We start from the raw sequence: 244,410 nt of genomic DNA, 5'->3' as shown, positions 1-244,410 counted from the left end.
CAACTGCTTTCCAGTTTATATCACAGTGCAGACATAGTAAGACAAAGAAATATGTTCCTTAGTAAAACAAATAAATAAATAAATAAATCTCTCATATATAAGTTCAAACGGGTCACGGGGGTGACTGCTTTATAATTCCATACACGTGCATTGCACTTTAAAGTTGCTTTAATTGTGCGAGAGAGTTTAACATTGGTTTTCGGGAGCCTTGATGAACGACTTCCTGAGGGTAATCGGTTTAAGCTTATAACAGGATATCCTGAAAATCAAACAGTGATCTCAAAAAGGAGTCATTTTATGGCGGCAGGGTTGTTAAAGCGTTTCAATCATCCGTGACCTGAGGCATGTGTGCTCTTTATTGGATCAGATGCAGAAGCTGCTCGGTTAGAAAGCGCCGCTCCAGTCAGAAGATGAACACACTGATCTCTGATAAAGTAGGTACACACTACATTATGCACACTTTCAATTAGAGTGAACGTGCCGTTATTTAAATGTGTGGAAGGTAGATATGCATACAACAATCAGGCATAACATTATGACCACCTTACTAATATTGCGTAGGTCTCCCTTGTGCCTCCAAAACAGTTGTGACTCATCAGAGAATGGACATGGGCCTTCTGAGGGTGTCCTGTGGTGTCTGGCAACAGAATGTTGTTAGTGGGGGGGCCTTTGAGGGGAGGGGCCTCTGTGGATCATCCCACAGATACTTGATCAGTTTGGGATCTAGTGAATTTGGAGGCCAGGTCAACACCTTGTGCTGTTCTTCATGTTTTCTTGAGTTGTTCCTAAAGTGTTTTTGTCCTGCCTGCTGCCCCCAAGGAGTGTCATTGCTATGGGGTGGGGGTGCCTGGTCTGGTCTAGGTGGGTGCTACATGTCTAAGTAACATCCATATGAATGAATGCCAGGTCCAAAAGTTTCCCAGCAGAACACTGAATTATCACAAGATGCTCAATGTTATTTACTTCTCCTGTCAGTGGTCATAATGTTATGACTGATCGGTGTATTGTAAAATATATTTGATGTTCCCCAGAGGACGACTTCCTCTAGACCTTCTTACTTTTTATCTTTCACCACCACGAGGTTGATATTTGCTCAAATAACCGAATCCCTGCAAAAATAAACGTTTATCACTTAAATATTAGCACGCTGTAAAACTAAACTAATATAGTGAAAAGGGGAAACAGTAAGTCTGTATCGTGATCTTTTGGGTTCGATAATAAAGACATGTTGGCTGGGCTCAACATGACCCACTGGGACCACAACCTCTAGTGTTTTATTCATAGCGTGACTCCTAGAGCCTGTGGCTCCATATTACTTGTCAGCAGGTTATAGGGTCGTGTAGCTGACTGTGCTGAACGATCACCAGTCACACAGTCTCAGGTGCCTGGGTCTCCACAACCAGAAGCTCAGTTATATCTTGTTGGCAAACAATGTGACCTTTACTATAACCTGGGACACGACCTATAGTGATAATATTTGTCAGGTTTACAAACCCCTTGAGGATTAAGTTACATAATGGAGCTCAGCACTGCTGCCTACACCCCAGCTCTGGCTCTGGCCTTGTCAACATTTCTTCAGCATTTGTACGGCTCAGAACGTAAGCTTCCATTTACATTTCAATGTTCGAGAGGACTTCAGCCTGAGCAAATCAGTGGCGTGTCCTTCGATGTGTTATTCAGTGTTTCCAATCATATGTGAGGGGTCAGGGGTCTCACTTGCACGCTGTCGTCTCTGCTTACTGGAGGGCGGCAACAAAAAAGACTCGATGTAATCCTCGTGCCAGAAACACCAGACCGAGGCCAGTCGGAGGATGAATGTATGCAATGAGTTCTCATCTTGTTAATCTGCAAAAATGTAGTGTCTCTGTTCCTGTGTCCCTCATTCGTTCTGTTTTATTTTACAGTACACACAGCTGGAGAAAAGTAAAAGAAGTGAAGTGAAGACGTGCAGCAGAGGAACGGAGCAGTTGCCTAAAATGGCTTGAGGACAAAGAGCTTGCGTGAATATAAATAAAAAGGTAAACGCATGCAATGAAGTGTGGACCGTCAGAAAGAGTCCAGCACGCCAGATGTATGGAGTGGTGAGGACCACGGGGAGAAGATGAGATGGAGTAGGGGGGAGGAGGGGCGAACGTGGGAGGAAAGACATGGAAAGGAGAGTTAAATGCCGCTGTGGACTTTACCTTGAAGCTCTAGGGGGGAAGAGCGCGTGGTAAGGACTGCGAGCCGTGCAGATGAGAGAGGAGGGAGGAGGGAGGGGGGAGGAGGAGGAGGCGAGCGGCGAGGTTGAGGAGGGGGACTGGAGGCTGAGTGCTCAACAGAACGAGGGAGAGGCGGAGGAGGGAGAGGGGAGAGGCTGAATCAGAGGGACAGAGAGCTGTGGTGTGCTGAGAGGCTTTGTGCTCCTCAGGAGGATGAATGATGAGGACTACGGCTCCACTTTCTTCAGCACTGGAGGGTTTTAAACTGGATTTTACTTCCTCTACATCAACGCTTTAATACTGGATTGTTGTCCCTGCTGTCAACCTCTGTCTGTGTCTGTCATAACAGAGGAAATGCTGGTAAGATAACTCATTGATTATTATTATCAATTATTATTATATGTTATATTATTATATAAAAACAAATTCACATTCTTTTTTTTTTTAATTTTAAATGAATGCCAAACTTCTTTTTGACTGAAAACAGATGTATAAAAGAGCTGCATTCACAAGCTGTTTGTATATTAACTTGAAAAATTACTTTGCTTCAAAATGATTAACTGTCTGTGTTTTTTTTTTTAAATCATATTAATTTGCATTAATCTAAAAGACGGCTCCGGTTCTTTTGAGTGCTCCAGGTGCATTTAACTAGGTGAAATATCGCAGCGCTGCATGCCATCAATGTTAATTGATTCATAATGAGCAATGCACTCCCAGGATACATTTGCATAGATATGTAACATGAACAGTTTTTATATTTATTGTCTCTTAATTCATGCAAACGTTGACTAGATGCACAGACACACTTAATACTGTCTTACTGAATTTCAAGTGGGCGGCTCAGGTGCGTGGTGGTTAACACTGATGCCTCACAGCAAGAAGAAGGTTCTGGGTTCTAATCCTTTGGTCGACTGGTTCCTTTCTGTGTGGAGTTTGCATGTTCTCCCTGTGTCTGCGTGGGTTCTCTCCAGGTTCTCCAGCTTCCTCCAACCGTCCAAAGACATGCTGGTTAGGTTCATTGGTGATTCTAAATTGGCCGTAGGTGTGAGTGTGAATGGTTGTCTGTCTTTCTGTGTTAGCCCTGTGATAGACTGGAGACCTGTCCAGGGTGTACCCCGCCTCTCGCCCAATGACAGCTGGGCGACCCTTCACAGGAAAAGCGGTTACAGAAGATGAATGAATGAATGAATGAATGAATGCTGAAGTTATAGGTTTCTATGTTGATACAGCGAAAAAAATAATTCAATATCAGCACAATGAGCATCAGTTCTGGGGCAGAAAGCAACCTCCTCGTCAAAGATTCATTGGGGCAAATCGCTTCCATTAAATCAGAAACGAGTTGAAAGTTGTTGTTTTTGGAGAATGAGGGCGGTCAGGTGGATTGCTGCGCGGCGTCTGGTCGTTCAGGCATGAAGCATCTGTTGACTGAGTAAAGTGAGGTGGGTGTCACGTCCATTAACAGCGTGTAATTTAGACTCACTGGCAGCACGGAGAGAGCACACACACACACACACACCCACACACACACACACACACACACAAACCAGAAACACCTCACCTGCACATGAAGCTGAATCTGGTAACAATTAATCGTTTAGTGCATTATCAAAAAAATAAATAAATAAAATACAAGGCAAGAGAAGTAGAGAAACTGTTGTAATATTTAGATATATTTAAGAATTACAAAGATAAATTTACTTGGAGACAAGGCAAGAGCAATTTTTATGATTATTATCATTTATTTTAGGATAATTTTATAATTCTGGCAATTATATATATATATACATATATACATATATAAATGGTCTTTGGGGAACTTTTTAATGAAAGACTCAGTCTTTTTAATGAGTCCAATTGTGATGGTTGTATTATTATCATTATTATTTTATTTTTACATTCTTGTAGTTGCTGGGCAACAAAACATTAGGCTTAGCCTGGGAGCCAGGGTGAACCTTTACAGCTATGAACTATACATGTTGTATTTGTTAATGTTCATTGGATTGTTCTGTTGTGAAGAAGCATTTTTTTTTCTTGTAATCATTCATTCATTCATTCATTCATTCTCTGTGACCGCTTGTCCTCTCGAGAGTTGTGGGGTGGGGGCTGGAGCCTATCCCAGCTGTCACTGGGTGAGAGGCGGGGTCCACCCTGGACAGGTCTCCAGTGTATTGCAGGGCTAACATTCAATCAGTTGTGGGTAATTAAAAAAAAAGCACTTACAGAGTAATTTAGTTCTAGGGCCTCTATCAACATAACTACCTCACTCTCTTGTTTCCTGTTCTATTTCCACCATTAACCATTTCCTCTGTATCAAACATGTGCAAAGCATTCGCAAAATAACCCACAAGACAGTTCAAACATTTGCTTGTTCAATGTTCATGTCCTTTGAAGTAGAAACAATTTAAGCTGGAATTATAAAGAAAATATTCAAAGCTGCAGAATTATGATCAAGTGAAAAACTAGTGAGTGAGAGTATTTTGGACGTAAATACTTCAACAGAAAACCGCAGAAAACAAAAATATGCGAACGAGACTCTAACTCGAGGAAAGACAAAAACACAAAGACAAGAAAGCAACACTCGTGTGCGTTTGTGGGCGTACGAATGTGTTGGCTGTGCACTTGTCTGATGAACACGAGCGAAACCAGTGCAGACAGAATGACAGGCCAAGATGTGAAGAGAGAGCCGTCGTCGTCTCTCGGCTCGTGCGCCGTGGCAGTCGGCCCCGGGCGCCTCCGAGTCGGCCCTGTCCGTTGTTTCCGCGCACGACCCTCGTGTGCGTCGGGTGACCCGGCCTGAGAGGCCTGACCGGGCCCCCGCGGTCTTCCTACATATGCCTGAATCTGTCACTCAGGGACACGGGCCTGTCAAAGGAAATTCACTGCATGCATGAACAACCTAAACACAGCTATTCCAGCATAGAGGGCTCCAGAGAACAAGAAGCTGTTAGCGTCACTGATGGGGGTCCGACCAGTATAAGACTTTCTCTTTGCACACACGATCAAATGTGGTTATTGAACTCTTGAAAACTGACTCATTAAGTCACAAATCAAGTGCATGGCTCTAAGAACATTCAAAGCGAATTGATGCATTGCTGCTAAAATTGGTACAATTTAATGCATCCTGCTCATTCTGGTCTTGTTTTTGCACGTCATGCTGCTCACATGTGCCTTAAACTGCCCCCCAGAGGACAAATAAAGTTGAACTGAATCTGAAGCTGAGTCCCCTGACCTTTCCTCTTGCACGGCGATATGTCTTGGATATAGATCACCATGAAACCTGACACAAGTATCCAGGTTTTCTAGAGGCACATACAGAAATTAACACTTTATTTTAAGGAAGTTTCAGACTTAATTCCTTTCACATATTTAATAAACTCACATTGATTGTTTTCTTCTACTGAAGTGGAAACAGTGGTGAAATCTTGCTTTACTGCTTCAGATTTGCAGGCTCTAAACCAATAAAATAAATAAAATAACATAGGAATGAGGAGATGAACGACAGATGGAAAACAATAAGAAGGGAAGGAAGAAGACAGAAAGAAAGAATATGACAAAATAAAGCAACAAAAAAGGTTTTGTAAAGCTTTTGGAGATTATTTCTATTGTTAGTGACACTATATGAATAAAATTGCATTGAAGCAACCCCGCGGATGCTTTAGCCAACACAGATTCAGATGCACGGTGTATGGGAACATTCACTGCTTACAGTCATTAGTTGTTTTCAGAGGTTTTCATTTTGACTTGACATCTCATCTTTTCTGGGTCGAGTGCAGGGAGAATTCAATCAAACAACAGCATACCGCACCTTTAGGCAGCTGTGCTGTAAAGGACTGAAAACAATTCATCAATCAATCCAGAACCTGTTTATTCCCCTGGGACATGAAGAGTTTTAGATTTATTATTTTGTTAGTATTTGTAGTTGAGGTCAACTAGGCCGTCCCAGATGACTTTTGACGAGATATTTGGTACACCCTGGAGAGGTCACCAGCCCATCACAGTTCTGACACAGATCAGCCACAGCATTATGACCACTAACAGGAGAAGTGAATAACATTGACCATCTTGCGACATTTCAATGTTCTGCTGGGAAACTTCTGGACCTGTCATTCATTCCTATGGATGTTACTTAGACATGTAGCACCCACCTAGACCAGACCAGGCACCCCCGCCCCATAGCAATGACACTCCTTGATGGCAGCAGCCATCCCCAGCAGGAAGCAGCCTGACACAGACACACACACAAAAACACTTTAGGAACAACTAAAAAGAAACACAAAGAACAGCACAAGGTGTTGACCTGGCCTCCAAATTCACTAGATGCCAAACTGATCAAGTATCTGTGGGATGATCCACAGAGGACCCTCCCCTCAAAGGCCACCACAGGACACCCTCAGAAGGCACATGTCCATTCTCTTTTAGCCACACATGCAAATCTTGGAGAAGACCTGGAGAAAACCCTCATGCAGAACATGCAACCCCCCCAAGAAGGTTCAAACCTAGTTTAGTTTAGTTTATTGGTTTTGTTTGACAGGGACCATGCATAGAATAGCTTCTATACCAGGGTTAGCTAAATAGCTAATTTACACCTGTAGTCCCTGGGCAGGAGGACCCTCATGCAGAACATGCAACCCCCCCAAGAAGGTTCAAACCTAGAACCCAACACTGTGCTGCGTCTACAAAAGCCACTCAAAAAGGTGAAGTGGTGTCAACATATAGATGCAGAACGCGTTGAATTGTGTAGGATAAGTCTTTCGGTTCGTACCGACGGTGGAGATGCCTGGATTGCATCTCTCTAACATTTGTGTGTGTTTGTGTGTGGGGGGGCTGCCTTTGCTGTCAGCTGCTTGTCTCACTACGCCTGGGGTCCTGCCACAGGGAAGATTTCCGCCTGTCATCTTCACTCAAGGTAACGGCAAAAAACCCCCTTTAATGAGGTCCGTCTTCAATCCTCCCCAAAAAATAATTTTCCCTTTGTTTCACCATCCGTACCATCTGTCAGCGTGAAAGACTTGGGTTTGTCAGGACTTGAAAACACTCACCCAAAGCTGTTGGACGTTTTTTTTACAAGAAGAAAGTGGCAGATGTGTATATATATTTTTTTAACTTTCCTTTTTACACTACATGATTCATAGATGATATAATCCATTCATTTAAAGGCAGAAGCAGAGTCAAAGACTAAACTACGCTTGACGTCAGAATATCTCCCTCCAGCCTACTGAAGGTATTTCAGGAGATTCTTTCATGAACACGTTTCTCATTCAATGCCCTCTCTTGTGAAGCCTTGGCCTTGATGAGGGAGATCGCTTGATCATTGTTGCCACTGCTGAGCGCTGCAGACACATACTCGACGCCAACTTTACTGAGAAACACAAAAGCGGATGGATTTTCTCATATTATGGCTTTCGGCGAAGAAAGAAAAACATTCAATACGGTGCCACAGCAGCATGTGCATGGTTAAAGTATGCATAAGGAACCACTAGAAGACGGTATTAACAGTGAATCTGCAGCTCTCCTTGGCTGTATTACGGTTTTATTTCAGTCACTGCTCAAATTGTGTTGTTTTCGGCTGCAGGCAGCGGTCGTCTCATGAGTAACTATTGGGACATGGTTACTGTAGAGGAGCATTAAGCAGTTAAAGAGCCACGTGTTTCCCTCAGGAGGTGGAGTGGGAGTTGACCTCCCTGAAATGTTATTGCTGTTTTTGGGCTTTTTTTGTTGCTGAACAAATTAAGCAATATTAACTTTAAAAGTAATGCATTGTCAGATGTGCCTGCTACATACACCGATCAGCCACAACATTAAACGGGAGAAGTAAATAACATTGATCATCTTGTGACAGTTCAGTGTTGTACTGGGAAACTTCTGGACCTGGCATTCATTGGTGTGGATGTTACTTAGACATGTAGCACCCACCTAGACCAGAGCAGACACCCCCACCCCATAGCAATGATACTCCTTGATGGCAGCAGCCATCCCCAGCAGGATGCAGCCTGACACAGACACACACACAAAAACACTTTAGGAACAACTCCAAGAGAAAACATGAAGAGCAGCACAAGGTGTTGACCTGGCCTCCAAATTCACTAGATCCCAAACTGATCAAGTATCTGTGGGATGATCCACAGAGGCCCCTCCCCTCAAAGGCCTCCCACTTACAACATTCTGTTGCTAGACACCACAGGACACCCTCAGAAGACCCATGTCCATTCTCTGATGAGTCACAAGGGAGACCTACACAATATTAGGAAGGTGGTCATTATGTTATACATGATTGGTACATCTGTTTGTTGGCGTCTGAGATTTACAGCTTTTATTTATATTTTCTTTATTTTTTGCACCAGCTGGCAGATTTAACCAAAACGCGAGCATTAATTCCTCACGAGCCTCAGCTGTGCATTTACTTAGGCGCGTGTGAGCAGCATGCTTAACAACAGATACATGGATGTCACTGCTTCTTGGAAGACAAATTAATCTTTGGCGTCAAATCAGGAAGTCAGTCGACACAGGTTTTTTTGGGGGGGTTTTTTCCCTTCATATTCTCACCTGAGGCAGCAGCAAATGCAGCCCACTTGGATTCATGCTGCACATTTCTAAACTACTGATGATGAAAGCGACCATGTTGGATGGTAAAGAGCCCTCTGGTCAGCTCAGGGATATAGGAAAATATATATAATAGGATAAACCCCACCACCACCACCACCACCACCTTGGTCCACATACAAACCACCCAAAATAAATCTGCTAACCTTTTAGCCCAAGTCAACAGATGGTCACACATTACACCTATGTCATATTACATCTAAGTCATTCTGCCCTTATCTACTGTTTGTTTAATTTATTTAACAGTTAAGTAGCTGGCGTCTGTGAAATAATATTTTCTCATTTACTGCCCCGCATTACATTTCATTTGCAGAAACAAATATGATTTAGAAGGAAACGTAATGCCATTTATGTTTAATATTAACATGACAGAACTGGGGAGACTTGATATGCTAATACTGAAATAATCAGTCTTATACTATTGTTTTGCTGTGACTACAGAAGTATTAAGCTGCTATCTCACAGCTCAGACTGTGGTCTGGTTTTTGTTTTTTTTTGTTTTTTTTTTCATCCAGAAAAAAGTCTGCTGTGATTTGAGTCACAAACTTTTAATTGGATCCATACTCTTCCCTAACCTTAACCAGGGAGATAACGTTGCCTAAACCGTATCACAGACAGAAGTGTGGACGCTCGTGTCACATCGATCCAACACAACTACTTCCCGGCGACTGTGGTCCTCGGTGTAAAAAAAGCAACATCAGCAGCACTGTGTAAATGTAGTGTATGACTTCTAGGAAGCAGTGTTGACACAGACAAAACAGAACGGTGGAGAAACTGTGCCGAGAAACAGGGACACAGGGCTCCTGAAAGTCAGTGGTTATATTATTAACACCTCATAAGCAGACTATAACAACCCAGTACAGCAGCACCACTCTTCACTTAAAAAACAAGACGATATTAAGATGTTTTGCTTCACTCTAAGAACTGGTTTTAACCACATGCCCCCTTGTGGATAATTGTTTTGTAAGCATCCCCATGGACAAATCACGTACAACAACAACGACGTTATTGCCCGAAGCTAATGTGCCGTGCAGCCGATATAAAAATGAGTAAACCTCAATCATTTGCTCAAGCAATAAGGCTGAACGTCACCGTCATATGTGAGCAAACACACACACACACTTCACCAGTTTTAATGTGAACAGTGTTTCCAGCCGCACACGTTCACATGTTCAATATTTAACCGAAGACAGAGATCGTCCACGCGTCCTGAAGGTTGGGGCTGCTTCCAGAGACGCTGTTTTGGATTTTATGTTTGAGGATTTGTTCTGAACCGAGAAGAGACAAATCAAAAAGCCACGTTTAATCTAGCACCAAAGCATGAAAAGTGTTTTTAGACACCGTATCGTGATGCTTGATTAAAACTATGAGAGGATGCCAGGTTTATATACATTTATTTACACACGCAAATATGCATCTTTGAATTTAGATTGATATTCCAACTCAGAGCCATCAGTAATTACTGCGAGCGCAGACACGGTTTGAGGTCCTTTCATACGCGATTCCTCTGAGTCTTCATTAAATTCTGTACAATATGCTGGTCACAGAACGCACGCACACACACAGGTGTTTTGTGTTTTTTCTCGCCTCTCGAGAACCACTCGTTATCCTAAAGAGGATTCACTGCTGATAACAGTAAAAGGAGTCCAAGTCTCACAGCGGTGACGTTTTGTTTCTCTGCACCCAAAAGTCGCTTCTGCAAATATGGGACCTGATTTGGTTTTGCTCTGGTCTGAATATGTCTATCCCTGTTACCCTTTGTTTTCTTGGACGCGCGTACCTTCCTGCTCTCCAGCCCACTGAGCAGCATAAATGATTGAAGGACTCGTGCATTTAGTTGTCAGCCGAGAGAGACATTTGGTACTGAACTCAGAGTTTCGGCCTGGGCACTGACAGCGTCGAGGTGCTTCCAACAGGCGTTGGGGCACAAGAATAGCAAGTAACCGGAAAACGCGAGTAATACAATCACAGTCTGTGCTTCCCGGACAAAAACAAAATTGCAAATCTAAAGGCAAAGTAATGCGTCCAAACCATTTGTTTCACCGTAAATACCATAAATATAATAATGTTTAAATGCCCAAGCCGTATAATAATGTTTCAGCCCTGTTCTCTCCAAGCCAGACACATTATTGAATTATGTGCTTGACTTGATAAATTGCACAATATTCCAGCAAACTTGTAAATACAAGGTATTTTTGCAAGAGATGCAGCTTTGAATTCTGCATATAGCCAGAATTTAAACAGCAAAGATGTTAGATATATCCTTCATGTGTTTCTGAAACTGGTCATAAGATATAAATCTTAATAAATCACTTCTAAATGTGCAGATGGTACAGAATATCATGTTTTAAAATAAGGCAGTTCCCAGCTTGAATGGGAGCTAAAAGCTAAAAGCTTTTTTTTTTAGAAAGCACGGATACTGCTTTAGCTTCTGCCAGTTATCATGAATGAATAAAAATAGCCTCCATACAAACATAGAAACACACTGCACGGGGCAAATTGATGAGAAAAATAGGAGACATGTTGCACAGTGACACAAAACTAATAGTAAGAAAGATTTGCATAATTTTATAAAGGCTTCTGTTTCTTCTGCAAAGTAAGTTTGCTCGTGTGAAATGATCCCGTTCGATGTCCTTCGTAGTTTAGTCATTTTATAAATAAGCATTAATGACAGTTGGGGAGGGAAGTATTTTTGAATGTGTTGTTTTGTCCAGAGGGATTTTAATTGGCAAAATTATAAATGAGCGGGTGTTAACACTTCTGTGAGACGAGGGAGGCTTGTGGTCCCAACAGTTGCATGGTTGATGGAGGAGGAGGAGGGGGAGGAAACTGAGAGAGAAAAGTGTGACTGAATATGCTTGACATGCAGATTAATGACGAACAGAAGTATGAGCGGCTGGATCATTGCTTGGACACATGATTTGACTGCCCCTGTATTTATTTTTAATTGTTCATTAGGACGGTCTCCAAGCCCAGGACACGGTGTCCTGATCGTCCCCTGACACGACACATCACAAGGCTTCGCACCAGTCCAACCCGGGCCATGACTGCTCTGCTTCCCAACGTCAGCGTTCCCTGGAGCACAGAGGTTCTGCCGGTGACCACCGACTGTCCCTTTAACCTGACGGCGGCCGCTCAGGAGGGACTGGGCTCCGGACAGTCGCTGGCCCCTCTCTGTACCCTCTGCTGCTGCGGGTTTCTCAATCGCACCCTGGCAGTGGTGTTCATGGTGAGCCTGGCGTTTGCCATCGTGATTGGAAATGTGGTCACACTTACTGTCTTTGTGCAAACGAGGCAGTCGAGGACACCTCAAGGATACTTGAAAGGTAAATGGCGTAGAATGTTTTACCATCCAGTGCTTGTTGGGAGTAGAAACGTTCCCATTTGATTAAAGTATTGGTTTTAAAGCACGTATAGTGATAGCAAACAACAAAAATCACGGGAAGGCAACTGGTTGAGACTTGATTGAGAACTGCTAGCCAACGTGAAGAGGTTTATGAGAGGGTACAGCAGCTAAATTTACAGCAGAGGATGAGTCTTCATCAACTCAAAAACACGACTTCCAAAGCAAAGAAAATATGATGAGGCATACTGTAGCTTCTGTTAAGATGCCACTTAGAGACGGCACATCCAGAGCAGAAGGACAAGCCAGCTGATAAAAGCTACATCTGTCTTCAAATGCTCTACCTCATATATACTCCATAGAGGAGTGAATACCTCCCTCCGCTATGGATATGATCTCAACGATGGTTGATGAAGCAGCAGCAAGCTAAAAGCATTTCCTCTATCAGAGAATACAATCGAGAGGTGCATCTATGACATGCCAAAGAATATAGAGGCACATCTCAATGACGAGGTACGAGAAAGACGCCTCTTTGCTCTGCAGATGGATGAAGCGTATGAGAGCAACTGAGTTCTCAAAGAGTTGTATTCCAAAACACTAACTGACTTATCACAGGGAATGATAATAATAACAATATTGAGGTAAAATTTGATCTAAAATTCTTCTTCTTCTTGCCCCGTCTCCTACAGTGTCCTTGGCCATAGCAGACATGATGGTCGGCGTCCTCGTGGTTCCTTTCTCAGTCTACACCGAAATCTCTCTGATGGTGACCAGCGTGCCTCCCAACTGGTACCAGGGTAGCTCGACTTCCCCCGCCTCCTCGTCCTCCTTGGGTGGACTCGTGAGCCCCTGGCAGCCCTGCATGCTGATTGGCCCCGTGTTTGCTGGGTGCACTTTTGTTTCCATCAGCACCATCTTCCTAATGACCCTGGAGCGCAGCGTGGCCATCTTGCGGCCGCTCCACAAGGACTCCTTGGTGACTAGAAGACGGACCCTGTTCCTCATCCTGGTCTCCTGGGCCTCCAGCTTCCTCCTGGCTCTCGCGCCTCTCATGTTCAGCAGTAACTTTACTTTGGAGTACAATGAGTGCAGTCGCATGTGCAACTACGCCCCACTGTTGTTTGGGAACCGGTTGCCGCCTGATGCTAACATTTTGCTGCTATTCCCGGCATTCGACTTCACCCTGCTCGGTGGCACGTTAGCAATTAATATTGTGTCTTTCACTAGCATCAGACGCTACTCCCGGAAACGCAAACTCCTCTCAGAGGGGAGTCTGAGCGACGGAGGAGGAGGAGGAGGAGGGGGAGGGGGAGGATGCCCTCACAGGCCGTCCTTTTCAGACATCAAAGCTGCCAAGACGATTGGCATATTAACATTTGCCTTCACGGCTTCCTTCTCCCCCATCGCAGTGTTTGTGCTCGGGAACGTCGTGGGATACACCTGGTGTAAATTTTCCTTTTTTGCCTTCTGGATTCTGACAGGAAACAGTTGCTGTAATGTCATTATCTACAGTGTCAGGGACCACCGCTTCAGGAAGGGTGTGACCCTGCTCTTTCAGCGGGACCACTCCCCCCCACATAGTGAGAAGACCTGCGGGGCACACTGAGTATTTCAACAGCAACAAGCATATGTTTGGTGGCTGTGGTCCCATTTTTGACTTGAAATTTTGAGAAATGCGCTTATTCGCTTTCTTTCTGGAAAGATCAATTTCCCGCTTATGTTTGCACGGAAATCAAGCTCAAGTTGGCATACGGACAGGAAATGGGGGGGGCAGCTAGTGTGGCTTTGCTCAGAGATAACAAAATCTGCCTGAAGCGTGTTTGCCTGTTTGTTTCTGTGGAAAAGGCAAGTGTAAAAAATGGGTTTTATGTGTCCTTGGCCAGAAGCAGTTGTCTGGCAAAAACTCCATTAGCAATCCCTGCCAAGAAATAATCTGGCAAATGCAATCATTTAGAGAGGAGCAGAGGTGCTGCTGAGCAGATTTAATCTTTGGACAAAGCTAGGACTTCCATTCACACCTGTTACCCTGGTTTCCTGTCTTCATGCTAAGCTAATCGAGCTTCATATTTACAGTACACCCATTCATTTGTCCATTTAACTCTTACGCAAGAGAGCGTAATAAGCGCACGTCCCAAAAATAGCCTCTAATTCAAATTTAAATTGAAATACAAACAAAACAATAAGGTCTTAATATATTTTGTTGCAGAGAATTGTAAAACAGGGGCCACACACGTTCACATTTGTCTCTGGACGAACAAATCTATGCATCGCATGATGAAACGGATTTCAGGTTTGGACCAAACACACACATACTGTAGATCATGACGGAAAAGGGCCGAATAAACTTCAGGTCCTTGTAGCTACTCTACTGCCACAACAGTCCTCATTGTCTCCTCCGGTCTTCGGGCTCTGTCCTCAAGCTTTCCGTCAGAGGGCTTTCACGAGCCGTTTGTTAACTTCAGGAAACCTACCGTCTCTCCAGAAGGTCTACTGACACAGCTGCACAGTCAACATCTATTTTTTATGTGATCTGTTAATTTGTTTAGAAACTAAGCTGCTGCCTCCTCTTTGTAATAATGTGGAATACAAAGGGTTTTGATTAATGGAGCAGCTGATTTTAATCTGTGGTTTTGCATTCTCTACATTTATTCTTGAGCATCAACTTTCCGTCTGCCGCGATAACTACGTCAGAAATGCACTTTCTTTGTTTCAGTTACTATGTGAGCCATCTGCGTTTGTGTCAAACATTATTTTGTACAGGTTTTATTTTCTTAAGCATTTTATAATATCGGTTATTTTTGTCAGCAAATGAAAGAACGATCATTACATCAGTGCTGACAAAATGAATGGGAGGCCAACCACAGAGATGAAGTGTAAGAAAAGCGTTATGATTAGAGCGGACCCTCAAACTGTGCCGGTCGACCTTTTTTCAGGTTATGACGTATTTGTAACATAAAATGATCTGTGTCCGCGATAAGTCTTGTGTATTGCTTGGGATTCTGTATTGTGCAATTTGACAATATAATAACATACAGCAATGAGGCTGACGAGCATTTCCAAGCATAAAATGTCTATTATTTCACTTCATGAGAAAAAATGGTGCCATGTAATTGTGTCATAAGTGACGGGCCTTTGATAGCAAGAAGAGAATCGGGGGGAAAATGGAAGACTAATGAACACCATGAAGAAGATTCTTGCCATTAACCGCTCGCAATTATCTGAGATTTCTTTTTGTGAATCTCAATAATCCTACAATTCTGATGACAAGCTGTTAAAACAAAACTCTTTTGTCCTGTTTGTCTTGAAGTGCTCAATAAAGGAACAGCTCAGCGTTTTGGAAAACGTTTATTTGAACTCTTGCTAAGGGTTCAATGGAAAGATGAACACGATAGTCGGTTAAATATGAAGCTAAAGCCTGCAGAGGGTTAACTCAATAAATAAGCATAATATATATTAAATGTGGATATCATCCAGCTCTAAGTAAGAAAAACTTCCTAAAATGTTGAACTATTCCTTTAAAGCCAACTGATTGACAATCCAGTGCATGTTCACGGAAGCATTTTATTTATATGAAGGTTGCTGTGGAGTAGAAGACGTTGCCCAAAAACCAAACATCAGGGACTCACACAATGAATGAGTAAACGAATGAATGAATATCTCACATGTACAAAATTGACAGCCGTTTTCTAATTTAGACATTCACAGATCTAGCATAACATTATGACCACGTTCCAATGTGTAGGTCTCCCTTGTGCCTCCAAAACAGTTGCGATTCATCAGAGAATGGACATGGGTCTTCTGAGGGTGTCCTGTGGTGTCTGGCAACAGAATGTTTTTAGGGCTATACTTAATCAGTTTGGGATCTAGTGAATTTGGAGGCCAGGTCAACACATTGTGCTGTTCTTCATGTTTTTTTAAGTTGTTCCTAAAGCGTTTTTGTGATTGCATCCTGCTGGGGATGGCTGCTGCCATCAAGGAGTGTCATTGCTATGGGGTGGGGGTGCCTGGTCTAGTCTAGGTGGGTGCTACATGTCTGAGTAACATCCACACCAATGAATGCCAGGTCCAAAAGTTTCCCAGCAGAACATTGAATTGTCACAAGATGGTCAATGTTATTTACTTCTCCTGTCAGTGGTCATAATGTTATGCCTGATCGGTATATGTCACAGTCATAGCAGAGTTTAAGATTTTAGTGCATTCTAATCATTGTTGATTCTGTGTAAGAAAACAACAGTTCGTTCCAGCGATGGTGCAAAATAAAATGTGAGCGATGGAAACATGTGGATTCGGTTATTATTTTTGTCTTATTGGGTTCTTGTAGGAATTACACTTTGGAGCAATGTGATTTTGGTTTGCAGTAGCCAAGTTACTGCTAATTGCACAATGATTTAAGGGCATCCTAAACGATATCACTGCCTCCTGTTCTACCACAGAAAAGTTCTTCTTCCACTGTCTCTGCTTGGTCTGACGCATGCGTTTTTATGAGCAACATGCTGTGCACGTCTTGTTAGAAGATCACTTGAACTCACATCTGGTCAGACTGACTGCGTTCATCATTTCTAGCAAATCTGGCCCCAAGTGAGTATTATTGTGCTGGCACTGAATCACCGTACAGCGCTGTATCAGCTGTGCATAATTTATTAGAGGTGACTGCACCAGATTTGGTAATAAAAATAATAAATGTATTTTGAGAACATTTCATCTGTGACTTTAATAGAGCTCAGCAGGACAGTAATGCACTCAGCTCACAAGCTGCTGGAAAACCACCTCAGCATTTCCACATTAACCTCCATTTATCCAACTGGGACTAAATTTATCCTGTTACGTAATGTGGAGGAGGACAAGGAGCTTCAGTAACGCCATGGGATCCCTGGATACTCAGCAGAGGGGGAACCTTTGATAGCGTGCAGGTAAGAAAGCAGAGTGAGCTGCAGTTTCTCTAAAGTGGAACATCTTAAATAACAAAGCTGAAGCCTGAAGACACAGAGGAGGAGATGATCTTGAAACCCAGTGACCCAAATTGCAAATTGATGAGAGTGTGTGTGTGTGTCCCAGAGATAAGGGTAGAGTTTGTATTTCACAAATATGCTTTTATTTTGCAATCCGAGAAGATATTCAAGATGGTTTTCAAAACCCAACCCTGAGCAGTGTTTCTTAATAATATTGCCTAAGAGAAGCATGTATAATGTGAAAAGTATTGGTCCTAGCACAGAACCCTGAGGAACGCCACAACTTACTTTTGTATATCAGACACTTTAACACAATGTGTGCAGTAATTGTTTCTTTCAAAACAATATTAGTCACATTTCAAGAAGAAAGAGTGTTGAGCTGAATACCTAAATGGATATATACACCGATCAGGCATAACATTATGACCGCCTTCCTAATATTGTGTAGGTCTCCTCCTTGTGTCTCCAAAACAGAAAACTGGAAGAATCATTGTTGACATGGACAAACTGGAATCTGTCTGAGAGACATGATTCAAACCAGTCTAGTGCAGTTCCTTTTAATTTTGATCACACTTACACTTAGTCTCTGTACTAAAATATTATGATTAATAGCATCAAATGCAGCACTAAGAACTAACAGAACCGGTATAGAGACAAGTCCACTGTCTGAAACCATAAGGAGATTGTTTGTAACTTCAACCAGAGCTGCTTCTGCTCTAAGATGAACTCCAAACCTGACTGAAACTCTACAAACAAACCATTTGTGTTTAAATGGTCACACAACTGATTAACTTTTTCTAGTATTTTAGAAATAAAAAGGAAGGTTGGAGATCGGTCTATAGTTGGCTAAAACATCTGGGTCTAGAGTTTAAGTAAAGGTTTAATTACAGCAATCTTCAAAGACTTGAGGCACATATCCTGTTAATAAAGATGGATTTATCTGGTTTAATATGGAGCCATTAATTAATGGAAAAACCTCCTCAAGCAATTTAGTTGGGTCTGCTGAAATTAGCTCAGAAAGATCTATTGGAGAGAAGTGTTATGAATATTGATTAGGTCCTACAGAAGTTTCTGAGGGTTTTTTTTTTTTTCCTGTAATGCCTACGTTTTTGTTAGTAAAGAAGCTCATTGCTACTGAGGCAGCGAGAGGCTGAGATCAGCAGTGACGTGATAAAAGCATGCTTCACAACCAGTCCCCCTAGAAAATAAATTGTCTAACACTCGCGTGCATGTGTGTTAGAGTTAAAGGATGAGGAACACGTGGTTGTCAGAAAGAGAGCAGCAGAACGAGCTAGGGACAATGAAAGATCACACATCAAAACATTTAATGTATTTTTATCTGAACAGCATGATGTGTTTTTTTTTTTTTTTTTTATAATGCAGACCTATGAATCAGTGCATTATATCCCTATATTAACAGTCCTATGAATCATAGTCTTTGGAGACTTCAGGCTGACGGCACTGTTTGATGTCCAAAGGCTTTCACAGAGCAACCCACATAGCGTGGATATGCGCTGCAGGGCAGTGACAACTCTTCAAAATACATCCCGACCCCATGCGTGTCTGGGGATTTGAGTTTGAAGCATCAAAGCCATTATTTTCCACATTATATATACAGGTATGTATCTTGTTATTGACTGGGGAGAAGCTGTAAAGCATATTTTGAGCAGTGTTAGTCTTACAGAGCTTCGCTTTCCTTGTTGGCGATACCCTCCACTCCGTCTGTTTCATTCTTGAATATAAATGGCATAATAAAAGGCACTTTGAAGTTTTACTACTGCTACCATCTGATTCATGCGTCATCATTTGAAATCCAATGACTGCAACCTCTGCAGGCACAAACAGAAGGTGACTGCACATTTAACATCCTTGCAGCACTCTATATTTCAGAGACGTTGTTACCTTCCTCTGTGGATCATCCCACGGATACTTGATCAGTTTGGGACCTAGTGAATTTAGAGGCCAGGTCAAACTCGTCCACAACCTCAGAATCGGAAAAATAGTTTCGCGGCAGATAATGTGTTAATGCGTTATTTAGAGGCTGCGTTTCGGTGACCCAGTCACTCCCACTATATGGATATACGCAGATCTAAATATCTCTCAAACGACTACAAATTACACAAAAGTTATATGGGTGAGTAAACGATCGTATTTTATGCCAGAAATAAGGTCCAGGTTGTAAAAAAACAGTAGTTCCAATTTAAGAATAAACTCTGCCTGCATCAAACTTTGACTTCTCCAGTGATTCTTTTTGACTCACTGCTCCAGACACCAGTAGACTTCAAGAACGTAGATTAGATTAGGTGTTGAAGAAAAGAGGTATAGGCTACAACTGACTCTACCTCATCTTTTTCTTCTACAGGTCCAGTCAACGAAACAAGAGTGGCACCATTAGAAACAGTAGTAGTTAAAACACTAGTTCCACTTTAAAGGAGAAGAATTTAAAGTCCATCCAAAAAAAATAAAGTTTATGCAAGAATAACTTTTCCAGGCCAAAAACAAAACGGTGGTATTTTGCAATTTTCATGGCCAGGGCATTAAACATTGGAACACCAACTCAAGCCAACCTCTCAGAACGCCACGTCAGACGCATGCTGAATGTTCTTGGGGAACAGTAGCCAAAAGGCTGCAACGGTCCTGTTATGTGTGCGGATAAAATAGCTGTTATTTTTATGATGACGGATGTTTTGTAGCGTAGAAGGGAAGGAAAATACAACTTCACTTCCTTAAGAAACATCTACAGAGAGTGCAATACTAATTTGCAAGTAAACAAAAAGAAACACGTGCGATGGTCATTTGTTAGTCAGAATCATTTAAATGTGTTCAAATTTCTAGGGATAGCACACACGACTTACAGCTCAACCTTTTTTTAGGTTTATTTTTAAACCTCTTCCACATTTTGAGGAGCAGAAAAATAAACTGGGAACAGTTCAAAAGTGAGGCAACTGTGAATTTAAGGTGAATAAATAAATAAAATGTCTCTCCGTCGCGTGATTTGGAGTCAAACAGCACGGCAGCCTCGTTTTCTGTGTTAGACCGACTCCGTGTCGCTATAGTTACGCCACAACACAACCACACAACAATGCCATCAGCAAGAGACATAGGTCAGAGCTCTTTGGAGCCACAGCAAGGTTATGCATTGTTGTTGTTTGTCCTGTTTCTTTTTTTTCCTCCTCTCTCATTTCATTGTCCTTATGAATTTTTAATTGTCTCTCTAAGCTCTTAAGGCAAGAGATGTGTGTCAGAACCAATAAAGCGCAGAGACCACCTGTGGCTGGTGTCTGTTTTTGGCTCGACAGCGGAAAGGGCAAAGGCAGAGATGCCTGAGAGGGGCGACAGGGAGGGGTGGGTGGGTTTTGGAGCCGATGCTCTGTGTTTAGTCCACGGGGGGAACAGCAGGCCACGACCACGCCGGGTTCCCAGGAGTCAAACTAATCTGTAAGATGATACTGAGCTCCTGCTTCCGTCGCTTTAGTGCCTTTATCCCACCTCCTCTCTACTTCCTCTGACGGTTTCCTGAAAGGTTTCCTGCAGCAGGCAACGCTGTGTCCAAAGAAGGATATTACATCTGTTGAAATTAATTTTTTTTACTTTTGAAATTTAAAAAGCAGATTTTTCCTTTGTCTGTTTCAAATACAGATTTGTTGCAAAAGCTAACAAGTCCCACCGGATCCAATTATTTCTCTCCACACTGCTGGAAATCAACTGCACCTTACCGCACCTTTGCACATTTTTTAAAAAAAATTAAAAAATAAAAATCCAAGCTTTAACTATACATTGCACTGATGTACATAGAATTCTATTTTCTATTTATTCACTATATTTATATTATATACAGATGTTTACATAGCAACTGTTTCACTGCCAACCTCACCCACTTTAGGTCTATTTAGGTTTTTATTTTATTTTATTTATTATTATGTGAGAAAGAGAGAGAAACGTTTTTTCGATTTTTCTGTATGTTGCAAACGTATTAAGAAATTGACAATAAAGAAATCTTGAATCTTGAATCTTGAATCTTGAAATGAACACTGATCAACTGTGGGAACACACAATTAGTTTACCACAGTTTATATGAACCAATGTGAGGCAAGCTGTCCCACTGCAGGCACCGCCGAGCCTAAAGGCAAAGTATTAGTCAGTGACTTCCCAAATCTCGTATAATGATTATACACCGATCAGCCACAACATTAAAACCACTGACAGGAGAAGTAAATAACATTGACCATCTTGTGACGATTCAATGTTCTGCTGAGAAACTGTTGGACCTGGCATTCATTGGTGTGGATGCTACGTAGACATGTAGCAGCCACCTAGACCAGACCAGGTACCCCCACCCCATAGCAATGACACATACGGTACACATACGGTATCAAACATACGGCCTGCAGGCCAAAACTGCCCGCCAAAAGATAAACTTGGACCTTTTCCTATAAAAGTAACTTCTATTCTTAATTAGTCCACTAAGAGTTGCACTCTTCTTTTTCAGTAAGAGATGCAGACCGATCCAGAACTAAACAGCAGATTGCAACAATGCACCCAAATTACCGTCAAGTTTGACCCCTCTGGAACGTGTCTATATCGCGTAGTTTTATATAAATGTGATCTACTGCCTGTGGATTATGTAAATAAGTGTTGTGCAAAACAGAATTAGGTGATACATTTTGTTTCAGGCTTTATAAATAGGTAAACAGACCAGGGAGGACAGAAGTTGCACGGGTCGATGGGAAGACAATACGAAATTTCAAAGCCTAGTTAATTAAATATAAACATGCATGCTCCTGTACTTCTTTGCACTAGAACAAAGTGAAGTGAGTTGTAATTTAGGAGAGGTTCTTGTGCAATTATGGTGCCCCCTGAACTAAAATGAGTTTGACACTCCTGGGTTAGATGAACTAGGAACAGCAGCCAACGTTAATGAATCAGTAAGCTAACGTTAATCTAACACTGTTAACACAATGCAACAGCATAATAACACAGAGCGTAACCTCTCTGCTCCACACATTCACTGAAAAAAGCACCTGTTGGCTATGTTAAATATTAAACACATTAATTTAACTACTCTGGGGTCAGTTCATTAATATTTTTAATAATGCTCCTAGTTAACTGATCCCTTGTACAATTTACTGCACAGGAAATGAAAGAAAACTCTCAGATATGACTACAGTTTTCTCTGAGAGTTTTCTTTTGTTCACGGACATAATTGGTATAATATGCATAATTTGTAATGCAAAGTGTTACCCAGAGCAATGGAAAACACATACGGATCGTGTTATTGTTGGACTGTCACACTGAGGTTGGAGTTCAACTATTTACTCGTCCACTCAGAGGTAATCAGTCCTTGACATGAATTGATTATCTGCTACCTCTTGACTATAATGTGCTTTCCCATCCGCTGAGAAGTGAAGTGCTTTTCCGTTTTTCAGATTTTCAAACTTCTCGCTCTAATATTAATTAAATAAATCACCTTACGGCCGAAATGTGGTGCAGGGAAAATTGGAAAAACGAGTCCAGCTGGTGCCTTTATTAAAGTATATAATTGAGCTCATGTGCAGGGATGAAAAATGAGCAGGATCTCCTCTGAGAGTCCAGAAACAACGCCTCAATCACCCATCCGTCCGCCCGTCTTCACTCCATCCCACACCTCGTGCACATGTCAGGTAGATTATTCACCCATAATCACATCGCGGCCCCGGTGATGCCGCCTGCCTGGGCGGCAGATTCAAGCCTCACCCGGGTACACGGACCGCTGGCCTGGCTTCAGGTCTACCTGGAGTTTCCGCTGACGCTGTCCGCTATAAATACCCACACCTGCCCAGTTCATGCAGAGTCTCCTCAATGAACCCACGACTGCACTTAACTTGAGTGTTCCTGTCACTGCTGCGTGTCCTCATGGTGGGAGGTTGCTCTGTAATATTTATCACAGGGGTTTTACTGTGTTTGAAGAAGGTGCTATGATAACAGTTTTGCAGAAAGAAGCGAATGACAAACTTCTAAAGTTTTAAGTTGGCGACATTTGTATGAAAAATACTAAATCAGCTGCTAATGAAACTGCAATAAAAATTTTGTTTTATCTATACCTGTATATACACCGATCAGGCATAACATTATGACCGGGAGAAGTAAATAACATCGACCAACTTGTGACGATTCAGTGTTCTGCTGGGAAACTTTTGGACCTGGCATTCATTCATGTGGATGTTACTTAGACATGTAGCACCCACCTAGACCAGACCAGACACCCCCACCCCATAGGTGCACACTCAAAAACGGTTTAGGAACATCTCAAAAAACATGAAGTGACTCACAACTGCTTTGGAGGCACAAGGGAGACCTGCACAATATCAGGAAGGTGGTCATAATGTTATGCCTGATCGGTGTATCTCTAAATCAGACACAGTGTAAACCCTCAGCAAGGACTGACAGCGGTGCACACACTTCTAGACAAACCTCAAACAACTGTAGGACGGCGCTAAAAATGGAAGCAGTGATAGCGAAGTATTTAGGAAACATCTGTATTGCACTTTTGCCTTTACTTTTAAAAGCTAAATGTAATGTATATGCTTAAATATCTCTATTTTATATTTATAGATGATAGTCATGAAGTGCTAGCTAGTGTTGGAAGCACCCACACAGTCCTGATTTTTGAAATGGTAAAAACTTAATCTGGTAGATTTGTACATATGCAAGTCTTGTATATTTATTTTTGCTTACACCGATCAGCCACAACATTAAATCCACTGACAGGAGAAGTAAATAACATTGACCATCTTGTGACAGTTCAGTGTTCTGCTGGGAAACTTTTAGACCTGGCATTCATTGGTGTGGATGTTACTTAGACATGTAGCACCCACCTAGATCAGACCAATGACACATACGGCACACATACGGTATCAAACATACGGCCTGCAGGTCAAAACTGGCCCGCCAAAGGGTCCAATGTGGCCCGCGGGATGAATTTGCAAAGTGCGAAGACGACCTTTTCCTATAAAAGTAACTTCTATTCTTAATTAGTCCACTAAGAGTTTCTTTTCTTTTCTTTTTAATTATTTGTTACTAATACTAATACATATATACAGTATATATATATATATATATATATATATATATATATATATATATATATATATTATGTTAAACTGAGCTACACATTTTGGATTTGAATATTCCTAATTAGTCATCAATAAATGAATGTTCACCAAATTTGTTTTCTAACCTCTATAAACCAAGATTGCTTTGAGATTTTGTAAAAATACATTTTTGCTGGTACTACACGACATAACATTTTATACTTTCATTTTTATCCTCTGCATATGACTGTATTTGGCATCTCATATTAGACCTATACAACCCTTTGAGTCTCCCTATCTAGTATCTAAACGCAGTATATAATAATTTCTAAACCAATATGTAGTTTTAAACAGGTTTACATGCCTATTAATGCGTTTGTGTGCGTCATAAACAATTTGCTAAATGTTTGCATGCTACGTATAAACACTGAAAGCCATTTCGTCCAAGACGTCATTGTCATTTGAAATAAAAGTGCAGCAAACGAGCGCTTAGTATGGAAAGCAGAACGTTTAACAAGATTTGTAAGGATGTGTCTGCGCCCTGCCTCGTTTGTGCTTTGCACGTGGACACGCCCTCCCATCAGGGGTAATCGATTTGGGCAGGGTGGTGTGCGGTTTATGGCTCTGCCTGCCTAGATCACACCTGTGACTTCCTGTAGCCAGAGGCGTCACCCGGGCTTTCATAACAGCCATCTGCCAAGGGACACTGGTCTGTATATTCCAGTCACATTGCTCTGCAGACATGCAGCCGAGTTTCGGGTCTAAAATTGTTTGTTTGAGTTTTTATTAAATTCATTTCAATTCATTTCAATTTATACAGCGCCAAGAAGAATCTAAATTGTCTCCAGACGCTTCACAGAACCCAGAGGCTGAAATACCAGTTTATCATAAGACTCCATCCCAAGAAAATCTGTCTCCAGTAATGGAAAACTGCTCGCCTCAGTGGTGCACAGCTCTAATTTGCATGAAAGTGCATGAAAGTAAGACAGGGTGTGGTAAGGCCGGGCGCCCGCTGTGTCGTTACATCACTCGTGCTGATGTGGCTTTATCAGAGCGGTAAAAAAAAAACAAGCATTCATAATCTTCAACAGGATTATTCAACCACATGGCAGCGTGCGGTCAAACGGTCTTCTCCACCAATGCCTCGGTGACTCCACCACAAACAGTTTGTTTGAATTTAAGTGCTGTTGATGATTGCGCTCTTATTTGTTGTGTTTACACAGAAGTAGTAGTCAAGGACAGCCCATGTAAGCTTACCAGCTACCAGTTAGTAAAGTCTAATTCGAATATTTTGCATAGACATAGTGCTACAGAGTGCTTTCAGACACTACTGATGAACAAGGTACAATCCTGAAGCCCTGATGTTGTAAGTAGTTAATGTGTCATATCTGTGCAGCTTTTGGGGGGATTCTCGGTCTGCAGTGGTCAGTACCTCTTAGTGGTTGTACAGACTAGTCGACTAGTCACTGATCATGTGACAATAACAACATGGAAGGAGACAGGTGAGGAGCCCAGTGGGTCGTTGCAGCAGACTAGCAGCGGTTCATCAAGTGTGTGGAAACACTTCACTAAAGATGAAGCCCGTACTACCGTGACATGTCAGTCCTGAAATACAACTAAAGTACAACTGCAATGCATCTGAAAAGGCATCCGCTAACGCTAGCAGAGGAACGGTCCAAATCCTCTCAACTTCAGAGAGAAGGAGGCTGCACATCAAAGATTCGATAAAGTTGTTAGACCTTTAGCTGCAGTACACAGAGAAGGCTTCAGAGAAATACCCCTCTACTCTTTCATAACTAACAGCACACTGTGGAGTACTATTAAATGCTACAGATGGTGCTGAGGTGCTGCCTGTTTTTATACAGGCTATACATATCTGCAGCTCACGGTATGTAGCACATGAGCTGTCTGTTCTCAGCTTATGTATTCAGGTCAAGAATATAGATTTCATTACTTTCTACTGTTTTTATTAGTGACGTCATGCAACCACTAGTGCCTATCAGCAAAGGCTGGCCTATGTGGTCTGATTCAACAGACGAGTTACTGCAGCTCAGATGAGAAAACGTTAATGCTGCCTCTCAGCCCATGCTGCAAAGTCGTTTATATGATGTTTTCCTTTACATCACATAGATGGCTGGCGCGCCGCTTATCTGGAGAACATATGCCGTTGCCATGCATGGTTCAGGTGGTGGAACATATTTAAGTACCATCCACATAAATACCAGGACCCGGGTTTCCTTGAAGAACAATACATCCTAACAAGATGATCAGTGTTATTCACATCCACAGGCTGGTGGTTTTAACATTCATCACGGTTCCTATCAAAGCTATACATACTTGAGAATAAAGTACTGATAATCATTTACACTTTACACACCTCCAATGTTGTCTCACTTCAGTTAATTTTCTGGCTAAAATTTATTTTATAGAAACATCCAGATAACATTACGTCACCGTCAGGATCCAGGAAGAACATTTATGCTTGTTTGCTTGACCTGACCTGACAGGCTCGCAGCTGTCATTCCTCCTCCTCCATCTTACGGCAAACAAACACCTCAGACAGCACCTGCAGCACTCACGGTTACATAATCACGTCTGCTTGACATGCGTCTTATTGTCCATTGATATGTTTTACCTGCTTTTTCAGAATTGGATTTAGTTGTCAGATCTGTCTTGTCTTATACCATGTGGCATTTAAAAAATCCTTATATTTTATTTGAATTTTGTGTAAAACTGAGTGATACGGTTCATGCTTTCCTCTGCCATGATCCAGAAGGGCTTTTCAGCTGTTGCATGTGTGCGCAATCTCTCGCCCAGGGGAGTTGATGAAGCCATTCCTCAATACAGCATCTCGATGTTCAGGAAATCAGGATGTTTAAAATTTAAAACGGTTCGAATGCACTTCTCATGAGCTGCTTTGGACAAAGGCACTAAATGAATGAATATAAAGCGCGGCTAACTCACCCTCCTCTCACAGTAAAGCTAATTATTCCGGCCAATTTAAGAAACGATTTGCATTTGAAAAGGGGCTTATTTCCATTTTACAAACAGATAAGTAACTTTTTTCCTCCATAAATGCTTTGAGTTTCCTGAAGGATTTTACAAACCTGCTGCACATTTAAATGTTTTTAAATGTCATTTTAGAGATTTTAACTTAATATATGCCGCATTACGTTATAAATTACCACAAAGCTTGCTTGCTGCATCGTCTGTAACTAGAGCCAGGGCTATCAAACGTAGCTCTAGTTTAAAATAAAATGTAATTAATGCAGTAGAACATTAGTGGCATGCAGTAAAATTGACAAATAAGAATCACAACTGTCTGTTTTGAGGTTATTTTTGCAACAATACACACTTCTAAGTACAAATTAAAAAAGATGCACAACTTCCAGACTGGATTTGTTAATGAAACATCTGATCTGTAAGTGCAGACTTTCAGGTTATTTCAAGGGTTAGTACAAAAATATCCTATTAAAAGTTTAGGAATTGCAACTAAAAATTAATATTTAATAAATAAAATGTTAATTTTTAATATTTTGTTGAGAAACCTTTGCAGACATGGATTTCCTGAAGTCTGGAATCCATGGACATCACCAAATATTGTGTTTCCTCCTTTGTGATGCTTTGCCGGTCCTACACCGTAGTTGTCTTCAGTTGTTGCTCATTTGTGGGTCTTTCTTCTTTAAGTTTTTTCTTATCAAAATCACTGAATTTCATGGCCAATAAACTTTGCTGCATTTGGCTGAATATGAGCCACTGGAAGCCATGCGTGCCCATGCCATCACACTGCCTTCACCACGTTTTACGGAAGATGTGGTGTGCTTCGGATCGTGAGCTGTTCCAAGCCTTCTTCTTTCCATCATTCTGGTTCAAGTTAATCTTTCCAAAGTTTCCAAAGAAGGCTGTCCCAGAACTTGGCTGGCTGCTAGTCTAAGTCTAATCTGGCATTTCTATTTTTTGAGGCTGATTAATGGTTTGCACCTTGTGGTAAAATCTTTGTATTTGCTCTGTAGGGATAAACCTGAGTGTGCACCATCCATTTTAAGACAACAATGAACACTTTCCACAGAAGAAGGGCTTCTTATTTTATTTTTTTTTTTAAATCTTATTTTCCCTCAAAGTGGATATATCTAAAAGTAGATTGGGTGGTTTTCTTTATCTTTGCCACAGATGTGTTGTGGCTCAATGAGGTTAGGTGGGAATCGTCTGTGATAACCTATTTTCTGGAGAAAATTTAAGTCTGAATGCTGGCTTGGGCCTCTGCAGGGCTTTCATGCTTCTACTTGCTCTGAAGTGATTCCAGAGTTTCCTCCGTGTTTGTGGTCACGGTCCTCTCAGGAGGCTGTATTCATATCAAGCCTTTGGCAGTCTACTGCAGGTTTCCTTTAGAGGATTTCTTTACCTTTGTCTTAATTCACTGCTCAGTCGATTCTCACAAACCTTCCCTACAGAATGATCCGACCATCGACAGGCAAAGATGGGTGCTCTGCTTTCACCAACAACCTTTTTGTTTCTTCCTATATGGAATTTCTTTTTATAGATTTCAGCCTCTTATATTCCTTTTTTTTTAAAGGAAATTCTTCATTCTTTGATTCTTTTTTTCTCATTTCTCTACAATGAGATCTTGCGTTATCTCTGGAGTCAAAGTGCTGCATCTACACTTAATGTCTAATGCTGTTAGTGGTGGGCCTTTGAGGGGAGGGGCCTCTGTGGACCATCCCACAGATACTTGATCAGTTTGGGATCTAGTGAATTTGGAGGCCAGGTCAACACCTTGTGCTGTTCTTCACGTTTTTTTTTTTAGTTGTTCCTAAAGTGTTTTTGTGTGTGTGTCTGTGTCAGGCTGCATCCTGCTGTGGATGGCTGCTGCCATCAAGGATTGTCATTGCTATGGGGTGGGGGTGCCTGGTCTGGTCTAGGTGGGTGCTACATGTCTAAATAACGTCCACATGAATAAATTAATACCAGGTCCAAAAGTTTCCCAGCAGAACATTGGATTGTCACAAGATGGTCAATGTTATTCACATCTACTGTTATTGGTCATAATGTTGTGGCTGATCGGTGTATTTTAATATCAGTGTTTGTCAAACATTTTAATTTTAACTTAAATTTGAACATGTAACAAGGGTAAATGCATTAAGAGCACTGGCTCCTTTATGAAGTTCATTAATTTTGTGTCATTTTTCTTTTAGTCACCTTCCTCTTTAAGCGTATAAAAACTCAAACTCGAGTCTCTTGGGGTTTATCAATGCATCCTTTGTTTTTCCATCTCACTTTCTCTCTCTCTGTTTCCTGTCTCTACACTGTTACACTATGGAGGCATAAGCAATAAATCATACCACAACCTACAATTCGCAATCTGTCCTGCACCCTATTGTACCATTTGTACTACTGTCCATGCACATCTCAACAAGCTGCTACTGTATCACCACTGTCGTACACCATTTATATATTTTATCGTTATAGAGCGTTTCTTTTATACTAGCTGTACAGTTTATTTTAATCGAGAGAGAAACAGATTTTTGATTCTTCTTTATGTCCTGAAACTATAAAGAATTGACAATAAAAATCTTTCAAATCTAAATAAGTAATGGACATGATAAGAAAGAGGAGTAAGACAGTGAGAAATAGAGAGAGAGACGGGTACTAGACTGGATGAATATGCACGAATATGAAGTATGAATACTGTGACTACATACCAAACGGCAGCTTCTGGGGCTTGACTGGCCACTTGAGGCCGTCTCCAGAGGCGAGTCAATCCCCATAGACCTCCCTGTTAATTTACCCAGTCTTACAGCAGAAATAACTTGTCTACAGTGTAATACGAGAAACACTTCAATAGCTTCTACCGCCAATTTCCTCATTCTTGACAACTGTGTGGGTTACGTAACTCACTTGTTTAAATTATATCTAGGCTTTAAGTTATGCATAATGTAAGTCATGGCTGCTGTGAGTGAGAGTGGAAACATTAGCTCCACTGCAACATGTTAAATAGCAGTAAACACAAGGTACAGATGTGGTTGAATTGATTGGATTTGGCAAGAATTTGGTCCTGATTGATAATAATGACACGAATTTATCGATTGATATTGATAAAAGAACAAAAAGGAAAAGTGAGGGCTCATCCTCTGGAGACCATGAAACATTTCCACACAGACTGAATGTGGGATCAAATGGTCAACGGAGCAAACGCCGAACATTCTCTGGCTCCGGTTTTTAATCTGTTATATATTTAATTAAATCAATAACAATCAAAATTGTCTCAAGGCGCTTTACAGAGATATATCACTTGGGTCCCTCAGACAAAACAAACACTTCAAAGGCATCGATTTGGGCTTTGAGAAAGAATTTGTCTCGTCTCTGTTTTCTAAACTCTATTTTTCAAAAAACTAACTTTCTTGTGATGAAAGGAATCAATAGACAGCCATATACTATACACTGATCAGCCACAACATTAAGACCACTGACAGGAGAAGTAAATAACTTCGACCATGTTCTGACAATTCAGTGTTCTGCTGGGAAACTTCTGGACCTGGCATTCATTGGTGTGGATGTTACTTAGACATGTAGCACCCACCTAGACCAGACCAGGCACCCCCACCCCATAGCAATGACACTCCTTGATGGCAGCAGCCATCCCCAGCAGGATGCAGCCTGACACAGACACACACACAAAAACACTTTAGGAACAACTAAAAAAAAACATGAAGAACAGCACAAGGTGTTGACCTGGCCTCCAAATTCACTAGATCCCAAACTGATCCAAGTATCTGTGGGATGATCCACAGAGGCCCCCCCACGAACAACATCCTATTGCCAGACACCACAGGACACCCTCAGAAGGCCCATGTCCATTCTCTGATGAGTCACAACTGTTTTGGAGGCACAAGGGAGACCTGGACAATATTAGGAAGGTGGTCATAATGTTATGCCTGATCGTGTATATCTCTACGACTCTCCTCTGCACAAGGATGTGCCCTCCACAGATAACAATTCATCAATGTGTCCATCTTAATCTTGTAAACACATCTATAGTCTATATTCAGCTCAGTCCATATGAGGCTTCCGTTCCCGAATCCGATTTAAAACACAGAACAAAAAGCATCTCAGGGACAAGTAAGTGCTGCCTCAGAGCTATGATCAAAATTAGATGAGGAAGGCGTTCGTCTAAGTGGCCATCAGTCTGAAGGTTCTGCTCGTCTGGCAGCCAGGCCTCGCCTCTCTTCCTCCTCCTGCGACACCACATATGGGATACATGCCAGTCTGGACTTGGCCTCAGGACACGGAGGAGGCGCTTGGCAGCTCACAGCTGATCCTCACAGAAACCGCTGCCTTCGCGAGTCGCGTCTAAAGACCGCCGTCTATTCTGGGACGAGCAGGCGGTTGTTGCGATAGGCCAGGAAGGCGCCTCGATGCGCAAATGTGAGCGATGAAAACCCCAAGAATAACTATGAAATCAACATCCCGCACCAATGGGAGGTGGTGACCGCACATAGCTAATAAGAACAGAGGGGAGGTCGTGTGAGGGGAAGACGGTTTGAAGGGCTTCCTGCATCCAAGTCCCTTCAAATCATCAGACCACCACTGTGTTCTCCTGCTGCTACAGATGATTAGAAAGGATGAGACAGAAGAAGTTTCTCACCAGAAGGACTAAGAACATTCTTTTCTCTTGTTTCAGAAAAAAAAAAAAAACTTCATTATTCTTTGCTCCAACTTGAAGCATATTTCTCAGTCTGTGTGAATACTTCTCGTTGACTTTTTAATGTGTTGCTCTCCTGCGCAAGAAAAGAAGAGAACCGAGTCTGGTAAAATCTAGGGACACTGTACATCTACTGAAAATGATTATTCCAAACTTTCTCGCACACATCATAGTGGCAGGAAGAAAAAGAGAGAGGAAGGAGAAAGGGAGAAGAAGTGAAGAAGAAGAAGAAGAAGAGAGGGGGGAAAGGAGAAGGAAGAAGAGAGGAGGAAGAAGGAGAGAGTGGAGGAGGAGAAAGAAGATGACAAGAGGAGGAAAAAATAAGGAGAGGAGGAAGAAGAAGACAGATGGGGAGGAAGAATAAGGAGAGAGAGGAGGAGGAAGAAGAACAGGAAGAGAGTGGAGGACAAAAAAGGAGGAGAGGAGGAAGAAGAAGACAGATGGGAGGAAGAAGGAGGAGGAGGAAGGAGAGGAGGAAGAAGAGAGGAGGAAGAAGAGAGGAGGAAGAAGAGAGGAGGAAGAAGAAGACAGATAAGGAGAAAGAAGGAGAGGAGGAGGAAGAAGAAGAGAGAGGAGGAAGAAGAGGAAGAAGAAAGGGGAGGAAGAAGAAGAGAGAGGAAGAAGAAGCAGAAGAAGAGAGGATGAAGGCGAGGAAGAAGAAGAGAGAAGAGGAAGAGGAAGAAGAGACAACGAAGAAAAAGAAGAAGAGAGAGGAAGAATAAGAAAAGACAGCTCATTTTAGGACTTGATTCACAGAATCAACTTTTAGTCATCAGTGTCAGTACAGTTGATCTTCTGGTATCTATGAATAAACACAGACTCCATTTCGTCACTTTTAATGTCAGACACTTTTCAGTTGAAAAAAAAATAAAATAAAATAAAAAACAGAATCAGGTTTGTAGTTGTTTTTTTCCATGTAAGGCCTCATGAATGATGAAAACAATCAGTAAGTAGTCTTGTCAAAGAGTATTTCAGTGTGGATCTTCTAGATTGAAACCAGTACCTTTAGGATGCAATAATAGAGTCAAATAAATTTTATTTTATTAAAATATTTATCGGCCCCGCTCTGTGACTCTTGGTTCACAGCAAATTCCAGTTTTTGGAAGTTAAAAGTCAAATCAAGACGTCCTCTGAAGTGAATAAGCATCAAAGCTTTATTTTGTGTGTCACAGTTGTCAGGGAAGGATGGGGAAGTTTCCTCTTTGAAACTCGGCCCGTTTCATTGCCAGCTCTTTTTCTCACTGGAGCTTTAATTAAGTGTGTGAGTATGAGACACACACACACAGAGACACACAGAGACACACACAGGCCTTGTCTCAGAGATCTGTGCAAAAATTAAAAACTTTATCATAAAACCCCAACGGACGTTTGAGTTGTTGATGTGGAGGAGTTCTTAAACTCAGCCTCAGTCATTTATGAATAACACCACCAATTAATAACCTTTGGAGCATGTTTCAGCTGATTTGGACGCATATACGTATATAAGTGTGTGGACATTTTTTAGGTTAGAACGTGCTGTTACACTGTAACAAAGAATGTAAAGACCTCAGCTTCTTAAAGGGGAACTACTGTTTTTTTACAACCTGGACCTTATTTCTGGCATAAAATACGATCGTTTACTCACCCATATGACTTTTGTGTCATTTGTAGTTCTTTGGGAGATAATTAGATCCGCGTATATCCATATAGTGGGAGTGAGTGGGGCACCGAAACGCAGCCTCTAAATAACGTATTATCTGCCACGAAACTTGTTCATTTTACCAATATCTGTTATCGTACGCTAGTGCACCCGCGACACAGTGAAATTAATGAGTTTCGTGGAAGATAATGCGTTATTTAGAGGCTGCATTTCGGTGCCCCAGTCACTCCCACTATATGGATATACACCGAACTAAATATCTCCCTAAGACTACAAATGACACAAAAGTTATATGGGTGAGTAAACGATCGTATTTTATGCCAGAAATAAGGTCCAGGTTGTAAAAAACAGTAGTTCCCCTGTAATACTGTTAATACAACTTCAAAGACTTAACAGTAGCTTCCACTTAAATATGTTTTTATGCTGAGATTTAGCTAAAACATGATTAACAACTGACAATTTATGCACTCTTGAAATCTCACACCACAGGTAACATCTCATCCCAGGTGGGGAGCAAGACGACGACGATCGCGTTGTCCCGTTGGAGGGGACGGCAGCTCCACGTGCCGCTAAAACCCCCCCACCTCGACTGTCTGCGTTAACATTTCCCCCCTCATCTCTTACAGCGAGCTCTGCTTACGTGTCGGCCCATCTGCTCCCCTGTGATCTGCTCCGACTGCCTCGGATACGCTGCGGAAACCTTGATCTCTGCGCAAATAACACAACACACACACACAGCAGCCAGCGATAAATATTTGTGCCAGGAATCTACGATGGATGATGAACAGGAGTAAAAGTAACGGCAGCTAGAGCTGTTTGAGATACGTGGCGCGTGCAAAATATCTGCGTGCAACAGTCTCAGACCTTGTGGAGTTCCTCTAGTAAATAACACTGACTGCAGTAGTCTCGACTCTACATAAAAATGTACATAAAATAATACTGCATTATTTAAAAGATAGAAGATTTTTGGTTTGCTGCCACTCTTGCAAAAGCTTTTTGACAGGAGCGTGTTTGCTGTAGTGTTACATCACCTCTTCTTTTGACAACACTGTAAACAGGAAGTAAATGTGGAGACCAACTACAGTAGTACTGAAAGCTGACTGTTTTCCCATTCCTCCTTCACATATAAACCCAGGATCTTATTTGTATTTTTGTTTTAATAGGCCTCTTTAGCCCCCGGATTCTACTACTACAACTAATACTACTACAATTCTTGTAATATTGTGTGAGCAGCACGTGGTTTCACTGTTGTGCGAATTATCCAAGCCATGTGCATGAATGTCACCTCCACATACGTCACTGATAACGGCTTCTGAACTCTCCATTAAATTTTTAAATTTGAATCGGTCAGACGAGGACACTTCGCCTCCGCACGTCTTTAACGACCCACTGCTCATTTCTCTGGATCGTTTGTGGAAGCGGCGACAAACTGTGTTCGCCAACCAGCAAGTGTTCCTGAGTCCGTGCAGTGTCTGTTAGAAATGCAGAGGCGGTCACGGCCATTCAGTTCTTTTAATGATGTTAAGTGCCATCGATGATGAAATGCGTTGACGACCTGTTGCCAAATAACGTCATTAGCTGGTGATAAAACCTCAGCGTTACACAACTTTTCCAGTCTTTTGTTGGTCTCAACCCAATCTTTTTTCGTAGCATGTTTCTGGCATCAAATTTAAAATTAGCACATACTTTAAAAGAACAATGAAATCTCTCAATTTAAACATTTAATATGTTGTTTTTGCCGCATCTTGAGTCACAGTTAGGGTTTATACTGTTAATACTGCAATGCAACTATTTTGGGCGGCGAAACATTGAGTTATAATGGGTAGTAAACTAAACTATAAAAAGGCTGCTAAGCTACTGAGTCCTATTTAAGATGCAAACTACTGGGGGAGCATGATTCATTCAGAGATTCTACTTAATGTACCTTGTATAAATGCAACCTCCATGTATTTATGATATGTATTTTATTACTATTCAGTAGATAGTATGAAATATGTCACATAGATTTTGGGACCGTAATTTAAAGACAGACTGATACAAACGCAATGCATTTATTTGACGTGCCATATACTGTATAAATAGTTTTTAATAGCTGGGATAGCATCATAATTAGGGGCTTTTATTGAGACACAGAACCCAGGGTCTCATGAAATTTTATGGGAAACACTGTGTCTCCTATTGGAAACCTGGATGTGATTATTATTTTCTGATACTTCTTATTTGTGTAAACTGCAATGGATAATAGTCTAGGCAATAGTTTTTCACCATTTACCTTCATGTTCACTTACTAACATAAAGAGGTTTTGTAAACCAGCCCGACTGCTGGCATTTATTTATTAATTTTTTTGCTTTGAAGAGATATTAAATAGAAATACTAAACTGATGAATACAACGTCACTTCCGATAAAAATAAGACTGTTAGGAAACAAACTGAAGACTCAAAGCTGAGCTATTCATTAACAGGTGCAGATTGGTGCACTTCGTTCGTACTCACTTAAGAAGCTGTTCCAGTTCGCGCTTTATCTTCGTCACCACAGGTGGACCCTGAAAGGTCAAAGCCGTGTAGAGCTGAACCAATGAAGCACCGGCACGGATCTTATCCATCGCATCCTGGCCACTGGCCACACCTCCAATTCCAACAATCGGCACTTTACCTACAGTAACATCCGCATAGTTTATTTTACATTCACTTAACTGACTGAAATGAACAGAACCATGAGGATAAGTGGAGAAGTACCTTTGGTGAGGCTGTACATCTCTCTGACCATGCTGGTGGAGAGGTCTTTGAGTGGCTGGCCGCTCAGTCCACCAACCTCAGACTTGTGTGGGTCCTTAAGTGTCTCTGGCCTTGACACAGTGGTGTTGGACACCATCAAACCATCAACGCCAAGCTGCAAACACAGAGCGTACACAGACAGAAAGCAAGTTACACAGAGCTCTAATGTGAAACCCATCGGCAAAGAGAGAGTGTGGCACAAATATTTGCCATTTCCCGCCCTCCTAAGTGTATTTTCTATTAAGTTACGTTTCCTTCTGGCTCCAGCGAGCAACAGGACTGTAGTAGTGATAAAGTTATCGGAGCAGAGAGAGAGCAGTGATTCTGTTCAAATCATTTAGAAAGCCACCATAGAAAAAGCTATCACAGTAAAAAAAAAAAAAAACATTGCATGATTGTATTTATTTGTAGTGCCTTGTTAAGCACCTTGTAGTTTTTGAAGGAAGCTGCAAAAATAAACTTTATCACAGAGGGAGATAAAGTTTATTTTAGTCACGCTGAGGCTGGATTGATTTGCGTTTTCATTCTAAGGAGAAGGTGACTGCACCCCGGTGAAGGGCGTGTGCACTTTGCATGAGAATTTGACGCATGACTCAAGTTATGAGCACTGTCACATCAATGAAGGACATGAACTTGTATTCATTTCCAGTTTAAAGTGTGCATTTAAGAGATAAAAGGATAAAAAAAGAGGAATGCATAAACTTAAAAAAGGTTCTTCCTTCGAGTGACATGCTTAAAGATTAGACTACAAAAATGAAATATTTGAGTTAGACATGAGGACGCCCTCTAATTAAAAATTACTGAAGAGAGGAAAGGAAAGAAAATGTAAAGAAAAATTAAATATATAACAAAAGAAGATTCAAAACCTCAGTGACGACGTCAGCGATGTCTTGTTTGTCCTGGGCTGTGAGGTCAGGGGCGATCTTCACCAGGACCGGAGGTTTATGTTCTTGCTGCAGGGCGTCGCGCTCCTTCATAACCTGAGCAGATTGTATGAAGTACAGGTGAGTGGGCAAAGAGGTACAACTACCATTGGAAACTAGACAGAGTGCACTGTGCTGTAACATACACCAATCAGGCATAACATTATGACCACCTTCCTAATATTGTGTAGGTCTCCCTTGTGCCTCCAAAACAGTTGGGACTCATCAGAGAATGGACATGGGCCTTTTGCACTAAAACAAATGGAATGCTATTATGTTAATGGTCTGGCCCACTTGAGATCAAATTGGGTTGCATGCGGCCCCTGAACTAAAATAAGTTTGACACCCCGGCTCTAAAGCCTGGGGAATGGGAAGGTTTAAACTATTAGCCTCTGAATTAATGAATGACAGCCTCAATGACAAAAATACACAACAGGTATACATCTGTGAAGGTTATCAGTCATCCAGGTCATAGAACAACTTCCCATCATTTGCTTAACAAATTCAACATGCTTTAAAACCTTAACACAATCCTGATCACTTTACCCAATCAGAATCTGACCATGCCATCTTTTTGGGTAGTTTGCTCGCTCTGACTCAGTATCATTACCTAAACCGTTCTGAAAGGGCATCTCACGTATAAAGCTGTTGTTGCTCTGTGACATTCATTAACCCCGTTCTTGACTTGTTTGTCTTTTGCTGCGAGGGAAACAACACCGAGTCCTCGCTGGGAGGCTGCGCAACAACACAAGGGTATCAGTTCTCTGTTGTCACCGGGCAAATATCAGCCAACACCCGAGGAAGACTTGTCTCACAGAAGCTGACGGGTCGAAGAATAACGTTGGTGGAAAGCTGAGTTGGCAGATTCATCCTCTTTTTAAAGTTATCAAAAATGCCACAATCTCTCTTTTTTTTTTTTTTTTAACACGAGGAATCGTAGATAAATATTAAATCAAAGGACGTTTTTTCCCCCCCGGTTGCTGGCACACATGGAAAGCAGTGACAGTGTTTGATGCCGTCCTTCACTGTAGTTCAGAGGGAGTTTGAACGTCTAGCTGAGCAAGGTTGCACAGAGGCTTCTGAGTGAGGGGTAAAGAGACTGTAAATGATCATCAAACACTTTAGCGCTGATAGTAAGACTTCGGCTAAGACCACACTCAGCTGCACCCACTCCCTGACTATGTTTACATGGAAAATACACAGTCGAACAGCTTTTTATTGACAACTTAAGGCTTATTTATGGTACTGTGGGACATAGACACCATAACCTATGTACGTAGCCTACGCCGGTGCGAGTCATTTATACTTGTGCACTTGTCAATCTGGCTCGCTCTGTAAAATTGCCACCCAACCACTAGTCGGTGCTGTGTCTTTCTTGCCAGTCGGGTTCATTTTTGTTTCTACTTCCTGCTTCACTTTCAACATTGGCGACTGAAACTTTCACTGACATTTCGCCGAAGACGAGTCGTACAAATGTTTGTATCTCCGTCTCTCCTCAGTTAACCTTTCCTTGATGTGTTCCATCTTTATTGATCCAAAACAATCAATTGGAAAATTGCGGAGATGGAGTAGCAGCCGGAAATACTAAAGCGGAGACCGATTTATTCAACAGAAGACAATGGCCTCATATTTAACCGCACGTCCTGCATTGGTTCCAGCTTTGTTCATCTTTACTAACATTTGCTTGAGCAATTTGAACCTGTCCCTCCCTAGAAAACCTGTCACCAGCTGGATTTTTACCCGCGGTGGGGCTAACATGTGCAGAAAGAATGGATTTTTTTCCACTTGAAGAGAAACAATCAGATCAAGTGGTTATCAGGGGCTAATTATCACAGGTTTTACACTACACCTTCTCTGGGTGGTTACCTGAGGCATTTTTAATTCTGCTTGGGCTCTATTTTTGATGTTAAAGCTGCTTTCCGTGTTTGTTAAAGGGTGTGAGGAAGGCAAATGTCGTCTTGTCCTGAAGCATGTGAGCAGCAAAAGTATATATTTCTTGCAAACTATTTTAAGAATGGATAAGGAAATAGATGTGATACGATAATCCTTTGTTTATCCCACAGTGGGGAAACCTGCATTGTTGCAGGAACAGACAGTTCAAGGACAGTGCACACAGGAGCTAAGAAGTAAACATTAAACAAGTACATAAAATTGAAAAATGAAATACAATAGAAGTCGTACATATGCATATTGCACACGAGAGAATGAAGATATGCAAACATAGCTATTTGTGCTTGTGATTCGATTGTCCAGTGTGGTTTACTGGGAGCGGGCTTGGTTGTGGAGCCAACAGGGAAGGAGTAACTCGATTATATGGGGAGAAAATTTGCTTTAGTCATCTATTAAGCAAAAAAAATGCTAAATGTATACTGGTTTCCTTCGCATAGTGATTAATCTACCATCAGATGATCAGCTATCTAGCAGATTCTTGCTTGTTTTCCACAAGGTGCAGATCCCTTTATAACGCTGGCAAATGTTTTGTTAAATTAAGACCCACTCTGTATGGCGATGACATCCTTTCACCTCATATTTAGATCCTAGAGGAATTAATTTTGAGAGAAACATGGAGACCTGGAGAAGGATTCGGACAGTCCTACCGTATGTAGGAGGTTTCGGAGCTCTGCCTTCCCCTGCAGATCGCGGAGACCCGGCGTATTAGGACTGCTGACGTTGACCACCAGGTAATCTGCCAGAGGGCCCAGCGCTCTCACCCCCTCCAAATAATCTGCCCCAGCGTCCCGGGACAGCTTGTTCTTCCCCAGGTTGATGCCCAGGGGAAGGCCACCTATAAACACACACACACACACACACAAATAGGAGAGTTCAGGTAAACACAAACACATGACTCAACTGGGACACAGGCTGCTGATGCACTAAATGGGCTGTAAACAAAGATGGAGACACAATAAAACGTGAGACAAGGGCAGGTCAAGATCGTTGAAATAGAACAATATAGGACAAAGGACCAAAAAGAAGTTGCTTTTTAACACTTTTGTTTCTCCAGTGGGATCAGTTGAAATATTCAAAGACGACTGCTAACCTTTACTTTGATCTTGCTGCTTCTCTTCCCTGGATTTTAGCCTCATCTGCACGTCTGCCAAACCACAGCTGTTGAATCCATATCTTGGGCAAACACACAGAGAAGGATCGACTTGATATAAATAACAAACTATTAATAAATAAATAAATACATCACAATGCTGAAAATGAGCTATAACACACGATGCAGTTGTATTATTTGCGTAATTCCTTTGTAATTCTCCCCAACAGATGGCATACAGGATGTTAATTCAATATTTATGAGCCAGTTTCATTTATTATTTTGTTTGCCTCATGTTAAAATATCAGTAAATTTTCTGACAAAACCAGCTTCTCATGAATATGGTACAGGCTTGATTGTTGTTTAACACATTAACACACCATAGTCACATAATAACACAGACAAACTAACGCATCCTATGTTCTGTAAGGTAAAATTACAGTTTTCATGAATGGAGTCTGGTGGCCGGGAAGAGAAGTGAAATAACGGCTACAGCTACCCTTCAGAGGTATAAATACAGAGTACACCTATACACACAACCACACAAAGAGACCAAACTTTTCCCTTAAACTGTCTGTTCCTTATAAAAGAAGAAAAAAAATACTTTAAGTGCACTAAATACTAAAACATTAATATGAAAATTTACATAAAATCACAAAAAAATTCAAATAGGACTGTTTTACAGCCCCTGGCAAGGCTTTTAATTCACAACTAAATTGTCTGTCACAACAATATGATAATTTCTGAGACGACATAGTCTCAATGGCGACTGCATCTCTTGCAGGGACAGAGAAGCATTCTTTTCAGGTGGAGTACTGACAACAGCACAGCCTTTCCAAACATACCTGTTGATGACTGCTTGATCTGCAGTGAGTCGAAACACCCGCGGTTTGGGGTTCCCCTCCTGAGGTTTGGGCGTGATTGTCCCCACCTCGACGAAGCCAAAACCCAGTTTATACAGGCCGTCGACGGCCTCCCCGTGCTTGTCGAAGCCGGCTGCAATCCCAACAGGGTTTTTGAACTTTAATCCGAGGACGTTCATTTCCTGTAGAGACATGATGACAAAACGGCACAAAGTCTTACAGGTGGATTTAGATAGATAGATAGATAGATGTGTCCAGTATCCCATAAAAAAACAGACATGGAATAATACTAATAATAAAACTATATCTATAAAATCAATCACAGTCCAGTTGATTCCTCAGAGGGACCAAGATAGCAGTCTGTCACTAAACCAGCTTCTCTGCCTGTCTATGGTGTCCTGTAGAGGGTGGTGGACATTGTTCATGATGGACAGGAGTTTGTTCAAGGTCCTTGCATCTGCCACTGATGTCAGGGACTCCACCTCTGCTCCCCTACCACAGAGTCCTCCTTCCGTATCAGCTTGTCCAGTCACAAGGTGAACCTTCTTCTTAGTGCTGCCTCCCCAGGACACCACAGCGTAGAAGAGGACACTGGCAACGATAGTCTGGTAGAACATGTCCAGCAGCTTCCTGCAGATATTAAATGACCTTAGCCTCCTGAGGAAACAGAGACAGCTCTGACCTTTTTTGTACACTGAGTCTATGTTAGCTGGCCAGTCCAGTTTGTGATCCAGCTGTAGACCCAGGTACTTATAGGTCTGAACCACCTCGATACGCTTCCCGTTGATGGTTACAGGCTTCAGGTGGGGCCTGGACCTCCTGAAATCCACTACCATCTTTTTGCAGCTTTGCACCATGATACGAAGCTGTTCACTAGATTCTTGTACTCCTGCTCCTGTCAATCCCTGATACACCCCACAATTGCAGAATCCTCTGAGAACTTCTGCATATGACATGAACTCTGTGTTGTACTTGAAGTCCGAGGAGAACAGGGTGAATAGGACAGCGGAGAGCACAGTCCCCCGTGATAGACTGGCGATCTGTCCTGCCTCTCGCCCAATGACAGCTGGGGATCGGCTCCAACACCCCTTTCAAGGACAAGTGGTTACAGCTGATGAATGAATGAATGAATGAATGAATGAATGAATGAATGAACCCTAACCACGTCCTTGTAGCGTCAAAACACCTTATTGCTCTTCGTTGCCTGGCGACAAAGCTGCAAAAAGAAAAAAATAACGAAGAAGACACCATCTTCTATTTTCGTGGCGGTTTGCTAGGGTCAAGGCTGCAGGGGAGGACGTTTTGTTTATTTAAGATCGGATCGGGACTCAGATGGGACGATGCTGAATATTAAAAGATCGGTATCGGATCCTGGGGGAGGCAAAAAAAAATAATTTAAAAAAGCATCCCTAATGCTTACCAATGATGCAGGGTCCTGGTAGCGGTTCAGGGGAACCACACCCATACCAATCATCTTCACCGCCAACACATGTGCCGTCTCCGCTCCCACAACCCTCTGCAGCAGGGGCATCAGCTGGTTGGCATAGAAACGCTCATCTCCAACCGCGGTGAGGTAGGAAGCGAAGAGGAGGCTACCTGAGCTGATGACCTTCACGGCGTCTTTTAACTGTTTCTGTTGGCAAGAGCGCGGAAATAAAAATAAGAAATCTGGTAAGAGATTCATTACCGAGTGTGATAAATAACATTCATAATAAAGTTGAGTCCGTATTATACAGTTTATTGATTTGCAGGACTGGGAAGAATGCGTGGTAGCAAAACACTAACTACACATCCCTGTTATACATCCTTGAACATGAGAAGGCTGAAGAAACACCAAGGACACGTAGCATCATTCAAAAAATAAATTGCTTTTCAGCTATAACTAGTCAAAATGTCTGCTGCAGAAAAGGTCTGTTGGAGTCTGTAATGAATGTTTTGGACAGAAACTAGCTGTAAATAAATAACTGAATTATTTTCCACTGTTAAGCTGATACAACAAACTTGTCAAGCAGTTGTTATAGAGCTGTTTACTTGCAGCCATGTTTCTACCTCATGATAAATTTAACAAATGCTTATTATAAGTACTTTAAATATATATAATCTGATCCTGCTTACGTTCCTAGAACTCCGCTAACTAGGAGCAGGAGAGAAGAGATGCTGCCAGGCTCATACATATCGTATTATATTCTGAATTCTCAGTGAGGCTGCACAATATTATCAAATTCAAATGATTAATTTGACTTGTTTGGAGCAGCGAAGGAAGAGAATTACATATCAGGAAAAACATGGTGCCCATTAACAGTACAGCTGAAAAGCCTGGGTTTGATCCATCGAGCTGTAAATATTTAGCAGAGGTAGTATTGACCCGTTTATACATAAAATAAAATAAAAAGTTTTACTCAACAACAACAAATCCAACCAGGAGAACCATGCATGCAGCCTGACATGAGCCTGACTGTTCAATTTATTGACGAGAGCTGTAGGTGAAGTTGTTATTCTGCTCAGCTGCAGCAATTTATTACAGAAGGATTTAAAGTGGCGCGCAGCCAGAAAGCACAAACAAAGATTACAAATAATGCACACAGAGCTTTGTAGGTGCTGCCTTTCTTCTTCTTCTTCTTCTATCTCATTTGTTGTTACTGAATATTACATACTGTAAAGAAAACTATTTTTTAATCATGTTTTGTCTTGAGTTCTGTGCAGAAAAAAAAAAAAACACAGAATAAAATTGTGATTTTATTTTTTTTTCGCCATGATGTTCAGCCCCAATTCGCACCAATCTAGGTGAACCTGTCTGACTTTAACGCACCAGAGTAGATTCTCTGCACCTGCCGCCAGGTGTTAATGGACTAGGTAGACCTTTAAAGTTCTATTGAGTTCTTAAAGTTCACTGATCTCAACTTTAAAGCTGCATTTAAGAGCAGGAGAACCTCATGAGATGGTTGTTAAATGCTGCCTGTTTCCCGAAAGTAATCGGAGCTATCGACCGCACACACATTGCTATAAAAGAGCTATCACATGATGAATTTGTGTATGTCAGCAGGAAACATTTTCATTCGATCAACGGACGGACCACATGTGATGCGCAAATGCAATTAACCAACACTGTGGCGCGTGGAGGACATTTTTGAGCACCTCCCTCCAGTGAGTAGCGTCTCCAATTCGCTTTCTGTGAAGTTCTTCCTTTTTCCCGTCTTACTCATTCTTATATTTTCATTTTCTGATCGTGCAAAGAAGGGAATCTCAGGTGCAGGGTCAATTTAAATAGGATTTGCGTATTTAAAAGGGGGGCGTGGACCGGGAGGGGTCAGGTACAACATGTGCGCTCAACTCCACGTTGATTGGGATGTGCTTCTGGATTTGAGCGTGCGCCACGTTTTAGTAGGAAATCCACGCAAGTCTTTGTACGTGAGGCCCCTGGTCTCTACCAAAACCTGAGGGATGACTCTTTCACTGCTGCTAAATCTTAACAAGCTAGTGTACAGCTGGTTGTTGAGTTTAATAGATAGATGCCCCATCGCTCTTTAAAATGCAGTTTTGGAGGGTTATCCAGAGAGATCTAATCAAAATATAGGAAATAGTTGCTAATAGCTGCTTAAGACAGGTGTCAACTTGCAGGTCTATTTCTGGTTGACAGTGCTGCTGTTTGATGCCACTCAGTAGGTGACAGCTCACATGGAAAGCTGTGAATATGACTGGAGCTAACTTAAAAACAAGGCACTCCCTTTTCAGTGAGACTGTCCATCTGCATTCACTCCCTCAGATGTTCTCCATTATCATGAATGCGACATTTGAGACACAGTCACAGCTGATCCTTCCATTTGACTACTTGTGATACTAGTGGCGCCAGTTGACTGGACCTCCATTGAACTGAGACGGTCAAAAAAAAAACGGGGAATACTTATGCGGTCACTTGTTTTACATTACATATTTTTAATTAATCGACATTATCATTCGGAAATAGTGGTCTACCATGATTTAATCCATAAAAGAAATTAAAGGGGAAAACAGAAAAGGTGGCTGGATACTTTTTATAAGCACTGCATCTTTGTATTTATCCTTCCTTTGTATATTTACTTCTATTTCTATTTCTTGTAGACTTGCGCGTATGCAAATCTTATATATTTTTGCTTATACTATTGTATTTATCTTACACCTATTTTTCTTTTTCTTTTTTTTTTTTTAAATGTGCAACTGAGACCAAGTAATTTCCCTTGTGGATCAGTAAAGACTATCTGAGTCTAATCTTAGCGACGCCAGGCAAATAAATGGATTTTAAGTATTTACATGAGAGCAATGGATTCTGTTATAACACCATCATAGAATAACAACTCTTTGGACTGATTGTTCACATTTAATGTGTGCCCATGTCCATCTCTCGGTATAATAATCAATGTAAAACAGCTCAGTAATAAGATGATAATGATATACTGATTGAACGGGGGGACTTAAACATAAAACCATTCAATTTTCCCTGCAGACTCTGAACAACCAGGACATATACTTCTCATAAACATGAAGCAATTAATATATATTGCAGTAATATAGATAGGAGTGTTTAAAACTGCCATGAAGGTGACAGGTAAGAGTTTAAAACCTAGCTTGGTGTCTAAGCAGAATGAAAATAGCTTAGAAATTAATTAGTAGAAGAAAACCTATGGAAAACTCCTAAATTTCAAAGGGCAAGTGAAGCTCAGTGGGACAACATCACAGCCTCCATGTGTTTCCTGTTCCCTGCTTTAACGTTACTTTTAGCATTGCTAGCAAACGATGACACGAATGTCGTGGCAACGTTTCAAAAGTCCAAACTCCTCTAAATGTGTTTAAAATTGTCTCTGAAATTACCTTCAATCGTCCCGCCATGGACACGGTGTTGTCATTGCCATACACAGTCTACGGCCACAGAGCCTTAAAGGACATTCAATGCATTTCCTAACATGTTACACAAACCCGCGCATGGCTTTAACTTCCTGCTTATCTTCTCGCGAGATTTCAGTCCTGGGTTTCCTCCGGACCACAGTGGCTCAGCTGATTCAGTTCTCAGTCAAAGGGTTTAGTTGGACATTAATTTTTTCATAGACAATAATAATAATAATAATAATAATAATAATAATAATAATAATAATAATAATAATAATAATAATAATAATAATAGTTACTATTATATAATAGTCATTAAATAGTTAGTTCACTCTGTTACTACTTCATAAATCATTTTACCATTTTGCACAACTTACTTGATTCTGACTGTATACACCGATCAGGCATAACATTATGACCACCTTCCTAATATTGTGTAGGTCTCCCTTGTGCCTCCAAAACAGCTGTGACTCATCAGAGAATGGGCATGGGCCTTCTGAGGGTGTCCTGTGGTGTTTGGCAACAGAATTTTGTTAGTCGGGGGGCTTTGAGGGGAGGGGCCTCTGTGGACCATCCCACAGATACTTGATCAGTTTGGGATCTAGTGAATTTGGAGGCCAGGTCAACACCTTGTGCTGTTCTTCATGTGTTTTTTGTTTTTTAGTTGTTCCTAAAGTGTTTTTGTGTGTGTGCCTGTGTCAGGCTGCATCCTGCTGGGGATGGCTGCTGCCATCAAGGAGTGTCATTGCTATGGGGTGGGGGTGCCTGGTCTGGTCTAGGTGGGTGCTACATGTCTAAGTAACATACACACCAATGAATGCCAGGTCCAGAAGTTTCACAGAGGAACACTGAATTGTGACAAGATGGTCAACGTTATTCACTTCTCCTGTCAGTGGTCATAATGTTATGTCTGATAAGTGTATACATATGTACAGATAAAACAAAATGCTAATCAGATCTATCTATCTATCTATCTATCTATCTATCTATCTATCTATCTATCTATCTATCTATCTATAATAATAACAATAATAAATAAGCTGAAGCAGTCCTCCTTCAGCAGTGGAAAGCAAGTCATCTTGCTTGTCCTTTAGCAACACATTCACTTTGCATGTTGTTTGGGAGTCTGAAGTGATTTTCCTAATATATTGACAACATATGCAGAGTTTTTCTGGAGAAAGCTCTCTAATTTCCATGAGACAGAGTGAAGTGACATTGCTCAGTTGCTGTCCCGGCCACTGGTCATGCAGCACTATCATGCGCTTTAGCTCTGTACAATCTAATAACCATGGAAACTTTACTCCGTACCTCCGTGTTTTTGTGGATTTCCTTTGGATTTCTGTCTGCACCAGAAAAATCTGAGGCCTGCTCAAGCGCCGGCTTCCCGCCGCTGTGTCAGTACGTCTTCAGAAACGTCTGCTACGAGTTTGTTCGGGAACTGAAAACCTGGTCGCAAGCCCGGAGCAGCTGTGAAGAGCAAAGAGGGGAGCTCCTGACGGTGCTGGACAGCCCGGTCCAAACCTTCCTGAAGAACATCACCACAGGGAATAAGACGAGCAACTTCACTTGGTGGCTGGGAAAGGGAGTCGGGGAGAATAACCAGGAACCCGCCATACGTGAGTGAACTCATTTTGTTGGTGTATTTTTATCATTGTTCACATTTGATTGTGCTTTTGGTGATCAGAAAAGTTGGGAATTGTCAACGGCTTAACATGGAGAGTGGTGGAGAGTTCAAACTAAAAGAAAAGAGCGTTTCAGGTTGTTTGATTTGATTCATCAGAAGAGGGTTTGTGGCTAAAGGTTGTTCAATAAGAAGAAAAGGGCACACATTAAAAAAAAAAAAATCCTAATACCTCGAAATTATCTCTGACCCAAGGGCAGCTACTGACTTTCTGGTGCCAGGTTGGGTTTCATTTGAATTTTTGTGATGCAGGTACCAATGTGAATTTAAATATTTTTGAATACGTCATTTTGGTGGTATACATGTTTGATTTGTTTGTTTGTTCTTAAATATATTTTCATGTAACAAAATAAGACCTGCAGCTAAAATAACTGACAGATTTACTGATAGCTGCAGCATTAATGGTTGTTGTGTTCAGCGGGCTGTAGGGTAAAGTGACAGTATCTCAAAGCGGACTCAAAAAGCCCTTTTTTTTTTTTTGCTGATGACGTGACTTGTTTTCATGACAGAAATTGGGGACGTGTGCACATACATGAAGATGAATCCTCTTCAGGTCAATACATCCAACTGCAACCAGAAACGAGGCTTCCTCTGCACACACAGTACGTGACGTTTCTCAGTTCTCTCTGACTTTCCTCCCCTACCTCCGTGTCTTCCTTTCCTCCAGACTGATGTTTATCACCTCATCTCAATATTACGTTAGTTAAAAGTGTCATTCTTGTTTTAAAGGTTTGAAGTCTCCACCAGACACAGAGGTAAGAGATGCATTTCACATATTGTCAATAAGACGCCACCAGACTGAAACTTAAACATATGTTTGCTTGTTTAGATTTAGATTTAGACTTAAATAGACTTTACTGAACCACGAGGGAAATTGCTTCATCACATTAGCTCAGTTGCACAAAAAAAAACACTCCTGATAGTTAAAAATAAATAAAGATAAATAATAACTATACAAGATTTGCATATGTACGAGTAAATATACACTTAAAAATAAAATAAAATAAAATAAGCAAAAAATGATTTACACATGTACAAATGTACAAAAAATAGAAGTAAATATAAACTTAAACAAATAGAAAATAAAATAAAATAATGAAATAAATAAAATAAAATAGCATAAGCAAAAAAATGTACAGGAAATGGAAGTAAATATAAACTTAAACAAATAGAAAATAAAATAAAATAAAATAATGAAATAAATAAAATAAAATAAAATAATGAAATAAATAAAATAAAATAGCATAAGCAAAAAAATGTACAAGAAATGGAAGTAAATATACACTTAAACAAATAGAAAATAAAATAAAATGATGAAATAAATAAATAAAATAAAATAAGCAAAAAATGTACAAGAAATGGAAGCAAATATACACTTAAACAAATAGAAAATAAATAATAAAATAAAATAGAGTAAGCAAAAAAAAGTACAAGATTTGCACATGTACAAATGTACAAGAAATTTAGACAGAAGTAAATATACACTACATACACAGGAAGGTGCAGTAATATGGATGGAGGAGCACTGACATGTTTGCGTTTTATTTGCAGACGACGGTGGTCTCCAATTACACCAGCAGATTTCGTAAGTTAGAATTAAGCATTTTGTCTCCTAACTCACCAGTCAGCCGCCATAAAACTGAGTTTGAGCATCTGCTGCTCTTTCTTTGTGCTTCTCTCTCTCTCTCTCTGTCTCTCACACACACTCACACACTTTTGGTTTCAGGCCTTAAAAGGGATTTAAATGCCATGGCTGGCAAGATCGACTCAATCACTGGACTTCTTGAGGTAAGAGAAGCCTCGCTGGTTCAACGTGCATTTATGAAGAAGTCTGAATTGCACAAAGATATTAAACCCCAGACGTGTATTTGTCTGAGACAGGAAGCGGACATAGAGCTGCGGCGGATGGAACTTACGAAAGATGAGCCGACAAATGACAACAGGGTGGCTACCTTTATTCTGAAAAGCTTGCAGAAACTGTTACTTCACGTTGCATTATTCACGTCATCTTTAATTCTTTCTGCTTTTTTTTTTTTTTCACCCCCCACAGAAAAAATTTATTGAGTATTTGTTGGCAGGCACTTTAAAGCTGACCCCGGTATTTGCTACAAATAATAAGGACGTGATGACACATATTATTAACTGCAGCACTGCCATCCTGTCTCTCTCCATGAAGAAGTGTGACATCAAGACCAATCCAAATCCTAAAGTGAGTTTAAATGTCTCTGAACAACCCTGAGGATCACACGCCTTGTTGCTGTTGTCGCTCTCACGCTCCGTTGTATTTTGTTTCTCCCTCTCCAGACTTTGTTTGAGGATATCTTTCAGATTTTCCGTAAAGTTTCTGAACTGCTAGGTACAGATTCAACACCGTCAATCATAAGGCACCCAAGGGGCACTATTTATCAGAGCAGGTTGGTGTTTTCTTTCACAGAGTATCACTTTGATTTTCTCTAAAGGCTGGTTTTAATAATAGTTTGATTTGTATTTCAACCATCAGCTACAAGCCTACTGATCTCAGCAATGCAGTGCTGGGCTCAAAGGAAGATGATGCGTACATTAAGCTCCCCTCATTTTCAGCACTGGAACAGCAGCTTGGAAAGTATCAAAAAGTCTCCTCTCAGGTCTGTGTGTGTGTCACCACCACGCGCATGTTTGCACCTTCGGCGTGTATCTACCGTCATGCTAACAGCGCTTTCCCTCGCCCTCAGTTGTCTACGTTCACGGACAATCCCTATCCATCCGACGACAATGTATCGGGAACTGTTTGTAGCCTTATTCTCAGCGGTGAAGGCGGAGACATCGCTCTGAAAGGCCTGTCAGAGATGATTGAGGTAAAGCCAAAATGTTGTGTCATTAGAGCAGGGGCGTCAAACTCATTTTAGGTCAGGGGGCCACATGCAGTGCCAAGGGGCCCGGGGCCAGCTGGAGGTCACTCAGATTAAGCTGAGTGGTGTTCTGTTTTTCTCAATGAGTGGATTCTCTAATGTCCCATTAATGGCCAGAAACTCAAGGTGTCAATGAGTGTGAATTGCAAAAATTTGGTACACATATGCACTCGGTATACACCGATCAGCCACAACATTAAAACCAGTAGAAGTAAATAACATTCATCATCTCGTGACAATTCGCTGTTCTGCTGGGAAACTTCTGGACCTGGCATTCATTGGTGTGGATGTTACTTAGACATGTAGCACCCACCTAGACCAGACCACGCACCCCCACCCCTTGATGGCAGCAGCCATCCCCAGCAGGATGCAGCCTGACACGGGCACACACACAAAAACGCTTAAGGAACAACTAAAAAAAAACATGAAGAACAGCACAAGGTGTTGACCTGGCCTCCAAATTCACTAGATCCCAAACTGATCAAGTATCTGTGTGATGATCCACAGAGGCCCCTCCCCTCAAAGGCCCCCCCCACTAACAACATTCTGTTGCCAGACACCACAGGACACCCTCAGAAGGCCCATGTCCATTCTCCGATGAGTCACAGCTGTTTTGGAGGCACAAGGGAGACCTACACAATATTAGGAAGGTGGTCATAATGTTACGCCTGATCGGTGTACTTTAGAGTACTATAAAAAGACACATTTTTTTTATTACAAAACCTCCCAAATGTTCTAAAGATGCTATACAAAGTCCATAAATAAGAATGTCAGTCTATATAACACACACAGACGTTTGTTCCCGCCCCTCTCCCTCCAGATCTACCTGCCTCGTCCAAATGCTTCAGTACACATGAATATCTCCAAAGAGATGGAGAACAACACGTTTTTGATGAGTAGTTTCAACGTCACAGACTCTCAAGTGACCGTCTTCTTCGACGTGGAGCCCAGTGCCGACGTGTCACTGATTCTTTCCTTGTCTCACGGGTCGCCTCCTGAGCCTACGCGATCCCGCCATCAGAAAATCCTCAACCAGACAGGTAACCGCCACCAACAGGGCGTCGATCGACTGCTGTTTAACCCATTTGGTTCATTTGATTGGTTCTTGGATTAATAATTCTAACATCATTATTTAATTCAGAGGGGTATCGCTGGATGATAAGCCCAGATATGATAGGTGGCGATTCTGGGTTGTGGTATATTGACGTCAGATCCGTCAGTTCCACGTGGCAGCCAGGTTTAACACTGAGGGTCACCTCGTTTACAAGCAAGTGTTTGTACTGGGACAAAGAGGAGGACAAGTGGAGCACTGAGGGCTGCCAGGTAGGTTTCCACCCGAACTGAATCTGGCTCCACTGTTTAATTCTGCGTGTACAGTGATATGGTTGCAGCAGCAGCAGCAGTAGTTGCACAGCAGACCCTGATGTAATGTCTCTGTCTCAGGTGGGAATGCAAAGCACTCCAGTGCAAACTCAGTGCCTGTGCAACCACCTCACTCTCTTTGGGAGCTCCTTCTTCGTGATGCCGAACAACGTCGACATATCCCGCACAGCGGAGCTGTTCGCCACGGTGACTGACAACTACGTGGTGCTGGCCCTGCTCTGCGCCTTCTTCGGCCTTTACCTGATCACGCTGCTGTGGGCCTGCTACGCCGACCGCAGGGCGCTCTCTAAGGTCAGTGGGCTTTTCCCGTAAAGCAGATTCTTTTGTGGGATGTGTTTATTTTTGTTCTTCTGCCACTAAAAAGCACACCACAATGTTTTATGCATCAGAGGAAGATGACTCTGCTGGAAGACAATCACCCCGGTGCACAGTACAACTACCTGATCGGTATCCAAACTGGGCATCGTAAGAATGCTGGGACTTCTGCTAATGTAAGAGAATTATGATGAGATTTATCTATTTTTTTTTATTTTTTATGATGAAGAATTGTAGTAGTCACTACTCACTGACAGCCCAGGTTAAAGAAGCATACAGATTATATTCCTTATTTTCATGTATTAACAAATTCAATTAGATGAATACATTTTTTTCCTCCCTTTTCAGATCGCCCATTCAAGTTAGAATATGAAAATAGCTGATGTCGAAGATTTACGTGAATAAATTTATGAATAAAGTTCACTTCTTGGATGTTAGGACTTCCCGTCTAGACTTGATCACTTGGAATAATGAGCACAGTTACACGCTATATACAAAGAAGTATCAAAGGCAGTCTTTAGGCTTATACACAGATCAGCCACAACATTAAAACAGGAGAAGTAAACAACATTGACCATCTTGTGACAATTCAGCGTCCTGCTGGACCTGGCATCCCCCCATAGCAATGACACTCCTTGATGGCAGCAGCCATCCCCAGCAGGATGCAGCCTGGCACAGACACACACACAAAAACACTTTAGGAACAACTAAAAAAAAAAACATGAAGAACAGCACAAGGTGTTGACCTGGCCTCCAAATTCACTAGATCCCAAACTGATCAAGTATCTGTGGGATGATCCACAGAGGACCCTCCCCTCAAAGGCCCCCCCACTAACAACATTCTGTTGCCAGACACCACAGGACACCCTCAGAAGGCCCATGTCCGTTCTCTGATGAGTCACCACAAGGGAGACCTACACAATATTAGGAAGGTGGTCATAATGTTATGCCTGATCAGTGTATGGTAAAGAACATTTGTAATTATGGAGTCATGCAACTTAACTAAACTAAAAACATGAGTTTCACGTCCGTTTCTCTTCTTCAAGTTTGCAGCCTGTCGTCTGATGTGTGATCTCGTTGCTGTTTTCATCGGTGCGCCTGGTTTCTCCTGCAGGTCATGATAAAGCTGATCGGCACGGAGGGCGAGAGCAGCTTGCACGTCCTCACGGACCCCGACAAGCCCGTGTTCGAGAGAGGAGCTTTCGATATGTTCCTGCTGGCCGCGCCCTACCCGCTCGGCGAACTGGGAAACCTCAGGCTGCAGCACGACAACTCTGGAGGTCACCCGTCATGGTACTGGAGGCTGAGGGTGTTCAGTGGCAAATCATTTATTTGGTGCTGAATCAGATCGAGGTGCAGGGCCTACCATAAAAAATTTACTTTTTCTAGCACACCGTACGCATGCACCTGCACACACTCTGGTGGAGGTGAAGGATGGATCTGCTCTGTACTGTAATATAGAAATAATGCAAATAACTGAATTTCACAAAATGCTCGAGGCAGCCGTACACAGAACGTCCAATACTAGAGTGAAGCATCAGAGGTCGATGGCATCTTTGCTCATGATGTGAAACATTTTTCTCGGTTTGTTTGTTAACGTGGGCCACGGGCAAGAAATCTGTGTGCAGTCAGTGATAGATGAAAAGACCAAAGTGAGATTTTGCTCCCAGTTTGCAAAGTTGCCTTGTGTAGCTAAGATACTGTGTAATAGGAGAATAAATAAATAGATGTCTAATCTGTGTTGTTTTACAAATTTCCCCTATATATATATATAAAAAAAAAGGTACGTAGACAAGGTGACCATCCAGGACGTCCAAACGCGAAACGTGTCGCACTTCTTTTGCGACTGCTGGATGAGCGCCGACCGAGGTGACGGCGCCATCAAGAAAACCTTCAACGCGGCAAAGAGCAACGAGATTGCCAGCTTCAGGTCAGGGTCACTTGGACGCCTTTTTCAACTGCTCACACACAGTAAGGCCTCTCGGTTTATTAACGCATCGGCGCCGCTTTCTGTTTTCTGTTCCCCGCTTTTCTTGGAGCAGGAACATCTTCCAGAGCAGAACATCCACTGGCTTTAGGGATGAACACATCTGGGTGTCCATAGTGAGTCCTCCCTCGCGCAGCCCGTTCACGCGCGCCCAGAGGGTTTCTTGCTGCATGAGCCTGCTCCTCTGCACCATGGCCATCAACATCGCTTTCTGGAACCTCCCTGTGGATGAGAGCTCACCAGTAATCTTCTCTTTGGGTGATTACATTGCCTCTAAATAGTTTAGTAAACTAGTTTTACTCAGGAGGGAAAACTACTCTGTGTAGGCATCTAAAACTGACTGGTGTTTATTGAACTTTTAGAAAACAGACGAAGATAGAGGACATCAGGTCACAGTTTTGTAAGAAAGATATTCACAGTAATTATCAACAAATATCTAAAGCGTGATGTAGGTACCTTAAAGGTTCGATAAAGGTCGAAGCTAAAGTGAACTCTGACGTCTCTGGATCAACTGATTTATCTCCAGGGCCCCATTTTGAATTTTGGAGGCGTCAGCAGGTAAAAATAATCTGAGAGTAACTCTAACACCACCTTTAGGGATTTACACACCTTCTGTTTATTTATTTGTGTGAGGGTTTGAAAAACTCAATACATTTACACCAATCAGGCATAACATTAAAACCACTGACAGGAGAAGTGAATAACATCGACCATCTTGTGACAGTTCAATGTTCTGCTGGGAAACTTTTGGACCTGGCATTCATTCATGTGGATGTTCCTTAGACATGTAGCACCCACCTAAACCAGACCAGGCACCCCCACCCCATAGCAATGACACTCCTTGATGGCAGCAGCCATCCCCAGCAGGATGCAACCACAAAAACGGTTTAGGAACTCCATGAAGAACAGCACAAGGTGTTGACCTGGCCTCCAAATTCACTAGATCCCAAACTGATCAAGTATCTGTGGGATGATCCAAACATGTTGCAAGTGTAAAATATAAAAATAAACACATACTGAGAGTCAGAAGTGGAAGTAAAACTGCGCAACAACCCCGAGTGACTTTGTACTGATTCTGTTTTTTGGTTGTCATTGGTTCTGGGTCTGTTTTTAGCTGCATCATCAACACCGCGTCCCCTTTTATCTGTCTCTGCGCAGGTTCGATGCAAATCACCTGGCAGGAGATCATGGTGGGAGTGCAGAGCGGCCTCCTCATGTTCCCAATCAACATCCTCATCATCACCATCTTCCGAAGCATCCGACCTCGCATGATTTCAGACCCTAAAAAAGGCGACGCCGAGAACACGAGACCCCCCATGGTTACGATTCCGTCGATCCTGAAGGTGCGGCTTTACGTCTGATCCCTGAGTGTTCCTCGAGTCGTACGTTTAATGAGCGCAGTGAATTACACCCCGCTGTCCTCGTAAACCTAGACACATGGATTTAGTTTATGCTGCACTTATTGTGTCCTCTGTATTTCTACGTGGTATTTGTTGTCTCCCCCTCCTGCAGGAAATAGAGGAGGTCATTTTTTTGGTGAGCCAGAGTAAGAGAAACAAGATATCAGATGTGAGCAGGCTGGAGTCTGCTGCTGACCTCTGGCCTGCCCTGGACAAAGTGCATGAATTCCTCCAGCTAATGCAAGGTATTTTATTTCATTTGCTTTGCGTAAGATAGCAAAAGCTTTGAAACACTTTAAATAAATATGCATTTGCATAAAAAAAAGAAAATAACCAGAACATCTTGAATAAGAAACGAGACAGAGGGCTAGGATTTTCCAAGTGGATGATTAAGAAATTAAACTCAAAATGTCCTATTAGGGCAACAGATGTATCCCAATCAGTATTAGATTAAAGGATTACGTTCCTTTATTGTATATTTTTATCAACACGTCCCATGAGGAGACCACACCAGCAGAAAACATTTCTCAGCACCCTCCAACAACAGTTTCTACTACTAGAACAACTGTGCAACGTGGCTTTTAGTTGATAATGCGAGAAAACCGTGGCATGTAGGGCAGAATTTAAGTATTTACAGCAAAAAGATGATTTTAAGGAAGTGCAGCAGAGCGGTTAACTGATAATGACGTTGACGTTAGATATGTAGCACCCACCTAGACCAGACCAGGCACCCCCACCCCATAGCAATGACTCTCCTTGATGGCAGCAGCCATCCCCAGCAGGATGCAGCCTCCTGCTCCAAGAAAAGCGGGGAACCTTTAAATTTGAAATTGGTAGAGAAGAAAAACAGGTATTTCTTCCACATAAAGAAACGTACAGCGTAAATACATCCTGATCTGCATGTAAACCTCTCACAGGGGAGAGCGCGAGTGACCCCCACTGGGTGTGCTGCAGCAAGTTCCTCCTAGCCGGTCTCAGCCGCCTCCTGACGTGCCTGGGGAGACTGCACGCAAATACCTTTCCGAATCCATACGACCACCAGCAGGCCCTCGACATCACCAGCGTTCTGGTTCGCAAGGCGGAGATGGTCTTCAGCAGCCACTTGGCCTACTGGTCAGCTCTGCAGTCTTGCGCAAATATCTGCAAAAGCACAGAGCTTAGTACTGATTTAACTGGAACATCTGATGTGTTGTCTTTGGTCGGTCCAGCCCACCTCCCGTGAGGACGGAGAAGAAGAGGTCGGCGAGCTGCTGGCTGCCCTGGTGGTTTGTGTTCCTGGGCTGGTTCCTGTTGCTGTCCATCAGCGGAATATCCACGTTCTTCACCCTGCTGTACGGTTTCGAGTACGGCAAAGAGAAGTCCATCAAGTGGGTCATGTCTCTGGGCCTCTCCCTCTTCCAGAGCATCTTCATACTGCAGCCTCTCAAGGTGGGTGCAGACGGGAAAATGAATCCTCTTCAGAATTTAATCTAAGAACGGCTGCTTCCTGTATACACTTTTTTTTGTGTGTGTTGTTGTGTCTGCAGGTGCTTGGTATTGCCGTGATTTTTGCCCTGTTGCTGAAACCTGTAGCCGTGGAGGAGACTGAAGAAGTTGACCTAGTGCTGATAAGTAAGAAAACATTGGGTTATAAGATGACTGTGGCTCTTTTCTTTCTCCAGTGACGTCTGTTAATTAACAATGCATCAAATAACTTCTTGCACTCGTAGCAGGAAAGCAAGCGTTTTAGACTCTTTCAGCTCGTTGCTTTGGTTCTGTCCCACCGCTCTCATCGGCATCGATTCCCGATGAGGCGGACAGACGTTCAGGAAAAGCTCCGCCTGCTCAGCACTGTTATTCTCTCTGGATTTCAAAGAATAATCTTTTATAGAATACACAGTGCTACTTGAAAAAAAAACATTTGCATCCCTCAGAATTTTCTTCATTTCTGCATAAAAATGACTCAAAACATTCACAAAAGTCCTGAAAGTAGACAAAGAGAAACCCAATGAAAGCCAACGAAACTGAAATTTTATACTTTTGTATTTGTTTATTCAAGATAATTAATCATTTGTTCATATCTGTGAGGTGCTTGTTTCCAGTATCTGCTGTGACCTCCTTGTGACTAAACATTTCTGGTAACTGCCGAACAGTGGTCTACAGCAGCTTGGAGGAATTTTAGCCCATTCCTCAGAACAGAACCACTTCAGCTCTGAGATGTTGGTGGGTTTCCTCACATCAACTGCTTGCTTCAGGTCCTTCCACAACATTTCTATTGGATTAAGGTCAGGACTTTGACTTGGCCGTTCCAAAACATTCATCTTCCCTCTTCTTTAACCGTTCTTTTGTGTTCTTGGACTCGTTGTCTTGTTGCATGACCCAGTTCTCTTCAGATTCAGCTCATGCATGGACAGGTGTCCTGACATTTTCTTTTAGAGTTCACTGGTAGAATTCAGAATTCATTGGTCCATCAGTGATGACGAGGCGTCCTGGAACCTGATGCAGCAAAAACAGGCCCAAACAAAGGCATTACCACCCCCATGTTTCCTGCACTGGATGAGGTTCTGATGCTGGAATGCAGTGTCGTATCATCTCATTTAAACCAAACTATTCTAGTTTTCAGTGTTTTCCCGAATGTGGACTCGTGAACATTAACGTGAGAGGGGCATTTGGTTTCTTAGAAGTTACCCCTGGGTTCTTCTGTGACCTCTCAGACAAATCCCAGGTTTATTTATTTCTAAAAACACCTGAGTCTCACTGCATTGATCGGAAACACCTCTGAATGGGTGGACTCTAATTTGGCCTTTCTTTTGCACCTCGCAGATATGTAATATTGGCTCATTTTCATGCATAAACAAATACCATGGTGTAATATTTCCTTTTCATTTGTTTGACTGAGTCATCTTTGTCTACTCTCATGACTTGTGTGAAAATCCTCTGATGATTTGAGTCATTTTTTAAGCAGAAATGTAGAAAATTCTCAGGGCTGCAAATACTTTTAAGCGGCACTGTACTGTATTTACATCACGCAACAAAAACTTATATATCTGGAAGAGACTCCTTAAAATAAATCTGAGATAGTCTCTAAATTTTATTTCACATGCAATCTGTTTAGTCATATTTACAGACGTATCTTGTCCATTTTATTTCAGGCCGGCTGCAGAGAGCTCTTGTGTAATCATTTGTCGACTTTAAACCTGTGACCCTTTTTAGCTTTTGTACTTTTCCGAGTGACTTCTCTCTCTTAAGTGTATGAGTGGTGCCTTTCTCCGGTTTAAGTAAAGTAAAGCACGGCCCAGTCTCACTGCAGTTTCTCCTCCACTTAACAGAGCAGCAAGAAAAGTGTCGACAGTGGGCTGGCAGGAGCGACCTGTGAGGACGCTGCATTTTGAGGCACGAGCTCTGATGGACACCGCTGCGAGTCCCCCCAAACACCACCACCACCACCACCACCACCACCCCTCGCTTCTTAAACACTCTTTTGCACTTATTGCCGTTTTACTTTCTGAATATATAATTGTGCGACACATTCTGGTATTGCAGAGGATTGCAAAGGGATCATTAACTAATAAGTGGTTGCTTATTTTTAAACAGCTTTTGCTTCCTTCTGCATAAACTGCTCATATTTAATGTCAGGATCATTATAAACCATTTTTACAGATTCAAGCATGTTCTTAGACCTTTATAAGCTCTTTGACTTCCTCAATCCGATAAAATAAACATAATGACTAATGGAATAGAGGACCGGCTAGATTTATTAAAAGTTTATACTCAAATACCATTAAAAAGTATGTAGAACTTGCAGAGAAATATATTTATTTTGTTAATTTTAGTTTCCGCCACACCTAAGTCTTTCCATTTTAGCAGGACAGTTATCAAATATTTAACGTTGGCTCAGGTTTATTTGCTGTTAGCGACTTTAAACACAATGATATGATGTTGAGCCAACCACTCATTATGCATAGACTTGTAGAAAGTAAGGGAGAGTGTAGCCGTGGATATGGGAGCTAATGGTTAATTGATCGCTTTCTTCGTTTCTGTTCCGTCACTGACTGTAATACATGCTGAAAGTGCACGTCATGCCTCTTTCCATCATTCATGCCAGCGCCTGTGGGACTCGGTCTTTCCTCCGTCTGAATGATTCATGTAACATCATGACACAACTACATCCAAGTTTGCGCTTTTGATTTGGGAACACAGGCGGATCTGAAGACGCTTTAAAGGCTTGTTTTAGATCTTCTGAGCTATTCATTTAATCAGAAAATGGCTTATTTATCGGTTTCACTTATTGATGCCGCGTGTATTATATGTGTGTGGATTTGAATAAAGGCATCTCTGTTGGAAATCTCAGTGTGTTCAAACTCTTTAAAACTGGAAGTGTGAATTTATTTATTAGTGACAGTATCAGCAGCACATCTAAAGACTGGAAACTTTTAATAATAACTCAACATACAGCAAAAGCTACAGTATGAGCAAAGATTTGTAATTTACTGCTGCTAAAGTTGGATATCTGCTTTGTATATACACTGATCAGGCACAACATTACGACCACTGACAGGAGAAGAAAATAACATTGACCATCTTGTGACAATTCAATGTTCTGCTGGGAAACTTCTGGACCTGGCATTCATTCATGTGGATGTTACTTAGACATGTAGCACCCACCTAGACCAGACCAGGCACCCCCACTCCATAGCAATGACACTCCTTGGTGGCAGCAGCCATCCCCAGCAGGATGCAGCCACAAAAACACTTCAGAAACAACTCAGAAATGAAAATTGTATCCAGAGCATGCTGTGGAACTGGAACTGGGAGCGTGGATGATACGCATCTTGGAAAGTGGTTCTTGAAAAGAACAGGTGCACGAACGAGAACCAAGCTGGCTTTCTTCAGGTTGAAAAGTCCTATGAATAATGTTGTAAGTGAGTGCTGGAAAGCAGCAAAAATGCACATGCACTGATCAGCCACAACATAATGACCACTGATAGGAGAAGTAAATGTGAATAACATCTTGTGACAATTCAGTGTTCTGCTGGGAAACTTCTGGACCTGGCATTCATTCATGCAGATGTTACTTAGACATGTAGCACCCACCTAGACCAGACCAGACACCCCCACCCCATAGCAATGACACCCCTTGATGCAGCAGCCATCCCCAGCAGGATGCAGCCTGACACAGACACACACACAAAAACACTTTAGGAACAACTAAAAAAAAAAAACATGAAGAACAGCACAAGGTGTTGACCTGGCCTCCAAATTCACTAGATCTCAAACTGATCAAGTATCTGTGGGATGATCCACAGAGGACCCTCCCCTCAAAGGCCCCCCCACTAACAAAATCCTGTTACGACACCACAGGACACCCTCAGAAGGCTCATGTCCATTCTCTGATTTGTCATCACATGGGGGACCTACACAATATTAGGTGACTGTGATATTGTTCAGTTTATGTTGAAAGAGTTTTTTCTCTTATTTAACCCAGCTCAGTGACTTCCGTGGGGTTGTCAAAATAATAGAAACAGTGCAGCGTCAGTGCAACACAACACATTTGAGCAGAACTACAAAGTTATATAAAAATGCATTCTAGTTCACTAGTGTACCTAATGAACTGGCAAGTATCAACACATACAATGTGACCCGTCGTCTTTTCCTAATCACCAGCTCCTGTTTTAATTGTGCACACCTGGGAGCACCCTCATCCCTGTGTCTGTTTTAAGCCACTGTGACTGCTTTCCCTTAACAACGAGGACCCCTAGTGGCCACCACTACACATTACAGCTTTGTGAATGAGTCATTACCAGTGATCCAGTTCCAAATAGTCTTTTATTAAATTGTTATTTAAGTATACATTTGGAAAAAACAAAAAAACAAAAAAATAAAACAACAACTTGTGTTTTTATTATTTGCAACAAGACACTATTTTGTGTCTCAGGGTTTCAGGTCACGAAAGAACAGTCCCAACATAGAAAAGACAAGAGAGTGAGCAGATCACAGTTCAGTAGTGTTAATCATCTCATACAACGTAAATCCTATTTAATAAACTGTGTCTGCCCTAAAGCCGGAGAGATTCCAGACGTGCCTCCAGAAGACTGCTGAATCATTTTATGCAAGGCCGCCGTCCGTCTGCCATGCGAACGGAGCTGGGTGTGGGTAGCTTACGGCAGCGTGGCGCGACTGTAATAAAACGCTCTCGCTCTGACTTTTTCTTTTTCTTTTTCAAACCCAATGTGCAAACTTTAAACTGTTCTTTAAGTGTGAATTTGTTACAAATAAAGCAAATAATCTAATCAACCGTCTCCAGTCTAGATGGATGACAAATGCTAAATCCTAGCACAGACTGGCAAGGCCTCTGACGAGAGATGAGAGCTAAGGCAAATGCAGTGTTGCACGTACAGTATAAGACCCATGCACATGATCACAGAAGACAAATTTACATCTAATCAAATCAGAGTTGTTGAGTGACTGCTTCCGTCTTTGAGGATTTAGCTTGTAAATGAAGTCCTTCAGTCGTAGGAAAGTGCAGGTATTTGGTACAACCGACATTCAACGACAGCTTTATTTGGAGAAACTGAGTATAAAACAGATTTGTCAAACTTTGAACAACTTCCTGGTACCGCACTTTTTTTTTTTTCGCTGTACAGTTAAATCATTCGTGTAAATAAAGCCTGTATCACTGTAAATGTATTATATTACACATTTTGTTTTGTTGTCACTTTGCGCCTGCGTCCCACCAGCCCCGCGACTCAAACACACACACTCTGGAGTCTGAGAAGCTCAGTGAACGAACTGTTCAAACACACGGGATTTATGTATTCGATCTGTTTCCGACGCCACTTTTGAAAGCACTGCTCCGTGTTGGAGCCTCGCCCACGAGACAAAAACGGTGGCGTCACGGAGTGCCAGCTCTCCAACAAAGCGGAACGGCCTGCCGAGCTCGTCGAACCGGTCTGACACAGAAGCCGAGTGACACAGTGGAAAAAGATCACAGCGGCATTAGCGTGTGCCGAGTAGAACCAAGGCATGTACTGTAAATATTAGTCAGATCCAAAAAACAAAACAAAACAAAAAAAAAATCCCCACGGGAAAGCAACATTTAAAATCTAAATTTGATTAAACAGTTTATCACAAAGTTAAAAGTCGGTGCAACCTTTAACAAGAAGGAGCGAACATCGGGTCGACACCCACATGATTGTATGTAAGAACTTAATAGTGTGCCAGAAAGAAATTAAAATATGCGGCACTCACTAGGAAGAAAAATGACATTTCTGGTGACAGACAGGGTCCGTCAGTGAGCATCCACACCCTCAGTAATCTGGTCATGTGTATACAAATGAGGTAAGGATATACGTCTATTTATTAACTATGTAAAATTACACTACTGCAGAAGGCCGTAGGAGATCTACCCAAAATCTGATTGAGAGCCTTGAACATTTCCCATTTCCTGTCCTGAGCTGTGTAGGTGGCAACACAGCCAAGTGTGTGTGTACGTGTGTGTGTGTGTGTCGGAGTGTGTGTGTGAGAGTATAGACCAGAGGTTAAGTAAATTAGGTCTTCTTCTTGAGCTCCTCAAACCGACGCGTTAAATCGTCAAAGTCGATGTCGTCCGAGGTGGTGGCGTTTCCGCCGAAGGAGGACGTCGGGAGTGTGTCGGGAACAGAGGGGAGCTCCGGGAGAGCGTTGCTGTCAAACATATGGGACGACGGGACAGGACCTGCGGGGTAATACGCGCAAGTTAAGCGGCAGGAAGGAATAAATGTCACAAAATGAACTAAATATAGATCCTAAGTGTTTTCTGTGATGTCTACTTCCTCTGTGGCACACATCTCCAGTATTGAACTCTTATGTGGCTTATTATTAATACATAAAGGACACTGTTCTGCTGCTGTAAATACTCGACAAAGCACCAAATCTGCTTCCAAATATAGTTACCAACAAACACGGTTTACTCATATCTGGTAACATGATGCTAAAAACTCTACAACGCCTACACGTTTAAGTAGATCCTTTTACTGTTAATTAATTTGTGACATGTTTAAAGACTTCAGGAGGAATGAACGGGCGTGACGACAAGCCACAGACAGGACAGGTGAAGTGGAAAGCACAGCGGGGATGATTAACAGATATGACACGTCTTATGTCGATGCGATTGTCGGTGGAACTCACCTACGGCCTGGGAAGGAACAGACGGTTTGTCAGTGACGTCATCGATCTGAAACAGCAACAACATGTTAGAGGTGATGTCATCTCCGTACAGACGGAAAATTATATTCGTTAGTAGTATTTACAGGACAAAAAAAAAAAAAAAGGCAAATGCACAAAACAGCGCGGAAGTAAAATCATCTCAAATGCAAAAGAATAATGTTTTGGATTTTTTGAGAAGCCAACACCGTGAATTTGTGACACAGAAACTGATTTTAGGCATTAATTAGCCGAAGTTCATGCTACAGTGGACCTGAAAGTCTCTTCTCTTCATTTCAGCTCTACTGAGCTAGTTAGTAGATTAAAAGGTTATAATTTCATGTCCCACTCATGCAGATTAAGCAGAATCGGAGCCTAATCTGAGAAAAATTGTGCAAAAAAAAAAAAGGTGTGGAGGACAGGCAAGACTGTAAGCAAGCCGAACGAACTGCTCTTCCCTGAGTGGTTTCACTGCCCTGTCCATCTCTCCATCTGGGGGAACGGGAAGGGGGCATGGTTGGGAAGGGGTTGGTCACTTACGGACTCGTATGTCGGGGGAGAAGTGGGCAGCTGTGGGGGCTGCCCACCCCCCATGGGGTGCTGGAAGTTGTCGTAGGTTCCAGTGGACGGGTGAAACGGTTCCTGAGGGGGAAAACAAAAGTCAGTCTGAAGGAGGGACAACCGGAGCACCTGACTTTATAATAATTCTTTCAATGATTTAAGACATAATCACGGGAAAAACTGTCTTTCCCACAGTGTCACATATTGTCACAGTGATAACAGTAAGAAGAACTTCAAATAATTTAAAGATTGAACTAAATATTAAGTTTACTGTACTATAAACTATCCCGTCTCTCGCAGAGCTCACAACAGAATCATTAGGAATTGTGTCTTTAAATTAAATCCCTTACAGCTCCTTTGGGCGCTGGGTAGTTGAAAGGTGCTGGCATATGCATTGGCATAGGCATCGGCATGGGCATAGCCATGGGCATCACAGGAGCACTGAAACCTCCTCCACCACCACCTCCTCCTCCTCCAGACTTCTTGTCGTTGTCCACGTCAATCAGGTCAGCCTCCTCTCCAACACACACCTCGGGCTGTCCAGAGACAGGGCAGGACGGTGAGCTAATACTTTAAATTACGTCATCGTTCATACTGCGAGAAAAAAAAATAAATACTTGCTTACCCGCACCATGGCGTCAGGTTCATACGGCACATTATAGTTCTTGGCGATCTCTATCAGGTAGCGCTCCACCAAGATCTTGGGAGGAGCCTCCACACTCAGTTTGTGCATCAGCTGTAAACAGATCACACGTTTGATCAGACGCCCACACACGTCACATTCTTAAGCAGACTCGAGGGTAGTCACTGGAAGGAGAACTGCCTACCCTGTCGTTAACTGTCCCGATCTGGTTTGTCCTGCACAGCTTGCCGTATTCCTTGCTATATTTCGCACACAGCTGTTCAGATACCTACAAGAAAAGATTAAGAGACAAGACTGTCAACAGTGATGTGGTTTGAATAAATGCAGAGAATGTGTTATAGTTATACAGAACTTACAATTTTTAGTTCAGACACCTCTGACTGGAGACGAGGTGCTGCCCAAATGAGGGTCGACACTGCCTCCTGCAAGCCGGGATCCAGTTCCCTAATTGACGAAACAGACGTGGTGTAAACAAGGACGTGACAGCCAGAGAGAGAGAGACAGTGACTGACGCAGTGTAAACGCTCTGTACACTCACTTCATAGACTGAATGAGACCAAAGCGAGCCAGCAGCAGGTCGCAGTAAAGCTCCAGGATCTCCATGGCTTCCACCAGGTAGTCCTCCCTGATGATGTGCTCCACGCGGATCCGCGCCCGCTCATCCTTCCCCGACGACAGGTAATCGGCAATCTCCTTTCTTGCCTTCTGAGCGAGCTCAGCTACATTTTAAAATTTGCGAGAGAGACAAACCGTCGTTAGCCGAGATGAACAGAAACAAGGGAGAGGAGTAGGGAAAAGCTTTTATTCGACTCGGGACTCACTTTTCTTCTTCTCTAGGAGTTTCAGTCGGTTGATGACCAGCCGGAGGTTGACTCTTAGCCTCTCCGCTTTGAATCCTCCTCCCAGCATGATGATAGTCTAATCTGTGAACAAGAGAGCATGAGTGGAGCCACTGGAAACACACAGTTTACAATTCAATTTGATTTTATTTATATAGCGTCAATAACAATACAAATAATCTTTTACAAAACTCGGCCTGAGACCACCAGAGCAAGAACTAAGGCAACGGAGGCAAGAAAAAGGTTCCTTTTAACCGGAGGAAACCTTGAGCAGAACCTTAGGCACCTGCTTGAGGAATTCTAGTCTAGATAGTGACAACAGTAGTTCTCTCACAGGTGAGTTAGCTGCTATAATGACTGAATATAACAGGCATCACAGGCCATGAAGACTGGGCAGGTTAGTAGTAGTATTAGTAGTATGGAGCTCCACATATAGGTCATCTAACTTACCCCCACCTCTGACCTGGTGAGTCACTTAATCATGTGAGCATGACCAACCCATCCCAACACAATGACACCGCAGATTTACACCCAAACAAACACAACGCGCGTAAACACAACGAAACACTACACACAATAAGTTTAAAAAAAAAAAAAAAAGGAGCTACGCAGCATTAAACGGACCAACGGTCTCAAAACAGTTAGCTTTAGCATCACAGCTAACAAGGAAGAGTCGCGGCGGTACTTAAAAAACCTTACAGCCTCGTTTACTGAATTTAATCTTATTTAATCGAATTTATTTAGCCGTGTTGACACGTTTAGAAAACTTAAAAGATAAAACATATCCGTGTTGCCACTGCAGCTTATTAGCTAGCCTCTAGCTTTTGTTAGCGTTCTCCTGCCATCGTTTGAGCTAGCCACCTAGCTCTCGCTCTGCGCTGGCAAAATAAAAAACAAAACAAAAAAACAAGCAAACTGCGTGAAATAAGCTCAAGTAGTTTGAAGAAACTGACCTTTTAAAGTGCTCGGGAGCTCAATAAATCGGCGGCAACTTACCTGTCAATAGTAGTCAGCCGTACACACCAACTTATTTGGGTTTCTGTCTGTGTGTTCCGTCGTCGCCTGCTTCACTTCCGCAATGATCTCCAGTGACGTAATGGGGGATTTTACCCGAAGTGGGCGTGGCTTTCGCGTCAAACAGCAGGTGTGACCAGGTCAACACAGATACTGTGATTTATTACCATCCTCAATAAGAACTACTCGAAAGTTATAGTATTTAAACTTTAACATTTACTTTAAGAAATAAATACTTTAGATTTTATAAGGCAGGATTTAACTTTTGGTTTCCCAGCATGCAAATAATTAGACTTAGACTTAGACTTAGACTTAGATAAACTTTATTGATCCACAAGGGAAATTGCTTGGTTACAGTAGCTTAGTTGTCCATAAAAAACACACTCTTAAGAACCTCAGATAAAAAGAAAAGATTAAATTAAATAAAATAGAAATAAAAAATAAGTAGAATAAGATCTAGTAACATAAAATAGAAATAGTATAAAGATCTAGTAACATAAAATAGAAATCACACAAATATAGTTTAAATTAGGTCACGCTATAAAGATAAGAGCAGTTTTTTAAATACAATGGCAGGTGTCACTAGTTTTTATTAGGCTTTTTGTTCCATTACATTTACATTTACAGCCATTTTTATTTTTTCCTAAATGTGATGTATGAAACGGCCCATTGGTCTAAACTTAGCTCCACCAAGCTGCTTACACATTAATCCAGTCTACAATGATGTGAAACTCATATCTGTGCTGCTCTGACTGAGTGATTGGTTTCATTTCACCTCTAATAATCATCATACATTAATTTCACTGCGCCTTGTCTTTCTTGTTGAACTATTAAGGGTAGTATTTGTGACTTTTTGTTAACTCTTGGGATGTGAAACATTTCCTCCATATTTGATTGTGTAATACCACCAAGCTATTTGTGGAACACATTGTGCAATCACGTCATACCTTGATGCCACACAGGTGACATGTTATAGTAGCGCCATCTCTGTTGTCCTGTGGCTGGCTTTTAATGGATGTAACCGACATCCTGCAGTTAAAGGCGATTATGCCGAGTACTTGCTGGATTTTTAGAGCTTTATTTTTTATATTCCAAAGAGCAAACTCCGAGTCAGAAGAGAGGGAGAACAGTGAAGATTGGAACACAAATAGTAAAGAAGATGCACAAGTGAGAAACCGATTCAGAGGTAAGAGAAAAACACGACAGGCTGCAAAATCTGAGGTGAAAGATTAAAACATTCAAAATCCAATTTATTGATCTTTTATGATTTAATATAATTTTAACCACTCAAAACACAGAAACTGAAACTGCTATCTGAATAATTATCAGACCTTTTCACTACTCCCACACCACAGTGTATAACATCAATGTTAATTTATCTTTTTATGCGGTTTAAGTGACGTTTACTTCTGGCAGTGGGTCTGTAAAGGTTCTCAGTCGTCCAAAACTAGAAACAAAAGGCACCTGAACTTGTTTAGAGTTTTCTTAAGTGACTTCTTCAGCTCTAAATGACTCATGTGGAGTTTAGGTTTTTATTAGGAACGTCTCACACACCTGAAACTCATTAAAGCCTATTAACGGATCACCTGCATTTAGAGGAGGATGCTCAGACTCACCTGTAAAAGGTATCTTCTTTTCTTCTCTAATGACCCATATATGGCCAGAAACTATGTGTGAACTGGGTGGCAAGGTGTTTGTGCATATACTGTACATTCCTTTCCACATTTAAGTCAAAATGTTCACTTATTTCAGTCAAATAAACACCAAACACACCTGAGCATTTGATTAATTTTAATAAAAATGGAAACATTTTACAAGGACTTTCTGGTTTAATATATTGCGGCTTGCTCATAAAGACTCTGTACAGTGAAAAGTTGACGATCCGCGACGATCCGTTGCCGGTTATTATAACTTGAGTTTGGTGACAGAAAGCTGCTTTTGTTTCTTCTTCTTTGAAGACTGGTCCTTTGCACTTTTGATCTGACTTTTCACCTGGTCCTGCAGCTGAGTGAAGAAGGCCTGGGAGGACCGCAGAGCCTTGTCCTTCCCCTCATCCTGAAACACAGGAACATATTCGGCATCATAAGAGGAAGGTAATGCAATGTTTGTTTGGGTATTAAAAAGGTGTGGAGGCACTCGATAGTGGAAGCAGAGGCTATGCAAAACATCTGACTGCCTGAAATAGATGACCCAGTTTGTGATAGCAACACAGAGCTAACAGGTCAGCTGATCCAGGATGCAGCAGAAGCTCAAATGACCGTGCTGGTGTCTTTTATTTCATACAAGACTTGTGTTGATTCAGTCTGAAGTGGAAGAAGTGCTTTGTCCGTTATTTGAAGTAAAACTACCAACGGCACAATGTTAAAAGGGCTCTATTACAAAAATAAGACATGCATTAAATACATACACCGATCAGCCTTAACATTATGACTTAAGGCTCATTTAAAGTACTGCAGGACTAGACGCCGTTACCTACGTTACTAAGTTACGTTTCTGGGGAGGTGCACGTTACGCTTACGGTGTTAGGGTCTGGGCTGTCACCACAGCTAGGGCATCAAATTGACGCAGGAGCCTAAACCGCCTATCAGGTGAATACTTTGTCCTCGAATTTGATGTAGTCAAAAGCAGGAAAAATGGGCGCGTGGAAGGATTTGAGCGACGTTGACAAGGGACAAACTGTGATGGCTAGACAACTGGCATCTCAGAGCGTCTCCAAAACTGCAGCTCTTGTTGGATGTTCCTGATCTGCAGTGGTCAGTACCCATCACAAGTGATCCGGGGAAGGATAAGGCAGTGAACATGAGACATTGTTGTGCAGAGGGAGCTACAGAAAAGCAACCGCAGCTCCTGAAAATGTTAATGCCGGTTCTGATAGAAATGTGTTTTGGTCTGTGGATGCGTAGCCACAGACCAGCCAAGAATCAAGTTTTCTTTTACACCATGTGGATGGCAGGGTGATTTAAAAATGAAAGAGTATTTCTTGTGCCAACTTAACATACTTCCAAGGTGCATGGAGGAGATAAAGAGACATTAAGTGGTCAAGACTCCAGCAACACTTGTCGTATATGGAACAACTTTATCAGGGGCATCAAGAAACACGATGCTATTTAAAAGACAGACATATTTAGTAGCGTTCTTACACTATGAGTTTAAACTATCTAGTGACTATGGCTGTCCAATATGGTGGTGTAAATTTCCTCTTAAGCGTATAAAGCAAGGGTTGCACGACTTCAGATTCTTTAAAGTCGAGTTGATGCTTAAAGCGTTATATCACACCAGTGCTTTGATTTAGTCTTTTTCGTCCACTTAATTATTTGTGACACAGTCAATATTCGTATCACGGCAGTTTCGTTCTTCTGTTTCTATCTTCTAACTCTAAATATTGGTGGATTTATACCGACTTCCTACCGTGGAACAAGTGCCGGTCCTGGCTGTGAACAGAACAGAGCAAAGAGGCGAAGCTCTCACCTTAAGTATCGTGGCTTTGCCTCCTTTCGTGAGTTTCTTCAGCGTCTCCGTGACTTCAGCCTTCGAAGGCTTCTTGTTCTCCCCAGCTTTACTGGCCTCTTTGAGTTTCTGTCTCTGCTCTCTCTCCTGGATCTTCAGACGCTTCACCTTCTTTTTGTTGCGCCTCTCGCGCTTCTTGTCTGTCGACGTCTTCTCTGTGGCGCCCAGTATATCTCCTGCCTTGTTCTTCTCCTACAGTTAAAGGAGATTATTGTAAGACATTCAACTAAATTAAACACGTATTAAAATAGACATTTGTGCACGAAACGCGACGGATCCGTGACAAACCTTGACTTCGTGTGGTGCGAGGAGTGTAGCGTCGCTAGTGCCGACAGGAGCCACCTCCTCCATCGCAATGGATGGTAAGTTAGACACCACTTTGACCTCAGGAACAGGCTGTGGAGCACAGAGGCAAACATGAATGTGATTGACATTAACTGTGCTGGTTTTCTAAACCTTTGTAGCACATTATTTACTATAACACACGTTCAAATCATCAATTCACTTATTTTATTTACCACATTTCTATTTTTATGCATTTGTTCTGTTAAAATTCAACACACTTTGTGCATTTCCTTATCGTGTCTAGGGTTTTTTAACATTCGGATTCACCGATTAAATTGAAAATGTCTGTGGCTTCAGTTAAAACCAGAGTAAAAACCTGTTTTATGAAATAAACCTGTGATTTATAGTGGCTGACATCCAGATCTGTTAGAATATTCTCATTATTATTGGTAATTTTAGTCACTGCATCAGTTAAAACTCACAGGTTTAGGCGTGAAGTGGAAGTTGGAGAGAGCGTCCAACTTTATGAAGAGCGTGTCCATAAGTTTTTGAATTTCGACATGGGACGGATTCTCCTTTTCTTCTGTCTTTTGCTGAAATAAGAAAAAAATAAAGGACTGAGGCAGGGGTTCATACCAGACGAAGGAAAGCGATGAAAACAAGAGAAAAGTCGAACCTGGTTCTGCTTGAGGTATTCTTGCTCGTAGATTTCTGCTAAACTCTGCTTGCTCTTCTCGTGGTCCAAGGTTAACCTCTTCTTGTACTCGAACACCTCCTCTTTAGGTTTCTCCTTTCGGACCACGTCATCAAACACCTTCCAGAAACACAAGTGAAAAAGGTTAGAAATCAGACAAGAACAAGGAAAAAACTATAAAGCAGAAGTTATTATGACTAACCTGGTCTTTAATTCTCTGTTTGATTATGTCTTCAAGCTGTAGTGTGGTCTCCTCAGTGATAGCAGGGGCTACAAAACAAAATGAACATCTTATTGTCTGGTTGGAAATAAAATAAAATAACTTCTCGCCTTTGTGACATAAACATAAAACCGCTGTATGTATTTATAAGTGTATAAATCCAACGTAACACTCACCCATCCTGGACGTCTGCTCGAACTCCACGTGCTCCTCCAGCATGCTGTTCTCGGGACGGGCCTGCGCCGTCACCTCTCCGGTCAACTGCCAGGGCTTCACCGCAAGAGCTGATTTCTCCAGCTCCGCTATCTTCGCCGACATCTGTCGGTTGGAACGACGAGATTATTAAGTGAAATCAAATCAGCTCTGTGTCAAGATAGAGGACGTGCTTGGACCGCAGTCGGTAAAGCATCAGACTTTTGCTCGACTTATTTTATATTTTGTATTATATGTGCACATTTTGGTTAAAGCACAGCAAGAAGGTTCTGGGTTTGAATCCATCATGGTCGACTGGTTCCTTTCTGTGTGTAGTTTGCATGTTCTCCCTGTGTCTGCGTGGGTTCTCTCCAGGTTCTCCAGCTTCCTACCACCGTCCAAAGACATGCTGGTTAGGTTCATTGGTGATTCTAAATTGGCCGTAGGTGTGAGTGTCTCTCTGTGTTAGCCCTGTGATAGACTGGAGACCTGTCCTTTTAATCTGAAGGGGTTACTGCTTCAGGTTTGAGGTGTGAGTCAAGCAAATTTCATTGAGCAAATTGAAGCAAAAATAGGAAACAGAAACAAGTTTGGGACGGGTTTGGTGCTAATACTCTGTGTTGTCAGTAGGGGGCAGTATAAGTTACAAATGACAAAAAGTAGAAAAGGTAAAGTCTCGATCTCAAAGAGGAATATACAAAACTAATTTGCTTCTACTCCTGTTGTCTGGAGACAATGCTTCTAACACATGTATCGGCTGCGGGGTGCATGGGTTAAACGCTTCATCTTCAATCCTCATTAACACGGCTAGCGATGCCTTTGTTAAACAGAATGAGGACTGGTTGCCTAAAACCTGCTTACCTTTTCTTGCCGTTTCTCAAAAGACGACTTTGACTCAGACTTCGCTGAGCTTGCAGCTTTCCCCCCGAAGATGTCCTCCATGTCCTCTCCCTCGCTGTCGTCATCCCCAGAAAAGTTAAAGGTCACTTTCTTATGAGGTGCTTTGAGCTGACTTCTCTCCTCCTCCCTGGCGAGGGAGCAGACACAAACATGCTGGAATCAGCGGAACATGCTTCTCCCACACATCATTGCACGCGCTACATAATTCTGTTCACACTTACTCATCGTCACCCTCCTCTTCACCCTCGTAATCATCTTCGTCATCCATCTCTTCTTCACCTTCCTCCTGGCTTTCGTCCTCTCCATCTGACTGGTCATCTGTTTTGGCTGGTTCACTGTCCACAGCATCAAAGAAGTCCTTGTACTTGAGGTTCCTGGAGCTCTTTACCTGTTAGAATAAACAACAATCAATGTATTTTCTGTACCGTCAGGGACCAGTAGAAATAATCTGTGATGAAATACATACGGTGTTTTTCTTTTCCTTTTTGGAGGACGTCATTTGATCGAAGTCGAGGTCTTCGTCCTCATCAGAAGGCAGATCCTGAAAATAATCTACGTCACCTTCACCCTCCTTGCCCTCGCGCTTGTCCATATCATCAAGGAACGACTCCATCTCTGACAGTTTGAAGAACTTATCATCCACCTCAGAGGGAACCACTTTTGTTTTGGAGCCTTTCCTCCCGACCTCCTTCTTATGTTTCTCTCGTTTCTCCAGAGCATCCACATCAAAATCTAAATCCGAGTCCTCATCTGAGTAATCCTCAGACGGCATTTTCTTTGACTGTCTGGGTGTTTCCTCCTCCTCTTCTTCTTCTTCTTCCTCCTCCTCATCAACATTTTCATCATCTGTTGCTCCATCTTCCTCATGACCACTCTCCTCCTCTTCCACCTCCTCCTCCTGCACCAGCACAGTTAATGTCTCGTCTGATAAAGCCTCATCAATGGCTTTTGTAAAGTGTTTCAGCACGGCGCCGTTCTGCAGCTCCAGCTCTTGCCAAATCTGCTCCTCGTCAAAGTTTTCCACGACCAGCTGAGCCAGCGGGCTGCCTGTAAAATCTGCGGGCTCCTGAGCTTTGTGGAGGTCATAAAGGGTCTTAGTGAGAGATGTAAAGTCGGCTGCAACGCCATCTTGAAGGCTGCAAACATGAAAAACACACAGTCAGAATTGAAGGTCAGATTATATATATAAAAAACACAAATATTTTTGTCTGTATTTGTCCCAAAGGCACACACATAAATTTGGGTACAGATCTGTGGTTTGCAATCTTGAATACTGGAATTTATAACACAACAGCATCATCTTGACAGAATTATGGGGATAGTTCTTGAGAAATAAGTTTTTCTGAGACACAATTTCAAGGCTTTTCCTGTTTATTGCAGAGTTGACTTCCTTACCTGGAATAAACACCTCATTTGCGAACATAACATGGAGTAAAACATTTATAACTTTTATAATAATTGTGTTACTTCACGCAGCACTGAGACAAGAAGAGACCAAATCTGGACGTCTTGAGTTATAGCCACACGTACATACACATTCATCTAACTTTAGTTTAGTATCACAACTGTACAAATTGTTTGAACAGTAGATAATAATATTTTCTCTATTTTATAGTTTTGATCTAACTCAGCAATAACTTAAATGGTTATCTTATCTTTAAATACAGTGACAGTTTCAGGAAGAACAGTCTGCACACACAAAAAGACTGAAGGACTGTTTCTACCATCAGACTCCTCAGCTCATGATAAACTAATCTCTGGACACTGAACACACAGCCTATCTGCTGGTGCACTACAATGTGTAATTATACTGTTGTTTGCTCTTTTGTGCTACTTAACGGCTGAGCTGACCAGTTCTTGCACTCTTAACCCTGTAACAATCCTGCACATGACAAATAAACCTGAATCTGTACTAATACATGGAACGCATCGTTCAGTCATTTCAGATATTTCAACTCCCTAAACTATTTAACACTGCTGTAAAGAGTTTGTGCTTTCCTAGTCAAACTTGAGTCCAGGCGCTGATCTTATTGAAGCTTTGTGGCACTTCAAATGTAGTTAATACCAGTTAATTAGTTAATGAAGTAGTTAAGAGATGAACAGCATGGTTCCATAAATTCAGAAGTCGTTGTTTTTTGAGTTACACAAACGTGTAGGTATGTCACAGCACCTGATTGTCTTATAAAATGTCAGGTATCACAAACACACCATGTTTTTTTGTGCTCTAAAAGCAGCATTTAATGTTGATAAATTGACATAGAATGAACAGTTTGAGGAAAAACTCGAATTTTTAACCACATACAACATCAACATAAACATATGCACCAATAGAAACTCTGTTCATATTAAATATTCTAATAAAACCGTCACTATTTGACTTTTATTGCCTGTGATAGCGTGATACTAACAGTGGGCTAAAGCTAGCAGTTCGTGCAGTTAGCTTCCGGTTAGCTAGCCAACCCATTTCTCTACGGACACGCAGCAACTTTTGACAAGAAACACAACAACACAATAACCTTGCCTTAAAAAGTTCTCCGGCTGTGCTGTGTTGGCGTTTATTGTCTTTACGCAGTCCTCCAGCACACTCCACACATCCCCACTGGCCATGGCTCCCCCCGACATGTGTGTGAGCGGCGTGTGTCGCACGTAAACAGGCTCACCGAGAAACTCTTCCGCCGCCGCGTTTTTTTTTGGTTCCGAGGTGCAAACATGGCGTCCGCCGTGCTGAAGGTTGCAGGTTTGTTTGTGTCAATAATTATCTAACTTAAAACTTAACAAAATAAAGTGTGCGGTTACTTTTAGAAGAATAGTCGGCCACTTATTTCACACCGAACAACAAGAGACACTAGCCTGCATTTGAACGTAACACAACAACGCGCACGTTACATCAGGAGTTTGTGTCATTGTTTGTGTACATGGCGCTTTTTGTGTTTTTAGTTTGACATGTGACGTGCAAAGATAGTTTTACTGAATGCAGTTTAATTTGATCCCAGTTCAGTTTAATAGTTAGCAAATATACAAACTGCAAACTCATAACTAATGGGAGTATTTCGTCAAAAATATAACCAAATGGATGTAAATCAGTCATTAAATTCATGTTATGCAGCTAAAAACTTTTCAGCCCCTCATTTTATAATCTAATAGAGATTCAACCTGACCCCTAATAACAAGGAAATGTGTGTAAAATTCATTCATGCTACATTTAAATCTCCATTTCTTGGAAGCTGTAAACTAAATCGACTGAATTGAATGATTGAGCAACCTTCTTGTAACACCGTGTTGTCCCACGGCTGTCACTGCAACTCTTCTCGCCACATTTATTTTGTTTCTTCAGTGGCAGGCATCTCCAGATGTTCCCGAGTCATTCTCCCGAGGGCGCATTCGACGACGGCGTCCCTCCACCAGGTGGTCCCCGGATCCCTGTGGAAGCTGGGAAGGCTCAACCACATTGCCATCGCTGTCCCAGACATGGAGAAGGCCACGGCTCTGTACCGGGACGTGCTGGGCGCCACGGTGAGCGCCAAGGTGCCCCTGCCCGAGCACGGCGTCTACACCGTGTTCGTGGAGCTTGGAAACACTAAGCTGGAGCTGCTCCACCCTCTGGGGGAGAAGAGTCCCATCTCTGGCTTCTTACAGAAGAACAAGTCTGGAGGGATGCACCACATTTGCATAGAGGTGAGACGTCTCGATAACAATGACTGTGCAAAACATGGGTATTTATTTTTAAAGGATGGTGAGTTATTCGAAGATGGCTTCTCTCCAGGTATGTGTGCACGTAAAGCAGCTTTCATAATAGACCTCTTTGACATTACAGGTGTTAGATCACAGGTGTTGCAGTGCGCCATGGCATGTGATCGTGAGTCAGCAACAATAATGATTTCATCAGTCAGTAACGCTCTGGGGAACAACACCAACACATGTGTACCTTGTAAGGGCACCTACCTTAATGCAGTTTACTAATTCAGATTTAGTTACGCGTGTGTTTTAAGAGTCTGTAAGACCAATCTGATGTTAAAATATGAATTTAATAACTTCAAGAATAAATAAAAACAGCAGGACATTCATGCAACAAACCACATATTCCACTTCATCCTAAAGATTCTCTTAAATTGCAGACTTAACGGGTTTACCTTTTGGTTTGCAGCTCTTTAGCTCGGGGGTTTACGACCACAGGAAGTCACGGAAAGTTTCCACTTAAAAATGTGTAAATGCCACAAGAGGAGGCCGTTCACATGCGCCCTTTTAGTGAACACTGTAAACACAAACCGGTTTTCGTGAATTTTGTTTCCCTGTGCATATTAAACGGATAGAGCAACCCGCGTTTAGCAGAGCAAGCGTCGCAGAAATGTCAACAGCGTGTATTCAGTATATTCAGCCACTAGCAGAGACGGTGTTATTGTTGCACTTAAAACCCAACACGACATGTTGCTGGGGTTCGCTTTAACGAGAACACACCTGTGATGGTGGGATTGTTTAGTGTCTACACTTAAAGATGACTCAGGCCTCTATTATCGGCTTTGGACTTGAGTTGTAGTTGCCTGTTCGCCGATCAGCCACTACATTACAACCTTCAACTTGTGAAGTGATGTGAAGGATCTCACACAGTGTAGTGCTTTTTGTTTTGTTTGTTTTTTTTCTGGGAAACCTGGCGTTTATGGGAATGGTACTTTTATACGATCCACCAACCAAAACACTGTTGCAGACCTGAAAGGAAATGCGATTCATTGCACCAAGCCACTTTCTTACATTGCTCCACGGTCTAGTTCTGATGCTCAGTGGCAGTAGACGTAGGTGGTAGCTATGGTAGCTCATCTGTTGGGTCGAACCACACACTGAGGGCCAACCTTCACTCCACATCTGCATCAATAAGCCCGGGCTGCCCATCCCATGGTATCGCGGTGATCCACGTTAATCGCTTGACCATAATGTTATGGCTGATCAAGTGTGCAACCGACTAACTCGAAGAGCTAACGAAGTTCTTCCTCTCGGTTGCAGGTCGACGACATTAACGCAGCGATAGCCGACCTGAAAGCGAAGAACATCAGGACTCTGTCGGCGGAGCCGCGGATAGGCGCTCACGGGAAACCGGTCATGTTTCTTCACCCTAAAGACTGTGACGGTGTGCTGGTGGAGCTCGAAGAAGCGTGATCATCATCATCAGTCTAACAGGAAGCTGTCCATTCACATCTACTGTTTGAATTCCAGTTTGATAATCACATCGATCATTGTTGTTAAAGCACTTCTCGTTTCAGAGATGTTGTTCCTCCATTTCTGCTTCAGTGCTGATCTTGACTTTCCTGTTTTTGTCTGGGACGAAATTACAGTGTGGTACGTGTTGTTGACGTGCAGTTTCTATAAAGTGCAATGCCAGTGAACGCTCAGTGACTCTTTGATTGATCTGTTGGCTTCTATCCCGCACCACTCCTGCAGCAGCGTGACTACACGCAGCTCCAACGAATGCAAGATACAAAACTGATCTCACCTCATGTAGAGAACATTAAATAAATGCAGAAATAGCATAAGATGCTTTTTCTTTACGTGTAGCTTCATATAAAAATGTTCCATATATGTTTGGGCACTGACAATTTTTATTATTTGAACTGTTTAATAAAACCTACGTCATATACACCAATGAGCCACAATATTATGACCACTGACAGGAGAAGTGAATAACATTGACCATCTTGTGACGATTCAATGTTCTGCTGGGAAACTTCTGGACCTGGCATTCATTGGTGTGGATGTCACTTAGACATGTAGCACCCACCTAGACCAGACCAGGCACCCTCACCCCATAGCAATGACACTCCTTGATGGCAGCAGCCATCCCCAGCAGGATGCAGCCTGACACAGACACACACACAAAAACACTTTAGGAACAACAAAAAAAAACAAAACATGAAGAACAGCACAAGGTGGCCTCCAAATTCACTAGATCCCAAACTGATCAAGTATCTGTAGGATGATCAACAGAGGCCCCTCTCCTCAAAGGCCGTGTTACCAGACACCTTCAGAAGGCCCATATCCATTCTCTGAGGAGTCCCGAGTGTTTTGGAGGCACAAGGGAGACCTACACAATATTAGGAAGGTGGTCATAATGTTACGCCTCATGGCTGATACTGAAGATGAGCTTCAAGCGCAGACTGTCACCTGAGAGTATTTATGTTCAAATAGGAGAAAATATGCAGGAGCTGCAACCAGTTTGTCAGCGGCTGAAAAGTAATTTGACCCGTTGCAGATTAAGACCATTATCATTAAGTAATCGTCCTGGGGGTGAAATTTGAATGGTTTATTGTCAGCAGTTGGCTTAAAAATGTGTTATATTTTATAGGTTTTATAAATAGTCAAACAAAAACGCTTCAAATTTGACCCAGGAGGACAAAAGCTGCATGGTCCAAGACATGCAAGGCGATACTAAGGTTAATTATATTTTGATGAGCAGCTGAAATAACAAAAAAATCAATGTGTTGATGTCCAAATATATTCACTTGCCGAAACATTAGGTACACTAGTGAAAAGAAATGCATTCTAATTTAACAGTTCTGTGCAAAATCTTCAAGCTTCACTGTTTATGTTGAAACAGCGTGAGAACGGTGGATTAACCTGGACTGAATTCAATTATTTAGCCCGGTCCACTGACTCGAGAGAGTACCATAAACCACAGCCTCCTTCATTAGATTTAGTGCAGGACTGTTATATTAGAATGCATTTGTTTTTTTTTTGCTAGTGTGCCTAATGAACTGGCAAGTGAGTGTGAAGCTTATTCTGGCTTTTTTTAACGATCTTAATGCTCGTAGATCACCACTAGATGGAGCACTACTTACCACAAAGCTCTGGCACAAACAGTTTGTATCCCAGCACAAAAACACTGGACTTTAAGTAATTGCAAAAGACTGGAAAACTCCGTGACTCACAGTCACAAACAAGCAAGTTCCTGTTAAACAAAATTCCCCCTGATTACTTTTTAATAGCCCTCAAAAAAATAAAAACCTACATCCATGTTGTACGTTTGAAACAAATCATTACGAAAGAGAAAGAGAGCTCTTGCGGCAGTTTATGATTCCTGACCGACACATGATGTTGTTTAGCTTCGCATCAAGCCGTTTATTTTGGATTTTGGTGTGCACTTTTTAAAGGCCACAGCGTCTGGAAAAACCCGTAATTATGCCCTCCGCGTTCAGGTAAACATAGTGATTATTTTCTTGCTGCAGCTACCAAAACTATTGTTCAGCATCTAAAGACCGACCATTTATTTTTTGACCTCTAATAACAAGATTAGGGGATTTCTGACGTTGCTCTGTGGGCTATTATTGTGACTTAAATTAAATGTTATTACTCCCAAGTTGTCAACCCTGCTTGCCCCCCGCTCGGCGAAGGGAAGTGAAACAACACAGCTTGATTTAGTTGAAAAGTTCCATTTTTAACAAATGAACAAGATCACAAAAAATAAAAAAATGAATAAACGATACCATTCAGAATCCAGAGGGTTCGGTTTATTTGGTCTGATTAATAACTTCTGGCATTAAGCACAGCAAATATGTAATAGTGCGCACAGCTGATAAAAGAAGAAAGAGGAGTGGGAACTGAATGTAACAGCTCACACGGGGCTTTTAGCGGTGGCATGAGTAATAGAAGAAGTTTCGATTTCTAGCTGGTATCATGCAGGTGGCTTTATGTTCTAGAAAACACCTGGAGACAAGATACAAATATACACATAGAGAAGCTGCAAGTGTGATCTGGACGGATTTAGCTGCTCTCCTTGCCCAGGGTATGCTTGTCAAACAGGTACTCGGCCATGCCGTTCTGGGGCGCTCCCATGCGGCGCAGGTTGGTCACCCAGTCTCCGAGCTCCTTGATGGACTTCACCTGCTCGTCGAGGTAGTGCGTCTCGATGAAATCGCACAACTGAAGGAGAGAAAGTTTCATTAACTGAGAGCTGAGACACAGAAACTGTAAACCCTGCCTGTGTCGACTACCCTGACAGACTTATCAATTCGCGAAGACTTGGATCGGTTTGGTTTTGCCAGAAACACTGATTTCAAAGAAACTGGACTGCTTAAACCTCATATTGGCCACATCAGAGACTGACGCATGTCTTTCACACCTAGAGGAAATCTGCAGATTGTGCAGGAAATTGCACAGAACAAAACAAATTCTGCATGTGAAACCTATTTTTTTTTGTGCTCGTGCTCGGATCGGTGTATTTTTGTAATTTCCTAATGCTTTAATTTTGAAAACTACGGATTTGTGTCGCCTCATACTGAATTGCTAGCCTTAGTTCTCTGTGAAACCATCGAGCCAGGGTTTAATACTCACGTGTGGGTCGTTGTGTTCAGAGCAAAGCTTGTGCAGGTCCAGCAGCGACTGGTTCACGCTCTTCTCAAGCTGCAGGGCGCACTCGAGAGCCTCGACGCCACTGCCCCACTCGTCCCTGTCGGGTTTCTGCAATTCAAAGCAGGTCAAGACAAAGATTATTGACGAGCGGTTCTCGATTCCTTGTCACTCGGACGAGGGTTTGCGGTTTAACGTTTTACTCATGCTCCGTGGGTTGCGTCTGTGTGTCTGACAAAGATAAGCGGCAAAGCACACCCACGCCCTTTGTATCACTCCGGCCTTGCACTGCCCTCCCAGTGTGGACTTTACGATAGCCCGGAACATGCAATCTCACACCCAATGAGAAGTTGACGCGCGTTTACACAAAATACTTTCTTCTTTTCACAAGGCTCGTACCTTGACGTCTTGCAGGAAGATCCTTCCTCCCCTCTGGTTCTGCACTTTCATCAGCTTCTCGGCATGCTCCCGCTCCTCGTGGGACTGATTACGGAAGAACTTGGCAAAGTTGTGCAATGCCTGGTCATCCCGGTCAAAGTAGTAGCCCTGTGAGGAGGGAAGAGGGAAATATCACTCAGATTAAAATAGCTGCCAAGGTTACAAAACAGCCATTCGTGCAGTGAGAAAATAAGAAGAAGTAGAGAATAATACAAAATACAAATGTGCGAGAGGGGAAAGCTGCACTTAAGAGTGACTCATATGTTTGTCAGGGCAAGCAGTCTGTGTACTCTGTCCTTTCTCTGTACATAATCTCAAAGGGAACTTCAACCTCCGTTTAATCACCGACCCACAAAACATTTTTTTTCCTCCCCTCAGTTCCAGCATCTGACGTCTAAAACTTCCTCATACGCTTAACAACAGAGTATTATTTCTTTTTTAAATAAACAGCTCTGTTGCCAGCTTTTCTTTTTGATGGCAGCAGGCAGCGTGGTAAAGCACTTCCAAGCATCTCACATGCTCTTTATTGGCACACTCGCTGCACTTAGACATGGAAAGAATGAAGATATACTTGATAAGGCCACAGCTGTTATATAGGGACAAAAAAACAAAGCACTCTATTTAAAAAAAAAAATATTAGAATCACTTCTCAATAAAAAAACGATCAAAGCGTAACAGTTCCTCTTTTTCGCAGACCACTTCTACCTGTCCTATCGCCCGTTCCGTGTTGGGCTCATCCACATATCTGCGTTCACTGTGCTGACTTTGTGTTCCTTTATCTCCGTCCACCTAACGGACTCTCACCATGGACAAGTAGACGTAGGAGGCGTACAGCTCCAGGTTGATCTGCCTGTTGATGGCGGCCTCGCAGTCCTGGTGGTAGTTCTGTCTCACCTGGGAACTCATGGTTCTGAAACACAGATGAAGTTTAATTGATATATGATGATGATGGTGGAAAAACCCCACAAAACACACGCTTGTCACATGAAGCTGTGGTAAAACTGTAATGATTGAACAATACTCTGGTTATATCAAGTTAACTTTCCTTTTTACTATATATCTATATAGACAGGACTTTGGATCACAGCGTGGCATTAAAAAAACAGATCACATGATTTTATTCCAGGAAATAAAACTAAAAATATTTTGAAGGTGAAGCAAAAGTCAAAGATACGGAAAATCGATTGGCTAATGTTACATCTGGAGGCATCTGGGCTATTGTATATCACACTCCACCCAGTTATTTTCTGAAACATGATGTCTGTGCTTAGTAGAAATACATTTAAGGGAGTGTTTTTGTCACGAAAATAATAATAATAGTAAAAAAAAAAAGAGTTAACAAATCCCAGAAAATCATAAAACTCCAAAACTGGTTCTCCAGACTTACACAATGCCAAGTTACGCAAACCCTGGCGTAACAGTGCACATTACGCATGCTTTTAAACTGAGATTTATTACGGTGTTTCTATATAAAGTACTAGTTATCGACATATCACCACCAGGTTGTTTTTGTTGGTGTGGTGTGCCAGGCCTGGCGCAGAGAGGATTGCGCAGAGGATGGAGCGGCCAACTGTGCCAAGGCCACATTGGCGCAGGCGGCGAGGCGATAAACAAGACAAATTGCACAAAAACGGCTGTCACTGTCGATCTATCCGCGACACGGATGCACAAAACAGAACAATACAAATGCGTACTTACCTAATTTTTCCGTGGCGGGTCTTCCGAGGAGGTCGAGGATGTCCGAGATGTTAGCAAAACAAATAGTTAGCTTCGAAGCTAAACGTGCCTTTTAGGATAACTTAGCTAGCTGATGTTTAAAACGTACTAAAAGTTCGTGTTGGATGTTGCCGATTGGAAGTCGATGGAAGTCTGAGTGATAGAAGAGACTGAGATGTTCGAAGACAGTTGAAAGGTTGCCGTTCAAGCACTGTTGAAGCAGGTAACCTTCACCGTCCGCTAGAGAGAAGATAGATTATGTGAGAATTCGTCCTGGACCTCGACAGATAAACAGTTGGTCTGGACAGTGACGTCAATGCCCGGAAGAGGGAGGAGCTTTGAGCATGCGCAGTGCTTAGCAGACGGTTGACCAAGCACGTTACTCACGTACAGGTTGACGGTAGACCACGTGGTAAACCCATAAACCTCTCTCCTCGTCTTCTTCTTCTTCTCTTGCTTTTAATGGCGGTTGACATGGCAGGCCCACCTTTTCACCTGAGCGTTACAATAACAATAATAATATATAATATTTTTACATTTATCCCACAGTTGGAATTATTTAAAGTTATAGCTGGCTTAAAACTTTATTCAGGACATTTAAATTGAATAATCCAACAGTATATAAAGCAGTCAAGTGGGTCCACGTCAGCCAGTGTTAAACATTAAAATGGCGTCATTTAAATTTACCCATTAATATCAGGCAAGTAGGTCACATCACACTGAGAGGAGGACAATGATTGCTTCATTTTATTGGTAATACTGTACTTAAGTTATTTAGTTGATGACCACTTATCGTTCATAGATTCTCAACCGGGGGTCCGCGAACCCCTAGTGGTCCGTGATGTATATATATATACATATATTATTTATAAAGCCCTCATCGGCAAACTTCCCATCTACATCTCTTCATTACTTGTTGAGTCCACAATCACTTACAATATCCGCTCTAGCAACTGGTTGCAATTGTATATTCCCAAAATTCGGACTGAGCTGGGGAGGTCTGCCCTCTCAGCTTATGCCCCACACATCTGGAATCATCTACAGCTAACTCTTAAGTTAAACTCACTCGTCCCATTCAATCACTTCAAATCATTAATTACTAATTCCCTGTCCACCGTTTGCAATTGTTTCCTCTGATCCTTTTTTTTCATTCTGTTCTTTATGGTATTTTATTGTGAATATCTGTTGTGTATTTTGTCTGTTTTGCTCTGTACTCTCGTCTGCACTGTAAATGAGGCTCGCCTCAGTGTACTAACGAGTTTAAATAAAGGTAAAAGAAAGAAACAAAGAAAGATGTAATTGCAAGGGGTCCGTAAAAATAAAATATCTTTTAAAAAAGATCCTGTGACATTTATAGAAATAGCATTATTTTATTCAAAAGTGACTGAGACACAACTGAAAGCCCATGTTTGCCTCAAAGAGTGAATAAATGCCATAATGCAATTTAAAATGCAGTTTCTGCTGTTTCTATCAAATTACACCGCCATCCCCCCAGATCGGGTGGGGGTTCCTCAGGGTCGATCAAAAATATGCAGGGGGTCCAGGACCCAAAAAAGGTTGAGAACCACTAGGGCACATGTCCAAAGTGTCACAAAAAAGCTGATGATTTTATTACGGAAGCAAGTCTTGTTTTTCTGAGTCTACCTTTTCACCTGTGAGTAATTGATTATGGTGATGTGCCTCTGCTCACTGTCTGCTGAATAGCATGAATCAAATCGCTCTCAGATTCATCATGAACCGTAGATCTCTTACTCACCATTTTGTCTTATATTCAAACGTGAACTGGCCTGCTTTGAGTAGCTACACGCCGCCCTAGTCGCTGTTTTTATTTACAAATCCATTCTTGACACGACTCCTACGTATTTATCTTCTCTTGTAAACTTGAAATGTGGAAAATACAGACTCCGCTCTAAGGATATACTGCAATTTGTGGTTCCTGAGGCACGAACTGAATTGGGAAAGGCAGCTTTTAGGTTTTCTTTCCTGCTGCACGGAACAACCTACAGTCTACAATCTCAAACTTAGTATCCCTGAACGAGTTTAAAAATATGGTGACATCTGTTGAGTGACGTTTATCTGTGTGCACAACTGAGCATTTCTTTGTTATGCAGCTCTGGGATTTTGTATTATTTCCCGTTGAAACTGTGCTGCTGTCACTCTTGGCCAGGTCTCCCTTGTAAAAGACATATTTGATCTCAGTGGGACAAACCCAGTTAAGTAAAGACTATAAAAAATCATGTACTTTAATTCAGATTAGCTGTACATGTCTTGTTTTGTTTTTCCATATATTATGTGCCCTTCATAGACCACACATCACTGAAAAGCTGAATCTTGGTGGTGCCCTTAAACTAGTTCATTTATTTTCTAGGCAAAGTGAGAAGGAGATTCAATTTATTAATGAACCGGAGGTGAGGACTGGCAGTGTCTGGACCACACAGGTATTTGCTGACTCAGCTTTGAACACGAGACACGACTCAGCTCTGGGTTCTTCTTTTTTTTCCCATCATGACATAAGAAAAAGTTGTCCAGATTAAGCAACGGCCATGTGGTCACGCGCCAGAAGATGACTAATTGTCTTAGTGAGACACATTAGATGACTTTATAAAATTTCACAGTGTACGCTTGTTCTGTCATTTACTGAGGAACATGTCCCAAAGCCTCAGGTTCACTGTGTGACAGTTTGTGGTTTTGTGATTAACCTCAGAATGTGAAATGGAGAAGTGAGCGACCGATGACGGACGTATCACAAGCTACGTATGTAGGATTAATAAGGTGCAATAATGTGCGTTAACATGAATAACATGGAGAGATTAAATAAACTAAAATAAAATAAAAATAGATCAGATCAGATTAATTTGTCGATCCTACTTATGTCCTTTTTACAGGTACTGCTCCCCCAACAAACCACAGCAAAGTACAGAGTTCTGGCAACGACAGACTGGTAGAACATCTCCAGCAACTTGCCTCAGCACGACAACTGAAGCTATGCTAGCTGAACAAAATAATAAACTTAGATTCCTGGGTTAAATGGTGCAATTCTAGAAGTTCAGTCATCAGTATTGAACCGGTTTCCTACTAACATTTGTTTACCGGTGTTAACACGCGGTGTGACCTTCAGCTACAGTGGAAGTGGCACTCGGCAGAAAAAAGCTCAGGAGTCTGGGGTTGCCGTGGCAACAGGAGCAACCCGTGCGCAGGTCTCCTCAAGTTAAGAGAGGTGGTTAAAAAGGGGGTCACCATAGCAGCAGAAGCCGGTCGCCTGTGAGATTTATTATCTGTGTTCCTATAGGTAAATAATTGACGTTCAGTCTGTTGACCCATGAACCCAGTCAACTTGTGCATTGTGTGTGCGTTGACCTGAATAAAACCATCACTGGTACAGGTAGCAACACTTAAAACCTCAGGAGCTCACATGACGCTCATGTCGATGCTGTATGTTATTAATCAAGTTCTATTATTATTATTATTATTATTTTATTCAGACAATATCTAATTCAATGATGTTCACTGACGCAGAAATGATTACATGCAGCTGTAGTCATGCCAACAGGTCACCTGCACTTGAAAGTCAGTGTTTTTACCTGTGACAGTTAAATAATGCAGGTGTTTTCATGACCAGTGTCTGGTGAAGAGATCTGTGTCTGTCCTCGTGTATAATTTAAAACACTCAACAACAATTTAGTGTCTTCGTAGTTTAAGTATGGTGGAAGGTTAAACGGCGGCATCTACTGAGCAGCAAGCTCAGTTACACTCTGAGTCTCTTTTCGGATCGTTCATTCATCTTCTGTAACCGCTTGTTCCTGTGAAGGGTCTCCAGTCTATTTCAGGGCTAACAGAGAGAGACAGACAACCATTCACACTCACACCTACGGCCAATTTAGAATCACCAATGAACCTAACCAGCATGTCTGGACGGTGGGAGGAAGCTGGAGAACCTGGAGAGAACCCACGCAGACACAGGGAGAACATGCAAACTCCACACAGAGAGGAACCAGTCAGTCCATGGATTAGAACCCGGGACCTTCTCGCTGTGAGGCATCAGTGCTAACCACCTCGCCACTGTGTCGCAAATACACGAACAAGGTGATTTAAATTAACAAGAAATACAAAATGTATAATGGCTCCAACACTATACTACTCATGACCAAAAAAAGACAAGTTTGATGTAATAAAACAAGAATAATTTAGTTTTTTTATAAACTTTATTCATCGTTTGAAAAAGTTTAGTCGAACAGGCTTAGTCCTATGCTGCCATCAGAGTCGTCAGACTCCTCTTCCTTCTCTTCCTTCTTCTCCTCAGCTGTGAAACAAAAAGCACAACAGATCAGTATCGACGCTCATCGTGTTAATCAACATTTCTAACAGATCTGCTAAGGAGGGCACAGGACAAATCATGAAATCACCTTTATTAAAAATGTACCAGTTATTAGGATTCCACAAGTCTGTACTCTATTAATGTGACCTGCATTTTCCTAACAAAGGTGCAAACTATGAGACGATTTTCCAAAATACATTCTTGCATAAATTCTATCTACATGACTTGTACCTGCCATGTTCGTTATCTGGCACTTTTGAATTCAATGAAAGTTCTATTTTCTATATGTGTTTATATGTGATCATATAAACACACAAGGTGTAGGTAAAGGCACCGTATGCCAAGTTGTCAAACAAGGTGCTAAGCTGCAATGCTCACCTGCAGCAGGAGCTGCGGCTCCGCCTGAGCCACCAGCCGCAGAGCTGGCAACAGCCACGGCACCACCTGCTGGCACGCTGGCCAGCCTACCGTAACCTGAGGAGACACGAGTTGGGAGATATGAAGCACAACTGATAACACTCAGCAGTCAGAAACAAGACAGAGGTCAAAAGCAGTATGTTACTATCAAACATGAGCTGACAGTTTAGTTGTGTTTTAATAATCTGATTAAAGGGTTTACCGAGCTCGTGTTTAATTAATCTGTTACTGTTAAATTAAATGCACTCGGTAAGATCAGATACATTTGAAGATGACTCACTTTAGAACCAAACTGAACATGTGTTTTAAGATGTTTTCAAGTTTCTTAGTTCCTCAGGTAGTAGGTTGTTTCGATACTCTAAATGACATCCATACATCTTAATAGTTTGACAAATATTGCTCACTATCTACAATACTATGAAGATTGAAACGATCTATATATCAATATTTGCTAGTTAAATAAATTACTATTTGCATTACTATTTAAACAATTTATAAAAGCTTTATGTGTTTTTGGGACCTGAAAAAAATACAAATGTAATATGGGAAAGAAACTGCATCTCTTTTTTAGCGACAACATTATTTACAAGTCCATACTCTCTGCTTCTGTGGGAATTATTCGTAGTCCCCTAAACCAACATTATAACTTAATCAGGCAACCGTCACTTTCATTTAAGGCCAATAAAGAGATGGATCCTCGTCAAGAGATTTCATGTGTATTTCAGTGTTCACCACCGTCTGGGGATGTTTTAACGGAGGGGGGGGCAAACTCACCTGTGGCCATCACCTCATTCACATCCTTGCCCTTGAGCTCAGAGATGACCTGGGGAGGGATCAAATTGTGAGTACACCTCAATGCCGGTGACACAGACGTTGAAGGACGACCAGCGTGAGTAGACGGCTCTTTACCATCTTCAGGCGTGTGTCATCGGCCTCGATTCCAACGCTCTCCAGGATCTTCTTGATGTCCGTGGACTCTGGGCTTTCATTGCCTCCCAGGACAGCGAGAAGGTATGCAGCAACGTAACGCATCCTAAAACAACAATAAGATAGGTAAGATATCCTGTCATATCTTCAATAATAATGTGCATGCGGTGGTTATATGGATGCAGTTCACCAGAAACAAGACTGTAGTGTCTACAACTGCATGAAGCATTAACAAAATGGCTGCAAAATTATGAATATTTGTCAATTATTTATAAATCACTTATTTACTTTAATTAAAAAACATCCTTTAAACATTTTTGCACTTACTTCCTCCTGTGTCTTGATGAAATCGCTCAACTGAAGGAGAGAAAGTGTCATTAAACGAGAGCTGAAACACATACAATTAAATTTTAAAAAACCTGCCTGTGACGACTGCACTGCTTAAACCTCATACTGGCCACATCAGAGTCTGACACGTGTTTTTCACACTAAGAGGAAATCTGAAGATTTTGAAACCTAGTGCTAATGCTCGGATCTGTGTATTTTTGTAATTTCCTAATGTTCTCACTGTAAGACTCGAAGCTTTAATTTTGAAAACTAGGGATTTGTGTCGCCTCATACTGAATTGCTAGTCTTAGTTCTCTGTGAGACCATCGAACCAGGGTTTAATACTCACGTGTGGGTCGTTGTGTTCAGAGCAAAGCTTGTGCAGGTCCAGCAGCGACCGGTTCACGCTCTTCTCAAGATGCAGGGCGCATTCGACAGCCTCGACGCCACTGCCCCACTCGTCCCTGTCAGGCTTCTGTAATTCAAAGCAGGTCAAGACGACGATTATTGACGAGCGGTACGAGTTCAACGGCACTAGATTCCTGGTCACCCCGACGAGGGTTTGTGGTTTAACGTTTTACTCGTGCCCTGAGGGTTGCATCAAAGCACACCCACGCACTTTGTATCATTCCGGCCTTGCCCTCATGCCCTCCCGGTGTGGATTTTATGATACCCCAGATTATCACACCCAAAGAAAGAAAGAAATAAAATATAAATGTGTGAGAGAGGAAAGCTGTACTTAATAGTGACTCACATGTTTGTCAGGGCAAGCAGACAGACCTTTCTCTGTCCTGTACATAATCTTAAAAGGAACTTCAACCTCCATCTGACATCTAAAACTTCCTCATATGCTTAACAACGGAATATTATTTCTTCTTCCTTTTTTGCACTCTGTTTTAAAAAGTATTAGAATCACTTTTCAATATCATCCACATATCTGCGTTCACTGTGCTGACTTTGTGTTCCTTTATCTCCGTCCACCTAACGGACTCTCACCATGGACAAGTAGACGTAGGAGGCGTACAGCTCCAGGTTGATCTGCCTGTTGATGGCGGCCTCGCAGTCCTGGTGGTAGTTCTGTCTCACCTGGGAACTCATGGTTCTGAAACACAGATGAAGTTTAATTGATATATGATGTTGGAAAAAAAAAAAACACACGCTTGTCACATGAAGTCGTGGTAAAACTGTAATGATTGAACAATACTCTAGGTATTTGAAGTTAATGTTCCCTTTTACTATATATCTATTTAGACATCAGGACTTTGGATCACAGCATGGCATAAAAAAAAAAACAGATCACGTGATTTTAGTCCAGGAAATAAAACAATAAAAGTTTAGCATCTAACCAGATAAGTGCAATAGGCAGTAAGTGATCGTGGCATAAATAGTGTGGTGTATAAGCAGTATGGTACGGGTTGTTTTTACAGCATATGGACAATATTTACGGATCAAAACCTATGTACAGGTGAGACCATATATACAGGTGAGTGAGCAAGATATACACAATGACTGAATGAAGTACTATAAACATATTATACAGATGGATTTGTGCGTTTAATGTGAGTTGCTTTAAAGCATGTTGGCACAGCTGCTTGGGCGGGAGACAGGTTGAAAATGTCCGTGAAGGTCCAGCAGCCTTGCGTGCGTCGATCCGGCTCAGTGCCCATGTGGACATCAGTGAAGGAGAGTGTGAGGGGCTGGTGGTCTGGCAGGGAGTGTTGTCTTGGTGGCAGTTTCTCCGTTGTCCCTCTCAAAGCAAGCGTAAAAGTCGTTAAGCTTGTTCAGGAAGGAGATGTCCGTGGTTGTGAGTGTGGGGTTGCTGGGCTTGTACCCGGTGATGGCCTGGATGCCTTGCCACATCCGTCTGGAGTCTGAGTTGGAGAAGTTACCCTCTATCTTGTATTGCAGGGGCGTCAAACTCATTGTAGTTCAGGGGCCAGATACAACGCAGTTTGATCTCAATGGGGCCGGACCAGTAACACAATAGTGTATTAACCTTTAAATAATGACAACTCCAAACGTTTCCCTTTGTTTTAGTGCAAAGAAGAACAAGTACGTTATAAAAATGTTTACATTTAATGAACTGTACTATTACAAAACATGTAATGAGCAACTGATGGACATTTCTTAAGAATAACAAGTGCAATTTCTGTTTAGTTCTCGGTCTTAGTGTTGTGTTACGTTCACAACTCTTAGTAAAACGGTGTAAACCCTAGAAATAACAGTTACTTTTATTGAAAAATTGCAGATAATATCTTCAATGTAATTTTTGCACTTTACAGAATTCATCCCGTGGGCCAGATTGGACCATTTGGTGGGCCGGTTTTGGCCCCCGGCCCCGGGCTGTGTGTTTGACACCCCTGTTGTATTGTATTTCACACTCCACCACTGAAACACTAAGACTGGGCTTAGTAAAATACATTTAAGGGAGTGTTTTTGTCATGAAAATAATAATAATAATAAAAGAAAGAGTTAACAAATCCCAGAAAATCATAAAACTCCAAAACTGGTTCTCCAGATTTACACAGTGCCAAGCTACGCATGCGCACTTAACTATTTCTCTGTGGCGGGTCTTCCGAGGAGGTCGAGGATGTTCGAGATGTTAGCAGAACAAATAGTTAGCTTCGAAGCTAAACGTGCCTTTTAAGGATAACTTAGCTAGCTGGTGTTTAAACGTACTAAAAGTTCGAAGAGAGTTGACAGGTAACCGAGCGGCGCCAGGTAACCAAGCACCGCCCGCCGCTACCAGCCAGGCCCGGCGGCCAGCAGCAGAAGAGCTCAGGAGGAGTCTGGGGTTGCCGTGGCAACAGGAGCAACGTGTGCGCATGTCTCCTCAAGTTAAGAGAGGTCAGAGAGGTGGTTAAAAAGGGGGTCACCATGGCAGCAGAAGCCGGACGTTCAGTCTGTTGACCCATGAACCCAGTGAACGTGTGCATTGCGCATGCGTTGACCTGAATAAAACCATCACTGGTACAGGTAGCAACACTTAAAACCTCTTTAGTAACGATGCGTGTTCTCTTCAGAATTATAATTGAATTTTAAAAACAGAGAACATTCTTTAATAATACTGTAAAACATATAAGCTTTTTAATTATCTTAAAATAACCTCGTTTACCTTGAATAAATGGCATCTATGTTCAAAGCTGCACGTTTGAGATGCTTAAAAATACTTTCAGTTGTCATAGCAACAGGATGCACAGACAAACAGCATCTCATGTGTCCGAAGAGGCGTGAAACCCAGAGAAAGATCTCCCTCAAATGACGCTGATGTCAATGCTGTGCGTTATTAACCAAGTTCTATTATTTTATTCAGTGTTTAAAGTATAATCTAATCTAATTCAATGATGTTCACTGACACAGAAATGACTGCGTGCAGCTGCCAACAGGTCACCGGTTTTTACCTGTGACGGTTAAATAATGCAGGTGTTTTCATGACCAGTGTCTAGTGGAGGGATCCGTGTCTGTCCTCATGTATAATTTAAAACACTCAACAACAGCAGTGCCCCAAAGTGAAGGATCTTGTTCTAGTGTCTTCGTTGTTTACTCTGTATGGTTGAAGGTTAAACAGCGCCATCTACTGAGCAGCAGGCTCAGTTACAATCTGAGTCTCTGGATTTTTTTTTTCCTGTACTACTCAACCCCCCCTAAAAAAAACAGTTTAAAGACAACATTTTGTAATAAAACAAGAATGATCTAGTTTTTTTTATAAACTTTATTCATTGTTCGAAGAAGTTTAGTCGAACAGGCCGAATCCCATGTCGTCATCGGACTCCTCAGACTCCTCTTTCTTCTCTTCCTTCTTCTCCTCAGCTGTGAAACAAAAAGCACATCAGATCAGTATCAACGCTCATCGTGTTAATCAACATTTCTAACAGATCTGCTAAGGAGGGCACAGGACAAATCATGAAATCACTTTTATTAAAAATGTACCAGTTATTAGGATAACCCTAAACCTAACTTTTACTCTATTAATATGACCTGCTTTTTCCTAACAAAGGTCCAAACTATGACAATTTTCCAAAATAACCACATTCGCATAAATTCTATCTACATGACGTGTACCTGCCATGTTTGTTATCCGACACTTAAATTATGTAACCTTTAATTCAATAAAAAAACATATTTGGCCTCGTGTAATCACATAAACACACAAGGTGATGGCAAAGGCACCGTATGCCAAGTGTCACCGATGCTGACAAACAAGGTGCTAAGCTGCAATGCTCACCTGCAGCAGGAGCTGCGGCTCCGCCTGAGCCACCAGCCGCAGAGCTGGCAACAGCCACGGCACCACCTGCGGGCACGCTGGCCAGCTTACCGTAACCTGAGGAGACACGAGTTGGCAGATATGAAGCACAACTGATAACACTCAGCAGTCAGAAACAAGACAGAGGTCAAAAGCAGTATGTTACTATCAAACATGAGCCGACAGTTTAGTTGTGTTTTAATAATCTGATTAAAGGGTTTACTGAGCTCGTGTTTAATTAATCTGTTACAGCTAAATTAAATGCACTCGGTAAGATCAGATACATTTGCAGATGTCTCACTTTAAAACCAAAACTGAACATGTGTTTTAAGACGTTTTCAAGTTTCTTAGTTCCTCAGGTAGTAGGTTGTTTTCGATACTCTAAATGACATCCGTACATCTTAATAGTTAAGCAAATATTGTTCACTAGGACTGTAAGAAAAAAAAGGGAATAAAAAACAATTCATAGAAGGAAAAAAGTGATTTATGTTCAGCCTGAAAGAGGATTTAACATTATTTACGAGTCCATACTCTATTTTTGTGGGAATTATTTGTAGTCCCTTAAACCAACATCACTTTCATTTAAGGCCATTAAAGGGACAGATCCTGGTCAAGGGATTTCATGTGTATTTCAGTGTTTGACAGAGGAGGGGCAAACTCACCTGTGGCAATCACCTCATTCACATTCTTGCCCTTGAGCTCAGAGACGACCTGTGGAGGGATCAAATTGTGAGTACACCTCAATGCCAGTGATCGATGGCAGGTAAAACAGCAACAGGTGATGATACAGGCGTTGAAGGGCGACGAGCGTGAGCAGACGGCTCTTTACCTTCTCCATGCGTGTGTCATCGGCCTCGATTCCAACGCTCTCCAGGATCTTCTTGATGTCCTTGGACGCTGGGTTGTCATTGCCTCCCAGGGAAGCGAGCAGGTATGCAGCAACGTAACGCATCCTAAAACAACAATGATGCGCGTGTGATGGTTATATGGATACAGTTCAACAGAAACATGACTGTAGGGTCTTCAACTGCATGAAACGTTAACAAAATGGCTGCAAAATTAAGAATATTTGCCAAATATTTATAAACCACTTATTTACTTTCATTAAAAAACACATCCTTTAAACATTTTTTGCACTTACTGCCTCCTCAGAAAAAAACTGTTTTGTACTAATGTCATGTACTAGCGAATACAAATAAGTATATTAAAGATTTGCATGTTGTGGCTGTTCAATGTTTATAATAATTAAATAGTGGAAATAGTAAAATCTTCCATAGCGTTTCCCTGTTTAGAACATTTATATTTTATTACCGTTACAAGCTTTCGCATTAAAATCATACATTTGTAAGACCTGATGTTAAACATTAGATTATGAATAGTCTATTGGTAGATTATTATTAATCTACAAAGAGTAATGTTCTGGTCGGTTCAGCAGGATAGAAGACCCATCGTCTACTTAAAGAACTACTACTACAACATCTTTCCGCGCATTTATATTATCTAAACAAATTTAGTTTCATTAACACTAAAAAAAAATTGTTTAAAATGTGACAACGGGAAGAAATACATCCTCAGTTTAACACCCATGTGGCGGCGGGTTCTTTGCTCCCGCTAGCATCAGCTAGCTTAGCCGCTGCCAACCTAACAGTCAAAATGACTAAATATCGCCAACATGCCGCCATTTACGGGCTTTAATTTGACAGAGTTGGAAGTTAATTTATTCCCATGTGTGTTACAGTTAGTTTTACATTGACTACTGGATTATTAACGTTATAAAAAAGACACTCACTTGAGCTAGACGGGCGAACGCGTGTTCACTTCGAGGTTAGCACGGACAGAAAGGAAGTTACGTCACCGGATGAAAGCGGAAGAAGCCTCTCTTCTTCTTCGTGAGGAGCAAAAGCGAATCAAGGCCGAGTGGAGGCCTGCAGTGTCGGAGGGTGTTTGCAGCTTGTCCTGGCACCTTGTACTACGGTGGCCTGGAGGTGCAAATCAACATTACAAAACATAAAACACTTTTACAAATTCTGAAACAAATTTACATTTCAGAAAACAAAACTACAAGTCTTAAAACAAAATTACATTTCAGAAAACAAATTTACATTTTAGAAAACAAAATTACATCTCAGAAAACACATTTACAAGTTGCAAAACAAAATTACAATTCAGAAAACAAATTTACAAGATGCAAAACAAATTTACATTTCAGAAAACAAAATACAAGTTGTAAAACAAAATTACATTTCAGAAAAAAAAATTACAAGTTGTAAAACAAAATTACATTTCAGAAAACAAATTTACAAATTGCAAAACAAATTTACATTTCAGAAAACAAAATGACAAATAACATAACACTTTTACAAAGACCAAAACACTTTTACAATATCTGAAACAAATTTACATTTCAGAAAACAAATTTACAAGACACCAAACACTTTGACAAACTGCAGAAACAAATTTTCAAAAAGGCCAACATCAACCGGAAAGGGAATGTACCAACCCCGGGGTTGGTCTTTGTAAAAGTGTTATGTTATTTGTCATTTTGTTTTCTGAAATGTAAATTTGTTTTGCAATTTGTAAATTTGTTTTCTGAAATGTAATTTTGTTTTACAACTTGTAATTTTTTTTTCTGAAATGTAATTTTGTTTTACAACTTGTATTTTGTTTTCTGAAATGTAAATTTGTTTTGCATCTTGTAAATTTGTTTTCTGAATTGTAATTTTGTTTTGCAACTTGTAAATGTGTTTTCTGAGATGTAATTTTGTTTTCTAAAATGTAAATTTGTTTTCTGAAATGTAATTTTGTTTTAAGACTTGTAGTTTTGTTTTCTGAAATGTAAATTTGTTTCAGAATTTGTAAAAGTGTTTTATGTTTTGTAATGTTGATTTGCACCTCCAGGCCACCGTAGTATTGTACCCACCTCACTGGAAACTTTTAATTATTTTTTTATCACTTTGACAAAATTACTTATGTCAAAAATATAATATAAAATATAATGTATATATACAATGCCCTTCAAATAAGATGTGATTACAGTTGTTTTGGACAATAAAGCTGTTGTAAACATTAATTTAATGCTTAACTAACGCTGTTTTACAGAAGGCTGGGGCCATAATCAATAAAACAAAAGTTTATTTAATGTGTATGTAACTTGTTTATAATTCATTAATAAATCTAACATAAGACACCTGGTCTTTTATCGTGTTATTCTTGTTTTTCTCAAGAGCAATACTCATGCAATACTGACAAGTATTCAGGTTCATATTCATATTGTCAATAGTATATTCAAACTGCACAACTTCAACATTGTTAAGTTTACTTTGGTTGGTTTCCAGCACCTGTAAATATTTTTTGTACCTTTTAATAAATTGCATTTTGTTTTGTTTTCTTATTTCTGTCATTTGCATTTTTGCACTCTCTTGCAATTTCTGACATTTACTCCCTCACCTCTCCTTAACACTAACATCCTCTGATCTTCAGACTGCTGACTCACACCAAACTGTATCCATGTCCTCCTTCTCCAGCCATTCAAATTTTAACACAAATCACTTTTTTTTCTCCTTTTCTTTTTTGACTGCTGCTACTGCAGACTTGGCTCCAGGTCCAGTTTGGCCTCCTGCTTCTTCCTCGGCCCCTGCTGCTGCTGCCGCTGCTGTGTCTGCTCCTGAGTGTGATTGATTTAGGTTGCCAGAAAAAGACAAAGTGAAGCATCCACACATGAGAGTCTGCAATGGATGGCGTCAACACCATGAGAAACCAGCAGCTGTGCTCTGGTCTCAAGCTGGAGTGTGAAAAACCGGCTCTAATGAATCGTTGTCACGTGCGCCGCTTGGTTCCAAGCAAACAGCCGCAATCTACCGCTGAGCTCCTGTTACAGTGAGCCTCTCAGACATCTACAGTACGCAGCGGATGCATTCACTTTTTAAACTACATCTAATTAATGTTAACGCTTTAAGGACACGTGGGAGAAACAAGTTTTACTCGTGTGTGTAAGTTCAGTCCTTCAGCAGTCTTTGAAAGTGAAAGTTTTACACTGTGTTGTTTAGTGTGCTGAGTTTTCCTCTCGTGTGTGTGTGTGTCATGGGAGTGATGGAGAGGGCGGTCTATTGTGTAGTGTAAATATGCCTTTTGAAACATGGAGCAAAACTCGTAACAAATGAAAAGAGACACGCTTATAAGGACCAGATAAAGACGGGATCACATGTGTCGTCTCACTACTCTTTCACTGTGATCAGCCACAAAATTAAAACCACAAATCTCTGAACAGAAAGTCATTGATGATCTCATTATGATGTGATGTTCTTCTGGGAAACAGCGGTCCTGGCATTTTCCCATATTTATTTTTTTTTCCCATCCCTCTAACACATCAAACTTTGAGGACAACTTTGCTGTAATCCTGTTTGGCTGCTTTGTGTTTCCTGATTTTATTTTGTAAAGTCCTTAGTGTTTCTTGTCTTGCTTTACTTCCTGTGTTTTCCGTCTTTGATTGTTTTAATGGTTTCTCCTTGTGTGCTCTGCTCTCATTAGTTTCACCCGTGTCTTGTCACCTCTTTGTCAATGTGTGCTTATATAGTCCTGCCTTTCCTTTCGTCATGTCTTCATGGAAATGGGTCTTCTGAGGGTGTTGTTAGTGGGGGGGCCTTTGAGGGGAGGGGCCTCTGTGGATCATCCCACAGATACTTGATCAGTTTGGGATCTAGTGAATTTGGAGGCCAGGTCAACACCTTGTCCTGTTCTTCATGTTTTTTTTTTTTTTAGTTGTTCCTAAAGTGTTTTTGTGTGTGTGTCTGTGTCAGGCTGCATCCTGCTGGGGATGGCTGCTGCCATCAAGGAGTGTCATTGCTATGGGGTGGGGGTGCCTGGTCTGGTCTAGGTGGGTGCTACATGTCTAAGTAACATCCTCACCTGCAGTGCTTTTTGTTCCACAGTCCGTAAGCCTTCATTAAAGTAATTTTATTTCCTGCTCCTGCCCCAGCTTGTGTCCTGCATGTGCGTCCTACCTCGTCATTCAACATGATAACATAACGGAACATAGCATCACCCACCCACATTGACGGTCATAATGTTATGGCTGCTCTATGTAAAGAAGCACAAGAAAGACGTCAGAAAAATCTTAAATGCAAGCACGGTTTATTGAGCTTCCAGTCCAACTATTGTTATGTTCTACGTCACAACATTTTACATTCCAGATCGTGTAACACAGTAAATCAGGTAACAACAAACCAGAGAACACAAATGAACACAACACGGTCTACAGGCATTAATATTAAATAAGCACAGACTAAAACATCTTCAAAACATTATCAAAATTTTCACAAATGCCGCTAGTTTGGTCTCGGTCCTAGAGAGAAAAGGAAGATCAGCGCGGACCCCCGGCTAAAGAAACCAGCGCCGTCGGTTAATCAGCGCCGCCCTTCAGAGGGGCCTGCGCCGACGTGGCCCTGGCACAGTCAACATGGAAGTACCGATTGTTCCTGGTATTGTATTGGTTTTTTAGGAAATTCACTTATAAAAATTGAGAAAAATATCAAAAGAAAACCATTATAAAAAAATACTCTATTGACCATTCCAATATATAGACAAGGAAAACAGGTAGAAAGTTGACGGGTACTTCACAAAAACGGTTGCAACTAAAGTTAGACGATGGTCGGTGACATTCAGTGGAGAGTGACTGTGCAATACGAAGTCTCATTGCATCTTCTTCCTGATTTGCTATACATGTATGTAAGCAGAAGTGTGTGTGTGTGTGTGTGTGTGTGTGTGTGTGGAGTGAACCTAAAGCTAGCTAATGTTGAATAAAACAGTTAAGGGGAAAAAAACTATACATTATATTAAGACTTCTTTATGTACACCCAGACTCTTCTGCTAAATTTTCTGCCTCAAACCTAAAATACACTCAACCCCTACACCTTTACACGAGCCTATTCAGTAACTTTAAATCCCTATTTTTAGCATTTCAAAATGTTTAGCAGTGTACAAACATTTTTAAAAATATATATTTATATAACACACTATAATGTAGTTGTAAGGATATGATAATGGCAGGTTCCAATGGGAGGATTTACCGCTGATGGTTCACAATAAACACTACATTATAGTCTGTTATATACTGCCCATTAATAAGGAGATGTAAAACAAAATGTTGCTGCCTGCTCTCCTACGAGGATCCTGACTTTTATTAATTAAACAGCAAGGTTAATATCACGTTTAGGCTCTTTATAAATGTTTTATCGCCATTGTGTCTGAGAGAACACGCCAGATGTTTGTTCACACAGCATTAAAGTCCCCATGAAATCAAATTCTGGGTTTTTATGTGACGCCTTGCAGTCACCTATAAATACACCAGTACATTAGATAACATTGATAATAAAAAGAAAAAAAACACTAGTTCTTTGTTAGTATTCTTAACAGTATTTTAAAGGTTCCTTTCCTGGAAAATGATTGAAAAAATGTCGATGACTCATCCTGAACCAGAAGGCGTATGCTAATTTTCATGCACCAGCAGCACTGAGGCCTTTGGCTCCAATGTAAATGGGCGGAGCCTGCCTGCTCAAGCCACTCGAGCTGACCAATCAGAGCAGATCGAGTTTTTTTTTTTTTTGTATTATTATTTCGTGAGAGGCAAGGTGTGGCCCTCTCCAGCTCCGGTTCATGACCTTAGAACCGTTTGCACCGATTAAGTTTTTAAATGACTTTGCATAGATAAAGGATTTGCATTTACAGTAGTGTAGGTGCGTTTTTATTTTTTTATCCTTTGTCCCACAGTTCAGCTTTGTTCTTCATAATGTGTTACAGTGAGCACATCCACTAAATACAACTGGGATATGTGCACTTCCCTTACCGTCATTTTTTTATTTATTTATTATTGTTTTTGCAATATTTAAAGCATCTTGATAAAAATGACTTGAGTGAAGATAATCTGACATTCAAGGTTGAAATGTTGACTAGAATTGGACTGGAACAGACAAAAGCTCCAGATTTTACTTTTGCAAACTTCATTTTTAGTTCAAGTTATCAAGTGATTATTATCCCGTCTTTGCTGACCGATGCTGTTTAGCACATGGCGATGCATTTCAGCGCATTTAACCTTTTTTTTTAAAGAACAAATGGTCTAAATAAAGAGAGAATCCCCATACATAGGATCACTGAAAGCTCACAAGTGCTTTTTTTTGTTTTTTTAATTCCAATTACCTACAGTTTGCAGGGGTAACTGATCTTAGGAGGCTCTTACTGAATGGTAAGAGATGTTGGATAAAATGAAGAAAAGAGAAAGCAGAGAGGCAACTACATCACAAAAGCAACGACCTAGTTTCAAATGCTTTGATCACAAAAAAAAAAACTGTGCGACTACGTAAGCAGGCGTTATGTCACACCAAAAAACTGGATATCTGCTTATTACGACAAAAACTCACAACCACCGCTCGATTAATTCACCTCTGCAGAACGGTTCGAGATCAGGGAACAAACGTAGAAAGAGAGGCTGAAGCGTTTCACTTTATCCACCATCTCATTCCTACATCAGTTAAACTAGTCACAAACTATGCATTGATCCTCAAGACTGGGACGTAGTACGGCTTAGTCAGCTAAAGCCTGCTAATATTACATTTACCATGAAAACAATAAACCTTAGCAAATAAATCCTGATGTTCCCCCTTTTTTTTGGGAGACTCAAGGATGAGGGAGGCATTTAACAATGAATTTAGAGCAGGAAAAGCCTCTAAATTCTCACCTTTCTTTTATATCAAATAATGCATTCCTTGACAGAAAATGCCGCTGTGCCGGCTCGTTTGATTGACATGTAGCTTCTCATTCAGGAAAAAGGTTTATTTAAGATTAATAATCCACAAGTTGAGACGTTTTCTCATATCAATATGAAAGCTAAACATGCAAATACTTCGGCTCTATAAAATATTCATCACGTGTAGGTGCTGTTTATGTAAATGTAGGAGACTATGTATACAGTGTAGAGGAGATTACTGAGACCACGCCGTCTTAGCCTTTCAGAACAAACTTGTTTGGCAGTAATTAGTAATAAAACGTTTGTCTTTATCATTCTTATTTGTAAAAGGATGTGCAGTTTATATATCTATATATGAGTATATTACATACAGAGTGCACATGTGCTGAAAACTTTAAAAGGTGCAAAGACATCAGTCAGCGATGATAAAAGAAAAATGACAAAAGTGTCGAGACAGGGAACAAATCTGTGACATTTTTCTTTTAAAAATTATTGCTGTAAATTACATAAATGTCCTGTATAGTTTTTTTTAAATATATCCTCGCACCTATGTCGTGTTTTGTCTTGGACCCAATCCCTAAAAAGATGTGACTGATTTCCAGGATGATAAAAAGAAAAAAAAAACAATCCAAATAAACGTTTCATTTAAGCTTTTGTTCTGCAAGACAGAGTCACAAAATGTTAAAAACACAATGAGTGTTAAACCAGTGCAAACAGATTTACAGCATTATACACCGAATGTTGTCGGAGAGTCTTGATGGACGTGTAGAAGCCACATACAGTTATGTGTAATATCTGCGGTTTCATTCGTTGAAAGAGTGATGAAAAGTCACATCAGGCATTATCGTGAACAGATTGTTTGACATGATCAGACTGATATTACAAACGTCTAATTTTACTTTCATGCAACGTGGCAAACAATACCAACAAGCAGGTTTTTTTTTTTTAGTTTTTTTTTAGCAGAGATCAAAGACAAATGTTAGGTAACCGACTTCTCATCGAGTACCGAATCTGGCAAAAGAAAAAAGGAGGGGAGCACATTCCTGATTTGTGTCAAGACAAATTAATCGCAGGGTTTCATCTCACGTCGCGCTGACTCCAGAGTTTACACTTGCGATGGTTTATTATTTTGATAAAAGTAAAAATAAGAGTCTCCGCGGTGGCAGCAAATTTAGTTCATGAGCTGCTGAGACCCCATTACATCACTTACAGTAGCTGGTGAGCTTTTTATAGCGCGGCGTGACGCTAGAAAACTTAAAAGACGGCAGGCCTGGAGAAAAACCTTAATGATAATCCATCACTGTAGATCAGAAGTGGCATTTCTGTGGTGTCGCCCCGTTATCAAACGTACAGCTCATCTTTTTTTTAATGTAAACTGAGCCGACTCCCACAAAACTAACCCTATCCCGGACGTGTCTGTGGAGTCGTAATAAAAAGTTTGAACAATTAAAAAAAGGACTTTACATATCCTTACTACGTATTAATATCAAAACCAAATGTGAGGACGAACAGATGAAAAGCATGTAGTAATTCCTGCCACAAGCATTTAATCGCCAGTACTTGATTTCAAACTGTTAAAAAGACAAAAGGAAACAGTACATAAGATAAACGTGTTTGCCCTGAGGCACTTGGTAGTGGCTGTGAGAAAAGAATTAAAAACACTACCTTAGTTTCCAGTCGAAGAAGTTGTATAGTTTGTGTCTAAAGTACTCAAAGTTGCATTCAAATCGTCAAAATAATGCACACGGTGTGACGCACGCTGACAATCATGATCGTTCTAGTGTTCATCTAGAGTCGTAGTGTCTACAGTAACGATGGTGAATATCAAAAAATGCTACAGAAAAGTGTTGAAGCACGTTACACAGTAAGTGTGGCTAGGAACTAAAACTAAACTTGGGCATGTTTGTTGTGTTTCTTTTTCTTTTTTCTTTTTTTTTTTTTGGGCAGGGAGATAAGAAAGAGACCAGAACAGATGGCCGGAGGGCTAGAGGAGGAGAGACAGGGGAGCTGGGCATCAACTCGGAAAAATCCTACTGGGGGTAGTTGTTCTGTTGCCGGCGCTTCGCTGACCTCATTTTCTCAAAGCGTGACTCCATTTCCTCCAGGACCTTGGGGGTGTACCTTACAACCAGCTTCACCGTGCCCTGAGCAGCTTTGAGGAGTTCCACAGCTTTCTCGTGGTGCTCGCCTTCAACGCTCTAAAAAAACAAAGGACGTACGTGTAAGATTTCATCAGAAAGAGACACAGCAGCACGTTCACCGTGGCCAATTATTAGGAGCAAAACAACGAGGTAAGTATGTAGTAACGCTGGAATAAACAATGACCTCAGTATTTTATAAGTACTGGACTCGACCGAGCTGCAGCATAAACTCTGGAGGTCTGGTTTAACTTGCCACAGAGCAACCTGTAATTTAGATGTTTTAATGAGAGAACAAAACTGAACAATAAACAAAGTCAATTGGATGATTGTTTTTGGCTGGTCTTGGAATTTTTAAACTACCCAAGCAGCAGTCACAGCGTTAATGTGGAAGAGTTTTACAGATGCCCCGTGGAGTTGTTTTTGAAGCCGTACATGTACGTTTTATATTCACGGTTTCTCACCAAAACCCACAGCGTGTGTGTGTGTGTGTGTGTGTGTGTGTGTGTGTGTGTGTTTCTTCAGGCCTAATAAATGCGCTGAACCCATTTCCCCTCAAAAACACTTCCACAGCCAGTTTTCTCTGAGACTTTGAAAACCGACCGTCCATTGTTTACATCCGCGGTTGCGTGCTAGCGCGTTACACGCTGTTACGTTTAATGGTAAATCGCCGATAAACCTATGGAACCACCCACGGTGCGTCGGTCGCGTCGGGTAACTTTCCTCTGCAGAACAACAGCCCTGTGTGCGAGAGAGCCGCTGAAGGTCTGCTAACTGGCAAACGGTCATTAGGCTCATTAACGTGTCTCCAAGTGTGCACGATATTTAAAATTTCGCCGCCTGTCTAAGCCTGCGAGGGTCTGCATGTAGCCTAAAATGTACAACTTCATCTACATGTTTGTAGTCGATCGTTAAAAGAGTACAAGATAGAGAGAGATTGCTCGACATTCTTCAGCAACAATAAGTGCTACAACATAATCTGTAAGCATGGAATAGTTTGCTGCCAAGACCCTGAGGCTAAAAGTCATCCTTTCAGAAATATCACTGGGAGTCCTGAGTGTTAATCTGTGTTTTTACAACAATACAGTAACAACACATCTACGTAGAAGACTGGTGGAGACTCGAAATATTGTAATATTAAAAGAAACAGAGTCTGTGTTTGCATATAAAGTCACAGGAACCGTGAACTGGCTTTTATAGTGAACCAACAAGACTATGAAATGATTTCACTAATGTCCGATTTCCTGAGACTCGTCCATCCTAAAATGAAAAGTAGATGGTTGTACTTCATCTCTTAGTTGCTCTCATACTTCATCTCTGTGTTTAGGATGCAGAGGTGAACTTTAGAGAGACAGGATAAGTTTTATCTAGGGACCTCTAGCCATTTTTTAATAATTTTCCGTGAACTTAATCCCGTGCGAATCTTCCACGTCTGTAATTTGTATTTGTATATGCTATAAATCAAAGTTTGGACAGATGCTAGGGTGCAAGGTCGAGATGTCGCTGCGTAGCATGCAGACCCATTCACAAAAACAAACCTCAAAACCGTCAGACAAACAAAATCGTGCAGGATGAGCAGCACGTTTTGATGTTTTAGATTTTGTTCAGTGGTGCCTTAATGTGTTCATCAGAGCAGTAAAGGTGGCGCTGATTTAAATTTGCAAAGTAACTAACCCTGTCAAAACGTATAGAGGAATAAAATGAAGTGGGAAGAAGCAGACACATCATAACCATGCAGTTAATTTGAGTAAAACACAGAGTTTACTTATCCCGTGTGAATAGAGGGGTCATTTCTAAATCACATGGTGTCCCCAGGTAAAACTAATCCTATGTGAATAGGGTGGACACAAACTGACTGTATATATCTATTCTATACACTTTATTTGCGTATCTGTCCATCTTTCCTGCTGTTACTGCGGTTTCTTCCGTTTCCTCGTAAAAACAATATTTTTTTCATATCTGAATCCCTGCTCTGAGGACTGACTGTGTTATATGTCGTAAAGTGTGTAAGGGCAATTAGTATTAACGGCCTATATAAGAGAATTGACCTGATTTGAAGCAAAGAAATAGCGAACAAGAGGTTTTAAATTGTTAATGTGCCCTTCTCGTTTATATCCTAACTTTATCACCTGGTGGGTAATGACGCTGATTTTACAAAACTTTATTTTTTTATTTTTTATTCAGTTATATGTACAAGATTGGCTGTCCCTGGGCAAATCACACATTTAGCTGGTTTTGCAATGGGAACAATGACTACAACCCCGGCAGAAAACAAACATTAAAAGCAGAGTGTTTGCAGCTTTTGCATGTGCAAGTTTGGGAAAAGCCTTTACTTAGTGACCTGGCCTTTGGGAGAATGTCACACATCCTGTCACCAGCTGGGAGATTTAAAAAACTGAAGCTTTTCTCCCCTTATTCTTCATTTATGACGTTCACCCACTTTTCCTAGCGGGTCATTTCAAGTTCAGAAACGTTTTTATCCCTTCGCTAAAAGACGGTTTATTTAAGATCTACACACAGACTTCCATTTCAAAATCTTCACTTTGCCTTCCTCAAATAAGTTTGTGTTGGATCCTGAGTTCCGTTTTGGATCATCGGCACCTCCTCGTCTGGTGACTTTGTCATTGGCTTTTGATGTTGTTACACCACCTGTCCTTGATGTCAATGCAGACCTAACAGCACCCTCTCACCACCTGTCACCAGCCCTGTCAGCCCTTATGATGGAGGCAGTGCCAAGACTAACCACAGTATCTGGGACGGCCTCTCCAAGCCAAGTTTCAGTCAAGGCAATGATCCAAGCGGATCTGATGGGCCTCTTCACCAGACACTTGCTGTGTGCAGTAAATCAATTTTATTCTGAAGGAAATGAGTATTTGCCAGTCTGCTGCATACAACTCTTCTCCATTTCCTCTAATGGGAGGAAAACTGATGGCTTCATATTACAGAGGCTACAAGACCTCAGCTGTCGAACACCTTTGTCTGTAGCTACATAACTCCAAATGTAGTGCTGTTATTGATATCCCATAGGACAGGGGTGCCCACACTTTTTTTGGCTTGCAAACTACTTTTATAATGATCAGCCACAACATTATAACCACTGACAGGAGAAGTAAATAACGTTGACCAAGTTTTGACAATTCAGTGGACGTTACTTAGACATGTAGCACCCACCTAGACCAGACCAGACACCCCCACCCCATAGCAATGACACTCCTTGATAGCAGCAGCCATCCCCAGCACAGACACACACACAAAAACACTTTAGGAACAACTAAAAAAAAACAAAAAACATGAAGAACAGCACAAGGTGTTGACCTGGCCTCCAAATTCACTAGATCCCAAACTGATCAAGCATCTGTGGGATGATCCACAGAGGCCCCTCGCCTCAACCCAAAGGATCCTGTGAATGTAATTCACAACGCCGTGTCCAGATGCAGCATCGCATATGTTTAGGTACACGTCAGTGGACGCTGCAAGCTGGAAACGCCCTGATATGTTTTTATAACGTTGTCCTGGTTGCTGGCGTCAATAAAGAGTAATATAATACATTAACCTGTTAATAAAGGACTTTACAAGTAGAAGAGTGTCCAAACGTTTGAACATGCCATGTAACAGTTTTTCTTTTTCAAATTTAAGAAACAAAAACTAATGTGATTTAACAATTAAAGGATTTATCATTTTACTATGTCTGTATGTTTGGAGCCGGGGTTGTTTTATTGTTGTTTTGATTATTATAGTAATTCCAAAGCTTCAAATTTCCCATCCTGAAGTAAGTAATGAGTCAGTGAATTGAACATACCACCCCGTTGACAGAAAGAAGCTGGTCGCCTCTTTTCAGGCCTCCGTGTCGGTCGGCGATGCCTCCCGGGATGATACGCGAGATGTAAATAGGGGAGTTTTGCTCCTTTCCGCCCATAATATTAAAACCCAGGCCTTCTTCTGTCTTGGGCAGTTCCACGACACGCGGATGTGAGTGTCCCTCGCTTGCTGCAAAAGCTGCCACTGTAGCCTACGAGTAAGCACATGTTATTGCTTAGGCTTTGCAGATACACCGTATTTACTGACCTCTACACACAACGTGAGGAGTCCAAGAAGAAAAAAACGAATTCTTGTTGTGCATGAGATGGTAAGTGACGTGGATTTACCTTAGCCGTGGCATTGGCTCTGACCTCAGGAGTGCTGTTGATGTCCACCGTTTCATACACGTGTTCGTAAACCTGAAAAATAATCGTGATCGGAGTTTAACATCAGGGCAGAAAAGCGAGCAAATCTCAGATGCTAAGAGCTTTAACGGCAAGGACGACGTGTCTCACTTCTCTGACGGCGTTGCAGAATTCACTCTGTAAGACCCTCTGTAGCGCCTGCAGCTTCTGGGGAGGCACTTCCCCTGTCCTCTGGAGTTTATCGAGCAGCTCAATAGCACGGTTGATATCTGTCAACAAGAACATAGGCACACAATCAAGGTTTAGGATATTTGCAAAAGGAGGTATAAGCAATGACGCCTATGCACGTATCATCTCTTTACTGAACAAGAAGCAAGAAATAATTGTGTTTATACTGAGGTTTTCTCGCACTACATTTGTTCTGATAATTAGATAGACTAACCTCTTTGTTAAGAAAAAATTAGAGGGATTGTTACTTCCTATTTTATAAATAAGTAGATGTGATGTGACCCAAACACACACTGTTTTGTTAGTGTATTCTGTGTATAATTGTGCATTTAAAGTGTATTATCCTGCTGAAACTGTCTGCCTGAGTGAACTGGTACTCTCGCAGTGATCTCCTACAACCACGTGTCCCGTTAAGGTCACTCAGGTCTGCTGGCCACTGTCTTCTGGTGGTCCCGAGAACGAGGCTGAAGCACAGAGGAGATCGTGCTTTCTCTTGCAGCCCCCGAGACGCTGCCTGTTTTAAAAACTCAAAACTAATTTTTAATTATTTGACCTCAGAGTCGGTTTGAGAGCTGCTTTTTTTTTTTTTTTTTTTATTGTTAATTGTGTTCAAATCTAGCACTTTTATTTATTATTTATTGCCTCTTCCTCTTTATTGTCGTTGTTTTAGTGCTGTTTTAATGTCTTTAAATGTTTTATTTATTGTTATTAGCCTTGACTACTCTGTTCAGCACTTTTCTTGTTCTTCAATGTCATTTATAAATAAACTGACATAATTTGCTTCTTCCAATATTTCAATACATCCAACAACAACAGAACAGACAACCCCAACCTCTCTATGATACGTTTATTCAACTTTATTTTTGACATTACGGTTAAAATCTGGGTTTACCTTCTAACCACAGTGTACTAGCAGACACAACAGTAGCTAGTGTTGTTTAAAGAGATACTAAGGTTAAAATAAAGTCTCTAAAATGAATATTTACACCCTACTTTAAATAATTACGATGCTACTGTAACTATAAGTCCACGTTTTGATGGTAAAAGACGCCGAATAAACCAGTTATTTAGCCGAGCACAGTTTGTTGTCATTAACGTTAGCTAGTTAGCTAGTACACATAGCAAAATAATGTAGCCGTGGAGACTATTATTACTTTTTATTATTTTGAGAATAACATACACACAGTTAAACATTAGTTATTCACAAGACACTATTAACACAGTGTTATCCGACTAAACAACAAAGCATGCAGATAAAAACCACCACCATCTGTATTCGGCTAACGCTAGCTAAGCTAGCTTAACGTCTACCTCGTATCACAACAAATATTTCTAGCTAGCTAGCTAATTAACTTCACCTCTTTCCAGTCGCACGGGCTCCCCGAGTGACGCCATCATCTGTCGTATTTGATGTTAAGTAGATATTGCGTTAAATGAAAGATGTGGATAACTAAATTTGGTAATCCTGGCTAACGTTACGGGCGCTTAACTCAGACGATAAATCAGATTAGCAAAGTTAGCCGCCGGCTAGGCTAGCTGCCAGTGTCACGATGCGTTCAGGTGCTGCTCGTAAAGTCGACAACCCAGAGCGAACTCCGGATGTTATTCATTATTATTATTATTTTTTAGATTGACTGCATCAAATAGTAATTACTCCTTAAATAAATGATGCATTCTTGTTATTTTATACCTCACCCATCTGTGCGCACAGTTCCCTTTTACTTTAATTTAATCAATAGACATGCACCTACCAGTACCCCCATGACTCTACTTAGTTTTAGTGGGAAATTATTCTTTCCTTTCCTTCATTCATTTATTCCTCTACAGCCATTCTGCATATTTAATTTCTCTGAGACAAGTTTAATTTTATGTTTTTGTTCTGTTGGCCGCTCATGTGGAATAAGGAGAGGGGTCATTCAAGGTTATTTGTGGAGTAGAGACTCATTCATTCGACACCTCGACTAAAACTCTACCTGATAGTTAGACGTAGCATCAAGGCAGAACCAGAAGAAGCTTATTTAGCTTTTTGTGGACGTCTAGGAGGATCAGTCTCTCTACTGCCCTCGGTTGGCTGCAGCATATCTTGAGACAGTTGTGCAGAAAGCTGCCCTTGCTATACTACTCTCTGCGGGCTGAAACTTTGGGGCCGTCATGCACTGTTGTTGAACCGCCAGACAGTTGACAGGTGATGAAAAACACCACAGAAACATCACCTGCTGTGACTTTACTCTGAGTGGGGGTGTGGCGAGAGGCTCGACACACCCGAGCTGCGGTGGAGCAGCCAGAGTTTATGCTCTTTTCCAAACAAAAGGTCCCGTTATTTGCATTTTCTCTTGTTTATCTGTGTTCAGCCACACCTATAGGGCAAAGTAACACCCCATTATACTGTAAGATCTATTCAGAGGCATAATTTATGATCACAAATATTGGCTTGTTGGCCGTTTATTATCTCTGAATCTCTGTTGAACAAAAATAGCCCGAGGCCTCTGCTCGTGATGAATGGAGCCGTTGAGAATGCCTTATCTAAAGTGTATCCCACAACGTTTGATTCGCTGTCTTGTATGTTGAGAATGTGTTAGTGCATGAATCTTTATAAAGGAAAATTCCCAGCTCCTATCTTAAGGTGGATTATCTTTGAAGAGCAGAGTAGTGTCCCTGTGTAATGACAGCACGCTAATAGCTGAAGTATTGTTGGTGTTATTGAAACCTCGGTGTCTTTTGTCGGGTTTTCATTCGTGTGTGTTGTTTTGTCTCTTTCTGAGCAAACATCGAGGCCGTTTACTCTTTTGGTCGACGATGGTAACTCGCAGCATCTTCTTCTGTCTTCTCTGGAGGATCTGAGTACGCTTTGCAAGAAAGTGGAGCAACTTCTTCTCTCTTCCAGGAAGAAAAAGTCTTCATTCGGCGATCTGAGACGACTTCTCTCCAGCGGTCGGTCACACTTACCTTCAGGTCGATGCAGAAGTAGTAAAATGAGGTGGTTGGGATCAACAGGACGGCGTCTTCTCTTTCTGAAGTCTGTCACACTACGGATAAACGTGGCTCCTGATATTAAGACGTGCAGCTTTACCGTTATCCTGCGACGACCTTAAATTACGGCATGTAGACTTGGCAAGCACAGGTGTCTCATTATGTAATGAACTGAGTTATTGTCTGCTGGAGGGAATATTGATATAAAGCCGCTGCAGTCTTTTCAACTCTGCGCCCAAACCGACAATGTTTATTCCCTCTGGTGACGGAGAAAGTGCACCTGCGTGAAGTCTGCGCCTATTGTTCCTTCGCAGGGAATCTAAAGACGGGATTACCGCGCGCTGCAAACAAAAACGGCTGTGTGTATATTTTTAATGTACACAAATGTCCGGGTGGTTGGATCTATCACTGTCAGACCTCGGGCATGCCTCACTTGCACCCGACCTCGCTCTGCACTAGTCTGTACTTGAGCGTGTGTTCGCTTTCCTTGTGTTGTTAAGTTCCCGTAATTGTGCAACGTCACATGCGCAGCCGGAGTAATAATTAAGTAAATCTCCAAAACACCTGTGTGTAAACACCCAAGTATCAAAGCTCATAAATTTGTGTTCCAGTAATGAGCTTGCGGGGAGCAGGAAGTGGTTTTCCTCTTAACTTTTTCCCTCCTAAAACAGCTGTGCTCTTCCCACCCACAACACGGCCCGCTTTTTTTCCCCAGAGCGCCGACTCCTCTTGCTACTGACATTTTCCCGCCGCGTGTAAATATGTTGTTGTTCACATATAAAGTCCCCACTTCATATGTGTTTCGAAACCACGGCGGTTCGTTCGTGCGTGTGTGCGTATGTTCCTCGCTTCCCCGCCTGCCTGCACAATAAAGTTTATCCTGCCTAAAAATGCACTATTGAAACTTTATCGACATTGATTTTGTTTTTCAGTTGCCTATAGTCATTTTTATTTCTTCAAATATTTCAGTTTAATATTGCAAACAACTTCACAACATACAAAATGAATAATATTAACCCAGAAACATGTCAATGAATAAATTTTATATATATATATATGTATATATATATAATTTTTTTTTTTTTTATATATATATATCTTGTCCTCTGGTGGGGATAAAAAAATAAACAGCAAAGCTTTGACAACAGCACCTTGACATAGTATGTAATCCAACATTACCTTGAGAAGTTTAGAACAGTAAACAGATAAATTACTTGAGAGGAAATTGTTTTCTGCTGAATATGTAAACTGGATGTTTTTTTTTTTAGCTTTTTTTTTGGTCAGCATCATATCCTTTTTTTTTTTTTTCGTCAGTGGAGAATTTCTCGATTCACAATTGAAGCAGCATGCAAGCTTTTGAAGATGGAACTGTCCTCTCCCTCATTCCTTTGCCTTTGTTTCTTTTTTTTTTTTTGAATTTTCTCCCTTCGTTTTGTAATTCTTGGCAACGTAAACAAATCACAATGTCTTGAGGAATGTGATATAGTAATTTAAACTGGGCGCAAATGACTGATCAGATTTTTTTTAATTGTTTACAAGGTCATGAATATGTTCAATAAATAGACTGTAGTATCACTTTTACTGTATAAACTTCATCTTTTTTTACATGCAGTCCATAAAATTTTCATTTGACGGAATAATTTACCCTGTTATGTATATATACAAATAGATATTTTCTCTTTATTCTCTTTTTTAAACTCTTCAATAAAATCTATACATTTTATACACTATCTCCCTCTTTTAATGGTCAATGTGCATACACATGAAGTGTCTATCCTTATAAACCGCCAGCCGATCTTCTTTTTGCTATCCATGGTGAGCGCTCGCACGTAGGACTGGGTTGTCCTGCATTGGGAATTATAATGCCGCTTGTCTATTCCTCTGCAGCCCTCCTTCGTGTACCCCATGGGGTTGCATTTGGTCTCATAAAAGTATTGCTTCAGTTGGCCGTTGGGGACAGGGACCTTTTCCATGACGGTAACTGTCTGCCCAGACATGTCTATTGCCGTCTTTTTATCCACAGCTGTCACCCACTGGCTAATACTGTCACACACGCTGAGCTCTCCGCGTCGCGAGGGATCGGAGTGTCGCCGCACCCTCATGGACATGTTAGCGGCATCCAGATAGTTTTTGTATTCCTCCAGGAGAAAGAGCAACGGCGGCTCCAAAGGCACTTGGTTGCTGATCATCACCCGCGAGTCGTACAGGTCGACATCCTTGGCCTCCGGAGTGACCACGGAGGCCGGGCCCCCACCTCCCTGGCTCTTATCAGCCCCCTGTCCCAGCTGCGCCGCCGCCTCCCCCTCCACCTCCAGCAGCTCCTCTATCACCTGCTCAAACGTGTCTGTGAGTGAGGGCAGTTCCCCGCGCTGGCCCGGCCCGCCGCCGCTCTGTGGAGTCCCGTGGCCTCGTGCGGCCGTCGCAGCGGCGCCCAAGTAGCCTTCCGTCCGATGGCCCCGCATGCCCGGGGCATCTCTCAGGGGCGCAGCTCTCATGCAACTGAAGTATGAAATAACCATAGTAAGGAACAGGATGGTCATCACTCTTCTAACCTGGTGGAACTGGTGGGGGAGAGAAAGACAAAAGACAAGAGGGAAGGAGGGGGAAGAGAAAGAGAGAGAGAAAGCAGGACTAAGTCAAAAAGCCTTCTCAACAAAGTTAGTGTATTCTTGGTCCATAGTGCACCATACACGCCTCCCCTCTTATTTACGCCTTCTGCTCTTTGTTTGCACACCAAAAAGAGAGCCGGTAGCTTTGGGATAATCACATGTTTGTTTTGTTTTATATTAAACTGATATTGGCACTGTGTCATGAGTGTTTTTAAACTGTTTGCAAAGTGTAATCATTCTGCTGAGGTCTGGTTTGGATTCCTATTTTGTTGGCAGCACAAAAAGCCGGTGCGCCGGTGCACCGGAGAGGCCGGCTATGACAAAAGATAAGATTACACACAGGATAGATGTCAAAGCATCGTCGTTGCATTGTTGGCGCGTTAGGGACATGCAGCGTGCAGGGACGTGTACTTTTATAACCTGTCATTCACTCGTCTCTGCCTGAGGAATGGTTTTGCCGGGTGTGTTTGTTCTTGCACGTGCGTAGTTGTGACAAATAACGGCCGCATCAGGGGCTCCAAGCGTGTTACCCCACTAACACAACCTGACACCGTGCTGACACTTCAGGAAACGTGGGCTGCACTTCCGGACTGGCAAATGTTTGCCGTGCTGCAGTGTCGTTTCTTTGTCAAACAAACAGGTTTGTACTGTAAGACGGGTCTGATACCAAACCTTACAGTTGTGGACGGGAACCAGGGGTGTTGTTGAGGGACACTGTTTGCTTTTGGCAGGTGGATGGCGAGAGCGCCGCGGGGATGAATTAACAGGATGTCACGAGGAGACCGAGTGACTGAAAAGATGTGTCATCCCCGCCGCTCCTCACCCCTCCTCCTCCTCCTCCTCCTCCCCGCCGCCGCCACCCTGCACGGCACCGAATCCGAGCGAAGCGGCGTTAAAGAAGCGTTCCTCGAGGAGCCTGCACACGCATCCTCCACCCTGCGACTTGCCCGAGCACACATGCGTCCCCTTACCTCCGAGAAGCTCTACGGGTCACAGCGAAATCAATGAGCTGGTGGACGTCCAGCAGCCAGAGATACACAAGCAACCATAGCGAAAAAAAGAAATCTAGATCTCGCTTTCCGCCGGGGCTCATTTTAAAAATAGCCTGGCCGAGGCTTTGACTGCGCTCCGCATGTCCCAGCCCGAGACAGGAAAACACGCCGTGCGAACACGCTCCTGCCTCCGCTCCGAATGGACACAGGGACCTTTACAGCAGGGAGGAGCAAAACCCCACCTTAAAAGCATTTGTTTCATTCTTAATTGGTATCTGGGGCTGTGGCTGCAATTAACCGACACCACGGCGACTGCCATAGAGATATCTCGTCTAAAAATAGACGTGCTGGGAGTCTCACAGTCTCTATTCAGAATATCACATCCTTCTTCTTAATGAGCCACTCATTCCCCGAGCTCAGTGACGCGCTTCTCCAGAGTGTGTGAGTGTGTGTGTTAGAGGGAGGGCATGGGGAGGGGCTGCCTTGTATGTGTTTGCTGGGAGATGGGGGTATTTTTCCTCTCACCAACTAAAACAACAACGAGGACAAAGCCAAGGGGGGGGGGGGGAGAAACAAGAAGAGCTAATCAAAATCTTAATGTTAATAAGATCCCTATTTCCTTTTTTTAATTGTGCACAATCATGCACACCGTTGTTAAGGATGCAGTTCCGATAACGAGGGTTTTTTTTTTTTTCCTGTGAGGCTTCCCAGCACAGAAAACCATGTAGGTTCTTACGGGATCGAGGCCAGTCACGAGCTTTATGTGTAGGATGCATTTAGGCTGATATTATTATCAGCATCCCGCTCAAATGGTTCCACTTCCACATGGGGGGAAATGAAGGCAGGGAGCGCTGATTACTGTTAGGCGTCAAACTTCATGCTGGAAATGGTGCAGACGAAGAGTGCTGCATCTTCCGTAACAGACCACAGGGGTAATATTGCAGTAGCAGGGGGTGGAGAGAGTGCCAGCGTCATTTCGCAGCATAACAACCACAGATGACGTCTCTTCCAGGTCTCCATAGGGGAGAGAATGGAGGGGAGGAGGTTGCAGGGGGTAATGCCACTCAACACTGTGCAATTGCATGCCGTTCCCCCGGGTATCCTCACACCGGGAACAACAGATGATTTTATTTCTATCTCTGTGATTTCCTGTTTCCATCAGGACAATCAATATGGCTTATGCTCTCAATCAACATCCTGTTAAAATGCGATAAAGCCAATGAATCATTTAATTGCTGTGGGACTGGCAGAGGATCTCTGGCTTGTATCTGCCAGAGGCTGGATGTGACAAGTTGGTCGGCCCGTTTTAATACGTCCAAGCGAAGGAACATTTTAAAAAAAACATCATGAGCATGGGTGATAAGGTGCTGGAGGAATACGTTTCATATGCGTCTCCTGTACCCCGGATTGATGCGAATTTGAAATGAAATCCATGTCTGCACATAATAAAATCAGGTTTCATCTAATGCATGACAATGAGCGCTGAACTAATAACATGGAGTGCGGGGATATAAAGCCCTGCTGCTCAAACATGCCTTTATTCATGACAAACGCACCCGGAGCATGAAACACCCTGAACAATAGGAGCAGGTGAGTGTGTGTGGACTCTGTCTACTGTTCGCCGTCGACGTCTCTAGATGACCACCTGTTCATCTGCTTTGAGAGGCGCGGCTGTATGGCAGGGATATGTAACTTACCCTCGCATTTATTCTTTGTGCCAGGTGGGGATTAAAGTGATAAATGCCTCCTCTGACAGATGCTGAAAAGTTTCCCCAAAGCATGAAAGGACTAGTATTATTACACCGTTTCCCCTGGCCTCCCCGTCAGAGCGCTTCCCGGCTTCATCTGCACCGGCAGCATGCACGATATCTCGTGAGCCATTACAAGGGGTGAGATGAAAGAGCGGAGTGTGGCCGCCCGCGTTTGAATAGAAATGTGTGACCTGTGGCAACGTTTGTTCCCCGCCTCCCCCCCCCACACCCCCGTGGGCATCCGTCTTTCTCTAATTCCTCAAGAACGGCGTCGGCCAGAGCTGTTTACCTAGCAACATGTTTTGTCACGTTCAGTATGTACAGAGCGCGGTGCCAAGTGTTCGGCGCGGAAGGATGGAAGGGAAAATAAATGCAACACACAAAGCAAATAATATCGAAATGTCTACCGGAGGACCCCTTGTGTGCCACAATGCAGCACTTAAACAAAAAAAAAAAAGAATGCATTCAGGCTTAATTGAGTCGTCTGCAGTAATGGCTGACACATGTGGAAGCTTGCTTCCCTGAGATCTGTTTTCAATCTGAGGCAGCGTCAGAGCACGTTTAGTAATAGATGAGCATCGCAGAAGATTATACCTGGCCTCCAGGCCAACCCCTGCCACTGCCACAGAAAGCCCGGCATTCAAATACCTGCTGAGTGATTTATGCTACCCAAATGAGTCCTCCCTCCCTCCCTGCCTGCCTCCCTGCCTCCCTCCCACGCCGCCGTGTGCAGCAGAGGACAATTTAAAGGGTACAGCAGCCACCTACGCAGGCAAATCATAATTGATTTAAAAGTTTATCTGTGTTAGTGTAGCTAATCTGCGTGTCCACAGCTCGTTTTAATCTCTGAATCTTCAACACCGGACCCCCCCCCCCCCCCCCCCCCCCCCCCACCACCTCCACCACCAACACCCTCCAACCCCTGAAACAACGCCAACAGATCTATGGCTGCGGTGCAGTTCCCAACTTTGCGCACTAGATGGCGTTTGAGACCGTGAAATAAAAAGAGCTCCTTGTCTTTTTCCTCTCCACCTTCCTTCCCCTCCTTCCTTCCTTCACTCCTGACAGATAGATAGATAGATAAATAGATAGATGGAAAACATTGTCTTTTTCCAGGGCGCACAGCTAGACTTTGCTGTGCGTAATTGCGCAAGCTGTACAGTTCAAAGAATATGTGGTGCTAATTTGCATTTTTTGGAAAGTACATCATTAATTCATCATTAAACCATCACCCAACCAGGCTTTTAGAGCCGCTGTGCTCCTCGGATAAGTTGAACCAGATAATTTGTGTCGCAAATGAGCCGCTCTGTAATTTGGACTTTGTTTTATTATTCCGAATAGTTATCCGGCAGGAGCACACAACACCGAGGCTAGACCCTACAGTCAGTGTATGTTAGCAGACGGAGCAGGGCGTTTAGGTCTCGGGTTTCCTATAAAGTCTTAATGAGTTCATCAAAGTTTTTTTTCATTCCTCCCTTCTCCGAACGTTAAACCTGTCTGGAGGTTTTGTTTGTTTGTTGTTCAGAGTACAGGTCAGATGAGCAAACGCAGGCAAACACTTTGGAGGGAAGAGTTTATTGAGCTGTTCGTGTGCGTAAAGTGTGGCCTAAAAAAAACGTTCACACCGAGGCACCCTGCGTGGATCGCCTCCACTTTAAGAGAAATATCAACTATTGCGCACATTGCTCCAATAATGAAAGTCTCCCCTTTTTTTTTGTCATCTCTCTCTCCCTCTCTCTCTCTCTCTCTCTCTCTCTCTCTCTCGAGATTACATCTGCTGAGCCCGTGCTCTCCACTGGAAACCCAATCAACATAATAACTCCGTTTTTTATTAATGAACGAGAGGATAAGGTTACACATATCCCCTCTCGGGCTGCGCCGCTGTCTGTTCGCAGGATAACCGGACTTGATCGAGCTACTTTTAGACCCCCCTCCTCCTCCTCTCCTTCTCTCTCTCCCTTCCTCCCACCCTCCAATACCCCACACACACACATACACACACACGCATACGGACACACACCAGCTGTCTTTCTCCCAAGCAGCATCAAACAACGCCAAAGTGCGTAAAACAAGTTATGTCGGAACAACAAGACACATACCTTTCACTGCCCAAGTCGTAAAACAGACCATTCAACAGGACAGCAGTGTCATCTGGGATGTTTTGGACAACTCCCTGAGTAATTTACTTAAGCGATATTTTCCTCTCTGTCCTCTCCCCGACGAGCTTCAGGATATCTCTTCAGCTTTGGAGCAAATAGATTAAATTATTGATGGTGGAAATTGCATGGCTGAGGTAATGCACTCCCATGGCTGCGCGGCTCCTCTTTGGAGATCGTCTGAAACTGAACTTGTCGCATGCTGTGAAACGCCGCCGCCGCCGCCGCAGCAAACACCACCTCCACCGCGGGATGAGAGACCTCTGGAGCTGAAATGAGGAGCCTCTTTGCAACTACAGTAACTTTACTACACAATGACGCTGCAACATGTGACCTGCCGCTGGCTGACTGGTCGCCACCAAACTCCTGTTTAAACAGCCCCGAGGCGGAACTATTAATGCGCCTCCGATGTGCATTGTGTGCTTTTGTTTGTCCGCATACCGTGCAGCCTGCATCCACACCATAATGTCTGGTAGTGTACAAAGCACGAGCGAAGCCTCTCCTCTTCCGTATTTCGCTCAGCACGAAGAGGTGGCACGTTACATATATATATATTTATTTTTTATTTTTTGAAGGTTTTGCGTAACAGCGCGTCTCCGCCAAGTCGTGATACACTGCGTGCCATTTAGACGTGGCCTATTTGCGTGAAACTACATATTCAGAGAATTAAAAATAACCTTTTCTTGTACTTTTTCTGCAGCTGGTGATGACACCACGCCAGATATGCACACAAAAGCTTAAGTGTTGCATTCTAAAGTGTATAAATTGAGTCGTTTTCCAACATTTAATCCAGCATGATGACTCCTGGCTCCTTTATATAGGCCAAGAAGATTCTCACAATCCTCTCATGTGAAGTGAATATAATATGTGTAACTCTGAGTCACTCTACCGGACCGCGTGCATGAATGGCATCTTTTTTAATTTGCTGTAAAAACTGTTGGATGCTAACCGGCACCGGCACCGGAGGCTGAACTTACTGAAAACAGTTCCCCCTGCTTTCAAAGTGAGCCATCTCCACAACAGATGGATGCCACCCCTGCAAATGCTCTGCAGTGTAGTAACCAGCTTTCACAGGTTATTATTACCAAATGTCAGCTAAACAAACCTGTTTAAACGGCAGGCACGCAAACAGATTTCTCAGACAATGAGAACGGCTTTGCCTAGTGGTACCCCGTGGCCTCCTCTGCCTCCCCATCTGGAACGATTCGTTCCCTTTACAACGCAGGATTCAGATGAAGACGTCAGTGGAGCCAGAGCCTTTCAATGGGGGGGGGGGGGAGGTGATGAACGTTTGGAAATTCCACCTCTGATGCATACAGGAGTGAAGATAATGGAGAAACAGCAGCTCATTATCCTTTGCGACTTGGCCCCGGTCCAGTGCAAAGATTTATTGTGATGTGTTTGCTATATTGCCATCATGATTCTTTCCCCGCACGAGCTTATGAGGCGGAGAGCTCTTGTTTGGCATGTAGCAGTATGGGAGTGGATGCTCACACCTGCTTAATGAGTCACTCCCACCTCCAACACACTCGGGGACATGCCAAGATAGATATAGCCCTCCCCGAAGGCTCACAGGAGGTGAGGGCAAACTCTGGATGACAAAGAGTTGCATCAGCAATCACTGAGCGACATGACTCCAAAGAGGATACAAAAAAAAAAAAAAAAAAAAAAAAATGCACACTGCACAAGGGGGCAGTTCCAAACAAGTAATTCATAAATAAATCACTTGGCATCTCATTAGAAGGAGCAAAAACAACAACATGGTCTCGCTCTGGTTTCTGCAAATGCAGCACAACTGAAGGTGGTGTATCAGGAGAAGTCTTTTGGCTTGTGTGTGTGTGTGTCTGGATTTCTGAATGAAATTAATAAAATGTCTAGAGAGAGAGAGGGAGAGAGAGAAAAAAAAAAGGGAGTCGTGAGAATCTTTCTGCTTCATCCAGCTGAGGATCAGACAGAAGCATGACAACACCGGCCTCTTGTACGACAACCAGGAGCCAGACCACTATTTCATCTGGACCGGGTTGTGTACGACTTCTCCGGGTTTAAGATTTGAAGTCTTTGCACGTCAAGCGCCGGCACATCTCCTGCAGGTTTGACTCATGGCTAAACACATGTAATCTGCAGTAACAGTTGGGTATAGTTTTCTCCTCACATCTCAACCCCCCCAACCCAACCCAACCCCTGCTCTTCTTTTTATTTTATTTTATTTTTTTGTGCAGCAGAAAGAAGGAACAACCACAGGAGCCGACAAGAACGACACACTTGTATAACCTTTCAAGGCTCCTCTTGCCAAATGCAGCACGATGCTGGCAGGTCCGCACTGCCAAAAGCTTCACTTAACAAGTAGAATTATGCCTTTTTCCTTGCGCGGGAAGAGGAGCCGTGTAAGGCGGACGAAATGACATTTTGTGAAATGTCATTTTCGCTGGGGATAAAGGAAGGCGACGAGGGTATTTTGATCAAAGCGAAATTGCATTCCTCCTCGAGGAGCAAACACGTCAGCTGAGAAAACATTTTGAATGAGGCTGGATGACGTCAAAGGAGTCGAGAGTGAGCTGAGGGAACAGTTGAGAAAACTCCAGATTGGTAAACACGTAAACTCGGATCAGGCCCCCTTTTTTTTTTTTTCATAATCAGATGCTGGAGTTAATGCCATCCCTCCTGTGATGACAATAACCTTTAATGCAATCATCAGGCAGACAGCGGAGACTCTTATAAGCCTCATACACACTCCTCCTTCCACACCCTCATGCAGCTGATACATGATTTCTATACTGGCATGGACTGCAAATCACTCCATAGGCTATTAAGCCTCTGTCTGTCTGTCTGCTCCCCTCCACCCCTTCTTCCCTCTCTCCCCTCCACCTCTCCCATCAATAATGTTTGCATTACTGCTGAATGAAAACCCTCTAATCCTGCCACAGAATGACTTGGAAAGGCGGTAATATTTGTCATGAGAGCAGGATCTCTTCATATATATGTGTATTAGCTATGCAATGATGCTGCAGACAGCAGCTAAAGCAGCAGCAGCAGCAGCTTGAATGCTCCTCCTGTCTGGTTTGATGAGGCACATCCTGCCACCATGAGACATGCAACTGCAGAAATCAGCCCCCAGATTAGTCCTATATTCAGAACATTTATTGTTTCTGGGAGTTTTTTTTGTTTTTTCTGTTTGGACCTTTCTGCCTGACGCCCTGCACAAGCAACTGAACGGCTTGATCTTACATTTCCTCCCCCGGCACCGTGAGTGCTCGCCGTCCCGCAGTGGTCCGACATATATATATATATATATTTATATATAAGATGTCTTTACAGTAAGAGCAACCAACTGTCCGCTGTGTATTAATAACTTATCGTGGGCTCCGTCGCTGCCGCACAGCCACGGTCACGCCACCGAATGACGAATAACTGATAATTAAAGGTTCGGAATGAGGTTCGCCTCCTGCCAGAACTTGTTTAAACGAGCGTGTTAATTGGATGAAGGGTACTGGTGATGAAGATGATGGTGTGGTGACTAAAGCAGCCAGCAGCAGCAGAAGCGGCAGAAGCGGTAGCGGCGGTAGCGGTAGAGGCGGCGGCGGCGGCGGCGTGCGCCCTAGCTGTAGCCGTAGCCTACATTTCCATAATGATTAAGATGATTAATTTTCGCTCTAAAACGATCGTGACGTCCGCCTAGCCGTGAGCCGAGATTTCCGCCACCAATACCTCCCCCCCCTCCCTCCTTTCCCTCCCCCCCCCCCCGAAACCCTCCCAAATTAAAAAAATAATCAATAAAGCCTATTTATAATGCATCAGCTTGGATAATGTTGCATTTCATGAATGAAAAACGACGCGGCAAAGTGGCACGTTCCGAAATCGGGTGGTTTTTATTTGAGAAAAGTAATAAGAAATAGCTCCTGTTTCTATTATTATATTGATAATATATGTATTTATACATTTTAAAAGCGAACTTCGAGAAATTAAAATCACGTTTGATCGCAAACAGGGAGAAAAGCGACACGCAAAGGCCAACGTTTCCAAAAGAAAAAACAAAACAAAACAAACAACAACAAAAAAAACAATCGCTGCATTTAAATCAGGTTATCTTTATTTCTGCAGCGCGCGTTCATTTGCTATTATTTATTCGTTAAATTAGAAAAAAAAATTAAGCGCAAAGAAAGAATTTCATCAGATTTTCACACACACACGCGCGCGCACACACACACACACACACACACACACACACACACATATATATATATATATATAAATATATATATTTGTTTGCAATGAAACCTACCATCAGGTTTGTTATTGACGCCCACCCCAACTCTGCAGAGCTGAGTGCAGAGAGAGAGAGAGAGAGAGAGAGAGGGGAGATTCTCGGTAAAGATAACACACGCGGAGACGCACGCACGCAGGCGCGGGCGCACGCAGGCGCACGCCCGCACACAAGCGCACGCAGCCCCATTTATGGACTGATCCGCTGACGTACATTGCAGAAAAGTGCTATAAAAAAACCTTCATACATACAAAGTGTGTCGTGCCACCCCACAGACCCCTCCTAACCCGCCTCCGCTCATCCCTCCTCCTCCACCCAACACGCCCACGCCCACACCATAATCCCACGTCTCAGTAGAAAAAAAAAAGAAAAAAAAGAATGAATAAAATAAATATACTGCTACATGGCCAGAAAACAGGCAAAGATTAGATTTAAAAACAAATATAGCCCACAGAGATGCTGCGATGATAATAATAATAACAACCATGCGCAGCATCTGTGAATAAAACCAAAGGCCGATTCTTTCTTTAAAGTGTCACAATTTCCCCGATCGTATTAAACCTTTATTGGATCATTTATTGATCGCTCATAATTTCCGCGATTAACGCTTTTGTGGCATCGAACCACGTTTTATAATTGCGACGCAGCCCACAATAAAAGGAGCCTCATTTATTTATTTATTTATTTCATCTTTATGAATGTCGGGCAGCCCGATAAGTAATGTGATCTATTTTGGTTTCACTGTCTCGTGAAACGAGGAGTAATAGGGCTATAATATGCAGAAACCGATCTGCGCATTACATCGCTGGGCGAAAAAATAAAATAATAATAACAGTAATAATGCAAAGAAATATAAAATTACCCGAAAAAACGCCAAATGCAATTAGGAATTTACCGGATGCGTTCGGAGTATTTTATTTGGGAGGGGAGGAGGAGGAAGAGGAGGTGGTGGGGGGGAGAAAAAGAAGCAAGCAGCCTGCATGAGGAGTTTTGATTAAAGCAGGACTGCCAGTGGGCGTTGGGGCTTTTCTCTTCTCTGGCTGTTGTCGTGCCATGCAATTGCTTCGTCTTGGATCAGAAATCTTAAATCTTTGACCAAAAAGGGGGGAGAAAAAAAGGGGGAGAGAGGAAGAGAGAGGGAGATAGGAAATAGACAATAACCACCGCTTCTGCTTCTGCATGCATCGGTGCGAGACGATTTATTCTTTTTAAAGCTACAAGTCCTTCAGGAGAGGAGAGAAATGAAAATCCCCAGCGTGACGATGATCGTCTACATAACCGCGATTTAGGGATTTTTATTTATTACGCGTGCCTTAATTTTTATGAATTTAAAAAGAAGAAGAAGGAGGAGGAGGAGGAGGGTGATGATGAGGAGTAGGAGGAGGAGTGAAAGAAGCGATGCGCCCCCGAACAATTGCATATCAAGCCATCTTATCTCCCTCCATCACATTCAGCCATAACATCTGTCAGTGGATGCACTTTGACCACGCCCATCTTTATTGTAATTTTACACGGGAACATTAGAATAGTTTGCAGCTACTGTATAAAACAAATAAATAAAAAATAAAAAATAAAAAATGGAGCCTGACTCAGGCAAACAAACAAAAAAAATATATTTAAAAAAAATACGGTTAATAAATTAATAATAAATCTTTAATTCTCCCACCTAATATATTAAAAAAATAAATACTTAGCATTTACAGCTAGACGGGTCGACACGGAGCGGTGCACGGACAAAAGAGGGGAGGGACGGGATGGGGTGGAGGGGGGGGGAGGTAGGGTAGCAGGTGAAGTGAAAAGCACCTTATGAATGAAACCGTGGAGCGGTCGTAGTAAAAACACAAGTGATTTGATGGCGATGACGGGAGGAGGGGGAGGAGGGAGGGAGGGAGGGAGGGAGGCGATGGAGGGAGGGGTGGTGGTGGGGGGGGGGGGGGTAAAGTGTAGGGCTATTTTTGGTCGATAACAAAAATCCAGAGGGTTTGACATCAAGACAAAACATGAACGCAGCAGACCAAACAAGAAACAATAAGCACAGATACAAAGATAGATGGATGGATGGATGAAGAGGAAGAGGTTTAGCAGGCTGTTTTCTGATATGCACCGGCATCAGTATACTCCAGTTCGTGCTGGAAGGATCACTGCAGCGTCTTAAGTCCCATATTGGGAGCATGATTAGGCACAACGCAACGATTACGCAAATTATGTTGCAGCAGGCAGTGTTCGGAAACTCCAAAACCGCCTCAAATGAAAAAAGAAAAGAAGAGACATGGAAGCTCTCTGTTATAAATAATAAAAATAAATAAATAAATATAAAAATAAAGCCAGCCCGAGCACCGAAAAAAACGAGGAGTCCCAATTCTCACACGAGGACGACTCAAAGCCTCCGGTTGAACGTTGCACGCACCGAACGATTTATTTATACATAAAAATACAAGTTCAGCGTGAGAATAGGAAAAGAAAACAGGCTACCGCTGGCCACCTGGATCGCGTTTCATTTCGGAGGAGTTATTTCGGTCACCGGTGTCCACAATTTCACACACTGTGCCAAAAGCGAAGGGCTGCATGCTGTAGTTTTTTTTTTTTTCCTCTCTCCCCCTCAAGCCGAAGTTCATTTGAGAAAAGCCAGAAGAAGCCCGCAAAGACGACAGGGATAGTAGAGGATTGACATGAAAACAATGGATTGTGCTCTTACCTTTACAAGGGCTGACAACCACTATGTGCGTGGTTAGATCTCCGCGACCAAGACTTGCATGTCCCAAAGTTTAACGCAGTGTGGGGGGGCTTATAGGTACCGAGAATGTGGTGTGCAAAAGACCAGACGCCCTAACATTTCAACTTTCACAGTGCTCTACTAAAAAAAAAAAGATAAAAAATTAAAAAAAAGCCACATATTAAAAAGCACAAGCTCTGTTAACGGCAGGCGCTTTCTTTTTCTTTTCCCCCTTTTTTTTTTCTCTAAACAATGCTCTCTCTCTTTTTTGTTTCTTTCTTTCTGTTTTTTAAAATCCCGTTTATTTTTCCGTTTTACAGACCACAGGCTCCTTCAGAATAAGCTTACCAAAAGTTGAAAAAACAATCCCAGGTTTGGCAAAGGGGGGCTGGGAAAAGAGAGAAAGAGAGTTGGCGTCCACTCGGCGTTTTAGTCCATGCACGACTCCGGTGCCTCTGTCCAACGTGCTGAAAGCATAACACAGCCAGGGGTAACTATGAGGGGCCAAGAAAAATATCTATACTTTTTGTTTGAGAGCCCACTTTAAACTGCTTTTTCTTTTTTTCTTTCTTTTTTTTTTTTTTTGGTGTGTGTGTGTGTGTGTGTCTATATATATATATATATAAATATATATATATATATATATGTGTGTGTGTGTGTGTTAACTCCGCTGCTTCCCCGCGGTCTTGTCACGTGTATTTCCCACCCCTTGCCAAACCAGTCCTGTTAATATTTGATCACATATTGGTCGGACATTTCCTTCCAGATAACGGGCACCTATATCACAAACGCCGGTTCAATTTGCGCCTCAAACAAATAAATAAATAAATAAATAAATAATAAAAAAAGGCTCCACTCTCGCGGCGCATTACCGCGCTGCTCAACACCGAGCCCCATTGTTCTTAATGTCATGTATAATGACAAGTGTCACAGGTAAGTGGCACATGTTGCTTTGTTTTATTTGTTATTACAAACGGCGCAGCCGCCGCAAGAAAGGTGGCGTGAAAAAAGGCAAGAAGAACATACATGCATGCATAAAATATAAAGCCCTCACTGCCAACACACAGCACCTATCTCCATACAGCCTAACATCACATCCACACGTTGCGCGCGGAGACACAATGTAATATTTCCTTACCCCTCTCACTGTACCGGCATATCCTGAGCAGAGAAATGCCACACAATCTTTTTCACACAAGCTCTGTCAACATCAGCCTCACCAGACATGGGTCTCGATACTGAGTTTCTCAAGTAACCACAGAGTCCAACCCTTCCAGCAATGCGTTGCCAGACCAAACAGCGAGCACGACTATTTACTGGTAATCATCCCTTTAGAAGATGTGTGCGTTCCCATCGCTACTTACCATTTTTTCCCCCTACGCTGTCCTGGAGATAGAAGTGTCTTAATATCCACTCACTCCAACAGATGCTGGTAGGTAATGTGTCTTGTTTGAAGTCATCATATGAGAACTTCTGCTGTGCTCAGTAGATCGCCCACCACTTCGCTGACTTATGAATCTAATAACCCTTTGCAATATCGGCGTGCTTAAACTCTCTTAGGCAACACCTTGGTGGCTCCACAGTAAAGAGGAATTATCAACAAGCCGGGGCTGTCAGAAAAGCTTGTACAGATATACGTAACACCCTCGCCCGGACAACGCCATTAGGGGTCTTACGCGATTGAAATGAGCGACGGCGGCACAAGTTTATGGGGAAACTAGTTCCTGACTGGTCGCTCGTTCGCTCGCTCGCTCGCTCGCCGCAGATCTTTAAATCCGCACCGAGGAACAATAGCAGAAGGCATGAAACTTCTGAGACACAACCATATTCACGTGTTTGTCTATGTTATAGAGTGTTAACTCCCTCTTTGGCGAAGGGCCATAGGCCTATTACGCATACGCACAACTGGTCATTAAGATGTTTCCAACACGGACGACGCGCAGCAGGTCGCCTTTACAAAACAAATACACATTTATAGCGCCCCTGTGTCTTCCCCGTCAAGTTATTGAGGAACTTGTTGCTGCTCAAAAAAAAAAAGAAAAAAAAAGAAACCCCCCCTCCGCTTTCCAACCCCCCTCCACCTTTTTCTTGCATGGACCAGACGCTCTCATACATATAAACATATATATATATGTAATATATACTTACATCGTCAAATTCTGTTGAATTGCTGCGTCTTTTTACGGACATACAACTGAAACCAACAGCATGAAAAGAAAAAAGAAAAGTTAATCCTCCAGAAGCAACACCGAGAGACGCGACCGGAGCGTTTAAAGTCGGGGACGAGACTTTTTCCGATCAGGAATATGTGGAAGTTCAAAGGCGAAATCTGTTTTCAGTAAAATTCCATCAGTTGCACTGCCAACACTCAGCCATCTGATTGTTATGCAGTGACGAAGCGCTGTGCTTGCAAGTGAAGCCCCAAATGTACTAAGTAACATGAGTAATAGGTGATATTTGCCTGACTCTTTGCCAGCATCCCAAACTTTCTCGGGTGCGTGTGTAAGACAAGTGTCATTCTTGTGGTATAAATTACTTTTTTTTTTCTTTTTCTTTTTTTTTTTTTTCTCTTTTGTGGTCATAGTTTATGGAAATCACGCCGCATGGGTGGCGCGTTGTTGGAACCTGTAGGCGTGCGTCTGCAAAAAGGGACAATAGCACCAATCTGACAAATGCGCACACAAAAAAAAAGCTGCTCATCAAAGTGTTTATAAGGTAACTCGATGACACTCGAGTCATGAATCATGACATTAAAGGTGGGAATGCACCCCCCCCCCCCCATTGATAGGAAGGAAGCACTGATTTGAATTTTTAGCCTGCACTTTTATGCCTGTACACAAAAAAGATGCAAATCCGTCAGTGTCAATATTGCACCAAACTTTTTGACACGTTGAGGAGGAGTCTCCACTTTGGCAAACACTTGCTTCCAATCTGGTCCAGAACAACCCCCCCCCCCCCCCAAAAAAAAAACCTTAAAGCTTAATTATCTTTGTTTGTTTGTGTCAACACATTTCTGCCTCAAAGACACAAGATGGCATAATCAGATAAAACGAGTGCCATTTATTTTATTTTCTTTTTTTTTTAAATTACAGTCATTACTTTGCCAAGAACGATGGATGGAGCTCTCCACGCAAAGCAACAAGTGCCGGACTTGAGGAGTCACACGTAGCTTTATTATTATCCTTGAACTCACCCCTTGTAGGCTTTTCACACAGGAGCTACTCATTACAGGCTGCTATTAAAAGGCAGCGACGTACAGAGAGAGGTGGAGGTAGCACATATGGAGTGGATGAACGTCTCCCCTTGATTAAATGATCAGGATGCATGCGTCCTGATCATCTCGGGGCTCCTACCATCCTGTCATCCTACTCCCAAAGCCTGCTTTTTTTTTTTTTTTTGCTTCCTGACGTGGTAACTTGACTTGCTCCTACTTGTGATGTTGTTAACACTTCCTCTGCTCCCACATCTTTTTTTCTTCTTCTTCTTCTTCTCCTCCTCTCGCAGACTCTGTTACTGACTCATGCTCGTCCCTTTTCCACTATCCATGCCCTCCCCCGCACTCTCTCCACCACAATATCTTATGGCTGAGTCCGAGGTCACAGATCAATCACTTCATCCCCTGGGCTGCATATGACTGCATGGCATTTTGCTCCGTGGTCTGCCAAGACACTTCACCTCTTTTGAGCTCACTCTTGGAACTTTTAAGTGTTTGAGTGGAATATATTTTGACAGAGGGAGTGTTATTAAAATGTGTAGCCGGGCCGGGCTGCACCCTGGGATGCACATATATGCATGTATATATGGAGACGAATGTGGCTCCTCGCAGATTTGTGTGGTGTGTATGGATATTAATTCTGCTGAAGTGAATAAAGACAAAGAAGACGCCGGATGTAAGAATAACAGCAGCAATAGCCGCTCTCCGGCTGCTCGGCCCATTACCGCTCGCCGTAATTACTCTGCGTTTCGTGAAACTGTCGTCACTTTGCGACGCAGGGACCCCGCAAAGCGACTTAATCCGACCTTTCCCCCCGAGAGCGCCGCCCCAAACAATCAGGTCTATCAAAAAGAAATCCCAGCCTCCACCTCTTCAAACGACAAAATGTACAAAATCAATCACTAAAAAAAATAAAAGTATTGTCATCACACTTCCCCGTTTACATCCGCTAATCACATCAGGGTCCGGGCCGGTCTCTGGAATCATTACTAAAATGCAGAGCGGCGGGTGAAAATTTTGAGTCTATAAGCGCTTTCCTCCCCCTCGTCGTAATGGCAACGATTAAGCGAGGATGGACTCGGCCGGGGCGGCGTGTATCATTACTCTGTCTTAATCTTTGTTCCATAAATATTGATAACAAGGGCCCCGCGTCATGTGTTACTAGTACCTGCTGTTAAAAATAGAAGGCCTGCTGATGGCAGGTTATCTCTTACTGTCAGATCCCAGAGTATCTCCCCCCTCCACCCTCATGTATCTACAGGATGTTGAGCTCCGAGACAAACAAAGAGCAAACAGAAAACAACAAATAGTCTGATTACGCACCAGTAAATTAATCTACTGCACCTCTGGTCGCCTCCGTTTACTCTTTACCGGTCAAACAGAGTAGAAAATAAACCGCCGAGCGTAACAAGCGCTGATTTATTTAAACGAAGACATAATCTGTAACGTGTAATTTCATAACGAACCACTTTAAATAGCTTAATACGCCCCCCCCCCACCCCACCCTCACCCACCTCCGCCCCCTCACCCCGGTTGACAATGTGCTTTATGCCGTACATCTGTCATTCTGTAGAGCAGCTTCATAATATTTCAGTAGAGTGTGGAATTAATTATCGGGCTCGGTCGGTGACTCAGAGCTCAGGTCTTGGGAAAGTAAAGCAGCTCGTAAATAATCGCCCCACTGCCACCATACTTCACACTGATGGCGAGCGCTGCGTTTGTGCTAATTTCACCGTTCTATGTATAGTGTGACGGACAGTGTCAGGATGAATGATATCTGGGTCTGCCCCGGTGGCTTAGCAGGCTGAAATTGAACCGAATGTGCATGTATGTGTGTGTGTGTGTGTGAGTGTGACATTGAGGGGTTTCTATCTGGCTCCTGCTGCCGTACAGTGTCATCCATCTTCCCCAGTCCGACCTTATACCAGTTAAACACCTGGTGACTATGTAAACTCTGTCTCCAGTGCCCGAGGGCAGAAATCTGGAGCTCTGGGTGTGACATAAAAGTGCATTGATCTCCTAACTCTGACTAACCTCTGTCTGCAGGAGGACGCTGCCTGTCTGCTATTATCTTTATGACTGCCAGGGTGAGACGGGCAATCTGGGCCTCGCCGCCGGACCGAGAAGGCTGCCAAACGACGGTAGCCGACGAGGAGGGGTAAGTTCGCGGAATTATGGATTTAAATGTGTTTGAAAAGTCTCCCTTCTTGGTTAACGAGGAAAGCGAACACAGGAATATGGATCTCCAGATCAAATATCGCCCCAGGACTGGAATGAATGCAATGTATTTTAATTCTGCAGCCCGGCGCACTGAGATTGTTGGAGTGTTTGTATAAGCTCGAATGTGTATGGAGTGGTGCGAATTTGAATGGACGTATTTGCATCTTGTTGCTTAGCCAAAGGCATTATTGGCTCCCAGTGGTGGTGACCTGAAATTTTGCATGCACGGCAACCCTTGCAAATAGTAGCCCCTTTATGATCGGCCAAATATTGCACGGTAGAAGTGCGAGGCACTGACCTTCAATGCAGCACATATGTGTAACGAACGTCGACGCAGACGTTCGCATCTCATGATTGTCTCTCCTCCTCGTTTTTTATTTTTTTTCGTCTTCTTCTTCTTCTTCTGAACTCTAGAAGGAAAGGAAAAAAACAATAAAATGAGTGTGTTTGCATTCAGGGTGTGAAGGTTCAGACGGATCTGGTGGTTCTGGTCATTAATATTCAGTCGTATTTGCATGGCACCCAGTCTTAAAGATGGACTGGGATGTAGGAGGGAAAAAAAAGAAGAAGTCAGGATGTCAGGTGGTGGATTGACGTGGACCGAAACGTCACAAGCCTTTGACCTTTTAACGGATTTCTGAACTGGATGCCGAGCCCACGATTGTCGTTGTTTACTTACAAGAACAGCAAAACCGAGAAATGTATTTCACAGAATATTTCGTCAGGCCCTCCAGTAGAGCCATCATAAATACCTGCTGCACAATCCAGCGTGAGCCAACTTAAAATATACAGTCAGTCGAGGTCAGTGACCCTGAAAAACTCATACCGGGCATTACTCTGGCTTTAAAACAAAACTGTTTGTTGTTGTTTTTTTCCCAGTGTTTTTATGTAAAAGCCCTATTCTGACCCCCATATTAAAATGCCTATGTGACGAATATAATCTTTATCTGCTTAAGCACTTGTGGGCGCCCAGGAACGGTGGGGTCAAGAGTTTTAGCTCTTGTACTGGTTGTTTGACATAAAAGACAGCAGCAGCAGCAGCCTGCAGAGGAGGTGGAGGCTCGTGACTTGGAAGCCGGCAGTTCAAATCCCCGGACTGACGGATGAAAGCTGCGTAGGGAAGGAACACTGTGCTGCTCCTCTTCAACAGCGACTGTCAGAAAAACGGAGAAGTCCCGGGCAGAGCACCAGGGTACGAGTGCAAATGGGAACTCGTCACGCTGCCCCGGACAAATTTACAAAATCTGATCAAGTTTGGATTCAAACACAAATTAAAACAGATGAGAAGAAGCCCGTATTGTTTCAGGCTCATATTCTTGAGTTGTCCGTTTAGCAGCTGCTCTGGAGCGATCAATATCAGGTAAAAAAAAAAAAAAAAAAAACGTTACAAGTTTGATGTTTTCTTAGCGCTCGAAGCTTTTCCGATGAACATCATGATCAAAAGCGCCAAAGTGTTACTTAATGGACCTTGTGTGTCGAGTGTTTCCTTAACTGCTGCTTCTGTGGTCACAAATAAACATCGGAAATCGACTGCTATGCCTGCAGGGAGAAAAAAAAATTAATAGAAATGCTCATAAAAGATAGATATTTCAAGATCTTTAATTTGAGGTGCAAACGCCATGTGCACAGCATGCGGGCCGATTACTAAACAAGAAAGAAACCTCAGTACGGGAACGACGTCCCCGGTATGTGTGCACGTTTTCAACCGTGACACTTTTATCTTTATATTTTTATAAAAAGAAAGCCAGGCATCTCTGCTACTTGAAGTGTGCGCCGAATCGACCGTAGCTTTACAAATTAATTTTCTCTCAGCCTTGGAAACAAAAGGTTGTGGCCGTTTCTCTCGCCATTTTCTGCCGATGCGAACGTACGCCCATTTTTTTAAAAGAAAAAACGTACGAAACCATAATGTTTTGAGTGCGCCGAATCACTCGTAGCTTTATTAATTAATTTTCTCTCAGCCTCAGAAACAGGAACAAAATAATCCAAAAGAAATAAAAAATAAAACAAAGTCAAGGAAGTTGTTTGTTTACACAGAGCATATCGATAAAAGGTCGCGGCTCTCGCCATTTTCTGCCGAAGCGAACGTACGTCCATTTCTTTAAAAAAAAAACGTACGAAACCATAATGTTTTGAGTGCGCAGAATCAGTCGTAGCCTTATTAATTTTCTCTGAGCCTCAGAAACAGGTACAAAATGATAACAAAAAAATCAAACAACGTCAAAGAAGTTATTTGTTTTCACAGAGCGTATCATTCTCTCGCCATTTTCTGACCATGTGAACGTACGCCCCTTTCTTTAAAAAAAACGTACGAAACCATAACTTGATAAATTGAGATTATGCATACAGTGTAAATTAAACAAACAGACAGCACATCAAAAACTTTGGCCAGGGCCGCGCTGGCTGTTGCCCCCCCGTTTCCAGTCGCCATGCTAAGCTAGGCTAAGCTAACCTCTCCTTATCGAATTCTTGGCAAGGCAGTCTCCACCGACCTCCCCCCCAAAAAGCGAGACAAGATTCCCCATTACAGTTGACAGACAGACAGTAGGCACAAAGTTTAAAATAAAGGTCTTGCAGGGGAATAAAAGCTTCGAAGTGAATGGCGAGGGAATTGTTAAGGATAATACAAAGGAGTGGGATTTCTTGTGTATTTGTCTGCGAGGGATATCCCAGCCAAAGTTTCTCTATACATCAAAGGGCCGCCGCAAATAAAAGCACACTTGTCAGGGGCGAACAAACTGCCTCCTTTGTGCCTTCTACCAGCCAAATTCAGCCACACAAAGCCTTTGGATGTACAACACCGCAAAGAAGACATACTATTCAGATGACATGCTTTGCTCTCTGGTGGTTTGCTGTGTGCTTTTGTCTGCCCCTGACCAGCGCAGATATATAATATCACTGGATCAAAATCCTTTCAGTCCCTTTTACTCCCTGTTAAAGACTCCCGTTACACTCCCTCCCCCATACACTCCACTATTCTTTCTTTTCTTAAACAAAGTAAACTCGATGCAGCCAGATAACACTTGCAGCCCTCAGGCCTAATGCCCAAAAATGAGTCTCAGGTTCGGCCTCGTGCAAACCGTGGTCAGACAGACAGACTTGGACGCGTCTCTCCGTCAACGCGGAATCCGTGAAAAACGTTTATTTTTTTCTCTTCTTCCATTTCTTTAAAACATCTGTCACCTGCGCCGCTCGCATTGCCGAGAAATGAGTCGTTATCACTTAGAAAGTTTCATCGTGCCGATAGAAGAAAGTAGCCTCGCCGCCCGCACACACTCTGACACGACGCACAATTACACACACACACACGGCTGAATCAACCTGCTGCTTCTTTTCTTCAACAAGTCACTTTGGAAGTACGCGTTATTTCGGTTCAAAACGCATTTATTTAAGCCTGGGAAGCTGAAAATCACTCTTCGGTTGAAATGTTTACGCGCCTAAGGAGACGTTGCTTTATGTTAAGTTATGCAAATTCATTGTTTATCATTTATAAAGCTAATTATTACGATAACTAGTCGAGGAAAAGCAGAAAAAGGTTCAAAATTTAAAATTTTCCCTAACATATAATGACTATAATGCACATTTTAAATTATTTCCTTTATTAATACACACTCACATCATTCCTAGTTCATCACAGGACTGTTATATCTTAACGTGTGTGTCTGGGAAAATCGTAGTCCGGTGACGTTATATACTATTTTTGGTTGACTCCTTTTTATAATATATTATGTGAAAAAAAAAAAAAAGAAAACGTCAAGATACACCTGAGCTCACTCAAGAGACACAATGGTGAGAACCGGTGCTTCACTCTGCCTTAAGAGATTTCAGCGTGTTGAATATAAAAAAATAAAAAAATAAATAAAAAAATATATCTCGGAGTGAATGCAGTGACTCATCACCAGGGTCATTTGCCTTTCACTGCAAATGAGTGTGGGTGTCTGCCTAACTTGCAGTTATAAGCTGGATATTGTTTTTTAATCATCGGAGAGAGAGAGAGAGAGAAAGAGAGAGAGAGAGACCTAGTGTTTGTGCGTACAGTATGCATGATGAAAGGCCGCAGAAGCAACGAGTGTGTGCTTGTGTACAGTACGTGTGCGTTCGGAGACAATGACGGAGGGCCGCATTTTGAGTCTCTGAGATGCATTGTGCGCCCCGGAGACACGCGTGTTATTTATCAAACAGCCGCTTCGGTCCTGGAAGTGAAGTTTCCTGTCATCTGACAGAGGAGCCCTCTGTGCGTCGGCACTGAATCAAGCCCCTCTCTCATCGTTTGAGTGAGTAACACGGAGAGAAAAAAGAAAAAACAGAAGAGAAAAGTGGGAGGAGATATGATAAGCGTGGTTTTTTGCAGTGAATCTGATTTCTTAAAAGTTCACACACTTTGTAAGGAGGCTGGTTTTTAAGTAGATCCCCCCACCTCACCTCTCTATAAAGCAGGTGTATTTTTTTTTATTTTTTTTTAGGCAAGTTTTTAAAATTAAAGATGAAGGTAGGCAGGAGAAAATTTAATTAACCTCTATCTGCAGAAATCCAGCCCACATACGGCTTGAATTATATCCATGGTAACACTTCATCTGAAAGGGTTGTGCATGAGGCCGACGTTGCCACCGCCGTGAAAAAAAAACTCTCATGCAAAACCCATCATGAATTAAACCTTTATGAGTGTTTGCCATTAAGAGACGTTTAATATTTTTAAGCGTTGGCAACTGTATTACCTTAGAAAACTTTCCCACCGTACGAGAAATGTAATCACACAACAGAAAAAAAGAGCTAAAATGCAAAAACTTAATTGTTTTCGAATGTGACAGTCATATGGCAGACATCAAATAATTTGTCAGCATGTAATAGTTTATTATTATAATAGTTTACACCTAGAATAGGGATATCCAATCCAGGGCCCACACAGAGCCGCTCCACGAGGGCCGGCTCAGTAGCATATTAGCAAAATAACTTATAAATAACGACAGCTTTTTCTTTTATTTTAGTAGAAACAAGAAGTACAAGACTTAACGAACAACCCTTTTACAAAACATATCATGAAAACAAGTGAAATTTCAGCAGAATGCTACCATCTACGGTTTAGTTCTGTGTCTCAGTGTCGTGTTGTGTCCGCAACTCTTACGAAAACAGTGCACCCCCTAGTGGACAAATTAGGATTAGCGGTTCTGTGACACACCGGTGAACCGTCCAGGGCGTACCCCGCCTCTCGCCGAATGACAGCTAGCTATGTATGACCCCGTTACTCTGGCCTGCCGAGCCTTGTGTTGCACTTACTTAATGTTTTGCGGTCTACTTGCTAGGTCTTGAGAGCTAACTTAGTCAGCCAATTTCGCTTTAGCCACTAGCCAGAATTCTTACTAAAGCTGTAATAAATTCTGCTCCAAACCGTGATCTTACCCGTAAACCTAAACACTTTTGTGACTAAATGTATGCTGCCTTCAAATGGAGTTGTGTTTACTTGAGAAAAGTCCGTATGCGGTATTTAAGACATTCAGAAATGGTGGAGGGTGATGGTCAAGGTATGGTTTGCCTTTACATTAGCCAAATACACGAGCCTGGGTGGCTCAGCGGTGTACTCGCAACTTACAGTCGGCGTTGCCACTTGAATGCCGAGCATTTTTCTATATACAACTTCCTAAGTCATAACCACAAGCTCACGAGTTCCATTTAAAGGCAGTAAAATCTAAAAATAAAATAAACTAAACCTTTTAATGCTATAAAAACAGACTTATCCTTCAAAAGCAATTTGACAAATGATTTCATCTATCTATTAAGGATACCTGAAAATGCTTCTATGTTCTGAAAAGAATGGACGTAAAATGGTAAAATGAAATGCGGCTAGGAGACAGGAGCTATTTAACTCGACCAGGACTCCAGAAGAAGAAGAAGAAGAAAAAGAAAAAACCTCTATAAGTGCACTGTCAAAGATTGGAAATCGAGATAAAACTCTCCCGGATGAATCATCAGGACAAAAGATGAGCAATTGCATTAGAAAATGTCTAGTTCTTTGATCGTATGGTAGTAGCCTGCACACACGTCGAGCTGAAGATACCTGGCAAAACGTCCATCTGTTCGTATTCTGGATGAATTTTACAATTACGGGAAAACATGACGTGTTTTAATTTAGCCACAGGTCTGATTTGTGCTCCAGAAACATAATTAAAACTGGTTGTTGATGACATACACCTACCACTGAACAACGAATGAGAGAAAGAGCGGAGACTGACCAATTTATTTATATGCACAAGTAATAAGTAAAAAAAAACAAAAAACAAAGATGTACTACCCTAATAGGTGCAACGGAGTTAACAGTGGAGTGATGCAGATGTGAATCAAGCACAGTCTGTACACGCCCACACAGTCCTGAGAGGAGGTCTAATCAGGCAAACCAAGTGAAAACACCTGTGTGGGTGTAACATGGATGTGGCTCTAACTTTATTTGAAACAAAACCAATTAGGCTTAAATAAAAAGTGGCTCGGTTGCAGAATAAAAAGGACGTCAGGACCGATAAGGGGGCTGCAGAGCTGTGTGGAGATTACACTGGCTTTCCCCCTGCAGGATGTCCAACCGCGGGGGGAAACCGGCACATTTTTGTTTATTCACGTAATGTTCAACGTGGTTGTTTAGTGTTGTCGTCGTCCACAGAAAGAAATCTGCAGAACTGTGTGGTGGTTACGCGCCAATAAATTATGTTCTTCTCGTGTCCGTCGAGGTTCAATCCATGTCCATTTGTTAGAGGTGGACTCAGGTGCGGTGTGAATGTTAGCTGCACCAAGATCAGGAAGCGTAAAGCTGTTGCATATGCATTCGGGGTTACTAGTCAATTTGCTGACTTTAACGCTCTAAGCATCATGTCGACTAGTCTCTGATCACGTGACAATAACAACATGGACGCCGGAGGTGAGGAGCCCAGTGGGTCGTTGCAGCTAACTAGCAGCAGTTCATCAAGTGTGTGGAAATACTTCACCCACTTCAGCCCATACTACCGTGATATGTCAGTCCTGAAATACAATTAAAGTACTACTGCATCTGAAAAGGCTAATGCTAAAGCTAGCAGGGGAACGCTCCAAATCCTCTGGACAGCAGTCAGTTAACAACTTCACCAAACGTCCTGTGGTTTGATAAAGTTATTACATGTTTAGCTGCAGAACACGGAGAACACACGTTGTGGAGTACTATTAAATGCTACTGAGGGGTGCTGAGTTGCTGCCTGTTTTTATACAGTCTATACATATCTGCATCTCACAGTATGTAGCACATGAGCTGTCTAGTCTCAGCATATGTATTCAGGTCAAGAATACAGATTTCATTGTTGCACAGCATTACTTTCTACTGTGTTTTTATTAGTGACGTCATCAGAGATTAGTCGCCGTCGACCTGACTTTCATCACGTAACAGTCGACTTCAATAAATCTTACAATCCCTAACATGTCCATAGATTTCCACTTTGAGGACAGGCAAGGGCGTTGTCAAACATCCTCCCTTGGTGCCTTAAAATGGGGTTTGAGTTTACCATTTTTATGAGAAGAAACCGTTTGAAAGGCCGTCTCTTGTTGGGATTTACCGCCTTGTCGCAAGTTGTGACGGGTTTGCTGACGATTTCAGGAATGTTAGCAGGTATACGGCAAGTTAATATATTGTAATTTAGTCGTACAGAATCTTCCTTTGTAATTTTATAATCAATTTTTTTTTTTAATCTTAATATGTGCAATTAGTCACTCTACGTGGACCGCGAGTGTTACGTAGAAAAGTTAACATTAAACAACGGGACTAGCCTGGCTGACGCGACTGCACATCTCAATGAGATGCTGGTCTGGAAACTACGTGTTTATTTTCTCGTATTTGAGGCGTGGTTTTACAAATGCCTAGAGCCGTTTATTGGGCGCTACGAATGTCTATCAAATGCGCCTGGTAATTCCCATGCTGCCTTGCGCACGATTCATAGCCAAAGCCTGTTGGTAGCAGAGCAAACACATCCTTCTGGGCAATGAAGTCTTTCAACGCCAAACGTTGCTCTTTTTTTTAAAATAAACTTGCGTTCTAAGCTACTTAAAACACTGTCTAAGGCTGCATCGAACGGTAACGTTAGGTCCGCTGCCATGTTGGATTAACGCACTACAAGCTTCGGTGTCGCGCATAGACGTCGTCATCGTCTTGCATAAATCTTTAGTTGGTATATTATAACTGAGCTGAAGTTCTGCCTAGCTAATGACAAGGCTGGGAAACTAACAAGCATCGGGCTTAGGTTTTTGTGAAACAAACCGATGACTACGTTGACTGCAAACTGCACTAGCATGACTTGGTAAGTAACCTTAAAGTTAACTACATACGTGTCATATATGCGAGAGTTACATATAGGCTAATGAATACACCAATGGAGGCTGTATTTCAGGCTAATGGCTAAGAGGCTAACAAAATAGCAAAATGTTTATGATTAGCATCATGTTTCGCTTTGACATTCTGACATTGCAGTCTAGAGTTTTGATGCATGACTAGTCTTTTGAAGAGTAACCACTTTTTGAGGATCGCCTTGGTCCAATCCTTTCATTTTATCGTGTTTAACCATAGGCGTCTCCGATCTTTTTGATTCAGAGTGGCAGGTGGTATACGATAACATTTAATTTTTGTTGGTTCCCGATTCTGGCAACCAACAACACAGGAAGATTTAATTCTGATAATGTTAAGTGAACGGTAGCCTCCTGTTCTGCTCTGTGGCGATTCGTGTTTCGCCTCCCGCTCTCGCTTGTTTTGCCTCCAGCTAACCGCCGTGACGTAGTCATGACGTGAAAGGGTCTATGTTTTCTACGTTAACTAATGATTCTTGGCTTAAAGCAAAAGTTTCTGCAAGGAGAAAGTAGGCTTGTAGAGAGGGCGGCCGAAAAGAGACGGTAGCTAAACCGTCAAGATATAGAGCTTGAAATGATCGTTAACAGATCCTCTTTTATGTGAATTCAGGCCAGCGGGTGTAGTTGTACAGGACACGGTACAGATTAATCCCACCTAGTCTCAAAGTAAACCCTGAAACAGTCTGAGACTATATGGTCATAACCTTTAGACATGTTCAGGCTGTGACAAAGGTCCTCAAGTGGACGTGACTAGTCATACGAGACACAACATGCTAAGAGCGCACTGTATGTTGCATCTCTGCCGCTTCGCAGTTAAACTGCCCAAACTATAATTGGTGATGAGCCTTCTGGGTTACTGTGTTGAATTTCTTCATGCACTTCAAACAACGGTGAGTAAAACTGACAATCATGTTGGAGCCGTCTCAGATCTTAGGCAATTTGAACTCTTCAGCATGACCACCAGTACCCGTTCTAGCAAAAACAACACTCATTCTGTATATACGTCAGTAATAATAATCAGTAGCAGTATTCATTCATGGCATAGGCAGCTTTTGTACTCACAGCTATCCTGTGTAGTTGTAAATATCACTGTATAGTTAAACGTTCCACTTGTAGACTTTGCATATCTTCTGTTTATATAATCTTTTTGTATTCTGCGTCGTAACATGTTGTTGTAGCACGGTTCTAGCAGTTACTGTGCATCTTCTCTGCATATATGTTGAACAGTGGGACTAGGAGAAACAGTATTTCACACCTCTGTATGTTTTTATCAACATATTGTGGAAGTGACAATAAACACGACTTGAATCTTACAATAAAGGTTCTTTATCGAAGTAACTGCGACGCTAAGATGCGATGGTAAGAAGGTAACGTGACGGTGTGTTCGACCATTGACCCGAATTAAGCGGAGGTGTGTGTAACCGTGAACTGTAGTTATGTTTTCATGGAGTTTCATGCAGAAGTATAAACCAGCCTTTAGGTTTTTGTCCTCATATCTCTTGCGCACTGCTCAGAAACGTTCAGGACAGGAGCCAATTTAATTTCAAAGTCGTGACGTAGGCATTGACGCAGCCCTTCCGCTTCGTCGTCACTGACGGGAAAATCCTCCCTTTGGTGACAAACTTTTAAACGGACTAAAGACGCCATGGGAGGATTTTACAGAACCTCTGGCGGGGAGGGGGGACAGGTGCGGATCAGAGGCAATTTGAATGCCCACATGTTCCCCTAACCACCCTAAAGAGGTGGAGTCACCCATCCACTCGGCGTGCAGCCTTTCCTGAAAGTTGTGGTAAACGGTAATGAGCACACACTCATGCACTGTGTAATACCAGTAGGTTTGGGACTTAACCCTGTCTCCATGGCGATTGCTGCAATGATGACAAATTTGCTGTTTCAATAAACACAATGACAAAAAAAAAGAAAGAAAGAAAGAAAGAAGGAAAGAAAAAGCCTTAACTGATGTCTCAGCGTTGTGCGTTTTACCGATACGTGCCTTTACAGATTTTAAAACAGGATGACGTTTTTTTACACCGTGTACCTTAAACACATACACAGACAGACAGAGAGAGAGAAATAAAACAGAATTGGCGTGTCAGAGTTTGTGCTCGTAGTCGGTGGGATCAGACTTTAAGTCGGCAAAGTACTCCAGTTAGACTCTGCAAATGGTGAAATGTTTATTTGCAAGGCTACCTGCACCATACAGCTCGTTCTCCCGAGGATGAGTCATCCACCGGCTACATACAGTACGTTTGAGGTGGGCTTTGGATAAGCTCCTGGAGGAGAATGTAGAGGGGCAAAGAACACTGCTGAGCCATCACAGATGTACTGATTTTCTGTCACATTGTTTCACAACAGGAGACATTACCTGGTAAAGGAAACTGTAAATCTCACCCATCCCCCCCCCTCCCTACACCCCTACACCCCTCCACCCCTCCCCTCCCGATTACCACTGCACACAAGGTCCTGTCAACAGTCAGCTGTGTATTGATAAAAGGGAGCCAGGTATTTGCTGCCACATCTGTTTCCTGACAAAAAAAATGTGTTGGCCGAGAGAGAAACGAAGGTAATGTTTTTTTTAAAACTGCTGGTTGAAAAATCAGGACGCCAAACATATACACATATATATATATAAATCTGATAAATCCAAGGTACGGTCATCATGCTAAATAATCGACTGAGGCTACAGAACACAGTGTGCGAGCTGCTTCTCTTTTCTGTATGTTCTGTTGCAGACAGTGCACGTATGACGTCCTTGAGGATAGATGTTTGTTGCTACTTCAGGTCGACGGGGCCTCGTTTTTACAACGTCAACTCAACAACCCAACCTCCCGGCTGCCCTCTTTCATTCACAGTCAAAAGCGGGCACGCATCACATCCCCTAAGGACTTAAATTAAAATATACTTGGTCAGGTGGTGGAAATCTGTTCGGTGCACAGCACGTCGTAAAATAGCAAAGAATTCGAAACCCCAAAACAACTTTAAATGTAGAAAATTCACAAACTATCAAAGCTACAATTTCTTCATGACTGGTTTTAAATTTCACTGCTTACCTTATCCAGAATCACTGTGTTCGAAAGCCCTTTGAACTGAAAGTATCTCCACAAATCTGCTCCAGAGTAGTGGACAACACAGTTTTTGTTAATATATATATTTATAAATATATATATATAGTTTATATGTCCTTTTTTCCTTCCTTTGCTTCGCACAGCGGCATTTACTGGACACAATGTACGGAGTGTAAACAACAATCTTCGCGGCCCTGTTTTACATGACAATTTCCATAAACCCCATTTAAATATTTGCATTAAGCATCACGGGACGGGACGGCGCGCACAAGCAGCTCTTTAGGTGCTTTTCCTCCTGTGGCCATGTATCTGACGGAAAACAATCTAAGGAAGTGAAGACAGATTCTCTTTTTTTGTCTTCTTCTTCTTTTTACATAAAAATATGTGCATAAAACAACAACGCCAAGACACTTCTGCCCACACTGATGCGTGCACCTGTTGTTAGACGTCATATACATATAATCCCAGGCTAACGCAGGTAAAACAAAAGCCAACGAGCGACACCATTAGCGGCGAAAGGACAGACAGTCCTGGTGGTCACCTCTCCACGAGTTGCTCCACTCTGACATATTGCTTTAAGATATCAGGTCATCTAATTAGACAGGGGACGAAAAGTTCACAGCTGTGACGTGCAGCCTTGTGGGAGTCAGGGGCATTGAGGAGAGATCATACAGTACGCTTTTATAGGTAGTAGTCGCTCCCCTTCGCCATGCGCCGACATAAAAACAACGACAACAATTCAGGCCAGCACTCAAGGTTTCTTTAATCAGAATTATAATAAAGATTCATAATTAATTGCGTGCTTTGTGTGCGCGCGCGCTTCAAGCGTGTGATGGTATGTGGGGGCGTGGCAGATTAAACGCTGCAAATGCTGATGTTTCATGCACATCTGTTGAGGTGAGCTTAGCTGTCTGTGTTTTTAGAATAATGCTTCATCTCTGACTCTGCATGAGGTTCATCGAAGGTTATTATTCCTGTAATAATGAGGAGGAGGAGGAGGGGGGGAATAAATAAATAAAGGAATAACCTAAAAATTCCCCAGTATGTGCTCAGCGATGTAGTAAAAATACATATATGTAGTAACATATGGCAATCAATTAAAAATAAAGCAAGTGCCTTTAGGGTTAAATGGCGTTAAAGTCAACTGTGATCTCTTTTTAACAATAGAAAAAAATAGAGTTAACAACTTTGTGACGCATTTGCACAGGAGTGCTTTTTTTTTTATTTAAAAAAAAAACAAAACAACAACTAACAAATGACAACACATAGCATGTAATGTGTCTCAGGGAAGCGAGATAAAACAATGGGTCCGACATGATCTGAGATTCTACCTGCAGTTGCTAAGCAACACCCACCTCCATCCTCTCAGTCTGTCCCATTGGTCAGCAGGAAAAACGCACAAGGAGCCCCATTGGCTCAGAGAAAGTTAATAAACTTTAGCCAAGACCTGCCTCCCTGTGTGCGCACACACTCTCTCCCCCACCCTCACTCTCTCTCCCTCTCTCTCTCTCTCTCACACACACACACACACAATGAAGAGATTCTTGTGAATGAGAGCATGAGAGGGTGTCAGTGCTTGCGCAGTACAGTGCTGATATATGCATTGAGCTCCTGAGCTAAAAATAAAGATCACACTGAATGCTGTGCCACTGAAAGTTGCAAGACTGAATTCAAAGTGACAAGTCTAGTTCTCTCCAGACAGAGCAATGAGGTCCCACCCTCATAATAGATCCAGGAGGTATTTTTTGACTTTAGGTTTTTTTAGTATGGAGTTCTAATAAAAGCCTGTTCCCAGCGACTCTCTGCATCTTATCAGGCTGAAGATGCAACGTAGGAAAGCCCGAAATATCTTTAAAATGCAATTTAAAAGTGGTGCTTGGCAGTGGATCGCAACCTTCTCTATTCTCTAGACCATTTATCTTGTGTTCCTCTATGATTAAATTATCACTTGACTGAAACATACAAGTGTCTTGGGACAGTTTTGATTGTTACTGACACTGTATACAAATAAAAGTGACTAGAATTGAACCACTTTTATTTTATGTGTGCTATTCTTGGCTGACTGTGTTAACCATTTGTTAATTACTTGTAGCTATTTCCCAAATTTATTTTTTATTGCCTTCAAGAGCTCAGTGGAGCTCTGCATTGGAAAACAAATGCTAATGAAACACAAGCAGAGTCAACTAACAGAGCTCTGCATCGATACGACAACACAACACGGTCCCGCTTGGCCGACAATCTGAGGTGATGATTTAAAGGTCAGTGAAATAGACAAGATCCAGAACCAGGGCTGCCAGGTTCAGCCGATGTTCCAGTCTGGAGCGATAACGCACTAAGATGAGAGTCACTGAGGGAAATCTTACCTCAGGAGGGGAAGCTAACCAAAACTCACGGCGATGAGCAGGGGTCGTTCCAGAAACTGGCGCCGTGGATGGATGAAGTTCACTCTGTGCACTTTGTTCCAATCCTGCATTAGATGAGAGCCACCTCTTAAGCATGGAGGTGGAAGCATCACGCTGTTGAGGTTGTGTGGCAGCCTCTGGCAAGGACAGGGAAGAATCGATTACAATACAACTCGGATGCAAATGTCACAGTCACTAACAGAGCAGTAAAACAGTAATCAGTAATCCAAAACGTACCTCAAAATCTCTTGAAATCTCATGAACCGCTTCTGGAAAGTGTTTGAAACGATCCTTTGTCTTCTCACCTGAACATCCCTAAAAACAGATTTTAAAGAGTTCTGTGTGTGTGTGTGTGCAGGACATCCTGAAAACATCTTTGAAGACGTGATCTGAAAAGAAGGGTGTCAGAAAAGACTTTGGCAAGACCAAAAGACACAAACGGTTACAACCAAACCAAAATACCAAACTATGTTCTAGTTCATTAAATAAAAAGCAAACGTATCTGAGTTGTATTCACTTTTCTTTTCAGCATGCATCTCTTCTACCGTTGTAGCCATGACTTTAAGCTAATATCACACATTACTCCTCCCTAACTACATCAACAATTCATTACCAGTGTTATAAATGACTCAGGTAGGTTGGGGGCGCATACACCCCCACCCGGCCTAACGTAGCTCCTATCTTACTTGTTACTATAAATACTAATATTGAGATTGAGGCAGCATCACATCAATTTGTATTTGCAAGTTTATTTTAAGCATAAAAAAAAAAAAAAAAAGATGGAATATAGAAGCTATACCCACCCAGCTGTAGAAATACTTCTCGGGGTACATTTGAACTTCTGTACGATGTGTATGAAGCACAAAACACAATTTATCTTTCGAACTGTCTTCCGAAAAAAGAGTTTTATTGCCGTAAAAAATAAGAAACTGTAAATTAAACATAAAAGTTATTTGTAAAAGATAAACTGCATCCAATCAGTCACTGTTTTCAGGGTCCACATTTTATTCTGAAAGCATATGAAATGGTTTCTGGTCAGATGAGATGACGAGGAGAAAGTTATGTGTGCGCGAGTTGCTCCCACCTCAATTTCTCTTGCCATTGTCTTCCTCTCATTCTCCGAGCCTCAGTGACGTCACCCGTTTAGTGTCGGAACATCTCGTACCCAAAAACTTCAGTGGAAGCCGCATTCATACGCAACATCAACGGCACACAAAGCAGATATTACATTTTAAGAAACTGATCTATTTATTGGGGGAAAAACAGCAGAAAAACACGCACTTTTATTGTGAAATATATATATATATACATATGTGTAGCCCAATGTTATCAACTGTACAAGATCAAAAATTAAAAAATAAAAATACAAACAGCTCCTGAGTAGAGCAGGTTCAGTTTACATAGCTGCCCCAGGAAATACAGTCACCTAATCGGACAATCATTATTTTAGAGGTTAGTTCAAGACATCTATACGACATGTGGATTTATTTTTGTCCTAGTGTGTGCATGACAATTTAAAACAATATCTAAAAATCTAAAGGAAATCTTTAAACTGATGCAAAGCAGTCCTTAAAATGTTTAAAAAAAGAAAATCAACAACAACAGCTATACAATGTTTATATACAAAGTCAAGTAAAATGTCTGTGCAGTGAGGCTGAAGAGGGAAAGACGACGATCCAACTTGCATCAAGTTTCATTTTATTATGTTAGAGTTTCTTTCTGCTGGAGAAACGTGCACGACAGACCAATTTTATTTTATTCTTTTTAAAGGTTTTGAGGGAGAAACTCTTTTGAAAAGATGAATGAGGACGGAAAATGTTCATCAAGACAAAAAAAAAAAAAAAAAAAACATAAAATAAAATAAATGACCTGATGTGAACACAGTGTTCCTTCACATCCGCTTGGTCACTCGTTTGATCTGTTGGGATGTTTTATAAAAAATGGACTTTTTCTGGGGTTCGATGAGGTTGAGATTTCCTTCAGAAATGCTCCGTACGACTCTGCGGGGTTTGTTTTCTGAACCTGAGGACGGACGACAAGCAAAGTCAACAAAAAGGTGTCAAGAATGAACAACTACGCTCCTTCGTTTTTGTTGTTTGTTGTAAATTAAATCAAATCAACGGCGCCGAGATGACGTGCACGGCTACATTGCTGTTACTCTTCTGTCCATCACATTAAGCCCCGCCCCCGAACTATTTGATTGGCCCGCAAGATCTTTGCAGGAGCAGAATCGGTTCCAAACGGAGACAATCCAGACTACAACATATTAGTGCTGGAGAACTTTGGAGAGGCTTCCCATAAGAATATACCGCTCATAAGCCCCAAAACATATATATATATTTTTTTGACAAAGTGGTTTACAAACCCAGAAATATAACTTTATCGACAACACTCACTCATTTACTCAATTAGAAAGGGATTAAGGGATGAACCGCGAAGGAGCTTCCTTCATCTTTTCAAACACTTCTTTGTTTTGCGACTTGTTTTTTTTCTTTCTGTCCCTCTGGGAAAATCGTCACGTCACTTGATGTTTACCACATGCGGGGCAAACGGGTGTAGAAAGAATTATTTTTTTTTTCATTATTCCACCCTGACAGAAACGACTGGATGAAAGTACACAGAAATGAGGAGCTAATATTTTACTCTTCAACTGATTTTCAAAGGTTTACACACTTCACTCAACCTGACTCAGAATTCCTTTTTGACTGATGTTGCTGCATGAGGTATTTTCGTTCTGATCGGGGAATATTTCAGAATATTAACAGAATGCTAGTGTCTATGTAAACGTAAGCAGTGTAGCCGTATGTAATGTAAAGAACTACAAGCATGGTTCTGTTCAGGGATGTCCCGATTTATTTCATGTGGACCATGAAAATCGGCACAAATCGAAGAAAAAGATGACTGAAAATCATGTGACTAAACATTTCTGCTGTGTGGAAGAACTTTACTCGTGAAAATGAAGTCACCCAAACAGAAATTTGTAAATTATGCGGATGTCTGGCGAGGTGGTAGTAGGTGATCGTTACTCAATACTACCAACTTGATTCATTACGCAACCAGAAATGCTGAAAACTGAGTTTAAAAGAAGCGAAAAGTTTCCTGGAGACAGCGTCAAGGAGAAAAAGTTTCCAGAGAGGGTTAGTGAGTTTATGGCGTTGCATGACCAGAACATTTCTGGAGCAGAGAACACAGGTTTTCTGGAGCCAAGGTATGAGCTACCCTCTCCACACTACATTAACTTTGACAGCTCTTTTTATTAGACTTAATTCAATCGCATGGTGCACACGTGGTCCAGGAGAATAGAAAGAAGATTTAAAAAAAAAGCCTTTATGAATCTCCAGGGGGAGGAAATTTTGCTTATTTAAAATCAGATCAGGACTCAGATCAGTCGATGCCAAATATTAAAAGATTGATGGACAGCAGGTAGAGTCTGGACACATAAGACACAATGATTATGTTTGATCTTTCAAAGTACACACATCATGGCAGTCTACGCTGTTTGTTGCTTTGATTGTGTGTGGATAATTGACACTTACCAGCAAAACGATGCGGCACTCTTAGCGGCTTCTGGGCCACTGTGGCGTCTTTCTTTACACGCTTTGGCGCAGAGATACCCTGCGTTAACTCTTCTCTGATTCTGATGACAGAAAAAAAAAGAAGTAATCAGCACAACAAGTTCATCGCCACCAACACTGGATTTCTCTCCAACATTCAGAACAGTCTTTGAATTTTGTTAAATTCGGGATCGTTTGGCCCAGAAACGGTAGAGACCGGGACGATTAATGCTCAACGACGACAGAAAAGAAATAGAAATGAAGCTAATTACCGGCTGAATTTACGCTTTCCTTGTGCGGCTGACGTCATGTCCATGTAGGTCGGGTGGGCTCGTCTCATGTCTTGCAGCAACGAGATTGGCTGTCTGCAGAGCAAAGGTTCATGTTACTGTGACATCTATGCGGTTATATTAACAGCTTGTAGGTCCGTATGTGTTGATTGAGTTGTACAAGATGGTGGTTGCACCCAAAAACCAAGGGCCGGGTTTATGAGAAAATCCATCTGGTGAAACAATCACCTTTCATGCAATTAACCTGTAATTATCCACACTTACTTAACTTCTCATAAATTACTCAGCCAGGTCAACGCAATACAAAAAATGTTACTGCATGAACTGCTGCTTTCCCAACGTGCAGCTCAGAAATTCATTTCTCTAGTCACCAAAATAAAACCAATACACCAGTTAGTTGAGTCTCTTCCTCTTAATCTCTGCTCATCATTTAGCACCATCTACAATGGTCTTGTACTGAGAATCAGACTGAAAGGTAAAGCTTTTCCTTGCCATCTAAATGCAGCCATTTTCCTCTGAGATTTGACCCGTCCTGTGTCGGGACGGCGTGGCTTTCAGGTGCTAAGTGCTCTCCTGAAGTCTGGATTAGCTCGGAGCTTTAGTGTTTGAGAAAAAACAGCTTATCGTCATACGGCGCGTTTGTGGGGTAGCACAGATGTTTTGAAGCGATTGGGTTTGTTTGTGAAGGAGTTTTATTGTTTGATGGAAAGAGTTCTGGTTTCCGAGGTTGGTTGGGAACAAATTTATCCAACAAATAAAACGATTCTCATTCTGTTTGCCACTTCCAGCTGAAGACACGAAGGCACTGCTCAGCTTAGCTGACTTAAGCCTCTTGGCCCAATGTTCCAGTCTGGAGACTTGCAGCTTGTGAGAATATTTATACTGTTTGCACTCTAGTCTCCATCCCATCTTGTTTTGAATAAGGTTTGGAGGATTTTAGACGGTTTAGTTACCAACCAGACCCGAGCGCTTTCAAACATTCAGCGGGCAGCCAGAGGGGTGACTTTTAAGATGGTTTTAAAACATTTTACCGAAAGGATTCAAGAAATTCCTGATGGTTCCTCTTGAACCAATTCCACTTTACATTTTTACAATAAAATTATGAGTGGAGGAGGAACCGTCTGTGCTCAAAGGCACGGATATCAAACCACTGTTAAAATCAATGTGCTTTTGCTTGGTATTTTAACGTCTTAAGTTATAAATGCCAACTCAAAGAGTCAGTTTGGATCCATGATCAACTGTTGTTGAGAAAGAAGTCAGAAACTCTACATTTACAACTCTGTGTAACTCTGAATTAATCAACAGTAACACAAATTAATTGGTCTAAGTAAAGCAGGTCTATTTGAACTGACAACCTGTAGCTATAAGATGGAAACTAAGTGAGCAGCAGAAGGCTACTTGGACGAAACGTCTTCAAGAAACTCTACAATTCTCCAGTTGCCTTTCTTTTTAACGTTTTTGGACACCCCATGACCTGGATGACTGAGAACCTTCACAGACAATACAGAAAAATATTTACTGACTTGTATTGCCCAATTTTCTAAAATCTAATAGTCTGGATACAGGACTATTAGCTTAATGAGCTCAAAACACTGATTCGCCACGTTAAAAGCTGTGTTGAAAGTGCCGCGATTGGCTGATTATTTATCTGAAGGAGGATCTTCTGAATCACAAAAAGTAGACAGCGATGAGGCAACATATTTCGGAGTTAGCATCAGCACATGCTTAATGAATCCGCGTAGTTTGCCAACAGGATCCATGATGGAAATGTCAAAAAAAATAAATGAACCCAAATGGAAGTCCCAAATGCTGTAATCTCAGTTTCGATGATGACACTAATTCCATGTACAGATCTGGATCAAAACACCCATTAGGTAAAGTATTCTTTGGTTAAAACATCTTTATTTTCTTGTCTGGACAAGAAAATATCTGTAGCTAAGGTGCTAGCCAACTGCTTGCTTGTCAAGGCATGAACAATATTACGTCAAACCAGTCTCTGATGCATAAGACATCTGAGTGATAGTGAATTCAGCCTGGAGGTAAAGATAAGAAGCACAAAAACAGGTTAAATTGTAACGACGCCATTATTGTTCACTGAATTATTTCTGTTTTAACACTCAGCGCAGGTCTAAAAATACTCCCGGGGAACTATTTCATTAATAAAAAGTGCCTGTTGAGATAAATCGTCGGGTGAAAATGGCTCTGATACGTTGTGGCAGCTTGTTGCAGTTCCTCCCTTGAACCTGACTCATAAAAAATGTATGTCTTTATTTTTAATTTTGGTTTTGCCTGCAGTATTTTCTTTGGTGGAGTGGTGCAAAACCCAACTGTTAATGAGCGAGACTCATATGCCTGAATGCTTGAGAAGGGAATCACTGTTACATGAGGCACAGTGTTTTAAAACATTGAAAGGGAAAATCACAGGGAACGTCTACACATATATGGGTCTTACACATATATGTATATACACACACTGCATAAGACCTAAAAATTTAATTGAAAATTAATATTTTCTCACCTTTTGGAGGCAATCTGGTTGCCCTCGTTGGCTTTGGGAGGTCGTAGTTGACTGGGACCAGACAAGTTTGTGGACTTCGACTCTTGACAGGGACTACTGTTGCTTATTATGATGGTTCCATTAATTGCAGTTTGATCGTCGTTGAGGTCTGTAAGGTCAAAGGTCATGTTCGGGTCCATGGTGGTGGAGGAGCTCAGCGGTCGGGCTTGGACAGTTTGTTGAGAAGGTTCTGGCGTGTGCTGGAGTGGGAACATGCCTTCCTCAAACGCTTGGCTCGTGGAGACGGTGTGCGGACTTCGTGGTGGCAGTGACTCGGACAAATTTCTCCTCAAGGGCTTTCTGGGAGGTGGTTCTTGTGTCGTATCCGTCTGATTTCCTTTAACAAGGAAACGCAAATTAAACAAAGGAAACCAGTTTTCTCAAACACCTTCTTACTATGAGCGATGGGACAATTGGTGAAACAGAGTTGGAATTTCCCATATGAAATTTTTGCGTTTATCTTTTTACGGTTTTCTTCTCACTGGTTTAAAAGGGTCTAGGCTCAGTGGGAAATGGGTGACATTGCCTATTCGTATGGGCTCACAATGTTGAAATAAAAATCTGATGAAAGTTGTGGAGATGTTTCTGCTTCTTCTCCGGCACCGCCAATGAATACCAATCAAAACAAACCCACACAGTCCTGCTGAAGCAAATTAATTCAGTTCTTAAGTGTTGAAGCCCTTTAACTTTGATAGTGAATATTTCATTTTACAGAGCAACACTTATGATTTGAAAGTTTTCAGGGGCATTGACAAGGAGCTGCTCAGGGGCAACTTATTTGGTATAACTATAAACAGAATTTAATTATAAGGTTCCTTATCAAAACCAAATATTTGAACAGTGCAGTAACTAGACAGCAAATGAAAAGAGGAAATTTACTTTCTATCTGCACGTTGTGTGTCCAGCGTTTATTGGTCCAGATGTCGTATGTGTTGCGTACTTAATGGTCAAAAAATATCATGCGACGCAGGGGGTTGTATGGCCGCTATGTCTGCATGCGTGGCCCAGTGTCAGCAAACAGAATAATCATCATCACCTCTGCAACTAGCAAATATTTCAGTTCCAAGAAATACTGTTAGCTTTGCGACGAAACGTTTTGCAGTGCAGCCTCATCGAAGCACTTGGAAAGGTTGTGCCACCTGCAATGACGTGGTAGACCCCTAGCAACTGTATGTGCCCTTGACAACTACCATGTTTGTTGACTGTTCTGTCAACAGACCTCAGACTACATGTATGCCTTTTGGCCCACCTCATATTTGGTACTTTTTTCTTTTTTTTTTTTTACCAATTAAGAGCATAAGTCATAATGTTACGTCCTTACAAGCTTCCTCTGCAGATACCAGTTACAACGACCGGCCTCCAAAGTGAAATGAAATCATCCCACTTTAAAAAGTACACAGGGCAACAGTAAACACAAACGACGTCTCAATCAGCAATCAACAATCTGTAATGTGCACTGTTTAGCCCTAGGCTAAAGCAGTGACATTTAAACAATGTCACAATAAAGTAGTAGACACTGGAGATAATATGCATCGCACAAGGCAGTTAAACATTATAGCGTCCTCCTTGCACGTATAAACACAGACTTTACAGTTCAGAACGGAGATGTGAAACGCATCATTCCCTTTAAAACATTTTATATGTAGATCAGGAAGCAAAGATATTACAGCTTGGGAAAAACATGCATGGATAAAACATGCATCGATAAAACACTGATCTCTTTTAACTTTTCTTTTGAAATGGATTATTATAAAATGATCGTCAGTCTCCCATACTGTTAAGATGTATCCTCCCAGAGAGTAAAGGGACTAGAGCTCAGTCAGATAATATTAACTAGTGGTTCAGCAAAAATTCCACACCTCCTGGGTTTAAAATGTCAGCACATCACGTTTTACATTTTTCAGATATTTGTGGGCAAGTTTGCCACAAGTCCAAGTTGACGGCTACGTCAAATCTGAACACATTCTCTGCATGCCTTCTCAATGAATCCCATTCAGGAGAATGGAACTAAGCTGAGGTCACAGCTACCTTTGACCACCAAAATTTAATCAATTTATCATCGAGTCCAGGCGGACGTTTGTGCCAAATTTGAATACATTCCCTCCGAGAATTGAGCTACGGCAAAAAAAAGCATGTTTATTGAGGTGACGGCACCTTCAAACTTTTAAACAGTTCATTGTTGAGTGAAGGTTTGAACCAGATTTGAAAAAAAATAAATAAAAAATTAATTCTGTCAAGGTCTTTTTGGACAAACCCAAAAAATGCACCATCACTTCTACCTCTGTTAAATCAGCTCCTATAAAACGACTGTCGATCAACGCTGTCCTGAGACTTAATGATTACATAACATTTTGTAAGTTAGCTAAACTACAAAACAACACAGCACTGCAAATTGTTCTATGTACGCTAGGTCAAAGATAATCTGGTTATATAGATATCGTTAGCCTCATAGCGTAATTGCCCAAGTCATTTTTTGGCCACTGTTACAATATCAATAAAAAAAATACCAATGTGCTTGCTAAAAATTGTTCTTTTTCTTTCTTATTTTTCGAAAATGTTAAAATATGACTTAGGCAATTATGCTATGAGGCTAACGATATTTAGAAAGCTGGCTGAACTTGCATCGATTCGTTGTTTTTAATAAAGTAAATTCCTAGCAGGATTAATTAATGTTTGTTACATTTTTAGGTTGTAATAAAAAAATAAAAAAATGCATCTATTTAAATTAATATTGAAATTGAATACATAAGTAAGTATGACTGAATAATAATGTCCCTCCAGGGTAAAATAAATCCTAATTTATATATATATATATATATATATATATATTTAAATACTGAACACACTCAGATTTTATCCAGAAAGAATTGCCTGCAGTGATTTAAAAACAACTGCAACAAAAACTTGTGCAGGTTGCAGAGGAGAATGAGGTTAAGTCTGCAAGTCTGCATCACATTAGGAGCACTCATTACACTCATGGCATTTCCTGCAGAGGTGTGGCGGGGGTGAGGGAGGAGGCTAAAAAGGAAAAATGCCAGCACATAAAGGAAGCGAGAACACTAAATGCAAAGGTGAATGACTGATTTATACATTTCCCCAAATATCAAATGCAATATTTAGCAAATGTGAGTCAGACACCAGACAGTACACCATGTGAGGAAACGATGATAAATAGCTCTTTTCTGTGGCAGAGGAGTTGTCCCCGGCAATAAATGGCAGCAGAGTTCCTTCAATCACATATTTTTGGCTTGTAGGGGATTAATACATGCATGAGTTGCTATTTCTGGTGGAAGCTGCACTGAATTAGGGTCGCCTGGTTGCTGCTGCCTGTTTTTTATAGTGAGCCTTTTCTGGTTGGTGGAGCAGGGGAGTTTACGTCTGTTGACGTTTTTTCCTGCCCTGCTGTGGATCTGCATTTTCATGAATGAAGCTCAAGAGGGATTGGGAGGGTTAGACGCTAGACAGACAGAGAAAAACATTTCAAGGCAGGAAGGAGAGAAATGTAGAATGGAGGAAAAAGCCAAACTAACAGACGTCTGAAGCAAAAGGGACAGCAAATATCTCAGCAGTGAAAGGTAGACGGGAGGATTTAGAGGGAGAATATCTTACAGACATATAAAAAAAATAGCATAAAGAAGGCAGTGGGTTGTAGCTGAATGGATAAAATCTTGAAACTACTTATAAATACAGGAGTGGACATGTAATAATCAACACTAAACTGTGAAACGCAAAAAAAATGCTCCTTCACAGTGATCACGTCTGTGCAATTTGCCATCATACTGCAGCACGCAAAGAGTTAACGCTCTTTCAAAACCACAACCCTCTTTAAAACCAATGCAATCTGATTGGCTCTGCAGGCTGCAGGGTGGAGCTATTTCTCATAACATGCTGCAGTGACTACCATTTAGAGCTGAGGAAGCAGTAAGGGACTGACAAACAGCTTCAGGATGAGAACAGAGGAGTTCATCTGAATTAAAAAAAAAACAAAAAAAACACCCAATTCTGAATATGTCAGTAATTGAAAAATGGTTTTGCACAGGCTGACAATGCTGCAAGGCACGCATAAATCTGTGCATAACGCGCGCGCGTGTGTGTAAATGAAATGCACGTATGACTGGTAGTTCGACACCGAAATTAAGACAGACAGGGTTGTCTGCAAGGATGCAAGTGTGAGTCAGTAAGTACGTAACTGGAGGACTGTGCATAGTTATGGTTTTATTATAGAGATGAATCTGTGCCTACACAATCCCAATAATGGAAGAATAGTGATGCAAGGGCGGTTATTTAATGACTGAATAATTTACACTGAGCATATAACACGTCAGTTACAATAATTAAAGCCCCTACAAGGCTTTCATGTACGCTGTTGAAACAGGACGTATGCCTGGACAACGCAATTCATGCGGATAAGTTAACATGTATTACACCAACCTGCGCCTGACACAAAACGATTTACGACAGCTGTGTTCACCATTGTCGAAGGAACATAGTAATAGTTATACTGCATGCCTGAAACAGTGAGTGTATGCAAGTTTGAAGATTTCTGATTTGTTTTTATGTGCTTGTCGTTAGTGACACAGATGAATATGTTCAGTATTATTCCCTTAGTGTCAGGAAGTATGTTTTCGTTAGTGTGGGTGCTACACTTAATGTTACCTTAAACCGAATGACAGCAAAGACTGGAAATGTAATGTTTTCTGTTTTCAGGACAAATAAAGTATCTATCTATCTATCTATCTATCTATCTATCTAGGCAAAAGAAAGTTAAATTAGGAGTGATTAACAATAAACGACCAACGAACATCTATCTTTGTTCAGATGGGACACACTGTGCAGAGAGTAGGGCTTTGTATTTCGGAAAAACTTTCAAAAATAATTGCTCTATTTGACTTTACTTGTTTTTTTTTTTTTGCATGGACATTTAATAGCAGAGCTCACAAACTCCCTGGTGCTTTCGTGTTTCGCTCACATTCAAGGAACCCTGGTCGTCTGGCAGGAGTCTTTTCTTCAAAAGTTACATTTCCCACAATATGCTTGAATGAAATGTGAACCACCTGCAGTAAATATCATTACCGCCTATTTGAACTGCCATATTTCACAAAGGTTTTTCTGCTGCATTTCCCCAAGGGCTCTCCGTGTGCAGAGTTCTCTCTCTATAAAACTGGTTGTTGAGTATTTACATCATTTCATTGTTCAAGTTTTTGGGGCTGGACGGAACGTCTGCAGCACGACCGTAAATCAAATTATATTACATGTCTGAATTTTATTGTTTTTTTTTTTATTATTACTCTGAATAAATTCTTTATAGCTAAACAGCTAGAAACACGCTTAGTAAATAGGGAAAACAACGGTGCGTTCTGCTTCAATAAAACGTTGAAATGTTTGCGTAAGTGTGAAGGGCTGCGTGAAAGGTGACATGGAGAGAGCAAGTCAGTGCGTGATTGACAGGTAGGTGGGATTAACAGGTACGCTGGGGTTTTAGATTAATGACTTCAGTATGTTAGCAAGACGGGGGGTGGTGGTGGGGAGGGGGGAGAGAGGAGAGTCGATTTACCTTTTGGTGATGGAGCAGCATTGCACACTGATGTTCTTTTCATGTGCCTCTCTGCACCTGAGAATGGAAAAGTAACAAGATTTGAGGAGAAGCTGCAGCGAAACGTCATCTCGGTTACAACAGAGAAAACACAAAAAGCTTACGCAAACCTTTATGTGGGTTTATCCCTTTATTAAAATATGACATTATCACTAAATGTTTGAGATACTTCTATTGGAGTTTTTGTCAGTCACTGAAAACAAATTAAATTGTGAACCGAAATGAAACCTCATGCAAAACTCAAAGCTTGAAGCAGAGTGAATGTGGCAGAGATGTAAAGTCAGACAAAAATGTTGGCAGGAAAAAGTTTTTCATGCATAACAAACTCCTCAGAGATCAGGTAAACTTGGGAGTGTAGTGGCCGTTATAGAAACATCTTTTAGGGTCTAAGGGGCCGAGACTAATATCACTGACATTCTTTGTTTGCCTGGAAAATTATCTTAATTAAAAGTCCACAATAAATAATTTTATATAGGCAATAAATGTATTAAAATTAGAAAGAAGCCAGCAGCTGGGACAGGCGGACAGGCGGCAGACTTTGCTGCCTGACAAACAATAGACATCATCACAGTAAGTGAGTACTGTTGGCCAGCCTCGGTTCATGCTCCGCTGTCCGTCATGGCTTATATGTCACGAGGGTCTGCTGCTGCCAGGTCATGCAGAGATGACAGTTAAAAAATGAACTGTGCAGTCTCACGGGTCCCACGGTACACACTGCAGCTGGACCCCGGCCAAATACACTGGGCCTTACGGGACACCTGACGTTTATATCAGACGCTGTCGTAAAAGCTTGGATTCCAGGTGTCACATGCGTGCATCATGATTTGAACGGTGGAATTAGAGGAGTATTAAATGTAAAAATAAAAAAAATAGGTAAAAATATTTAACTTGGCTGAATTCTAGATCGTGTTTTTAGCCTACAAAGAGTCTGCATGTGACTTTTTCCTCTCTTTTATCCATTCAGAGGAATAAGTGAGATTGTAGTGTAAGCTTGATAAATTAACGATACCTTGATTTTCATTTCTTTCCATCAACACAAGCTGATTCATGTGTAACTTGTTTTTTTGGTCTGCTTTTTCAAAATAAAAGTATTAAGATAATTTAAAACAGAAACGGTGACGTCTCCATTTCAAGTAAACCAGCCAGAGAAGCCTGAAACATGTGGTTTTTCCCAGAGGCTCCATCATTTTGTGGCCATGTGGTCAGGCATTCGTGTTTACAGAAAATTACAGATAAATTTCGAGGATCTTTGCTAAATTTGCAATCAAAACAACGGCGTAAGGACGATGACTTACTGCAGGGGCTACTCTGGTGGTAGAGCAGATGTGAGAAGGACAGGACAGGTGCCAGCTCGCCGCGGAGACCGCCGTTTCCCGCCTCATTTGTCTCCTGCGACTCCACACCAATCCCGTCCCCTTTCACTTGCTGCCCCGCCTCTTCTTGGTCCGCCCAGACCACGCCCCTCTCCCTCAACACGAGGTGCTCGAGTTCGTGGTTCTCCAGCTCATCGGCCGCCGTGGCCAACCGGGACGCACACAGCGCCGAATAGTGGCGACTATAAGCCGGCAACAAGATGTTCACCATCCTGAAACGCAATAGAGAAATTAACGGGACATTCTCCTGGCTTAGCTAAGGGGTCTGGTGAAGTGAAGGGCAGTTTTGTCAGGTGCACTCGTAGTTCAGGTCACTCATTCAATGGAAATTAATTCTAGGTCAACCTACTTTTGCATACGCTTGTTCTCCTGATCCTGGAGTGCCGTGAGCGTCACCATCTGCTTGATGTGTTGTTTGAGATCATTTACCTGCAGCTCCAGTCTGTGGCAATGCAGGTCCTTCTCTAACAACTGAGAAAGCGGGAGAGGCGAGGGTCAGTAGCAGGAAAAAAGGGTGATGAAATAACCATTTTAACATAACAGCATCATAAATTAGGGCGGAATTAGAGGGAAAGAGGTGGTAGGAGGTCGGGATACGAGGGAGAAGATGCAAAGTTCAATGTTCATCCATGTTTCATCGCGAAGGCTGTCTGCTCAGGGAGGAGAGGGGCGGGAAAAAAAAAAAGAAAAGAAAGAACTCTGACGTAAAGAAACTACGAAACAACAGCAGAGAGAACATTTGACCGGTGGGTGCGTCATAGTTCTGGGTCAGTTCCTGGAAGAAAGGATGAAGAAGAAAAAAATAACATGGACATGGTTTTAGGTAACCGGCTGCTGTGTGAGGGATGAGTAAAGGATATTGATTTATTCTCTTCAGTGATCCACGAGTGAGGTGGAGAAATAAAATGAGCACGGTTCTAATTACTGGGAGAACAGATGGGAAGAAAACAAAGACAGTCACGACACCAGTAGAGACACAGCCTACCATCCAAAATAAACAAACAAAAAACACCAAGCATTGAGTTTTGATAGATGTAACCCACGTTGTGAAGTTTCTCTGTCTTTCCATCTAATCGTGCACATTTGTCTTCTTACATTTCACCCTGTCTGTGTAATTAGGTATTTAACTTTACTCCCTATTTGCCTCCACCGATTCATTGTTTTAGGACTGAAAATAATTTTTATATCCGTCTGAAATGTCGACGCAAAGCGTTGCTGGAATTTCTGAAAACTACAAGCATTAAGTTCGAAATTGGAATTGCTTCTACGTGAAGTTTTACAAAAAGATAAGGGTTATACCATCTTTTCAGGAGTATATCGGGAAATTAAAAAGTGTAAAAAGTTAAAATTATTATAAGTTCAACTCACCTCTGAGGCCTGATCATTCGACTTCAGCAACTTGATCTCGTTCTCCACGCGATGAAGCCAACTGTCGTTTTCCAGGAAACGCGATTCTGCCTCCTTCAGACGTTTGTTAATGTGTTGTTGCTGAGTGTGTAAGCTGGCAATCTTCCGCTCGTGCTTACAAGTGGCCTATTGGAAACAACAACAACAACAATAAAATGCAATATAAATTAAATTTGTATATTTTTTACTATTACCAGAATTAAACACCATTAACTGGCCATGTTGTGTAAATAACTACAACTGCAATGCATCAACATACTGCACAGTGGCATGTGTTTAAAAAATGTGTTATTGAGGTTGGGGCGACAGTGACCATTCTGCAAAGTTTGGTGCCAAAACTTCTGGAGAATTCAACTTGTTATACTTTCATGGCATTTAGAGCCGGGGCCCGACACTGGGGCTCAAATGGCAGAGAAGAGCAAGGCGCTGATGAGCAGTGACCCTTCCCTGTAGCGGCGTAAATGAGAGGCTAAGACAACTACAGAGAAAAGAAAACTAAACTCATGACTCAGCAGCTGTTGTTCCTGCAGGGATGATGGAATCTGCGGATAGCGGCGTAAGCATCAGCTACCTTCTCAGTCTTTTCCTTGGCACAGAAATATTGGACCTGCAGGTTGTCCTCCTCGCTGTAGCGCTGGCGCAGCTCATTCTCCTTCAGTCGTCTCTCCAGATCCAGCTGCTCTTGCCTGATTTCGGCTCGGCTGGAGAAGATTCGCTGCAGAGCTTCTGACACCCTAGAGGGGAGAGAGATGCTTATTACAAGCTTTGTTTTAAAAGTTTCAACTTGCTTTAAAGTAACATATAGGTTAAAAATTCATTTTAGTAAAAATCTGTAAAGGTCATAGTGGTCGCAACTTCTTTTGTTGCTATTCAAATATAAGAATATCCAACAATGATAAATCAAATATTTGTAATTCTGGTTAAAACATATGACAGATCTAATGCAATAAGCTGAATCTTTGAAGCTGCAATTCTTGTTTTTTTTTTGTTTTTTTTTTTGCAGGTAGTTTCTTTTAAAGCTGCAGTGGTTTCGACTGCATCACACTGAAAGGTGAAGCAAGAGGGGAGACAGGAAGAGGCACGCAGGTAAATAAGGTGGGAGAGAATGAGGACAGAATATTAGAAACACCTCTTAGCATAATGCAATGCAATAAAAACATCGCCAGCACCACAGGGATTCAAGCCAAATGTGATTAGAAGCTGCTCTGCCACATGTAAGGGGGCAAATTTAATATATTGCTGTGCCAAGAGCTCTCTGCAAGCCACTCGATCAAGTAGTTAACACGTCCTTAAAAAGGTCAGGAGATATTTAATATTTGTCAACACACTTAAAATATGTTTAAATACAGTAATAGGACTTACCGTTTGCCACAATTAAATAATGATGCTTTAAGGAGTCTCACATTATAACCTTTTACTAAAGGTTATATTTAGGTAAGGAAGGATACAGCTTAGCTATACACTTGCCAAAACATTAAGTTAACTAGTATGAAACAGCCTTTAACAGCACTGAATCCCCCTTCATGACTGTTATATGGTTCATTTTATGTAGCACTACAAATAATATCCTCCAAAATGAAAACACAGTCGAATCAACAGCTCTCTCAGATATACACTAAACACCAAATCCTGTACCTAATGAACTGGCAAGTGAGCGTATGATGCACATGCAGTGGAGCTCGGGCGTTGCGCAGACTGGATGGAAGTGGCTGTCTGGTTGAGTTAAAGCGAGGGGGGGGAGACAGGAGAGGCATGCAGGTAAATAAGGCTGGAGAGCTGTCGCTGAAATGTGACTGCACTCTTCAATGTAACTCCGGTGACGTAGGAGACGTCGTGGCCTTGCTAGACTGCTGAATTTTTAATAGCGCGAGAAGCGTGCAGCCTCTATTCAGAGCCTCTCACTGTGCGAGTTGTGAATTCTGATGCCAGTGAATGAAGTGTGTGGGAGAGAGACTCATTCAGCTTTTTCCCTTGTCCCCCCGCCCCCAACCCAAATACCCCGACAGATGTCACTTTATGCGGTAAATGCGTATGCATTATTTGCATTTAAAGACAAAGGGTGCTCGAGGTTGTCGTTAGCGAGACTGAGCACCGTCAGATAAAGAATATTAGGTGAGCCTTAGCTGATCAATCTCTAGCATACCTTTAATGCAGAAAGGTACCAAATGCATGTTTGTGGCAGAAAACGGGGATTATCTAAACGTCAGCCACATCAGCTTTTTAATGCAAGAAGTAAAACAACTGCAAGACGACTAGATGTCAAACATGACGTGATCTTATCTACTAGAAACGGCAGGAATTAACACGACAGAGACCTCTCACTTATTTTCAGCGTAGGACTGAAATAATGCCGTTAAAGTTAATTTGATTACAATAACCATTACTGCTCTAAGCAACTCCACTAACTGCAGTTTAGGTTAGGAGCGAATATAAACAACAAGTCCAACCAATGTACAAAATAGTTTTTAAAAGACAAATCTCTCTGAAGGCAATAAGAAAGTTTAAAGAGAAATGTGTCACATTGCACATTGAGGACATTAGACTAATCGATCTTTGGCGTAAACCAGCGGTCCATCAGTTACGGAGCCTATTTGCTTTGACTGAAAAGGTGGGAACGCTTTTTAATGGGACTTGTTATACACTCCAAGGCAGCATGAGGTCATAATTGAAGAGGACTGCTTTCCAGGAAGCAACGCTTTTCCAGGAGGTCCAAGAGCCAGTTTCACGGGATAGTGTTTCACGGGAGTCACACAAACAAGTTGTTTAAAAGTAAAACCTGTCAGGGGAAACTGGGCATGCTGCGAGTCGGTCTAACACCACGTCCAGGAGCTGATTAAGTGTTTTATTAATAATTAAGAAGGATTGGTTTTAAATGATCAATTCGGATACTTTGGTTTCAGTACAATCTGGGAAGGTCGGCCGAAGAAAACTCCACTAATGCACCGTGCTGCGACTTTATGCGCATGGCGGCACAAGCAAATACAAAAACAGCAGCTGGCGTTTTAAACTAATGAAACTCACACCGACAGTGTGGTCCCATTTGAAGCATGTAGACCTGCTACAACCCCCCACCCACAAAAAAAAAAAGTACCTTTCTATTTTGGCAACATTGTTCATGTGCAACATGCTCCTGGTTGAAAACTCAAATCTCAACTTGGGGATTCTGTTTGTGGACGGAGCGAAGACGAGCTATTTAAAGACTTTCCTCCATCACTGATTGCTCTACAGCCATTGTAGGAAAAGTTATAGGTTAAATAAATTTTCCAAAAAGGTGCAGCACAGCACAACACAACCCCTGAATCTGAAGCCACGACACAGGTTTGGTTTGGAGTCGTTGCCTCAGAAGTAAAGTAAGTCGAATTGATTTTGATTCTTGTTCGCGAGTGAGTTAAATATTGAGACTGACAGGTAACTGCCAGATAATATGTCGGCTACGGAGGGTTGCTAATTACGCAGCATGCTGCCTGACTGTTATGGATTAAGTCACCATTACTCCACAGAATGTATCATACCTGTGAATAAATTCTTTCTGACTGAATCAGTGTCTCTGTTTCAGTTAGAACAGGTTTAAAATAAAAGGGGTTTATGACACGTGAACGAAACAGCTACCGACATGCCGCGCACATGTACGGGCTTACCTTTTGAACTCTGCTTGTTTCTGGGAAGAGATCGTGGTAGAAGCCCCGGGAACCACGCCCTTCGACTCGTATTCTTTCAGTTTCAGTTTCAGCTGAAGAATCTGTTCATGAGATACAAAAGAACATTGAAATCACAGTTACACCATGTTATGTGTTTACAAAAAGACAAAACTATGAACATTTTCTCATTACCTCTTTCTTTTGCTTCTCACAGATCACTGCATACTGACCAATGTGACTGTCCAGACTCACAACATTACTCTTCAGCTGATTGGTAGAGATAGAGAGAGAGAAAAATAAGTATATACTTTATGTTCACAGTCCAAGAATCTGCTGTTACGTTCCAATTAACATTCATCAAACAAGATGATTAATACCAACCGAGGACTTAATCTCTTTGGCCCTGTTGGCATACTTCAGAGTGTTTTGGGTGTCGTCGTACGACTTGGACGAGGGGCTAACGTTGGCAATCATAACCGTCCTGCAGTTTCCTCCCAGAGAGTCTTTAAGCAGTCGAGTCAGCTTGCTGTCTCTGTAAGGTATGTGAGCCTTCTTACTCTGAAACAAACGAGGAAAGTTAGGATTAGCCCAAAAAAATGGATGTTTGGGTTCTTTTAAAGCGTACAGAGACAAGCAATTCAGAGCATTCGCGACATTATTATATATTATGATCTGATAACAGGGCGTTAAAAGGAACAACGCTTTAAAAAATATATTCACAAGTGCACATTTCAAACAGTACTTTGAACTTTTCTGTGTCGTTTACAGTTTGTCCTTTTTTTCCTCCTTTGCCTTGGGGATGTGTTCATGCTCGTTTCCATGTAAATTAAGACCGAATGCTGAAATTTGACATTACACTGCCAGAAATCAATTCTTCTTCGGTTCTCTAAACACAGCGGGCAGTACAGGATGTTTGCACTGCGCTGCCACTGGAATCTACAGTTTTGATGTGGTTAAAAACAAAAAAAAGTTCATTTTTGTCCATTTTTTGCCGATCTGAGTCCAATAAATATTTCCGTCAAAGTTAATGTAGTGTGGAGAGGGTAGCTCATACTTTGGCTTCAGAAAACCTGTGTTCTCTACTCCAGAAATGTGCTGGTCATCCAACAGCATAAACTCCCCAGCTCTCTCTGTTTTCGTCTTGGTGCTGCCTCAAAGAAACTTTTCTCCTTTTTAAACACAACATTCAGTGTTTGCTGTTGTTTCAGTGCAGCCATTACTGTACTCAGCATATTACATTTTTTTTGGGTTGTAAATCAAGTAGGTCAGTGGTTCCCAAACTTTTCACAGCCCGTACCCATTCAGACATTTGACCTCCAGCCATGTACCCCCTACAATCACGCACTTGTGGCAGCTAGAAAAAGAAATGTCTGTGAGCCTGCCGCCAACCCCACCACCCACATTTAGCATGCATGACATACAAATAAAGCATTTTCAGCGAGCAACAGCAGTTCACTTTTGAAAAAAGAAATCTACCAAACATTTCTACATTGACAGCTCAAATGACAGAAAGTTGTTGACGACGTAATTTAAAGACCCAATCAAGAACGAGATTTGCTTGTTTCTGGGCGGAAAATAACTGTAGTGAGTATAGAGAGCCGAAGTCCCGCCCGCCCCCTCTACTTCCGGGTTATGGGACCTATCTTTCGAAAAAATATGAACGGCAGTCTATGGCGAAAGATAAATTATTTTCTGGTCCCGATCGACTTGTGCCTTGGATTATACATATGTTATTTTTCAGAATAAAAAATGATTTTACATGTCAAGAATGTCACTGTTTGTCGCAAGATAGTTAAGTAAAACGCTATGGAAAATACGTAATTAAACGAACTACAAGTCCCGCATGCTGGCGCGTACAGAACCGACCAAAACTCCCTTCGTGTAACTACAGCTCTCGACATGACCCGATTTATAATGATTTTCACCTCGTTTGATGCTTCTGCCTTCGTCCTGGAAGAAGACGGTAAAGCTCAACAAGGAGACAGCCATAGTTCTCCAGTTACGTACATTGTTCGAGACGAGAGATGTAGTTCACTAAGCGATCTCATACAAAACCTAATGTTGTTCATCTTATTTACGTCAAATAATTTATCTCTTGACGTGAAAAATTATCTTTTAAATTCACACACATCATATGTGAAATTCATGCCACAATTCGATCGGGACCAGAAAATAATTATGATCTCTCCATAGACTGCCGTTCATATTTTTTCGAAAGATAGGTCCCATAACCCGGAAGTAGAGGGGGCGGGACTTCGGCTCTCTATAGCTGTATCATCAGGAGATTTGCACCTGGCCGCCAATCACAGACATTTCAGGGAATCGGCGTCTTTCTTATTTAGGTGACCTAGCGCTAGCTACATTAGCAGCAAACTGATACATAGCTTCAAAGCCAGTTGTCCTACAATCCAGCTATTAACATAACCGACTCACATGATAAACAGTCTTTTGATTTTTCATTTAGGTGGAAAATCAGAAAATGAGAAAACAACCCGTTATCCGTTTTTTCAGTTTCAAAATGTAATCAGGCTGAGTTCAGAATCCGCTCTTTCGCGTACCCCCTACGTCACTTTGCGTACCCCTGGGGGTTACGCATACCCCAGACTGGGAATCACTGAAGTAGGTAGTACCGAATGATCTGAACGATCTCCTACTCGCAAAACATCCACCTTGCATAATTTGATAAATTTCAACAGTCCTGTGATTTTTGTTCTTCTTAGATTTTTGGCAGCTTTGACACGAGCCAAGCACCAGAAGAGGTAGAGTATATTTTGACAGTACAATGATGTAGTTTTGGTTTATGGCAGATCTAAAATAAATAACTACAAAAGATCTGGCTTGGCTGAAGCCCAATTCATTCATTCAAGGGTCTCTGGGGGGCTGGAGCCTATCTCTGGAGCAGTCATTGGGCGAGAGGTGGGGTGACGTCCACCCTGGACAGGTCTCCAGTCTATCACAGGGCTAACACAGAGAGCCAGACAACCATTCACACTCACACCTACGACCAGTTTAGAATCACCAGCGAACCTAACCAGCATGTCTTTGGACGGTGGGAGGAAGCTGGAGTACCTGGAGAGAACCCACGCAGACACAGTCGGTCTGGATTAGAACCCAGAACCTTCTTGCTGTGAGGCATCGGTGCTAACCACCACACCACTGTGCCGCCAATTCATTCCAATCATTTTAAAAATGGCTACACATCCCTGCTTTATTGTGCTGTAATGTTATCCAAAGCTAGAAAACAATCACCGATTTGGCCATAAATGGAAAATCTTGTATCATACTACTTGTGTTAAAACACAAACGACCATTTAAGCAGTATTTTTATCCACTAGCTCAGTCAAACAAGAAAAATCTACTATAAAAAAATGAGAAGTTTGTTGTCGTGTTTCGCAGACGAGTAAATATAAATTCGAGATGTGCCTTAACATGTATCCTCCATTTGGAGACGCCCCGCAAGGGAATCATAGTCACATTACACAGTTTGACGCGGGACCAATAAAACTAACGGGGAACAAAATTCAGTATGAGAGTGTTCATTTTGGAGTTGGAAGTCTTTCTGCAGCTGGTCCGCGAACACAGCTCAGCACGTAATAATGGCATTAGATAAATGACAGCTGCTTAGGTGAGTCACAGTCTCGTGGGCATTGGGATTGCAGAAAATCACATTAAAGATAAGTTAGCAATAGAGTGTAAAATGATCTCTTTTGGGGATCACAGCTGTGCCTGTACCTCTCCCTGGAAAAAACCAGAAGGGAAGCCAAAAGTCTACATCTGGATTTAAAGCTCGTTATAGTTCATGTTCAGGATAACGCTGCCATTCGGGAAAATCTTATTTTAATAAGAACAGCCATTCGATGTAATTAACAATAATAGGCCACAGTTAGCTTTGATTCTATTAGCACTGTGGTGGATCTGATATGATATGATGGCCAACTTCAGCTTACAGGGGAAATGGAAGGATCCGTCCACTTTTAAATGTCAAAATTGATTTTATTGTGAAGAAGTAGGCGCTGGTTTTAGCCTTAATCAACAAAGTAAATGACCGGACGGCAACTTGCAGCGTCACAGTAACACAAAGAGTTATGCTTTTCATTATAGCAGACGATATAATACAACGATATAATGGTTATCTGAGCGCACTCGTAAATTTTACTCATTAACCAAGTTTAACAGTTATTCCAGAGCTTTTTTATCGTTCAAATACAAGCAGAGCAATCGCAGTGACAAAAACAGTCGCTGGAAGAAACCTGACAGTGTTGGAGGATGTTAACCACATGCCAAAACTCCCAAAAAGCGCATATTTCTTCGCCTACAGCATGAAGCGAGATTGGCTCCATCAAACACATCCATATTTTACGACAGCTTCAGAAATCCCCCTTTTTATGACTGGGAAACTGGGAAACACTGGCCTTGTGTGGCTGGAAGGCCAAACTGGGGAGAAGGGGGCGCGTCGTCAAATGTATCTGCATCGGTCTGGACATCGCCTAAGGCAAACAACTTACAACAAAAACCTCTGTGCAGCATAGCATGAAGATGACACACTGAACAGCCCAAACAGAAGTAGCCGACATTCTTCTCACTCAAACAAATGGCATGTCAGCCCAGACACAAGTGGGGACATTCTTTCCAGTAAACAATGGCCACAACATGAATTCCCTGTCTTCCAGCAGTAAACACTGGAGCACCAATAACCATGGGGACAGCAGTGGTGGGCGCTGTAGACGGAACACATCAAACTATCTAGTCCGTGACTGCGACACCCAAATAACTGTGGGCAGGGTACAAACACCAACCGGACGGTGCCCATGAAAGGACGCGGTTTTCACCCCGGAATGAAGCGACCTGTTGAAGATGGATCGCGTTTCAGCACGGCCGTGGTGGATTTGCACAGCACTTCCTAAATGCATGTGGCCTGCTTGCACCTGGTCCCTTGAGACTGGTGTGTAAAATGAGAAGACTGCTTGACAGGTTAATGTATGCAACTGGATAGAAATAATACCCAAATACTCAGTTGACCCGCCACTTCCCAGGCTCTCCGTTTCATATGGAGTCTAACGGCTAACTTATAGCCATAATAATCTTAAAAATACGTCACTGTATTGTGCTGCAGTATATTAGTAATTACCTATGGCTCCCCCATTCATGTAATGCATATTTAACGTTGTGACTGCATCAGTGAGAATGGCATCACATTATTATCTTGTCGTGTTGTCTTTAAATGCCGTACTTGCATCTACAGGTGGGTCAGAATGGAACATGATGCTACATCTAGTGTATTTTATGATTATCTTAGTTTAAATTATTGGATCTTACTTGATTTCACTTTGTACGTTAAAAAAAAAAATCAGCGTAAGAATATTCAAATGTTCAAACGTCTAAATAAATCATTATTTTAAGACAGCGAGTCATAAAATATGCATTTAACTCATTACAAAGCTAACAACAAGTGTCCTCTCCACATTCAACGTTTCATATTCTGAGTATTACGACAGCAAGCTGACAACATTATTTGAATGATATTTTTTTCTGTGAACACATCATCACTAAGTTTAACTACCGGCCATCAGCGAGACACCTCGCGGATTGCTCCCAGAAAACACGATTAAGAGACGACATGTTCCAGTATTCTTTTTATTTTTTTGATTTCTTTGTTACTAGAAAACAAATAAAGCAGTTCTAGGAATGAGTGAGCCAGGGCACATTGATCTTGGAAAATGGGAACAGTGTTTGAAGCACAGAGTGGTGCTGTCATGACAAAAATGACATGGACACAAACAACACTCACAGCCACACGAATGGAGATAACAATAGTTAGTTTCCTCCTGGGCCTTAATCCCCATATTCAGTGTGACGGAGAGCGCATATAAAACAATAACAGCGCAGCTTGTGTACGCAGTATCAGTAGTGACTGTCATTTACCTAATTAAGAAAGAAATAGAACCTCCATAGTATACACAGTGTATTTATCATAATACAAACTCACCTTTGGGTCAGCAAGAGCATTGATGACATTTCCTAGGGCAAGGAGTGACCGGTTGATGTTAGCACCCTCACGTAAGCGTGCCCCCTTGGCGTTGGTAGCGCTTGCTCTCTCTGAACCTGCCAGGTCGATCAGGCTCATTTTGGCGATGCAAACGTTAGGATTGAGGCTAGCGGTCTTGTCCTGCTGTCTCAAATATATCTGGAGAGAGAAATATAAAACTGTCCGTTTAAGACAAGGACCTAGATGTTATGCATTGTTACATATAAGTTCAAATCGGCATTATCTGAAGACAGCAGAAGACTGAAGACAACTTAAAATCTACACTCATGTTTTTAGCATTAACATTTCTTCATTTGTTCACGACAGTTTTGTTTTCTTAAGTCGTGACATCCTGCCATAGTCTAATTCTCCATTGAGATTTCATAAAAAACAACTGGAGAGAAATACCTGAAACACAGCATGGGACCGAGAAGAGGTGGCGTTCATATCAGTGGGGTGCTGTGTCCTGTTTCGATTTCCAGAATCCAAAGCCTCAAGAATGTGCTCTGCAGATTTGGGCTGTACAGGAAAAAAAACACAGGACATCGTTCGGAAGTGCGACAGTGCATTTGTACACCACAGAAAATGAAAACCGAGACAAAAATAAAAGCGTTTGGACATGTACCTCAATTATAGAGAGCAATATATGGACAGCGTTTAAAAATATTTAATAATATTACTTTTTGACAGGTTATAGAGAAAATCTGCTCTCTTACAAACTACACTTAATCCGTATATAACTGATGATATATGGTGTAGTTACACACAACTTGCATTTATTAAACCACTGCAGGAAATTGTTTTCCTGAACATTAATATCTTTGTGGAGGATATACGATTGTTTTGGTTAGTTTTTGCCAAACTATAACTTCATATATTTCCTTCGCACCATTTTTCATTATCAAGTCACTGGGAGATCATTTTTTTTTGAAATAGCAGCCGGGCATAACTGGGAGCCATTTTCTTGTCACACTTGGAAATATGATTTCAGTTAAAAACAACAGATTTTGTTTTGCAAAAGCTCCCAAAAGACAAGTAAACTGCAATAAATAAAGCACAACAACACCAGTGTTTGCTTTTAACGCGCTTCACAGTGCAGTATTATCATGTTGCTACTAACCTGATGCAGCGAGAGGCCCTGAACAACCACTCCTTTAGAACTGTCCTCTCTGACGGCAAGAGGGCCTACGTTAGCCAACAAGTCTCTGATCTGCTCATTGTAAACCTGTGAACACGCAACAAACATCAACATAAACAGCAGAGAATACATCAAAAACAACCCAAGACAAAAAAAAAAGCATATCTTTCACAGGTGAAAGCTCTGTGAAAGATATAAGTTGCCTTTTCAGTGTAGAACAGGATAGAGAAAAACATGAATGTGTAAATGAAATTCTGCAATGCCTGTAGACACAAGCAGTGGGGGGGTTATACATAAATATTACCAATGAAACCCTTCGGTGAATGTATGAGTGGTTTTGCCCTAAAAAAAACAGGGAAAAAAAAGCCCATAAAGATTCAGACAGTCACCTCAAGATATGAGAATGCAACAGCAAACTCTTTCTCCTCCTTGGCATCCTCCATGCGTTGGAACAGCTCCTTCATTGTGCGGTACATGACTCCTGGATCATTTTGTGATCCCAACATGGTGTGAGTCTTGCCTGCTCCAGTGGCACCGTAGGCAAACACTTGAATAAAAAACAAAATACCATGAAGGGACAATAATAATGCTTATCACGACAACAAATGTAGAACACGCTACACAGAGAACATAAGCAAACTGTTATGGGAAAAAAACTGAGAATATGAGTAGTCAAAGCATTAAATATATTTTAAATTGGGCCCAGAAACCCACACGTATTAGTCTGGCTTAAGAGAATCCAGCTGAAGATTATAAAAAGGGCCTACTGTGTTTAATACTGTATCAGCATCTACATGAAATCTTGAAAACCACGCGACTGACTAGGGATGTCCAGATAGGTATCGGGCTTCAGTCAAGCCAGATCTTTTGTAGTTATTTACTTTAGGTCTACCAAAACCATGTCCTTGTAGCGTCAAGTGTGTTCTTAGGGAGCTAGACCAGCCCATTTCTGTAGAATACAGGTTTTCTGGAGCCAAAGCCTTTGACAGCCCTGTTGATTGGACTTATTTGAGATCGTATCGGCCTGAATATTAAAATCTCTGTATTGGATCAGGTCAAACAAACCATCCCTCTTACTGATCCTCAGTTTCCCTTCTATCAGTGAGAGTAGACTAGACAGGCAGGCACACAACTAGCTTTCCATGGAGAGTTATTTTGCTGTTAAACATATTTACAATAAGCCTGATAATTCCATTGTCATCACCTCTTTAGCTGATATGGTGAACTTGTCAAAAACCAGCTGTTGTCAGAGACGCATGCCGACATATTTGGCAGCTTGCATTCATTAATTAGTTACCTGTGCAGTTGAATCCATTCATGACACCGTCCAGCACTCCTTTCGTGGTGCTCTCAAAAATGTCAACTTGAGTGGAGTTCTCATCAAAGACTTGGTCGAAAACAAACTTCAGGTCTTTGTTGGGTCTCTTGTTGATGTTTCTGTTTCGCACCCTCTGAGATCCAAAGCACGACGTGTCCTCTTCTTTGGGGTCAAATATGAGCATGTTGTTATCGACGACTTGGACCACATTTCGACAGTTGTCACGCTTCTCGCTGTCGTTGACCGGCCTCACCCGGACAACCACCTTCACGTGGCTGCACACATCACTTGCCATTGTGTGTTTTTCCCCAGAAATGACTCAAGTATCGCTTAAAAAAAAAGAAAGAAAGAGAAAGCAAACTGTCAAGCACGGTTTCCTGATTTTAAACTCCATTGTGATTTTAATAACATGCATATTATATCAGTCATGTATGAAATTATACATTGAGGTTGTTCTATACTGTGTGGACTGCACAAATAAAACAACTGATTTAGGTTTAATCATTTCTTCAGCCTCCTTTAAATGTTTTAGACTACCCCTTATGAGTTGCTCATAATAATTATGCAATTATGAATGTGTAAAAACCACACAGACTTAAACTGGGCGTGCAGTGTTTATATATTCTACATGCACACTAACGTCCATGCCATTGCACATGCAAAAAATGTGTTTCCTTTTCCAGACGTTTCAATGAAGCGTGAATACAGCTTTAGATTTAAAAATCTACCGGTGCGTTACATTTAATAACGGCATGTTGCATTCAAATTTGACACAACAGTTAATAACAAATAACGCCAAAGTCATAAAAAAAAGTCATGTTGTTAAAGTACTATTCAGCATGCTAGCATAAATAGCCTAAATATTCAAACCGAAACACAGTGCATTGTGATGACAAACCCACCAACGTTAACTTGACACGGCCGGCTAACGCCTGCTAGCTAGCGAGCTAGCAAGCTCTGCCACAGTTACCAACGGTCAATTCGGTTTGTTCTCTCCGCCTCGAACGCTGTAACGTCCGACTTTGTCTTACCTTTTCTCAGTAACGGTTGTCTTTTAATGCATTACCACGACGTGGTTTTCTAGTGAGACGCGGGTATCCCCTGTATAAAGAAAGTAAACTCGCTAGGTGGTCATAGCTAGCACGGCAAGCGCCAATATTTTCAAAAACAAGCCCTCTTTCTCTGTCGCAGCTGATTGGACGAGACTCGGCGGTCACTGGGCGGGGCGTGGTGACGCACAAGGCATGCTGCCGCTGGAGGTGGAGCTACCCCTGTGGCGTACTACGGTAAGCTACCACACATAACCTTTGTCAGGTGTTGTTGGCACGATTCTCGGGCACAGTGCAACATTTTTAAACGCGATCGTCTTTGACATTTGAATTCATCTTGACGTGTTTGTCGACGGCGCGCGTCGCTAACTGCAGGCGCTGATCCAACACGGTGTCATAGCAACAGTATCCACGGGCTGTATCCCAGGTGTAAACTGCCCAACCATTGTTGATCTCATTATATCATTTCAGCTGAAATGATGTAAGATCTCCTCCTCGATGATGCGCTTCTCCGTGATATATCCACGTCAATATGTTTTAACACGTGTTAACCCGCGTGTAACTCCACTCCACTCCATTTGCTCCACGCCCTGGTGTTTTTAGCATTGTAGGTAGCTAGCATGCTTCACACCTTAACTCTGCTTTTGTGTCCAAAGAGGAACATAGATAATGACACGCGTTTGCAAATCACACCTCGTTCACAACTAAGTAATTACAACATGTTGCTGTACAGGCGTGCTAATGTGCCTATTGCATACACTTAGCTGGAATGGTAGCAGCTAGCATTGAACTAGCCATGTTAATCATAAGCTAACTGTACTGTACTGTAGCTATAGGAATAAATAAATGTTTTCATTTTGGATGCTGTTGTTTGTAGTGCCATTGAAGTCATTTGTTGTACTGACACATTTCCATTATTCTGACAACCCCATTTTAGTCATCTAAGTGTTCAACTGCCATCTTTCGTATGTGGTTACAACATAAACTGATGATAACTAGGGAGGTTTTTTTGCCCCTGATCCGATACCGATCTTTTAATGCAGAGTATCGGCCGATCCGAGTCCCGATCTGATCTTAAATGTACAAAATTGTCTTCCACAGAGTTTCTCTTTCTTGTGTTCTCCGATATGCGACTGTATAAATATTTCTGTCAAAGATAATGTAGTCTGGAGAGGGTAGCTCGTACCTTGGCTCCTGTGTTCTCTGCTCCAGAAATGTTCTGGTCATCCAACACTGCCATAAACTCCCTAAATCTCTCTGAAACTCTTCTTTAAAACGCAGCGTTCAGTGTTTGTCGTCGTCGTCGTTTCGGTGCAGCCTTTGCCTGAGTGGATTGGCGCTGGATTCCATTTTTTAATTTTATTCATTTGTGGCAAATCAAGTTGTTAGTATTGAATGATGATCTCCTACTACCACCTCACCAAACGTCCACATTGTGCAATTTCCAAATTACCGCCTGACTGACTTTATTTTCCAGAGTAAAATTCTTCCACGCAGCACACACGTTTGGTGCTAGCTAACCGCCATTTAAACAGAAGCAGAAGAAGAAGTTTTGGCGCTTCAGGGACATAGTTTTGGTTTATGGCATCCCTTGAATAAATATCTACAAAAGATCGGCCTTGGCGGAAGCCCGATACCGCTCCGATCGTTTGGCTCTGATACCATCTGGGCCATCCCTAATGACAACAGTCATGAAGGGTCATTTAGAGCAAGTGTGTTTTAAGTTGTGTACCCAGTGAATTACAGAGTCAATGTATTTCTTTCATTATAATCATGAGCGCCAATTTCTTTATATGGCGCGTTGCAAGGAAACACCTGAATACCTTTTAAACCATGTGGAACTAATCAGCCAGAGTTGTTCTTATCTTTATTGTTGGCGTGGTGGTGCCTAGTGCATGAACCCCAGGTGTGTGTTGTTGGGAGTTTTAAGATGGCCTCTAATGTCAACACAGTGAAGAGGACATCAGATAGGAAATGAGCTGTTTATGCCATTTGAGAATTTCGCATTCCCTCCAGCTAATTTGTAATATTTCTATCAGTTTCCACTTTTGATGTATTCTTGTTCCAAGTTATTTCTCTGTATTTCATGGTATGTGTGTTAAACTATTTAATTTAACGGCTCTCACCCATTTTAAACAGCATCACGTGCCCTTCTCCTCCAAACTGCCTTGAACGCTTCATCTTTCTGAAGCGTTCTATCACACAACCTTGCTCTCTTATTTTTCCCCCATAGATCATTATAAAGATCATGATTTTTCCCATGTCGGCGTGCTCCAACCCGGTGATCCGGAAAACGAATCTGGCCGTGTGGAGAGCGTGGAGGAGGCTGAAGCTGAGCCTGCATCACTCCGCGGTCCGTGCATCTTCTGGTCCCGGTCCCCTGGAGGGATCTGAAGAACTGCGTTGTGGTTCAGCTGCGAAGCCCCCTCACACGCCTGTCATGCTTAAAGAGGTGCTTCATTACCTAGACGTCCAGCCAGCGCAGGTACGTTTGCACCTTAGTTATTTGCTCAAGTTTTTTAATATCCGTAAGAAAAGTCAACGCCCGTTTGTTTAAATGTTCTTGGTCAAATATTAATTCAGACCAAATGAGTGCAGTGGGGAAGTATTCAAACAAGAGCAATTATGTAGTTTTACTCCTTTCTTTCAAACTTCCGATAGAATATTTTGCTGCTGATGTATTTCCACGTTATAAAGCCCCCCCCCCCTCCTCCTCCTCCAGTATTTGTTCAGACTGTGGGCAAATCTGATGTGAGACTAAACTGAATCTCTAGACTTACTGTCCACGCTGATATTTGCAAGTGATTAGGTCATGTTTGTATTTTCAGGGATTGTTATCCACTCGGCCTTTGTTGCTGTGGTAATGGCATAGGCATGCCAACCCATACTGAGAGGTGTTTCGAATGTCCCTTAATCCTGCCCCTCTGATGTGTGTCAGATCATTTGAAAGTTATTTCCAGGCTCTTGTGTTAGCTGCTTGTTTTCTTTATGGATATGGAAAATATAGTTTTTAAATAAGTGTATTTTAACACCTCGGTAGTATTTGTGCCGAATCTGAGGATCACGATGAGATATTACCTCTTTTCTCATAATTATTCCCTCCACCGAGATGTTTGTTGCTAAGGTAAAATTCTGTTCACACACTACATAACGACTTGTTGTTATAAAGGCACGCATGAATAGGACAGGGTGCCAGTATCTTGGCTTTCACTTAATGTATGTACTACAAGGACAGATGGGCATGAGTCAAAAGCCTTCTGGTGTGGCAGGCAGCATAGGAGGGGAAGTGATGCCCCCCCCACTATATAATGCATGGTCAAGGCAGGTGGGGGCCATGGGTCAACAACTTAGTCAGGAATTGCGCCACTGTAAGGCTGTTGGCAGGACACCGGGTGCTGCGTCGCTCCTGCCTGAACTTTAGCACCTCTAAACTCCTCCGCTGCCCGCCCATTTGCCAACTGTCCCGAGACAGCTTGCCAATCAGATGCTATTAAAAAACAGTTTGATAGATTTCTTTTTTTTTTTTTTTTTGTACAGTACATGCTGTAGACCTCGCCGAGTGTGACGCTCCGTGGAAGTGCTGCCTGGTCACATTCAGAAATCGTGCCTAAGTGTTTGCCTCACTGCAGACGTTTCTTCTTTTATTTATTTACGTGAACGCACGCGAAATGATGCCGCGTCACTCGATCTATAAGCAACATGGCGGTCTTATTAGGGCGATGACACTTTGTCTAAATATAGCTGTACATGTGTAAATGCAGCTCAAACTCCATGGAGACATCCGCAGGCTCTGTCACAGTCATGAAAACAGAAATCTGGATCCTGACATGGCTTTGACAGAGCTGCCATTTAAGCACTTAAAGTCGCGGCGGCTGATTGACGGTGTCACTAACAGACCATTTTCTTTGAGGAGGAAAGCCTGCCCTCAGCATCAGACACCTGTGATTAAAGATTTGAATGGATATCGTATAAATACGAAAATCTCGAGCCGTGTAATTGCTCGTGTCAGCTCGAGAAGAGCACGTATGAATGGAGAACTTAAGCAATGATGGGTGTCAGAGCAAATGCTGCAGTTAAGCTAAAGTGTGTAAATGGGAGCTCTTCAGTGCCCCGCTGCCTCCCACACAGGATGTCTGGCTGCAAATTTGTATCCAGGTAGCTAATTTGCGCTGGAAGCCCCACACTATATTTTCCCTGTTTTTACAAACGGCCGTCACGCTTGATTCGTAGCACAAGCGGTGCCGTTTGTGATTCTGAAACGGCAATATGATACGTTATGATACAGCAACTGGTTGCACAAAATTCTGCCGCACACCAAAGGACGCCTGTGTTTGTTCAAAAAACAGGAGCATGCAACTGACTTAGGATTTTTCGATGCTAGGTGCGAATGCATCTACTCCAAGCTCGCCAGTTGTGATCTTATCACTCAGGGCACATGTCACTATCTGGTCAGGTTGACTCACTGGTAAATAAGAAAACACACAAAGCTGGAAGGTTACAAAATGTGCTGCATGTGAAAATACACAAATATTTCATTGGACCTCTATTAACTTTGATTACAGCACACATTCTCTGTGGCATTGTTCCGATAAGCTTCTCCAATGTCACCAGATTTATTTCCATCCAGTGTTGCATTCATTTTTCTCAAAGATCTTGTATTGATGATGGGAGAGTCTGACCACTGCTCAAAGCCTTCTCCAGCACATCCCAAAGATTCTCAATGGGGTTAAGGTCTGGACTCTGTGGTGGCCAATCCATGTGTGAAAATGATGTCTCATGCTCCCTGAACCACTCTTTCACAATCTGAGCCCCATGAATCCTGGCATTGTCATCTTGGAATACGATCCATTGATGGAATAACCTGGTCATTCAGTATATTCAGGTAGTCAGCTGACCTCATTCTTTGGGCAACATAATGTTGCTGAACCTAGACCTGAGCAACTGCAGCAACCCCAGATCATAGCACTGCCCCCACAGGCTTGTACAGTAGACACTAGGCATGATGGGTGCATCACTTCATCTGCCTCTCTTCTTACCCTGATGGTTCTCCACTATCCTTCCAGGTTTTAATAATGCGTTGGACAGTTCTTAACCCAGTTTTAGTAGTTTCTTCAATCCCCTTAGATGTTTTCTCTGCTTGATGCATGCCAATGATTTGACCCTTCTCAAACAGACTAACATCTTTTCCACGACCACAGGATGTGTCTTTAGACATGGTTGTTGAAGAAATGAGAAGCTACTCATTGCATCAGTTGGGGTTAAATAACTTGTTGCCAGCTGAAAGATAATCACCCATGCAGTAATTATCCAACAGGAGGCTCCTACCTATTTGCTTAGTTAAATCCAGGTGGTGACTTTTTTTTTTTTTTGGCCAGGCAGTGTACTTCAAAGCATGAAGAAACAAGGGACTATAAAGGCTTTGATTGTTTTTTTTAGTAGCTCCTTATTAACTAAATGCTTCTGCAATTCATTCAGCATTTCATACAGTAATAAAACTGCAGTTCTGTTTGATTATGAAATTGGCTGCTTAGAACGCCTTACAGTCATTTAACTGTTGGGAAATTCTGATCTTTGCCACTGTGATTTCTTTTCCCCCATGTGCGAAGGAGGTGTCTGCCTTTTTTTATTTTGTTTTATTTGTTTTAAATATAAAACTGATGTCTGAAGCACTGCTCCAGTCCCAACACCCATGCAATTTGGCGTTTATTTTCATCAACCTCCCCCCCCCAGGGGATTTATTTATATATACCACAGATCAATTATATATAGAACAAGGGTGTTTCTTCTGCTATGCTTCTTTTGTGGTGTCCTGTTGGGCCTATTATTAGCAGCGTCGCCGCATACAGAGATCTAAACGGTTAGCTTGGCGAGCAGCGGAGCAAAGTCATAATTTTGCCGCGAAAATAAAAACCACAGTTTATTATAGTTTTATTATCCCGATCGATTTATTAACTGAATTTTTCAACCAGATCCTGCAGTTGGGATTTTTGCAGGGTTTGTTAGGGCTGAGGCCAGCGAGAGCTTGAGGGGCTCAGATTGACAGTGTGCAGTCGATAAGCTGAAAGTTGACGGGACTGACAAGAGCCCGCACATTACGGCAAGCCACTGCATTCAATTTAAATGTGGAACAGGCTTAAAGAGATCGCCAGTGAATTCTTTAGGTTTTCTCTTTTTTAAAGTTTCACAAGACTTACCCTTCAACTTGGCGATGCTAAGTAAAAAATGCAATTAAAAAAAGGACGAAGCGCGAGGAGTCCTTCGCCGGTGCAGGCTGCTTGCGTAGGGGACCTCCTCTAGAACAGATTAATGAGCCATCAACTGAGAGTCCAGGGGAAAAACCCTGTGCTGCTGTAGAAGGAGGAACAAGCTGCCTACTCTTACATTTCAGCCTCAACACGCTCCCCCTTGTGGAATTAATGAGGCCATAAGTGTTAATCTTACCTTTTTCGATCGATATCAGAGTCTTTCAACAGTCAACTCATTTCTGAGGGGGGAGTTGATAAACTTCAGCTACATACGACACTCATGTTTGTCTTTTATACGAAGGATAGGAGATGAAATCATTTTTGTGACATGCGTGAAATCCGAAAATGGGTTCATGACCGAAGGTGTAAGACATCGTGGCACAGGGACAACTGTCATTGGGGCGAGAGGCGGGATACACCCTGAACAGGTCTCCAGTCTATCTCAGGGCCAACCCAGAGAGACAGACAACCATTCACACTCACACCTACGGCCAATTTAGAATCACCAGTGAACCTAACCAGCATGTCTTTGGAAGGTGGGAGGAAGCTGGAGAACCTGGAGAGAACCCACACAGAACATGCAAACTCCACGCAGAAAGGCCCAGTCGGCCATGATGGATTAGAACCCAGAACCTTCTTGCTGTGAGGCATGAGTGCTAACCACCAGGCCAGAAATCCAGATACACCCACACATGCTTTTCGTCTCATTCACCTTTTACTGCTGTTTTGTTTCTGGTCTCTGTTCTCAACCGTAACACGACGTCTCACACGCAAACAAATCCCAATCCAAGGCGACATCAGCACCGAAACTTGTAAAAGTGTGCTAAAAAAGTGCACCAAAGCAGTTGAAAGGAATGTCTCCAGTCTGAGGTAATTGTAAAAGTAATAGCGGGATAAAGGCAAACTAATGGAGAGAGCAGGTGGTCACTGATGTGGAGCTGGCGCACCACAAATAGCACAAACCAGGCTAGACTCATGATGACAATGGAAATCTAGCACAGAAATAAAGCAAGAGCAGGCAAACCACAAATCACAGGTGCTGTAGCTTGTTACGTCCCTGAACCTCAGCAGACTCTGTTGAGTGCTGCATTTTTCACTTCCCCCCGTTATTTGGGTTATTTGGCTGGCTGCGGTTCGGACACATGAAGAGGCACTCTGTTCTATGGATAGATGGCCACAGAACACTCCGCCAGCTGCTGCTGCTTCTCCGCGTTTTAGCTCTGCGAGATGCAAGAACAGAACACAGACTTAAAAAAAAAAAAAAAAAAGAAGAAGAAGTGAAACAAGTAGTTAAGTAGCAGCCATACGTTTTTGAGTGACATTTTTATACCAAACATAGTTTTGTAGAGCGTATAGCTTAGTGAATATTGCTGGGAAGGAAAATGCAACTTGATCCATAGAAGGCTAATGTCAGCGTGGAATACTTTATTATTTTTTTATTTAACCAGGTACTGAGTGTACCAGCCTGTAAAGAGGGGCACAGATTGGATACGATCTTGTCTCTTTAAATAAATTTAAAGGCTTACGGCTGAATTTGAGACCACCTGGGGTAAGAACTCTACAGTACAGAGAGTACCGTGACCTTCTGCGAAAGAACTTTAACTAATACGAAATCCATTAAAACTTCTGTAATGTAGAAGTCAGACAGCAGCTGAGTCAAATTTAAATATCTGTGATCTGCAAATGTTGATTTTTCAGTTTAAAATGTAGACTTTCAAAAATTTTTTTTTGTTTTTGCACTTGTGAGTGTGTGTGTGTGTGACTTTATCCGTCTTTCCTGACACACATTCGCCAGCATCAGCAAGGTGAAGTGCTGTTGTGAGTACGAGCAAAGAGGTAATGTGATCCCGTCTCTTCAAATTAGTTAAAAGCCTGGAAGTGGCAGGCTCGGCCCTGCAGCTGAAGACAAGAAACGGCTTTAAAGAGTAAATATGAAGCACATGAAGTAAGGGTAGTTAAAACCTGAAGGTGCTGTTTTGCGTCTTTTCTAAGTTTTAAAGAAGCTTGTGATTGAAGTTTTTCTTATTATATATATATATATATATGAAGGAATTTTCCTATATCTCAGTCCATATAATCAAAATAATAAGTGCATACAATCTGTATCTGTAGAAGTTATTGCACGCTTTTATTATGTGTTATTTAAAATGTGTTGGGTATTAGTTGAAGTGTCATTTTATGTCTTTTAATCTGACAACTTCTGCACAAGTTGTAGTGTAATCACTCTCTGAAAAGCCAAGACAAAGTCACACGTCGTGCACGGTGCACAGAATAAACACTATTTGTATTATCTGGAACAAACCCTCACTGTTTTCTCTGTACTAAATTCACCAGAAGAACTTCTTCTTCTTCTTGTTTTTCTTTTTTTTTTCCTTTACACTCCTTTTTTGGGAGCACCGAGTAGTGAAAGAGGAGGCTGGTAAATAATTGATCCTTGTAATTAAACACTCCAGCCAGGGATGCTGGGGCTGATTGACGGCCAGATATTAGGCCCTTGTCTCGTAAGGTTGCAAGTTTAGTCTGAGGTTATCAGTGGCCAGAAGAGTCTTTCTCCCTCCCTGCCTCATTACTTTCATGAGTAGAACATTTCATAGTGGAGCGGTGGGTGGGGGTGTGGTGTGAAGACAGTCAGGGACTTCATTAGCCAAATGGGGTGCCTCAGTCTACGGAGCGCCAAATCGTTCAGCCTTGCTGAGCAGACAACCCCTTTGTGGGCTCTTCGCCGCGCCGTCCTGTAGAGTTGTTTTAGCCCTTTTATCTTACACATTCTTCAGGTTCACTCGAACAACAACCTGAGCAAATAAAGAGTCGTCCTGCTCCTGCCTGAGCAGATGTTGTCTATCATAGCTGAACTCAAGTAAACCGCCCTCCCACGCTGAAAAAAAAAAATAATATTTGCTTTCCGGTTTTGCTACATGGCTTATATCTTTACTTTTACTTTTTTTTTTATATCAATATAGACTAATTGCTCTCCAGGTTTGAAACAACTCTTATATGTTTGCAATTCATTTCATTATAGTGGACACATTTTATGCATGTGTATGTGTGCACAAGAGAGAGAGAGAGAGAGAAATGTCTTTACAAATAATACATTAAATTAAACTGCGTAGCGCGGGGTTGAACAGGAGAACAGTGCGCCGCCACGACACGCATTCCTGAGGCTCGTATTTGCATATAGCTTTAATAACAATTATTGAAATTGTGTAACGCCGCGCTCACATGCGTCCAATAATGTTAAACTTGGTAAAAATACAAAAAAAAAAATAAATGAATAAACCGGAAGCCATCCTTGATGCCGAATTGATACTATTACAGCAGGTTTTATTGCAATATTTACATTTGTTCCTGGTGTCTGAGTGTGGGTATGCTAATCAGATACATGCCCTGTGGACAGCTGGATTGAGATGACTCATTCCTGCAACACATCTTCATTTGGTGTTGGTGTGAGGTCCAACCACATTATCTCACTGATCTTTCTTTTAAATATGTTCAGAATAATTATATAACAAAGCATGTATTATTCAGTCTTGTAATTATTACTTACTGTTTCTCACCGTTTTTGATTTATTTATTGGCTCTTTATTTATTTATTTATTTATTTTCTGGTTCCTTTTTTTGCTATTAATAAAATAGTTTCCACTTCTTGTTACTATGAAAGTGTGCACATATATGAGTTCACATCTAAACAAATAGATTTATTGACGGCGTAATCCCGCCAGACTGCCCTGCAGCGTAAATAGAGTAATTCGACTCTTTACCTGACACCTGATAGTTGAAATGGAGCAGAAAATGATTGGCGTCGACTCTCCGGTTGTAAAATCCCGTCTAATAGTATTATTAACCTGCTGCAGGTCCCGTGGCCGATTTAAACTCGAGTTCATTTGAGACAGGCGCGATGTATACTCTTCCTAGTGATCTTCCTCGGGCACGTGTTCCCGCATCTAAATGAGCTTTATTAAACTGCTGTTGCACCTTTTTCTGATAAAAGTCAGTGGCAGTGACCTTATCTGTGTAACCAACATTATCTATATTCCCCCGGCATCCAGATGAAGTGCTGTTGTTCTCAGCTGGAGTGCTCCCACTCCTTGCCTACTCCGTTTTCCCCGACTAATTTGGAAGGGAAGATCATGTCTGCTCGACACTACATGACACTACTGACCTGAACCGGTAACAGAAACTTCCTCACTTATTTCTCACTGTTCCCGCTCCGTGTCTACCTCCACAGTTTAACCAGGGTGTCCTTGCTTGAAATTAATCTCTCCAATAACTGCCGGGTACTTCTTGGAACAACGGGAAAGAATTGTCTCCCGTGTCAAGCGTCCGACGAAAAGTGTTTCAGCCGGCCGCCGCGTCCGTTCTCACATTTTTTTCTCGCCGCGGTGTCAGCGCGCGACTCTTAATGCTTCAGAGGCCGGTTGCGATTTGGCTCGCGACACCTTCGCCTTCTGCTGATGAGGACCTGAAGGGAATATATGCACGCTGGCAGCGGGGCCCGTTGTAGTAAATATTAACCTCCTCAGTAAATCACCAGCGTTGTGCTGAGAGGGAGCCCTCGCACACAAACCTTCGCACCCTCCTGGCACCACGTTGGGGCTCCTGAGCCTTACCGCCAACCCCCGAAAGGCTAAAAACAAATTGACGTCAGAGATTTAAAGTCTGGAGCTGGCTAACGGTCATTTGTCCAAGCGGCACCGCAAAGTCTGACCTTTGGAGATTTCTACCCTTAAGCTGGAACAGTTTGATCGTATGGATTGCGAGACAATTGGAAATTTGTCAACCGTTGGAGCACTAATGCCAGGATAGACTGGTTTCAGGTCTGTGAATCACTGCCCACACCTCTGATTCGTAGAAGTGAATGGAAACGCCATCCTCCTGGCACTGATAAGACCAGCGGAGCTACTTGGTGTGTCAGTTTCTTAATCAGCGGATTTGTTTTTCCGTCCTCGAGCTTGAACAAAGATGGAAGCATTTGATACTTGGTGTTTATTGGTTAGATAACTGATTGGTAACTGATACTGAAGTGATGCCTGAAGACATCTGTCCGATTAATGGGTTAATTTCATGTGCATGGCTCCTATCGACACCGAGACAATCATTAAAGAAAATGAAAACAACGTAGAAGGTATTGATTTCTACTGTGTGTCCAGTCACTTTTTCAGCTTAACTGCATTGAAAAGTGAGGCCTTCGTTGGCCTTTTTTAACAGATTACATCTGTATTTGCACCATCCCAGGACAACTTTATCTGTACATGGTGCTGCTTCCCGACGGAGGCTTCCCTTCCAAAGCTTCCCTTCGAGTCCACCCCCTCCCCCAAGCCACCACCACCGCAGCCCCCGCCCCGTTGCCTAGTTCCTTTCATATCACACATTGTCAACCCGGTCTTCAAACTACTGGAAGCGTCTTCTTAAATGCCTCTAGATGTCTTTTCCCTATTTCCGAGCCTTCCGCCGTGCAGCCCTCATTTAGCTTGACTCTACTTTGCACTCCCTAATGGACTTGGCCCTGTTCTTCCTTTGTCTTCCTTTAGTGCCATGAAATTCACCTTCAGGAGAGAAAGCCATCTTTCCGGATGCTTCTTTACATTTCGTGAATATAGTTAGATGATTCCACCCCCTCTTTTCAGTTTCCGCTTGCGTTTTCTCTTGGGCTTTATATAGTTTGCATTGTTTCCACGGCACAATCGACAGCAGTGTCACACTTAAGAGAAATCTTTCAGAGCAGGCACCAATGAAGCACGTAATCCAATACATCCAGTGCATCATATCTGACCTTGTTTCTCGGTTCCAGTTAAAACAAATACGTAGCCTTTTGGCATTTCTGCCAAGGTTTGTGGCATTTAATATCCAGTGAAAGTTGGCCCGTCTGTATTTTGTGTTTTAGCATTTATTGGGCACGACACAACAACAGCGTACGAGGTCAGAAAACCAGGCCGTAAACAAGAAGTTTCCATTTTCAGTTGAGACGGTACTCCTGAGAAAAAAATCACGCATTGGCATTTCAAACTGCCAATGTTTACACTCCATGCCACAGCTATAGGTAGTGAGATGCACCGGACAGCAAATTGTCAAAGGGAGTAGTGGCCATATCCATCATTTCCTTCGATCGCTGAGAGCAGGGTTTCCATCTTCTCTCCTCCCTGCCCACGTTCAACAATGATTTCTTTTCATTGTGTTGTAGTTGTTGCGCTTGCCAAATTTCCACCTTCCTCTTATCTAGTTGCCGTCACCAAAATGAAATTTTTTGTTACCTAAACCTCACCAGCATTAGATCAAATGATATTATGAGCTCAGTTTGTTCTTTCATTCAAATTCATTCATTAAAGACAGGCCTCTTAATACAGTTGTATATGGCTCTGACAGGTTTGCTACAGATTCTAAAATAAATAATAAATAGTACTGTGGTAAATAGAACAGTTTAAAAAAAATCGATTTTCTGATTCAAACTGATTTAATCTGAAAATTTGAAGAAATATCAGATATAAGTTTGTAAAATCAGTGTTTTAATTATGTACATTTTATATATATAGTTTTAGAATTTAATTATAATACATCCTCTCGTTAGAAATCTTGTTAGAGCCTGGTTTTGCGTCAACAGTCTTGCAAAACTGCACAATGAGATTAGTCCAGAACATGACAGAAGCTACAACTGGACTGAATTTTGGATTTGAAAAAGTATAATGACAGAGAAGAGTGGGACAAAAGCAAAGCCATAAGCAAGATGCACCAACTAAAGGTTAAATGTTGCGTCAGTACCACAAATCTCCAAAGTCGTATCAAATCAAGTGCCGCTCCTAGCACCAATAGGAAGCGCTGTGCTGCAACGTGTCAACAGAAAGGCTGCACACAGCACAGGACAACGTAGTAACCCGAACAGGTTGAATATTGTTGTTTTCAACAGCGTGCAGACGATAGCCCACAATCAGGTGTCGTCAGTCAATACTTGAGTTCTCATTGGGGCCGTGTATAAAGACGGACGTTTTGAAGCTCAGGGTGGCGGCCCCGGCTGTCACCATCTTTGCAACACTAAGAATGCTAAAAACAGGTAAGACGTTGAGCGCCAGTGAAGCTAAGGAGAATGGTTGTCGCCGAGTCAGACAACTAGTGATCCATCAGGGCACCCATCTGCCGCTCCAAGTGATCTTAATTATGCATAACTTGCATGTAATGTAAAAATTCACCACCATACAGTTGTCATGAATGAGGAATTGTTTTGCACCAGGCTGTAAACATGGCTATCTTTGCTGTTAAGGTGGCCATATTAACATGAAGGTCTGTGTGTACTGACCATAGACTGTATAAATATGGACAATGCGTCCCCAATTCCAAATAACTAACTAAAATGAAACCTATCCAAAAAATGACACTTGAACATGCATCAGCACTATATTAAGTAAATAAAATCACTGAAACCATCCATGAAAAAAAACGTATTTGACATGTACATCCACTAACATGGAGGGGGCGGAGCTTATGACCTATACTGCAGCCAGACACCAGGGGGAGCTCTACTGGCTTTGCATTCACTTTTGAGGAGCTGTTCTGCCATCCATCTTTATACAGTCTATAGTATCGACTCGATTTTGGAGACACTCTGAAGTGAGCATTTGAGGAACTGCAGTTTTTTTTTGGCACTTCGCCTCTTTGTTCTCCCCCGAAGAGCTAATCCTCAGAGTAACATAATAGCATAATAACCTATGAATGACTTTAGATTTAGACTTTAGATATTTACAAAAAATGTTGCAAACAACCCAAAATTTTGTAGGGAAAATAAGTACAACTTTGGCGCATTGCTGCCCCTTGCAGCTTAGTTCTAGGTCTCAGTGTCGCATTATATCCGCAACTATTACCAAAATGGTGCGACCCCTAGTGGACTAGTTAGTGTTAGCAGTCAGTGTTCTTTTCGCACTTTGCTAATTCATTCTGCGGGTCAGATTGGATCCTGTGGTGTGCCGGTTTTGTCCCATGGGACTTATGTTTGACGTCCCTGCTCTAGAAACAACGTTTTTTTTACCCGAAGGTAGAAAATGTTGACATTTCATGTTCCATCTTCCCACTTACAAACTGTATTGAATGCAGCGTTAGACACAAAGGCAAAACTCAGATTTAACTTTCCCCCTTCAGAACTCTGCATGTGTCGTTCTGCACAGTGAACCTTTAAATATCTAAGTTAAGTAACAATTAGGTCAACACAATTTTTACTTTTGCTTCAGCCGTGCATCTAAGCCAAAGCTCCTCTTTGGTTTAAAACTATTAGAATAAAATAAGAATATTTGAGTTTGTTAAACAAAATGTCAGATACCACGCAGGAATAAAAAGTCCTCTTGGGCATTTATATTCCAGCTCAGCTGTGACAATTGTGAATTGACTAGAGGAATTGAAGTAATGAGGAGGATTTCACACATCGCGACCATCTTTGCCCCGATTATCAACCCCAAACCAACCTGCTAAACAGTGGGAAACATTAATTTGATTATCACAAACAACTGTCTCCCAGAGCAACCCAGCACGGAGGTATAGCTGTTGTCTGTGTGTAGTCTGCAGGGATGTATATCCTTGAGCCACTATGCTGAGAAGGTGAGTGAGTGTGTGTGTGTGTGTGTTGTAAATATAAATCATTAGAATTTCAGCCAGACAGACGTGGATGCAGGAACACGCTGAGACTAGTATAAAATAATTTGCTTGTTAAGGTCTGCATTCAATTTTATGCAAAACCCAAAAACAAAACAAAAAAAAGAAAGAATCTTCCCAGCAGAGGAACTGTAGCTCAGTAAATCTCCAACCTGCAAGAAAAAAAAACAAAAAAAAAAACAGACAGTTTGGCTGGGGGGTGGGAGGGGGGGTGGAGAGTGATGACTCATGCACGCAGTAGAGGTCCCTCCCTTTCCATTTCTTTCAGTGTCCAATCAGTTCTTTCACAGCTGTCACTCACTGCCTCCAAATCAGATCTCCACGACGCTCGACCGTCCCCTGCAAAAGCTTTAGAACGTGCGAGGTTAATAATAATAATGCCGTTCGCGTTATTTTGTCACACAGATCGGTGCTTTTGGGGACACGATTACCTTCGATTGCAGATGATAATCCTCTGCCTCCGGGATGTTTGTGGTCACACGTTTGACTGGAGCACACACGTGGGGAAATTTCTTCTGTTCCAGTAGTGCTCCGCAAAATATTACGAAGGTTTGAGCTTTGATTTCGAAAGAAAAACTAAATCTACTTTATTAAAACACCTATGATAATTGCTTTCAGATTGCCTCCAGCGTGTGAAATGGCGGAAAGACTAATCGTTGCGTTGGGTTGCCCACGTACAGTAAATATTGAGTTATTGGCTCATAGTTTCAGAGAAGCTACAAGTGTCTGCTATCCCTGTTCCTCCAGGGATCTCCTCAGCACCACTGTGGTGTAAGAGTCAGCCTCAAGACTCCTCGAAGTGGGCGGATGCTTGACATGGGCTTTATGAGCTTTATGTAGAGGAGGACAGGGACTGGTCGGGGGTTCCTCTTTGCAGTCAGGTCTTTATTGAGAAATTTAACAAATGCTTCCGTCGAACAAAGGCTTGGATTATGTGGAAAGTGGCGTTGATGGGAAACATAAAGGCCTGACAGGAAACAGGAAACGGAAAATGTGTGATTTAAAACATTAACATGAATTTTACATCATGCACAATGCTGAGTACGGGCGGCACAGTGGCGTGGTGGTTAGCACTGATGCCTCACAGTAAGAAGAAGGTTCTAGGTTCTAATCCATCAACCGACTGGTTCCTTTCTGTGTGGAGTTTGCATGTTCTCCCTGTGTCTGCGTGGGTTCTCTCCAGGTTCTCCAGCTTCCTCCCACCGTCCAAAGACATGCTGGTTAGGTTCATTGGTGATTCTAAATTGGCCGTAGGTGTGAGTGTGAATGGTTGTCTGGTCTCTCTGTGTTAGCCCTGTGATAGACTGGAGACCTGTCCAGGGTGGACCCCGCCTCTTGCCCCAATGACAGCTGAGATAAGCTCCAGGACAAGTGGTTACAGAAGATGAATGAATGAACGAATGAGTGCCCTCTGACTGTTCCCACATCCTTGGCTTTCCAGGATCAGCACCTTGGACAGCGATTATGAAATACTTAGTACAAAATGTAAAAAAAAATAAAAAAATTCTCAGATCTGCAGATCAAATAAACAGGCAGACGGTCTTTGAACCTTTATATGACTGATAGTGAATCTATTTTAGTATTTAACGGACCGCCGCACAAAGCTGTTGCTCAGACCCAGATTTAAAAAATAAAAGCACAAGAGAAAAAAAAAAAAGTATGACGATATATCGTAAAAAATATACACATAACCCAAAGCGTGGCGGCACAGTGGCGGAAGGTGGATGGCACTGATGCATCATAGCAAGAAGGTTAGGGGTTCGAATCCCACCATCCAAAGACATGCTGGTTAGGTTCATTGGTGATTCTAAATTGGTCATAGGTGTGAGTGTCTCTCTGTGTTAGCCCTGTGATAGACTGGAGACCTGTCCAGGGTGGACCCCACCTCTCGCCTGATGACAGTTGGGATAGGCTCCAGCCCCCCCAACGACCCCCCAGAGGACAAGCGGTTACAGATAAATGAATGAATGAATGAATGAACCCAAACCGCTTGAAATCAGTGCTTTTAGATGATAACTAAGAGTTAAATCCCATGATGAATTCTGGGCTTATCTCAAGAGTGTTAATGCAAATGAATCACACATTTAAAAAAAAAAAAAATCTCCATTTAATGCACCTTAAAGGGATAGTTTTTAAGTTTTTAATGCTCCTGTCAGAATGGGAGTGGACAAACATGCTAGAAAAAACAATGAATACAGTAATCCAGTCGTTCAACTATTGCTCGTGAAAGTTTGTGTTCTTGCAGCGTTGTCTAGGCGTCTCCGTTGCAACTCAGTCAGCCTGGTCTACCTTTGGAGATGGGACATGGGGTGGGGGGCCTTTCTGTATCAGCTGTGGTCTTGACCAGCAAGCTTTGAAGCTGAACTCATGTGTTCCTGCTTGCTTTCTTCTTTTCTTCTCGCTGGCATTCTGATGCTACAGAGCGTCTTGCTGCCGTTTCTCAGCGTAAATTCATGTGCTATGACCACGCTTCGGATTCACTTCGCTTTCCACGGTGCTTTCTGCGGCTTTGATCACTTCCTGATTTCCCCGAGTGCTACGACTACGCATGAGAGCCGGCGTTACGTGCACTTGTCTCGTGGCACTTGTCCGTGGGTGGGGTGTAGTAGGCAGCAAGCATTTTGTCTTCAAAGTTGGTGTCAGGAGCAGCAGAAATGGGCCGATGGAAGGATTTGAGTGGCTTTGACGAGGGCCAAATTTTGAGATGACTGGGTCAGGGCACCTCCAAAACTGTAGATCTTTTATGGTGCTTAAGTTGTCTTTTAAGTTGTAAAAAACAGTTAGAACCTGACCATTGTTGAGAGCAATGTCTGCAATGGGCACATGAGCATCAGTACTGGACCACGGAGATATGGGAAGAAGACATATCTGTGGTACATATGGCACCAGGAAGCAAGGAACACCCCCTTGCCGTTGCCTTGGAGCAAATTTATTGGAAATTATAGTTCACAATCATCTAAATCACTTATTACAGTTATTATAAAGAGGAATGAATCTAAAAAATGTGTTACTGGAAATGCCACGTGGAGTTTCTTGGGAGGCTGTCATTAATAAACCCAATATGTGTTTGTTTTAAAGCCTCTACTTGTCCAAACAACTGCTGCTTAAGCTGATTTCCAAACTTTGGAATTAAAAGGTCTGGCTGGCCTAGAGGCTGCCACTGCCCTGCGTGATGGTGCTTCCTCTTCTAGATGTGCAGTTTACTTTTATTCCCCTGATTTTCATTAGGGCCCCCAGCTTCTCTTGCCTCCATCCTAACCCAACCTTTATCCGGTCGTAAGTAGCCGGGATAATAGTGTTTTGTTTTTTTGAGACAAAAATAACAGTGGAGGACACGTCTCCATTCTTAATCTCTGCCTCTTGGATTTTTTTCTTCTTCTAAAGATCTCCCGATCTTAAGAAGGAAATACAGACGTGCCTCTGAGCTTCACAGCAGCCCGGATTGTGCCTGACATTTGCTATATATGGCGTTGGGAGGGAGACACCTATGACACGCCAGCCAGCTTCCTGAAATTGTTTAGATAGTTTTCCAGCACATCCTCCGCCACGTGGTACACTGAGAACTATACACATATCTCTTGATGGATAGCCTATGTCCTCGTGCTCACCCAAACATGAGCCTCTGTCTGGATCTGTGACTCCCTTCAGCGGCCGGAGGTATTTCTCACAAAATTTTATACATAAAACCTTATAATACTGGGTATCACTCAGTTTTCTCTGCTACAATGCAGTACACATGCTCAAGGGAAGATATGCGAGTTGCAACCTGCTTTTGCTTCTGTATAAAATCATGTCAGCGGCACATTGTGATTGAATTTATCCAGATTGGCGCTGACAAGTCGAAAATAAGTGGTGAAAGCTGTGATGATCGAATAATCATGTCGGCAATCGCGGTGTGGCTCTTAAACGCCTTTTACTACTCGGAAGAGCAAAGCTACAGAAAACCTTGTTACACTAGTTCACTCAATGCTGATTAAGCCGATCAGAGTCAGGTAAACCTCTCTGTGTTTCGCAATAAATCTGTTATCCGTGATGACATTCCCACGCTGGATCACTGGTGGCGATGCGTTTGACAATAAGAAGAGAGCAACCACGACTACAAATAGAGCTCAGCCCATGGTGGGGAAGCCTAGGAAGCGTTTAAGACGCTTAGAGGAAGAGAAAAATAAACAAAAGCCGCCAACGGAGCCGCTAGCTCTGGAAAATCTCAGACTTCGAGTTCCAAGACAATGACCCATTATTTAGGTAGAGTAAATATAATAGCAACATGGCCCCCTCCCAATGTTTTACAAAAGGTCGATCTGTCCAAGAGCACTAAGCCGAGATCTACGTCTCTCCTCAGCTGCTTTTTTTTCTCCAGTGCTTCCCAAAAAGGGAAACGGCACCCCAAAGGGTTATTTGTGTTAGCGAGCTAGCTAGTATTAGTTTCAAATTTAGAAAATGGGGAACTGGTATAGCTCCCAGATTAGTCAAAACCCCAGTGGCAGCCCTGGACTGGTGCATAATCAAAGTCAGAGCGGAGTTAGCTTAGGTTTTATCACACGGGCTGAACCATGAGTCCCGGTGTTGAACCGTATTTTGTGTCCCGTCAAGAGGCCACACTCGATAAAAGTGCACGAATGTCCCGCACAGTTTAAAGTATGAACTTATGAAACTACATTTACCAGCTGTTTTGAATTGGCAACTTCACTTTCCGGCTTCTTCTCCATCTCTGCAATTTTCAAATTGATTGTTCTCGATCAATAATGATGGAACACATGGAGGAAAGCTTAACTGAGGAGGTTCGGAGATACAAACATTTGTACGACTCGTCTTCGGCGAAATTTCAGCAAAAATTTCAGTCGCCATTGTTGAAAGTGAAGCAGGAAGTAGAAACAAAAATTTGCCTGACTCGCACCGGCGTAGGCTACGTACGTAGGTTACGGCGTCTATGAGAGAGCCGTTATATATGTCATGTACAATTCAATCTGATATCATTCTTTAGATTAGGATTTATCTTTTGGGACACTGAATATCAGAAACTAATTTCACGACATTTAAGTATATTCTTGAATGTACAGGTGGACTGAGATGCTGGCCAGACTAGATCAGTCATCTCCATCTTTTGCAAAAGATATATAATTACCTTATAACAGGTGTGTTTGTCTCCAAGTTTCAGACACCAGACATAAACAACACGTCGTCTTCCGTCTTTATTCTCTCCCAAAACTAAACAACCTCACTCTTTACAAATGGGAACTATGGAGATAATAGAGAGTCTAGCGCTGTAGAGATTTTAAAGAATTATCGAGCAACTTTGAGCCTTGGACATTCATCTGCTAGGATAAGCAAGAAACTAAAGGTCACGCCACCGGAATAAGAACACGACTACATACGCTTGTGTGAGCTCAAACACTACATTTCCCTTCGCCGAATTCCCAAAATTAATTTCAGTTTCTGATCAGGACACTCAGCCTTCTAACATCAGGGGAAAAAAGCCGAACTAAAATATTTGTCTTTCTTTTATTTGCTCTGAAAGACTGAAAAAGTCTGGCCCCCTTTCCTCAGCTCTGTTTCTGTCTCTTGCAGGATTTGCTCATCCTTTGACCTACAAACTTCAGACGCCTGTTTTCGTAGGCAAATGAACCCGATGCTGTTTTTCCCCGCGTAGACGCGTCTTGTCTTAACTAGCTCAAATACCTCCACGAGTGCACGCGTTTAAACTCGTGCCAGAGGAGCGCGCGCGGCTCCGAGTGGATGAGGAATGAAAGTATTTGCCGTAACTCTGCAGCATTCCTCTGACAAAGGGGAGATTAGTTCAACATACAGGGAGGTATTTGGAAGGAGCCCTCCGGGAAAGAGTTTTGTCAACATTTTTTGTGCTCCTGTATGAGTCGCTCGCTCGCTCACGCACTCTCGCTTACTTACGCTCAAGCTCCCATGTAATGCTTTTAGTACACTTTAAATTTGGGTAGATGAGGCAGAAGGCTGCGTGTGTCTCAGACATGACTGATCACCATCAACATTATCACTTGACAGAGTAATTGTGGGAAGCTTTCATGCCTTTTGAGTTTGTCTGCTCTCACTGGCCATCTGTTTTGCGCACGTCCGCCTCCTACCTGCTATACCTTCTACATTCATTTAAATAAAGTAGGAAAAAAACAAATGTCCCTGTGTTGCGTCTTGGGGAAACTGAACTCTGCAGCTGTAGGAATTAAAAAGTAGTTTTATTATAATCAAATACCCTCCATACGGTTTGAGCACGGCAGCACTTTTATAAGCGTGAGATATGTGTCTAGAGTCAAGTGGAGACACTTCACTCCTCTGCAGTCGATGAAAAGGCGAAATCGTCCCCGTAATCGCAACTTTCCCCGTGCGTCTGTGCCGGCGGCGTCGTCGCCTCCGCGCCGCAGAACCTGCCGAATTCATGCGCGCTTGCATGTCGCCATGAACTTTGTGTGACAGAGAAAGAAATGCAAACCGGTTACCTCCACTCTTGCCATGGCAACGGACGCGACAAGAAAAGCGATCCCGTACCTGTGTATCTGTCTCCCTAATGGTCTGTGTGTTAGTGTAACAAGATCTGTAAAAACTCCCCTCAATGACATTTTAGATCCCCCACTGTAACTGACCTGGGCTGGGGAGTCACAAGTAGGATTTAGGTGAGTACTCAGGCTTCTCTCAGGTTCCTGTCCCCCTTTTCCTAATGAATTCAACCATAAGAAAGCTCGAGATGAGGCCCGTTTTTCCACATGACCAGGATATTATATACCGTTGCATTTTTTTGTTTGCAAATTACCCCCAATGCAAAATTTACACTTGCACACTCCTGCGTCGTATATTGTATGCTTGTAAAATCACTTTTTGATTTGGCATACTAAACAAGAGTCTACAGTCTTTTACTTTTTTTTTTTTTTTTTTGTCAGAAAAGCTCTCTCATTAAGAATGCGGTGGACGACTGCTGAGGTGTCCTGCATTATAGCATCTTGCAGCTCCACTGTTTGGACTGCACCACTCGGACCACTCCTAACTCTCCTGTTCCCTCTGCTGGGAAAGGCAGATATTGCACAGCACAAAACGGTGCACAAAACACCAGACTAATTACTTTTTATTTTTATTTATTCAAAGTACCGTCTCCGCACGCGAAGACCGGGACGGCACACGTCGTGCGCCGCTTAATCCCGCTTGCCTTTCCCCGGGAAGGCTCGGTCTAGGTGAGAGCCTGAGAGCCGACACCGCTCTGTATGAAATATCAATGTGAATGACTCATTCCCCAAGTTTGGTGTCAGTCATCATTGCAAATGCCAAACCCATTCTCACCAAATCTTTTCAAGAAGTTGCTTTGTCCATCTGGTGGCAAACGCTGCAGGGCTTTTGAAAAAGAGGGAGGATTTCAGGTCTTTTTGAGGAGCTTGTTTCCCCCCTCAGGGCGAATAGATTAGATTTTCAATTTACCTTATGAATGACCTTGTAAACATCACATTTTCTATTTATTTATTTATTTTTTTTGTGACACACACTTAGTTTATCCTGCTTAAATCTTACATGAACCTTGTGAATGTTGTCCGTGCAGCAGCGATGTAAATGAAAACGGATTTGGAGACTCTCGAGCATCAGCTGTCTTTCAGTCATCTGCACCACTGAAATAAATCAGCTTTACCTTTGTTCTTTTTGGCCACAGCTTCCCTTCGAGGTGTGACAAGACAAAAAAAAAAAAGAGTGTTTTGACAAGTGCTGCACACTCCAGCAGAGGACCAGTTTGTCTCCTGGTTGCTTGTGTCGACCGTTTTGATAAAAGCCAGCCTACTTTGCTGTTTGTGTTTCTGTTTTCGTTTTCCCTTTTTCTTTTTTCTTTTTTTTTTGTATTGAATAGCACAACAGGCAAGTTCATTATGCGTGTGACTCATCCCACTAGCCCACACCCCCTCCCCATCTGCTGCTGTGCGCTGGAAAGGAGAGGGAACCGCCATTGATCACTTCTTCCCTCACACATGCACGCACACACCCCACCTTCAACGTCACTATCGATCGACATGTTTAATGTTTTTGTGGGGAATAGCTGGCATTTCCTTTTGTGTCATTTTTACATCTGTTCCCCGCCATTTGCTGACATTATAATAAATCACGGGGCAGAAATGTGAGGAGTAAAAAAAAAGTGTGGCATAATCCGGCGAATTATTCAAACAATCTTAAGACTGCTCGGGCAGTGATTGAGAAGGCTGTGATTCTCTTGCAGCGGCGGCGGCGGCGGCAGTCGGGGAAATATAAAAGGCGTAACGTCTGGACAGGTTTCTCTGCTTTGCGAGTGGATGCAGCTCGGTTAGAGGTATCGAACTAACAGCAGAATGGCTGGCAGCTATTGCACCTTACCTTGGTAAAACGATTTCCCACTCCTTTACCCTTATGACTGGATTAATAAATAGTTTAATACTCGCAAAACATTGGCGCACTGATATGCATATGTGATATTTTTCTTTTATTGTCTTCTTGAAGTGCGGCACAGTGGTGTGGTGGTTAGCACTGATGCCTCACAGCAAGAAGGTTCTGGGTTCTAATCCATCATTGCCGATTGGGCCTGGAGTGTCTGCGTGGGTTCTCTCCAGGTACTCCAGCTTCCTCCCACCGTCCAAAGACATGCTGGTTAGGTTCATATGTGATTCTAAATTGGTCGTAGGTGTGAGTGTGAATGGTTGTCTGTCTCTCTGTGTTAGCCCTGTGATAGACTGGAGACCTGCCCAGGGTGTACCCCAACCTCTTGCCCAGTGACAGCTGGGATAGGCTCCAGCACCTCCCCGCGAACCTTCACAGGACAAGTGGTCCTGAAATGGAACGAATGAATGTCTGATACTGAATTTTAAAGTGCCTTTACAGCCTTTATTTTGATGGATGGTAATGGGGCGTAACAGGGTGCTACAGGGTGAGAGAGACATGTGATAAAGGACTGGAATCAAACCTGCGCCACCGTAGCGTTGTACTGTAGCCTTGGTTCGCGGGCCGCCCGTTCAACCAGCTGAGCCGTCTGGGCCTTCGCCACCGACGCAGAGATTAAGGCGAAAGTAATTCTGATGTTCTTCACACCTTGTTACGACTCGGCTCGCTAAGGGTAAAGGGATCTAACTTAAAACGAACCAGGTGTGAAACGGGTTCAGTTGGTTGATTACTGTTTAAAGCACAAAGATTAAAAAATGAAACGGAACACCTTAACAAGGGGGAACAGAAGTGGGCAATGGATGCTACTCAAGCGAACTAAACCGAGAACAGAGATAGAACTTCACCGAATCACTCAAAGACAAAACAGAAGTAGCTCAAAAGCTCAAATCTAAACGGGCAACTAACTAACAACAGTTTTCTCCAAATGACACGGAGGCAAACGTCTGTCTCTACTCACAGCTGCCTCGAATGTCAGTGTAACGATGCTTTTAAACCAGTTCGCCTGATGGAGACGTCGTTCTGATTGGTGGAACAGATGCCGATGAGGGCGGTTCAGGGAGGAACCAGGAAGTTGAGAACCGGACTAATGGGTGAAGATGGAAGGCGGATCGGGGAGGAACCAGGGAGTTGCAGTTGTCCAGACGGAAACACAGAAATACTTTGGGCCGTAACACATCTTTAGACAGTTAGCTACGTTAGCTACGTTAGCTACGTTGCCGACACGAATAACTAGACGTGAAAAGCATGAGTGATGCCAGGTTGTCAGAGTCACGATTGTTGAAATTTCACAAACTGATTATCAACTTACTTTGCATCTCTCTCTGCTCAGCTCTTATGCGTACTGTATATAAGATCCTGAGAGCGCAGAGAGGATTGTAAACCTTGAAGTTGCTGCACACTCTGCACGACGACAGATTTCTAAATGACCCCAACCATATTTTCCTGCTATGCTTAGTATTTTTTTTTAAAGTAAAAAACTTCTCATATGGACAAGTATTGAACAATATATACATTTAAAAACATTAAAGAAAGGCAAACTGGACTTGTAGAGGTTCTTGAAGATGTTTCATCCAAGTCTTCAGTTCTAAAAGACTGGTGGAGAAGTTGGAGTTTAAATATCTGTGGGTGTTACCCATCAGTAACTACCATGACTAGATACTTACCCGTCATTGGATGAGACTCGACCCTGTCTTCTTTCTCCAATCAACGGTTCTCTAAAGACCAGTTGTCGATCAGAGGCTCCAGTCTCAAGGTGTGGCCTCCATAGAGGTCTTCCTTCACTCCTCTCTCAAACCATCTGTCTTCTCTGGCTAAAATGTGGACGTTGTTGTCTTCAAAGGAGTGTCCTTTATCCTTCGGGTGTAATTGGACCGCTTTTCTGTGTCGAGACTACATATACGCCAATACCGACACGTCCGTGATTGGTCGTAACCGGTCAAGCTTATAGAGCAGTCGATAAATCAGATGCTTTACAGTTTTGGTCAAATGTAAAACAGCTTCTTGGTGCAATTATAGGTCAAGAAGGAATCCTTCCCAAAGCTATCGCAGGTTTTTTAATCGCAGCGTCAGTCGAGAGCTAATTTTGTCCGGTTTCTGAATCAACTTTGATATAGTGAAGGTTTCATTTTATGAGATTCAAAGAGAAGCACACATCGGGAAAAGTTGAAGCTAGCTCCTCAGTCGGACACAGTTAGAAGAAGAGCTGAAGGAAAGTGTCCCTGTTAAGCAGTTATCATGGACTGAATGTTCCTGTATGTGCTGCTCCACGGGATAAACAGTAAATATAACCTTTATATATCAGTTACTCTCATAGACTGAACTGAAACCGGAGTCTGTTGTATGACGAAATCACTGGTCGCGTGAGGTTTACGAGGAACCATCGGACTTTGGCTGATATGAAGTGTCCACTTTTGTTTTGTAGCACCGAGTCAAGCATATCAAAAGTTTCAGAAAGTTTCAGACTTGGAGGCTGACATGTACGCCGCTTACAAGTTTGCACTACCATCCGATTTGTCAGAGCTCCGACGCTAAAAACAGCTACCTCCTGCTGCTAGAAATTAGACTGATGAGAGCGGAGGAAGTGAACCAAAGTTCAGTGAAGTTGTGGGCCGTAAAAAAAACAACAAGAAAAAAAGAAAAGCAACAGAACCGTGAGCTGAAGATGTTAAAATACTCTGTAGCTGAGGAGAAGTGGAGCGGAGTTTGGTTTATTCTCTGTGGATCTGTGGCTAAAATCGACATTGCACACGGTCACTTGATTAACCGGTCATATAATGATATTGACTAGAACTGCTTCAACTGATTTGAAATATTGATTCTTGAATATTAATACGTTTAGTTCTGGCGAAGCTTGAACCCGTCAGATCTTTAGGTCCCCGGCGGTTCCTGAAGGTGGGAATGAGTGATGATTTAGCTGGTCCGTAGAAACGCCGTGGGGATTTCAAAATAATGCGCCAACGATCCCTGACATTTACCAGAACTTGTAAGACATCATTACCTATTCAGAGAATAATTAAATAAATGCCCTGTCGTGTTTATCTTTCCTCTGTTCCCACATTCAATTTTCAGTCTGTCACAGCCTTTAAAAACGCAAAACAGAGGATTTTAAGTGTTACTGTTTCCCTCTCATATATGAAGATTATATTTATTTAGCAGAATATTGTCATATCATGCAAGATTTATATATGAAACCTGCACATGTTGAGGATGTCTACCCTTAACTTACTGTCCCGTTTCTGTTTCTAATGACTCAAGGCTTAAAAACCCGATGTAAAGTGACACGTGTTGGTGTACCGCTGCGAATGAAACACTTAACATTGTGATGATAAGATGACGGTGATGAATCACGTATACGGAGCCCTGTTGTGAGAAGAATGTGTTGTTCTCTTGCCTTTCTCGCATGTAGGTGGTCCTGGACATGACATTTGGAGGTGGTGGTCATACCAGAGCCATTCTGAGAGCGGCCCCCGAAGTCACAGTCCTGGCCTTGGACCGAGATCCTACGGCGATTTCTCTGGCCCAGACGTTGGCCGAGGAACACTCGTAAGTGATTTACGGGGAAAATATCTGCTGCTGGACCAAAAAAAAAAAAGCTAAGTTACGGCTTAAAGCTGCGCGCCGTCTAGACAAATGTTTACACTCAATCACGGCTAACGTTCGACCGTACGTTTTTGAGCAGCGTTTGGTTTGTTGGCCATTATTTCTTCCTCCAGGTTTGATATACTGTAGTACTGCGACTCTCCTTGTATCTCTCACTTGCTGCTCGCCCCTGAGTTTCACCATCCAATCAAATCTCTTCCTCCTTCTTAACTTAAAGCTCTTCCTCCACCTCCCCACCCCCCTCCCTCCCTCCCCCACGCAAAGCCGGTGGGCCCGGCGTGTCATTTGTCAGAGTGAGGGCCCACGCCTGCAGTGTGAGGGAGATGCTGCCTCCCACGGAGGATCTATAAGTTATGGGGAAGGGGAGGGGCGGCGAAGTGGCGAGAAGAAGAAGGCAAGAAAATGAAAACACGAGAGCGAGAGAACAGGGAGACACGAGGACACGGTGCCAGGGTGAGAGGGAGTGCGTGTGCGAGCATGAGCAAGGCGCGGGAGGATGAAAATGAGATGTTCCTAAGACCATGGCGTGGGAAGGAATCCTTTTACGTAGATTCTGGGGAAACCTCTCTCAAGGGAATCTGCCAGAGAAATGTGCCTGTGAGCAGGGAATGACAATTAAGAGAGAGAGAGAGAGAGAGAGAGAGAGAGAGAATGAGAACACTGTATTCTGTCAGCAGCAATATACCCCTGCTGTAAACTCTTCCACGCCTACTCGTGATGCAAGTTGAGAGAGGCTAGAGAAATCTAGCAATTAACCAATATTATTGGAAGCCTGAGTAAAAGACCCTGGCCGCCTACGCAGCGCATCCACACAACAGGGCGAGAGGATTTTCTCTCCCCTCTGCACTCCCAATGTCTTGAGGAAAGTATAACCTCAATGCAAACTGTTGAGCCCGGTTTTAAAGCACACGGAGGACAATTTCACGTCCGGGCCCTTTTAAAGCTTCACCTTATGAAGACTCAACTCTGTCTTCCCCTGAATAATATTCAGCCACGTCTTTAATGGGATTTGTCTCTTGCTTGTCGAGCCTTGCTGTTCTCTGCGCCGTTGCTTCTTGTTGCTATGACTTCCCTGCGCTTGAAGCTGCACACTAGCTGTGCCCACAATAAATGTTATAAATCTGGAAAGACAGCAAGCGTTATTGAGAAGGCAAAGATTGGATTTACACTCACACGTTTAGTCGAACGCGGAGTGATGCGATAAGGGATGCGTTATTAACTGTTTGCTTATGCTATGCCCTTTGTTAATTTACACCGAGCGCCTCATTGGCTCCCACACCAGGGTAGTAGCTTGTTACACTTCACCCGTACATATTGGCTCCCCGTCTTTATTTGACTTAATTAAAATCTGCGCGTGTTACCGAGCTGATTCTCATGTGCTTTGTGTTGCGTCGCGGGTTTTGTATCGATTTCATTTTTTTTGTGTTTGTTCAAGCGAGTGTTTGTTTTGCAAACCCCCTTGAAAATGAGCCAAGCAGCGCCAGTTTTAATTATTTAAACTGTGGATTTGTAACGTCTACAGTTAAGAGTTTGGCTCGTGATAAATTTGTAATGAGTGATTTGGGGGGCCTCACACACATAACGACGCTGTTATCTGACTGAACATCACCTTTTGTGTTTCACTTGCTTTCAGTCTGACTTTGAGTTTATATTTGTCCACTTTTTTGGGGGACGTTTTAATTCTATCTAACTAGTAGTGTGCGTCCGGGATTGAAACTGGGCTAGCACTGACAGTTTTTTGGGGCAGTTTTTATAGTTGTAGTTTCGTAGCTAGCTGGGGGTTGTTCCGATCCGATACCGATCTGATCTTAAATAAACGACATGTCCTCCCCTGGATATTCAGACAGGCTTTTCCTATTTTACTTATTCTCCTAGATCACATGTCCACCGCGCAACTGTATTAAAGGGGAACTACTGTTTCTTACTACCTGGACCTTATTTCTGGCATAAAATACGATTGTTTACTCACCCATATAACTGCTACGGTTCGTCCACAACCTCAGAATCAGAAAAATATTCAGCCATGTTGCAAAAAACTAGCAGTAGCAAATTACAGGTAAACAAGCCGACTGTTGCAGGTGCTCGCGGCGCTCAGAGATGACATCATCCACGTCAGAAGATAACAGGTAACTCAGGACTCAGCGGGGAATAGCACTAGCGTGCGATAACAAAATGTTGGTGAAATGAACGAGTTTCGGGCGGCACAGTGGCGAGGTGGTTAGCACTGATGCCTCACAGCGAGACGGTCCCGGGTTCGAATCCATGGGCCGATTGGGCCTTTCTGTGTGGAGTTTGCATGTTCTCCCTGTGTCTGCGTGGGTTCTCTCCAGGTTCTCCAGCTTCCTCCCACCGTCCAAAGACATGCTGGTTAGGTTCATTGGTGATTCTAAATTGGCCGTAGGTGTGAGTGTGAATGGTTGTCTGTCTCTCTGTGTTAGCCCTGAGATAGACTGGAGACCTGTCCAAGGTGGACCCCGCCTCTCGTCCTATGACAACTGGGATAGGCTCCAGCAGACCCCGCGACCCTTAACAGGAACAAGCGGTTACAGAAGATGAATCAATGAACGAGTTTCGTGGCAGATAATGCTTTATTTAGAGGCTGCGTTTCAGTGCCCCAGTCACTCCCACTATATGGATACACATGGATCTAGATATCTCCCGAACGACTTCAAATTACACAAAAGTTACATGGGTGAGTAAATGATCGTATTTTATGCCAGAAATAAGGTCCAGGTTGTAAAAAACAGTAGTTCCCCTTTAAGTCCAATAAATATTTGTGTCAAAGCTAGCGTAGCTTGAATAGACGGCAGCTCTTACCTTGGCTCCAGAAACCCACTCTGCTCTGCTACAGAAATACACTGGTTTAACTCCATGACACTCTCTGTAATATCTTCTGCTTGACGCTGTCAAGGAAACTTTTCTTTTAAAAGCAGCATCCAGTGTTAGTGCCTGAATGGACTTTTTTGTTGGTGGTGAATCAAGGTGGTAGCGTTGAATGATGATCACCTACTACCACCTCACCAAACACACATAATTTTCAAATTCCTGTCTGACTGATTTTCTTTTTCAGAGTAAAGTTCTTTCATTAAGGAGACATGTTTAGTCATGTGATTTTGGTTCCTCTTCTTCTGGTTTTGGTTTGTGGCAGATCTAAAATAAATAACTACAAAAGATAAGGCTTGGCTTAAGCCCAATACCAATCCAATCATTTTGAAAATGCCTTGATCGACATCCCTAGTGACAACATTATTCTTACTGGGGGATCCAAATGGAGAACAACCCTACGTTAGTGCGGTCATGCTGTTTAATGTTCAGGCATGTAATATATTCGGAAAGCCCAACAGATTCATTTTAAAGCTCAGTAAAGACAATTTGTAATAACCACAAAAGATTCAATAACTCCACGAAATCCACGCAACCCAAGTTGTTATAATAATGTACAAACCGTAAAACTGCCACGCTGTGAAGATTGTCTTTTACGGGTATATGCCTGTGTGTGGCAGATAGAAGGACAGCTCAATAAAATATGTTTGTAGTTATCTTCCTGACTAAATTATAAGAGCAACAGAGTCATTTGTTACTGATTCTGAGAGTAACAAATGACCTGATGCGGGCTGCTGACTTGGGTAACTGCTCATCCTCTAGTAGCTCTTGAGAAAATGTTTAAGCTGCATTTTTCAGTCATTTGTCTCTGACCGAACAGAAATACTTTTATTTTTATGAATCCAGCCGTCTGGAGCTAAGAGCGTAAGAGTTCAGAACCAAAGTCTGTGTTTTTATTCTTCACGCCAATATTCTTGTTTAACAATCGCAATAAAATATCAAAAATGAGGACTTTATTCCCATTCTGGGAACGTTAATCATAAAAGGACAGAGATGTTTATTTATATAACTTCTATTCAGATAACAGTGTCCAGTGTCCATTAAATATTGCACCAATTCTTAATTTTTCTTGCTCTTTTAGTAAGAGTTGAGGATTTAACACGTTTCACTTTCAACAGGGGCTACTGAAACTTTCGCCGAAATTTCTCTAAGACGAGTCCTTTTCCTTGATGTGTTGTGATCCAAATCAAATCAATTGCGGAGATGGAGAAGCAGCTGGAAATACTAAAGCGGAAATACGCCACTACCAAGCGGACAAATCACAGCTCTTGCGGTCTGCGTCGCCGTGACGCGTAGTTACATTTCTGGGGAGGTGCACGTCAGTTACGGCGTTAGGGTCTGAATAGGGTCTGGATATGCTCTGCGCTGTTGCCGTAGCTGAGGCGCCAAATTGATGCAGAAGCCTAAACTGCCTATTAGTTGAATTGATGAAAGGCTAAATACCATTTATGTTAAGACTGGGGCTCCACAAAAACAGGACTCAATAGCACGACTCCAACAAACAGTTTTGGGTTTCAAATAAATACAGTTTACTTTCAGAAGGGTAGTTCAGTACACAAAAGACTGTTTATAAAGGCAAACAAATCCAAAGGGAGAGACGAGGGCAGTAGTCAACAAACAGGCAAAAATTCAAAAACCGAATAAACAGATCACGAGAAGTACGAAGACTTGCTGGAACGGTAGACACAGAGGTACAAAACGAACTGGCACAGAGAGGAGGAGTAACACACACTAAGTACACAAGAGAGGGGACTGATAATGAGGAACAGGTGCAACCAATGAGGGTGGGGCAGACGATCAAAACTGGCGGGAAAACACAGGCAGGAAGTGAAGTGGTCTGAAACGAGAGGAGAGGTAAGTTTTCACAATAAAACAGGAAACAAGACAGAAGAAAGAAAAACAACGAGACATGACCTTATGACGAATGACGAGATGTCTCAATTTGGCAACATGAAGGGCGAAGTTACTAAGTTGAGGCAACAAGCAATGTGATACAGTCAACTGACGTGTCAAGCAAAGATTGAGTTTCCCAAATGTTCATCATCCACGACTTTGGTTCCTTTCGTCAAATTCACGGAGCCGATAGCGGACTTGGAGCGTCGGTTGATGCCGGTATTTTCTTTGACGCCAACGAGAGCAAGCTCTTTGAGTTTACGCTCTGTTTGTTTCACTCTGAATTCATTCAAGAGGGTTACCTAAGTGTCGTTTACAAAGCGATAAGCGACAAGCAAATGTTTTCTATGGCCTAAGTGTTCTGGGGTCAGGGCCTACCTTATTTGTTTCTCTTTTATTTTTCTTCTGCATGCACTTTAGATGAACTGCACTGTTTGCAAAGGCCTGCATAAAGAAACTTGCGTAAATCGTCCATTGTCCACATCAAAGGTATTCTTCCTTTTCTTCACATAGGTGGACATTTTATAGAAAAAGAGACAAGTGTTGGTTTGCATTGTTCAGGGCGACCCACAAGTCTGCAGTTCTCTCAGTCCTACGTCACTGAGTAAATAACCTCAATCAGTCAATCCATCGGTCGATCGGTCACGCGTCATAGACGACACCCGGCCGGGGGAAACGTATATTTCCATATTTGGAAACTTTCTTCCCATGTGAAGCAACATTTCCCAACTGTTCAGACTTTTTTTTTTTTTAACCCAGGGAATAAAGATGGTAAAATTAAATCGCAGCAGGAAGCAGTTATTGAACAGTTATTGATGACACTGGAAGGAGATGATGGCAAGGCAGACAGGTTGGGCCTTTTATAACCGTCTTTAGGTCAACTCAGTTAATTTGGAGCTTTCTTAAACACTAGCCTCTCTGTGTTTGTATCCTCCTTTTTTTTTTTTTTTCTTCATTGGACTGTAGATATTTTCATCACCGCTCCCCTGCTGAAAGCAATCAATCAGCATCTTGTCTTAGGCTTCAGTGACGCAGGTAAAGGAACTGAGCAGGTCAACACAGGGGAATATTTCAGGCTTGATTTGTGAAGAGGCAGCATCGCGTTGAATGAGCATGCACTCAAAGCGAGGCGGCCGTGAAGGCTCCTGATGTCCTCGCGGAGTGTACTCTCATTCCAGACGGCCATTAACAAGCGAATGCATAGAAATGAGGGAGCGGCTCGCGAGCGAATGTTGTATGCAAAGAAAAACTATTTATTGAATCGAGCTTGAAGGGTCATGACTGACCTTGCTGACGGCAGACAGGAGAATCTGCGCACATTACATTGTAAACCGTTTCGCTAATCTGTTGGACACAATTTGGAACTGACTTTTAGTTCAAAGCGAGCGGCTTTTGAATCATAACTTCATCCTGGTTTATAACCTCTTGTCATCCTGTAGCTTTTAAATCTAGTATCTGCTGAGTGCTTTTGGCTGATTCGGAGGAGCTCTGTACACAGTTTGTGTACTGTAACATACACACAGTTTTAAAAAGGCAGGATGTCTCACAATTGTTGACCCTCCTCCAGTCATCTCTGTTCATTGAGGAATAACAGACGGTACTACAAAAAAGAGTGCTTCTATCTAAGCGAGCTTTGTAGAGAGAGATGTACCACAATACGCCGATCAGGCATAACATTATGACCACCTTCCTAATATTGTGTAGGTCTCCCTTGTGCCTCCAAAAGAGGGTCAACAGGGTTGTGATTCATGTCCTTAAGGCTCATTTAAGGTACTGCGGGACATAGAGGGTAAAAAGGGTAGCTGTTTCTATTTCCTGCTTCACTTTCAACAATGGCGGCTGAAAGACGAGTCATACGAATGTTTGTATCTCAGAACCTCCTCAGTTAACCTTTGCCCGATGTGTTCCATCTTTATTGATCCAAAACAATCAATTTGAAAATTGCGGAGATGGAGAAGCAGCCGGAAATACCAAAGCGGAAATACGCTACTACCAAGCCGACCGATCACAGCTCTTGTGGTCTGTGTCGCCACAGCGCATAGTTACATTTCTGGTGTGGTATAGTGCACGTCGGCTACAGCGCTAGGGTCTGCGTATGCTCTGCGCTGTCGGCATAGCTATAGCGTCAAATTAACGCAGAAGTTTAAACTGCCTATTAGTGGGGGGCCTTTGTGTCCTATGGGTTGAGGGGAGGGGCCTCTGTGGATCATCCCACAGATACTTGATCAGTTTGGGATCCTGCTGGGAATGTCTGCTGCCATCAAGGAGTGTCATTGCTATGGGGTGGGGGTGCCTGGTCTGGTCTAGGTGGGTGCTACATGTCTAAGTAACATCCACACCAATGAATGCCAGGTCTAATAACTGCATTTTATCATTATTATTATTTTTTTGCAGAGAAAAACGCCAAATTGTTTTTCTGCAGTGAATGCATTACGCTTCAGTAAGTCACATGAGCACGGATTTTTTGAACCTGCTTTAGAAATTCTGCAACTCCACTAAATATGATGCAACACAAACGGAGCACAACAAATTTGTCACTATGGCTAATTCGTGAAAACTGTGCAGGGAGCAAAGATGTTTTAACTATATAGAGTTAGGTCTCATTTTGGCGCGGCTGCTTTGAGCGATGGTCGATCTCCTCACAGGTTGCTAGCTTTGCCGATTTGCCGATTTTTAGAAATAGCTCAGAGGTAGGTGGAATCTTAACAGTGTCAGCCAGATCCACGACGCTTATCTTCAAAAGCGCTACTCAGAAAAGCAATTGGTGGCGTCATATCCAAATATTCGTAAAGTGTGTGGTAATAATAGCAGAATAATCTCAAATTGTCTGGACGTTGGTGAACCAGAGATAGCCAATGAGAATTCAGATATGAGTTATACAAGCGTGTCGTTACCCCAAAACCTTTGGCTTATTTAATCTTAACGATCCACTGAGAAGCAACAATAGACAAAAAAAATAGTGTGTGATGTCAACGTCGTCGGGTGCTGCAACTATAAATAGCTCAGATCTCTTAAGCAATTATGAGCCCACACTTGAACCTCAGCACATACACCACTGAAACTTGTCCTCTTCAATAATATAAGACCTTACATAAGGCATTTATATCTCCAACTCTGTGTCTAAGCCACATAAAGAAGTTAATAATTTAGAAATGTTATGTAACTGTTTTGCATATTTTTTAAAAACCATCAGTGACTTACAAAACACGTTGTAGGAGAAAAAAAAACGCAGCGCGTAGCGGAAGGTACGTTCGTCACCTGCGCGTGGGCGGACACATACACTTCAGGATTTTAATTGCCAATAATTAAAAAGTGGAAATGCTTCGTGGAAGACGTTGCAATATAACTGAGATGCAGCTGATTACCAGCCGTTGGTTAGCATGACAGAGTGTTCATTGTGATATAGTAGCTAGCTTTTACACGCTTAAGTCATTTTTGTAAAAGGATATACTAAAAACAATAAAATGTTGAACTATTTTCAAACAGGCATTAACTAGACAGACTCTGACACCAGTCAGGCATAACTTTATGACCACCTTCCTAATATTGCGTAGGTCTCCCTTGTGTTTCCTTGTGTTTGCTTGTGTTTTTGTGTGTGTGTCTGTGTCAGGCTGCATCCTGCTGGGGATGGCTGCTGCCATCAAGGAGTGTCATTGCTATGGGATGGGGGTGTCTGGTCTGGTCTAGGTGGGTGCTACGTGTCCAAGTAACATCCACACCAATGAATGCCACGTCCAAAAGTTTCCCAGGAGAACATTGTATTATCAGACGACATTTATTGTTATTTACTTCTCCTATCAGTGGTCATAATGTTGTGACAGATTGGTGTATGTGCTACCTTTGCAGCCCCCGCACTGCAGACAAGTCCAGCCAACTGGCTTTTACAGGATTGTCATCGTCAGTTCGGTTCTGCGCGACCGGCTGTTGGAGCAAATAGGTTCCAAGAACTACAATCCATAATATCTAAAATCAAGAAAATGAAAAGTTTCTAAACTCTCGGGGAAGACTTTTTTACCGCAACTTTGAGTAAGGGAAAAAAAAAAAATGAAATTGGAGATGGTGGGTAGAGTGCTACTGAGGAGGCAGTAACAGGAAGGGATTGAGCAGGTGATGGGGGAGAACAACAAAGCCTTTACTATAGATTTTTCAACAAATTAATCACTGTGCAGGATAGTGAATAACAACAGCAGAGCAAAGGAAGGCCCCGGCAGCGTGGGTGAGATGCTCCCTTGCCATTTTGCCTTCAGTGGGTTTTGAAATAAAGGACCTGCCAATTTGTGTTCTTTCCTTCAATCCCCCTAGTTAATCTTGAAAGGTGGAGTCATTGTAATGTACATAAAAAGAGCAAGTTTCAAATTGAGTAAAATATCTGAGCAGGCTTTTGATGTTCCCAAGCGGCAACGTGGGCATAAACACAAGCGGTTACAACAATCCCCCCCCCCCGTTGTCGTTATCCTGAGAACATCGTGTCGCAAGCACTTCAATAAAACGGCACGGTTTGCTTTAAGAAAGCTGCTGCTGCTCCTGGTATCAATCAATACCTTGATTTTATTGATGCTCCTATTGATAAAGATGCTTCCTATTGTTATTGATAAACTAGACCTTAAGGTTGGGACGCACCAAACCAGCATTAAAGAAATACTGGCAAAGATAAGATCTCACACATGATGACTTCAGTTTCTTTTCTAGTAGGCTAAGTGTTATTATATGATATTTGTGAAGCAGTAAATGGTTAAAATAAAGAACACAGAGTTTTAATAAAGCACATGTCAAATGTATGCTTGTATAGCTTAATCCCCTTCATCCTTGAGATGTCTGTACTGGGACCAGGCCATACGTTGTCTACGTGGAAAGAACACTGCCTGGTACTGTGATTAAAATGGATGTATTTGTTGTGCTCATATTCGGTGGAGTTGCAGAATTTCGAAAGCAGGTTTAAAAGCATCCGTGCATTCACTGTGTGTTTTTCACAACAATTGTTTTTTCTGAGCAAAAAAAAAAGAAAGTTATTATGAGATAATTTCTGTTTTTGTGAGAAAGAATATATAACAATGCGATACTACAAATGCAGTATTGATGCAGCAGTGCTAAACACTTTTAAGTACCAGTCAGTGCAGGTAAATTAAGTAATAAATTACTAAATTGAACTGCGTCAATAAAAATGTCAAAACAAAGCAAAGTAACTTTATCTCATAAAGATAAAATTTGTTCATTCATTCATTTTCTGTGGTGGGACCACCCTGGACAGGTCTCCAGTCTATCACAGGTCTAACACAGAGAGACAGACAACCATTCACTCTCACACCTACGGCCAATTTAGAATCACCAATGAACCTAACCAGCATGTCTTTGGACGGTGGGAGGAAGCTGGAGAACCTGGAGAGAACCCACGCAGACACAGGGAGAACATGCAAACTTCATCAGAGCGATGCAAACAGCATCAGTGCTAATCACCCCCTAAAACTTAATTTTATTAATTCCCGGCTTACCAGGCTTAATATTTTCAATGCAACACACTTCCATACTGACTCATTCTTCTAAGGATAATCTTTTATTTTGATATGGTTAAAAGTATAATTTAACTCAGGTTTACAAACCTCAAGCTGGGTGGGAACCATTAGGCAACTTGTAGGCGGTTTAGACTTCTGCATTAATTTGACGCCGTAGTTACCGCGACAGGCCAGACCCTACGCAGACCCTAGCTCCGTAGCCTGACGTGCAGATTAACCGGACTGGCAAAAAGACACAGCACCAACTAACATTTGGGTAGCGCACAAGTATAAACGGCTCACACTGGCGTACGCTACATACGTAGGTTACGGTGTCTGTGTCCCACAGTACTTTAAAAGAGCCGTCAGTTCTCGAGTGTTTCTTGTTTTGGCCTTCGAGTGGCAATTTGACATCATAGACTAGGACTAAAAGGGTCAACCTGGGATTCTCTAAACTATAGACAGCCACTCTAACAAAGTCCAGTAGCTGTTATATGATAAAGGCAGTTACCTTGACATGAGGTTAACGTGACACGTGAACTCGTTTTAGCCTTACACATTAATCTTGGGTCATATTATCCTAATATTTTAATTCAACAAATTTTTTACAAATGTGTCCTCATTAATGAATCGCCCATGGAGAAAACACTGATTTAACACCAAGCAAACTGAAAAAAAAAATAAAAATAAAAAACATCCCGTGAAATTAAAGAATGAAATTAAAGGGTGGATCTAATAACAATAATGGTGTTTTAGTTTTAAGAGGCTTGAGTAGGATTCTTTTAAAAACATTTTGCTACAGAAATGGTGACAACAAGGTCGGCAACAACATCTCAACAACATTTCAGCATTTCAAAACACACTGTTTTGTGCAAAAAATTATTTAGAAACGACAATTAGATATTTTTAGTGGGTTTTGCTTTAAGCGTGAAAACTCTGCCAGAAACCTATTTTCATATCTGAGAAGTGGCTGGGCGGAGAAGGCTGCAGAAGACCTTTGGCTTCTAATGTATAGACGCTAACTCCTGTTGCCCTCTTCTGCCATCATCTTTGTTCACACAATGTTAAAAGGTCACATGAAAAATGCATGAACATGGCTTGAGGATCTCACCTCTCGTGCATGAGGAAGTGAGTACACAGAGTCTTTGCCTTTGCCAGAGACAAGGAAGGATCTCAATAGGCTAGGTAAGACTGATAGTTCAGCAGACTCTTTGTAATTGACAGATTCAGTAATGAATAATTCAGCACATTCAATAGAAAACTGGGACACGTGGTTATGATAGATATGCGGTAACATGATTATTTTTTCATTAATCTCCTTGTATTGTACAGATTTTTCAAAACATTTGACTCTGAATAATATAATTTTACTCTGTAAGCTGCACGTCTTCCAGTTCTTTGGTTTTAAATGTTTATTTATTCATTCAACAAATCCTCTTTCTTGGTTTGTTATATTGGCGTACCTCAGAGAAGTGTACTTGGCCCATTAGAGCTTCCTCTTCCTCTTTTTTTCTGATTCTTGAACATACGGGCACACAAAACCGACATCATGAACCGACTACCAGCAACAAAGGCGGACTGTGTTAATATTGCCTATGCCTTGACCACAAAGTTGCATTTGCAACACACTGGAAAAAGTAAGGCCAATGTCCAGCTGGCACATATGTTCTGTGCCTGTGTTAAAAGAAATAACTCTTGATATAGCATCTCCTGAATCCTGATTGTCTGTGTCAGACATACCAAAAACCGGCCCACCAGAGGATTCAGTCTGACCAGTCGGATGACTTTGCAAAGTGCGAAACGACATTGTGGACATTAACCGCAATTTTTCAATAAAAGCAACTCATTCATTCATCCGTTCATTTTCTATAATTGCTTGTCCTCCAGGGGGTCGCTCTTTTAGCTTTAGCTATAAAAATAACTGCTAATCCGAATTTGTCCACTAGGGTTCGCACTGTTTTAGTGAGACTAGCTACATAACACGACACTGAGACCCAGAAACTAGACTGCAAATGGCACCAATGCAGCAAAATTGCACTTATTTTTCTCAAGACATTTCAAAAAATGTTTTATAAATGGATAGTTTATTAAATGCAACTATTTTAATAATGTACTAGTTCGTCTTTGCACGAAAACAAAGGGAAACGTTGTCATTATTTATTCTGGCCAGTTCGATATCAAATTGGGCTATATGTGGAACCTGAACTAAAATGAGTTTGACATCCCTGTTCTAGATGATCATGTCGATGTGAAGATATTTGTGTATTTGAATGTTCAGAAGTTCAACCAATCCAGGTCATCTGTCTCATCAACACACTTGGCTGCCAATTTAACATGTTGAATTGGTTGACAAGGTGCCAAGAGGGGTCCAACATGGGTCCTACATGGGTCTAATATGGGGTCCAACATGGGTCCTACATGGGTCTAATATGGGGTCCAACATGGGTCCAACATGGGCTCTAACATGGGTCCAACATGGGTCCAACATGGGGCAATAGTGTGGGACACACGAGACAAAAACTAGGGCCACGGGTGGCCGACCTTCAGCTTGGTGTGTCAAAGCCTTTAGGTCTATTTGAAAGTAAACGGTACTCATTTTAAAGCTATGCAGTACCTGTGACAACACTGGTTATCTAGTCTATGTAAGCCAGGTATTATGATAGTAGTTATAAAGACTGTATGTATTGTCTAATTGCATTTTTCTTTTCCCCGCCCTAATCCTTTCTGCAGTGGTCGTGTGAAGCCGTTGCTCAGTCGGTTCAGCGAGGTCGAAGCGCTGCTGTCAAACACGAACGTTGCGCCGTGCGGCATCGATGCCGTCCTGATAGACGCCGGCTGTTCTTCAATGCAGATGGATGAGGCAGAGAGAGGTTTCTCCATCAGCAAGGACGGGCCCTTGGATATGAGAATGGATGGGGAGAGGTAAGAGGTTTGCAATGTACAGATGAGGGGATGATGAGAGTATAATAAGAGCCACGGATTCCTTGAAATTGGCCAAAATGGGGAAAACAACAACATGGACCGACGTTTGTTAACCACTTATTTTTTCATCAAACAACCTCGTGAAGTCATGTGAATAGAGCATTCAAAACTCTCAAGGGCAGGGGTGTCAAACTCATTTTAGCTCAGCCCACATACAGCCCAATTTGTTTTAAAGCAGGCTGGACCAGTACGACATAACGACAACTCCAAATGTTTACCTTAGTTTCAGTTCAAAGAAGAACCAGAGCATTATGAAAATATAAAAATTTAATGAACTATCCTCTTACTAAACATTTTATGATCAACCTGAAATCTCCTGAAAGAAAAATAAGTGAAATTTTGGCACATTGCTGTCAGCTGTTTAGTTCTGGGTGTTGCGTTCCGACTAAAACAGTGGACAAACTAGGAATAGCGGTTGCCTTTATTGAAAAAAAATGCAATTGAAGTCACGCTGCGGGCCAGATTAGACCATCTGGTGAGCCGGTTTTGGCCCGTGAGCCCTATGTTTGACACCCCTATCTTAGAGAGACATCAGATGCAACATTAAACTTATCATATATTTATTATATTTTCCAACAAATCAAGATTCCCTCTCGTACGGGTGATTTTGTTTGTGGATCATATTAAGCATGGAACCACATTACCAAAGACTGCCTTGTAATATTACTAGAATTTAAAGGTTTTTAATGTTTATCTGTATTAAATGCCTGCGTGTTTGTGCGTAGAGTTACAAAGAAACGCTCCTTGAATGATTTAAATTAATTTAAATCTCTGTTCAGTGTCAGCACAATAAGATAACTCCATTATAAGCTGTTGCACAAGCTACATTTCTCTCCTGCTTCCCTCACAATCGTTCTATTCATAACTGTCAGCCATAAAGGTTTTCAGCTGTATCTCAGAGTTGTCAGGATTCGCCACTGTCAGCAAGGACATGACGTCAAGCAGCTTAATTGGGCTTCTCTTTGTGCGTAGGTACCCCGACATGCCCTGCGCTGCTGACGTTGTGAATACCTTAGATCAACAGGCTCTTGCATCTATCCTCACTGCGTATGGGGAAGAAAGACACGCCAGGAAAATAGCTTCAGCCATTGTGGAGGCACGCCGTGTCAACCCCATCACCCGGACACAGCAGCTGGCCAGCGTGGTGGCAGGTAGCTAGACACTACCCTGATTAATTCCCCGCAGCATTCTGGAGGCTGTAAGGGAAAATAAAACACGAGTGGAGTTATTAAGGCTGTCTACCCCGGTGGGACATACGTGTCTCACTGTGATCTCAGCCATCATACTCTCTCCTGCCTCTGTTCCGCGTGCGTTTCTTTCCACACCTTCCTTTGAAAGACAAAGATGAGACAAAGACAGAGTTGGAGGTGGCTGGAACAGACTGTGGCTAATGCCTTGAAAACAAACAGTATCTTACACGCACTAGCCCATCTCTCTCTCTCTCTCCCTCTTCCCTCTTTTCACTCACAAATATAGACACCTGACGTAAATACGCGTCCGTGCACAAAGCAGGGATTAGATTATTTGCCTTCACTAATTGTTTTTATTTTATTTTTTTTTCTTTGAGGCGTACGACTCCAGATTCGAGTCGAGATGTCGTTGCGGCGGTTATTGCGCGGAGCGGTGCGTGCGTCAGTGTCACCCTGGGAGAACAGGTGTGAGTAAGAGCAGCTGTTTGATCTTTTTCGAAGAGCAAAGCGAGTTACCGCCAATGTTTACTCAGATCAATCCAAGAGGTCTTGATTTGAGAAAAGTTCCACGGGGGGAGCTCTGTGACCGATCGGAAGGAAACATTTACAGTCACAGGAGAAATGATGAGGGCTTAGGTGTTTGTGTGCGTCTGGTAGTGAGACATCACAGATGACAGTTCCTTCGGTCATACAGGTTTTAATATTAGACATTATTATTCAAAAGGCTGCATTTTAACATGAGAATAAGAAATATTGCTGTAGACAATGCGTTTGTACAGGGATGTAAACCGTTTGCATGGAATAATAAGAGGTTTTATTGTCATTGTCCAGAGAAAAACAACATTTTGCAGCTCTTTGGTTTGAAAGCAATAAAAACAGAAACTATAGCAGCTATACACAGTAAAATACAGTATGTACTAGGGTTGGGCATCCGCTAATGCTAGCAGAGGAACGGTCCAAATCCTCCGTACAGGGATGTAAACCGCTTGCATGGAATAATATAAATAAGAAGTTTTATTGTCATTGTCCAGTGAAAAACAACGAAATACAGTTTTGCAGCTCTTTGGTTTGAAAGCAATAAAATCAATACTACAATAAAAGAACACAGTAGCACATAGATGAATGTAGTTAGTACAGTGAGGAGTAGCGGATTTAAACAATAGTTCAAATGAGCAGTAGTAAAATGACGCGTATCCACTAGAACCACGCTCAGAGCCATTTTGTCGTTAGCAAATTAGCAACGACGTTGTCGTTAGCAATTTGATGCCATCGCTACGGCGTCAGCCCAGACCCTACGCAGAGCCTTACGCCGTAGCCTGATGAGCACCTCACCAGAAATGTAACTATGCGCCGCGGCGACGCAGCCAACAAGAGCTGTGATTGGTCCTCTTGGTAGTAGCGTGTTTCTGCTTTAATATTTCCGGCTGTTTCTCCATCTCCACAATTTTTGAATTGATTGTTTTTGATCAGTAAAGATCAGAGGTTGCGCTAGACTTTTTCGTTGTCCGTCATTTTGACTGACAGGGTCATAATAATACCGTCATAATCTATTTTTACCCGTCACTTTATTTTTTAAAATGATAATAATGACATATTCAATAGCATTAATTTTCGTTCATTTTTAATTAAGTAGCGGTGGAAAAAAAGATTCGGTTCATGTAACAGGCCATCAAAGACGACTCAAGAATCATGAATCTAGAGTCTATTTAACCGGCTCAGTTGAGTCCTACCATGTTTGATTGATAATCAATAAACTGCACCATTCAAACATCTTACATCTCACTCGGCAGAGAAACAAAACGTACTACCCGACTTGACCACTAGCAAACTAAGGCACTCAGACACTCACTCACTTACGCACAATACGCAGAGAAACGAAACTTAACCGACTCTTACACTACTAATCAAGAGACAAGAGCCAGTTAACATGCTCACTCGCCACCAAGTGGTCTGGGGTGTGAATTGTAATCTGTCAAAATGACGGACGGCCTTCAGATTTTTCCGTCATCGTTTTAAAAAAAACGGTCAATGACGGAAAATATTCAGTTAACGCGACCCCTGGTAAAGATGGAACACATCGAGGTAAGGCTAACTAAGGAGATTCGGCGACGCAAACATATGTATGGCTTGTCTTCTGCGAAATTTCAGTCGCCATTGTTGAAAGTGAAGCAGGAAGTAGAAACAAAAATCAACCCGACAGGCAAAAAAGACACAGCGCCAACTAGTGTTTGGGTGGCGTTTTTACAGAGCGAGCCAGACTGACGAGCGCACAAGTACAAATAACTCCGGCGTAGGCTACATACGTACGTAGGTTACGGCGTCTATGTCCTGCAGTACTCTTAAAGAGCCTTTAGATTACAGGATTAGACCAGTTTATCTCCGATTAATGCGTTGGGAAATACTTGGCGTGGCTTCACTTCCCGGAGCAAAGTAACTTCACATGTGGTGAATTTAGACATTTGACTATAGATGTGCAACTGCGAAAAAAAAAAAAACGACTTTCATTCATAAGAAGTCTATGAAACTAGCCAGTTGTAGCTCCAGCTCTGTCCTCCTCCCAGGTAAATTCCCAGCTAGCCCTGCAAATATTTACCACGTACACCTGTCTTGCGAGGACTTGCCAGTGAATCACACCGTTTCAACCTTCCGGTGTGACAAAGCACTTAAATTTGATAAATTAATCGATTCGTGGTGATCTCACTCCACTCTCAACAGTCCGGCGGGGTTTGACATTTTTTTTTTTCCATTTTTCATTTGCGCAAATACATCACCGTTGTGCTTCCTCCCTGTTGTGTTCATGTTTTCCTGTTTCATTTATTTTTGCTGTGAACAAACCCCAGCTTTTTTTATTTTTTTTTTTTTAACTCGCCAACACCGGAGGATCAAACGCTGTGTTGTCCATAGCTTATTGCGGCTTGTAGTAGTAGTTCTTGCCTTTGTTGATGCACGCTATAAAATACAGCAACTTAAGATGAGTCATAACACAAAGGCAGAGCACAGAGTACAAAAGGAGCCGTGTGGTGTTGTATGCTGTCCGGTGTTAACACATTGTTGTGGTTCCCTCTTAACTACCCGATTTCTCCTTTATGTACACAACTTAATCTCTTCTTTTCTCCATGGATCAGTCTGTAGGACCTTTGAAAGATGAATTAGAGAGAGAGAGAGAGAGAGAGAGAGAGAGAGAGAGAGAGAGAGAGCACATGGCTTGGTGAGGCCAGACCAGGACTGGTCCTTGCTGTGCAGGCATTGTATTGATTGCAGTGTGAGTCACACCTTGGGCTGTTTAGTGCAGGAGGAGAGAAATGCCACATCACTCACTTCTCTATTTATTGCAGTTTCTCTTTGGGTCTGTATAAGTGTCTAATTGTTCTTTTGTCTTCTGCGTGGTGGGTATGACTTGGTCAGGGTATCCCCCCAAACACGTCACGTATTAATATTAACATAAAGCAAATATGTTTTTCCGACTTAGATGCGCTGCATTTAGTTTGGGATCCTTTCTATTTTGCGTTTCGTACCCTGCTGTTGGTTTTTACTGGAGCACAAACCTCTAAGTGCGGTGTTCTTCCCACCTGAAGCATTCTCTGCATGTCTGCGGTATGTAATCCCTTGCACTGTATTGCACACGCACGTTTTGAGGGAGGATCGCTCAAATAACTGGAGGAGGAGGAATCAGCCTTTACTTTACAGGAAAATAAAGGCACCTGCCAGAGAGCAACCAAAAAAACACAATATTTTCTGTCTTACTTTTTTTTTAAATAGTGATGACTCCACTGAGAGGAGTGATTTTATACGAAGCTTTAACTTGAACTTGGCATCCAGCGAAGTGAGAGATCACGAGAGGCATTTGGCTGCATTTACCTCGGTATTTTAGTGACACACGAGCCATATCAACACCATCTCCACCCTCCATCTGCTCTGCTCGGAGCCTCTGATGGACCTGCGACTCAGTCTGACTGCAGCTATCTTACCATAGCTGACTTTAACATGTTTTCTTATGTTTTTACACCAGTAATATGTGATGCATGTATGATGACTCTCCGTTATACAGAACACAGTTCATGTAGAAGTCGATTCAGGAGGCTTCTTGTCCTCCTGACCTGACCGGTGGAGATCCAAGCCAATTTCAACCTCTCTACTGTTATTCACACAATGTTAACACCTGCGGTCTGTTGAGGTCGTACAGTGTATGAGTCGTTAGGTCACACAAGAGTCTTCAGAGTCACAGGAGTCAATGTGTGGATCGGTGTTGTGGTAGCCGATAAGTGGCGTGGTGGGAAACCGCTTTTGTCACAGACGGTCTCCTTCGCTTCTTCAAATCGTCTCTTCCAAAAGTTGACAGCGGAGCGGCGTCTGTTGTCCTTTAATGCTGTGCTCACACTGGCAGTGAACAAGCGACCGGCTACGTTTCATTCTTAATGGAAGGGCGCGATGTGAAGCGACAGGCGCCTCGACGTTTGATGCCACGTGACGGGCCTGATGCGTTACATGTAGGGGTGTAACGGTACACATAAGTCACGGTTCGGTACGTACCTCGGTGTGGGGGTCGCGGTTCGGTACGGGTTCGGTACAACGGGAAAAAAGCAACAAAAACTTTTCATTTATTTTGAACAGACACCAATTGACTGAAAAACCACCTCCTGTAAAAAATAAAAGTAAAAAATACACATATCGGGGTGATGCCGTCTTATGTGCTTTAGCATGTTTGACGTGTTTCCAGCGACGTACCGCACCTCCGCCAGATATGGTTGGCAGACAGTCTTTGTCCGGTCCACCACTTGCGTCCCATCACCATTATGTTGCACCGGGAAACCAAAGTGTTCCCAACGCCATACTTCTCTTAGTACATCCATCCATACTCCACACTCTCCATTACTTTTCTTCTCCGTCTGTTTTTCTTCTTCTGTAGGCTAATGACATTAGCTGGCAGCTTTTAGGCTCATTACCGCCACCTGGATTGAAGTGAGGACTCGACTTTTTCTTTTTTTTTTTTTTTAATAGGCTACTCACTCAGACGTATTCGCCGTATGACTGCGTGCACTGAACCGTGACGTTACACCCCTAGTTACGAGTCAAAGTTGAGGCGGCCTCTATATTCCACTGATGCGATGGCGCACCAAGCAATCGTTGGGGTTTGAGGCCATCAAACTCTATCCGGGGTCTGCAGTGAGTAAACGATCGTATTCTATTCCAGAAATAAGGTCCAGGTTGTAAAAAACAGTTTAATATATCTCCTCACAGCTATCACTTTATGGGAGCAACTGCAATTTCCTCGAAGGATTAATAAAGTATTCTGATTCTGATTCTGATGTCACCCGCGACTCATTCAAAGCTGTTTGTTTTTTATTATTTTTCCCGCTCTAGTTTGGATGTAGTTGGATATTCTTATCCTCTTGGTCCTTGAGGTCTGGTCCGTGGTTGTTTTGTCTCTTCAATTCCTCCCTGCAGCCCATTACAGCCCATTCACATGTGCTATATTCCCACTGTAATGTAGTGGTCCCAGAAGATGGGGCAAAAAATAAGTGGTTAGCATAATACATGGAAGCTAGCCAGCTGACAACAGCAGTTATTAATTAATTATACAGCTTCTTATCCAACACAGTCTTCCAGTCACCATCCATCATACTTTGGAGCTTGTATTGTTTTTGCCTTTCAGTTACTGTATATAAACAGTATTTCCTGAATGAAAGGTCAATCCCGTGTCCTCTCTCCAGAAAAACCTGCTGGAAAGCTTTGAGATTTACTCCGTTAAAAGTTCAGTCAGACTGAACAAGCGGGCGGAGGAGGCTAACGAGGTCTGGGGCCGAGATCTGATTTCTGGTTTCATTTGGTTTAGTCATATACTCCTGTCTGCAGGAACAAGGCCAGCAACCAGAATGTATTTCCACTATTCTCGTTTGCAAGTATAGTACATTAGACATTTAGCTTTTACAAAATCCACTCACTCTGACCTTATCTTGTCTCTAGGATCACTTCCTGCTGCTGTCGCCTATGCACGGAAAGACCGACTCCACCGACCCGCACACATCGCCACTAAGACTTTCCAAGCGCTGCGTATTTTCGTGAACGATGAACTGAACGAGCTCCACGCGGGCCTCCGTGCGGCCCGCGCTCTGCTCAAACCCGGAGGACGTCTCTGCGTCCTCACCTTCCACTCGCTAGAAGACAGACTGGTCAAGCGTTTTCTGCGCGGAGACGACTTGTCCAAGCTGGATCACTTCGCCCCGAGGAAACAGGGCAACAGGAAGGAGAAGCTAAACCACGAAGAGAGAGGAGATGCGCGAAACGACTATTGGGTTCCTCTGCGAAGAAAAGTGATCACCCCGGAGAAGGACGACGTGAGCGAGAACCCTCGAGGACGCTCGGCTAAACTCAGGGCAGTACTCAGACGTTAATTACAGAAATTGTATTTTGTCATCGAAGTGTTTGAACAGTTTTTTACAAGTTATTTAGCAAATCAAGCTGAGGCGTCGTCAGGGATCTTTGGGTTACTTCAAGTTAGAAGAGGAACTCTGATCCAAGATTAATTTTGCTACACACAGTGGCCTATTGACACAGGTTAAGAATGTATACCTTAAAGGACAAGTGTGTATGATTTAGGGGGTCTTTTAGTAGAAACTGAAGTCATTATGGATGTCCCAATCAGTATCGAGGCAGGTCCAGTCATTTTTAAAATGATCTAATTGGATCGGTATTGGGCTTCGGCTCGACCTTTTGTAGTTATTTATTTTAGATGTGCCATGAACCTAAACCATGTCTCTGTAGCGCCAAAACGTCTTATTCCTCTTTTGTTGCCTAGTGACAAAGCTTCCAAAACAAAACACGAAGAGGACAGCTACTTCAACTTCTTCTTTTTGTGTTTTAGCGGCGGTTAGCTAGCGTCACAGCTGCCAAAAATTGAAGCAGCAGAAGTGGAATCAAAACGACTGAACACGTCTGCTGTGCGGAGGGACACAGAAAAATAAGAAATGTTATACGCAGAGTGAACCCGGGACTGGGCTGCACCAAAATAACAACAACAAACACCGAACGAAGAAGAAGAGAGAAGTGTCAAGGAGAAAAATATCCCAGAGAGGGTTAGGGAGTTAGAGCAGCCCCTTTCTGCAGTAGAGAACAAAGGTTTTCTGGAGCCAATTTTGTTGATTTAAGATCAGATCTGGACTAAAAGATAGGATCAAGGGGCCAAAAAACTTGTGTTAAATCACCTTTTGCCGCAAACTGTTGTTGCTAGCTCAGAATTAGCCCTTCATATCTACCTCAGGAGCGGATCCTCTACCGCTGTGTTCCTACAAGCTAAACTCAGACCTGTTTTGTGTTGTTATGTTGACGTAGATCGTAGACGTCCTGCAAGCTTTTAAAGGGGAGAGGTTTTTGGTTGCAGTCTACAACATCACCACTAGGTGCCACTAAATCCTACACACTGGTCCTTTAAATTATGATTTAAAGAAATGCAAATATTTGTTCTGAATTTATTCTGTCCAGACTCAAACGAGAGCCACGACAGTCAAGAGGACATCTGGTGAAAGATTGCAGTGTAAAATTATAATTTTATATCCAAATTAAAGTATATGATTGTTACCTGTTATTGTTTCTCTTTTTTAATATAAGCTGTACACAAGATACCCTTTGATAAAGCAGAACTCTATTGACCCTATATTTTCTTTAAAGTAACTTTAAATGAAGCTCTTTTTCTTTTAAATCTTAATTTCTGAGTCGAGTTTTCAGACTTCTTTACATGGGCGATGTCTGGAAGCGCGTTAAGTGATCGTTGCAACCACAAAACTCAAAAGCAAACCCCCCAAAAAACAAAAAGCACTTCTTCTCATTGACGTCTGTATTTTCCCTGAACCTCCCCTCGGTGAGTGGCTCTCAAGTGAAACCTCTACTGTACCGCATGAATCAGTAACGCCACCAAATACTGAATGACGCAAGTGTCAGAAGTGGTGCTGAATGAGCTGGGTGGTTGTTCCTGAGCATTCTCTCACCTTCCACTGTAAGCAGATGAGGTGTTTTGATCTTTACTATTTGACTTTGGCTAATTGTAATTGCTCCATCAAGATTATTAACACATTTTTTTTTTTTTTCCTTCTTCTTCTTCTGTCTCAGTTTAGAGCTCTCTAAATATACCCTCCTCGTTACCTTGGAAACTAAATGGCGCAAGTAGCTTTCAACCGTGTCTAAAATTATATGCCGCTTTAATCTCGACACGAGATGATGCCGTAGCGTGAGTTTTGAACGTCCCTCCCTTTTTTATTTGACATCAGTGGATGTCAAAAGTGCCGTCCCCGCCGACAGCGCGCGCCGTGGGATTTTAATCTTCTGGGTGCTCTGTTTCTATTTTATTGTCACAAACTCTTCAGTGACTCATGCTGTTTACCGTGGATCAGCAGGTGAACATGGGTGAAGAAAATGTTACTCACGACTTCATTTCACACTGATGCGTAACAGTGTTCACATAAACACGACGGAATAAAGAAACAGGGAATAGACGTGCATATTTTTAAAGTCAACATGCTCCTCGAGTTGTTATTTATTATAAAACCCCGAAGAGTTATAGTTGAACTGTGCGTGTACGGATTATGGAAACATGCTCCTCGTCTTCCTCATCAAATGAATTCACAGCATTAAACTGATGTCTAGATTTAATAGAAATATGTTATAATTAAGAATAAGACACCTAGAGAAGTCAAAGAAGTTTGAAAATTTGACAATCATCGTCAACACAGTTGTTTCAGAAAGTGTTCAGATCACTTTTAGCTGTTTGTTTATTCTGGATTTCATTTTAGACGGATAAAATAAGGGTCTGAATGACTTTACTTGGTGACTTTTCCCTTATATTCTGTCTTACACCGATCAGGCATTACATTATGACCACCTTCCTAATATTGTGTAGGTCTCCCTTGTGCCAAAGCCCTGTGCAGGCAAAGGAGGAGGTTGGGGTGGAGGGACGGGTCAACAAAAGACCAGAGTCAAGTTTGTGATATTAAGAAAGACCTTAAATGTTGACCAAATATTTAGTACGGTATGGTCTAATAGTAACTTTAATCAAAACTACAATATTTTGCGAAATTTAAAGTTTAGTTCAAGTTTGTGTGTTTGGGATATTTTTTTTTTTTTGTGGTCATAAACCATCGTAAGAATAAAACAAACAATGCAATAAAATAAAATAAAATCAGGCATAACATTATGACCACCTGCCTAATATTGTGTAGGTCTCCCTTGTGCCTCCAAAACAGTTGTGACTGTCTGGCAACACAATGTTGCTAGTGGGGGGGGGGGGCCTCTGTGGATCATCCCACAGATACTTGATCAGTTTGGGATCTAGTGAATTTGGAGGCCAGGTCCTTGTGCCGTTCTTCATATTTTTTTTAGTTGTTCCTAAAGTGTTTTTGTGTGTGTGTCTGTGTCAGGCTGCATCCTGCTGGGGATGGCTGCTGCCATCAAGGAGTGTCATTGCTATGGGGTGGGGGTGCCTGGTCTGGTCTAGGTGGGTGCTACATGTCTAAGTAACATCCACACCAATAAATGCCAGGTCCAGAAGTTTCCCAGCAGAACATTTCATAGAGTGTAATTATTGGAAAGTTTTACAGGGTGTTCTCTTAGAGTTTGCATCATTAGTTTTCTCCTCCGATGGGCTGTTGTTTTCTTTTAGGGAGGTGGCGGCGCCTTAAAGAGACAGACACTGGGAACTCAGGGTTTTCATTAATGGCCGGTACCACATAACGTAGGATTTCATGACCTGTGAAACTGTTAAAGTGTATGAACTGTTTAAATATTTACCTCAAATAGGCAAATATTGTACTTTTATTCAGCAGTTAGTGTTTCTGTGCTTTGAAGCTGGTCAGTACTGTGCTTACGAAAAAGGACGTCATCAACCAATTTTACACATTTATCCCATTATAGATATACATGTAACTTATAGATTTCTGAAAGTGCTTGTAGCTCAATTTTTATTTCAATGGTTTATTTGTAGCAGACTCAACTATAGCCAGAGTTTTTGAGTGGATGATGGCGTATACAGCAGACGAAGCGAATCATCTCTTTACATCTGCCTTCCTGATATATACAGTATTATATATATCAGTGTATACACATTATTTTTTAAAATTCTACTTCTTCTCTTTTGCTCTGTGTTGTTAGTAGAAAACACTTGTTGGTTGTCGTTTGTAGCTCGGTGCAGGAGAGGACGGTAACACAGAAACTTCAGTGATCACAAATTACCGTCATCTACGACTGCAAATTCTCTATCGCCATGGAAACAGTATCCTCAGATAACAGTAAATATGCTGTAAGACGATGCTATTATTGTAGACTTGGATCAATCCATAAATTGACTACCGAGCGCATAACTAATAGCTACTGTTGTAGAATCACGTCTCAGAAAAGAAGAATGCAGGTGGACACGGCGAGCTTTGTTTACCAACCTGTAGACACAGGACAGAGGTTATATACGCAAGACACGGACTTTATTTCACTGTTATTGGAGTCTGTTGTAATTTTATTTGAAACTGATTTGCACTGCACATGAGTGTGGACAAGATTTGAAGTCAAAAGCAAGAGTGATGCATGGCAGCCTTCAGATTTAAAGAGGTGGATACAGTGAGCTCAGGGGTTTTAATGGACACTAGGGGTTGTACAGACTTGTTGACGAGTCAGTTTGTTGACATGATGTCGACTAGTGACTGATCACGTGACAATAATAACATGGACGCCTCCAAGAAGACAGGTGAGGAGCCCAGTGGGTCTTTGCAGCAAACTAGCAGCGGTTCATCAGTTGTGTGTAAATATGTCCTGGTACTACTGCAATTCACACTCAGCTGAAAAGACATCCGCTAACGCTTAAGCTAGCAGACTAACTGTCCAAATCCTCCGGACAGCAGTCAGTTAACAACTTCACCAAACGTCCTGTGGTAACAGAGAGAAGGAAGTTCTGTAAGTTATTAGACCTAGCTGCAGAGAAATACCTGCTACACTAGCCCATCTAACAACACACTGTGGAGTACTATTAAATGCTATTGACAGTGCTGAGGTGCTGCCTGTTTTTATACAGTCTATACATATCTGCAGCTCAGAGCATGTAGCACATTACTTTCTACTGGGTTTTTATTAGTGACGTCATCAGTCACATAACAGTCGACTTAAAGGAGTCTGAAGTCGTGCAACCCCTAGTGGAGACTAAATAGTTACTAATAAATATAAAGAAGAACATGAAGGCAGATGAAGCGACTAACGTTGATCATCTCGTTGCAATGCAATATGCTGCTGGGAAGTTCTTGCGCCTCCACCCGCTGATGAGGCACCTCCACCCCATGACGACACTGCGGACAGTGCTGCGCCTGCTCAGGTGCTGATGTGGCCTCTCAAAGGCCCCCACTGTCAAACTACAAGATGAAATCTAAATCCAAAAACACTTGTAGAGTTTCTTGAAGACATTTCATCCAAATCTTCAGTTCTAAAGGACTGGTGGAGGAGTTGGGGTTCAAATGGGAACATCTGTGGGTGTTACCAATCAGAAACTCACTTGACTAGCCTGTAGTTGGCGGAAATAGTTTGATCTCTTTTCTCCAATGAATGGTACTCTAACTTCTACAGGTAAATATCTGCTCCTCTTCAAATGTCCCATCCAGTTCAGTTGCCCTTGTTTTCAGCTTTTTGACCCAGAAATATAAGACCCATCACCAACGTCCTGGTCCTACACAGTATTAGGCAGGTGGATTTAATATTGTGGCTGGAAGATGTGATGGTTCCCATGTTTTTTTTTTTCAGACCAGAACCTGCTAACCTGCTGGACCTCATTACAACAGCGATAGTTAAGTGTAAAGCTGTGCATAAAAATTTGAGGTTTTTTTTATTATTAGTGACAAAATATAAAATCCAAAATGATTTTTACATTACCCACATTCTGCTGGTAATACTTACATAATTTTACTCTGGCGTCCTTTTAAATGCCAGACCACATTTAGCGGCTGTGCTTCATCCATCACCAGTATTTAGAACAGGGTGACACTAAGGGCTTTATCATTACCACCGAAGTTAATAAGGGAAGATTGCACATAATGACCTGTAAAAGATGGAACTTATTCTCAGTAAATGACAGTTTCAGAAGGCCTGTTCCCACCACGCGGTTGAACACTGAATCTGTTGTGTTTTAGTCCAAGTGTGCCGGTTATCTGACCGCTGAACTGAGACGTTGATTCTGCCAGATTTCAAGTGCAGAACGAGAAACGTCACTGAGTTAGAAGAGTTGAATATAAAGTTAAGAAACAAACAAATGAAATTAAATGATCCGTAGTTATTGAAGCCTTCTGGAATGTGACTTTTGTGCCGTGTAAACCCACCAGGGCTTTCTGGTGTTTGACAATCGTTGAATTTTTCTTCCTTCTCTGTCGGTTTTCAGCAGTTTTAGTTTTTGTTTGAGCAGTTTTCTGACATATTGAAGATTATGTCCCTCAGCTAAACTTTTGCCCAACTTGACCAGTGGGTTTTATTTTATAAAAACAAACAACAACCAAAAAAACCAGCTAAATCTTTACTGTTGTTGTACTTCATCCAGTTTGAGAACGTTGATTCAGTTGTAATTAAACGTCTCACCCTCGGTAATTGTGTTCCTGTAAGACACGTATGTCTTACTCAACTGTCTTTGGACACTGCAGACCTTTATAAAGCAAGATCTTGCAGAAATATCTATTTATCTATCTACGATAGATAGATAGATAGATAGATAGATAGATAGATTTTTGTTGTCATTCAAAATACACACCACTGGTGCACACATGAACAAAATTTCGTTGCAAATGGCTCAGAAAGCAACGCTTAAAGGGGAACTATGGTTCGACGAGCTATGGTTCGTCCACAACCTCAGAATTGGAAAAATATTCAGCCATGTTGCAAAAAACTAGCAGTAGCAAGTTACAGGTAAACAAGCCGACCGTCGCGGGTGTGCGCGACGATCAGGGAAGACATCATCCAGGGTCTGTAGGTCAATCTACAGACCCTGGATGATGATAACAGGTAACTCCGGACTCAGCGGGGAATAGCACTAGCGTATCATAATAAAATATTGGTGAAATGAACGAGTTTCGCAGCAGATAATGCGTTATTTAGAGGCTGCGTTTCGGTGCCCCAGTCACTCCCACTCAGTGTTTGGAATAACGCCGTTTAAAGTAACGGCGTTAGGTAACGCCGTCATTTTTTCAGTAACGGGGTAATCTAACTAATTACTTTTCTCGTCGTTACAACGCCGTTAACGTTACTGGACGTTAAATGCGGTGCGTTACTATACATCGATTGAATAAACTGTGTAATCCGAACGCACCCCTGGCTCACCGCTAGTGAGGAGGTGGGTTAATAACGAGGTAAGCGATTATGATTGGCTAAGGCAGAGTCATGTTTCATGGTAGCCAATCAGAGCCAGTGGTTTTACACACATGACAGCACACGCGCCACACACACACACACACACAACAGCTCAACAGAGATTCGATGAAGCAGCAGAGATGGCGAGTCAGGAGCAATCCGATGAAAAGTTGGCATTTTCAAGGTGGAGATATAAGCACTACTTCAATAAATAAAAAAATTCATTGTGGTCAAAGGGAGGAACGTGCATGTAATGTGTACATTATGTCCAGGAGCAAAGACTTTCTCGACATCCGACATATTATAAAAATAAATTTAATATAAATATAATTATAAAATATATATATAAATATCAAAAGTTATGTACAAACACCTGTCTGTTCTACTCATTTCAACTGACTTGTGAAAACTGCTCAAAAAAATCCAAATTCTTTGACATATAGCAACTTTTTTTTTTAACAGTAACGCAAATAGTTACTTTCCCTGGTAATGAGTTACTTTTATTATAGAGTAATTCAGTTACTAACTCAGTTACTTTTTGGAACAAGTAGTGAGTAACTATAACTAATTACTTTTTTAAAGTAACGTTCCCAACACTGCTCCCACTATATGGATATACGCAGATCTAAATATCTCCTGAAGGAATATGAATTACACAAAAGTTACATGGGTGAGTAAACGGCCGTATTTTATGCCAGAAATAAGGTCCAGGTTGTAAAAAACAGTAGTTCCCCTTTAAGGCACAAGTACTTAAATAAAAGTGTCTAAAAACAATAAAGGCAGGAAAAAACAAACAGTAATAAAGTAACGAGGTGCATAAGAATACTGCACTGGATTATTCATTCATTCATTCATTCATTCATCTTCTGTAACCGCTTGTCCTGTGAGGTTGGAGCCTATCCCAGCTGTCATCAGGCGAGGGGCGGGGTACACCCGGGACAGGTCTCCAGTCTATTGCACTGGATTACTGCACTGAAATTATTGCACTGAACTGTTTCACTGGATATTGCATCCTTATACCTGACAACAGACTACAGACAGATTTGCAGTTCAGAAGTCAACAAGAAACTATAGTAAATTAAATATAATACACATCCAGTACAACTATTCCGTCTGGTATGTTGAAGGAGTCTTAATCCAGGTGTTTCACTAAAACATTTCCTGTTGATGCACAGAAAAAAATTCTACATGCAGAAACATTAAAAAAAACAAGCTAGCTCCGTGCACGAGAGAAGTTTCCCTGAATATATTCATCTATCTTTAATCGTGGGTGCAATTAGAGATTCATAAAAATAGTTCTCCAGAGGTGTTAATGCACCATACCTGCTCATTAACATGAGCGGTAGGAGTTGTGGATACCCATTCAACTTCAATTGGTGTGATTATTTTTTTTTTTTTAACCTCACGTGGATTATTGTACTTAAGGGTTTCTGTATTATTCTGACATATTACTGTGTAAAAATTGTCTTAAATACGTCATAATTTAATTCTAAGTTGGAGAGTTTGAAAACAAAACACGAGACTCCAGCTGTAGGTGGCCTTAACCTTTAACTGACCCTCTGACACACAAACACACACACACACACACAGAAAGAGTTAAAGGAGTAAACATTAGAGGCAGCCCGTGATTACTAATGGTCCAAATCTATTTTTACACCGGGGTGAAGGCTTCTGAATCCTGCAATCTGAACAGCAGCCTTTAAAAACTATGAAAAGATAAAAATAATGAATTAAAAAAAAAGAAAGAAAGCTGAAGCAAATGTAAAATGACAAGAGACAAGACAAAAAAAATAAATAACTGGAAGAAGAAAAATGTGCTGAAGGGTAAAAGCATGAAGCTGTAACTCAATTCAACAACCCCCCTCTCCTCCTCCTCCTCCTCCTCCTCCTCCTCCTCCTCTAAATGAGTGACTATGCACTACCTCTGGATATTCATCTACCTCTGACTGTAGCTTTTTGTTATTTCTCCATCTCTGGCGGAGAGAAGTGAGCCAGGCGCTGTGACCATTAACTCTCAGTGTGAGGAGAGAGACATGCGTCAGCCTGTGGCTCCCCCTCTGACAGACTGAAGAATGTATGAGTTTCACAGCGTTGGAGAACAGACTGATTCAGCCACAGAAAGCTCATTCTATCCACATCTTCCCTCCCTCCATCCCTCCCTCCTCTCCGCTCTCACATGCCCGCCCATCTCTGCCGCCGCTCCGCCTGCTATAAAAAGACTTTTCTCACCGAAAAACACTGAGGTCAAAGCTACTTGAATAATTTTTGTGATTGACGCAGAGGCCCCGCAGGTCTCACGGGAAGCAGATCCAACTGTGAAGCAACACACAGCCATGTTGGATAAATAGCGCCCAGCCGGAGGCTCTCTTGAAAACTTGGTTCAGGAGATTAAAGCATGACATTGAAAACGTACGCGTCCTACGAAAAAGTCTTTACCCCCGAAAGTGGCCCGTGGCCCGTTCTGGAGCCATTAATAAATCAAAGGCGTTTAGTGCGTCCCGGCGGTTTGAGCTGATCGCAGCCTCTTCGTTATGTCTCGCCCGTCACTAGAGTGTACCACTCGCTGTGTCAGGTGGTGTGCAGGGTGACCTGATGTCAGCTCACTTACTCAAGAGGCTCAAGCTGAAGGAGACACAACACCAGCTTTCTTGCCCGCTGTAACAGCCAATTGGATTTTTTGCACCTGCTTGTTTGTCCGTCTGGCTGCAGCCTGTATCCACTCTGTCCAGAACGAGTTAAAAAGTCTCAGTAATGTAAAAAAAAAAAACATTTTCTGTCACCAAGGTTCATTATTTTTAGTTTTATCTAAATCTATAGGCCCCATATTCCTCCCAGCTAACACATGGAAACTTTAATATCACACAAAGTTATTGCAACATACAAGGACTTTTATTTTATTAAATTATAGATGTTTAGTTTTCTACTTTTTAATATTCATACTGTAGACTGTGAGCCAGGCTCTATTATAGCCTCAGGTGATCAGTTCTTTAAATTAAAACAGGTTAATGTTAAATTTTTCCATTCTTTTTTTGTTAGGGTTTTTACTTTTAACTTACTTTTACCTTTTTTTTGATCATGCTAATTTTCACGCAGGTTAGCTGTAGCTAATGGTGCATTCACACTACGAGAGACAAAAGCTGCAACTTGGTCATTGTTGCCAACGACGTTGCCGGTAGGATTTGTTGATTGTTGCTGGATCAGAGGAGCAACAACTTTCATGCTGCATCGAATTTTAGCTTGTTGCATCAGTTAAGAAAGTTGCAGCATATACACCGATCAGCCACAACATTAAAACCACTGACAGGAGAAGTAAATAACATTGACCACCTTGTGACAATCCAACGTTCTGCTGGGAAACTTTTGGACCTGGCATTCATTGGTGTGGACATGTAGCACCCACCTAGACCAGACCAGGCACCCCCACCCCATAGCAATGCCACTCCTTGATGGCAGCAGGATGCACACACACAAAAAACGCTTTTGGAACAACTAAAAAGAAGGACTGAAGAACAGCACAAGGTGTTGACCTGGCCTCCAAATTCACTAGATCCCAAACTGATCAAGTATCTGTGGGATGATCCACAGAGGCCCCTCCCCTCAACCAACAGGAAACCAAAGGCGCCCCACCATTCACCAAGGGATACCTACATGATATCAGGATAATGTGAACAGGACCAGGTGTATGTCTGTGAAGGTTCTCAGTCATCCAGGTCATGGTATATCCAAACAAATGCTCAAAAAAGGCAACTGGACTTGTAGAGTTTTTTGAGAAGATGTTTCACCACTCATCCGAGTAGCTTCTTCAGTTCTAGGGGACTGGTGGGAAGGCTGAGGTTTAAGTAGGAACTCTTCCTGAAACTCGGATGAGTGGTGAAACGTCTTCTCAAAAAAACTCTACAAGTCCAGTTGCCTTTTTGGAACCTTTGTTTGGATAGGACCAGGTGTAAATATCCAAGATTAGATTTTATGTTCTAGATAATGAATCCATCTCTCGTGTTACAATGCAGGATAAGTCTTGAAAATATTTGGATCAGTTTTTACCAAGATACCAAGAGATGGCAGAAGAATTAAGAAGAAGAAGAGAAGCTTATTTCAGCATGAAACTATTCTTTATAATGCGACTGTGATATTCTTGAAGGACCAGCTCCACAGGAAATGGAAGCAGGTTCTCCTTTGTCGTCTCTTAAATTTTAAATCAAACCGTGTCACCGAAATGTGTTTCATTTCGTAGCAGCTCAGAGAGCGCTTCATCTGCAAAAATTTTTTACCCCTATATGGTGGTAAAATAACAAAAATAAGAGAGAGATAAAATTACACTGGAAGGAGAAAAACAACTACCTTCAAATCAGGTTGTAGAAGTGAGAAACCAAAGCCTAGGAACCAGGAGCTGTCTGTAATCAACACCAATGAGGCGATATATTGGATGGCAGCAGCAGAATAAAATCACCACCCTCCAAGTAGGTGTACAGTATATGACTAAATCTTTCCTCCGCCCCCTCCACTTACTGCCATTATCCCACCGTGGGGAAAATTGCCTGTCTGGGTACAAGCCTGCAATATTCCCAGCAGTCGTCCATTTGGCTCTTAGAGAGGCACCGCTCTCTGCAGCGACAGTGAAGCAGAGGTCACACGCCGAACAGTCACCCTGGGGTTAAAATGATAGAGTTTGTGCAAGTGTAAATTACTCCATAACGCGGGACGCCTTCACTCAGGCCTGTAATGGATAACTTCCTTGTTTTATTTTTTTCTGTTTTTTTACGGTTATCAGATCAGCGTGAGCCCCGTCAGCCTGGGGAAATTGCTGTGACAATATAAACACGGGGACTTGTTAATCAACTGCACATCGGAGGCTGTCATCTGTTCTGGTGGTTCGGTAATTTTGCTGCCCAAGAAACTCGCAGTCATGAATGTGCTCTGTACATCGGTGCACGTTTAAACTCCATCTATCTGAGGAAAATGTCAGTAGTGAAAGTTCATTTTATTTCTACAGTCAACGTTGGGAAAAGTATATAGAGACGAGGAATTATGCAAAAATATTACTGGAATCTCAACCACATCTCCAGGTTAAATGCATTTTTTAAATTTTTTTTATTCGTACATACATCGATCAGCCACAACATTAAAACCACTGACAGGAGAAGTTAATAACATCGACCATCTTGTGACGATTCAGTGTTCTGCTGGGAAACTTTAAGGACCTGGCATTCATTGGTGTGGATGTTACTTTGACATGTAGCACCCACCTAGACCAGACCAGGTACCCCCACCCCACAGCAATGACACTCCTTGATGGCAGCAGGATGCACACACACAAAAATGCTTTAAGAACAACTAAAAAGAAGGACTGAAGAACAGCACAAGGTGTTGACCTGGCCTCCAAATTCACTAGATCCCACACTGATCAAGTATCTGTGGGATGATCCACAGAGGCCCCTCCCCTCTAAGCCCCCCACCCCCACTAAGAACATTCTGTTGCCAGACACCACAGGACACCCTCAGAAGGTCCATGTCCATTCTCTGACTCATCTGTTTTGGAGGCACAAGGGAGACCTACACAATATTAGGAAAGTGGTCATAATGTTATGCCTGCTTTTATTTTATTGCATTGTCCCAAACAGCCAAACACACAAACGTTAAGATCACGTTAAATTTAGCAAAACATTGTAGTTTTGATTAAAGTTACCAACTAAGGTTAGTGGACCATACCAGAATAAATATCTGGTCAACATTTAAGGTCTTTATTTCCTCAATATCACAAACTTGACTCTGGTGGAAATGAACTGTAATCTTTTGTTGACCCGTCCCTCCACTCCAACCTCCTCCTTTGCCAAAACGAGGCTTAGAGCTCTTCATGAAATCACTGCAACTGTTGTTCTTCTTCTTCACCTCTGCTGGATTTCAACTTTTATTTCCCCATTGGAATTATGTTTAAATGAAACCCTACACGCTCTGTGTCTTTTAATACTGTGTTAACTTTAGAGTTTGTGAACACGTCTTTTCAGCGGCACAAGTTCAGCAGAGTCTTCTTCATATGCATTTCAAAGTCAAACACTCGTCTTTCATCGGAACATCAGCGTGAGTGGAAGACTTCTGTACCTTCTGAAATAACCCCACGTTCAAGGATTTTTGTTTCGTGCATCTTTAAAATGTGGTTTCCAGACAACTGCTGATAATAATGGCTGAAGGGGTTTGGGGTGCAACATATTTTATGTGGTCAAATTTGAATCCTGAAACTGTTATTTATGGTTTTGTACTACCCTTTAAAAATAATCTACCCCCGTTATGCAGATGACACACATATATATATATATATATACTTTAAATCCTCAGGCAGACATTTTTATTACATAAATACTGCAAAAATGTCTGCAGCATTATATACACTGCAGCAACTAGCTAACGGAGATGTTAGCCATGCACACCAAATGCCCCAGGCTTCATATTCTGTGAGACTTTTCCAGCAAAGTCTTTTGCAAAGATTCACTTCTCTGTGAACCTCACATCCATGTAGAATATTTTAAATGTGGAGATATGCAAGAGCAAATATTTTATAAATAAGCCAGCTTCAAACGGGTGTCAGATAGCTTTTCAGACAATACACACACGAAAGATACTGTTTTCGTTATATCACATATTCACAATTATCGTCAAAAAATGATCAATACTCGTGGTGTTTCTACAAACCCAAGTCAGCTCAGTAATCTCAGTCACATGCTTGGTTTTGCAACAAGGATGTGACTGATTACAATAATGGCACCCCCAGTGTTTTTAAGGACATGAACTGATGAAGTGGTTTCAGTGGTTAATGGTTTGCACTAGGTAGCGTACTAATTACAGACATGGTAATGGCTGTACAGACTAGTCGACTAGTCAGTTTGTCAACTTGACTCCTGTGCAATGACACTTTAAGCATCATGTCACTGATCACATGACAATAACAACATGGACGCCTCCTAGAAGACAGGTGAGGAGTCCAGTGGGTCGTTGCAGCAAACTAGCAGCGGTTCATCAAGTGTGTGGAAATACTTCACTAAAGATGAAGCCCATAGTACCGTAAAGTACTACTGCAGTGCATCTGAAAAGACATCCGCTAACGCTAGCAGAGGAACGGTCCAAATCCTCTGGACAGCAGTCAGTTAATAACTTCACCAAACGTCCTGCGGTAACAGAGAGAAGGAGGCTGCATATCAGCTATTTGATAAAGTTACTAGACCTTTAGCTGCAGAGAAATACCTGCTACACTATCCCATCTAACAACACACTGTGGAGTACTATTAAATGCTACTGATGGTACTGAGTTGCTGCCTGTTTTTATACAGGCTATACATATCTGCAGCTCGCAGTATGTAGCACATGAGCTGTCTGTTCTCAGCATATGTATTCAGGTGAAGAATATAGATTTCATTACTTTCTACTGTGTTTTAATTAGTGACTAGTCAGCGTCAACCAACCAGTTGTGCAACCACTACTAAGACCAGACCTGCTGGTTTGTGCCACAGTGTTGTATTGTCTTGCCGACCAGCAGCAAGTGGAAGTGGTGCATCCTTCTCCTGGTCAGTGTTGCTCTGAGCCAAAGCTTCTGGGCGCCAACTGTTGATAACGCCAGTGAGAGCCGGGCTTAGCGCGGCCAGATTTTGATTTCCCAGTAAGATCCCCAAACAGTTCCCCCCAAATGTCATAGAGAATAAAACGTCGAAATATATTTTACACATGCAGCGAAATCAATATATATTTAAGATATTTAATCTTAAATGGAGTTTTTATAATTTGGAGGTTATGTACGGTGGCCCTGAAGGTCAAAACACAACAACATTTCGGATTACGGAAAGGGTAGGGACAACACTTCTTGTTTCTGATTGGACTGAACCCGTGATAAAATATAAGCTGATGTGATTGGTTGTTTCGCTGCCAGTCAAGAAATGACGCTTTATGAATCGCCAGCTACGTAGAAGTGTAGACACTGTGGTGCACTTTGAAAGTAGACAACATGTCCTGTCCACATTGTGGAAAGAAGTATGAGTTGCTGCCAATCTCTGCATGTCTTGCGGAAAGACATTGGTATTATTTAAAGAGGCCGAGGGGACACACGATGAGGACGCAGTTGCCCCGTCTCCTCAGTCCTAACTCCTCTTTCAAAATATTCCTCCATTAGTGCCATCACGTCCTCCATTCTTTCCAACACGGTTTAAAACTCGTGCACGGATACAGCGGAGTAGAAACAGGAAATGATGTTACACTGTCGGGTTCTGTCCAATCAGAAACAAGAAATGTTGTCCCTACACTTTCCGTAATCTGAAATGTCGTTGTGTTTTGACCTTCAGGGTAACTCAGAGCGACACATTCGTTGGTGTTGCATTGGTTTCTACAATATATGCACGGCTTTAATGAGATTTCCAAAACTAAACGAGTAATTGGAAAAATAGTTGTCAGATGAAGTGATAATTACGTCACTAATTTGAACCATATCATCAACGCAGCATATTTTCCTTTTACGTTTTGTGCACATAGACTTACAGACACTCTCGGTCTCATTTAACCAGGTTTAAAGTTAGCAGCTCATTAGCAGAAATATCCACATATAACACATGCAGCTTTCAGTCACATTGTAAGGAGTAAAGTGTAATCTGTTAATAATCCATTCAATAGCAAAATGTTATTGTCTAATAAGCATAAAAACACTTGAAGTAATCTTCTGGCTGTGGTAAACATCAGCTTTCTGGGAGGGAGAGGAACACTGAGGTAGCCAAACAGCAAGCTGTTCAAACAAGTGTTTGAAAAGATGAATAAAGCCGGCGCCAATGTGCACAGCGCTGTTGAAAATGTGGGTCCGTCTTTGTCTGTCTTAGTCATGCTCTTCTTCTTCTATTGAAGAAATTCTGTGTTATGAAGTTGGAAAAAAAAAGAAAGAAAACAAAAAAAAAAAAAAACTTCTTCCGTTACATTTCCAGCAGTTTTTGACACACTCTGTAGCGAGGAGGAAATTATATTCTGATGAATGTTTTGGGGCAAGTAAACAGTCAAGTGTGAATCCCCCAATCAGGAGGTTTTCGATCGGGTTGAAGACATATTGTCCATGAAAAGGTAGCCCCAGGTTTTTATGTTATCCGTCCGGTTAAAGTACCAAACGCTCCTGTTCCTCTCAGGTTCTCTCCCTCCTGTTTTTGTTATTTTGTCCCTGGAAACATACAAATATAAATATACTTTCAGATTTAACCATCTAATATAAAAACCCACAGCCTTCAAGCCGGTTTAATTATCTCCCCGTCACCAAATATGTGTTTCAAAACCTTAAAAACAGCATGAGGTTGAGTCTTGAAAAACAGCTCTGTGAAATTATATGCAGATGACTGCGCCCTTAATATCATTAACCCCTGTATACACTGATCAAGCATAACATTATCACCACCTTCCTAATATTGCGTAGGCCTCCTGTGACTCATCAGAGAATGGACATGGGCCTTCTGAGGGTGTCCTGTGGTGTCTGGCAACAGGATGTTGTTAGTGGGGGGCCTTTGAGGGGAGGGGCCTCTGTGGATCATCCCACAGATACTTGATCAGTTTGGGATCTAGTGAATTTGGAGGCCAGGTCAACACCTTGTGCTCTTCTTCATGTTCCTAAAACATTTTTGTGTGTGTTCCTGTGTCAGGCTGCGTCCTGCTGGGGATGGCTGCTGCCATCAAGGAGTGTCATTGCTATGGGTCTGGTCTAGGTGGGTGGTACATTTCTGGCGAGGTAGGACCCAAATGCAGGACAGAGAGGGAGGCAGAGCCAGGAAGCAAAATGACTTTAATGCAAACTCAAAATCCAGAACTTAAGGTTCCCTCATGGAAGGCAGGGTATACAAGAACTCAACTCCAAGAACAGGTGAAGACCAAAAGCAAGACAAGAACTGAGGAACACGAGGGAGTGTGAGTGTAGGAACACCACAGAAGACTTGACAAAGAACAAAGGGAAAGGCAGGGCTATATATATATATACACACCTGGGCAGAGGGGCTTAATGAGACACAGGTGAAGCTAATGAGGGCGGAGCCACAAGGAGAAACCAATCCAACAATCAAAGAGGGGAGCACACAGGAAGTAAAACAAGACAAGAAACGACAAAGGAAAATACTCAAAAGACCGTAGCGTGACAGTGGGATGTCACAAGATGGTCAATGTTATTTACTTCTCCTGTCAGTGGTCATAATGTTGTGGCTGATTGGTGTATACTGTCTATTGGAATAATTACCCGAATGCTTAATCCATGGATTTGCTAACAGCCTAAATAATTGTCTGTACCACTGTGTAAGCCACGGCAGGAATCTGTAAGCAGAATGTTTATTGTATTAATTAATAAATCTACTAAAAGGTGCATTTGTGCAGTTAAAATCCCACCATCCTGCGTATCTATCCTGTTTTCCATCCGAGTCTGTGTGAAGAAACCCTAACTCGATGAATGTTGTAGGTGGTAATAGTTTCACCAGCCCCACCCAACTGCGGACACAGCCATGGTTGCATGTTCAGAGGAAAAATAAATGCTGAAAATAGAGTCGCTTTTCATTAAGGTGCAGGGGAACAGAATTTTTTCTTGGATTCTTGTGAAAAACACAATTAGCATCACCGTCGACGGTATCGACAGCGTCTTCTTTTTTTTTTTGTTTTGTTTTGTTTTAAGCGCAGTGAATCGTGTGCATTTTCAGAGTCTCTCAGATGTGAGAAAGGCTCAAGTGTGGCTGCTGCACACAAAGAAGTTGAAGCAGAGAAATGCCACAGCGCACACTGAGTGACGTCAACCAGGAGGCCCCGTGGGGATGAGGTGAGTCAGAGCCAGGGCCGCGGCCTCGCCAGCTCTCCGCAGCCATGAGCGCGTCATCACCAGTCTCACTGACACCCTCTCACATTTCTCTGCATCTGCTTCAATGTGCCTCTGCCTCCCTCCATCCCTCCGCCTCCTCAAGAGGATCTCTTCACATCCATGGCATACGCCAGTCCTAGCTATGCCTGTCTGTCTTTGTCTCTCCCCACACTTTAGGGGTGGGTGCTTATCATGCATGGAATCTTTATATCTAATTATGGTGAAAAGCTTTCTTTTCTTTTTATATATATAGCAGAAAGAAGGAGGATGCTAAATAAAAGAGGTAACATGCAAGTTCCAATGTTTGTCATCAAGCGCCGGGCGAAAAAACTACTTTTATAGACACAATGTGAAACAGATAAGCCGTGTGTGTTGATGCTGGTGCCGGAACATTAGCACAGTTCAGTTTGCTGGTGCAAGCACAGTGAGTCACACCTTTGCTCTGCACTGTTAGTTAGACAAAGAGCAACACAACAGACTGGCATCCTCTAATATGTTCGGGTTAAGAGAGCAAATGTTTCTGTATCACAGCAATGGAGGTTTATGCTGATAAGGAGCTCATTAATGCAGGATGTGCTGTTAGTGATGGACGGGGGCCGCCAGATCTGAGGCTGGAATGATTCACCCATCGCCAGCGAGAACAACACTTGAAATATTTTTATTTTTTTTGTTGTTGAACTCGCTCAGACACCATGTAACACATGAAGCCTCATCATTTAACCCACCCGAGGGCCTCTCCTAATAGTAGCCAGCGTCGACTGATAATAAAATGTTGGAGCATAAATATTTCCTCAAAACAAGAGTTTACTGACTCGCATTGCGCCGCCTTTTTACGGTTAACCGTTTTAGAACGAGCGGCAGTTTAAACACCTTAAAACTGGTTTCTCGGAGGATGGTGATTGGTCTGAATGACATGCACATAGCTTAACGCCTTGTAATGCGGACTGTAGCGTGATTGCACAAATCTCCGGACAGTCCAGCTGCCTCGCAATGCAATTTGTAAAAATTGTAATTCGGCTAGAAGCACACATGCACAGTTATCACATCAATCTGGCACATAAACAGTATAAACATGGACGGAACAGCGCCTTAAGTGAAGCCAAAGCAAGTAGAGCTCCCCCTGGTGGCTGGCTGCAGAATAGGTCATAAGCTCCACCCCCTCCATGTTGGTGGGCGGGACTCGGGCCAAACTAAAACACTAAAATACACGTCAAATAATTTATTTTCAAGGATGATTTCCGTCATTTTAGGTAGTTAATATAATGCAGATGCACGTTCAAGTGGATAAGTTTTGTTTTAGTTAGTTATTTGACGCTATAGAAACAGGATGTGACATAATGGTGACTACCAGTTGCCGTGTCGACTGCTCCATAAAGTGATCCGTGGGACCGTGAGAGTTGTAAAGAAAATAAATAAATAAACAAGTACAGTCCAACATTTCCTTGTGATTGGTGGAGGCAGAGCAGAGCGTAGCATTAATTAAATGAAAAAGCGAGTGAGTCGGGAGGAAGTGTGGGCGGGGCATCGATAACGTGGCTCCACTCTCAGACTGTACTGATCAGACTCTGGCTCCAGACTCACAAGATGGCGCCACCCGTATCCCCGGGAAGTGGGGACGCATTGTCCATATTTATATACAGTCTATGCTCTGACACCACGCAAGCACCAGATTGATTTCTCATGTTATATAGAACATGTACAGGCTAATCCGGTGTACATCAATGCTCGTCCCAATTGTTTTGGCGCATCGGTCGCATAAACTATCTCCACAACCTCCACACCCTGACTTTTATTTTCCAATGAAGTCCTTGTCAGGGACATTTGCTCAGCAAAAGATATGCAGTTGAATTTATTTTCCCAAGTGCAAATATCCACTTTGGTTACTAATACTTAGTTTTCAAGAGCGATCCTCCTATTGGAGGTTGTCTTTATTCATGAAATTCATGAATGTCATTATGTATATTCAGCCTCCTACCACTTCAACCTTCCATTAACATTGGTTGGTTATTCACCAACTGTAGTTATCAGTGTTCGTAGTAACAGTTGGTTGGCTACTTTAAACTTAATACAGTAATATTTTTTGTACCTTTAACATATTTAGTTTTATATAGTTTCTCTTGACGTTCCCTGACGCTGTAACCCCATGGAGATCAATAATGTCCCATCTTATCTTATCTTATCCCAGACCATTTCAGCAAGTGGCTTGAGTGATTGTTCACACTTGTATTAAGTTGCAGCGTTATTGGTGGAGTTATTATTAAGCCACCATTCGGCCTTTTAGTGCTTTCTCTACATGTAATAATCTAGAGCAGCGTTATCAAACTCATTTTAGTTCAGGGGCCACATACAGCTCCAGTTTGATCTCAGGGAGCTTGGACCAGTGACGCAACATCATAATAACCTATAAATAATCACAAGTTTTCGCTTTGTTTTAGCGAAAATAAGAATATTGTGAAAATATTAACATTTATTTAAAAAAAATAAAATACGTGCAATTTCAGCAGATTGATGCCATGTACAGTTTAGTTCTGGGCCTCAGTGCCGTGCTATGTCCGCAGTTAAAAAAGTTGCGACCCCTAGTGGACAAATTAGGATTAGCAGTTACTTTTATAGCTAAAGCTAAACCTAAAGCTAAAGCACGACTGTCCGGTGATAGACTGGCGACCTGTCCAGGCTCCAGCCCCCAAGCGACCCTCCCGAGGAGAAGCGGTCACAGAAAATTAATAAATTAACTTTATCCAGCGGACCAGATTGGACCCTGAGATGGGCCGGCTTTGGCCCACGGGCCGTATGTTTCACACACCCCTGATCTAGAGCAAAACAGAAGAAAGCATCACCCCCTTTTCACTGCATAAAAAGAAAAGTTAAAGCATTCTGCTCGCTTTGATAGAGGAGAACACACTCTGAAATGGGCCAGAGATTTTAATCAACAACTGTCAGAATCAGACGTGTCAGGAAATCTGTGAAAAACGGAGCAATAAATGTTTATTTCACACAAACAAACAAAAAACTTTCAGAACTGATTCAACAACCAGCTTTTTGTCGAGGCAGTTTACCAGATAAACCAGTTGCTCTACGGAGAAGTAGCGCTCCGGTGGCATGGCACACACACTCACACACACACACAAGCCTCTAGTGGGTAAGATTGCAGTAGATGCAGGGTAGGCGGTGGCAGATATGGAGATGCAGACTTAATTTTTTATTTTTTTTTTGTATTGGTTGACGCCTGTCTGCAAGCTGCCTGCAACGTGTTCAAGTTCCACTCATGCTCAGGTAGAGGCGTCAGCTAGGGGGAGCATGAGGCCGTCTGCTGGGGGAGGGGGTCGGTGGCGGCGGCGGAGGAGGAGGAGGAGGAGGTGGTGGGGGCGCTGCTGGGTTGAGAGCGGGGTGGGGGAAGTAGCTTGCCCGGAGAAAGAGGTCTGCACCACATACAACATTCAAGCGAACATCTGACGTCAGTGCATCAATAATTAAAGCATTTTATTCATAGCCTGGGAGAAAAAGAATCAATTGACAAATCACATATTCACTTTGAGTTACTTCAAACGGTGAGACAATTAAAATGCACAACGTGTCTGTGTATGTGTGTGTGTTTGCGTCTGATGCCATTTACACATTTTCTATATATAGCGTCCATGTTATTTAGGATGCATCTCCCAATATATAGCAAAGGCGTGCATAGAAATCGTGACTCACTTTTTTTCCCCCCCTCCTCATCTGCCCTGCTCTGATTAGTTATGAGGTGCATTCAACCATTGTATTTATTCCATCTATCATCCTTTAACAGAGCAACTTCCTCATTTGTTTTTTTTTATTTATTGCCGTCGCTTCTGTCTAAGAATATTTTCCTGTTTTTGGGGTTTTGTGCAGGAAAAATATCATAGCCTCATCTGTGTAGGTATTCATGAAAACACATGAAGGCAGCAATCTATGCTAAATTAAAGGAGAATTACCATTTTTTGTAACCTGGACCTTATTTCTGGCATAAAATACAATCGTTTACTCACCCATATAAACTCATATAAAATCCACGTATTTCCATATAGTTGGAGTGAATGGGGCACCGAAACGCAGCCTCTAAATAACGCATTATCTGCCGAGAAACTCGTTCATTTCACCAATATTTTGTTATGATACGCTAGTGCTATTCCCTGTTGAGTCCGGAGTTACCTGTTATTATCATCTGGGGTCTGTAGATTGACCTGCTAACCTCTGACGCGACGGTCGGCTTGTTTACCTGTAATTTGCTACTGCTAGTTTTTTGCAACACGGCTGAAATTTTTCCGATTCTGAGGTTGTGGACGACGACTTTGTTTATGATGGACGTCCTTACCGTTTTGAGCCAGAGTGTACGGATGAGGAGCTGAACAGCTGGCCAAAGAACAACAAACCGCTGCACGTCCGCGAATAGATAACAGGTAACTCTACACGGGAAACAGCACTAGCGTACGATAACAAAATATTGGTGAAATTAACGAGTTTCGCGGCTGATAATGCGTTATTTAGAGGCTGCGTTTCGGTGCCCCAGTCACTCCCACTATATGGATATATGCGGATCTAAATATCGTCTGAATGACTCCAAATGACACCAAAGTTATATGTGTGAGTAAATGATCGTATTTTATGCCAGAAATAAGATCCAGATTGTAAAAAATTGTAATTACCCTTTAAAGCTGCACAAAGAGATAAATTGTACTATAAATGGATTAAAAGACTGGCTGGTGAACGTGAGATCTTTTCGCTCCTTGTTTGCGGTTTTGGCGCCAAAAACTTGACTGTTTTTGTCACTGCATCACATCGGGCATGTGTTCAGCTGCAGCAGGAAGAGGGTTTTAATAGAGAAAGCTCAGGTTGAAGTAATGAATGCACGCCCAGAACCAAATGGCGGACTGAAGCTAGCAACTAGTTAGTTTTTAGCTTTGCATAATGACCAAATCTGTTCGCACCAGGTGGCACAAATTCAGCAAATGGCGTGTAAAGTGTTAACAAGAGAGTGTTAGAGGTGTTGATAGGTCGATTTGGTAACCTTGGACAGAGCTGAACTAATCGTTTCCTCGTCTTTATTAGAAGCTAAGCTAATGGCAGTAGCTTCATATGCTCAGTGAGAAAATATAGAACCATGTTTTCTAAAATGCCAGAGTCTGATATTTGCTTAAATTTATCTTAGATACTTTAATTACCATGAACCTTTCTGCTTCTCCTGTACTCTACTACTAGTAGTTCCAGACGTCACAGGGATTTAAAAAAAAAAAGTCTCACGTGTTCAAACACAACACCTCGCATGACATCCGCAAATATCACTTCATGAATGATTATCGGGTAAACAGACGCAATGAAAAAGACGTCCACATGTGCAGCGGTGTTTTATTAACTTCTCTGACAAGCGCAGAGCCTGAACCCTCAGATCAATATGAATGTTGGCTTCATTAACTTGCCTAGCGTGTCCTCTGTTTTCCCTTTTTTTTTTTTTGCCCTGCAGGCTGACCTGCCACTGACCTAACCCGACCTCAGCTCTGTCTTTGTTTAGTTGCTGCATCTTGGTCTTTGCCCTTTGGACCTCCCAAGACACTTTTCGATGCTCTTTCTGAGGGTTAGGAACATGTTATTATTATGCTGAGAGCCTGTTTAAAAGAGAACAATGGTGTCGTCTTCTCAGAACAAGATTCAAACAGATGCCTGCAGAGCTGAAGACAACAATACGTAGGACTAAAACGTGTAAAAACAATATTTTTTACATTATTTGCTGGAGATATATCTGAGTGAAACATAAAAGTGAGCAACTATAACTGCAAAAGGCTGAAATGGGACAATTAGTCTTTTACGTCCCATTTTATAAACTGCCAATACTATTTCAGTTTCCTCCTTGGTTGTACAAAGTAAAGGTTGGAGTCTTGTGTGTGACTTGTTTTGAGCAATAAAAGCATTTAAAGTTAAGTTATCGTACATATTGTCCGTTCATTCACAATATTCATTCGTTGTCTTGGCTTATCCATGGTCAGGTTGCAGTTGCGCATTCTAGTTCCTCAAGAGGAATCCCAAGCCTTTCTCAGACCAGTTCAGACCACCCTTGGGATGAATTTGCAAAGTACGAAAATTCTATTCTAAAGTGAAGCCAAAGCAAGTAGAGCTCCCCCTGGTGGCTGGCTGCAGTATAGGTCATAAGCTCCACCCCCTCCATGTTAGCGGGCGGGACTGGAACGAACTAAAATATACATCAAATAAGTTTCTTTCAAGGATGGTTTCAGTCATTTTAGGTAGTCAATATAGTGTTGATGCATGCTCAATCTTTCTTATAAGTTTCGTTTTAGTCGCAAGATGGCGCCGCCCGTATCACCGTATTGGTCAATGCAAGGAAATGGCGACACGTTGTCTATATTTATATACAGTCTATGATAAGAACACATGAAGACAGAAACCAAAATATCCCACATGCTAGCGCTGCCTTCGACAATTTATCATTCTCTCCTATCGACTGATGACAGCGAACATGCTGAGTATACTGTACAAAGGTGTCAACATCACTCTTCTCCCAATAAACAAGGAGCAAGCAACAACTGGACTTGTAGAGTTTCCTCGTAGACGTTTCATCCAAAAAGCTTCTGGTGCTTGTTCTTTTCAGGTGTGCACCATCCACAGATGTTCCAGAC

General features: G+C 42.2%; 12 protein-coding genes across 16 annotated transcripts; 3 read left to right on the top strand and 9 right to left on the bottom strand.

The window, feature by feature from the left end:
- Nucleotides 1-11,844: 11,844 nt before the first annotated feature.
- On the top strand, nucleotides 11,845-13,750 carry LOC311485479 (trace amine-associated receptor 13c; the record flags this gene model as incomplete). The annotated part of the gene is made up of 2 exons (XM_084540900.1): nucleotides 11,845-12,127; nucleotides 12,834-13,750. 2 exons carry the CDS (start codon nucleotides 11,845-11,847, stop codon nucleotides 13,748-13,750), a joined length of 1,200 nt encoding a protein of 399 aa, XP_084397026.1.
- An 18,946-nt stretch (nucleotides 13,751-32,696) lies between these two features.
- On the bottom strand, nucleotides 32,697-46,057 carry dhodh (dihydroorotate dehydrogenase). Its single transcript, XM_084575077.1, has 9 exons — nucleotides 45,949-46,057; nucleotides 42,524-42,736; nucleotides 41,086-41,285; nucleotides 40,241-40,323; nucleotides 39,798-39,985; nucleotides 37,144-37,257; nucleotides 36,239-36,392; nucleotides 35,996-36,155; nucleotides 32,697-34,209 (listed from the first exon to the last, which is right to left on the bottom strand). Exons 1-9 carry the CDS (start codon nucleotides 45,964-45,966, stop codon nucleotides 34,122-34,124), a joined length of 1,218 nt encoding a protein of 405 aa, XP_084431203.1. The 5' UTR covers nucleotides 45,967-46,057; the 3' UTR covers nucleotides 32,697-34,121.
- Nucleotides 46,058-61,403: 15,346 nt separating this feature from the next.
- On the bottom strand, nucleotides 61,404-66,916 carry ist1 (IST1 factor associated with ESCRT-III). Of its 2 annotated transcripts, none has more exons than XM_084541602.1 (10): nucleotides 66,817-66,916; nucleotides 65,803-65,904; nucleotides 65,520-65,700; nucleotides 65,338-65,425; nucleotides 65,166-65,249; nucleotides 64,964-65,074; nucleotides 64,689-64,874; nucleotides 64,318-64,419; nucleotides 63,763-63,808; nucleotides 61,404-63,310 (listed from the first exon to the last, which is right to left on the bottom strand). In XM_084541602.1, the coding sequence occupies exons 2-10, from the start codon at nucleotides 65,888-65,890 to the stop codon at nucleotides 63,144-63,146; spliced, it is 1,053 nt and encodes a 350-aa protein (XP_084397728.1). In that variant the 5' UTR covers nucleotides 65,891-65,904; nucleotides 66,817-66,916; the 3' UTR covers nucleotides 61,404-63,143. The 2 variants fall into 2 exon arrangements, with proteins under 2 accessions (XP_084397728.1, XP_084397729.1); XM_084541603.1 differs by having other exon boundaries at nucleotides 66,774-66,894.
- A 1,589-nt stretch (nucleotides 66,917-68,505) lies between these two features.
- On the bottom strand, nucleotides 68,506-75,343 carry mphosph10 (M-phase phosphoprotein 10 (U3 small nucleolar ribonucleoprotein); the record flags this gene model as incomplete). Its single annotated transcript, XM_084540772.1, is given in 12 exon segments — nucleotides 68,506-68,889; nucleotides 70,303-70,533; nucleotides 70,630-70,737; nucleotides 71,109-71,219; nucleotides 71,303-71,440; nucleotides 71,523-71,590; nucleotides 71,717-71,858; nucleotides 72,594-72,759; nucleotides 72,854-73,020; nucleotides 73,099-73,768; nucleotides 75,154-75,311; nucleotides 75,314-75,343. Coding segments are annotated over 12 exon segments (2,139 nt in total). The 3' UTR covers nucleotides 68,506-68,739.
- Nucleotides 75,223-79,957, top strand: mcee (methylmalonyl CoA epimerase). 2 transcript variants are annotated; one of them, XM_084540774.1, is made up of 3 exons: nucleotides 75,223-75,369; nucleotides 75,967-76,307; nucleotides 77,628-79,957. In XM_084540774.1, the coding sequence occupies exons 1-3, from the start codon at nucleotides 75,342-75,344 to the stop codon at nucleotides 77,778-77,780; spliced, it is 522 nt and encodes a 173-aa protein (XP_084396900.1). In that variant the 5' UTR covers nucleotides 75,223-75,341; the 3' UTR covers nucleotides 77,781-79,957. The 2 variants fall into 2 exon arrangements, with proteins under 2 accessions (XP_084396900.1, XP_084396899.1); XM_084540773.1 differs by lacking the exon at nucleotides 75,223-75,369 and having other exon boundaries at nucleotides 75,381-76,307.
- A 146-nt stretch (nucleotides 79,958-80,103) lies between these two features.
- Nucleotides 80,104-83,392, bottom strand: fth1a (ferritin, heavy polypeptide 1a). The gene is made up of 5 exons (XM_084540775.1): nucleotides 83,100-83,392; nucleotides 82,206-82,311; nucleotides 81,363-81,509; nucleotides 80,949-81,074; nucleotides 80,104-80,537 (listed from the first exon to the last, which is right to left on the bottom strand). The coding sequence occupies exons 2-5, from the start codon at nucleotides 82,305-82,307 to the stop codon at nucleotides 80,379-80,381; spliced, it is 534 nt and encodes a 177-aa protein (XP_084396901.1). The 5' UTR covers nucleotides 82,308-82,311; nucleotides 83,100-83,392; the 3' UTR covers nucleotides 80,104-80,378.
- A 3,931-nt stretch (nucleotides 83,393-87,323) lies between these two features.
- Nucleotides 87,324-88,881, bottom strand: LOC311486001 (large ribosomal subunit protein P2-like; the record flags this gene model as incomplete). The annotated part of the gene is made up of 4 exons (XM_084541743.1): nucleotides 87,324-87,417; nucleotides 87,811-87,906; nucleotides 88,624-88,672; nucleotides 88,759-88,881. 4 exons carry the CDS (start codon nucleotides 88,879-88,881, stop codon nucleotides 87,341-87,343), a joined length of 345 nt encoding a protein of 114 aa, XP_084397869.1. The 3' UTR covers nucleotides 87,324-87,340.
- Nucleotides 88,882-92,797: 3,916 nt separating this feature from the next.
- Nucleotides 92,798-95,203, bottom strand: LOC311510043 (large ribosomal subunit protein P2-like). Its single transcript, XM_084574971.1, has 5 exons — nucleotides 95,136-95,203; nucleotides 94,176-94,299; nucleotides 94,009-94,057; nucleotides 93,329-93,424; nucleotides 92,798-92,913 (listed from the first exon to the last, which is right to left on the bottom strand). Exons 2-5 carry the CDS (start codon nucleotides 94,296-94,298, stop codon nucleotides 92,837-92,839), a joined length of 345 nt encoding a protein of 114 aa, XP_084431097.1. The 5' UTR covers nucleotide 94,299; nucleotides 95,136-95,203; the 3' UTR covers nucleotides 92,798-92,836.
- A 3,256-nt stretch (nucleotides 95,204-98,459) lies between these two features.
- On the bottom strand, nucleotides 98,460-109,173 carry lin7c (lin-7 homolog C (C. elegans)). The gene is made up of 5 exons (XM_084575015.1): nucleotides 108,972-109,173; nucleotides 107,536-107,654; nucleotides 107,368-107,439; nucleotides 107,022-107,231; nucleotides 98,460-103,282 (listed from the first exon to the last, which is right to left on the bottom strand). Exons 1-5 carry the CDS (start codon nucleotides 109,009-109,011, stop codon nucleotides 103,115-103,117), a joined length of 609 nt encoding a protein of 202 aa, XP_084431141.1. The 5' UTR covers nucleotides 109,012-109,173; the 3' UTR covers nucleotides 98,460-103,114.
- A 2,506-nt stretch (nucleotides 109,174-111,679) lies between these two features.
- bdnf (brain-derived neurotrophic factor) lies at nucleotides 111,680-125,556 on the bottom strand. 2 transcript variants are annotated; one of them, XM_084575014.1, is made up of 2 exons: nucleotides 125,414-125,556; nucleotides 111,680-113,144 (listed from the first exon to the last, which is right to left on the bottom strand). In XM_084575014.1, the coding sequence occupies exon 2, from the start codon at nucleotides 113,121-113,123 to the stop codon at nucleotides 112,311-112,313; it is 813 nt and encodes a 270-aa protein (XP_084431140.1). In that variant the 5' UTR covers nucleotides 113,124-113,144; nucleotides 125,414-125,556; the 3' UTR covers nucleotides 111,680-112,310. The 2 variants fall into 2 exon arrangements, with proteins under 2 accessions (XP_084431140.1, XP_084431139.1); XM_084575013.1 differs by lacking the exon at nucleotides 125,414-125,556 and adding an exon at nucleotides 118,035-118,615.
- A 19,989-nt stretch (nucleotides 125,557-145,545) lies between these two features.
- Nucleotides 145,546-172,306, bottom strand: kif18a (kinesin family member 18A). Of its 2 annotated transcripts, XM_084575011.1 has the most exons (18): nucleotides 172,237-172,306; nucleotides 171,185-171,534; nucleotides 170,277-170,434; nucleotides 169,870-169,974; nucleotides 169,158-169,268; nucleotides 168,711-168,908; nucleotides 163,106-163,282; nucleotides 162,917-162,991; nucleotides 162,725-162,825; nucleotides 159,658-159,820; nucleotides 159,048-159,212; nucleotides 158,029-158,150; nucleotides 157,602-157,891; nucleotides 156,268-156,324; nucleotides 150,675-151,050; nucleotides 148,139-148,231; nucleotides 147,849-147,949; nucleotides 145,546-146,334 (listed from the first exon to the last, which is right to left on the bottom strand). In XM_084575011.1, the coding sequence occupies exons 2-18, from the start codon at nucleotides 171,498-171,500 to the stop codon at nucleotides 146,204-146,206; spliced, it is 2,739 nt and encodes a 912-aa protein (XP_084431137.1). In that variant the 5' UTR covers nucleotides 171,501-171,534; nucleotides 172,237-172,306; the 3' UTR covers nucleotides 145,546-146,203. The 2 variants fall into 2 exon arrangements, with proteins under 2 accessions (XP_084431137.1, XP_084431136.1); XM_084575010.1 differs by lacking the exon at nucleotides 172,237-172,306 and having other exon boundaries at nucleotides 171,185-171,800.
- Nucleotides 172,307-172,323: 17 nt separating this feature from the next.
- mettl15 (methyltransferase 15, mitochondrial 12S rRNA N4-cytidine) lies at nucleotides 172,324-221,129 on the top strand. The gene is made up of 6 exons (XM_084575012.1): nucleotides 172,324-172,491; nucleotides 174,488-174,739; nucleotides 198,943-199,079; nucleotides 212,132-212,323; nucleotides 213,356-213,534; nucleotides 219,538-221,129. Exons 1-6 carry the CDS (start codon nucleotides 172,450-172,452, stop codon nucleotides 219,963-219,965), a joined length of 1,230 nt encoding a protein of 409 aa, XP_084431138.1. The 5' UTR covers nucleotides 172,324-172,449; the 3' UTR covers nucleotides 219,966-221,129.
- The last annotated feature ends 23,281 nt before the right edge of the window (nucleotides 221,130-244,410 follow it).

Source organism: Chelon labrosus (genome assembly GCF_963514085.1).
Source record: "Chelon labrosus genome assembly, chromosome: 3".
NCBI lineage: Eukaryota > Metazoa > Chordata > Actinopteri > Mugiliformes > Mugilidae > Chelon > Chelon labrosus.
This window is presented reverse-complemented; position numbering and strand designations above follow the sequence as displayed.

Bases quoted from the DNA above. Each gene is read 5' to 3' on its own strand.
- dhodh (XM_084575077.1), bottom strand. The intron at 40,324-41,085 runs GTATGTTTGGAA...TGTTTGCCCAAG, and splicing joins GATCAAGCAGTCATCAACAG to ATATGGATTCAACAGCTGTG. The intron at 36,156-36,238 runs GTACTTCTCCAC...ATGTTACTGTAG, and splicing joins GATGTACAGCCTCACCAAAG to GTAAAGTGCCGATTGTTGGA.
- ist1 (XM_084541602.1), bottom strand. From the start codon at position 65,890: ATGCTGGGAGGAGGATTCAAAGCGGAGAGGCTAAGAGTCAACCTCCGG. The intron at 65,701-65,802 runs GTGAGTCCCGAG...TTTAAAATGTAG, and splicing joins ACTCCTAGAGAAGAAGAAAA to CTGAGCTCGCTCAGAAGGCA. The intron at 65,075-65,165 runs GTAGGCAGTTCT...ATCTGTTTACAG, and splicing joins TCGGGACAGTTAACGACAGG to CTGATGCACAAACTGAGTGT.
- mcee (XM_084540773.1), top strand. From the start codon at position 75,882: ATGATTGAGCAACCTTCTTGTAACACCGTGTTGTCCCACGGCTGTCAC. The intron at 76,308-77,627 runs GTGAGACGTCTC...TCTCGGTTGCAG, and splicing joins TGCACCACATTTGCATAGAG to GTCGACGACATTAACGCAGC.
- fth1a (XM_084540775.1), bottom strand. From the start codon at position 82,307: ATGAGTTCCCAGGTGAGACAGAACTACCACCAGGACTGCGAGGCCGCC. The intron at 81,075-81,362 runs GTACGAGCCTTG...TTTGAATTGCAG, and splicing joins TCTTCCTGCAAGACGTCAAG to AAACCCGACAGGGACGAGTG. The intron at 80,538-80,948 runs GTGAGTATTAAA...TCTCTCCTTCAG, and splicing joins CTGAACACAACGACCCACAC to TTGTGCGATTTCATCGAGAC.
- LOC311510043 (XM_084574971.1), bottom strand. From the start codon at position 94,298: ATGCGTTACGTTGCTGCATACCTGCTCGCTTCCCTGGGAGGCAATGAC. The intron at 94,058-94,175 runs GTAAAGAGCCGT...ATCCCTCCACAG, and splicing joins ATGACACACGCATGGAGAAG to GTCGTCTCTGAGCTCAAGGG. The intron at 93,425-94,008 runs GTGAGTTTGCCC...GTGTCTCCTCAG, and splicing joins GAATGAGGTGATTGCCACAG to GTTACGGTAAGCTGGCCAGC.
- lin7c (XM_084575015.1), bottom strand. From the start codon at position 109,011: ATGATGGCGTCACTCGGGGAGCCCGTGCGACTGGAAAGAG. The intron at 107,655-108,971 runs GTGAAGTTAATT...TCTTGTTGACAG, and splicing joins GCCCGTGCGACTGGAAAGAG to ATATCAACCGTGCTATTGAG. The intron at 103,283-107,021 runs GTATGTTCAATT...TTGTTTTTTTAG, and splicing joins TTCTTTCTGTCAACGGGGTG to AGCGTTGAAGGCGAGCACCA.
- bdnf (XM_084575014.1), bottom strand. From the start codon at position 113,123: ATGACCATCCTGTTCCTTACTATGGTTATTTCATACTTCAGTTGCATG.
- kif18a (XM_084575011.1), bottom strand. From the start codon at position 171,500: ATGGCAAGTGATGTGTGCAGCCACGTGAAGGTGGTTGTCCGGGTGAGG. The intron at 159,821-162,724 runs GTAAGCCCGTAC...TCTCCCCTCTAG, and splicing joins AAACAAGCAGAGTTCAAAAG to GGTGTCAGAAGCTCTGCAGC. The intron at 157,892-158,028 runs GTAGGTTGACCT...ATTGCGTTTCAG, and splicing joins GAGAACAAGCGTATGCAAAA to GATGGTGAACATCTTGTTGC.
- mettl15 (XM_084575012.1), top strand. From the start codon at position 172,450: ATGCTGCCGCTGGAGGTGGAGCTACCCCTGTGGCGTACTACG. The intron at 172,492-174,487 runs GTAAGCTACCAC...TTTCCCCCATAG, and splicing joins TACCCCTGTGGCGTACTACG to ATCATTATAAAGATCATGAT. The intron at 213,535-219,537 runs GTAGCTAGACAC...TCTTGTCTCTAG, and splicing joins GCTGGCCAGCGTGGTGGCAG to GATCACTTCCTGCTGCTGTC.